Source organism: Ochotona princeps, chromosome 13 (genome assembly GCF_030435755.1).
Source record: "Ochotona princeps isolate mOchPri1 chromosome 13, mOchPri1.hap1, whole genome shotgun sequence".
In the NCBI taxonomy this organism is placed as follows: Eukaryota; Metazoa; Chordata; class Mammalia; order Lagomorpha; family Ochotonidae; genus Ochotona; species Ochotona princeps.
In genome coordinates, this window is record NC_080844.1 from 48,741,592 (window position 1) to 49,028,608 (window position 287,017).

The 287,017-nt window shown below is 43.3% G+C and overlaps 7 protein-coding genes and 1 pseudogene across 13 annotated transcripts in view; 5 read left to right on the top strand and 3 right to left on the bottom strand.

Moving 5' to 3' along the window:
* Nucleotides 1-8,922: 8,922 nt before the first annotated feature.
* SLK (STE20 like kinase) lies at nucleotides 8,923-67,036 on the top strand. Of its 2 annotated transcripts, XM_004579875.4 has the most exons (19): nucleotides 8,923-9,077; nucleotides 27,998-28,162; nucleotides 29,753-29,801; nucleotides 30,118-30,267; nucleotides 35,349-35,421; nucleotides 35,564-35,758; nucleotides 36,959-37,040; nucleotides 38,229-38,357; nucleotides 38,669-40,042; nucleotides 43,296-43,426; nucleotides 43,636-43,759; nucleotides 45,650-45,829; nucleotides 48,469-48,561; nucleotides 55,331-55,460; nucleotides 56,208-56,332; nucleotides 57,839-58,027; nucleotides 59,175-59,300; nucleotides 59,620-59,733; nucleotides 63,553-67,036. In XM_004579875.4, the coding sequence occupies exons 1-19, from the start codon at nucleotides 8,928-8,930 to the stop codon at nucleotides 63,697-63,699; spliced, it is 3,726 nt and encodes a 1,241-aa protein (XP_004579932.2). In that variant the 5' UTR covers nucleotides 8,923-8,927; the 3' UTR covers nucleotides 63,700-67,036. The 2 variants fall into 2 exon arrangements, with proteins under 2 accessions (XP_004579932.2, XP_004579933.2); XM_004579876.4 differs by lacking the exon at nucleotides 48,469-48,561.
* Nucleotides 67,037-69,845: 2,809 nt separating this feature from the next.
* On the bottom strand, nucleotides 69,846-137,381 carry COL17A1 (collagen type XVII alpha 1 chain). The gene is made up of 57 exons (XM_058671155.1): nucleotides 137,203-137,381; nucleotides 136,375-136,446; nucleotides 102,419-102,481; nucleotides 100,998-101,042; nucleotides 99,969-100,073; nucleotides 98,854-98,985; nucleotides 97,159-97,206; nucleotides 96,518-96,553; nucleotides 95,525-95,572; nucleotides 95,013-95,156; nucleotides 94,331-94,489; nucleotides 93,691-93,762; nucleotides 92,463-92,534; nucleotides 91,652-91,720; nucleotides 90,647-90,808; nucleotides 90,223-90,303; nucleotides 89,944-89,988; nucleotides 89,425-89,616; nucleotides 88,773-88,991; nucleotides 88,086-88,115; nucleotides 87,781-87,807; nucleotides 87,119-87,145; nucleotides 86,948-87,010; nucleotides 86,300-86,404; nucleotides 85,535-85,597; nucleotides 84,882-84,917; nucleotides 84,515-84,568; nucleotides 84,294-84,329; nucleotides 83,839-83,874; nucleotides 83,225-83,287; nucleotides 82,600-82,635; nucleotides 82,283-82,354; nucleotides 81,635-81,661; nucleotides 80,892-80,927; nucleotides 79,639-79,674; nucleotides 79,406-79,486; nucleotides 78,577-78,612; nucleotides 78,140-78,214; nucleotides 77,380-77,433; nucleotides 77,223-77,264; nucleotides 77,040-77,093; nucleotides 76,613-76,672; nucleotides 76,284-76,310; nucleotides 75,914-75,988; nucleotides 75,579-75,611; nucleotides 75,075-75,197; nucleotides 74,550-74,687; nucleotides 74,013-74,081; nucleotides 73,591-73,731; nucleotides 72,739-72,828; nucleotides 72,529-72,639; nucleotides 71,931-72,077; nucleotides 71,383-71,739; nucleotides 70,814-70,951; nucleotides 70,531-70,593; nucleotides 70,332-70,412; nucleotides 69,846-69,992 (listed from the first exon to the last, which is right to left on the bottom strand). The coding sequence occupies exons 2-57, from the start codon at nucleotides 136,403-136,405 to the stop codon at nucleotides 69,940-69,942; spliced, it is 4,518 nt and encodes a 1,505-aa protein (XP_058527138.1). The 5' UTR covers nucleotides 136,406-136,446; nucleotides 137,203-137,381; the 3' UTR covers nucleotides 69,846-69,939.
* A 6,437-nt stretch (nucleotides 137,382-143,818) lies between these two features.
* On the top strand, nucleotides 143,819-148,450 carry SFR1 (SWI5 dependent homologous recombination repair protein 1). Of its 4 annotated transcripts, none has more exons than XM_058671154.1 (4): nucleotides 143,819-144,110; nucleotides 145,607-145,728; nucleotides 146,346-146,756; nucleotides 147,994-148,450. In XM_058671154.1, exons 2-4 carry the CDS (start codon nucleotides 145,633-145,635, stop codon nucleotides 148,183-148,185), a joined length of 699 nt encoding a protein of 232 aa, XP_058527137.1. In that variant the 5' UTR covers nucleotides 143,819-144,110; nucleotides 145,607-145,632; the 3' UTR covers nucleotides 148,186-148,450. The 4 variants fall into 4 exon arrangements, with proteins under 4 accessions (XP_058527137.1, XP_058527134.1, XP_004580285.2 ...); XM_058671151.1 differs by lacking the exon at nucleotides 143,819-144,110 and adding an exon at nucleotides 144,637-144,782; XM_004580228.3 differs by lacking the exon at nucleotides 143,819-144,110 and adding an exon at nucleotides 144,945-145,024.
* A 3,696-nt stretch (nucleotides 148,451-152,146) lies between these two features.
* On the bottom strand, nucleotides 152,147-235,373 carry CFAP43 (cilia and flagella associated protein 43). Of its 2 annotated transcripts, XM_058671149.1 has the most exons (38): nucleotides 235,078-235,372; nucleotides 233,816-234,069; nucleotides 230,146-230,242; nucleotides 224,074-224,241; nucleotides 220,822-220,972; nucleotides 212,525-212,681; nucleotides 209,280-209,347; nucleotides 207,398-207,529; nucleotides 204,135-204,251; nucleotides 198,435-198,515; nucleotides 197,341-197,489; nucleotides 195,772-195,875; nucleotides 194,163-194,303; nucleotides 193,272-193,444; nucleotides 191,348-191,497; nucleotides 189,054-189,184; nucleotides 187,117-187,264; nucleotides 185,448-185,549; nucleotides 185,031-185,108; nucleotides 181,587-181,712; nucleotides 178,598-178,702; nucleotides 176,784-176,900; nucleotides 175,529-175,759; nucleotides 174,186-174,392; nucleotides 171,950-172,039; nucleotides 171,636-171,716; nucleotides 170,949-171,074; nucleotides 169,906-170,025; nucleotides 166,971-167,078; nucleotides 163,853-163,939; nucleotides 163,126-163,214; nucleotides 161,486-161,699; nucleotides 160,062-160,174; nucleotides 159,026-159,185; nucleotides 155,929-156,093; nucleotides 153,264-153,344; nucleotides 152,484-152,637; nucleotides 152,147-152,313 (listed from the first exon to the last, which is right to left on the bottom strand). In XM_058671149.1, the coding sequence occupies exons 1-38, from the start codon at nucleotides 235,131-235,133 to the stop codon at nucleotides 152,147-152,149; spliced, it is 4,998 nt and encodes a 1,665-aa protein (XP_058527132.1). In that variant the 5' UTR covers nucleotides 235,134-235,372. The 2 variants fall into 2 exon arrangements, with proteins under 2 accessions (XP_058527132.1, XP_058527133.1); XM_058671150.1 differs by lacking the exons at nucleotides 224,074-224,241; nucleotides 230,146-230,242; nucleotides 233,816-234,069 and having other exon boundaries at nucleotides 235,078-235,373.
* On the bottom strand, nucleotides 221,978-223,713 carry LOC105941529 (elongation factor 1-gamma-like; annotated as a pseudogene).
* A 6,298-nt stretch (nucleotides 235,374-241,671) lies between the features above and the next one.
* On the top strand, nucleotides 241,672-251,799 carry LOC105941552 (glutathione S-transferase omega-1-like). The gene is made up of 6 exons (XM_058671387.1): nucleotides 241,672-241,794; nucleotides 241,930-242,038; nucleotides 243,959-244,181; nucleotides 247,210-247,308; nucleotides 250,812-250,918; nucleotides 251,574-251,799. Exons 1-6 carry the CDS (start codon nucleotides 241,761-241,763, stop codon nucleotides 251,725-251,727), a joined length of 726 nt encoding a protein of 241 aa, XP_058527370.1. The 5' UTR covers nucleotides 241,672-241,760; the 3' UTR covers nucleotides 251,728-251,799.
* Nucleotides 251,800-259,408: 7,609 nt separating this feature from the next.
* On the top strand, nucleotides 259,409-268,536 carry LOC101531952 (glutathione S-transferase omega-1). Its single transcript, XM_004579871.3, has 6 exons — nucleotides 259,409-259,509; nucleotides 259,648-259,756; nucleotides 262,830-263,052; nucleotides 264,601-264,699; nucleotides 267,545-267,651; nucleotides 268,311-268,536. Exons 1-6 carry the CDS (start codon nucleotides 259,476-259,478, stop codon nucleotides 268,462-268,464), a joined length of 726 nt encoding a protein of 241 aa, XP_004579928.2. The 5' UTR covers nucleotides 259,409-259,475; the 3' UTR covers nucleotides 268,465-268,536.
* A 970-nt stretch (nucleotides 268,537-269,506) lies between these two features.
* The window catches only part of LOC101531717 (glutathione S-transferase omega-2), a 21,531-nt gene continuing 4,020 nt past the window's right edge, over nucleotides 269,507-287,017 (top strand). The window contains exons 1-6 of one of the 2 annotated variants that reach the window (XM_058671645.1): nucleotides 269,507-269,821; nucleotides 275,217-275,285; nucleotides 275,895-276,082; nucleotides 276,335-276,443; nucleotides 276,871-277,093; nucleotides 278,357-278,458. In XM_058671645.1, the coding sequence (XP_058527628.1) occupies nucleotides 275,953-276,082; nucleotides 276,335-276,443; nucleotides 276,871-277,093; nucleotides 278,357-278,458 (564 nt within the window). In that variant the 5' untranslated portion in view covers nucleotides 269,507-269,821; nucleotides 275,217-275,285; nucleotides 275,895-275,952. The remainder of the gene's footprint in view (nucleotides 269,822-275,216; nucleotides 275,286-275,894; nucleotides 276,083-276,334; nucleotides 276,444-276,870; nucleotides 277,094-278,356; nucleotides 278,459-287,017) is intronic. The other variant, XM_004580227.3, reaches the window with a different exon arrangement.

The window sequence follows — 287,017 nt, forward strand, 5'->3', positions numbered from 1 at the left end:
AACACCCCCACACGCTGATACGTGTGTGTGTGCACACAATAACAGATACACATGTACATTTACATATAAGCACGTGTACACACACACGCTCACACATACACACTCACACACGTATATGCTTCGACACTAACCAGACAGTGAATAGAGTGCATTTTCTTTTTTTTTTTATTTTATTTATTTATTTATTTTTTTAGAGTGCATTTTCTAATGAAGAAAGGAGAAAGATATGAAAGGTATTCAGAAGTTTGTGGAAAATGCCTAGTATAAGAGACCTAGGCGAGGATTTAAAAAAATCTTTTCATGCCAAAATAAACTTATCTTTTTAAAAAATGATTTATTTTATTTGTATTGAAGAGTCAGATGCACAGAGAGGAGGAGAAACAGAGAGGAAGATCTTCTGTTTGTGGATTCACTCCCCCATTGGCCACAATGGCTAGAGCTATACCAATTCGAAGCCAGGATCCCAAAGCCTCTGCTGGGTCTCCCACGTGGGTGCAGGGTCCCAAAGCTTTGGGCCATCCTCGACTGCTTTCCCAGGCCACAAGCAGGGAGCTAGATGGGAAATGGGACTGCTGGGACAAGAAGCAGCACCCATATGGAATCCTGTTGTGTGCAAGGCTACCGTACTGGGCCTTTTATTATTTTTTTTAAAGATTTATTTATCGTTATTGGAATGTCAGATTTGCAGAGAGGAGAGACAGAGAGAAAGATCCTCCATCCTCTGGTGGTTTACTCCCTAAGTGGCCACCAAGGCTGGAACCGAGCCAATATGAAGCCAGGAGCCAAGAGCTTAATCCGGGTCTCCAAATGAAGAATGGCTCTGGGCTCCTCCATTGCCTTTTTAGGCCACAAGCTGGGATCTGGGTGTGAAGTGAAGCAACCAGCACACGAACCAGTGCCCTAGTTCATGTAAAGTGAGGATTTAGCCATTTGGGTATCCTGCCAGGCCCAAACTTAGCTTTTTGTTGTATTTTTCTGTTTCCATTTTTAAAGTCCTCTTACATAGTACTGACAATAATTCTGTGATACAACTGTTACAAAAACCAGGAGAGGCTAAGGGGGCAGCCTTTGTTAAGTTGTTAAACACTAGGGAGCTAAATTTACCAAGATTTGAGTTCAAGTTCACATCTGCCACTATCACCTATGAGACCCAACCCAAGTTACTTAACTCCCTGCCTCAGTTTCCCTTCCTTTTACATAAGCCTTATCATAAATCATTCCATTAGGCTGGTTTGAGAATTAGCACTGTACTCAATACTTAGCAAGTACTCAATACATGCTACATTTCTAGTTTTTGGTGATATGCTTATCAGTACCAGAGTTATTTACCATGTAATTGAAAAGATAGTACTCTCCTCACCATGCTCGTTAGGGGAGAATGTCTTAAAGTATTTTAAATGTGAACAGAACAATAACAATACCAACAACAAAATCTTGTGTATTAGATGAATACATGGTTGCTAGTTAGACTACTTTCAGTGATTTAAAAATCCAGGGAATCCCACTCTGATTTGGTATAACAAACATCTGTCATAGCCGTTACTGGAAAAAATGTTTTTAGTTAATTACCTAATTTTATCTATTTGGAAGGCAGAGAGGGGGAGGAGCAAAGAGAGAGAATTCGCCATTCGTGATTTACTTCTCAAATGCCCACAACAGTTGGGAATGGCCACAGTGAAGCTGGGAAATACAAAGTCATCTGGAATTCTCACGTGAGCAGCAGGTGTCAGCTGCCTGCTGCCTCTCCAGGGTATGCGTTAACAGGAAGCTGCAGCTGAGAGTGGAGCCAGGATTTGAACCAAAGGATTCTAATATGGGCTGTCGGAGTTCTAACCAGCACCTAAGTTGTTGGGTAAAATCCAACCCTAGGAAAATCAGAGTTTGTTTAAATGACATCTCATGTGCATTAAATAACATCTCATGTCTGTGGCTTATAAACTTTACAGTGAGAATATAGAAGCTGTTATTAACTCCATGATCATTTCAGAGTGTGTTAGATCTGACCATCTCATTAATAGAAAAAACACAAGTGACATCACTTAATCTTCTTTTAAAAACACTTAACCGCTTTTTATTTATTTTTTTGAGAGTTTGGATTTGTAATTTACATTACAGCTGAAGGCTTACCGGCTGCACTAAATAAACAGTTCAATAAATTGTGCCTTTGGTGAACCTCCCTCCATGTGGCTTCATACAATCAGGGCACAACTCTCCCCAGATCTTTCCAGCCCTTCTGCTGAAGAATTTGGCTTTCAAGATAACAGGCTGCTTGGACCCGGCATGATAGCATAGCAGTTAAGTCCTTGCCTTGAATGCGCTGGGATTCTATATGGGCGCTGGTCCTAATCCCAGCGGCTCCACTTCCCATCTAGCTCCCTACTTGTGACCTGGGAAAGCAGTTGAGGATGGCCCAAAGCTTTGGGACCCTGCACCCGTGTGGGAGACCCGGAAGAAATTCCTGGCTTCGGATTGGCTCATTTCCAGCTGTTGAGGCTGCTTGGGGAGTGAACCATCAGATGGAAGATCTTCCTCTCTGTCTCTCCTCCTCTCTGTATATCTGCCTTTCCAATAAAAATAATAATCTAAAAAAAAATAAATAAATAACAGGCTGCTTTAGGAACTTCCCTTTTCTCAGAATTTTGTAGTAGCCCACAGCACCACATTGGGAATGGAAGAGCTGCAGCCATGCTGTGGGCAATGTTTATCTGTGTCTGCTCACTGACCAAGGCCCACCTTGATGTATCAAGGTTGACAGTAACTGGTTCCTCTCTGATTATGGCTCATACCAACTTTTCCAAGGTAATTGGTAGACATTTGATTCTGTGGTGATGCATTCCACCAGCCTTCCCCTGGCCTCCCAATGTCTGGTGCTTGTCCTTAAAGCCATGGCCATGGCTCACATGGCCCCAAAGTTTCAGGTCTTCATCCATCTGAATGGCACACCAGGGCCAAGAGGAAAGATTGATATTCCTTGATCTGCTGAAGTAGTTCATGGAATCAAAATAAAGCTGGGCGATATACATATGAAAAGGTGTTACATCACTAAACACCCAAGAATTCTCAATTAAAATGAGGTTATTTGGGGAATATCCATTTGGTAAAGCTTAAAAAGATGGTTAATACCTTGATGCTACTGAGGGAAGGGTAAAATTAGCATTCATACATTGTTGACAAGAAAATAAATGGGTATCCTTTAAGAGGCCAGTTTTGCATACAGATAAAACTTGCTGATAGTTTGACTAGTCAATCCCACTTCAACAGTTTCTTAGTGAAATATAATCAAATCTATAAAAATGCTTGTATATGGACATTCATTGTGATGTTGTTTATGATGGTATGAAGTTGGAAACCACCATATGCTTACTGATAGAGAAACATAAATTATGATACAACTAGACAATGCAATTCTATGCAGCAATTAAAACAGGTTAGACAGGGCTTTTTTTTTTCCTGACGTGGAAAAATGTCCGTGTCTCATTCTAATCAGTGCCCTTTTTATTGTTTACTTTTTAAATTAAAAAATTTATTCAAAAGAGAAGCAAAAACAGACACAGTGGTTTTCCATCTACTGGTTCACTACCCACATAGTCACAATAGCTGAGGCCTGGCACAGCTGAAGCCATGTGTCTGGAACTCAAGCCACGTCTCCCCTGTGCACACTAGATACCAAGTACTGGAGCCAAGCTCTGCTGCGTCCCAGGGTGTCCGTTAGCAGGAAGCTGCACCATGCAGGACAGCAGCATGAGGGCACAGGAGGTGGACGGCCAAAGCGGTGTTCCAACTACTGTTGTCAGTTCTCATTTTCATTTTGAAAAAATGTGTCTGTGCAGAAAAAGCAAAACTTTAAAAAAGATGTATTGGGGTATAATTTACATACCACAAAAGTCACCCTTTGCAAGTTACAATACAATGACTTTTAGGGAATTCATGTAGTTGTGCAACCATCACCACAATCTAGTTTCAGAATTTTTCATTATTCCTTCCCCAAATTTCCCTCATACTCAGATGGTCAGCTATTTTTGTCTAATTTATTCTTTTATTAAAAGAAGAAGCTTTCATGAGATTTCCTTTCTTTTTTTCTTTAAGATTTTTATTGGAAAGGCAGATTTACAGAGCGAAGGAAAGTTCTTCTATCTGCTGGTTTACTCCCCCAAATGGCCGCAATGGCCAGAGCTGAGCTGATCTGAAGCCAGGAGCCAGGAAGTTCTTCCTTGTCTTCACGCAAGTGCAGGGGCCCAAGGCTTTGAGCAATTCTCCACTGCCTTTCCAGGCCATTAGCAGGGAGCTGGATGGGAACTGTATTAGCCGGGGCAGGAACTGGTGCACACATGCCATTGGTGCTTACAAGGAAGGATTAGCCAATTCAACCACTGTGCCAGGCCCAAGACTCATTTTTTCTTTTTTTGCATAAAATATGACCACAGCTACGATTATTTCTGTTTATTAATAATGTCACCTTTGTCTCTGATTGCCTTAAAAAACACAAGATTTATTATTACTTTATTTGGAAGGCAGTTTCAGAGAGAGAGATCTTCCATTCACTGGTTCAGTTACAATAGCCTCAACAGTTGGGATCAAGCCAGGCCTAAGTTGGAAGCCTGCAGACAGGTATTCCATCCTGGATTTCCAAGTATGTGGCAGGGGCCCAAGTACCTGGGTCATCTGCTGCTGCTTTCCTCTGGGCATATTAGCAGGGAGCCAGATGGGAAGTGGAACAGCTTGGACTCAAACTGGCCTTATATGGGATGCTGACATGTCAGGCAGTAGCTTAATCAGTGCCCCACAATGCTGGTCAGTCCTAGTGACTCTTAAAGACCCCTTTATTTAACCTGTTCATATTTAATACATATAACTTGCTGAGTTTGCAGATAGGATCCCCATTAAACATGCCCGTTGCACAGATTTTATAGTGGTTTGGTTGGGGGTGACTATCAGTGGGGTTGGGACAGAGGAGGAAAATTACAGCTTCTGAGTTAATAATTTCTGTGTTATTTGAATTGCTAACAGCAAAGATACACTGTCTTTTTTTTTTTAGTTTTTTAAAAATTAATTACACTGCATTATGTGACAGTTTTATAGGTACTGGGATTCCCCCCACTCCTCCCCAAACCCTCCCCCCATGGTGGATTCCCCCATCTTGTTGCATAACTACAGTTCAAGTTCAGGTGATATTCTTTCATTGCAAGCATCTACCAAGCATAGAGTCCAGCATCTTATTGTCCAGATAAGTTCAGCGGCTTGCTGAGGAGACCTTCTCTGGTCTGAAGGTAGAGCCAGCAGAGTATCATCCCTATCAATTAAAAGCCCCAACATAACGTCAGGAACAATTTATAACGTTATGGAATTAATTGACATAGTATTGAGTAACCAATATGTTAAAAAAAAATGCAAGTTCTTGACCACATCCTGTGACTCCTTCATTGACATTTCAATTTTAGTTTATATACAACTGGGTTTTATACATATTAAAATGGCTATAGATTACTGTTCAGCTGTCTTGTGTCTATTTTCATTATAATATTTAGCATTTTATGGCGTTGAAGCATAATTTTGCTGAACCTGGCTTTTTTTTCCGGGTAGTCTAGACTGGCTTATAACTCTAACAAGACATGTGTCAACAGTTTAGGTGCAGAACAGTTTTAGAAGGGGTGTGCAGAGAAATCCTCAATACCCTAGTGAGGAGTAGTAACCAATCTTTGGATATACTATCTTTTAACATGAGAACACAGTAAAGGTTTTTCTGTTTGGAAAAGAACAAAAACATGAAACAGATTTATACCCTTTGACCCAAATCTACTTCTGTTGATTAATCTCAAGCAAATAAGAAATATGTAGAAAAAGATTTTGTGTCCCAAGATATTTATTAGTATTTTAAGACATAAAAAATTGTAAATAATCAATATTTCATGATGGAAGAGAGCAATTACTGATTTTACCACAATGTGAAATGTACAGGAGACAAGCCTCTACATGTAGTATAATCTCATTCATGTGAAAAAAAATGCATATCCAACAAAAAACCTGGTTGGATGTTTCATGGATCCTTGCCATTGGTTGCCTCTGGTGGAATTCTACTAGTTTTGTATCTAATTCTTCTTGCATTTCTCTGTTTTCTTCACAAATGGTAATAACTAAAGATTGGTATTGTTTTCAAATGTATACACAAGTGTCAACATAAACGTGCACTTTACAATGCAGACTATCTTAATAAAACTTAAAAAGTAGGAAGATTATGAGAAACCAAATCTTTTTTTAAAAGATTTATTTATTTTTATTACAAAGTCAGATACACAGAGAGGAGGAGAGATAGAGAGAATTATGTTTGGTCTGATGATTCATTCCCCAAGTGACCGCAATGGCCAGTGCTGTGCCGATCCGAAGCTAGGAGCCAGGAACCTCTTCCGGGTCTCCCACACAGGTGCAGGGTCCCAAAGCATTGGGCTGTCCTGGACTGCTTTCCCAGGTCACAAGCAGGGAGCTGGATGGGAAGTGGAGCTGCTGGGATTAGAATCAGCGCCCATATGGGATCCCGGCGTGTTCAAGGCGAGGACTTTAACTGCTATGCTATCATGCTGCCAGGCCTGAGAAATCAAATCTTGTTAAGCTCTTTCTGGAAGTTAGATTTTTTTTAAAGATTTATTTATTTTTACTGTAAAGTCAGATACACAGAGAGGAGGAGAGGCAGAGAGGAAGATCCTCCATCTGACGATTCACTCCCCACGTCACTACAACGGCCAGTGCTGTGCCGATCTGGAGCCAGGAGCCAGGAACTTCCTCCAGGTGTCCTACACGGGTGCAGGGTGCTAAGGCTTTGGGTCATCCTCAATTGCTTTCCCAGTCCACAAGCAGGGAGCTAGATGGGAAGTGGAGCTGCCGGGATTAGAACCGGTGCCCATATGGGATCCTGGCGTTTGCAAGGCGAGGACTTTAGCCATTAGACTACCACGCTGGGCCCTGGAAGGGAGTTTTGTGCAACATTTTGGGGCTGGGTGGTAAACTGGTTGGGGTGGGGTGGTGGGTGGGCATCATATAGATAGCGACAATGCTTTACTCAGGAACCTACTCATTCATGCCAGGTACCTGGATACCAGGCAGAACAAGAGGCCACTGCCCTCAAAGTGCTCCTGGAGGAGAGGTGGAACAGATCGCCTTCTGGTAGATGCCCACCACCTATCGCTGTTTGAGGCTGGACCTGCAGACTGGCAGGAGGAAGCAAGCTTTAGACTGTGGAGGTGTCCCTAAGGTGAGGATCCCCTTGGGGAGCGTCGCGCTCATCACTGGAGGAGTGGGCTTGAACAACAATGATATATGAATGTCTTTCTTACCAGCACACTGCTCACGACTTCTGTCCCACCAAACCCTCGTTACAACCAGGAGGGTCCTAAGGACTTCCATTGTGCTATGAGGAAGCTGAGGCTTGGGGACGTCGCCTACCTGCTCTGGTCCCCATGCTCAATTGCACCACCCTCCGTCTCCTCTCACTGCACTCTGAAACCAACTGAAGAGCAGTAAAGCCCACTTTCTGGGTTCAACTCTGATTTTCCATTCTTTTTTTTTTTTTGACTTTTTTTATTAATTATTATGCATTATGTGACAGTTTCATAGGCTCTGGGAATCCCCCCACCCCTCCCCACGCCCCTCCCCCCTGGTGGATTCCTCCACCTTGGTGCAGTATTACAGTTCAAATTCAATCAAGATTCTTTCCTTGCAAACATATACCAAACATAGAGTCCAGCTACTTATTGTCCAGATGGGTTGAACAGTTTCTTGGGGAGACCATTTCTGGTCCAAAGTTAGAGCTGGTAGAATATCATCCCAGTCAATTAAGAGTCCCAATATAACATTAACAGCAATTTGTAACATTATGGAATTGACATGGTTTTGTGTAACCAGTATGTTAAAAAAAACCAAAAAACAAGTTCTTAACCACAACCTATGATTTGCTCATTGACATTTCAATTTTAGTTTGTATACAGGACCGGCTGCTATATACCTTAAAATGGCTATAAGGTACCTTTTTGCTCCTAACCAGATCCCAGGCAACATCCGCTAGCACAGTCAAAAGCGTCGGAGCCAATCAGTGCAAAGCCAGGGGCTGGCGAAGATTCGGGCGGAGGGGTTGGAGGGTGGGGTTCGCATCGTCAAACCAAGGAGCCCGCGGCCGGGACCACAGAGCCCAGGGCCCGACACCCTAGGCCTCCGAGTCCCTAGACGCCGCCAGCCTGCCCGGCCCAGCGCGCGTGCGCGGGGCGAAAGGGGGCCGCCCCTGCGCGAGCGCGCGGCCCGGAGCGCGCGGGCGCGCAGCGGGGTCGGCGTCGGCGCGCGCTCCAGGCCGCGGCTTGTGTGGGCTGGGGAGGGAGCGAGGCGGCGGCGCCCCAGAGCCGAGGGGACGCGCGGGCCTCGCGCCGCAGGAACGGACGGCTGTGGAGGAGACCCGGCGCTCGCAGCCCGCGGCGGGAGAGCTCTGCCCCTTCCACTGCTCGCTTCGGAAGCTGCCGGCCGCTTCCCTCGCCCCGGAACGGCCGCCGCCCCTGGAGACTCGCCGTGACACGGGCCTAAAAGCCGCCGCGGCTGCGGGCGAGCGTGCAGACCGCCGGGACCCGTCGGGTCGGGCCGGGCCCCGGTGGACCGGCGTCCGGACAGGTGCAGCCCCCCGCGGGCCGCCCGGGGCCGGGCCCCGAGGCTTCCCCCCCTCAGCGCGGCGGGCCGGCCGGGCTCTGCGCCCCCCTCCTCGCCGTGGGCCGGAGCCCCGGTCGCCGCCCCGCCCTCTCCGGGGACAGCCGGGCCGGAGCCGCGCGAGTCGGAGACCCCGAGCCGCCTGCAGCACCGCCCGTCCGCCGGTGGCGCGCCGACAGGGTGCCGAAGAAACTTAGCCTTTTATTGTTTTTAGCCCTTTAAGTGCAAGGAACTCTGTGTGGGGAGGAAAAATGTCCTTCTTCAATTTCCGTAAGATCTTCAAGTTGGGGGGCGAGAAAAAGAAGAAGCAGTACGAGCATGTGAAGAGGGACCTGAACCCCGAGGAGTTTTGGGAAATCATCGGAGAACTGGGCGACGGAGCTTTCGGGAAAGTGTACAAGGTGAGAGGGAGAAAACGGGAAGTGGCACTTGGGAGATAAAACGGCCGCCGGCCGGGAGGGGCCCGAGGACCTCCCGCTGCCCCGTCCCTTTCCTGCTTTTTTTTTTTTTTTTTTTCTTGACTTAGCAGCGCGCGCTGGAACTTTCTTCAGCTTGGCATCCAAGGAGTAGCTGAGACTGGAGGGCTTCACGGTTGAACCCTAAGGGGCTTGGGTGCAGTTTTCTCGTGGGCGGCAGGGTTGCACCTTCCAGTATGTACACTCTAAAGACAGTTGGCTTAATTCCTGGCAGGGGTCTGGCCCTGGCTCCCAACAGCCTTAAAGCAGAATGCTCATTTGTTTGGCCCTTGTTGGAATGCTCTGCTTAGCTTCTGGGGCATGCAGAGGGCTGTTGTCCATAGCTAAAACCTAGCAGGTTCTAGCCATCAGAAACTTGCGGTCCGTCCTTGGGTTGGTTGTTTGACAGCATCATGTAAAATAGAATGGAATTTCATAGAAAATTTCCAGGAGAAAACTTGCATCCGGTGCTAGTTTCTAAATGGCATTGTAGTAAGCTGTGGCTCCTACCAGTGCCTAGGCATGAAAGCGTTACACACACACACACACTTTTTTATTCTATAGGGAGATCTGACATTTTAACCTGAAGGCATTCAGGTTACCTACTTACTTTCTGCTAAGGAGCATTTGAATGATGTCATCGGAATATTTTCATCCTGAAGGGTGAGGTTGTTTTTTTTTTTTTTTTTTTTTTCTTTTTTTTTATGAGACGGCCGTTGAGGGGAAGGACCAACCGGGTTGCCTAGAAGTGAAAAAATAAATAACTGGGGTATTTATAGGAACTTTGCAGTTTTAAGTCCTTTCATGTAATTTGGCCTTCACAAAAATCCTGCAAGGTAGGCAGCTCCATAGTGTGGCCACAGTTCACAGGTGAGGACACTTAAAAAAAATTTTTTTTTAATTGTTTCATGATAAAGTTAAATAGGATCTGGGATTTCCCCTCCACATCCCACGTCCCCTCCACCCCTTACTGATTTCCCCTCTAGTGTGACAGTGGGTGTTCCTTCATGAACAGTCATAAGTCCATCATTCTGCTATTGAAGTGTTTCCTGACATTGTAGGCAAGGACAGTGTTGGAGGGTCCAGCATCCTACTGTCAGGATATTTTCAGCTTTCACTGGGAGTTCATCTTTGGTCTGGATGCAGAGATACACTGCCCCGTCTCCACATCTGGACATGTCAGTCCCTGCTACACTTCTGTTATACATCATCCCCTTACATACAGAGCCAGAAAACACAGTCCACAACAGGGAGAAAAACAGAAAATTTTCATCAACATCAAGTTAAACAACATGCTACAGAATGACCAATGCAAGGACACTGTTGTTAGGAAGGTGTTCATACAAGGCACAGCTCCACCTGAGCTCAGGCCTTCTGACTTCCATGTGTGGCCCCAGCAGCATTTTGCCTACTTTATAAGCAGCATTTGTGTGGGTCTGTTCCCTGCCACAGGTGCAGCTTGTCGAAAATCCTAGTCCTCATTCTGCATGCAGTCTCCTCTGTTTTCAAAAATCATTGTTCATAATTGTCCCATATTACAGTTCATGTGTTTATACCTCATTAATACTGTTCTGGGGCCAACATTATGTTTTACATTTGGGTTTACCCCTTTGCCTTGGCACTTAGCACTTCTGTGGAAGTGAAGGAACGTGCTCACAGAAAGCTTGTTGACACTCTTGTTGCCAGTGAAAACTGGTGAAGTGAGCTTCAGCATTTGGGTGGAGGGTTGGGTAGGTGTGGAAGGAAGGGCGTTAGTGCCCTGGGAAGATCTCTTCTGGGAATGGTGTGTCAGTGTTGGCTTTCACTTCTCTGCCAGTTTATTTCCTTTGCTGTGAAGTTGCAGGTTTTTCTAAATGTTTGGCCCCCTTACCCTGTTAATGTTCTGTGAGTATGTGATCAGCTGAGGAAAGCAGAACCAATCCTCAAGGCACCTGGCGTTTTATGGTGTGATGGTAGTATGGTGCAATTACATTGTTTTATCAAGCACAAACAGCAGTGGCTTTTGAGTCATTGTATCCCAGCACCCTCACTCAGTAGCATTGTGTAACCTTGGTTCCTTCTTTGCTTGTCCTCATAGGTAAGCCCTGGCTTCTCTGAGAATTAAAGGTGGTGGTAACTATAAGACACACAGAGCTCAATAAATGGTGGAAATTACTACTGATATCTAGTGGTATAGGATGGGGGCAGGAAAAGGGACAAAATGGGAAACCGTGGCCTTCGTTCCCGTGACAGAGGTTGGTGGCGCGGACGTAGTGACTGTTTCACACAGTGTAATGGTGCAAATTGAAAATGTCCTCAAAAATTAGCAGAGTTACAAGACTGAATATTGAAATTGTGTTGAGGATAATTTCTGTGGGCTTAAAGACTGTTTTAGGATGATACTTGAAGAACATGAGTTCTTAACATCTTTTTCGTTTTACTGCTCTAGGTTTCTAAGAAAGAGTATGAAGTTTTTTTTTTTTTTTTTAAGAACTTAAAATTTAAACTTATCTGACCTATTTTGGCCAATTTTTCGTAAAAGCTTCTGCTTTTCGAAATTTCCTAGAAATTATAAATTTATAAACTACTTCCTATATACAGAAAAAGCCATTGTACTTTAACATTATATGAAGTAGTATGCAGTTAGAAAACTATTTCAAAACTTTTATCATTTGCTTATGGAAATTAGTAACTGTTATGAAGATTATACTGTAAATAGGTAATCATGTTGTATGTTTATTGGAGTAAGCTTTCAAATGCAGTTGTGTTGCTTCCTTCTAGTTCAACACTAAAATACAAGTAACATAATTACTTCCTTGTCTGAAAACTTCATTATTTTACATTTATTTTTTATTGTACTATGTATTTTAAAACAAATAAGTGAGCTGTGGAATATCCTTCACAATTTTCTATTTTAGGTTTCTTTCTTTCTTTCTTTTTTTTTTTTTTTTAATTGAAAAGGATTTACAGGGAGAAGGAGAGAAAGAAAGATCTCCATCCACTGGTTCATTTTTTTTTTTTTAATTTATTTATTTTATTACAAAGTCAGATATACAGAGAGGAGGAGAGACAGAGAGGAAGACCTTCCGTCCGATGGTTCACTCCCCAAGTGAGCCGCAATGGCCGGTGCGCCGATCCAAGGCCAGGAACCAGGAACCTCCTCCGGGTCTCCCACGCGGGTGCAGGGTCCCAAAGCATTGGGCGGACTGCTTTCCCAGGCCACGTCCTCAACTGCTTTCCCAGGCCACAAGCAGGGAGCTGCCGGGATTAGAACCGGTGCCCGTATGGGATCCCAGGCGGGTTCAAGGCGAGGACTTTAGCTGCTAGGCCACGCCTCCGGGCCCCCACTGGTTCATTCTTAAAATGGCCACAGCAGCTAGAGCCTAGGTGATATGAAGCCAAGAGCTTCTTCCAGGTCTCCCACGTAGGTGCAGGGTCCCAAGGCTTTGGGTCATCCTCTGCTGCTTTCCCAGGCCACAAGCTGGATGGGAAGTGGAGTAGCTGGGACACGAATTTGAGCCCATGTGGGATGCCATTGCTTGCATGTTAAGGATTAGCTAATTGAGCCATAGTGCTGGCCCTGGATATCTGTTTTTAGCAGGAAATAATGGCATATAATTATCCACTGAATTGCATATATTGAAAGGTAGTTTATCAGTTAAATCAGTTGAAGCTGAGCTGGTTGTGCGTTGAATGCAGGTGATTCTGTGACAGTTGATTGTGTGCCTTTTAAGAAATGGCTCAGGGGCTCTTACAGTGACGAACCATGCTGATCCTCTGTGGTACCAGCATCCCACATAGGTGCAGTTTTGTGTCCTGCTGTACTCCCCCCCTTTTTTCTTTTTAAAATTTATTTATTTTTTTTATTGGAGAGTCAGCTATATAGAGAGAATTAGATATAGATAAAGATCTCTGTCCGTTGATTCAGTCCCCAAGTGGCCACAACAGCTGGCGCTGAGCCGATCCAAAGCCAGGAGCCAGGAATCTTTGAAACGGGGGCAGGGTCTCAAGGCTTTCGGCCATCCTCCACTGCTTTCACAGGTCACAAGCAGTGAGCTGGATGGGAAGCGGGCTGTTGGGATTAGAACCGTGGCCAGTATGAGATCCCGGCATGTGCAAGGTGAGAACTTTAGCCACTAGGCTACCGTTTGGACCCTGCTTCAATTCTGATACTTTTTTTTTATATATATTTTTAAAGATTTATTTATTTTTATTACAAAGTCAGATATAGAGAGGAGAGACAGAGAGAAAGATCTTCCGTCCGATGATTCACTCCCCAAGTGTGCGCAGCGGCTGGTGCTGCACCGATCTGAAGCCGGGAACCTGGAACCTCTTCTGAGTCTCCCACACGGGTGCAGGATCCCAGGGCTTTGGGCCGTCCTCAATTGCCCTCCCAGGCCACAAACAGGGAGCTGGATGGGAATTGGAGCTGCTGTGATTAGAACCGGCGCCCATATGGGATCCCGGGGCGTTCAAGGCGAGGACTTTAGCCGCTAGTCAGCGGCGCCGGGCCCCTGATACTTTTTCTTAAATAGACTCCTGTTTCTGGCTTGAGAAAATAGCAGTGGATGTCCCAAGTCTTGAGCCCCTGCACTCACATGGGAGATGTGGAAGAAGTTCCTGGTTCTCAGATTTAGATTGGCTCAGGTCTGGCTGCTGTGGCCATTTGGGGAGTGAACCAGCAGATGAAAGATCTCTCCTTCCTATGTGTCTACTTTCTGTAAAAATCTGCCTTTTCCAATAAAAAGTAAAATAGATCTTTAAAGAATATAAAAAAGGTTGGTCTTAAAAATCTGTTTGCTAAATATACCTGTGTGCTCCTGTATTTTCAGTACAAAGATTATATATGACAGTGTTTCTTTTTCTTTTTAAAGATTTATTTATTTATTTTCATTTGAAAGGTAAATTTTTATAGAGGAGAGGGAGAGATCTTCCATTCTCTGGTTCACTTCCCAATGGCTGCAGCGGCCTGAGCTGAACTGATCTGAAGCCTGTTGCTTCTTTTGGTCTTCCACATGGGTGCTGGGGCCCAAAGATTTGAGCCATACACCTCTGCCTAAGCAGGCCATAAGCAAGGAGTTGGATCAGAAGTGGAGTGAACTTCTGGGTGTTCCAAATGGATGCAGGGGCTCAATGACGTGAGCTGTCTTCTGCTACTTTCCCAGGCCAAACATAAGGAGCTGGATTCTAAGTGGAGCAGCCAGAACCAGAACCAGCGCCCATATGGGATGCTGGAACAAAAGACAAAGGGTTAACATACTGAGGCATTGTGCTGGCCTCAAATAAAGTTTGTGAGCAGTTATCAAGATGGAAAGATTAGACCAGCATCGTAGAAATCTCCTGCCTGCTTTCTGAATCTTTACTCTCTATAAGGAAACCTCTAACCTATCCTTAAACTATTCATTTATACAATTTTCCTATTTAGTTTATTATCTGGAATTTAACGTGAAATACAATAAACTTGTGAGTACTGGAACTTTAAATGAATGAACTGATATAAATGTATTCTTCTGTGTCTTTCCTCTTTCAAAACTAGCATTAATTAATTAATTGAATTTATGAATCACCTTTGCATGAATTTGAAAATCTAAGTTAAAAATTAAATTAGCATGCTGAGAATATTGTCTTGCAATGTTTGTGTATTTTATCTCTAGTTAGCTTTTTTTTTCAGTATTTCAGTAATGGGTTATAATTTTTTTCTCTACATACTTTGATGCACAAACTACATTAAAGGTATCTTAAATGTTTTTTTTTTTTTATTCTGCTGAAATTTCCTTTTTCTTTAACTGTGTGCAACTGTCAGTAGTCTTCTGAGAAAGAACCCATGGAAAGTGCATTTCTTAATGACCTTGCCCATCAGAATTTATCTTTATTATAATGTCATACTTTGTGGAATTTTAGTTCAGAAATAAAATTTTTGTATGGTTTTAAAACGTTCATTTAATGTATTTGAGGACAGAGAGAGAATGAGTGAGGAAGGAAGGAAGGAAGAGAGAAAGACAATGAGAAGATAATTTTCTTCTCCTTACACCTTCCCCAATTAGTGAAAGTGGCCAGGGCTGGGCCAGGCTGAAGTGGACAGCCAGGAACTCCTTCCTGGTCTCCCACAGCAAGCTTGATCCACTGCCATAATACTGGCTCCTTTTATTTTTTAAGACTTAGAATTATTTTAGATTTTAAAAAAAGACTTACTTATTTTTATTGGAAAGGCATATTCACAGAGGAGAATCTTCCGTCTGCTGGTTCATTCACTCCCCAAGTGCCTCAGTGGCTGGAGTGAGCTGATCTGAAGCCTGGAGCCTGGCACCTCCTCTTGGTCTCCCATGCGGGTACAGGGTCCCAAGGCCCTGAGACTGCTTGCCCAGATCACAAGCAGGGAGCTGGAAGGGACGTGGAGCAGCTGGGACACGAAACGGTGCCTGTATGAGGCATCTGGAGCATGGAAGGCGAGGACTTTAGCCACTAGGCTATTGCACCGGGACCTATTTTAGAATTTTGTCCTCATGTGTTGCTGTTGAAGAGATTGATGTCATTTATGTTTTGACACTTTTTCTCTTGATAGGTTTTTTTTTTATCTCCTATCACTGTTATATTTTGGTGTTTATCTTTTGCCCATTCCTCTACCTCTTATTTTATTGGGCTGTAAGTTCTTTCAGTTCAGACTCTTTCAGTTCTGTGGTGTTTTTAAAAAAGATTCATTTATTTTTATTGGGAAGTCATATATATAGAGAGGAAAAGATTTGGAGAGGAAAATCTTCCATCTGCTGATTCACTCCCCAAGTGGCTGCACTGGCTGGACCTGAGCCGATCTGAAGCCAGGAGCCAGGAACTTCTTTCAGGTCTCATGCAGGTGCAGGGGCCTAAGGCTTTGGGCCGTCCTCAACTGCTTTCCCAGGCCACAGTGAACTGGATGGGAAGCAGGGTAGCTGGGATTAGAACCGGTGCATATACGGGATTCTGGTATGTGCAAGGTGAGGAATTTAGCTGCTAGGCTACTGTGCTGGGCCCTGTGACCTTTTCTTATCTACTTAATAGTCTTTGCCACTCTTGCCCCTCCCTGGCAATTAACATTTCTTGACGTGGTATTTAGATACTCAGGGTCACTCAAGTCATTGGACACTTATTTGACCTCTCAGAAGCATTTCATATGTTTGACTATATTTCCTTTTTTTCCCTCTTTCTGCTGGTTCGCTCCCCCTGTAGCTGGGGCAGGTTGAAGCCAGGGGCCAGGGACATGGCTTGGTGCCAGGGACATGGCTTGGTCTTCCATGGTGGCTGGTAGGGACCTCAGTGATTGGACCATCTTGTGCTGACTTCCTGGTCACATTAACGGGGAGTTGGTTTGGAGGTGAAGGAGCTGGGGCTCCAACTGGGATACCAGGCCCCCATTTTTCCTTTGAAAAATGTTTGGGTTTTTGATCACCATAACCAGTTTTTTTTTCTAATTTAATTTGAGAGAAAGTGCATGCTTATGCTCCTATCTGCTAATTGCTCTAATCAGGTCTTCTCATGGTGACAGGACATCAGCCATCTTCAGCCATCACTGCTGCCTGCCAGAGTCCACATTAGACAGAAGTTGGGCGTCAGAATTGCACCTGTCAATTCCAAACCAGGCACTCAGATTTGGAATGCTGCCATCTTTAACTCTGGGCCCAGTGCCTGCCTCTCACCAAGCTCTTCATTTTCTTACTATCTTTATGTGCGCTGCTCGAATTCCTTCAGTTGCTTTTCCTCTTGGGTGTAGAGCCTTTTCCTTCTCTCTTGTGAGATCCCATCTTCCATGACTTTAGTTACCATCTACATGCAGTGTATGTCTCTAACCTAAGTGCCCCGCCTCTGCCTTTTGGTCTGGAGAGCCACCCATCCAGTTGTCTGCTACAAATTTCCACTGGATATCTCACAGATACCTTAAGTCCAAAGCATTTCAACTCCTGGTGTCAGCCTCCAGTTGATTCTATGTTCCCTTTCAGTAATTGCCAGTTGAATGGTCAGGAGCTTTAGGTTATTTTTAGCACTTCATGTGTTCTTATCTAAAAATCCAATTAAACACCAAGGTCTGTTAGATCTGTCTACTAAAACTGGGTTTTTGTCTTTTAGTTTATTTTTTATATATTTAAAAAAAAGATTTATTTTTTATTAAAAAGGCAGGTTTACAGAGAGAAGGAGAGACAAAAATCTTTCATCTGCTGGCTCACTCCCCAAGTGGCCACAACACTAGAGCTAAGCCAATCCGAAGCCAGGAGCCAGGAGCCTCTTTTTGGTCTCCCACACATGTACAGGGTCCCAAGGCTTTGGGCCATCCTTGACTGCTTTCCCAGGCCACAAGCAGGGATCTGGATGGGAAGTGGGGCAGCTGGGATATGAACTGACGTGCATATGGGATCCTGGCACATTCAAGGTGAGGACTTTAGCCACTAGGCTACTGTGCTGGGCCCCAGAAGTAGTTTTTAATGGATGTTTCAGATCAAAGTTATGAGAAGAAAATGTTAAAACCAGAGTAGTTGCTTTATATGCCTGTATTTGTTTTTAAAAAGAGTTATTTAGGGCTCGGCGGCATGGCCTAGTGGCTAAAGTCCTCGCCTTGAACGCCCCGGGATCCCATATGGGCGCCAGTTCTAATCACGGCAGCTCCACTTCCCATCCAGCTCCCTGCTTGTGACCTGGGAAAGCAGTCGAGGACGGCCCAATGCATTGGGACCCTGCACCCACGTGGGAGACCCAGAAGAGGTTCCTGGTTCCCGGCTTCAGATCGGCGCAGCACCGACCGTTGCGGCTCACTTGGGGAGTGAATCATCGATGGAATATCTTCCGCTCTGTCTCTCCTCTCTGTATATCCGGCTTTCCAATAATAATAAAATCTTAAAAAAAAAAAAGAGTTATTTATTTGTTGGAAAGGCAGAGTTACAAAGGGAAGGGGCAAAGATCTTCCGTCTACTGGTTCACTCTCCAAATGACATATGAATAAAATAAATACAAAAATATATTTTGGTCTTTCTGCATATATACTTTCCTAAGTATTTAAAAATTGTTTTGAGGTAGCTTTTTGAAAAGTTTTATTTTTATTTGAAAGGCAGATTTTTACAAAGGTGAGACAGAGGGTGTCCATCTGCTGGTTCACTCCCTAATTGAGCAGAGTTGGGTTGATCTGAAGCTAGGAGTCTTGCTATGGGTGCAAGGACCTTTCCCAGCCTGTTAGTAGGGAGCAGGGAGTTGGACTGGAGATAGAACAGCTGGGTCTTGAACTGTCATCCATTTGGGATGCTGGTGCTGCAGGAGTAGGTTTAAGCCACTTCATCACCATGCTGGCCCCAGACTGCCTCAGTGCGGGGGACAAAAATGGTTCCCGGATGTCATCCCAGGGAGCTCAGTCAGGGAAGAATGTCTTGAGGATGTTTACTTGGGTGGTCTCCACTGCTGTAAGATGTTGTTGATTCATTGTTTCAGTCTTGAGAAATACTTCTAATGCCTGTTGGCTATCGATGTCTATCTTGGTATGTTCTTGGGCTTAGGTACTTAAAAAACCAAAACCCAATACTGAATCCCTATTGAACTGGTCCTTAAATGCATCTCTTCTATATATTGGGCTGACGAATGCAGTGGCCCAGCCCTACCTGGCCCATCTCCCACCTGCCTGTGGGTGCAGCTGCTTGGTTCATCCTGCCCATAGTCTGGTTCTCACAGATATCAGCGTGTGGATCAACCTCCTTAAGGAGACCCCTACCAATCTTGTTCCCAGACTTGGCTGTCGTGCACAGATGGCCATGGTGGCCTGGCTTTCTACCTCCTGGGCTCTCATGTGTATTAGTGTGTGCTGTAGCCTAATCATGGCGATCCCCCAAGAACCCCTACTAGGACCATCCCCAGACCTGGCTCTTGTGTGTGCTGGTGGGTGCTGGGGACTTGTCTAGGAAACCCCTGAAAGCCCGGCCAGGCCTGTGCCCAGCTGTGAATTTTTCTAATTTACCATCTTAACAGGTAATGAGTATTTCTATAAACTAGTGCTAAAGTAGTAATTTGAATGTTTTCTTTATTAAAGCAAAGGTATTTATATCAACCTTCATTTCTTCTCTCCTTTCTTGTTATATTGTAACCTCAAAAGTGTAAGCAAAATTAAGGTTTTGTTTTTTTTTTTTTTTTTTTTTGCTATGTGTCTTTAGCATCTCAGTGTCAAAGAAATACATTGGACAGGTTGAATGTTTAGCTTAGTGATTAAGATGCTAGCACCTCATGTTGCAGTATCTAGGCTCAATTCCCAGTTCTGCCTCTGGTCTCCAGCTTCCTGCCACTGCAGACCCAGAGAGGAGCTGTGCTTGGGAGAGCTGGTCTGGAGCTCCTGGCTTTGACCCCAATCATTGCAGGCATTTGGGTAGTGAAACAATAAAGGGGAACTCTTCCTGCCTGTCAAATAAATAAATAAAATTTAAAAATAAGTAAAAAACAGTGTACTGGAGCTGAATGTCTTATTTTTTACTTACAAAGCATGTATTTATTTCTGATTGGCATAAATGACATTTATACCACTTAAAACTCTACAGCTGTTTTACAGCTTATTAGCATTGGATATCCTGTCACAATTTCATCAAGAATGACAAGCTAACATGCCAAATTTAAGTCATCCTGGTAGAGTCTTAGAATTTGCTGCCTGCTTTTTCCTAGTATGTGCCCCATCTTTCATGATAATTAATGAGACTGAGTTACTTTTCATATGTTTATTGGCTTTTTAGATTTCTTGTTCTCTGAGGTGCTTGTTACTGTTTGGGGGGCTTTTATTCTTATTGATTTGTGGGAACCTCTGTACACTCTGAATGCTGTATACTCTGAATCCTTTGTTGGTTGTGTATGATAACACTTTTTTTTTTTATAATTTTTCACTCTTCCTGGTGTCATTTCTCACAGATATTAAATTTTAATGTCCAATTTGTAAAAATTTTTCTGCATTGCTAGAACTTTTTATTCCTCCCCCCCAAATTATTTGAAAGGCAGATTTACAGAAAAAGAAGGAAAAACACAGAGATCTTGCAATTGCTGGTTCATTCCCCAGCAAATGAACTGAACTGGCATGAGGCCAGAAACCTGGGGCTTTTGCTGGGTCTCTCATATGGGTGCCAGGGCTAAAGCTGTGGGGCTGTCTTTGCTGTTTTCCCCGGTGAATTAGCAGGGAGTTGGATTGGAGGAGGAGCAGTTGAGCCTCAAACCAGTGCCCATATGGGATGTTGGCACCATAGGCAGAGGCTTAATGTACTATGCCACAGCACTGGCCCAGACCAGAAATTTAAAAAAAAAAAAAAAGATTAGTTCATTGTATTTGAAAGAGAATGAATGAACTAGTTCTTTTCCAAACGTCCCACAACAGTCAGATCTGGGCCAGACCAAATCCCGTAACTAAGTGTGGATCTCGCGTGTGAGTGGCAGAGTCCAAGTTCTTGGTTCCCTGAGTGCTTGGTAGCAGGAAGCAGAAGAGCCAGTAGAACCAGACACACTGATATGGGCATCCCAAGCGGTGTCCTGTTTGTTAGGCTAAATGCCTTCCCTAGCTTTGTTTTTCTACACTTGGTCTTAGCCAAAAGGCCGAGAAGCAATCGCTTTGTTTTTTTCTTAAAGATTTATTTATTTTTATTGCAAAGTCAGATACAGAGAGAGACAGAGAGGATCTTCGACTGATGATTCACTCATGACTGATCTTTGGAAAACATTTCATCAATAGAATTTATGTTTTCAAACTAACATTTGAAATTTGTTACTCCATTTATGTTTGTATCTTATTTCATTCTTTAACTTTTAAGAGTTTTAGGGATTTAGTTTTTGCAAGAGTTAGAGAGAGAGGGGGAGAAATGGGGAGAGAGGGAGAGATCTTAATCTGGAATAGCCAGGGCTGGGCCTTGCTGAAGCCAGGAGCCGGATGGGAAGTGAAGCAGGCAAAGATTCCAACTGACGCTTGTGTGGGATGCCAGACCACCACTGGTGGCAGCTTAATGTGCACCATACTGCCAGCACCAGATTAGACTTTTAAACACATTGTGTCCTTGAAATGTGTCTAAGGAATGTTATCACACACTTATCAATGTTTATTTCAGTTATGGTGTTTTAGTCCCCCCCCCCCGCCCCCAAGATTCATTGGTTTGAAAGGTGGGCAGAGACACCAAGAGTCATTCCCCAAATGGCTACATTTGCCAGGCGAAACCAGAAACTTTTCTGGGTCTCCCATATGGGTGTAGGGGCCCAAGCACTTGGGTCATCCTCCTCTCGTTTCCCAGGCCATTAGCAGGGAGCTAGAATGAAAGTAGAGCAGCTGGGGCGCAAACCAGCACCCGTATGAATGCCAGCAAAGTAGACAGCAGCCTAACTTGCCATGCCACTACTCTGGCCCCAAGAGTTCTTTAGAAATAGATTCTGAAGAGTAACTATGTTATTTTGAAGCAACAATTTGAGAAAATTTTAAATTAATTAATTAAAATAATGATTGCATGGTTGATCAGGGTGGGAAGGATTGAGGTTTAGGGAAAATTGGGTTAATTCATTACTTCCAAATTTGCTATTCTTGGTGTTCCTGGTATAAGGGGAGAGACAAAGGGGAAACCACTCAAGACTTTCGACATGTCCCAGTACCCAGGGATGAAGAACCGCCACCTCATATCAACCCAGAGTTGAGACTTATTTTTTAATGTAACACTTATTATATCAAATAATTCTAATACAGGACAATGAAATTATAGGATTTATTATTGTAAGGAAGTTTAGAGTATGCCTAGTATTTTTCTTCCTTCGTGTCATTCTAGTCACAAGTGAGAAGCATCTTTAAAAAATCTTTCAGACCTGTGTAGAAGTGTGTATTTAATCATATAGTTAGCCAGGTAATAGGTATCTGCCATTGCTCTTGCGTAGTGAATTTGTGATCATGTAGTTGTAACCCTTTGATATTTCAATCAATTAGGTTTTTAAGGACCTTTTGAAGAATAGTGTGAGTTCTGATTATTGTCTGAAAGTCTCCTTTTATCATCTGTGAGGAGATCAGGAAAGTATGAGTATTATAATTTGCACAACTGGAGTCAGTGACTTCAAATTCAAATCTTTTAGACAATGGTCAATCACTCCTAAGATACGGCACACTACTAAATTGTTTTCTTTCTTTAAAAAAGGTATTTACTTGTTTGTCTGAAAGGCACAGTAGAGAGAAGGAGAGATGGGGAGAGAACTCCCCAGATAGGAGCTGCAGCCAGCCCTACACCAGGCCAAAGCCAGGAGCCAGGTATTTTATCCCGTTCTCTACTGAGTGAGTGCAGGCGCTCAAACACTTGGGCCCCATTTTGTTGCCTTTTCCGGGACAGTAGCAGAGATCTGAATAGGAAATGGAGCAGTGAGGACATGAACCAATTCTGGTATGGGAGGCTGGCATTGCAGGAAACTTTACCTGTTACACCGCAGTCCCAGGCTCTTATTACAAAAGCTTTTGTTTTGTCTGTTTTCTTTTAAATATTTGTTTTCTTTATTTGAAAGGCAAAGTTATATATAGAGAATAACACACACAGAACTTCCAGCGTGGATTCATTCCCCAAATGGTTCTAACAGATGGAGCTGCGCCAGTTCAAAGCTAGACCTAGAACTTCATCCAGGTCTCCCTTATGGGTCCAGAGGCCCAAGTTCTTTGGCTGCTTTCTCAGACACATCAGCAGGGAGCTGGATTGGAAGTAGAGCAGGTGGGACTTGAACTGGCACCCATCTGAAATTGCAGGAGGTGACTTAACTCATTAATGCCACAATACTGGCCCCAAGCTTTTCAGTATCATAAATGCACTGGCATTTGGGTAACCTTGGGGCAAAATATGATTCAGAAGAGTCATACTTAAATAAATATTCAAGTTTTTTTTAGGTAAGTATGATAATAATGTGTATAATAAGTTTTTGTTTAAATATGTCCAAAAGAACTCCTTCAAAACCTAACAAATTCCAGCTAAGAGTGCTGTGATAATTTAATTAGCAGTTTTTCCTTCCTATTAGGTTATAAAAGGCTATATCTTAAAGACATCCAGATTGGTTTAAAGTATATTAGATTAGACTACTCTTCTAGGGCATTAGGGTTGACCAGTATAAACTCATCTTTTTGGGGCTAACATTGTGATGTGGCTATCCCATATTGGTACTGGTTTGAGTCCTAGCTGTTCACTTCCAATCCAGTTTCCTCTAATGGCTTGGCCTTCTGCCAACCCATGTGGAAGACCAAAATGAAGCTCTGAGCTTCTGTCTTAAGCTTCACCCAGCCTTGGCCCTTGTAGCCATTTCGGGAGTAAACCAATGGATGAAAGATCTCTGTCTCCCCCTCCCTCTGTAACTCTGCTTTTCAGGAAAATCTAAAAAAAAAATTATTCTTTTATATAAGACAAATTATCTGGTATTAGTATTTTCACCTTTTGTTTTTTTCCACAGGAAGTTAAAGTTTGTCAGTATTTAGGAAGATTCCACTACAGAAGCTGATACCTGCCGTTGTTTATTTCTTCATCTTCAAGAAGAGATAATAGATTCCTAAGAGCCTTACGCTTGTTTTTTTTTTTTTTTTTTAGCACTTCTTTGTTTCTTTAAAAATAATGTCTATGTAAAAGATTCAGGATAGTATGAAAAAACAAAAAAAGTAAAAGAGGAAGTAAAAAAAAAGAAAAAAGTTAAAATATGAAGAGCAACGAAAAATAACTAAACTGATGGAAATGTAGAGAGAACAAAAAAAGTTGTAGGGGAAACAAAACTACCCTCTTAAATTACTATTTGGGCCAGAAAATTCAATTGATGTAAGATGAGAAATACATAGTAAATTTTTGTTTATTTTTTGTTTTTACTTTACTTTTGGAAAAACACAGAGAAAACTTGCTCATGCACTCCTTTTTGTGGGTCGACTGCCAGCAGTGGCTGGTGCTGGCCTAGGTCAAAGCTGAGAGCCAGAAATCCAGTCCTTTCTCTCATGTAGATGGCAAGGACCAAACTCTTTTTGAACTATCACCTGCTACTTTTGTGTCTGATTTAGTAAGAAGCTATACCTAGGATCTGGAGTCTGGACTCAAAATCTGGTACCATGTAAGGATACAGGTGTTTTGCTGCGCCAAATGCCTATCCCTAGCGGACGTTTTATGTGGTAATAAAGCAGTCAGAAAGAAATGAATAATGAAAGTAAATGGCAAAACCTTCTTGCTTTTGTGTTAGGTGGGCCAAAGAGGCAGTTGTGAGAAAGTAGCTTTATAATATATAGAGACTAAAGAATTATTTTAGCCTACCTGTCAGGTGGCTGCTGAGGGCGGTCCCGCATCAGGCCTGGCTGAGGACCTCTGTCTGCCCATCAGGTTGCTGCCACAAGCCCTTGGGCCACCTGGCAGCACACTCGGGGGACTTGAAGGTGTGGGCTTTCAGGGGGCCTGGGGTATGGCACAAGTGGAGGGCCCAAGTCCAGGTGAAGAATGACTACTAAGGGACTTCATAGACAAGGCCACTGTACTTTTAGGTAAGCGAGGGGCGGTTTGAAAGGGGGAATGGGAGGACCTTTAAGGGTCAGACATGTGGGAAATGTGAGCTGGGCTAGTTAGCATTGACCAACATTGAACACCACTAGCTGGTGCACACTAATGCTAGGGCTGGGGGCATACCTGGCAGGGATAGATCACAGGACCCACCAGTGAGAGAACAAAGGATGGGTGATGTTAGGCATGTGAGAGAATCAAGTCTGGGGACAGAATCTGGGAGGGTATGTGGTCTCATCCTTGTGGAACTGCAGTCTCTGTTGGCACATGCAAAAGCTGTGGCTGGGAACAGGCCTGGTTGGGGGAATTAAGGGGATGTGGTTTCTGGGTCCGCCTGAGCAGTGGATGCTGGGTTCATGAGCCCCCTGGGGTGGAAGTCCAGTGGGGCCCGGGTCCTTGGACCTGCCTGCTCAGTGGGTGCTGGGTCTGTGAGCCCCCAGGAGTGGTAGGGGGATGGTCTGGTGGTGCCTGGGTCCTTGGGTTTGCCTACATGGTGGGTGCCGAGTTCATGAGCCCCAGGGGCCAGTTGTGGGGTCTGGTTGGGCCCAAGTCCTGAGTTTTTGGTTCTGCCCGTGAGAACAGATCTTTCTTAGTGAAAAATATGGAGCAGTGGACAGTAGGCTCAGATCCACATGGATTGTATGGCAGCCATTGGGACCTGTGGAGGACATCTGGTACCATAGCAGAGAAAGGAGAACAGAACAAATTGGTCAACTACCACACCCAAAGGATGACAACAGATATCTGGGCAAAAGGTCGACTATGTCAGCCAGTGGACATTGAAAGGGTTTCTTCATCCTTGGATTGGCGAGATTGACATTTCGGAACCACCTGGACAGAAAGCTTGGAGTGTGTGCCACATTGGGACCCTGGGTCGATATTGTGTGACATTTCCCTTTCCCTGGGTACTGGAGTGGTTGGGAGGCAGGGTCTGGCTTCTTCTCTTATCTTCCCTCCTCTCAGATACAGGAAGAAGAAATAGAAAATTTGGAAACAATGATGACACCCATTTTTCTTTAACTCTCAATCCTTCCCACCCTGATCAACTATGTAAACATCATCTAAAATAAAAATTACAAATTAAAAAATTACTTGAATAAGTTAGTTTGTACAGAATTTTCTCAGATGTGACTTCCCTCAAAGGATGGTTGTTCCTAGTGTGGAGATGGTGTCTTTTGTGTGGGACTTCCTGTTCTTAGAAGAAAAGGGGAAGATAAAGTGCTCCTCTTATAGCTGCTGTTTTTCAAGCGTCTTTAGCTTGAGGTAATCCTCACGTCAAAGTTGTATCTGCAGGTAATGACCCTGCCTCCTACCTAGCCACACATCCTAGGGAAGCCTTTTTACTTTCCTGAGTTTGTTTATATCTGTCTTTAAAGCAGGGATGTTAATATATCATGGGTTTGATATGAGGATTAAAAAATGGTAATTATTACAGCTAATGTTTCTGAATCCTTGTTGCATATGCCAGAAATGAACATTATTAAATATTTTAATCCATTAGGCATTTATATGTATTTAATACTGAATGTGGTTTTTTCACTTGCAAAATGTTATCTTAATTCTCACAGGTGTGTGGAGGCAGGTTTCATTGATGAGGAAACTAAAATAGGGATTTTTCTGACTTGTCCAGAACAACACAGTAAGTGACAAAGATAGAATTTGAGCACTAGTTTTCTAATCCACTGGAACTTGTGGTTTCAGATACTATCCACTAAGCAAGTAAAGCGTACTTTGTATAGAATGTAGTGTGATTTAGTTATTTGTGTTGAAGCTGTCTTTTAACAGTGGTATGTTGAGAATGAGAAGAGAAACTATAGCCTGGGAGAAAATATTTTGAAAACATGTATTCCATAAAGCAGCCTTATTCAGAATATACAAATAACTCTTAAAACTGAAAAAACAACCCAGTTAAAAACTAGGCAAGAGTTGAACCAATTCCTTACTAAAGTTGTACAGGTGGCAAATACATAAGTGTTTATATGGATGCTTATTCCTTGTCATTAGGGCATTGCAAATTGAAGCAACATAACACTACATGCCTGTGCAGCTGGTGAAAACCTTTACTTGACAATACCACATGTTAGTGAGGACATGAAGCAATCGAAACTTGATTTGTTAGTACTGGGTATGCTGGTTCACTCCTCAAATGACCACAACGACAGGACCTGAGGTGGTCCAAAGCCAGAAGTCAGGAGCTTCTTCCGGGTCTCCCATTTGGGTGCAGAGTCCCAAGGCTTTGGGCCGTCGTTCTCTGCTTTCTCAAGCTACAAGTGGAGAGCTAAATGTGAATGGAGCCGCTGGACGCTTACTGGTGCTCATATGGGATATTGGCACTTACTGGCAGAGGATTAGCCAGCAGAGCCATTGCGCTTGCCCCAACTATCATATTTAGATAATGGGATAATATTCAGTACTCAAAAGAGTTGCAAAACCATGGAAAATACATGGAGGAAACATAATTTCAGTTCAGTAAGTGGAAGAAGTCTGAAAAATCTCTATATTGGGTGATACCAATATTTTGGAAAAAGTGGAACTATGTAGTTTGACAAAGGTCAGTAGTTCCCAGGAGTTAGTAGGGGAGATGGTAGAGATGAACAGGTAAAATACAGGAATTAAGACAGTGAGACTGCTGTGAACTACTACAGTGGCAGCTGTGTGTTATACACATGTTGAAACTCAAAACAGTATACAATACCAAGAGTAGATCCTACTGATAATGTAATATGTGATGATAATGTTGTGTTAATGTAGGTTCCTGAATTAACAGTAAACGTACCCTTCTGATGTTAAATGTTGATAACAGGGGAGGTTTTGCATGTGTGGATGTGTGGGAGTTGGGAGGCTGAGGCCAAAATACTCGGGCCATGTTCCACTGCTTTCTCAGGCACTTAGAACTGATTTGGAAGTTGAGCAGCCAGTGTATCAGCCAGCCACCCATATGAGATGCTGGCACTGGACGCAGCAGCTTAACTGGCAGTGTCGGCCCCAAAATTAAATTAAAACACACACACACAAACACATTTTGGGGCCTGGTGCCGTGGGCTAGTGTCTAAAGTCCTTGCCTTGCACACTCCAGGATCCCACATGGGTGCTGGTTCTAATCCCAGCAGCCCCACTTCCCATCCAGCTCCCTGCCTGTGGCCTGGGAAAGCAGTCGAGGACGGCCCAAAGCCTTGGGATCCTGCACCTGCATGGGAGATCCATAAGAGCTCTTGGCTCTTGGCTTCAGATCGGTGCAGCACCAGCTGCTGAGGTCACTTGGGGAGTAAATCATGAGATGGAAGATCTTCCTCTCTGTTTGTGCTCCTCTCTGTGTAACTGACTTTGCAATAAAAATAAATAAACCTTAAAAAAGTATGTACACACATTTTAAATGTGTTTGATTTTTAGGCCCAGAATAAAGAGACCAATGTTTTAGCTGCAGCAAAGGTGATTGACACCAAATCTGAAGAAGAGCTTGAAGACTATATGGTTGAAATTGATATATTAGCATCTTGTGATCACCCAAATATTGTGAAGCTTCTGGATGCATTCTATTATGAAAACAACCTTTGGGTGAGTATGCTTTGTTGCTCTGTGGGAGTAACCAAAATGCATTGTCTTAAAGAGTTTGTGATTTCTCTTTTATGTTACCTTTTCTATTTAGTTACTTACGTTTCTTAAATAAGAGTTCATTTGCTGATAAGGAAGTTGTTACAATGTAATTTACTTAGGCCTAGCATTGTTTCAGGTTGATGTCTTATATATCATTTTCATCACAGTTGTTCTTGGATCCAAGTGGGAAACTTGGTTAACAATATTAAATTTCTTAAAATATAAAAGTACATGTCCTCATTTCTAATTAAAAATTTAAGTGTTCAAACTGTTTTCCTTGAATTTATAATTTCATTCTAAAGTTTTTACAACTCATGCAATAAAATAAATTACTAGATACATTAAGTGTTGTATATGATCAGGCTGAACTTTAGTGAATAATGATAGGTACAGCGGCTAAAGCTACATGTGAAATTTTGTTTGTATTGCAAAGAGGCACATATATATATAGAAACAAAATATTAGCATAACTAGTTAACCTCCTGTCTCGGTATAGTTCAATCAAGAGGAGTTTTTAAAAAAACAAAATTTAAGATTGTCCAGTTGAAGGAAGAAACAGTGTTAGAGAGAAAGATAAAAAGTAAAGAAATACTTGCCTGAAAGTCAAAAGCACATGTTTTTTATTTATTTATTTATTTATTGTAGCATTATCAGGTAGGAGCTTGGATAAGTTACTTAATCTTTAGGAGTCTGTGTACTTATGTACACAATCCACCTCTTAAACTACATTTCAAATAAAACAGTGATTTCGAAAGTAATTGGTAAAAAAAAAAAAAGTAATTGGTAATTAGCAATCATCTATGAAAAAGAAAATGTACATAGGAATAAATCAGGTAGCTACACATTGTACGGTGTTTGAGAAAATTACGTGATTATTGATAATGTGAAATCTAAAATAGTTAAGAGTTCTAGATTACAATGAAAATGAACTAGACACTTTAATAGAAAAGTTTTTCAGTCAAGACTTACAAAAATGTAGTTGAACTGTAAGGGCTATTTTAGTGGAACATGTTATAGATGTTTTAATCAAATAATCAGAATAAATATACAGTTACACTTATGATAAAGATTGAGGGAAAGCTACATGGTGTTATTTATCTTGCCAGAGGATAAGTAAATGATAATTGAGTTGGGGTCTGAAGCTTTTGTATGTGTGTATGTATTTTGTTGTCAGTTTCTATATATGTGCTTCAGGATTTATTTGTGTTGAAGTTAAAAAAACACATTTAATCACTTAAATCACAATAGTTGCTTTAAAATGAGAGAAATCTTTGATGATAAAATGAGTGTATTATGTTATACTAAGGATAAAATCTACTGTAAGCAGGGTTATTAAAAATGATTAACAAAAATGCAGATACCTCCATAATGTGTTCTCTTTGTGCTCAGATACATGTCATTTAAGAGTTCTCTTTCGACATAGTGTTAATGTTTATGATATTGTCTCCATACTCTGTATTTGATAGCTATTCCTGTATCTTTTTTGCTAATGAAGAAAAACCACTGAAACTCAATGTAGTTTTAGACACATGCTTTTTTATTTGCATGCAGATCCTCATTGAATTTTGTGCAGGTGGAGCAGTAGATGCTGTGATGCTTGGTAAATACCTTTTTGTTCTTTTTGTTTATATCTTATATTTAATAAAACAAAGTAGTTCATATGTTTATATAATTATTGAGTGAAGTTCAACGAAGTGTTCAACTTAATTGTATTTTTATGTTATTGAATAATTGTAATAAAACTCTAAAATGAAAGATTGAATATAGTATGTCATGAAAGTAATCTTTTTAGATACTTAGTTAAAAATAAATTCATTCCGTGTGCACTTTCAGTAACGATATATGCAGAAAGGAATATAGCCAGCTGATAGGCTTTGCTGTTTAAAAATGCACAATTGTTTACTTTGTTCTTATAGAACTCGAGAGACCATTAACAGAGTCCCAAATACAAGTAGTTTGCAAACAGACTTTGGAAGCATTGAACTACTTACATGATAATAAAATCATCCATAGAGATCTCAAAGCTGGCAACATACTTTTTACTTTAGATGGAGATATTAAACTGGGTAAGTTGTTCAAATACTTGAATTTATGCTCTGAGATCTTGTACTTTATTTTAATGTGGTTTAATATTGTTTTACTGTAACTCAAATATGTAGAAACATGGAGTATTTCCACTCAGGTTTTTTCCTTGTTTTAAATGGGCTAGCTTTTCTTCATTAACGTATTTTTTTTGTCATTTCCTGAATCCTTTTGTTCAGCCTTTCTTCAACCTATCTGTTATACATTTTTAAAAGGAATTTATTACTGCATGAGATTCTCAGGGTCATAGCAAATCCATAATCACTATAACCTAGTTCTCATGTTAATACAAAGAGAAGAGATGTACTAATGATACAAATAGAGCAAATTTACTATAGTTCATAGGTAGAATTCTAATAATATACTCATATCTCTCCCTCTCTTTTTTCTTTCTGCCTTAATTTTTACGATAATCTGTTTTAATTTACGTTTTAGTCTAAGGTTTAATGCTTCACTAAATAAAGAGTTTAACAACAACCACCAAAAAACTAGTTCATCAGGAATATAGGTAAAGCGTATAAATAATAGTCAGATGAAAGGTGTCTTTTACTTATATACAGTAGGTTTTAAAATAATCAGATCATCAAAACTATAGAAATATATCATCCTTAACTGTTGACTTGACAAGGATATAAAGCAAAGTGTAACAAAGCTATGTTTATAGGAATACTGTTAAATACTAAGCTTTTTTTTTTTTTTTTTTAAATTTTAGCTTTCGTATATAAGGTAGAACATGTAGTATTTGTCTTTCTGTGTCTGGCTTATTTCACTCAACATGATATTTTCCACTTGCATCCATTTTGATGCAAATGACTGAATTACCATCTTTTTGTATCTGAATAATGTTTTTATATATATCATTTATCCATTCATCTGATAATGGTCACCTTGGTTGAGTCCCTGTTTTGGACTGTTCACAATAGTGCTGCTCTACATAGTGGTTCAGGTATCTCTTTGATGCAGTATGTTTGTGTCTTTTGGGGCTGTACTCAGTAGCGATTTGCTATATCATATGGCGTGTCTATTTTGATTTACTGATTTCCACGGCAGCTATATACTGATGTACATTCCCACTAGCAGAGTTCTCATTTCCCCACGTCCTCGTCCTCGCCTTCATCTGTTACTTTCTGTCTTTTGGATAACAGCCTTCCTGAGAGGGGTGAGCTGATAACTCATTGTGGTTTTGGTTTTGGTTTTGACTTCACTGTCCATCCAAGTTTTTAAAACAGAGCTTGGATAAATAGTCATTAGCTTCCAGACACCTAATTTAAAGAAACTTTAAAAGAAAGGCAGGGAAAGATGAATTTTTATGTTCAAAAGTAGAAAGCTAAATCTTTTAAAATTTATGTATGCAGATTTAATACTTGTGAATATTTTAAATTTATAATATATTATGTAAAAATGTAAACTCAATTTTGTCTTTTGTTTTTATTTCCAAAATTCATGTCTAGTGGTGTTTCCCCTTTCATTTGCAGCTTTTTAAAATTTTTCATTTATTTTATTTTTTTTAAGATTTATTTTTATTGGAAAGGCAGATATACAGAGAGGAGGAGAGACAGAGAAGAAGATCTTCCATCCAATGGTTTACTCCCCAAGCAGCCGCAACGGCTGGAGCTGAGCCAATCCGAAGCCAGGAGCCAGGAGCTTCTTCTGGGTCTCCCACGTGGGTGCAGGGTCCCAAAGCTTTGGGCTGTCCTCGTCTGCTTTCCCAGGTCACAAGCAGGGAGCTGGATAGGAAGTGGAGCTGCTGGGATTAGAATCAGCGCCGATATGGGATCCCGGGCATGCAAGGCGAGGACTTTAACCACTACGCTATTGCACTGGGCCCAAAATTTTTCATTTATTTCAAAATGTTTTTTACATAGGTGAGGGGGTTGCAGACTCATGCAGATCTTTGGGTGGGGTGATATGGGAGGGGACGAGTAAGGGAAAGGTGGGTGAGGAAAAAGGAAAAAAGACCCTGCTTTCCCTCCTGTGATAGGGTGTGGTGGGGGCGGGATGTTGTTTAATTCCTTGCTGCCAGATCACATCAGCGCCAGGGGACAGAGTTGTGCCCTGATTTCATCCTAGGATCCCTGGCCCCCTTCCCCCTCGTGTAGTTTTACATTCTGTTTACTCACACAGTAACTTGGCTAAACTATCAAAGCACCTTCAGTTTGAAAGGAATACCTGGGTTCAGAGTTTAGCTGGGTTGTTCTATACGAGACTGCTTGGGTCTGGTTCCTTTCTGGGTTCTATCTTCCTGCTACTGCATAGCCTAGAGACTGCCATGATAATTCAGGAAAAGGGGTCCCCGCTACCCACAGGGAAGTCTGGATTGAAGTTATGACACTCAGCCTTGGCCTTGGTCTCGGTCTAACCCCAGACACTGCAAGCATTTGGGGAATAAACCAAAGTTGGGAGCTCACCCCTTTTCTGTGTCTGGCTCTTTCTCTCTGCCCTTTAGAAATGAGTTAATTTGATATTTTCATGTGTAAATAAAAGACCCTTTGGGTCCACATGTGGCTTTGTTTTGTTGGGGGAACGTACTTTCTGCTCTCTGCTCTTTGAGGATGTGAGCAGCTATTAAAGCATAACACTTAGAAAACTTGACATTACAAAGTGAATTCTGTCATGGTGTTTAAGTTCATTTTTCTTGTTTTACTAATTTTGATGTAATAATTAGCTGATTATTTGTTATAAAATTAATAATTTTATAGGACAGTTTCCCTTAAATATCGAATTACTTAAAAGTACAGTTTATATAGGTTTGATGCTCTAGCATAGTAGCCTCAGCTTCTGCCTGCAGTGCCAGCACCCCATAGGAGCACTGGTTTAAGTTATAGCTGTTCCACTGATATATATATTCATTTATTGGAAAGTTAGATTTACAGAGAGAAGGAGAGCAGAAAGATCTTCCATCTGCTGATTCACTCCCCAAGTGGCTGCAACAGCCAGGGCTGAGCTGATCCAAAGCCAGGAGCCAGGAGCTTCTTCCAGGCCTCCCAGGTGGGTTCAGGGTCTCAAGGCTTTGGGCCGTCCTCTACTGCTTTCCCTGGCCATAAACAGGGAGCTGGATGGGAAGGGAAGTAGAGCAGCTAGGACACAAACCAGCACCTGTATAGGATCCTGGCATGTGCAAAGTGAGGACTTTAGCCACTACTAGGCTATCGTGCTGGGCCCAGCTGTTCCACTTTCTATTCTGCTCTCTGCTGATGGCCTGGGAAAGCAGAAGAGAATGGCTCAAATTCTTGGGCCCCTGCCCTCACATGGTAGACCCAAAGGAGGCTCCTGGCTCCTAGCTTCAGAATGGTTCAGCTTCTGCCATTGTTGCCCATTTGGAGGGTAAACTAGTGGATTGAAGATCTCTCTTTCTGTCTTTCCTTGGCTCTATAAAAATCTGCCTTTCAAATAAAATCTTTTAAAATGCACCAAAATTTTTAAAGAATTATAGCTTGTATGCAAAAGAAATATTTCTTGAAAATATTTTTAAAATATAACTTTCAAGATAATTGTTTCTTCAATGGATTTCTAAGCTAGAGTTTAGCAAGTGTGTGTGTGTGTGTGTGTGTGTGTGTGTGTGTGTGTGTGTAGAGGGACAATTATTCTGGTGCAACATGATACACTTGTTGGGATATCCATATCCTTATCATACTACTTGGGATCAAGTTCTGCCTCTGCTTCCGATCCAGCTTCCTGCTAGTTCACTTGGGAGGCAGCAGATGATACAAGTTTGGGTCCCTGCCATCCACACGGGGGATCTGGAAGGAGCGTCTGGTCCAGCCCCGGTGGTTGTGAGAATTTGAGAGAGTGAGCCAGCAGATGGATGCTATCTCTCCTTATTTCTTTTCTGTTGGTTGCTTTGTCTTTCAAATAAATAAAAATGAATAGCTTTTTTTTTTTTTTTAAGTTGTAGTTTGGGACACTTGAATTCTATATTAGAGTGTCTGGGTTTGAGCTTGGTTCTGTATATAATTCTAGCTCCTGCTACTGTATATTTTGAGAGGAAGAAGATAATGACTGAAATCTTGGGATCTCTGCCACAGATATGAGAGACCTGGGTTGGGCTTCTGGCTCCTGGTTGCAACTGCCCCTGAATATGGGCATTTGGGGAATGAGCTAGCAGATAGGAGGTCTCTACTTTTCTGTGTCTCCTTCCCTCCTTCCTTGCTACCTTCCTCTTTATGTATTTATTTGAAGGGCAAAATTAGAAAAAGAGAAGGAGACACAGAGAGATAATGGTGCATTCATCCTCTGGTTCACTTTCCAAACTGATGAGATTATTATAATTTTGTTCACATACTTCACTGTACTATCTGTGTATTAGTGACCATTCTTACATTAAATGCAATGGTCACGCTAAAAGCTAGAATCCTGGAATTCCGTTCACTTCTCCCATGTGGCTGGTAGACTCCTAAGTACTTGTGCCATTTTTCTGCTGTTTTCCTGGTATGTTATCAGGGAGTTTTATTGAAAGTCAAACATTTGATACTCCACAACCAGTGCTCAGATGGAATGCTGGCATAGCAGGTAGTGGCTTAACACCTTGTAGCTCTCTGATTACTGCTCCTCTGCTTTTCAAATAAATGAATCAAAATAAGAAGGTTATGTTAATAACAGATAAAACTATGCTGTTATTCTTTAAAATTTAAAGCAGAAAACAAAGTTCTAATCGTTTTCTTTGTAATGGTATTGTGTACAAAATTAGAAAGATCTAAGCCTTATAAAGATTACTCAGACATAATTTCTGTTTTTCACACTGTAGGAAAAATGATAACTTAATTGCAACATATAGTGCTAATTGGCATTTGTTTCAAAGTGGATAGACTTTGGTCTATTTTAAAGTTATTATTTTTTGTTATGAATTCTGAAGAATTTGTCATCTGAGGATTTATAAAGTGGTGATATTTTTTAGCAGTTTTTTGGGGGAAGCTAGTGGAGAGAATGGCTAAGATTAGGCTATTAGAGGAGTCCTTTCTTTTTGTATTGTACTTATTCAAGACTTGAAATGTTTTTCTAACGCCCCCTGTGATATAGTGAACTATGCTTAAAGGCTGTCATTAATTTTTTTATAATTTATTTCAAGCGGATTTTGGAGTATCAGCTAAAAACACAAGGACTATTCAAAGAAGAGATTCTTTTATTGGTACACCATATTGGTATGTATTCAGTTTTATGAATTTAATGAGTAATAACTGATGAGATTACTATAAATTTGTTTACATACTTCATTATACTATCTATGTGTTTTTATAGTAACTGTTCTTACACTAAATAATGTTCAGTTCTTTGGTTTTATAGGATGGCTCCTGAAGTAGTCATGTGTGAGACATCAAAGGACAGACCGTATGACTACAAAGCTGATGTTTGGTCCCTGGGCATCACTTTAATAGAAATGGCTGAGATAGAACCACCTCATCATGAATTAAATCCAATGCGAGTGCTGCTAAAAATTGCAAAATCAGATCCTCCTACGTTGGCACAGCCATCAAGATGGTAGATTATTCTAAACAGAAGTGTTTTTATTGTTGGGGTTTTTTTTGTGGGTTTTTTTTTTTTTTTTTTTTGCATTCATTTATTTGAAAGGCAGAGCTTACACAAGAGGGTAGGAAGAGAAGGTGACCAAGATTTCTTCATCTACTGGTTCACTCTCCAAATGGCTGCAGTTGGGCCAAAACCAGGAATTCCATCTGCATTTCCCAAATCAGTGACGGGTACCCAACCTCTTGGGCAGTCTTCAACTGCCTTCTCAGCACATTAGCAGGGAGCTGGATTGGAAACAGAGCAGTTGGGACTTGAACTGATACTTCAGTAGGGAATGCTGAAGTCTGAAGTGGTGGCAGCCTAACCTGCTGCCATCACATTGTTGGACTCTAAACAGATTTTTTAAGGAACAAAGCTTGGGGAAGCCCCTACATTGATAGTGGTGGCATAGTGGGCTAGGCCGCTCCTTGTAGTGCGGGTATCTTATGGGTGCCAGTTTGTGTCTTGGCTGCTACACTTCTCATCCAGCTCCCTGTCTGTGTCCTGGGGAAGCAGCAGAGGATGGCTCAGGTTCTTGAGCCCCTGCGTCTATGTGGGACACCTGGAAGAAGCTCTTGGCTCTTAGCTCTGGATTGCCCCAGCTCCAGCTGTTGTGGCCATTTAGGGAATGAGCCAGAGGACACAAGGAGTTCTATTTGAAACTGCCTTTCAAATATAAAAATAGTAAGATCTTTAAAAAAAAAAAAAAAGGAAAGTTTTACTCTTCAAGTTTTTCAAAAATATTTAAATTTCAATACATGATGCAAAGACTGTATAAATTAGGAAACTGAAATATGGTGTAGTTTCAAAACCTATGGACCATATAATTATAACTAGCTTTTCCTACATATTTAAAAATGTGAGTAATCTGAGTTCTGTATTTTTATACAGAAAGGTATTTTTTGTACTGTAATTAAGTATATATGTATCTGATACATTTTTGTGAAAGTTTGTGATTTATATACTTGTGATTATGGCTTTATTTCAGTTATTATATCTACTTATGTATGTAGTGTGTGTTTACAAATAAGTACATTTTACAAAATCTTAATATTATTAAGATTTTATGTTAAATTAATACTGTTACATAATAAAATATGACTTACCAGGAAGTTCTGTTCAGTTTTAATGACAAGAAAGAATAGAATGTCATTGTTCAAATTTATTTTGAAGGTCTTCAAATTTTAAGGACTTTCTTAAAAAATGCTTGGAAAAGAATGTGGATGCTAGGTGGAACACATCTCAGCTTCTACAGGTAAGATAACAATAGTATGACAACAAGAAATGGTAGTTATTTTAATATTTTAAAAAGAATGCAATTTGATATTCATTCAGTGGGCTCACTTTCTGTTTTGAGTTACCACTTGAAAGTGAAATACATGCTAGTAGTTAACATCTGGTTTATGAACATGGTGTCGTTACTAGCAAGAATTCAACTTGTGGTTCATTCCACTTGCACTTTTGATTCTGTTTAGTTAATGCTCTTTTTGTTATGTCTGCAGTGACTAGAAAGCAAGCAGCTTGAGAGCACAGCTGTGAAGTAATCATTTTTGTCTTTTATAGTAAATCTTTAGGAAATTTTTGATTTTGAAAAAATGTTACAGTAATTAGATAAATTTAAGTTTGGTTTGTAAAGAGGATTTGTAATATTGATTTTGTAATTTTCTGGAGAGAAAAAAGCAAGAAAGATTGCCTAGTTCTGTGCAGTAGGGCCTTGCCTCTTAACTTAGTTGAATTATTTCAGTACCCCCACCTTTGAAGGCTGTAGTCTGTAAAGACACTAGGTGTTGGGTATATGTAGATGAATTATTGAAATTAATAATTAATAAAACTTGAAACTTCTGATTTTAACACAAACTTTTGATTATAGAATTTTATAGCATACAGAAGATACATGTGCCTATTGGCATATAATGGTATAATGGTATGGTATTATACCATTTTTGGTAAATTTGTTTCGCATTCCTTTAAAAAAAAAAAACATGTATCTATTGCAGGCAGTGCCTGCTTTTGCTGTGACTCCTTTCCTTTACAGATCTGATGTTCTCTGAAGTTACTTATTTGAAAGGCAGAATTAGAACTCAAATCCACTGATTTCATTCTCCAGGTAGCTAGGCCGGGCCAGGTAGAAGCCAAGGTCCAGGAGCTTTTTTGATTCTTGCATGTGAATGACCAGGGCCCAACCAATTGGGCCATCCGTTGCAGCCTTCCCAGGCTGTTAGGAATGAGCTGAATTGAAAATGGAACAGTTAGGACAGGAATCGCAGCTATGAAGTGTGCCAGCATCGCAGGTGGGAGCATCACCTATGCAGTTTTTTATATTATTCCCACCCATGTGTTTATATTTTCACCAGTTAAGAATCTATACTTTACGTGTTTGGAACTTATTTTAGGAGCAGGTGTTTCGGTCGTCACTGAGTGTGTTCTTTTTAATAATAAACAGCATCCCTTTGTTACTGTTGATTCCAACAAACCTATCCGAGAACTGATTGCAGAGGCCAAGGCGGAAGTAACAGAGGAAGTTGAAGATGGCAAAGAGGAAGATGATGATGAGGAAACAGAAAATTCTCTGGTCAGTACTTGGAAAGAACATTTTCACTTAATTATGTTTAGAGTTGGGTTTTGACAGTACGGTTGCACCCATATTCTAGAATTAGCTCCTGGGTGGCAATGTAAAACCTTTACTTTTAGGAGAAAGATGCGAAGTTGTTGCTCCATGATATACATTGTTAAGAAAAGAATGATCAATTCTTTAAATTATTTTTATAACTTAAGCAAATTTTCCTGAATAAGGTTATTAAGTCATCATAAGTACTAGCATTGTTTTGGTTATCATTGCAATGTCATGTTTTAACACTAAGAATGTATAAAATCTTCTTTTAGCCAATACCTACAAGTAAGCGTGCCTCCTCTGACCTTAGTATCGCCAGCTCTGAAGAAGATAAACTTTCACAGAATGCTTGTATTTTGGAATCTGTCTCAGAGAATACAGAACACAAAACTACTGAAGATAAATTCAGCAGCAGAATTCTTAATGAAAAACGTACAACTCCTGAACCTGGAAAGGATATGGAGGGTGTTAATGAACATGATCATAATGTCCATTTAGAAGTGGTCACTGACCTGAATGATAGAACAGCAGTAAGCAAGGAGAATGGGAGAGAGGAGAAGAGACCCAAATTAGGAAATTCTCATGAAGCAGAGGACCAAGAAACTGTGAACATTAATGCAGTGACTGAAGGAAAAGAGAATCATGGAATGATAACTTCAGGAACAAATACTGAACACAGTCCTGAGAAAGAAAGGGATCAGGATAAGCAACAGATATTTGAAAATAAACTTTTAAAATCTGAAGAAATTAAAGATACTGCTGTTCCAACAGTTGAGTTAGTTTCTCAGGAGACTGGAGAAAAAGAGGCAGATGATCATGCAGTTGGTAAGGAAGTTGGGCTTACAAAAGAAGATACACAAGAATACTTGGAAAAAGATGACAGAACTCTGAAAAATGGAGTCAGTGATAAAAGCAACATTATGGGAACACATGAGGCAGTGGATATTGTTCAGAAAGCAGCTGAAAGCGATGCTGAGCCGATTCAGAGAAATGATAGAAAAGAGGTGGTTGAAGTCAGCCAGAAATTAACTAATAAGCCCACAGAGGACTCTGACGCTGGAGGTGCTGAAGAAGTTCCTATTAAAGATATAGTTGAAATTAATGAGCTAGATCAGAGCTCTGAAGAAGGCAAAAGAAAGGAACAGTTATATGAAAGTTCAGAGAGTAAATTGGAGACCAATGAGGAACCAGGAACAAATCGAGAAGAGGAACTTACTGAATCAAGTAGTGCTGAAGAAATAGAGGTTGTAAGTGCTGTGACTAATGCTGGGCAGAAGGCTTCAGGAAGTGAAACTCGGGATGCTCCTGTTGCTGCTGCTCAGGTGGACGCTGAGCAGCAGGGAGCTTCAGGGGAGGTGCCAGTTAAAACAGACCCTCAGGTTACTGTTGCAGCTACACAGCCCAGTGAACCCACATCTGTTCTAATACCCAGTATTAACATCAACTCTGAGGAAGCAGAAAACAGGGGAGCTATAGATGCTCTACCAAAGTCTGAAGATGCGCCACCCCTTGAGTCTGAAAATCAAAAGGAAAATGATACTGATTCGGGCACTGGGTCCACTGCTGATAACAGCAGCATTGACTTGAATTTATCCATCTCTAGCTTCCTAAGTAAAACTAAAGACAGCGGATCAATATCTCTACAAGTAAGTGTCCCCAAGTCCTTGTTTTAGATTTTGTCATTTTGATAAATCACTTGTGTGAATCTGTGGTGTCTTGAAAGTGAAGCAATATATCATCCTTCCTTTTTAAAAAGGATTTACTAATTTATTTGGCAGGGATTCAAACATTTGGACCCGCTTCCTCTGCTTTTCACAAGTCCTAGCCTGAGGTTGGATTGGAGTGGAGCCATCCTGGCCAGGAATTTGTGCCCATTTGGGATACTGGCATTCCAGGTTGTGGCTTTACCTGCTACTCCACAGCTCTGGTCCCAGAGATGGTGCTTTTAGCCTTGTACATTTATTTGGCCTGTAAAGGAAATCAGTTAAAAAGAACCTAGTGTCAAATCCAATTGAGATAGACAATGTGATTGAATTGCTTAGTGCAGTTTATGCTTTTCAGGTTGAACATATCTAGGTGGGATTTTAGCAAGGATTGATAATTACAGAAACTGAAAGGATGATCTCATTTTAAAATGTTTTTGAAATGTTTGTTTTGGGGCTAGTGCTGTGGTGTTTCAGGCTAATCTTCCACCTGTGGTTCCAGCGTCCCGTATGGGTGCTAGTTTGAGTCCCAGCTGCTCTACTTCTGGTCCAGCTCTGCTGATGGCCTGGGAAGAGAGCAGAGAATGGTTCAAAGCCTAGGACCCCTATGGGAGACTCAGGAAAAGCTCCTGGTTCCCAGCTTTGAACCAGCCTAACCGTGGCTATTGTAATCACTTGGGGGGGTAAATCAGTAGATGGAGTCTCTCTGTCCCTCTCTCTATAACTCTTTCAATTAAAATGAATAAGTAAATCTTAAAAAGTTAAAAACTTTATCTTCATCTACTTGAAAGGCGGAGTGACAGAAAGAAGGATGGTGATCTCGCAGTCATTGGTTGATTCTGTAAATGCTTGTGACAGCTAGGGCTGGACCAGAATGGAGCCAGGAGCCTGAAGCTCATTTGGGTCTCCTGCATGTGTGGCAGAGGCCTGACCGCTTGAACTATCATGTGCTAGATTCCTGGATTGCACTAATAGAAAGCCAGGTCAGAAGCAGAGGCTCTTAGACGTGGGATGTGAGGGTCCCAAGCACTGGCCTACCCTGCTGTGTCACAGCACCCACCTGGAGAATCTCTTCTAGAGTCTGTCGGGGCCAGCAGTCCTTGAATTACCACTGGCTTCTGAAAATGACTATTCATACTCACTTAGTCACAGCCTGTGCTGCTGCTATGAGAGTGATTGTAGGGAGAACAAAAACTAAAACCCAGAAGACTTTTAGAGCATCATTCTCAAATCTTAGCGTGGGTAGGAGCTGCCAGAGTTATTCAGAAATCTGGGTGGCTTCCCTTAAGCATGCTTTTATAGTAAAAGATCCCATGGAATCCTGATACAGGTGAGCTTTGGAAATTATTTCCTCAAAACTTTGGGCTGACAAGGAGAGAAAAAGAAAACTGGAAACAAGCTAGGCCAGCTGGCGTTAGGGACCGGAGTAATGGCGTGGCTGACCAGCCTGTCTGCTCCAAATTAGTGTGTGTGTTTTGAGTTTTCTTCTTTTTTCATTTTACTTTTTTGAATATGAAACTCACTCACAGACTTAATAGTCAGCTACGGATACTATGTGAAAACAAGGAGCTATTAATTATGGATGCTTAGGAGGGGCTGAAGAATGGGAAGTTTGGAGGTTAGGGAGAGGTTAATCTGTGTTTTGCAAAGTGCCAAGTTTGGATTGTAGTGGCTGTGTGGGTAGGATACCCTGGAGAAGGAGGAAGCAGTAACCCTGGAGAGTAGACCATTGAGAGGTTGCAGAAAGGTGATTAAAATAGGCCAAAGACAAACTTAAAACTGGTTCATTTTGAGTTTAAAGTTTCGCATTTTACTTTTGTAATCCTTTTATCTGTTTTCAAAAATTTAATTAACCAATTCTTAGTTACTTGAAAGCCAGAGAGATCAAGGGGGCTCTTTTGTCTGCTGGCTCACTCCTCAGATACCTTCAGTAATCAGATATGGGTCAGGCTGAAGTCAGGGCCCACACTCAGTCTGGGTCTCCCATGAGGCTGCCAGGGACTCAGGTATTTGAGCTGTCACCTGCTGCCTCTCAGATGTGCATGAGCAGGAAGGTGGATTGGAAGCAGGTACAGGGAATGAGAGCCTCCTGAGAGGCTACTTGACCTGAGCCAAACACTTGCCCCCTGGGTTTGTATCCTTTTGCCCCATATCCAAATTAGGTGATTACCTGCCTCAACATTTAATCTGTTTACGAAAAAGTATTTGTAGGAGTGCTATGCTTCTGTTTTTATTTGCTTTTAGAAGCTTTTGTTTAGTCCCTGTGCCACAATGCTAGCCCCAGGGAATGGGGTCTTGATAAGAAATTTTAAGCAGTAGTTTGTAGGAAGATCTTATTGTGCTTTGAGGGGTACAATAGAGGTACTGTTTTTCTGTAAGATTGAGGAGGAATGTTGATATTATTATGGATTAAATAGATTCTGATTCCCAGTTTTGGCAGGGTTTCAAAATTACTTAGAAGAATTTTCAAAAATGAGATTCTGAGATAATTCTTAGACCTGTTGGTTTAGATTCTTTAAGGAAAATGCAAAGATATGAGAACCTACAAAGTGAAAAGGTGAGCAACAGTTAACATCTAAAAATTATACTAATTAATTAGTCATTTATGTAAATTATCCACCAGTTGTGCCTAATTATGAAGTGGTGTTATACATGCACATCATTAAAATGTGTAATATCAAAATAATTTGAAAGAGAAAGAAACGAAAAGCCAGACGAGATCTCTCAGCCACTAGCTTGTTCTCCAAATGCCCATGACAGCCTGGATTTGGCCAACCTGAAGCCAAGAGCCAGGAATTCAAGCTGGGTCTCCCATGGTGGTTGGCAGGCACTTAAGTACCTGAGCCGTCAGTGCTGCCTCCCAGGGTGCACATTAGCAGGAAGCTGGAAGGGTAACCAGGACTTGACTTCAGGTACTCCTGAGAGGAGGTGACTGTCTGCCAGTGGCTCTCAGTAGCTGTACTATGTGCCAACCCCAATTTAAAAAGTTTTAATTTTCATGCATAAAGCCAATCAGATTAGGTTCAGGATGATACAGTTGTTCCACAGGTGAATCTACTGTTTTATGTACATATTTGTAATTTATAGTCTTCATAGCATTCATAGCTATTTTTAGTCTTCAGAGATATTCAAGTGTTAAAATGTCTTCTTTGACCATTTCCTGTATGAAGCCTAACTAAAACAAAATCTCACTTAGGAAACAAGAAGACAGAAGAAAACATTGAAGAAAACACGCAAATTTATTGTTGATGGTGTAGAAGTAAGTGTAACAACATCAAAGATAGTTACAGACAGTGATTCCAAAACTGAAGAATTGAGATTTCTTAGGTGAGTAAACAGTGTAATTAAAACTGGTTTTAACAACTTTTTTTTTGTTTTTGCAAAGTCTTCAACAATTGAGAAACAGTAGTAATTTCTTGACCAAAAGACTTACTCTTCTGTACGATAGATTGACAAAAATTATTCTTTTGAGCTTTCCAAAGAAAAAAATGCAACATATGCTCTCGCTCACTGTCATTGCTCTTAAATTTTTACAGACGTCAGGAACTTCGGGAATTAAGGTTTCTTCAGAAAGAAGAGCAAAGAGCTCAACAGCAGCTCAATGGTAAACTGCAGCAACAACGGGAACAGATTTTCCGGCGCTTTGAACAAGAAATGATGGTAAAGTGTTAGATCTTTGCATGATTTTGAAAAATAATTTATTTGGGGACACAGGTGGAAGGAGAGAGAATTTATCATCTGTGAGTTCACTGCCTGAATACCCAGAGCAGCTAAGACTGGGCCCAGCTAAAGTGCAGAGCTTGGATCTCAGTCTTGGTTTCCACATGGGTGGCAGGTATCCAGGTACTTAGACCATTACCCACTGCCTACTATAATAGTGGTTAAACTGAAATTACAACTGGAACCAGGACTCAAACCCACTTATTCTGATAAGGGTTGTAGGTGTCCCAAGTGGCAACTTAGTCTGCTGTGCCAAATGCCTGCCTCATATCCCATCTTGTTAATAGTTACAGTGAGTGCTTTGAGAGAAACAAATGCAGCAGTTGGCTTTAGTATTTGTTATCTTATTACTAGATTTTCCTTATTTGCAGTCTTTCTGGCTTTTATGTGCGGTTGCTGGATGCAGTATTTTTGTTTTTCTAATTCTTTATTCTGGAAAGGATCTTTTATTCTAGTTTTATCACCGACTTAGGGTTTGACAGGTATCTTTATTGTGCTCTGGTTAAAATCTGTCAAACTTGGATGTGTCCATTGTTGGAAAAATTTTTCAGCGTGCTAGTTTGCCCTGTTAATGTAGAATCCAAAATTTTAAGCCAGTTGAACAGTTATTTTCAAATTGGGCTGAGTTTTAGAATTTCTTGATTTTTTTTTTTTTTTGAACTGTTTTTAAAAATTTGCTTCCTTTCTGGCTCCTACAGTTAAGCTTCCATGTCACGATTCACTGCTGTTGGAGAAAACAGTGCTAACTGTTCAGGAATAATGGTCACTGAGTCTGTCCTTAACTCATGTTCAATATCTAGGCTAACATAGATTAGGAAATAGATCATTTGAAATGTTATTAGTTAATGTCATTTGAAATGATCTATTTGAAATAGATCATTTGAAATGCTTCAATACACTCCTCTTGTTGTTTTGTAATTTTAAGTGGTAAAAATTTGCGTAGTGTGACATTAATGACTACATGTGAAATCAAAGTGAAAATTGCTCAGAAAATATGAAATTGGTTCTCAATGAGTAGTTTTATAAATACTCTATTTGGTAGAACCTTAAGAAAAGTGTTCCCCACTATAGTTCAAAATATTTTTTCTTTGGCTTTCTTTAAAATATCCCTTATAAATATTTAACTCCACTTATATACTGAATTGCATTAATACTTTCGAATTATTATTGAGAAGTCTTGTTGGAAGAGTAGATTTGAAATTTCCAAAGAGTTGTCTCAGGGCAGTAGAATGCTTAAGATTCTTAATAAGGAAGAGTAAATCAAGTACTGTTAGTTTATTAAAATCACTTTAAATGAGTACTTTGATATGTTAGAAATGTGATAAATGTTTGCATTTTTGTAACTTTATTATGTACCTTATAGTAACTAGATATACTTCTTAATTGTCTAAGACTTTTGCACATTTTACCACTTGTATAATCTTTCAAGTTGGAAAAAAGGAACTAGCTACTTTTTGAAAAAAAAATTGCATCTTAGTGTATTTGACTTGTTACGCACTCAAAGGTTATATCGCTTATTTTAAAGATTTATTTTTATTTCAAAGGCAGATTTTACAGAAAAAGGAAAGACAGAGTTCTCCCATCACTGGTTCATTCCCCAAATGACTGCATCGAACAGGGCTGAGCCAGTCCAAAGACGGGAGCCAAAAGCTTCTTTGGGGTCTCCCATTTGAGTACAGGGGCCCAAGCACTTGAGCCCTCCTCTGCTGCTTTCCCGGGCCGTAAGCAGGGAGCTGGATCAGAAGTGTAGTTGGGATGTGAACTGACGCTGCAGGCAGGCAAATGGGTGACAGGAAAAATTATATGATCTTAAGACACATTGTTTTACAGAGTAAAAAGCGACAGTATGACCAAGAAATCGAGAATTTAGAAAAGCAGCAGAAACAGACCATTGAACGTCTGGAACAAGAACATACAAATCGATTGCGAGATGAAGCGAAGCGCATTAAAGGAGAACAAGAGAAAGAGCTGTCCAAGTTCCAGAATATGCTGAAGAATCGAAAGAAGGAGGTAAGTGTAACTATGTTTTTTTAATTACTAAAACCTGATTTGTGACCAGAGAATTAGGAATAATGTTTAATCATGAAATAACACTTTTGTTTGAGTCGTTTTCGTAGTAGTCTTGCAGGGTAGTAGTAAGACCAGGTGTCCTCCCCATTTTTCTGTTAAGAAAACTGGAGTGAAAGAGGTTTTAGAAACCTATTCAACCTATTCAAGTTGCAACTTCCTGTCTAGTCACACGTTGAGTAAAGCCTTCAAATTAAGTGTAATCTATATTCTGATATACTGTTCCTAGTCTTAATGGTGCAGTATTTAAGGCTTGCATAGAAATCTGCTTTTCAAGAAAACATTTTGTTTGCCAGCGGCACCAGTGATTGAGTTTACTAGATACTTGTTATCTTTAAATCCTATCTTTAATACATACTTTCCTGACTAGCTTTACTGACATTCTTGGATATTTGCCAGACAAAAAGTGGAAAATCATAAATTTGAAGTATGTGTGAACTCATCAGATTCAGAGATTCTTGGAAAATCAAAAGTGGAAAAATATTTGGAGTTTTTAGTTTTTTCTGCAATGGTTTTTCATAGTTTTTACTTGGCGTTGTATTTGCTATGAAAGTTTGTCATTGATTCGGAAGGAGAATTTACATATTAGTGTGTTTTGTCCCCAAAGTGAAATCAAGCTAACTTTAGGGATCACAATTTTGAGAGGTGATTTTATGATTTATACTGTGTTTTTAGGATAGAAGGAGGATTTGCCTTTTTATGATAATAAAAAACCACAGGGATAATAATTACTGTCAATTCTATTTATATGAATTGGAACGTAAAAATGTCAGGTAATTTAGTAAATGCGTTTTTGCATTTGTTTGTACCCATTGACTTTAACATTTAAATTGTGAACAAATTTGAGCATAATATTGCTGAATCATAAGGTTGCATTTTAAAAAGGTTAGAGTTGAACGTTAATAGATATATTATGTCCTGTATTTTTAGGTAAAGATGAGTGAAATGATTTATATTTTGATTATGACTACCATTTATAAAAAATAATGTTATCACTTACTGTATGCAATTGTTTTAAATACCATGAGTATTACTGGCAATTGTTTTAAATACCATGAGTATTACTTTATTAGGCTTCAACATTCTTACAATGGTGGATTTTTTCAAATTGAGAAGCAGTTCTTTATATCAGATTTATATATTTTAAATAATTATGTATTCTTTTTCTGTTGCTAAACTTCTTGCATTTGGGGAATCTCTTCCTTTTGGTGGTGATTTGGTTTCATGAGGGATTACTGGTGGGAAATTTTAAGTGCACTGTGTTAAATCAGAATCAGTCTCTTTCTTGGACCATCTTGGCATGTGGTGATTTGGAATCTGGTTCTTTTGGTGCTTCTACTTGTAAACACACAATTGTTTTTCATAGTAGATTGTAGATGTATTGTTAGGTTGAATAGCACATCTAGGACTTTGAAAAGATTAAAAGTATCTTGAAAATATATTTACTTTTGTAGGTTGTATGTGTATTGTTAGGTTGAGTAGCACATCTAGGACTCTGAAACTATTAAAGGATCTTGAAAATATTTTTTCTTTCTTTATTTTTTTTTTTAAAGATTTATTCATTTTATTACAAAGTCAGATATACAGAGAGGAGGAGAGGCAGAGAGGAAGATCTTCCATCCGATGATTCACTCCCCAAGTGAGCCGCAACAGACAGTGCGCGCCGATCTGAAGCCGGGAACCAGGAACCTCTTCCGGGTCTCCCACGTGGGTGCAGTGTCCCAATGCATTGGGCCATCCTCGACTGCTTTCCCAGGCCACAAGCAGGGAGCTGGATGGGAAGTGGAGCTGCTGGGATTAGAACCGGTGCCCAAAAGGGATCCCAGGGCATTCAAGGCGAGGACTTTAGCCGCTAGGCCACGCCGCCGGGCCTGAAAATATTTTTTCTTTACTATACTTTTTTTTTGCTTAATAAATCACAGTTTACTAAGCATTTACTAAACATTCCTAAATCTAAAATTGACAGGCTTGGCATTAATTGTCAGCAAAGGAGAATGTTGTTCTACTCCTGCATAAAGTCATTAGAGATGTTCACATTTTATCATATCATACATAAAATAGTATGTTTTATGAAAAGACAGTATATATTTACTTCTCCTTTGTGTATTCTGAGGCCTACTTTTTTTGTGATTTTGTTTGTTTATTTTTGGCTTCAGTAAGTGGATTTTATTTAGAATTATTTCTGGTGTTATCAAGCCGGTTATGAAACTTTGCACTTCTATAAATAACATTATCTTCCTTATATCAGTAGAAATATTAGGATCTTTCAAGAAGGCTTTCAAATTCAGCATCAGAGCTGCATGTAATCCTTCACTATTTCTTTGAATCTTTAAGTGAGAAAGTGATACATAGGAATAGCTAAGCAGCTGATTAACCTCTGCGTGTGTAATGTTCCTTCCTGCACTGAAATTAAGCATGCTCCATCCTTTTATTCCTTTTCACCAAGCTAACACCTTGCTAATGCATGTTGGAAAGAGCCTTTTTTTAACAGCTTTCATATTTGGCTTGTAGCTTGTCTGCTCACCTAAATGCTTGCTGTGGAGAAATTATTTCCCCACCTCCTGCATGCTTATACACTGTAGGTTTTAAATGAAGTGGAGAAAGCACCCAGAGAGCTGAGAAAAGAGCTCCTGAAACGCAAGAGAGAGGAGCTTGCACAAACCCAGCATGCTCAGGTAACAGAAGCAGCTTAATGCTACTAAAAACAGAAAGCAGTGTCTCCTGCCAGTTCAGTAGGCTGTGGTTGGAAGGTGATTTTAACTGTCATGATTATTGATGTTGACTACTTCCCATCCAAAGATTCCCAGGACCATCCTTTTATGTAGTACTAAATCATACTATAGTGACATTTAAGTGACATCAATATGAAATATTGACTGTGGGTGAAGTAAACAAATATATTGATGTATAATTTGTTATTTTGTTTTGATCATAGTAGAAGTCTGCATTTTTAACTAGCAGTGCCTGTGTTGTGTGATTAGATTTTTAGGATGGAAGAATGGTGGTAATAAATGTTGATAATAGGCCTTTATTTTTATGAAGTTCAAATTTAGATGACAAGTGATAATGTTTAATTACAGATCAAACCTTTATTACTTTTAAGCTCTACAACATAAGCAACTTTAAAACCAGATTTTAAATATTAGATATGTTTTTCTTTGTGATTCAGAGTCCAGTTGTTAAACAGATGTGCCATTTTATGTAAGGAACTTGATTCCAGGTTGTGATAAGAAAGCCTTATCAGAAAATGGGTTATTTTTTTGTATATAAAACTAGATTCATGAGTATTTTAGTGGAATTTTATGGAATCATATCAGATAACTTTTATAGAATATTATAATACTTAGAGTCTTTTAATTAAGTTTGCAGTCAGCCTGAGACAAGGAGAAAAATAAGTTTAGTGTTAAATTCCCCATGTCAGTGGAAAGAAGAAGAGGCAGAGATATCTATGCATTAAACCTTTTTAATGAAGTTTTATGTGATTTTAAAAGTGGTTGCCACTCTTGGGTTTGATAGACTCATAGAAGGAAACATAGAAAGAGCAAAAACCACCGAAGACAACATGGGTTTTGCCATTATATATTTTTTTCTTTTCAAAGCAGGAATATTTTAAAATGGCCATATCTTTGTCATCATTTTAGAGGATAGAATATTTTAAACACCATGAAAAAAAAGAGGAATAAAATATTAGAATTAAAAAATTGAATAAAGTTAGTTTTTTCGATTGAGTTTGCATATTTGTTGTTCTGTCCTTGGCATGAGCCAGTAAAGCATTTTATCATCCTGGTGTGGCGCATCTTCCTTTAAAGTGATGAGAGTTGAGACAGTGTTTACAGACTGTTAGGTACTATCCCAGATGGTTTACATGTCTGAACTCATTTCATCTCAGAGCAGTCATCACCGCTGTTCACACATTAGGGACCTAGAATCGTGGAAGTTGGAGGGATTCTCCCAGGGTCGCACCGAGGGTCGATGGCAGAGCCAGGCTTCTCTGTGAGTCAGATTTAGGTCTGGGTTGGATACACGGAACCACCAGCTTACGTTGCTTCTCATATCAAAGACACTTGCTCTTTGTCTCATCAAAAAAACATTTTTTTTTTAAGATTTATTTATTTATTAGGTAGAGTTAGAGAGAAAGAGGCTAAGGGGATGGGAGCAGGGGAAAGATCTTCCCTCTGCTGTTTCCCCATGACTGCAGCAAAGCCAGAAGCCAGAAGCCACACCCGGTCTCCCTCAGGGGTGCAGGGCCTCAGAGGCTTGGACCCTCTTCTGCTACTTTCTCAGGCGTGTTAGGAGAGAGCTGAATCAGAAGTGGAGCAGCCAGGTTTCTAACCAGTGCCCATAAGGGGCCGGCCCCCATCTAGATTCTTACCTGTTTGACCCAGTGTTTTTGGCTGTTCCTTGTCAGCAAGTAAAGGTTTAGAAAGCCATTTCTGGCTGTACGTAAACTTTTGGCTTATTTATAGATTTCAGATCAGTAACAATATGATTTTGCCTTTCAAAGGAATATAGAGTTCTTTTTAAATTCCAGAATATATCAAACTCTAGGTAATTGAGAATTTAATATTTAATGAATTAGGTGACTCTGTTTATTACTAAGACTTAGCTGGTGATTTTTCACATAATTTGCAGATGGGGAAGAGTTTGGCTTTTACTTTTCAACTACAGCCAATTGGCATGGTACATTCTCACTGCAAGTTTAATGAGGAATTTAGTGATCTAAAACATTTCAAAAATGTTTCTCTGTTGCTTTTGATGTTGCTGAAACTTGATATTTTAGCTTTTTCTGAGAATTTATAAATAATAACCACATAGGCAAGGAGTGGGAATATATTTACTCAGCTGCCAGTCCTGTGGTTTCAGAATGTATTCTCAGGAACTCTTGAGTTTCGAAGAAGCATGTTTGGAAATCCTTAAAAAAGGCAAGGACTGTGGGACTGTGGGCCCATCTGTTTCAGCATTGTTTTATGATCTGGTATATAAACTGAGATTATTTTTTAAAGGAGATCTTTCTTGCTTAAAACAACAACGGCACAACAGAGGTGGAAACTGCTGACCTAGTTCAAATCTTTCTACAGATGAAAAAAAGTCCCTCTCTGTTAATTGACTTGTTCCAGGTCTCAGGAAACTCAGCATTTGTGTAATTATCACTCAGATGCATCCTCAGCGAGGAGGTTCACTGTGTTCTAATCCACAGGGTGTGGCTCAGGTCATGATTCAGTCTTTTCAGTTGTCATCTTGTGCAGTCTTCAACGCCCAAATGCAGGATGTAAGTCACATGTGCCCGGAGGAAGATGCCCTCTTCTGTTTTACTGACTTTTCTTTGGCTCACATGTGCCTTTTCAACGTTGACTTCACTTACTAAGATCTGGAAGATCAGTCGATGATAACGTTTGTAATGACAATCACAGTGAAGACCTGACAGCAGCTTCATGTTGTTTCAGGGCGGAGTCTTTATTACCACCACCCTGAGAGAGGGATGGAGGTTATCTCTACACCAGGAGATGGGGGCACAAAACCTTAAATGAGCTGCCTAAAGTGACCTAAGAAACCAGTCCCAAACTCAGAACAAGGACACTTCTAATACAGTGCTCTTTTTCTTTCTCTACCTCACTGCAAATTTTAGTAGAAAATTTTATCTTTTTAAAACGTAAAATGTCTTGCCAGTGATATTTCACAAAACTTTGCACATGTGAGAAATTGAATGCTGTGATTAGATTGTTGTTTTTGTGTGAAGTGACATTTTGATTGCATAAATGTTTGTGTAGTTGTTTTAATTATGGATATGGTCAGAAAAGCTTTGCTAAAAAGTAGTGGCTTTAGTCTCACTTAGTTCCAGTATCCATTTATTCAAAAATGTCAGTGGTGAATAGTAAATTGCTATTCTCCTTTCTGTAATTTAAATTAATTCTGGAATTCCAAGCTGTGTTCTTTTTCAGAGCCTGCATAGGAATATGATCAGCTCATTTAAGACTGATTTCACTGTTTGATATATGTGACAGAAATAGATAGAATACAACTTGATTTTAATGCCTGTCTTCCCTAAATTATTGGCAGATGTTTGGCTCTTTATGTTACCCTAAGAGAATACATGAAACACTGATCTTTTTTAACATGAGGAATTCTGATTATTATCACTTTTCTGATCATTACCATTTTTGAATCAGTCTTTTGAGTTAAAGGTGACCAAATTCTATACAAAAAGTCCACTGTATCCTAATCTTTGCTTTGAGTTTTCTAGAATCCAGGGTTGAATTTCTAATGATTATAGTTATATAATTAATTGATAAAATTTCTTGACATTTTAAAGCTACATTTTAGAAAGGAGCAGCCTTTTCACGGTGTACATGTCCATTTTAAAAAATGACTTGGTTTTTGTGGTTTGGGATCTTGTGCTGTCTTTTGTCACTTTTAATGATTATCTTTTTTATAAGATGAATATAATTTGTGAAGTCTTTTTGGAATAATATTTCTTGTTATTACTTTCTAATTACAAAGTCTGCTCTGAGTTTATAATTTCTAATTGCATATCCTATTGTACTTGGCTTTTGAAGTTAGGAAAGTGAATGATTGCTCCATAATATTAAAATTTCATTTTCTTTCTGGATAGTGAAATATATTAGTTGATATAGAACTTTTTCAGATATGTTTTTTTCCCCATTGTTTTTTATTTTTTTACATAGTGAAGGGATACAGGAAGGTGGGTGAGATCACCATTTCCACATTCTTTATTTTTCCTTCCTGTATCTTGGGGAAGTGAGGGGAGATAAGAAGAGAAGCCACATCCAGCCTCCCAAATACCTCTGTAGCCCGGGATGGAGGACAGCCACTCGACACCACCCCAGGGTCCCCGATGTGGGGCATGCTCTGAGGGTCCTGCTTAAGAGGCTTCGATAATTCAGCAGTTCTGTTGATCTTGTCACTCCAAGCACAATGAACTCTCATCTGAGAGTCTCCATTTGCCCAGATACTCACTGCCAACACTTGGTTGGGGTAGTTGATCGATTCTGTCCTCCGTCTTCTGTTGTGGTACCAGGTTTGATTGTGGATTGCATGTATCATAGCTGGGCCTCCTCAGTGGCTTAGATGGAGCAGTGGACAGCATGTCCAAGTACATATGGAGGACATGGTGTTACATTGGAGTCTGCGGAGAACGCCTAGTACCGCAACAGATACTTTTTAGACTTGATTTTAAAAAGACATGTGTAGTGTCTCGTATGTAGTCATCTACATTCTGTTAATTTATGAGAGTTTGATTATTTGCTATCTCTGATTGTGAAGAAGCATTCCATACATTTATTTATTATTGCCTGTCTTGTTGTTGTTGTTGTTGATGCTTATTTTAACTTTTAACTTTTCAGAGCAGTGGAGTGCTAGTTCTCTCTGTTGCTGTATTAACTGCTAATCCTTCTTAAAATTTTATGTTAGCTGCTTCAACATTTTGTAATTATTTCAGTCATTGTGAGGCCTGACTTCTGGCTCTATATTTCCTAGCCTTGAGTTTTCTGAGATTTGCTTTTGAATTTTTTAAAGTGTGGTGCTAAGAGAAGCAATCTGCAATCTTTAGGGCATGGACATACCAGTAGTGTCTTACTTCGAGAAGGCAGGATTGTCTCTTGTTAATTCTAGTAATCCTGTAACTGGTACATGTCCAGCATCTACCAAGTGCTTAATAAAGGTTTTCTTTGAACTGAATTTTTTTTACCTTGTTTAATCAAGACATTAATGTATTATACTAATATGATTTGAAATTGCATAGGTAAAAAAAATTAAGGTTTTTTTTTAGTGTTACTGGCTTAAGTTTACTTTTTCACATGTTTATTCATCTCATTCTGTGTTTTTGCATTTGTTTCTTTTGAGTTTGAGATTTGTATTTATGCTAGTTAGGTTGGACCTATTGTCTCTTTCCATACAGATATTTTTAAAAAATCCTTTATGAAAATCAGCGATAAAATTGTTGAGTGAAGAAGCTTTTTTATATACCTGAAGGTTATATTAAGTCTGTTAAGCAGGTTTGCATCTAGAAATATTTTGATTGAATTTAGAGAAACAAGGTAATTTTCATTACAGATTGTAGAAAAAAGCAAAGCACAGCCTGAACAACTTTCTTTGTTATAACTGCTCAGAGGGCCTGGAGGTTTTGTGTCTGCTTAAAGAAAGCTCAAAAGTGCTGGTATAGATAGTTGAATTTAAATGTTTATAGATTAAATTTTTGGCTGTGATATGGGTGTCTATAATCAGAATGATAATGTGTTCTATAGTGCTGTTCATTTGTCTTTTCCTTCTGCTGGCTTTGTATTCCTGCTAACATGCAAATTATGATGTAGTTGAGAGAGCAGTGCTTCGTGACTCCAGGTTCCTTTAAGAAGACACATGAACGGTGTTGTCTCAGACCCCACTGTGGGCAGGCAAATACCTGTGCAGATTGCTGGATGCTTGTGCACTAAGTCCTGGGCCGATTGTGATCCAGACCCTGTCAGAATGTCCAGTTCCAAATAGGTTTTGGGATTTGATTTTCTCTGGGATGTGTAAGAATAGGAATTATAGGTGGACTGCTGCTTCAGCGCCACATTTTAAATCTGAATATCCCTTGAGCTACTCACCAAGTGCTGCGAATTACTGAGAGAGAGGGCGATTCAAACAGATTTAATCTGGATGTTACTCATTTCCTTCTGTAAATGCATGATCTTAGCAGGTAAACTTTGTCACTATTTCTTTTTCTTACATAGTAATTGAAGGATTTTTTTTAACACAGAAATTTGCCAAGAACTATGATTAGTAAATATTTGGATGAATTGGTGAATCATAAATGTGTTGGTTGAATTCAGTATTATAGGATTTTATTATATGTTTATAATGTATAACTCATTTTTCTGGTCTTAGTTTGAATTACTCTAGCTTTGTATTGTTTAAGTCCTATTGATTTTTGGTACAGCTTGTAGACACCATCTTTCTCTGTGAATGTAGCTGTGGTGTTTCATTGTAACTCTATCATTTGGCATAATAGAGTTTAAAATTCTGACTTGTTTTAGTTTGTTATTGCATTTCTTTGTTATTTTAATTTTTTTACACCGTTGTGAAATGAATAGTAAGCTTTAGAGCCTATACATGTGTTATGTTCTTAAAGACACCAGAATAATAGGGGATTTTAATTATGAGTGGGATATCAACTTCTTTTGTTTCTGTCATTCTTAAATGGTGATTCAGCATATTATGTTTTGTAATACTTCTGGTATTGAATTTGTAATACTTCTGGGTTGAACTTGGTGGTTAGTACATTTATACTTTATATGTATAGTGCAGTGTTGGTATTTTAAAAAATCTGATTACTTTGTAAACTTGGTTTAGAAATCTTGTTAACCACAAATATAAATATTCATTTAGACAAATGGATGTTTAGTGCAGTGGATACTTTATTAATTGTTGGTTGACTGTGTCTGATAGGAACAAGAATTTGTTCAGAAGCAACAACAAGAATTAGATGGCTCTCTGAAAAAGATTATCCAGCAACAGAAGGCTGAGTTAGCCAATATTGAGAGAGAGTGCCTGAATAACAAACAACAGCTCATGAGAGGTATAGAAATTTTGCAGCATATTGTGTATATAAAGAAACATGCTAAGATGTACTTGGGAAATAATTTGAATTCTTTCCTTTGCTAGGGTGGTAGCAGGAAGAATTAAGTTATGGTAAATAACGTTTTTTTAAAATTAAGTACTACAATATGCACAATTTTTTGACAGTGTGAGCATATACCTTATTCAATTATTTGTCAATAGAATGCTAGAAATGTGAACAATTTGTTTTCATTATGCCTTATAATTATTGATATACCTAATAGCCACATGATAGAATAGAATTTTAAGTACTTACTCCTCTTAACAAATCAACTTACATGTTTTTGCTTTTAAGATAATTATTTAGAATTGTGGTTGTCATGATAGAACATTCTCTATAGGCCATTAGAATAGAATGGAAAGTGCTAGTAGATACTATCTTTACATTGATAAAATATCCTTTATGAGTTAGAATGTCAGTATGTGTATTGTGTATGTTAAATTATTGTTTATGGAATACTTTTATGTAAATACTAAAACGAAAGACCAAACACGGTAGTCAAAAGAACAAGATGACATTTAAATTTTTTAAAAAATTTTTAATTTATAAGTTTATGCTGCAACTTCGTAGAGTCTGGAACTTCCCCCACCCCCCAAATTCACACCCCCAGCTGATTTCCCCCCTATTGTTACAACAGTACAGTCCTTCATAAGGAGTTGTAATTCCATCAGTCTGTTATTTAAGAACGTTGCTTTCTTGTCCTAGCTCGAGAAGCTGCGATTTGGGAGCTTGAAGAACGACATTTGCAAGAAAAACATCAGCTGCTCAAACAGCAACTTAAGGATCAGTATTTTATGCAAAGACATCAGCTACTTAAGCGGCATGAAAAGGTTAATTAAAGGAAAATTTTTTCTTTTTTTTTGTTCATTTTAGTTTACAAAATTAATAGTTTGAAGATTATATTCCTTAGAGAATGATATTTGGATTTTTTCTTTTATCCTTCAATTGTATTTTCATAAGAATTTGTGTTTTCATATTTTATTTGAAAGAGAGACAAAGATCACTCCCTAAATAGCTGTAGCAGCCACGGCCGGGCCGTGTCAGAGCGTCTCCAGGTAACAGCAGCTGATGAGGCTCTAGAGGCGCTGTCTGCTTCCTTCCAGAGTGTACATGAGCTCGGAGTTGGGATTAGAGGCAGAGCTGAGCCTGAAGACCACCCAGTCGGATAGAGTGTGCATGAGCTCGGAGTTGGGATTAGAGGCAGAGCTGAGCCTGAAGACCACCCAGTCGGATAGAGTGTGCATGAGCTCGGAGTTGGGACTAGAGGCAGAGCTGAGCCTGAAGACCACCCAGTCGGATAGAGTGTGCATGAGCTCGGAGTTGGGACTAGAGGCAGAGCTGAGCCTGAAGACCACCCAGTCGGATAGAGTGTGCATGAGCTCGGAGTTGGGACTAGAGGCAGAGCTGAGCCTGAAGACCACCCAGTCGGATAGAGTGTGCATGAGCTCGGAGTTGGGATTAGAGGCAGAGCTGAGCCTGAAGACCACCCAGTCGGATAGAGTGTGCATGAGCTCGGAGTTGGGATTAGAGGCAGAGCTGAGCCTGAAGACCACCCAGTCGGATAGAGTGTGCATGAGCTCGGAGTTGGGATTAGAGGCAGAGCTGAGCCTGAAGACCACCCAGTCAGATAGAGTGTGCATGAGCTCGGAGTTGGGATTAGAGGCAGAGCTGAGCCTGAAGACCACCCAGTCAGATAGGGAGGAGACACAGGTGTGCCAAATGATGGCTTTTTGTTTGTTTTTCAAGTTTTGAAAAAAAAAACTATATGAGAGGCAGAGATAGACTACATCTATGTCCACTGCTCTCCCAGGTGAATTAGTAGGGAACTGAATTAGAAATCTGACATGCTGTGCCACAATGGTTCAAAATACTGTTAGGCTGCTTGTTACTAATAATTTTTTTAAAAGATTCATTTAGTTTTACTTGAAAGGTAGAGTTACAGAGAGATCTCTTATCTGCTAGTTGATTCCTCAAATGGCCACAATGACCAGAGCTGGGCCAGTTTGAAGCTAGGAGCCAGCATCTTCTTCCAGGTCTCCTACATCGGTACAGGAGTCCAAGGCTTTGGGCCATTCTCAGCTGTTTTCCCAGGCCATTAGCAGGGAGCTGCATGGGAAGCAGAGCATCTGGTGCATGAACCAGTGCCTGTACAGGGTGCTAATGCTGCAAGTGGAGGCTTTAGCTACACAAGGCACTGGCCTTAATTTGCCTAACATGTTACTGATCACTGTGCAAGAATGAATATGGAAAACAGCCGCAGAATGATATATTTGAACATGCATGTGGGAACCGAGTGTTAAATATACACCTTTGGGTTCTGTTTAAAACTTTCCTAGGAAACAGAACAAATGCAGCGTTACAATCAAAGACTTATTGAGGAGTTGAAAAACAGACAGACTCAAGAAAGAGCAAGACTGCCCAAGATTCAACGCAGTGAAGCCAAGACTCGAATGGCTATGTTTAAGAAAAGCTTGAGGATCAACTCAACAGCCACACCAGATCAAGACCGTGACAAAATTAAACAGGTAAAAATAATAAAGCTACTCCTTTAAAATAAATGTGTGTTTGAGTGTGTGTTTAAGTTTGTTTTATGTGAAACAGAGATAGTTCTCCCATTTGTTGGTTCGCTCTTCAAATGTTCTCCGTGTCTGGGAGGGGAGAATTCAAGCTGGGTCTTTCACACGAGCAGCAGGAATCCAAGGATTGGAACCATCATCTGTTGCTTCCCACAGTGTGCGTTAGCAGGAAGCTGAATTGGGAGTGGAGTTGGGACTTGAATGCAGGAACTCTAATAAATAAGAAGTCTCACCCAAAGGCCTGGCCTGCTGCCTCACCCCCTCCTCTCTTTCAGGCTGCAGAGGCTCTGAATGACCTTTGTCATATCACGGAATTATTTTGTAAATATTTGGCTTAGGCTTTTTGGTGTGCACTTCAGTCTGTGGGCTGGGACTAGAGGCATGGTATATGCACACCAACACATCTTCCCAGAGTGGTGGCTGCAGAGAGCAAAGGCTTTCCTGCCATGCCCCTCACTAAATCCTGGGCTGAACTGGTTCTAGGGTCAGTCCTTGGGAATGAGGTGACTTGGACAGGTTTTTTCTCTTCAGTTTTTTGAGATTTATCTTATTCATTAATTTGAAAGAGTTGGCAAAAAGGAGAGTGGTAGAGACAGAAAGTTGCCTTCTACTGATTCACTCCCCAAGTGGTTGCAGTAGCTGAGACTTAGGCTAAACTCAGGAGTCAGGAGCTTCATCTGGTTCTCCCATGTGGACCATCTGCTGCTGCTTTCCCAAGGGCATTAGTGGGGATCTAGATAGGAAGTGGAGCCAGCCATATAAAAGACGGCATTGCAGGCAGTTTCTTGCCCCATGACACTACAACACCAGCCCCTTTGACTGCTTTGTAGCCAACATGTATGGCCCCATTGTGGTCTCTATACTGTCACAGGTCTCATAAGGTCAGTAAGCAGATGGCAGGATCAAGGTTTAGTCAGGTGATTCCTGCCAAGTCAGTATGTGAACTCTTAGCTTTGAGTTACAGCGTGTTACTAGTTACATCTTAAGTAATTGTTCTTTTTAACTTGTTAAATCCCTTAACCACACTTTTGGAATTTGTAGAAATTATATTTCTCATTAGCCATAATTTGTGTCTTTTGTTTTTTCTTGCTTATAGTTTGCAGCCCAAGAAGAGAAGAGGCAGAAAAATGAAAGAATGGCTCAGCATCAAAAACATGAAAATCAGATGCGGGATCTTCAGCTGCAGTGTGAAGCTAATGTGCGAGAACTGCATCAGCTCCAGGTGAGATGCAGAGCCAGAGCAAAGCTCCAGGAGCGACACACGAGGGCTGCTTCGGGAAGATCGCGGTTCATCGGATGAAATGGCACATGATACAATTGAAAATGCTGCAATTGAAATCATTGTGTTCTTTAGAGATGCAAAAATTGTTACAGCTCCTGAACATGTGATGATGGTTCTTGTTTTTTAAAGGATAATTTGAAACCTCAGTAGTGGTTGATGTTTGATGAGTAAATTATTATTTTGGAAAACAAGTTGTGTTTGTGAAAAATTTGCTTAGTTCATCTGAAGTGTTTTTTTTTTAATATGACTTTATTTTTAGAATGAAAAATGTCACCTGTTGGTTGAGCATGAGACGCAGAAGTTAAAAGAGCTAGATGAGGAGCACAGCCAAGAATTAAAAGAGTGGAGGGAGAAGTTGAGACCAAGGAAAAAGGTAATTTTTAAACAGTTTAATTAAAATGCTACTTATGCACTCGTCCGTGACCCAGTTGTTGGCTCTTTTCCCTCTGTATCAGTTCATGTGTCAGGGACAGGAGATAAATGGAAAGACAGCAGATTCAGAACTGAATGCCACTTAGTGATCAATTCTGAGGGTCATGGCTGCAGAGGATGTCGGTCCAGGGGACAGGCTAAGGACAGTGAAGGAGAGGAGAGGTTCAGTCAGCCTGGAAGGCAGAGGCGGCCTTGGGGAAGAGGTGCCTTGGGAGCCCAGCAGGGCTTGAAGGTGAATAGGCGCTTGGCAGGACCCCCAACAGAGTGCAGCAGAAACGGGGGTGGGGGGGGGTTGCGGGGGGCGGGGGTGCAATTGAAGTAGAGGATGAGTGAAACTGAAGTTCTGGAATTTAAGTAGTTGCCTGTTACTGGAGCATTTGGGTGGTGTTTGAGCAGGGCTGTGTGTGAACCTGTGTGTAGGCATTCAGGAGCGAGCAGGGACAGTGATGATCGGATGTCTGGAGCAGTTTCTTGGAGCCAAGTTAGGGATCCCTTGGATGTCATGTAAATTAATTAATTAATAATCCTTCCAAATGCAAAGTTAAATCTAGTGTAAGGAGGATGACCTTGCTCCTCTGCTGCTTCCTTTCCCTTTATTTGCACTTGCCTGCCTCCAGGCTGGTCTCCCTCATGAGTCATCTCAGCTCTGTCTGTCTGTGTGATCCCTCGCCTGTGCTAACCCTCAGACTTAAACCTTGCTCTTCTCTGCGTCTTCTGCCAAATGTTTCAGTCATTCCTTTCTTTGATGAGTCCACTCAGTAACTTAAAAAGATAACGTATGCAGGGACTTCAGAAAGTAAACGAAGAAACTTTTTTCAAGTTCATTTTCTGTGAACTCTGAATTATCTTATGGCCCCTTTTATGTGCCAGAAATACACAGATGCGGATTCAAATCTCAGTCGTGACAGTTACTGATGAATTTCATCAGTTAGTATTTCTACACTTAATTTTTCCTGATTTGTAGAAACTGGCGTTGCTACCTCTTAATTGGGTTGTATAAGGATGTTAATAAAGCTACAAGAAATGACAACTGAGTGGTACTGATCCCACTACCTGCGTCACGCTCAGGGTTCAGTGACTGTCTGCTGTTGGTATAATTTGGTATTTTTATCATTAACAGTTTGGCTTTAAACCCCCCACATCCCAATCTTTTTTTCGGTTTTTTAATTTTTATTGGAAAGGCAGATTTACAAAGAGCAGAAGAGACGGAAAGATCTTCCATCTGCTGGTTCACTCCCCAGGTGGCTGCAGTGGCCAGAGCAGAGCCGATCCAAAGCCAGCAGCCAGGAGCTTCTTCTGCGTCTCCCATGCAGGAGCAGGGTCCCAAGGCTTTGGGCCGTCCTCTGCTGCTTTCCCAGGTCACAAGTAGGGACTGGATGGGAAGTGGAGCAGCCAGAACAAGAACTAGTGCTCATATGGGATCCTGGTGCTTTAGGGGAGGATTAGCCAATTGATTGATGTGCTGGTGCCCGCCTCTCCTCCCATATCCCATTTTGAAGTTATGCTTCTATGTCATTCAGGCCCTTGGTCATGTAGTCTCATCAAATGCTTTCTTCCTTTGATCACTGATACAAAATATCATTCATGCCCACCCAGACATTTTTTCTTTCTTTATATCATTCACCTTCAGGTGTTTGTTTATTGTTCTTTTTCCTTGAGAATTTAAGCTATTTGCAAATAGAACATTTCTGACACATTATCAAACGATCAATCAAACCTATCGAGTGTTGACTGAAGAATGTGAATTCAGCAGAGAGCCAACCTATTTAGCGTCTTTTCTTTTGTGTCTGTCTCACCTTGAGCTCTTCCTGCAGTCTCACCTGACGCCAGTTCTTCTGCAGATATTTCTGTCCTCTTAGTTGACATCCAGGCTGGAAACCTGATTGGTTTCTCAGTTATGTCCCATTTCCATTAGATGCCAATTCTTGTTCTCTTCCTAGTATTTGCACTTAATCTTGTTGCTGTCCTTAGCCGACTACTTGCTTAGGTTGTCCAGTAGTGCCCCCCTGGCCCTCTAGTCTGCACCCTGTCCCTGCTTCCTACTTGTCTCACATCCCCAGAATCCTTATTTTGTAAGAACATCTCTGATACTATTGTGGTGATTGTGCTAATCTCAGTGCCTCAGGTTGACGTTGAAGCTTTCCTAGTGCTGCATGACCTTGGCAGCTTTGTCCCACTGCCTGGAGACTCCGGGTCCAGCCTGGGGGAGTCACTGGTCTTTATGTCAGCTCTGTGGGTTCCTGCTGCTGAGCCATTGTTTTGGCCCACTGTGTGTGCCTGCCCCATCCTGTTGATCTCGTCATCTTTCCTTCAGACTCTGCTCATGTCTCACCTCTTCTAAGACAGCTTCCTTTATCCTGTCTTGCCTTGTAATTTATACCTTTACAAAAGCCCTTAGCCTTCAGTCACATCCACGAAGTCATTGCTGCCTGTCTTAAGCTGTTTGGACTGCTGTAGCAGACATGCTACAAATGGGAGGCTGAAAAGGCCAGAGCAGGGTAACAGTGTGGTCAGGCTGTGGTAGGGGTCATCTCCTGGATCATGGTCAGCTGCCTTCTCATTTTGTCCTCACGTGGTGAAGGGGGACAAACTTTCCCTTCAGCTTCTCACAGAAGAGCCAGGCATGAGAATTCCACTTTCATGATGTAATCACCCCAAAGGCCCAGCTTCTGAATACTATCACATTTGGGATTAAATATGAGAATTTTCTAGGAAGGAGGGGGACACAACATTCAGATCACAACTGCATCTCACATATTTATCAAGCACTGGCTGTTTTTTGTTCTGTAATATGGGGAAGTGAAGATGAACTGGTTCTTCTTCTGGGGGGAGGGGGAAATAAGGAAAGAAGCCAGACCCAGCCTCCCAACTTCTCCAGTACCCAGGGAAGGAGAAACGCCACCCAATATCGACCCAGGGTCCCAGTGTAGCACACACTCCAAGGGTTCTGCCCAGGTGGTTTCAGTGGTTCTGAAATGTTGCCCATCTCGCCACTGGCTGACATAGTTGACCTTAGAGTCTCCATTCACCCAGAGTTTTGCTGTCATTGTTTGGCTGGGATAGTTGTCCAATTTGTTCTGATCCCCTCCTGGAGTGGTGCAGATGTCCCCTGCAGGGCTCAGTGGGCTGCCATATTCTCCATGTGGATCTGGGCCGGCTGTCCACTACTCTGTCTTTTCCACTGAGGAGGACCAGTACTCAGAGGTGGGCCAAGGACCCTAGCCAGGAGACCCAGGCCCCTCTGGACCCGCTGCCCTGAGGCTCACGGACTGGCACAGTTTTTATATTCTTAATTGGAGTGTCAGGTTTTTCTGCTGACTTGGCAATAGCCTAAGCTCATGTTCCTGATCCCTTGCTCACTGGCCCAAGTCTGCCAGGAGAGCCTCATGGCCACCGGGAAAGCAGGGTTGCTGATAGAACACACCAGCTCTGGGAGTGCGTGCTTTTAGAGCAACACTGCATCTTCAGCTTGGGCCTTGTGGATCGCCTGGGCAGTGTGATCCCTGGCTGCGCTTTTTAGAACCTTCTCCCTCCTCACACTGGGTGTCGGACCTCAAGGGTCCCTGACAGTATGAAATGACTATGGACTGAAGAGAAGTTAATGGGTCAGGGTGTCTCTGGATGTGACTGAGCTGAGCCTTGAGCCCAGGGATGGTAAAAGCTCAGAAGGTGTTCTGGACATGCAGTTTTATGTCTCTTGTCAGAATAAATTATATGTACCAACACATAAATTTTTTTTTTCTCTCTCTTTTTTTTATAGACACTGGAAGAAGAATTTGCCAGGAAACTCCAGGAGCAGGAAGTGTTCTTTAAAATGACTGGAGAGTCTGAATGCCTTAACCCATCAGCCCAGAGCCGCATTTCGAAATTCTACCCCATTCCCAGCTTGCATTCCACTGGGTCATAAGGATGGGAGGCCTGCTGTGACTGGGTTTGGATTTCTAAGTACATTGTTACATTCTCTTCATCTTCTGCCACAATCTAGCAAATGGCTCATGAAGACAATCACCTGCCTCACTTCGTAGGGTTTTTGTTTTATTTTGTTTTGTGTTATATTTTATTTTAAGCAAAGATGACGGGGAAAGTGAAATAAGACAGATGCTGGGCCATGTTGGCGAAGTTGCATCATGTAATATTTCCCTAAGGTTACTTTGTATATTATTAATCTTAAAATTGTGTGTTCTTTAGACACTATTACCTGCAAAACTGTTAGAGAAATAATGTTTAAATTTATTTTTAAAAACCTGTTACATTGCTAAGTATTGTTAATAAATATCTTTTTACATGACCTAAATTCTGTAGTTGAAACTGTGCTGAATTATTTTCATTTGGTGAATCAGCACTTATAAAAAAGCTATGAACTGCTCAAAATATGCTGTTGGTTCAGTAAATCAATATATTTTAATTTTAAATAAAAAAAGTCATTTTGAAGTAGAAAATTACTTTGGTAATTTGTTGAAAATGATTGCCTGTTTAGGCATGAGTTAATTTCATGACTGAGGGTGCTAGTTTTATTAAGATAGTGCCTAAAGCACTAAATTTTCAACAGGGATAAAACATCTTTGCATTAAGCATTATTCTTAAAATCTGTTCTAGCGTTTGATAGAAATCTTCATCATAAAATACATGTATATAATGTTTGGAAAGTTTAAAAAAAAGATTTTCTAGATTTGCAAATTGGAAATGTAAAATTTGCCAAATTAAAATTAATTTAGCTGTCCCAGTTTATTTCCTAAAATAATACAGGAACTGGTTAGAAAGCTTGTCTCCATCTTAGCACATTCTGTTCGTTTCAAACTATCAGAAGCCTGTAGGCAATGAGTTATATTTATAAATACATTTTATGAAATTAATCTTAAGAGACATTTGTTCACAATACTTTTTCAAACAGGATTTAAATATTAAGACAAATGTTAGAAATGACTGTTATTTTAAAATGAGATTTTATTCTGTTCCATGTTTAAATTATTTGATTTGCGTGGAAAAAGCCTGAAACCTTTATCATGTGACTGCTGATATATATAATTGTTAATTAAATGTTCACTCCTAGTCATTTTTGAGACTTAGAATTTCAACCATGTGTCCGGTCAGACAGTATTAAATCCATACTTGGATGCAGGAGCAAGCACATTTGTAAATGGTGCTTTTTGCCTGCCGTATCTAACCTCCCCTGCCCCCAAAGTGTAAGAGTTTTCCATTTTTATATTATTTTGAGGCTGGTGAAAAATTTTAACGTTATGTTCTGGGAACACTGATTTCATATTAAGAACATGTAAATGTCTGTAGCACTTTTCTTGCAGTTAATTTGGAAACTTTGGATGCTAAACCTTACTTCGGTGGTTTAGAGGACTTAAAAATGCATGTATGATGTTAACTTTATCATTGTTTTGACAAGTATAATTACTTGAACAACTTTGTAGGTAGCCTTAACTTCTGGCCAAGTTGGTTTTTTATATAAATATATATACATATATATTATGTATGGTTGTAAATTCATACACATACACTTCATGAATGTGTTACTATATACAAAACTCTTAATGCTTTATTCTCAACTGCTGGGTTGAAGATTGTTTGGAAAGCCTTTTGAAATATATATATCTTTATAAAGTAATATTCAGGATGATGATGGAAATTGTTTATATTGTTATGATAAAAATGATGGTATTATGTTGCCCAGTGTATTTAATGATTTATTGAAGGGGGATGGGGAAGAAGATTCTCATACTACTTTCTCATTTGAGATTTTTCAGTTTGTTGGGATTTTACAAATGAATACTTCAGGCAGTAGGCATTTTTTTCAAATCTTTTAAATGACGCCATGTGTGCTAAGTAGTTCTGCATTATAGGTTTGGTCTGAACATCTGATTCTTCCTAATCCTTTTGGCTTGACAAGTTTTTGAATCAAGGCAAGGCCCAGAGAGGGACAGTTAAGCACTTGGGGTAAGTTGCCGGGCACCCCTTGTGCCCTACCTAATTAAATCTGCCCTTTCCTTTCAGTATTTGCTTGACTTCTCTCTCAACTATGACCACGTGGGTGCAGGACATGCAGAGATGAAGCAGTCATTCAGCACGTACAATTACATATTTTCAAAAAGTGTTCTGTTAATAGAATATGCTATTTGTATACCCACCTGCCCCTCTTTATAGGGTCCTGTATTCCACTAGGTAGTAATGGTCTCTCTTGTATGGAGTTAAAGATGAGGAAATTGGGGAGGGCAGATTTCTTTGAAATGTAAGCATAGCCAAATGCTTTCCTGCTTTGCTTGGTTGTTGCTGCCACAGAATGTGCCGTGATGTGCATGTGTACCCGAGTGTAACTGCCCTTGTTCCTGAGGGCTGTGGACACACAAGGCCTCCGCTCTCCCGCAGGTCCCGCTGCTAGAGCCTGGAGCACCAGGCTGCCTTTCCTAGTCCTGTCAACCCACAGGGTATGAGTTGCTAAATTAGCTGCTGTTCTGTGTGAGTTAGATGAAGCTCTTTCTGATGCTTTCCTATGAGAAAGCTGTAGTGTGGAAAAGGAGAAAATTCAGAGTATTTTCACCTTGTTCAAGCTATTAGAACCTTCCTGTGACAGGACCCAACAAATCAATGAAATATAAACCAGAACCAGAGCTACCTCTAAGTAGTGTTTCCTCAAGCACAAAGCTCTCAGGCATATGAGACCTTTGTCTCTGATTTCTTGAGCATCAGCAAGTTCCAGAAGTGACTGCTTTTTGTACTCTTCCAGTTCCCTTGTAAGCACACTTTCCCCAGCCCACACTATACTGAAGTCACAAGGACTCTTCAAGAAGCCAAATTCTGTCCAAGTGTTAGCTAGAGATGCTGTTCATCAAAAGAAAACCTGGAACCGAAGCAGAAGAAGAAAATTCCAGTGTGAATCGTCTCCTGATTCAATAAATCAGTTATTTTCTGGGAAATGGGATGGTATTTTTAAATGCTTTTCTCAAGTTGAAGGCACAACAGTTAATGCCTCCATTGTTGCTGTTCTGTGGCTGTTCTTTTTTCGAAAAAGCTTTAACATTTCTGCTTCTAATCTGGGAATAGAGTGTTTCACCAACTTTTAAGTGTTGGCTGACTGCAGCTTTTTTGTGATCATTCTCTGATTTGCGGTGTTGTTAAGTTCACAAACTAAATTTTCAGAAACAATTTTGTTTCAGGTTATGCCTCTTGTCTACTTGGGATCAGTCTGTCTTTTTAATCATGATATTGGAAAATGAAAAATAAAGTTATTTCTTACTATATTTTGGGAAGCAGTTTTTTTGTTGAGAAACTTTGGGACTAGATTGTCCTGCGTAAGAACACTGTGCTTTTGGAGTCCAGGTTGTATCTTCAAACTCACCATCATCTGGGTCTCCCATCCCTTTACTAACGTTCCTCGCTATCCGCAGTTAGAAACCACAGGGTATAGTTCTCATTGGTGATTTGCTGTGGGGCAGGGGAGTGGTTGGAAGGTTACATCACTGAATATGTATGTACACGTTCTTCCACTTTACCCCTTTGGGATGGATAGTCCTTCTTGCCAAGTTTTATATCATATGATATCACTTCTCCTACAATAACATCTTTTCATCATTGAGATACAAGATTCAGTAAGGCAGTAGACAGCATCATTTGGCAAGTGTTCTGCGTGGCTGGAGGGAGGCAGAGCATGTCGTTTTCTAATCTAGCAGTGTTGTGCACCACTGAGCTCATTCTTGACCTTCTTTTTTAAAAGATGAAACAAGAGACTCCGATCCAGTGCTGTCCAGCTGAGGTCACACCTCCTAACCGCCCATCCTCGCTCGGGCTTTTGTTCAGAGGAGACTGCGGATTTGGACTTCCATCCCATTTCACTTGGGCAAAGAACTCTGAAGACTTGGGTATCTTCGTAAGGTGTCAATCTAGTAAGAAGGGGAAAACTCCTAATCTGATTAAGGTAAGAATCATTCTTAGAAGGGACGATGAGGTGGACCCACGCTGGGGTCCTGGCTTGCTTTCCCAGTTCTGGCTGTGGATCCCAGCTTCTTACTAAGACAGTCCTGGGGGCAGCAGGTGCTGGCTCAGTTGTTCAGTCTCAGCCTCCTACATGAGAAACCTGGATTGAGCGCCTGGTCTCTAGCTTTTGTGGCTATCTGGGGAGTGAGCAAGCAGTTTAGAGATCTGTGTGCCTTTCAAATAAACACAAACCACTTTAAGGAAAGAATTTCAGTACTTGAGCCTTTGACGCTACCTTTTAGAAAAAAAAGTTTAATTTTATTTGAAGGGCAGAGAGAAATCTTCTTGACTAAATGCCCACAGCAGCCAAGGTCAGGGCAGAGCTGGAGCCTGGAGCTGTCTGCTTCCTGTGTGGTGGTGGAATCAGTGTTGGAGCCAGCACTTGCTGCCTCCCAGGGTACACTTCTGCAAGCTGCCTTAGAGGCAGAGGAGCCAGCGCTCAAGCCAGACCCTCGCTGGAGGACACGGGCATGGAAGGTCCCAAAAATCCAGCCCCTGAGCTACTTGTAAGAAAAGTAAAGGGAAATTCAGTTTTGGCGCAAAAGTAGTGGATTCTTTTGAAAGTTTATTTAAAGGTACATTTTTGCATTCATTTGTTTAAGTTTTCATCAGATGATGAGAAGTGGGTTAAAATTCTGAAGATCATGTGAACTATTTGGTTAAATCTCATTGTCTGTGGCCATGATGATGTGGTATGGGAGGCAGAAGACCAGTGTAGAGTGTTTGTTGGGTGCTGGTGCCGGGGGATGCTTGATAGCATGAAAGGAAATATGTGTCCTCTCTAGGATAAGAGATCATAGAGAACACAGAGGTCAGTCTTTGAGGAGAGTAGAGGTGGAGAAGTAGATTTCATTTAACCCTGTTTTCAGTTGTCTAGTAAGAAACTGACAAGTTGATCAAGTATGTTGTCATCTGCATTTAATGGTTTTACTGTGCATCTCTTTGGGGTACCTGATACCCACACATTTTTCCTCAGCAGGAATGTTCATATTTCATGTTACTTGCCCTAGTAGTATTCCTTTGGCCCAGGATAAATCACTGCAGCAATCGCAAATGTTGTTACTTCTTTGTTGCATGTGCTTATTTCAAGTAATCTAGGCTTAGTGGAAGCCTTCAGATGCTTTGTCCCAGATACTTACCAGTGGCCTGTGAAAGGTCTCAGTGATGACATCAAATGCCACAAGTGTGGCCTAAAATACAGCTGTTTTTTCCCTTGCATTTTATGTAAATAATGTTAGGCCAAATTAACGCAGAACATTCTCTTTTTCTTTCCTTTCTAACTTCTCTAGTCAGATAGTTCACATTAAACATGATTTTAGAAAAAAAATCTTTAATTGGAAATTTTACAACTGAAATGACTTTTCATTTCTTAGACCACATACAAACGTTTTCAGACATTGAAAAGTGCTTAAAAACCCACTGCACCCAGCCCCGCCGCTGTGTCCTCAGCACAGGACAGGAGGGGGCGTCCCAGGTAGGAGCCATCTCTCTCAGTGTCAGGGATTCGCTTCCCCTCCTCTTCCTTTAGTCCTTGCCACTACCCTGCCTATTTGCTACAATCTAGTTCAGTGTAACATCTCTATAATCCACCACAGGGTGGACCTATGGCTACAGATCATAGCGGCAGCCAGACTTGCTAAGGAGACTATGCACAGTGAGACTATGATATGCACATATAATATAACCATGAGAGACCCTGTCATCGCCTTTAGGGGAAATGGATTTCTGAATTTTGTCAGTTGCAAGCATCACTTCTTAGCCAGCTCTTCTGTGACTTAAGAATGCAGAGGAACAGTGGAGGAAGGAGCTGCGAGTACAGCCATGCAGCAGTAACCAGGACACACCCGCCCCGTGTCACCTTGAGGAAGGCACCCCATCCCATTTCTGTCTTCTGGACTCAATTGTAGACAAAGCTCCAAGAGTCCCGAACTGACCTTGTATGAACTGGCTTTCCTAGGTCGGGGCTTGAACTAAGTATTAAAGAAGCCAGAGCTCAGATCTAGATAGCAGAGAAGTCAGTCTAAACATTGCACCTGCTCTGTAAGTCCATCTCATGAGGCTGTCAGACTGTCTTGTTCAGACTACAGCTGTTGCTGGTGGTTCTTGGCCAGGGTAGACATCAGCTTTGTGCTTGAGAGAATGCGATGGAGCCTCCTCTGCCAAGGCTAGCTCACGGCCTGGGGGCGATGCTTCTCCTCCTCCGCCCAGCATAGACTTGGTCACCTGAAAGGTAGAAAACAGGTAGGAAGTTAAAAAATATGCTAAAAAAATGCCTTGTGGCCTGTGGGGAACTTCAGTTTGGGCCATTAGGGCAGTTATAGTTAGTTGCAAAGAAAGCTTCAAAGATGACATCCGTAAGACTGAACTTATGCAAACCTCCTCCTTGCCTGCACGCATGTGAATGCCTCTCCCCTCTCCCCAGCTCTCAGGGTGACTGCTGTCAGGTGACATTCTCAACAGTGTTTTCCTTCATTGATGCCTTCCCCTGTCCCTAGAGCACGAGAGGCCTGCCTGTGGAGCCTGGCATCCTGGCACTCCCCAGCCCGTGGCTGTGGCACTTACCTTTGTCTCCTTTTTCTCCCTTGTGCCCTCGAGGGCCAGGTGGCCCAGAGGGACCTCTTGGTCCTGCAGCACCTCTGTCGCCTGGAGGGACGGTCAAGGACATGAGTTAGTACCAGGTGAGTGTGGGGACTGGAGAGGCTGAGGCACCACCATGTGGTTGTGATGCCAGGTACGGGACTGCTTCTCTGTTACCGCTTACCTTTGGGTCCTGGGATGCCCACCTCTCCTTTCTGCCCAGGGGGTCCTGGAATGGTCCCATAAGCTACAAGGAGGTAAAAAAGGGGGCTTAACTAGAGCCTCCTCAAGGCCCAGTTTACTGTTCAAAGCCTCACGGACAGCCCGAGGAAGCACAGTTCAGAGCTGATTGGGGCACGAACCTCTCCAGTGTGAAGAGGGTTTTCATGAGCTCTGTGTCTGCAGCGCAGACCCCTGGCAGGCCACGCAGCAAGACAGGTGCTGGGAAAGCAAGGGGAGGTCCTTACTGCGGAAGAAGTCCATGAGGTCTTCAGTCACGTTGCTATAGGCAGAGAAGACCTTGCTGATGCCAGGGGGCCCTTGGGGCCCAGGCCGACCTGGTGGGCCCTGGACAGTGTAGGCCATCCCTTGCAGCAGGCCTTGACCTGGAAAACACCAGAGCGTGGCTGCAGGGAGCAGGGCCCTGGGGAGCAGCGCCGCTGCTGGGCGTGCCTAACTGTGCAGACAAGCCACAGGGAAGAAGGGCCTGAGCCCTTTGGACACAGCAGAAAACTGTCACGGTCCCCAGGACACTTGGGAGACCAGAACAGGTAAGCTGTGGGAAAGCGAAGCATGAAGACCTCTGCTTAGGCTGCTTGGGATTCTCCCCGGCACTGAGGTCCAGACCCGGGACCCTTGGGCTGAGCTGGCTGATAACTAAGACAGCGCCTCTGGTCTTTAGTCCCTGCCCAACAGATTCCAGAAGTGCTGTCCAAAAATGGGAGGGCTAATGTCTGAAACCCGGATGCCAAGGGACTCTCACAGGCTCTTAAGCCCCTGCTCCCCCCAGCACTAAGGCCTACGTGTTCCTACTTACGCTGCAGGCTCTCGGACACACGGACAGCCAGTTCGTTGTAATCCAGGTCTCCAGCAAACCCAGCCCGTAAGGATCCACCGTACATGCCGCCCTCTGCTGCTGCCTCAAAGCCTCCGTCTGTGTCGAAGTCGGTGCCATAGGGGCCCCCGTCGCCTGCACTGAAGGCTCCCCCTTCACCCAGGGAACCCCCCATCGAAGAGCTGTAGGAGGAGCCCCGCCGGGCAGCTGAGCTGTGTGAGGAGGAGCTGCTTCTCCGGCTGTAGGCGTCATCCAGCGACAGCAGGCGGCTGTCCCCAGGCGGTCCCTGCGGCCCTGGAGGGCCTGGGGGGCCCACGATGAAGCTGCGAACATCAGGACCTGCAGACGGGAGCCCAGGTTGAGGTGGAGAGACTCGGGAACCTGGGTGCCTCTCCCAGGCCTCAAGGTCCCTACACGTGAGCAGGGGTGTGCTGGTGAGGAGGGACCCTCATGCACTTGGTCTCCATGCAACATCAGGCACCTGATGTGCCACTTATAGGGCCGAGGTGAGGGCATGGGAGGGCACCTACTTGTGAGGTAGCTAATCAGCTCACTCCGGAAGCTGTCGCTGTTCTCGGCTGCATAGGTGGCCAGAGCTGCGGAGACCCCTGGGGGCCCTCGAGGCCCTGGAGGCCCAGGAGGACCGGGAGGGCCTGGGATGGAGGAGAAGCCGGCAGCTGGGTTGTGGGGAGACAGGAAGGTCAGGGGGCATGCTGCAAGGACAGCATCCCCTGGTGGGAAGGAGTGGCTGAGGTTGAAGCAGCTGGCAGCACAGTGCCTGCCCTCCTGCCTGTATCCTCTGGGAAGGGCTGCCCTGGATCTGCCTTCTCACTGTAAGTCTCCTTCCTGTCCAGGTCCCAGCCCTTCCACCATGAAGCCTAGGAGCCCCTGGTCTGACCCTAAGCCACACTAGCCTCTCAGTTCTCTGGGACCACATTGGGGAGTGCAGCCTCCCTCCCTGTGAAGGCCAAGGACACCCCATCAATGGGTCCCTCTCTAGGACATGCTGGTCATGCTTGGTGGCCTACATATTGGCTTAGCTCTTCATGGCTGCCCTTGCCAAAATCTATAGGCACCTCAAACCTAGGCCATGTCCCCTGCTCTTGTGCCCACTCCCCAGAGCCTCACTGTGCAAGTAAGAGGAGAGGTCCTCCACACTGATGCTGGACCATGCATTGCCTGGGATCCCTGGGGGTCCTGGAGGGCCTGGGGGGCCGACGATGCCTCTGAATTCAGACCCTGAGAGACCAAGGAAGGGCAAGAAGTCAGTCACAGCCCAGCCCGAGGCCGCTGCTTCCACCCTGTGCCATGTGGACAGGCTTCTGTGCACAACCTCACCTCGGAGCAGGGAGAGGAGCTCCTCATAGGATGTTCCTGGCAGGCCTGGGGGTCCGGGGGGCCCAGGAAGGCCAATGCTGATCCCAGAGCCTGGGGGACAAATCCCAAGTTGTGATGGGTTCAGATGCAGCAGGGAAAGGCAGGTAAAGTGACCTGGGCACCAGTGGGGCCAGGACAAGGGAAGAAGGCTGGGAGGAGGAGGGGGCTGCAGGAGGGATGCCATTTGCTGTCCTGGGCTGTACTGCCACTGAGGCAAGGGCCCTTGGGATCCGGGAGGAGCACAAGTCTAGGGCAGCACAGACACCACCTGTCGGGGTGTGTGTGTGTGTCAAGGGGGGGAAGAAGGGAGCCAGGTCCATGCACAACGTGCCCAGCCTCTGGGGCCGGTTTCCCTTTACCTGCTCTGGGGTCACTGGCTGGAGTGACTCTGAAGGCAGTGGGGGCCTCCTGGCAGGAGGGCGCCCTTCCCACCCACTGTGCCCACTGAGGGCAGACACTCACTGGATGGGCACCAGTGGGGCCAGGACAAGGGAAGAAGGCTGGGAGGAGGAGGGGGCTGCAGGAGGGATGCCATTTGCTGTCCTGGGCTGTACTGCCACTGAGGCAAGGGCCCTTGGGATCCGGGAGGAGCACAAGTCTAGGGCAGCACAGACACCACCTGTCGGGGTGTGTGTGTGTGTCAAGGGGGGGAAGAAGGGAGCCAGGTCCATGCACAACGTGCCCAGCCTCTGGGGCCGGTTTCCCTTTACCTGCTCTGGGGTCACTGGCTGGAGTGACTCTGAAGGCAGTGGGGGCCTCCTGGCAGGAGGGCGCCCTTCCCACCCACTGTGCCCACTGAGGGCAGACACTCACTGGACAGGTAGCTGAGAATGCGGTTGCTCAGCTCTGCGTAGTCCAATGACTGCAGGGACCCATCACCACTGGCTCCTGGAGGCCCCGGGGGACCCCGAGGGCCCGTCAGGAACTGGCGCAGGTACTGACGCACATCGTCCCCTGGAAAGGAGAGCATACCAACATGGGCCCACTCTGGCCACAGGCAGGTGCCCCTGCCCATCTGGTCAGGGGGAGGGCAGCAAGGTCCCAGGCCTGTAAGGGTGCCCGTCTGCTTCCTGGCATCGGAGGGAGGGACTCACCATCCCACTGTATCCCTCAAGACTCAGCAATGAGAGAGTGATTCCTTGCCTACCAGGTTCAGATGGACAAGGCATGCCTGACCAGCAAGGTCAGAATCCCATCCCCTTCACCCACTGCCCAGTCCACTGCAAGTGACTCACGCTGCAGTGCCACCAGGATGTCCTCAGAAGAGATGGCGCCCGAGGATGAGCTGAGGCTGTACCCAGAAGCTGTGGGCAGGAAGGCCCTAGGTTAGCTGCCTGTCCAGTCCCTGGGCCATACCCTCGCCAGGCCTGGATCTGAAAGACCTGGTGTGCATATGGCTTCTCTTTGTGGGGAAATGGAGGAACCGGGCATGGTGAGGTTATTCTGAAGGCATGGAAAGGTTAAAAGTGTCTGATGTTTTGGTGAGCAGTGCAGGCTGTTTTCCAGAACATGCCTCAGCCGACTCCTCCCAGACCCCGCCAGCCTGCAGCACCCTGTCCTGAGCAGGTTGGAAGCCTGTGGCTCAGATTTTGCCAGTCCCAGGCAGGGAGGCTCCCGAGGCCTGGCTCACCATGTGGTCCTACAGAGGTGGGCCTCCAAGGCCCAACTCTAAAGGCATACCCAGGAGAAGGGCAAGTACCACTGCAGTAAGAGAAACAGCGGACACACAGGAGAAGGGTGTCCGAACACAGGGCCTGCACACGGGCTCTTACTCTTCAGGTAGCTCACGACGAGGCTCGCCAGTGCCGAGTAGTCGAAGGTCTCACCCGTGATGGTGGTGATAGGCCCTGGGGGGCCAGGCGGGCCAGGGGGACCCTGGACTCCAGAAAGGTAAGTCCTAATGCTGTCACCTGTCAACACGGTATGGAGCCAAGTCAGGGTGGCCCTGAGAGGGCCAGTCATCCCCATGGAGTGCCCGGACAGCTTGATGAGATGTCTGCCCCATCCCTCACACAGGCAGCCTACATGTCCTGTTACAGGTGGAGAAACTGAGGCAGCAGCCTGTGTCAGATCAGGTGGGGCGGGAAGGCTGTGAACCAGTGGGACTCCAGCCAGCTACTTGCTTGACCAGCAAGGGGTGTGTGTGTGTGTGTGTGTGTGTGTCTGTCCGTTGGGGGTTGGTGTGAGAAGGTGGGGTCAGGGAGGTCTGGCTCCAGGTGAGGAATGCACACTCAGGCACACAGAGGTGTGCACTCACTCTCTCCTGCTGCCCTGAGGTGTGGGCCACAAGCACTCACTCTGCAGGTACTCGGACAGGAACTGCTGAATCTCACGGCCGGAGTTGCTGAGGGAGCCGGGAGGCCCGGGGGGCCCAGGTGGGCCAGGTGGGCCCTGCATGTACATGGTGCTCGATGATCCCCCTATGGCGAGAGGAGGTCCCTGGTGGCTTTCCCCCATTGTGGCTATACTGAAGAGGGACCCAGGTCCGCTGCTGCCCACAGGGGGAGGGACCTTTCGAGTGAAGGGCGGGATGGCAGCCAAGAAGGTCCCCAAGAAGAGATATGGCAGTGGCTGCAGCAGTGCTGGCCAAAAGGGGCGGTAACGGGGCCCGCCTGGCTTCAAAGAGCCACTGCCCTGCCCTGCCTGCCTGCCAGGCCTGGTCCTGCCCCCACCCCCGCTAGGAGTCCCAGCGCGTGGGGAAGGCACCTGAGCAGATGAGGACTGAGCACATGACATCCTCATGGGAGTGCTCCCCCTTGCTTGAGGAGGGGAGAGGAACTGGGATCACCTTTGGCTCTTACCTCGCGAGGGAACACCAGGAACACCAGGATCACCTGGAATCCAAGGCAGGAAGACCTGTTTGCATCACCTCCTCCAGGGTAAGAATTCCCTGGGTGAGCCCAACCACACTCCTGACTGTGACTCAATCACTGTTTCTGGTCTCATTTCCGCATGCCACTAGCGCCCATAGCTCACACACCACGGTGCTGCGTCCTCATCCCCGGCCTCCCACTTGCCTTTTCCTTCTTCAGCCTTGTCTTTCTCCCTGGACTTTCACAAGTTCTCACTGCTTGTTCTTGGTGTTGAGCTCTGGTGCCTGGCTATGCCTACTGTCCCCATCTTCCTGGATGCTCACCTTTGTCACCTTTGGGTCCCTGTGGGCCTGGTGGGCCTGGCCGTCCCTGCAGATCGACTCCAAGAGAACTAGACGCTGGAAGCCAAGCATACAGTCGGTACAATCAGCGGGATGGGAGCCCTGGCTGGTGCAGCAATGGGGCGGGGGCTCAGTGCCTCTCTGAAGCTGCAAGCAAGGCTCACTCTCCCACTCTGCCCTCCGGATAGTACCCAGAGCTGCCACCCACACCCGTTCACTGAGGTGTGTCCTGATCTGCTCCTGCATGTTAGGACTTCCCATAACTCCCAGACCCTGTAAGGTCAGCTCTTTCCACCATTCCACCACTACCACCGAGCCCACCCAGGCTCGTCTGGTGCCAGCTCTGCCTTACCTGGATGTCCTCTGGGGCCAGGAGGACCTAGGGAAGGAGACAGAGAGCTGTAAGGGGCATCCTGACATGGGGGTTATGTGGCTTCCAGGGGTCCCTGGAAGGAGGGGACTGTGGCTCTGGCACTGGACAGACAGAACATGGGGCTCCCTGGGCCTCTCCTCCTGGCTGGCCAATGGGGGGCAGGGGTCTTCCAAGTTTCTGCTCATCCTCCCGACTTCCACCCTGAGCTGCTGCTGCTATGGGATCCTGCTCATTCAGTACTGTTGTGGCACCCAGGCAGGCGAGCACGAGTCTCCGTGAGAGGCTTTTCCCTGAGACACTGTCCTCACCTTGGTCTCCCTTGGGCCCTGGAGGGCCAGGTGGGCCAGGAGGGCCAGAGTAGAAGGTTTCTGCAGAGGAGAGAAGGCATTTGCAGGTGGATACATTGATGTGCTCCCAGCACCTGCATCACCCAGCATGGTACCTGGCACAGTGGACACAAGACTGTTCGTAGGGTTAGACATGAACATGGATGGAGGAGGATGAGTTGGAAGGTGGAGGCCTGCACACAGGGGCTCTCCACTAGGAACATGCCAGGCCTACTTCCACAGTCAGGCCCTTCAAGGGCAGGAACCAAGTCTGCCAACATCAGGCCAGAGGCTGTACATGGGACCAGGCTGGCAGGGTACCAGGGTGGTGGGGCGTGGTGAGGAGGGCAGGAGGAGCACTGGCCAGGGCCAGGTGGAACACATTGTGACTCAACTCCCATGACATTACCTGAGTCGGCCAGCAAAGATCCTGGGGGGCCTGGGGGGCCTGGCATGCCTTCCCCTAGGAGAGATGCCCAAGCTGAATTAGTGCTCAGAGGTGGGCTGGGAACCATTCCTGGGGCCTGGGCTCCAGGGCCCTCATCAGCCACAGATCCGTCCTCCCCCTCCCGGCATGGAGGTGGGCTCTCACCTGGTGGGCCTCGGGGTCCTGGGGGGCCTGGGATGGAAGGTCCTGCAGAAGGAGAAGGGAAGCAGGATGCTCAGGAGCTGTCACCACTACCGACGCCCCAGCAGCAGCTAGCTCCCTCCCTTAAGGCCCCTGACCCTAGGATGCCTGAGAGGCTCACCTGGCGGCCCACGTGGTCCAGGCGGGCCTGGGGGCCCTCGTAAATCCAGGCCTTCTGTAGAGAGAAGGTGGCAGAGATGAGCACAGCTATTGTGAGGCTGTTCCCCGCCGAGCCAGACTCCCTGCCCACATTCATTACCCCAGGACAAGGCCCTAGTCAGGGCTCAGGACTTGCCCAGAGCCCACCTGCTCACAGGCAGGACAGGCAAAGACCAATTCCCTGACCACTGATGCAGGTGTGCACAGTGAGGGGTGAGAACAGACAGGCAGCCCACGTTCAAATCCTGAGGGCCGTGTCTGGTTGGTAACCTTGGGCATGGCCTCTACTCTCGTGGCCTCAGTTCTGCACACTGGGGCCAAGGAGACCCAAGTCAGAGCAGGGTCGTGATGATGCCACAAGAGGCCACAGAGCACTGGGCCCCTAACAGGTCCATGGCTAGGTTGGGCTGTTGTCTTGAAGGCTAGTTCCAGGGGTGCAGGCTGGAGGCTGGCCTCAGCTACCCCCAGCCTGGGCCTATGGCCGAGAACCCAGGGTCCTGGCCACAGTTCTGTATGGGGAGGTGCAGCTGCTGCCGGTGACACGCTGTGCCATGGCCTGGTCTCACCAGAGCCTACAGCACAGCTGTCCTCAGTGTTCAGTGTGTTCCCCCGGGGCCTGGTGGCCTGCCACGCAGCTGTCCCTGGTTTCCTCCCCAGCCCCCCCCCCCCCCGCCCGCCTCCAGCCGTCCCCTGGGGTTCCCTCCAGGAGGGGTGGCACTCACGCGTGGAGAGGAATTCGGAGATGGAGCTGCTGCTCGTGAAGGACTCCCCGGCCAGGCCGGGCTCCCCTCGCGGGCCTGGGGGGGGCACAGTGTCAGGAGAGGCACCGCCTGCCCCCACCCTCTCCCACCAGCTAGCCCAGGACCAGCTACGGGTTAGACAAGGACACGGACAGGACTGGGTTGTAGACAGCTGGCAAGTCAGCCACCTGCACCCTGGAGGACTGGGCCACCTTGGCCAATGCAGAGCTGTCTCTCAGTATTTGGGCAAACTGCAGCACAATGGCTTGACTGCAAGGGCCCTACAGAGGCCAGAGGCCTTTGGCCTGTGACATCATTCCAGCTCTATCTGGGCTGGATAGGTGAGGGTGGGCTCCCCAGGGGACCCCCTAAGGGGGAACCCTCCCTCCAACCCTTTGTTCTCCGAGGGTGAGGCATACCTTGCTGTCCAGGGATGCCAGCAGGACCAGTAGGGCCTGGAATCGGGGGGTTGGGGGGGGGAAGGAGGCTGTTATACCTCACAGCAAGAGGTGGAGAGAGGGCGGTGCCCAGAGCACACAGAATTCCTCATAAGGGAGGCACAGTGGCCCCATGGGCCAGCCTGCCACATGGAGAGTGAACCAGCAGGGCTTCCCTAAGTGCTGCTGCCTCCAGGACTTGGGGGTTACCTCTCTGCCCCCCACATCACCAGGGCTTGTCTGTGCTGGCCAAGTTGTGCTCCTCATTTTTATACAGACATTTTAAATAAACTTTAAAAGAGGCATTTTGGCAAAACAGAAAATGCTCACTCCTAATTCTTGACCTTGTAAAAATTTCATTTCCTCCCAGCCACCTGGGTTTTATGGAAATGGAAATGCAACCACAGACAACACTGAGCAGCTTGTCCTGCTGCTTGTTCCTGATCCTCTCAGCTATCAACTTTCTCCAGAAGTGCTCCTGTCTCCCACCCATCCCAGGCAGGACCCTCCTAGATGGTTCCTGGCACTTCTGCTAACTTGAGGACTTCCTCAGATCGCCACTTGTGGGACTAAGCTGGCTGCTCATAGGCCCAGGAGGGCACAATTGGTCCAGTACCTGCCCAGCTGCTTACTGCCCCTGGCACATGCCAAGAACTGCCCTGCTCTTGTGTGCTGCGAGGGAGGGCAACCCTCCAGCCTCACAGCCTGACACCAGAGCCAGCTCTACCAGGCTCTCCTTAGGGTCTTCCCTGGGCTCCAGGGTTTGGATGCACCAAGCTGGATTCAAGGTCTGCAAGACTGCTGGTCTGACCTGGAGAACCTGGAGGTCCTGGGGGTCCCATGGCACCAGGAGGTCCTGGGGGGCCTGGGACAGTGATGGTCGATGACCCCTCTGAAACGAGACACAGGGAGCACTCAGGCCACGCAGGCCTTGCCCCTCCTTCACTGCTTGTGGGGCAACCCACCACCTCCCCCACAGCTCCCTGGTGCCTCTGGAAGGACATGAGGCAGAGCCCAGGCAGGTGCTGCATGCTAGCTGCCTACCTGAAGTCACGATCCTGCCTGGAGCACCAGGTTCACCTGGGGAGGACAAGGAGGCATGTGGTTGAGATCCTAGGGTCAGTGAGGGACTCAGCCCTGCTGGACCTCCTGACCTGGCTCTCTGAACTGCAGAGACGGATGTCACAGTGGGACGTGGCAAAGTCTGTCCAGGAGGCCTGGAGGAGGCTTCCTCGCTCATGGTTCACACACCCATGTCCCAGCCTAATTTCTGAAAAGTGTCTGATGGCGGGGCAGGGGGTTGGGGGAACAATCACTCCAAGGTCCAAGGCCAGAGCTCCAGCTGCCAGTCCAGTGGGAGAGGGACTGGGCAGAGGGAAAGGGCTCTGCTGGCAGCCGGTCCGGGATGTGCCGAGCTGCATGAACGGCAGCAGCTCTTGGCTCAAAATCTCAAGAGTGGGGAGCACGCAGGTCTGTCTGGGATGGGGGGTGTTGACACCTTCCAAAACGCAGCACCCTCCAGAAACGCACCTGACAGGATGGACAGGCCACAGCCACAGCAGGCAAAGCCCCCAGATAGAGGCCTCTTCCAGGGCCCTGAACTCACCGGCATCAGAACGGGGTGATCTTGTCCCTCTTAACAAACCCGGTTGGGGTCAGGGCTGAGCCAGGAGACGGCCCATATGTGTGCTTTTGGAACACAATCCAAGCAAGGTAAAATGTCCCCTTCGAGGTCCCCTTGTCCAGGGAGGGGCTCAGCCCTCTGGGACAGTGAGAGTAAGTTTCTGGCTCCCTGGGCAGCCCTGAATGTGCACAGCCCTTATGCAAGACCCTGTCCCTAGGATGGGCTCTGCAGAGGTACCCACTTCCCAGGCCCCAACACCTCCCCTACCCTTCCATCACTGGAGATCATCTCTGGAGAGCACTATTGCTAGGGGGTTTCCACAGAGGAGCGACCACTTAGGACAGAGCACTGAGGAGGAAGACCTCTGTGAGCACGTGGACCCCTGGACTTGCTTGGAGTTGGGTTCTGCAGGGTGGAACTGGACCGGGAGTCTCCGTGTGCCTGGCTATTACCCACTGTCCCAGTGAAACCCCCATGTGACAGTGAGGTGCAAGGGCTGCTGGGACTGGGCCGGTCCACAGGGGTGTTTGGGCTCCCACCTTCAAGTAATCCACTAGGCCGCTAGATGCCACTGTTGATCCAGGCTCTGGCCTTCCCCCTGCCAATCCCTCCCTCCCATAATAGCTCCTGTAAACCTGTGAAGTGAGAGTATCTCCATTGGATAATCACATACCTTTAGTGCCTGGCCGGCCGGGTGTCCCTGGGAGCCCTGATGTGGTTAGAAACAAACTGTCAGGACAGTGCAAGCCCAGTGATGGCAGCCACTCTCTGAGCAGCCAGCGCCCTGCCACTCCGCACAAGCCATACTTGCTCACTGACACCCTTACAGTCTGGAATTTGGCCCCTGAAGCCTGGGGGTGTGGCGCTTGCCCAGGTCCTGTCCCTCTCTGGCAGATCGGGGCTGGAGGCAGGCAGAGACCCACAAACACAGCCCCAGGGGTTAGGAGCCTCCTGTAGCCAGCAGAGCAGCTGTTCACCCCAGCTGGGCTCCCTGCCCAGCCAGGGTTGCATCTCCTTCTTGCCTTGAGTTCCACACCTCCTGACCTGGAAACACCTGGAAGAGCCAACCTATGTTCACCTGCTGGGGAGGGTCTGCTGTTTGGTTTGAGTCTCTGTCCAATTTCCTTTAGGGAATGAAAGGCCAGGTATGGTGGCAACTGTACACCCTGGGCCAATTCCAGGATGGGCAGCTCCTTGCCCACAGTGGAGAGTATGTTCCCCATTTCTACCAGAGCATTCTAGACTGTTCTGTACTTTTTTTCTTTCTTCCTCAGATGCTTGTCAAAACTCCCAGTGGAAGAAGCTGCACCCATGCTTGCAGGGGGAGCGGGAAAAGGGGAGGAAAGGCAGTGGTCAAAATGGCTGTGGCATAGGGAGGTAGGAGACTGGGCAGCTGGGAATGACATGATAACTCACCCTGAGGGCCCTGGGGTCCTGTCACACCTGAAAAAAGAAAACACAAGAGGGGCGAGTTGTAGAGTTAAGAGTGTCCCTGAGCAGCCACGCCCTCAGCTGCAGGAGCACAGGATGTGGCAGGAGGGGCTAATGGGTCAGGAGGACAGGCCCCAAGCCAAGGCAGCTGTGCTTCAGGGTCCTCCCACTCTTGGCTTTGCAAGGAAGCAACCTGGCACTCCAGCGGGCAGTGGGTTTGAGCCTCTTTGGGCTCCCACATTCTTTTCTGCTCTCCTTTGGCCCAAGTGGAGACTCCTGCCAGGACTAACTCCTGGGACCAGGGCAGAGGAGAGTCTGTTGAGGAGACTTCAGGTGCAACCCCAGGAGATTAGGACAGGAGGGAAAGAGATCAGAGGAACAGAGTCCCTTCCCCTTTCTAGAACTCCTTGTCTTCAGCTAGGAATCCTGAACAACAGCCGAGTGAGCCAGAGAGGCCGCCAGTGTGCACACAGTGTAACGTGAGCTGGGGCTGCCCCGTGCTGAGCACTGTAGGAAGACAAGTATGGCACATGCAGGTGTACACAGCCCCACATGCACATACATGCACATGAACAGGTGCACAGGAACACACACACCCCACCAGCAGGGCCTGGGTCCCTCTTAGTTCAGTACCTGGCTTTCCTGGGTCTCCAGAAGGTCCTGGTGGGCCACGGGATCCTGGCATCCCCATCAGGCCTTGTTCACCTAGGGAAAGCATGACCAGTGTGCATAGGCCTTTGTGCCAGGACAGCTAATCTGCTGACACTGTCTGGGGTTTCCAGCCTGGCTTGTTGGCAGGTAGGGAAGGGGTTGGAACAGTAGCTGGGCTGTGCACATTTCTATGCACCTGATGCTGCTTCAGGTATCACAAGGGTCGGGGACAGGAGTGGGACAGGGATGGGAAGGCAAAGGCAGGTGGTAAACCTGAAGAAGGAGGATTAAGTACCAACCTCGTGGGCCTTGGTTTCCATCAGGACCAGCGGGGCCTGGTGAGGGAGAAGACATGTTACCATCCATCCTGGGCTGGGCCTGTGGCTCTGTCCTTCTCCCACTCAAGGCCTGTGGACTGCTGGGTGGGATCCCTGCAGCCCTTTCTGTACCCCTCAAGCTCTGGGAGAAGCTTGCTTTGTCCCATCAGCACACCCTGCTCTTCACGTCTGACTGTTGGTTCCCAACTAGGACACATGGCTATAGCCCAGAAGCTCAGTTCATCCACTTGAGGGCCTGAGGGACCAGGACCTCCAAGTGCTTGTGCCCTGTGCTCCCGGCAGGATCCTAACCCGATGCCTGGTGGGGGCCTCATGGGACTGTGCCTTGTTCTTTCCCATTCTATCCTCCCTCACTCGTGGTGAAGTCTCCGCACGGATGGAGTTTTCTGAAGTCCCTAACAGCTTAGATCATCTGAAGTGTCACCTTCTCTTTCCTGGTTGGAACATGCCCTCCCTCCACGGTGCCCTTAGATACTCGACCTCTCCCCATGCCTCATGCTGGCTGCACCTGCCCTCGAAGTGGGTACGGAGTCCTATTCACCCACCATGGGCCAGGCCCATACGTCTGCTCCCTGGGGGCACTTACCCATGGCTCCTTTGGCCCCGGGCTCACCCACGGCACCAGGCAGACCTCTCATGCCAGGCTCGCCTACAGGGAAGTCAGAGGACCAGCAGGTCAGGAGCTTGTTGACAGCACGCGCCCACCTCCCCCAGTCCTTCCCAGTCTTCCCCTCCCCAGCCAGAGGAGGCCAGGGAGACGAAGTCTGCCAGGGTTCCAGGTTAGAGCTATGTGGCAGCCATTTGAAGGGCCAAGAACATGTGTCTGGTTTCCTTGGAAACTGAAAGCCACCTCTGTCATCCCAGAACCAACTAGAACCAATATCCTTTGGAATCATGCCATAACCGACAGCTTATAAGTGGAGTCAACTTCCTGTGGCTTTGGGGAAAGTTTCATTTCCCAACTGGACTCACACAAAGAACCAGGACCCTAAACTCCCCTTTGAGTCCCCCAGTTATATCCACTGTTTGGACTCAGGATGCTTGCTTTCCACCCCATCCCCCAGGGCTGTATTTGATCTTGTAGCCTGTTTCCTCTGCATCACAGGTGCGTCTGTAGGCAGAGACCCCGGTCCCCACTTCAGCATTTTCTCTACCTCCCGTGACCAGATGGACTGAGGTAGATTCCAACATGAGACTGACCTGTGAGGCCTCGTGATCCCTTCTCACCCTGGTCACCTGCAACCGACAGGACACTGGGCATCAGCTGGGGGCTGGCCATCAGCTGAGGCGGGGTGTCAGCTGGGGGCTGGCCTTCAGCTGGGGTGGGGTGTCAGGTGGAGGCAGGGCAGTAGTATCCCAGCACTGGAGGTCCGGGCCGCAGGCTAGTTCTCAGCCCATGCCTGAGCTCAGATCCCAACACATGCTGAGCCCTCTTTGCCCAAGGACCACCCCAATCTGACCATGTGACCCTTGTGCCTCAGTTCCCCCTTCTGAGAGGCTGGGCTGCAGAGGACTCTGGGCTGTGTCTCAGCACCAGGGCCCAGCAGCATAGCGAGGGCCACGTGCGTTCTCAGACTCCAGAGCAGGGGCCACATCTGGGTGCCCAGGCATTAGCAGAGCCCCAAGACGATGGAGCAGCAGTGGCAGCCACGTACCTTTGGGTCCAGGTGGTCCCACAGAACCTCTGTCACCTGGAACAGAAATGGACATCTGGTGTCAAGAACCCCGTGGAGGACGAGGCTGTGCTTTTCAGCCACCTGACCCCCTTCCTCCTGCTGGTTAGCAGCACAGCCTTGGGGGCACGTCCAGCCGACCCTCTGCCACCCCCTTTCCTGAGGATGACAGCCCCTCCTTCCAGCTCCTTCTCCCAGCTCACCTTTGACACCAGGAAGTCCCACTTCACCTCGGAGCCCCTGGATGCCGATGGCACCTGCTCAGTAGAAAAGCCACACAGGTGAGTGCCTCAGCTTTGGAAAGGACAGTCATGCATGCATGGGCACCACAGGTACCACCAGGCATATACATGGGCACTACACCTGTACACATATACACACTCACCAGGCACCACCAGGCATGTACAGGGGTAGCATACCTGTATACATACACACATGCACATTCACCAGACACCACCAGGTGTATACATGGGCACCACAGGTACCACACACATACATGGGCACCACACCTGTATACACACCCTCACCAGGCACTATACTTGCATACACACACATATCTGCCCCACTGACCTGGGGGCCCCTGAGGCCCAGGAGAGCCGCTGGAACCTGAGGAGGAGGAGGAGGAGACCATACTGAGCTGAGGGCCAGGTGCAGGCCAGGGACCCCAGAGTGTTGGGGGTGGGCAGGGAGGGCAGCTCATCTCTTGGTGGGGGTGCCCAGGGTCGGCCCTGCCATATCAGGGGATCCAAGGAGTGACCTTGCCATCATAGCCTTCTTAGGGAGGAGGCTACAACAGGGTGGGGTCAGATAAAATCACTGGGCCAGGCCTGAGGAGGATGGGTGGCCATGGGCACCATATGGCAAGAAGGGCCCACTCTCTGTGTCATCCAGCCATGTGGCTTTCCACACATGCACCCCTGGGCCCTGTGGAGTAAACTCTGCAGCCCCTAGTTCACACATAATCCATCCACCAGGGGAGGCTATGGCCCAGGGCTGTTGAAGAGAGAAGAAAGGCTACTCCAGTCCTGCTCTGGAATCTGGACTGCAATCCCAGTCTGGGCCTGGGGCAGGAGGAGCTCCTTGGTGGGGCTCTGGACCCTCTACCCAGCCTGGGCCCAGAGCAGAGGGCTGCAGCTCTTAGGGACCTGAGGCCTGCTCTTCTGTGCTGGTTTTGGACCTGCCCCTCCACGTAAGTGGGGCTCCTGTTTGGGGTACCTGCTTACCTTTTGGACCCACAGAACCTGGGACTCCTGGGGGGCCATGAGGACCTGGTTCACCAGCAGCCCCTGGGAGGAGAAACAGAGAAGTGGGCATGTGGAGGCTGCACAGCTTGGCTGCCCCTTGGCCAGGGTGCAATTTGGAGGAGACACGTCCCCTTGCTGGTGGTCTGGGTCCACTGTCCTGCACAGTAGGGTTTCTAATCCTCCCACACCCACCCCATCCTTCACAAACTCCATGGAGTCTGCCCTCGTGGGCACTCACCAGAACTGGTTCCCTAGGGGAGCACAGGGGAAAACCAGCATGAGGCTTCCAGCTGGCAGTAAAGGCCAGGAGACCTCTGGAGGCTGTCTGGAGTGCCCTTAGTCCCTGATGAAGCAGCCCACGGCTACAGATCCAATTCTAAAGCATCTTTGCCTCGAGGGCTGCCTGGGTCTCACTCCCTGCTCCCTTCCAGCCCTGAGGGGCTCCAAGGCCTGCACCCCATGGCTGCCTCCCACCAAGCCCAGCCCTACCTCTGCTTGCCCCCTGCCTGGTGCCCCCTCCCCTCCTGCTGTGGGCAGGCCCTGGCTCCCAGGACTACACAGCTCTGAGCACTGGAGAGGGGTCCTTGGGCCCAGGCCTATGCTCCAAGGCCGGGCCTCTGTCTTGTTAGAGTCTACCACAGACCCTGGCTCAGTGACCATTGCTGATGGCAGGGCAGAAGTTGGAGTGGGGCAGAATGGGGAGAATGATGTTGTCCCTACTGGTGGGGGAGGACTGCCTCTTACCTCTCTCTCCTTTCTCTCCAAACCCAGGAAGTCCTGGTTCCCCACGTGGCCCCATGGGGCCCTCTCGCCCTCTCTGGCCCATGGGGCCTTCCATGCCGGGTTCTCCTGCAGAAGGGGATGGTCCACCCTGCAGTCAGGGCCCTGAGCTGCTCCTCCTTGGCTCCATCCAGGAGCTAGAGGGGCTGCTGGTAACAAGGAAACTGGATCCCGCCTGCCCTGACCCCGCACCTGTCCCTCCGGTGTCTGCCCATGGCTGCCCTTGCCCGCCTGGGCTGTCACTTCAGCTTCACCAGTCTCCAGCCTGCTCCCCGTGCTGCTCCTTGAGCCTGTGCTCAACCTTGGCCTTAGCCGCTCCCTTGGAGACATTCCTCTCAGGGCCCTGCTTCCTTCATTACGACGGTGGCTTCTCAGGGAGGCCTCCCCAGACCCTCTATAAGGTCACCCTTGAGGTCCCTCCAGGTTCTGCTGTGTTATCCTGCGCCCACCCCCTGACTACAGCATCATTCTTGTGCACTTACTATCCCCATGCCACTCTCACGTCAGCATGCATGCTGTCTTCTAACCCAGGGCCCAGCATGGAGCCAGCACCTCGCAGAGGCTTGTTAATGAGCAGATAGGGGAGGAATGCATGGAAAAATCAGTTCTTACCCACGCTGCCTTTTTGCCCCTTTGGTCCTTCTGGGCCACGGAGACCCAAGGGCCCAGGGGTGCCTGTGGAGACATGAGAGACATCAGCCCAAGCCCCTTGTACACCCTCCTCCAGGAACAGCAGTGGGGCTCTGTGATCCCCATGGGCACAGGGTCATCAGCCTTACTGACCTGGAGCCCCAGGAAGCCCGCGGTCTCCTGCAGGAACAAAGGTGAATGTGAAATGTCAGCTGAGGGCTTGGCGAATTCCCAGTGCAGTCACAGGTGGGATTCGGGAAGAGTGGCCACATGTAGCAGCCAGAGCCACAGCCATTCAGGTCCATGGGATTCAGAAAGGCCAAGTTCAGGGGCAGGACAGCATCCCAGGGGAAGCCAAGGGCTGGATCCTAATCTGACAACCTCAAGTTCAAGGACTACCAAGGTAGCAGGACCAAGGGGCTGTGTGTGTATCGCTGCGGTGGGGGTGGGGGTCTGAAGGGATGAGGAGCAGAGGGTCCCACAGGGAAGGGTCCCAGTTCCTGCTGTGGTCTCTTGGGAAGGGAGGGCCGCTATCATCTCCCATGGCTGCCGAATGTCTGGCTGCAGAACCTCCTGGGGAGATGAAGATGAATGGGTCTTGGCCCACCCTCAACCTGCTGAAGCAGGGGCTCTGGTGATCCCTGGAACTTGCCAGCTCTGCTCAGCAGGGCAAAGGGAGCTTGCCTCCTCCCTGTGTTCCTGTCCCAGTGATGGTCAGGCGAGTGCTGGCCTCCCCGACACTGCTGACCTCTTTGCCCGCCTGCCGTCCCTCACCAATCTCCCTGGGGACAGTGGCTGTGGCCCATTACACTTACCTTTAGGGCCTTGACTTCCCATGTCACCTAGAACCAGAACAACACGAGGGCTGTGTGAGAGGGGGTCGGGAGCCCAGGGCCACCCTCTCCTGGGTGCTATGAAGCCACACGTGGTATGGGCCCCTCCCAGTCCCCATCCGCATCCCCTGGGCACATGGCTGGGCCTCTCCTACCTGCCCCTTAGCTCCCTTCCCAAGCCAGTTCTGAGCCTGACTCCCAGACAGCACCAGAGCCTTCCTCGTCCCTCCCTTTGGAAAATGCCACCTACCAGGAGAGGGCCCCAGAGGGCTGAACTCCTGCAATACCTTTAGGGCCAGGGTTTCCCCGGAGGTTTCCTGCAAGAGAAAGTAAATCCCAAGTTAGCACCACACCCTCATCTCTCTCTCTCTCTCTCTCTCTCTCTCTCACTCACACACACACATACACACACGGAGATCGTGGGATGGCGAGGATCAACAGGGTCTAAAACTAAAACATTCTAAACTGGGCTTGTGCAGGGATCTTGGGCAAATGGTGCCAGGACTCAGTTTCCCAAACAGTAAAATGTGACCCCAGGGGCAGATGTCAGACACAGTGGTAGAGACACCAACTCCGGGCACCCACTCCAGAAACCCCTGTTTCTGGCTTCCCAATTCCAGCTTGCTGCTCACGCATACCCCGGGAGGCAGCAGTGATAGCTCAAGTCACTAAACCACCCCGGGGAGAGGCCAGGAATGAATTTCCCACTTCTGGCTACAGCTTGGCCTAGCCCCAGCTTTTTCTGGGCATTTGGGAATGGAACTAGCAGACGGAGCAAGGTGTATGTCTCTATTTTTCTCTACCTCTCAAACAAAAAAATTTTTAAATTGGGATTCTAGCTCTGGTCCTGCTCCTTGGGCTTTGGTGGGTGCAGGCAGTGGGGCCAAGGGCAGAAGGTGTCCTGGCACAGGCGTACCCATCGTCACCCCATGCATAGTGGCCACACACCACGCGGGCAGCCCCATAGATCTCACCGTTCTCCTGCTCCAGCAACAGCTTGTTCCGCACAAACAGCCAGAGTGCCTCCTGGCTGGAGCTGTCCAGTCCCGTCTTGCCCATGCCTGTGCCCATGCCTGGTGCTGCCAGCAGGCGATCCTTGCTGCTCTTCTCCAGGGTCTCCCCGTGCAATATCATGCTGCCCCGCATCCTCTCCAGCTCATCCACGCGGGCCCGCAGCTTTCTCACCTCCTCACCTGGAATGCCAGGGCAAGGTTGGCCTCAGCAATGATGGCCCTGGTGGGAGACCTGGTGCAGCTTCCTCTTGGCGCTGGGGACACCTGATGTGCCTGCCCAGTGGGATTAGCTCCTCTGCACCCTCCTGAGTCTTACAGAAATGGGTGTCATCCCCTGCCTCCCTCTGGCTCCATGGTGGTATGAGAACTCGGTAAGAAACAAAAGGAGAATGAGAGGGCATCACTTCCACAAGGGCAGTTTCAAACCTCCTGCAGGGAACTTGGAGCTGCCACAGCCCTAGCTCTGCCACCTGGCTGTCAGCCAAACACCTGACCTTCGCTTGGTGTCTCCGGGGGCCTCGTTTCTGTGTCCACAATAATGGGGGTGTCTGCATGGATGATCCGCTGTCTGAGCACTCAGGCCTATGGGCCTCCTGCAACTCCCACCACATACCCAGAGCGATGAGGCCAAAGAGCAGCCCCAGGAGCAGCAGCCAGGTGAGCAGCAGGCCCAGCAGCCATTTCCACCAGCTGCAACTGGTGCCACACGGGCACCAGGCTGGCGCCGCACCCCACTGTCCCCCGCTGCTGCTGCCGCCGCCTCCGCCACCACCTCGGCCACCGCCATGGTCATAACCGTGGATTTCTGTGGGAGAGACAGTGACTTACAGAAACAGCTTTGCAGTTCCAAGAAATGAGAGAGAAGACCTGTACCTGCTGCTGCACAAGGCAAAAAGCAAGGGGAACATGCAGGGTAGAAGGGCAGGAGGCGAGCAGGGCTCAGTGTTCCTGGGAGGTTCTGTTCTGTTATGTTGCTCCTGTCGAGTTGGGAGACTGGCGCTTCTGGCTGAGCTCCTTCTGAGGCCACCCCTTCCATGTCCACCCCTCCTCCCTGCTGGGTCTGTGTACTCTGGTGCCAGCCGAGGCCACACCCTGTCCCTCTGCCTCCCACCATGGGGACCGGGGTTCTCACTTGCGAAGTCGTCCTTGCCCTTTGTGGACACCGTCTTCAAGTCTCCTGGAGGGACACACACAGAGCACATTGGTCTGGAGGTGCTCTTTGAAACTGCAGGAGCCCCACAACTGCCCCTGGTGTCAGGTGCAGGACGGGGGCTTAGGTAGAGGTGTCCCCAGGATCCTTGCAGGTCTGCTAAGCCTTGTTTCACACTTCGCCCGTGAGGGCTCAGAAGACAAAGCAACGGATCGCAGTGGGGCAGGAGCGGAGGGGGACAGTGGTCAGGTGCAACCTTACCGTTAGCTTCAGCCTTCAGGCAGGCGTCGGCAGCATAGGCAGCCTGCTTTTCTTTCTTCAGAGTGTCTTCTGAAAAGGAAGCTGTGCCCAGAACCCATGAAAACCTGGAACACACTCTTCCCACCTGCTGCATACACCCCTCTGGCTCGGGGAGAATAGGATGCCTTGATAAGACAAGAGCCCAGCTTCCCTGGGCTTAGTCTCCCACATTTGTGCCAGTGGTTGGACTCACTGCTGCCCTAAGAACCCTCTGGGAGTTCCTGGCTGAATCCTGTCAGCCCATCTGCATTCATGACATGCTCTGTTTTCTGTTAAAATGAGATGGCTTTTTTTTTTAATTTCAATGTCTTAAACCACCTTGCTAGGACATATTTGGTGTCCTGTGTTTTTTGCCTCATCCCCCAGGACCCGGGCTCTGACTTACTGGCTGTGACGCCGGTGGGCGTGGCAGGGAAGACCTTGCCGCTGTCCTTGGACATGACCAGCAGCTCTACATCCTTCTTGGTGGGCACGTTGTCCTTCTCCATGAGCAGGAACTTGCAGTCTCTGTGTAGCTGCTCCTCACTCTGGACCCTCGTGGTGCATGCTGGAGGGGAAAAGAAGGGAAGAGACAGGGAAAGGTGTCAGGAGAAGGGAAGGGAGGAAATGAGAGAAGGAGGGAGGAGGAAGCAGAGGAAGAAGAGGTTGGAGGGCGTCGAGGGTCTCCTGTTCAGGTTGGCAGTGGTTGCCAGGGATTGTCTTGTGGATCACCTCGGCAGCTCTGGGGCTGCCTTGCATCGGAGCAGGGTCTTTACTGAGCAGGTGGAAGTCCCCCTGGCCAGGTAAGTCTGTCTTTAACTGATCTGGTGGTTTCTGTGTATACTTACGTCTCAAACACTACCTTCTAGTGAGGCAAGCTCAGTACCCATACTCCTGCTTCTACCACATCACTAATTTGCTTTGCCTAAACTCTGTGTCATTTGCTGAAACTTTCTTGCATACGTTGTCTGTGTTTGCCATCTGCCTCAGGGTGGCGAGGGCAGGAATCCATCATCTTGTTCACTGCTGTGCTCCAGCACTTAGGACATTGTCCGTCCAAAACACAGGACAGTCTCATTAAGGAATTGTTAAATGAGTGAATTCTTGAGTGAAAGGAAACATAACAAGATCAGAACAGTGGGAGAAACGGCTCAAGGGTTGAAGGTTTTGTGGGAACCAGGGAGGCCAGTAAGGATGGGTCAGACCCTGGACAGCAAGGCCAAGGTGAGTTCAAATGCATGGGAATTTCTGTTTACTCTGGGAAATATCCAAGGGGCCAAGGGGGTGAACTGTGGCTGTGAACCCCATGCCACTGAAGGTTCTAGCCTCTCCTCCCATACACTGTGGATCACAGGAGAGCAAGTCACCCCAGGGGCTAGCCTCACTCCTGGCAGCAGGGAGCAGCACTCACCTGCAGAGGTGGACACAGCAGTGCTCGCCACAGCAGAGCTCTGGGGCATATTTTTTTTCATGCCATATGCTGCAACGGAGGAGACTTGGAGTGAGCTGGGTCAGCATATCAGGGTGGCCCCATGTGGATAGCCAGGAGCAGCCCGGCCATCCTGGAGACAGGCAGCTCTCCCCAACCACAGGGACAGCAACTGGGGCTTTTTAGACAGTTCTGGTCTTTAATTCTGCTAGAGCTATTCCTCAGGCTACTTCCTCCAGGAAGTCCTCCCAGACCCTTACATATCCCTTCACCTCTGAATTCTGGCGGTGCACAACGTATTGCTCACTGTCTTGTAGGACCCGCCCACTGGTTTGTGTACATTTGACTTTCCACTTCAGCTAATGGGTAGAGGCTGAGGCTCACCTCTCTTCTGACTTCCCCAGGCAGTGACCTGGAGTATACACCAAAAGCTCAACCAGATGATCCACTTTGATTGACTGAAGGCTGTCAAGAACTGCAGCAAGCAGACAAGGCCACCAACCTGATGATTTTGGTCATGAGACATAGTGGGGTGCACAGGGGACACCCCATAGGGAGTGGCTGCTGCTGTCAGGATAGCCTCGCTGCATGGTTACTCGTGGCTGAACCAGCAAAAGGCCAAGGTTGGTATCTCTAGGTTGCAGACGGAGCTGCTCTGAGGGTGGGAGAGTTCCATTGCTTTTTGGGATTTTCCTGACCTTTTACTGCGGTTACTGAGAAGGTAACAGATCTGTAGTTGCTACCAAGAGCTGTTACTTCCCCAACCCCTGAGCTCCGAATGCAGGCTACTCACTTGTGGAGGTGGTGGCTGTGCCATGGGGCAGAGTGGAAGAGCTGGGGGCCAGGTTGTTCTGCACGCCAAACACTGTGAGAGGGATTGGGAGCAGATGAGCACGGGTGCACAGAGGCTGGGTCTTACGTGGGGCAGCCTCCTACAGTCTGCCAGTCTGCTCACCGCTTCCATGAGAAATGATTATGCAGAGGGCCCAGACTTTATTGCTTCTCACACTTGGTGACACAATCATTCTCTTATTTTTTTAATGATCCCACCTCCCTACACCAGGCAAAATTTACTGACGGTTCCTGACTTATATCAAGGAATCCTCTGTGTTTAGTGGAACCTTAGGCCAATCTAAAAGCTAAACGCTTGCAGGTAGGTATACTTGTGAAACAAATTAAAAGTTCCACATTAGTCAACACTGTGGTATTGCAAGTAAAGTTGCCACCTGTGACTCCAGCACATCCTATGGGCTACACTTGTGATCCAGCTTCCTGCTACAGGCTTAGGAAAAGCAGAAGATGACCCCAAGCATTTGGGACCCTGCCACTCATGAGAGAACGATGAAGCTTCTGGCTCCTGAATTCAGCCTGTCACAGTTCCAGCAGCTGTGGCCACTTGGAAAGTGAAACAGAAGATACATAATCTCTCTCTATATATATAACTATGCCTTTCAAAGCAATAAAAACACATCTTTAGAAGAAGAGATCCATATCATTGTATTTATGAGTCTCAGTGTCATAGCAGTAAGGCCACTTTCTTTAAAAAAATGTGGCTGATAAGTTATTTGCATATGCACAATTATGATATTATCAGGAGTAGCAAATCAACACTTCTGTGATGCGCTTGCGTTGGGGGATAAGCAGGAATATTGTTATCCTAATGTAGTTACTCCAATGAACCACTATGTTGAGTAAAAAATCTAAAATAAGATTCTTTTAAGTTAACTTTCATCCTGACAATATCCTAAGCCAAAGACCCACTGAGTCCCTTTACATCATTTCCCCAACTCTCACAGATAATCAAGGGCCTGTCAGAGAGTAAGCCATTGGCATCCTGGGAGCAGGTGCTGTGTTGCTACTTAATTTCAGCCTCCATGGGACAGAGGGCTCAGAGGTAAGTCTTTCCTTCCCAGGAGCAGGCCAAAAGTTGCCTTCCCTGGAAGTCAGGCCAGTTCCCCAGCAGGAGAGCACATGTTTAAGCCAGCAGCCTAGCTAAGGTGACTCGAGACAGCGACACTGACCTGAGGAGCAGCTGCTGAGTCCAGCGTGCAGGGTGGGAGAGCAGGACGCCATGTTATTTGGAACTCCAAAGACTGTAGAGGAGGAAAGAGGAAGGCTTGTAGGAGGGATGTCAGGCCCCATATAGGGACAGCTACTTGGAATCTGTGGAAGCATTGGCCAGAATGCCAGGACTGGCATTTTCTATTTGGTTCATTCTTGTTTTTAGAAGAAAACTGTAATGGTCAGCCCTCTTGCCCTACAGCAGAGAGCTGCTCATTACTATGTGGCATCCCAGGGCTTTGGCCACAGGAGATGCTGGGTCCATCAGACCTGGAGCAGACAGCTGGTCCAGCCAACTCTCTGGTTAGTGACCTTATTTTACAGAGATGGTCCCAGAGCGGACAGAAGGGAAGTGACTCGCCCCAGGCACCTCCATTGGCTCACCCACAACAGAGCTAGTTCTGCTGCCTGCATTTGTCTATTCTGATCCCCTGGAATAAATGCCCTTTCTGCTGAGCTGGACAGAAGCCCCAGGGTCAACTCCTGGGATTCCTGTGTACCCGGAGACCCCTCAGGAAGCCCGGGAAATAGTAACTGTCCCAGGGATGCCTCAGCTCCCCAGGAAAGGTGGGATGAGGTGGATGTGTGGGTGCCACGTACCTGAGCCTGCTGAGTAGGCATTGGTGTTGAGGAGGGAGGAGCTCTGGGTGGTGATGTTGTTGTGGTAGGTCCCGAGGGAGGAGCCCGCAGGCAGCGTGGAGGACCACATGTGCGAGGGAAGGTTGGCGTCCAGGATGGTCGTGTCATAGGTGCCCGACACTGGGGACAGACACAGACACACACATGGCCCTGTGAGCAGCTATGTCTTACATCCCCAGAAGACCACTGGGTCTGCTGGGATTTCCCTGGCTCTAGCACTGAAGGCTGCACACATCCCAGCAACTGTTCCCTTTCCTCCCCACCGCTTGCCCATGAAGGACAAGCAGGAGCAGCTGGCAGCTCTGCTTCCGTCTCAACTCCTGAAGCTAGTGAGGAGCTGGCCTCTCAGATGAGAAGTCCTTGCTGGTTCTTGGTGAAATTCCAGTGTGACTGGAACCCCTGCTACACTGCATTTTCTCCTGCTAAGCCCTTCTCCCTGCCTCCTGGCTGCAGGGTACGTGTGGCTAACTCAAGGCAGGCACAGTCCACATTTCATGCTGCCCCAGAGTGGGAGCTCTGTGCTTGGGCAGTGGTCAGCGAAGTCTGGGAAGCCTGCCAGGGCATGAGTTCCCAGGCTGGAGAGAATCTACTCCCTTTTTCCCATTTGCCCCTTTCCTCATGCCAGAAGGGATTGTGGGCTCACCCGATTGGGAGCTTGCCGTCACCGTCTTGGTCTCCACAGTGCCCTTCTTGGGGATGGGAAGTGTGTTGGAAGAATTCCGGGTGGGACTGGCACTCGCAGACCGGCTGCCCTTGAGCAAACGCTTCACGTCGTCCAGTTCTGTCCCTGTGGAAAGTTCCCCAGGATTCCTTCCTTGACCCCCTAACCCAGAAAGGCCTCGGGGAGGGGGGAATGCCAGCCTCCCACGAGACTGTGAACTACACAGTAGGAACCATGACTTGTTCAGGACCTACCTAGTCCCTGGCCCTGGGTTCCAACTTAAGAGAAGGTCTCACAGATGTCTAGTAACTAACTGCTGGTGTTGAGGAGGGAGGAACTCTGGGTGGTGACGTTGTTGTGGTAGGTCCTGGGAGAGGAACCCGCAGGTGCGCGCGCTTGCACATGCACACACACACACACGCACACACACACACACACACACAGCTGGCCTTAATTCCTGGTCCTTCAATTTCAGTAAAACAGTAACGACTTACACCTGGTGGATGGAGATGCACTCTGTAGTCGAACTCGGATTTCGCTCTCTGTGTAAGAGAAAAGACGGGTGGTTGTAAATGAAGGTTTAGGGATCACCATCCCTGACACAAAGCTCACAGCAGCTGGCTGGTGAGTCCTTGGACTGTTTTGAGATTTCTGGGACTGGGACAACAGGGAGCAAGGTATGCCCAAGGAAAGTACTGCTTAAAAAGGGATGGACCCTTTCCGCACCCTACCTGCCATCCACACACTCTGGGCTCCCAGAGACATCTTAACAAAATCCCAGGCAGTACAAGGGCCACTGACCAGCACTCTCCCCAGCCCAGCTCCTCACGACCAGAGGCATGCTTTTCTGCTGGCCTCTCAGGCATGGGAAATAGAATTCTGAGATCTACAGGTATCACCTCTGCAGAAATAGGAAGGGCAGGAGAAGACGCACCTCTTGACCATTAGCCTAAAGCACAGATGGCAGGTATGTGCCCAGGCTACCACCTTCTGATGACCAACCAGGTGGTCCATAGCAAGTCCAGGCCAGGGTGGAGAACTCACCAAGCTGAGAGGGGGTGTGCTTGCCCCACCCCTGCCCTGTGGACTCTCCCACCCAACCAGAATGCTCTATGGCAGCTTTCCCCAAGCCCGGCTTGTGCAGAGGAGATTACAGGCCACCAGGGAGCCCTTTGACTCCTGGATTCACTTAAAATCCATGGGCTTTTGCATATTAGGTGAAGAAAGCCAATTAAAGTACATCTTGTTAAGTCAACTGGGCAGGAGAGGGAAAGTGCTACCATGCATTTTCACTCCTGCTGCTTTCATGCGGAGGAGACTGCGGTCGAAAGCCGCTCTTCCCATCCTGATAGGACCAGCAAGACACTCAGGATATTCTAAGTTCCCAAAGGGCAGGCTCCATCCGTATTTACTCTGTCCCCTACAAACACATCAGCTGCTCCAAGAACATTTGCTAAAGCTGAACTGAGTCCAGTGTGAATGCTCACCTCGTGTTTGGCTCCGTCCTCTGGTGGCAGAAGAGGCTAAGAAGGAAAGAAAGGTAACTGTAGGCATGCATTCGAGGCTGTCTTCACAGACACAGATGTATGGGCAGGAGGTTACTGTCAGCATATGGATGGGGTTTTTCTGCATAGCAGGTACTTAACAGGTGGTGGCAGAGAATGCTTAGTGCTGCTCCACACACTGAGGCGGTTAGCTTAGCTAAAGTGCTCACTCGCCTCCGCGGGGCCATTCGGCTTGGCTGGCTACAATGATCACATGGATCAGAAGATCAGCAGTGTCACCCTGTGATTGTTGAGATTCTAACTGCTGCCCTGCTTGGCTACAAGGACTCTGATGGAAACTGGGATCCCTTAATTACAGCTTTGTCTTGGAGGCTTCTCTCTCTAAGCAAATAACTTGCCCATTCAGTAGTCTGAAGCAAATGCCTCTGATGGCAACTTGGCATGACTGATGGTCCTTTCAGATGTGTCAGGGTAAAGAGTGAGCTAGGAAGAGAGTCAGTGGAGGTTCAGCTCCTTTGGGAACCTCATTTCAACTCATGAGTTCCCCTTCCCTCCCACCTGCCACCTGAGCACCCTCCTGGTGCCTCAGGGCCTGTCTGTGCAAAAACCAGGTGAGGACGTACCAAATTCCTTCCGCGGGTACTCGGGAGAGGAGTTGCCGCTGGAGCTGCCTGCAGAGGGAGGGAGACACTGAGCCACGGTGCCTGGGGTGCCCGTAATTTTTGACCTTCTTGCAGCACCAGGGTTCCAGAGGGAATGATCTGTGTGCTTCAGAAGACCTTCCTGACGCTCTGCATGCTTTGGGGGCACAGGACACAGCCTGGGCTGCAGTGCCTAGCTGTGGTCCTGCCTCACCTCAGGGGACCCACTAAGGAAGCCAGGGTTGCTTGCCTGCCTCCCTGAGCAGCTCTATCTCAGAACAAAGCAACTGACCTTGGTTTAAGTAGGAGTCCTCCAGCTGGGGTCCCAGCATCAGCTGTCGACACCACCAGCAGGAGCCCCACCTGGCAGGAACTGCTAACTCAGCTTTCTCCTGTTAGCCGCCTGCCAATTCCAACTTCACACCATCTATCTTTCCCCATTGTTACCAACCCAGTCCTGGCCAATATGCTCTCCCCCAGCCTCCCGGCATATTTCTTCCCAGCTTCTTAGTTTATTTCTGTGTGGAGTTACTGCTTCTTCTTGCATGTGTGTCCCAGAGTTTTTACCTTGACTTCAAAAATCCTGGACTAATTTGCTAATTAAAGAACCTCATGTCCTCCGCTTTGTCTGGAATAAAGTCTGAATTCTCATTCTAACATTGGATCTCACTTCCTCCAATCTCTCTTCACATGAGTACCGTGCGACTCCCTGTGGCAGCCCTGGGCTCTCTTGCCTGTCCCTGTGTGTTGCTGCTCTCCCATCCGGGCTGGTCCAGCTCTCTAGTCCTGAACATCACTTCCTAGGCACTGTGAAGGCCAGTCTAGTAATTACCCCCTCCATAGAGTCTTCCTTTATTTCTTCAGCTGGAAACAATAAACAACTTTGCAGTAGAGTTGTTATTTTTTTTTTTTAATCTGCCATCTTCACTTACTGTCAGACTACAGGCTCCTTGGAGACCAGATCTGTGTCAAAATAACTTAAGGCATTTGATACAGTGTTAAATGTGTGCCAGGCATCTGATAAAGTACTACTTGGGAAAGTGGTGAAAGGATGACTGGATGAATGAAGTGGTAGATGAATAAATAACATCATCAAGTAACATGCATCCAAAACAGCCACGAAGGAGGGGTGGAGCGAAGTTGAGAGGGCAAACACAAGAGATGCCAGATGTGTCCCCATTCAAAGTAAAACGGTACAACTAGGGAGCTAATTAGTCAGGAGTTTATATAACCCTGCCATGTCACCCTATCTCTTTAACTGGGACTTGCTATACTCACCTTCTCAGGATGCACCTGTCTCGCCCGGGACCAAGGCACATGGTAAGATGCCATCTACACCTGATTCAGGCACTAACCCCACCTCAGTAGAAGAGGCTGACAATGGAGGAGGGGGATTGCCATGGACCAGGTTTGAAGGTACTGCTTTTGCTCTTTCATTGGCAACTGTCTGGTGAAATACTCTGGATGAATATCTGCGTGCGGCAGCTCAGGCTCTCCGGTGAACACAGTCTGTCCTTTCACTATTGGATAAATCCTGTTCCTATTTGAGAGTTACTGGTCTCCTAAGTGGAGACCAGTAAGAGCCTGAAGCAGACACAAACATTTCCCACCCACATCTGAAGGCCACATGAGAAGATGCAGAGAGCACAGGTCTCCTGCAGCATGGAGGTCAGGTACCTTCATAGGTCCCATGGCGGGTCATGTGCGCTTTCCTCTCAAAGGTGGAGCCTGGGGAGTCGGGCCGAGTGGAGGCGGATGAATGGGCCCTCCTGTAGCTGGAAGTGGAGGTGCTGCCGCGGAGGCTTCCACCTGCAAGTGGGGGAGAAGCCTCAGAGCTCATCGAACTCGGGCAGAGCTGGGCTGGGCCAGATGCATCCTGGAGCCTGGGTATCTTACCCACGGACACTTAGTCTGCCCCTAACTGTTAGGGGGGAACCCTACTGGAAAGTTCTGCCTAGGCTGCTAGGAAATGGAAGGGTAGGGTTACTGTTCCCACTTTTCCTGTGTAGACCCCAGAAAGGCAAGGATATCCTTCGGAGCTACAGTGGTGTGACTGTAGTGGTGTGAATGTGGTGGTGGGACAGTAAGGATTCGGCTTAAGACCCTGATGTTTAACCATAAACCTAAGCATGGATGGGCTGGAGGGTGATCCGACTGGGCAACATTTCTTAATGACTAAGTGTCCGTGGGTAAGATACCGTGCGTCCATCAGCTAGCCTGGCCCTGCTGATGTGCTGGGACTTTTCAGTTTCCTTTCAGTTTTCTAAAGGCCTTCGGGGTGTGTTCCTGGGGTTTGGTTTTGCTTTGCCTTACTCTGTGCAGTGGTGGTGTGGTTCACCAGGGTATTTCCTAGAAACACTGGAACTCTGGTTGGATGCCTGCCCAGAGGGAATTGCGTGAGGTTGAACCTCACAGGTTGGGTTTCTTTCATTGTTGTTAATTCAAACCATAAACCCTCAAGCATGCACAACTCTCTCTAAAAGAGCGGCCTCAGAGACAGTCAGTAAACAGAGAGTAAACAGTCACCCACCCAGAAAGTTTTCTTAATTAATGAGAGGTATTTAAACTGGGGACTTGATGAAAATCAATCCTGTTCTAAGAAAACTTCAAATGCTGGTAATTTACAAGTTGCGTCTTCCCTGTACTGTGTGTCACTGAGATAACTCTGGGCATATGGCACAGGTGACAAGCAGTTGAAACTATCCCCTGCATGTGCTGACCCGGGATGCTATCATTCTGGAGCTTCCCTGTTCACCTGCTCTTCTGGAGCCCTTGCACCAGGAACCACTTACTTGAGTTGATGTAGCTGCTGCTGCCGTGAATCAGGCTTTGCTTCTCCTGTCGGCTCCCTCCGCCAAGCGAGCCCGTCTTAGTGTAGCCATTGCTGGTCCCCCCTTCTGCCAGAAGCAACAAGCATAATCAGGCCAGAAGGTCCCCCTGCTCTGTGGAAGCCTTTCTCTGTTTCTCACCAGGGCCCACATGGCTACGAGGTGTCTATGCCACACCAGCTTTCTGCTCTATTCTGTTTGTGATGTGAATATCTAACCTAAATATTATGTTGCATTTAGGAGCACAGCAAGATGTCCACTGGAAAATGTACAGGGTAGAAAGGACAACAGAGTGAGGCAAAGCTGCTTGCATCCAGGCCCTGGGTTGGGTTGGCTTTTCCCAAATGGCTGTTAGTGCCCTGACTTTGCCACATCAAGCAAGTCAGAAGGACCAGGAACAGCTCTGGGCTGCTGGCATCTCATTTGCAGCCCTTTGCGGTGCTAACCTTGCCTATTAATAAGCAGGCTCTGTGCATTCCTGGCCAACTAGGCTTCCTGGGAAGTGCAAGGGTAGCTTTGGGGTTCAAATGTCAATTGTAGAGCCTAATACCCCTCAGGAGTGCCTGGGAAAAAGCAGATGTAAACAGAGGCTTGCCTGGGGTCATGGTAGGGCTCTCCCACTACCCCATCTCTCAGGTTGACTAAGATTTCTGAAATTTTGTAATCTAGCTTAGGCACATCTATAGCCATAGAGAGCAGATCTGTAGTTTCCAGAAGCTGGAAAGCAGACAGACAGAATGGAGTGTGACTGCTAAGGCTGTGAGGTTTCTTCCTGGAGAGTAATGAACTGTTCTCAAATGTTAGCAACAGCCCTGGGAACACACTAACATTGCTACACTAAGCACACACCTTTGAGGTACACACTTCAACTTAGTGGATCCTGGGATACACAGATTGACATCTGTAACAGATATTTTGGGTTTGTTCAATGGGAGTGTGAGGTCCTTCATATGAGCTCCTTCTGAGAAGACAGCCGTGGAGGGAGCTACTTACTTGGTGGTAAGGATGTCAGTCTTGCAGTTACTGTTTCAGTGATAACTGGAAAGAGATAAAGGAAAGATGAGATGGAGTGGAATGTGCTGACGTCTCTGTATTTTGGAAGGTCCAACATCTGTTAGAGGCTGAGCCTGTTGCATTGAGGGTCAACCCAGATTTTCACAGATTTGTACTGTGAGTTATGACGTCTGCCTTACAGGTTATGGAAATAGTCATAATATTAAGGCTAAATGCACCCTGGTAAATACGTTTGTATCTCTTTGGCACCAAAAGAAATTACCCAGTGATTTGCAAAGTAAGCTGTTTTGGGGCCAATATTATTCCTTTGGCAATCAGATGCAGTGCAGGCCCTGAGCTTGACCTTGAAGGAGGTCTGGGAAGACAGGAAGAGACCCCAGAATTCCGCCCCTTTTCATCGGCTTATGGGTTGTAGTGACTGATCTTTAAAACAGACTTCCCCTGTGTGTTTGTGTGTGTTCATGTGCATGTGGGCGGGGGAGATAAGATGCGAGCAGAGTAGAAGGAATCAGGGCAGGCTTATTCTGTGCCACTTGGAGCTGTTCTGTAGACACCCCTCACATCCCTTCCCCCGACACAAGTTATGTCATTTCCTGTCCTTCTCTACACTGTGTTTTCCTAATTAGTTTGGCTGTCTGAGCAGGAACTTGGGGGTCATGAACATAGTAGAGACAGTATTCAATACATGCAGAGAAATGGCTTTTCTGAGTAAAGTGGCAGCTTGATTTGAATAACAGTCCTTGAGCCTTCGCTAAACCTCTCAGTGTACAGACCTTTGGGATTCTCAGACACATAAAAGTAAATTATTTTCTAACCTAAAGTTCCAAGTCGGTGAAGCCAGAATATTTTATTGAAGATATATGAAAGTCACAGAAAAAGTGAAAAGTTTCCTAATTTAGAGTTCTAAGGGGATAGTTTAAATGTCTCTGAATTTATCATTTGGGCAGTTTCACAAAATAAATGTGTCTTTTAAATTTTTAGTGTAGATTTCTACTCTGACACTACTGTTATTTCATCTTTGGCCCTGCAGTCATCAGGATCTAACACTTGTAGTTTTTGCTTCTTCTTACCGCTTACATAGGAGGATGGTTAAACAAACTGTAACGAATGCATTCAAAAGGATATTCTGCAGTCATTTAAAAATGTTGGTTATGAAAACCACATAGAAATGGCAGCTTTCACTAATGAGGAGAAAGTAGGACCCATTCTAACAGCAAGTATGATAAACTACTCGGCAATAAGGGTCATCTACCCTCTAGGAAGGGTTAAAGCCCATTGGAACGTGTTTGTAAATGATTCATGGCTGTGATGGATCATGAAAGGATGAGTTACTCTGTTCCTGAAATTTTCACTACTTTTGTAATGAAATAATTATAAATAAAAACACTGGATACACTTACGTCTTTCAGTGACCTCGCTCCCTTCTCGCTTGTTTTTCTTGTTCGCATCCATCCCATAGCCACCTGTGGGAAAAGTCAAAAACCCATGAATGGTCATGTTTCTTACTATTGCTTTTATTTATATATTTTAAATAATTGTATTTATTTGAAAGGCAGAGAGTGAGAAAGTGTGCACATGTGTGCGAGAGAAAAAGCGTGAGAAAGAGAGGCAGAAGAGAGATCTTTCATCTCCTGGTTCACTCTCTAAGTATATCAGTGGGGCTGAACCACACTGAAGTCAGTAGCCTAGAGCTCAATATGCATCTTTATTATTTTAATTTTTATATTTATTATTTTTTAAGATTTATTTTTATTGGAAAGTCAGATATACGAGAAGAGGAGAGACAGAGAGAAAAATCTTCCATCTGTTGAATCACTCCCCAAGCAGCTGCACTGGCCAGTGCTGAGCCAATCCGAAGCCAGGAACCCGGAGCATATTCCGGGTCTCCCCGGCAGGTGTAGGGTCCCAAGGCTTTGGACCGTCCTTGACTGCTTTCCCATGCCACAAGCAGGGAACTGGATGGGAAGCAGGTCTGCCAGGGTTAGAACCAGCACCCATATGGGATCCCAGTGTATGCAAGGTGAGGACTTCAGCTGCTAGGCTACTGCACTGGGCTCTATTTTTATTATTTCAGCATCTCCCAGGATACACACTAGCAGGATGCTACACTGGGAGGAGAGTTGGGATTAGACATTGGACATGGACAACCAGAGAGACATCTTAACCATTGTGCCAAATGCCCACCTCTTACCATTGCTTTTGATAAGTATAGGTCTCTACTGTGAATCAAAAACTTGATTCCTAGAGTTCAAAGAGTAAGTATTTTATCTGCATATTTCTTTACAGGAATTCTTCCCTTTTCATGCCAGAAGTTATAATCCAGAGTCATTTCATGGTTCCACTTTGGATTCTATTCCTTTGTCCTGGGATCTTAGCTTCCAAAAGCTAACTGACCAGGTGATGTGCACCCCGGTGAGCATCAAGGGCTCACAGAACAGAACTGCCTGTAATCCCTTCATCTATCAGGGTAGCAAAGAGCTGCAGGATGCCTGTCAAGGTCCTCGGTGCCATTCACAAAGTCGTTCTGATGTGTCCCTTTTTGTTCACTGCTCCATGTGAAACTCCAGGGACATAACAGCACCATGCTTCCTTATTTTGTTTGGATGTGAGAATAGTGCTTGGAGGATTTAAATTAAAATAAAATCCACTATGATGGCCAAACATGTATGGAATGTGATACCTTTCAAAGGGTAGAACTTCATAAACAATTGGCTCTCAGATGCCTGTAGGCAGACATAAGTTAGAAAAAAACTGAAGAAAGTAAGTGTAAAATCTAGATGCATAGACACACATACGCATCATTTAGTGATGTGTTCTTCCTTCTCTCTGATACTAAGAAGGAGAGTCAGTTGAGATTTCTCTCTGTTCCTACATGTGGATGATAGGAGGTGGGACTGACCTCAAGAGGTGCCAGTAATGGTAGGGATGGGGCTCAAGGCCTAATCTCACAAAATGCATGGCAGGCAGGAATCTCCAACCCTTCTGGGTTCCATGTTGTAGCAGTTGATCCCGTCTTCAAGAATGACTGGAAATCTGGCTTTTTCCATGACTTTCTCCCCTCTGCTCACCTTCTTTTTCTCTTCATTTATCTGGGGTTGCAGTTAAAACCCAATTTTACAATCCTGACACAATCTACTTGTGTCCAAGAGTCCCTTGCTGGAAGATCTCTTCAGCCTGGCACCTTGGGAGTCAACTTATAACAGATGCAGTGCCTGGGCCCATTCTACTTTTTTGGTTCTATAGAAGTGTTTTAATTTCTTTTAACATCAGAAAGAATAATGAACATAACCTAACATGGATTCTATTCTTCATTATGAAGATGTGAGAGACAACTAAAAGTTTTCATTGTCCAAATCCCCTCCCTCTCTTTCTCTCTCTCAATGGAACAAAAGGCCCACAAAAGACAACAGTGTCATATTTTGGCTCTGGGTGACTTTTCTGCTTGAAAACCAAGACCACATAAAAATGGCTGGGAATTCACCAAGATGGGCACAATCAGCTCCAGGGCCTGCTTGAATGTGCCAACCTCTTGCACATCAAGTATTTCTTAAATGCCAACTTCAGGCATGGAATGAGATATCATGGAAAAATTTCTGGTTGGATCTGAGAAGCCACAGAATGACTTTACAGGTATGTTGCCTGCAGCCAGGAAGAGAGACTCCATAAACAGTTTAATAATAGGGGAGTCCAGCCTCATTAGAAGGCCAAGGCTGACTGTGACTGTGTCTGCATACCAGCCACGACCTGTACCACTTGTGTCATGCACCCTTCCAGGTGTTGGACACTTTCTTTGAAAGCCTTTGTTTAAGGGTGAATTGCGTTGCGTGCCCCCATAGCTCCTGGCTGTCTTTTGTTTTCCCCAGTTGGTTTTTGGCTGTAGGCCAAGAGGCATCTGGGGAGATTAAATAAACCTGGGTGCTCAGGAAAGGTGACCTGCTCTCCAGGATTGCACCTGAATTGATGCAAGATACCATCCTGAAGGGAACTGTTCCTAACAATCCATGGAAACTTATTTCCCACAAGTTATGGCTTGTTCTGATTCTTCAGTGAAAACTTGGCCTAGAAACTATAAATCTGGACCTGGCTGGGTTGATTCCACTTGTTGCCATTAAGACACATGGATGATAGCCCTGTTTGCTAACAGTTCAGTCTCCAGGTTGAAACCTGGCATGTTTTGCTGTTCTTTCTACATTCAAACAACAGTCAGTTCTCTCCTCTGTCTTTTCCCCAAATCCCAATACTAAAAGCACCATCTGCAATGAACCATCCAAGCAAGGCTCCTCCACTTTCAGGGGGCGCCAGGAGGTGACTGTTAAGAATTCAAATGCTGGGCTGGCATGATGGCTCAGTGGCTAAAACCTTGCCTTGCATGTACCAGGATCCCATATGGGTACTGGTTTGTTTCAACTGCCCCACTTCCAATCCATCTCCCTGCTTGTGGCCTGGAAAAGCAGTAGAGGATGGCCCAAAGCCTTGGGACCCTGCACCTACGTGAGAGACTCTGAAGAAACTCCTGGCTCCTAATCGGCTCTGCTCTGGCTATTGTGGTCATTTGGGCAGTGAACCAGCGAAGATCTTTCTCTCCTCTGTCTCTCCTCTCTCTAAATCTTTCAATAAATATAAATTAATCTTTAGAAAAAAAGAATTCAGATGCCCCTCCTGCAGGTCCTGGGAGCTCCACAAAGGAACCTGAGGACTTTCCAGGCCTGCTGGGCTTGGGGAAATGCCTTTTTCTTAGCCTGAAGCCCCTCAGTGGCTGGGCGCCCATGCCCGAGCCACCCCAGCCTCCTGAAATGCCAAAGGGATGGGGATGTGCTGGAAGGCAGACTGCTTTAAATGGAAGGTAACAGCAAGTTTTCTCTGAGTTAGGAAATGGACAAGGATGGGCTGAGGCACACACCTTAACTAGTGCCATCCCATGGGGCCTATGCTATCTTTATGGTTCTTTTCCTTTAAACATCCTAGGAGCCAACAGGTTTTAAAACAGTAACATTAAGGAAAGGAAAGTTTGCTGCCCAGCTACATGTCTGAACCTGTTTCTGTTGGCTCTGCTCACTTGGGCTGTCATCTTCCCAAAGCGCTACTTAACAAGGGCTTGTAAAATATTGGCATTTAAACTGGTGGCACATTTGGGCTACTTTATCAGGACTAAAGATGAGTAGAGTATTCAAGTTCTCAATTCCATACTGATTTTCCTCCATAGTTCTTTTTTATTGTTGTTAAGATTTACTTATTTTTTTTTTTTTATTGCAAAGTCAGATACATAGAGAGAGCAGGAGAGACAGAGAGGAAGGTCTTCCGTCTGATGATTCACTCCCCAAGTGAGCGCAATAGCTGGTGCTGGAGCCGACCTGAAGCCAGGAGCCAGGAGTTCTTCCAGGTCTCCAATGCAGGTGCAGGGTCCCAAGGTTTTGGGCCACCCTCTGCTGCTTTCCCAGGCCACAAGCAGAAAGCTGGATGGGAAGCAGTGCCACCGGGATTAGAGCTGGTGCCCGTATGGGATCCTGGCGTGTTCAAGGCGAGGGCTTTAGCTGCTAGGCCACCTTGCCAGGCCCATCCTCCATAGTTCTTAAAAAAATGTCATTGGGGCTGGTTCAAGTCCTGGCTGCTTCTTTTTGATCCAATTCCCTTCTTATGGCCTGGGAAAACAGCAGGGGATGGCATAAAGCGTCGGGACTCTGCACCCATGTGGGAGATCTAGAATAAACTTCTTGCTTTGGATTTGGTAGGGCGCAGCTGCAGCCATGGAGGAGTGAACCAGCAGATGGAATCTCTCTCCTGTTCTCTCTGTAACTCTGACTTTCAAGTGCAACAAATGAGTCTTTAATCAGTCGTTAATTCATATGTAGCCATTATGTGTGCTCCCAAGCTCAGTGCGGTAATTCAACACAGGTCTATAAAAAGGGCTGATATATCAGGGCAACCAGTATTTCTATCTTTCTGGACACTCATTATTTCTTGGGTTTTAGAACCTATCAACTGTCTCTGAGTTCTTTAGAAAATACTTAATAGGGAAGGGCATGGGCAGCCCCAGAACCTGTGGAACTATATCATAAAACAAAATAAAATATTTTAAAATGTAAAATAAAAAAAGAAAATATAGAATAGAAGGTTAAGAGCAGGGTCACCCCACTGTGCTATGGAACTCTGGGACTGACACACTCTATCTTGTCTCCCTCCATCTGTCCTTTCCTTTCCCTTCCTGGCCTTTATAAAGTGGCTACTATTCCACTCTCCTCTGTGGTATCAGCTTTTCTTAGCCCATCTGCAGTTCCCAGAGCTGCTCTGTGGCACTTTTACAGCAACTGCTGTTTTTGATGGGAAAGCAATGTCAGAAGACACATTTGAAATCAGCTTTCTACTGTTAAAAGGTTTTCTTTCTTTTTTACTTTAACGTGTCATATTCACTGAATGCTATTCCAGTGACGATGTGGTGAGATACACACATGAGGACCAACTTCTGTTAGAGATAGCAGACCATCAACAGACCTCTCTGATGCCACACAAGATGACTTGTTCCCAACACAAAGATGGGAAGCTGTCTCTTACTCCCTTTTTAATTTTAGTAAGACATGTTCCTGTAGTCTGTTGCAAAACCACACATATTCTTACAACCTCTACGATTTCATTTTACATTTAGAAGCAAGAATGAGACCATCGAAGCCTGAGAATTCCTCCCCAACTAGGCTCCAGATCACAGAAAGTCCGAGCTGTCTGGCAGTCAGGAAATCCGGGCCTGGGGCTGACCATCTGCAAGGATTTGTCTCTGTGTTTGCCCCTGGAGACGTTTGGTGTTCCTGACTGGGGAGAGCAGGATGGGCACCAATGTTGCGACTGGGCCAGCTTTGCCCTGGTTGTGTCCTTCATCATGGCAAATGAACCCAGCAAGGACAGTACAGGCCTCTTCTGAAAAGTAAACTTTTTCTTCTATGAGTGTGGTTAATTCTCAGGTCTGAGCAGGTTCACCCGTCTCAGAGGTTCCTGTGCAAGCTCACTGCAGGACTGCTATGTTTAACTGTCCACACATAACCGCTCATCAGATTCTTGGGGGATTGCAGGCTCAGGCATAGAAAGCAGGCCCCTTGGATTCTCAGAGGAACTTCGCCCACCAGGGGCTGGACCTCTGTTTCAGGCTGGCTCTGCCTCAGCTCCAAGAGAGGACACACAGATGGGAGAAGGAGTGATTCTACTTTTCAAGTGAACACCTTTTTAAAAATCCCTGATGAGTAACAGATGTAGTAAGCTGATCTATTGCTTCTCCAAAGAGATGTGCAAGAGGCTTTGCCTCTGCTTTGGAAGAAGCAACTTTCAGAAGTTAGCAGTTAATGTGGTCTAGCTAAACACAGACCAGGTATTCTCACCCCACAGTGGTTTGGAGGGGGAGAGAGTTGGTCAGCAGGAGTCCCCACCCAGAGAAAATGTTCTTTCTTATCTTGCCATCTTTCAAAAGCTCGACTTTGGAAAGTCCTGAGTTTAATTAGATTGTTTCAAAGACTTCCCTCTAGCCTGGATTTAGGGCAGCAGTGATTTTATCGCACAATAAACAGCAAAGTTTGCCCAGTTCAATCCGCACCTGCCGACACAGAGGCCCGGATGGCACGGGGGGTTGCTGCGGAAGAGGTCCCCACTTTCCTGCACTTGAATTTCAGCTCTGAACTGTCCTCTACTGTCATGCGAGACAGAGGGAGAGGGACTGCCAGACAGTAAGAGAGAGACTGAGATCGAGAGAAAAATCAGTTATAAGCCCGCATCACACTCTACACAGCTCAACGTAACACAAGCCATTTTATAACACTGAAAATAGTGGGAAACAAAAATCTTGCCACTCAAGCCCCAGTCCCATGAGCCTTACCTGTCCTTCTACCTCTCTTCCCCCTCGTGAACTTTTCTTGTTCCTTTAAGAAACATTAGGCCCCAGCAGAACATGCACACCCAAATCACCACAGCCAACCAACTGCATCAAGCAGAAACCGAGGAACTTCACCTTGTTTTCTCCTATAAACATTTAATTTCTAAACGGTAAACTTTCAATCAAAGTCAAAGGAAAAGGGAGAAAGGTCAGTGTTCCTCTTACTCACCTGACTGGAGATTTGGAAGGAATGGCAGACAACTCTGAGCAAATCCCCCCCTCTCTTCCCCTGACGTTTTCTTCTAGCAATTTGCAGGGCCCACCTTTTTTATTCAGATCCAACCAAGGTGTGTTAAAGCTGAGTGATCTTTCAAAAATGTTCGCTTCTTCTCTTCCCCTTGTTTCTTTCAGCTCTGTGCTTCCAAACAAGTCCTGACAAAGGTGTGTCGTGGTTTACAGCGTTACTCCACCCTTCCAATTATCTGACACTTGTTGGATTAAAAAAAAAAAATCTGCCTCCAGGAATCAAACTTCTCCTGCTAGCCTGGGCAGATTAACCATTTATAGACCCATCAGGAAAAGAGAATAAAGGTCCAGTCTAGAGGGAATTTCCTTCTTTTGCTTTCCCTTACCTGCTTTGGCCAGAGAACTGCCAACATGGGTTAGTCCTCTTCTTCTATGCCATAGGATCCCTGAGTCTCAAGCTGTGTGATCCAGGGTATTTGGGCACAGTGGGGGGCCTACAGCCAAAATGCCAGAGCAAAGTAGAACTACGAAGCTGGCAGGCCTTTTTCTATGCAAGATGAGTTTTCCCCGGCATACAATATTTGTTGGTTGTGGAAGAGGCAAACAAAAAGTAAATTTATTTTGAAGTCTGTGCATTGTTTTTCCATCATATGTATTTTCCATTAAATTTATGAAGACCCTTCATGTACCTTCGACCTCTTGACCTGTCCTAACCCCAGCCAGGTCAATCCCATCTGCAGAAAACAGTACCTAAAACTAGGCAATGCTTGGTGGGGTATGGGTTCATTTAAAAAGAGATAGCCAGGAGGGTTTGGGGAGGGGTGGGAGAACCCAAGTATCTATGTAACTGTGTCACATAATACAATGTAATTAATGAAGTTAAATAATAAATAATTAAAAAAAATAATACTGAATATGTTCAATATAATTACCAGAGGGAAAAAAAAAAAGAGATAGCCAGATGCAATGATGCTGATCCCAAAGAGTGATGTGTTGCTGAGGGAACTGTAGGCTTTGAGCTGCCCGGCAGTGAGGAGATGCTGTTGGGAAGGGAAAGGACCTTCCTGGCCTTCAGATCAGGTGACCACACAACCTTCCCCACACCCAGGCACATGCGTGGACTTTCAAGTGCATCCCACAGGCCATTAAGAGTTCCTGAAGGGTCAATCTATACCAATATAATTTTCATGAAAGCTTGAATGACATCTGATTTTCCAGCACACCCATAGTAGTTTCAGGCTCTTGGTGCTACTGATGGGGGAAACCTAGACAGGAACTCACTCAGGCAGTCCTTTCAGGCCATGGCACATAAGCAGGACTCACAATCGGGCTTAGCTGCCCCGTTCCAATGCATCATTCTGAGATTCTGTTGGCTGCCAGGGAATCTTGCTCATGCCATACTGAGAACCATCCATGGGGCACTTGCCTCTAAGCTGCCCACAACCTGCATGGGAGCTACACATTTCAGGAACCATTCAATGATCTAGAACTTAGTACTTGCTCTCTGGGTTTTCTCAGAATTAATACTTACACAACAAGTCTATTGTCAATCTGAGAAAACAGCACCAAAGAACCCAGAAGACTGAGAGCTTCTGGCCAAAAAAAAAAAAAATTGATGTATCCTGTATCATTCATAGAATTTAAAAATATATATACTTATAAGATGTTGTTTTCAGCCAGTGGTCTGAGCTATGTGCTGAGAGTTCAGTGGTAAAATACCTGCTCATCCCCGTCTTTACAGAGGTCACAGGGTGGTGGAGAGCTCTGGGCCTTAAATTCGGATTGGTTTACACAACAGGCTGTTGTAACACATTACTATGGCCGGGATGGCTGAAACAACTTAGATCTGTTTTCTCAGGGACTTGAGGATAGAAGGCCCGGATCAAGGTGCCAACAGGATGGATTATCCCAAGAACTCTCTCCTTGGCTCACAGATGGGCATCTTCCTGCAGGGTCCTCATGTGGCCTCTCTCCCCTGGGTATCTGTTTCTGTGGGTCCTCATCTCCTTTTCATATTAGAGTGCAGTTTGGGGTAGGGCTCCCCCCGACGTCTACATTTTCCTTGCATCACCTCACCCCAGGCTCAGTCTCCCAGTGCAGTCACATTCTGAGGTCCTGGGGGTTAGAGTTTCACATACGAATTCTTTGGAGCCACAACTGAGCCTATAACACTCATATACAAATACACAATTAAGACTGAAATAGCTTCTATACACAAAGAAGACTGGATAGTAAGAGAGAGTGTAAGAGAAGGCATCGCCTTGGAGAGGGGTGGTGGGGAAAATCCTGCCTCATAAATGACTTGCAGGCAGCTAGTTGAAGGCTGACTAGAGATTACACAGGAGGAAGGGATGAGAATGTTCTAGAAGGTAGACAGGGGAGAGAAGATTGAGAGTGTTCTGAGGTGGAAGGAGTTTGGGGGAAGAGGAAAGAGGGCAGTAGGTTTAAGGCATCAAGGTGAAGGAGAGTGGCAGCAGAAGCAGGTTCAGAACACACAGGGGTCTCAGAGATCATGTGTGGGGAAGAAGGGAAGGGCTATTGGATACTGGACAAGTGTTCTTACATTTACATTAGGAAGAACCTCCTCATAGGCACTATGAAGGAGTTCAGATTGTTAATCCCGTGGAAGGAGAGACTATGGCTCTGTGAAATAGCAAATACTTTGCATGCATTATCTCACATGACCCTAGAGCACTCTAAGAGGTGAGTACTATCACTACCTTCATTTTACAGCTGAGAAAATGATGTTCAAAGAATCCAAGTAACCAGGTTGAAGGTTCTTCAACTCCAGTGACACAGGCTATATTCCACTTGACTTTTGATCCCTCATTTTCTCTGCCTCAAGTATTACTAAAACTTCAGTATGCCAATAGCTTTGAAGCAGGAGAAAATAGGAAACATCAAAACAAATCAGGCTAAGGGCAAATGACTGCTTAAAAGAGGTAGAAACATCTAAACAGTGTGGATGTTCTCAGGCAACTGCCCAGAGGTTTGGGTATAACTCATTGATAATAACAAATTAGATAAAAATTTGTTTGCTAGAACTTGGTAACCATAGACTGATCAGTGATTCAGCCATGACTAACTACCGTAAACCCAACATGCTAGGCAACCACTGGAATGTGCAGGGATGGCATTGTTTTTCCCCTGGGGTTCCTATAAAAACACTGGCATTCTCTGGGTACGGCAGAAAAGTTCGACTCATAACAGGTAAGTCCTGGAGTTACTTAACAGAGGATCCCCTAAGCAATTCAGCAGCCTGTGCGTGTGTGTGTGAGTGTGTGTACATGCCGCTACACAGTCACACATGCAGGTGTGTGTATTCTTCACCTAGTTCAACGCTAGGCACTTTGGGGAAAAACACTGTAAGAATCCAATTATTTACACTCAAGGTTACTCAAGGTTCAGTTTATGGTACTAGGGAAAACTATGAGCAGGCATAGATGGCACATGTGATGAGAGAACTTTATGCTGCTTCAACACTCATGGAAGTCCCTACCCTATGCCTGGTACTAAGGATACTGTCTTTTAAACATCTTGAACGAATCAGATAACAGCAGAGTTCTGTTAAAATGAAGAAGCAACAGAGTCAATGTCAGGAAACGGAAGTGACTAAGACACTGGAAAGGTGTTTTTTGTTTCTGACCACATCAGCGCTGTTAATGAATCATGTTAATAATTTTTGATTGACTGGAAAGAAAAGATTCTTAAAAGGCATTTGGAAAGATATTCATGATTCCAGAATTATCTTACTCTTAAAAAGTCTGGGGGAGCCTGTGCGAGGATGTGGCAGGCTAAGTCACTGCCTACAGCGCTGGCATCCCACATGGGAAGCAGTTTGAGTCTCCATGTGAGATCCCAATGAAGCTCCTGACCTGGCCCAGCACTGGCTGTTGTGGCCATCGGGAAAGTGAGCAAGCAGGTCTGTCTCTCCCTGTGTCTGCCTTGCTACTTTTCAAATAAATAAATAAATCTTTAAAATAAATAAATAAATGAGTGACTAAGTAGAAAGCTGGAGAGAAAGAATGTGGCTCAGATTGGTACTAAGTGCCCAGACCCTTATCACCTGCTAAGCCACATGAGTGCACATGGGCTCATCTGGCTGCTTAGTAAGGAACTCTGGAAAAGCCACAGTAAACCCGGTTCTTGGTGACCTGGGTGACTTCCTACTCCTCATTAATCATTGTAAGAGCAAATTTTTCTTTATTTGTGTGGTTTAAAGAGGTGTACTCCATGGATAAATTTCTACCTATTTTGTGGCCTTTTCCCATGAAATAGCATTCCGTGCTAGTGATAAGATTACCTATGAAGTTTCATCTGGTGTCTTAAAGCTCTGGGACATAGCTGCCCTACATTTCTGTGTGAAGTGAAGTGATGCTCACTGAGTAGGAGGTGAGAGAAAACAATTTTATAATTGGTGAGAGATAATTCTACTACCTCCGATTGTCAATTCAAGTCTTGCTGGTTGATAACTCAACTTATTAAAAGAAAACTCTAATTCATACATGTTAGAATAGAAACAATTAAATAACTATTATTGCTGCATGGACCTACAACTGGAAGACCACATTTCTGCTGCTACCTTTGGCTAGCAGGTGCTCCTGGATTCTAAGCTTGTCCTCTAAACAACGGCACATTTTGCAGCTGATGGAGCTAAGTGGCCTCAGGCAAGACATAACTGAGATGTAGTACCTCTCCCTCACAGGTAGGTTTCAGTCTCCAGCTGCTTGTTCTGACCATCCTGCTTCTCAAATTGTCCCCAGCTGTGTTTGCTACTGCCTTTCCTACAATAAAGAATTCTGATTTCCTATCACTCCCAACCTCAGATCAATTAAGCAATTCAAAACTCATCTGTATTTGCTGAATGAGTAAACCACTACCTACTGAGTTATTTGCCATGAGCAAAGTACAGAGTGTATAGATACAACTGAGACTGAGATGTAAAACCTGCCTTCAAGGAATTTATGAACAAAGCTATATGATTACTTTCCCCTCACATACAAATAAGTGGGATGTTGGAAAGAAAATAAATCAAACAGAGCTGGGAACTATGGAAATCCACTTGTGCCTGTGGACATAAGCCACAGACCGGTGAAAGTACTGTCATTTGGGCAGTGCCTTGTAGGACTGGTAGGAAGGCAAAATTCAAGCTCACATCCTCTGTGAGTGACACAGATGAGGGGCTTGTGTGTCATGTAGAGGAACAGAGTGGGAGCAAGGGGAGCACACAGAGAGATTCAGGAAGGGAGCTGGTCCAGTGGGACCCGGGAAATCTGGAAAGCCAGCCTGAGGCATGCTTACCACTCCAAAGCCAAGGGGAGTGTCAGGGGCTGAATCAAGAAAGGCCGACAGCTGAGCTGATGATTCAGAGAGCAGAGCAGAACAGAGACAAGATGGCAAGACTGAAGAGGAGACCAGGGCCACAGTTCAGCAAGGTGAAGACAGAAAAGAAAAAGAAGAGAACAGGGCCATCTCTGTGACACTGGGCAGATGGTGATGGGTACTGACTGCCATTAGGTCTGGAGATGGCAGGGTTTGGGATGAAGCCAAGGTCTTTTCATGGCAGCCTCCCAGAAGCCAGCGTGTGTGAAGTCACATTCCAGCAGAAGGTTTGGAAGCAACAGCACAAGAAAAGCTGGTTCCCTCTGGTTTCAATGCTTCCCACTCCCGTTTTATCCTGCATTTATTTCCTACAACATAGAGAATAATTTGCTTCATTAAAAAAATAAGATTTTTTTCCTGTCTGGAAGAATTCAGGAATGACAACACTATGACATCACCTAGGGAAGGTGCATTACATCACCCAAAATGACTGTTAATTTTTCTAACACATAGTCTTGTAACTTGTTCTTAATAAGCTTTATAAGTCAACTTGATCAAAAGACGATGAGCTAAAGGAAACCTGGGAAGTCTTAGCCTCCACAGTCATACCTCTTCTCGAGGTCAACATTTTCCTCAAGCTCCTGGGTAGCCAGTTCATTTCTAAAGCAACAGAGATGCGAGGTGGAACTCAAATGGGAAATAAATACATTAATTTCCAATCCAGGTTTTTGCATCTTATAGAGATGGAAATACTAGGCCAAGACTAGTATTCTGGGCAAGTAGGAAAGGAATTTCTTAAATTTTGCTTTTTAAAGAGTGATTGTTTTGAAAGGCAGAGCTAGAGTTCTTCTACCCACTGGGTCACTCCTCAATTGGCTGCAGCTGCCAGGGCTAACCAGGAGCCCTATCAGATCTCCCACATGGGTGCCCTGGATGATAGGCACCCAAGGCACCAGACACCAGTAAGAAGCTGGGATAGAAAGTGAAGCATCCTGTGCCAGGCTGATCTAGACTCCAGCACCTCCTGGTGCCTGTGAGAGCCAAAGTGGGTGTAGAATGGGTTGAGCTGGGTCTCTGTACCTGTTGAACCATGCGAAAGCTGGGTCTGGGGGTGGACCAAGAAGGGCTGGGCTAAGCACCCAACAATAAGAGCCAGAATGGGTGTGGGCTGCTCAGGCAAGGCCACTGTTCATGCCAGGATAGAAGGTGGTTCAAGCTAGGCTGGGTCAATCACCAACCAGTGTGCATGAGATCTGCCACTGGGAGGTGATCTAATAGAGGAGCTCGGGGAACTCCTCTGTCAGGATGCAGTCCCTGCAGATGAACACTAGAACCAAGGTAGGGAGAAAGAACCAAGGTAGGGAGCAGCCTAGATTATGCCAGTTTATAGTCCTGGCCAGCATATGTGTGGGTCAGGTCTGGGGATGAACCAGGCTAGACCAGTTTATAAGTACCCACTGGCAGAGCTGAAAACAAGGACTGGGGCAGGCCAGGCCAGGTTGGGCTGCAACACCAGCCAGTTCAAATTAGCAGCAGGACTGGGGACTGGCTGGGCTGTACCAGGCTTAAGTACCCACCAACATGAGCTGGAAGTAGGGGCATGCCAGACTGGGCCAGGCTGGGCAAGGCTCCAGCACCCACTGGCAAATGTTGAGGTGAGGTAAGTCATGCCAGACTGGATTGTAGCATGCACCAGCACAGGTGAGACCTGGGGGCAGGTGGAAGCCAGGTAGAGTGGCTGCGGGGACTCACCCGCTGGGCCATCTATCCTGCTAAGTCTGAAAACTGATACTGGGGGACAGACCTAGGCAGGTTTACAACATTCATTGGCCTACATGTAAGCAAGCTCAGGGGGAGAGCCAGGTTGGGTTAAGTGACTGTATCCACTGGCGCATGCATGCGTCAGAGTTAGTGCAGGCTGGTTGGGCTTTGCCACAGGATCAGCTGTCAAGGGCTGGGAATGGGGCAAGTTCTGTGAAGCTAGACTGCAGAACCACCTGGACAGTGCAAAATCTGGGACTGGGAGTGGGCCAAGTCAGGAAACTTTGGGCATCTCTCTGATGGGCTGCAGCTCCCATTTGTGAGCATGAGAACTAGGGCTAGGGGTGGACCTGGCTAGACAGACAGTAGCACACACTAGCTATGCTGTACCACCCATTGGTGTGTACAAAAGTTGAATGAAACACAAGCAGACTGGACTAGTATGCTGTACATATCTGCATGTACAGGAAAGAGGGCTGGGGTAGGTCTGGCAGGGGTTTTTGGGGGTCACTCCGACTGGACTGCAGTTCCCACCGCTGTGAGTCTCGAGTGTGTGGTGGGCATCCATTGGTTTGTGTAAGAAATGGGGCTGGAGACAGAACTGACTCAGCAACTGCAACCACAAGTGTGTGTGTAGTCTGATGTGGGTGATGGACTGAGCTGGACCCTGACCAGCTAACACACTGAAATCAGGTCTGGGGTGACCTCAGGTGAAGTTTCTTTGGGGAGCCCTCCAACTGAACCACTGGACTCAGACGTCCAAACATAGGGAGAATCACAGGATCTGTAGTCTGACAGTGGAGTACATGTGTCAGAACTGGGCCTCTTCAGTAGCTAAGACACTGCAATGGATGACATGCCTAGTTGCACACAGGAAATTTGGCAGTCCATTGTGGTCTGCAGAGGACGTTTGGTAGCATAGGAGAAGATGGAGGGCAGAACAAATTGGACCACTCTCCTAATTGTTGACAGCAAGTATCTGGATGAATGGAGACTCTGAGATGGACTGTGTCAACCAATGCACCTTGGATTCCTTCATTCTTGGAGCAATGAAATCAACATCATTTCAGAACTATCAACATCACCTAAGCAGAACCCTTGAAGCATGCTTCATGTTGGGGACTTTGGGATGACATTAGGTGACTGTTCCCCATCCTTGGGTATTGAGGTAGTTAGAATGGAGGGTTCAGCTTCTCCCCTTCTCTGCTCCCTTCAAGATACAGGAAGAAGAAAAAGAAAATTGGAAACAAGGGTCTCATTTACTCTCCCTTCACCAAAATCAGTGATCCCTGTGGGCATATATCCTTCTCAACTATGTAAACATCATAAAAATAAATCTTTAATAAAAAATAATGAAACCTATATAAGGGAGTGAAAAAAAAAAACACAGAAAGAAAGTGAAGTAGCCAGGACTCAAATGGATGTCATCATCACAGATGATGGCTTAACTTGGTGTGTCACAACTCTGGCCCAGAAAATGTGCTTAAATTCACTCATGTGTTTGGATCACCCCACATAGAAAAATACCTGACATGAGTGGGACAGACAGCTGCTCATAAACATGAGAGGAAAAACCTGAAAATAAAGCAGTACCTTCCATTTGGGAAGAGTCCTTGGCGACCTGTCTGCAGCAGAAAGCAAGCTCTTACCTGACCACTACCATTTATTTTTACAAGGAAAGGGGGTGGGGTCTGAGCTTGCACCCTGATACCTGATGCCACAGGTACATTCTGGGAAGGTGGGAGTATCAAACCAACAGTTAAAGAGCTAAGGTGACATTGCAGGAATACTAGCAGTCGTTTTTCTCCTAGCTCCAGCACATCAGAACCTTTGAGAGAGGATTAGGGAATGATGGCTCTGTCCCCACGCGTGGCTTAATGCTAGTACTGTAAGAGTGGGTTTGAGGGCTCGGCAGCGTGGCCTAGTGGCTAAGGTCCTCGCCTTGATCCCATATGGCCGCTGGTTCTGATCCCGCAGCTCCACTTCCTCTCTATCTCTCCTCCTCTCAGTATATCTGACTTTGTAATAAAAATAAAATAAATCTTAAAAAAAAAAAAAGAATGGGTTTGAGTGTTACAAGCTGAGTTCCTAGCAGAAGGATCAGCTCAGCTGGTATCTTTCCCCCAGGCCACATATCCTGCTATGCTCTAACATATTGCTACGATGCATCATGAGGCCCTCACTAGAGGCCAACTCCTCCACTGGGGGCCTCCCAGCCTGTGAACCTATGAGACACATTGCTTTTTCTTATGTATTACCCAGTGTCTGGTCATGGCAACACCAAATGGACTAAGATAGCTTTCTTAAACACAGGGAAGAACCATTTCTTACTTGACCAAAGATTCCCCCTGAATGGAGGAAATGGGGTGGGGAGCAGAGGGTGGGCTTAGGTCTGTTCATGGAACAGGAAAGCTGGGAGTGGGCACTCATTGGATGGGAACAGCTCCGTGGTGTGGGTTTTGTGTTAGGCTTGCTTCCTGTAGGGGAGCATGCAAAACAACTCCACAGAACAGCAGGAAGCCCTTGATAGCTGGATTAATGATTGAATTTCAGTGGCTTTTAGGCCAAAAGAGCTGCCACGTCTGTGCCAGGGGGTGAGCATTCTCCTGGGCTGGAGGCCATGATTCCAGAGTCGGGCTGGGTTTTCTCCATAGCATGTCTGCACAGGACCATCCTCATTACCAGGAAAACGCACCCTGTTCTCTGGTGTGCGGTTGCTCTTGTTTTTCCTGCAGGTCTATCTCAAGCACACAGACTCATGCCAAGAACCAGGCTTCTTACCTGACACTCTCTTCAGCACATCGTTCCACTGACTATAACACTCTGAAAGTTTCCAAACTATGGTAGTGTCCATAGCTCCCGCCCTATGTATTGAGGACTCTGGTATTTCAGTCATGTGTCAGAAAGAAGGAAAAATCAAATTATTTACATTCACATCATATCGCCTTTTTAGTGTTCTAGGAGTTTGACAGACATGGAGTTATATAACAACACTGTATTTAAGATCTGGAAGCTTCTTACACTCCAAAACTCCCTGGTACTTTGGTAGAGTCAAACCCTTGGCAAGCACTGATATGTGTCCTTAACTTCGTGATGAACTTTACCTGGAATCACAGAGTGGGAAGCCTCAAGTCTGAACAAGGGCAATAGGAAGAACTGCAGGATCAGTGGACTAACCGTAGAGTGCATGTGCCAGAACTGGGCCTCCTCAGCTGAGACCCTGCAGTGGACAGCACGCTCAGATGAACATGGGGGATATGGCAGTCTGTTGTGGCCTGCAGAGGACATCTGGTACCATAGCAGAGGAAGGAGAATAGAACAAATTGGACAACTCTTCCAGCCAAGCCTTGATAGCAAATATCTGGGCGAATGGAGACTCTAAGGTGGACTATGTTAACGAATGGACCTTGGAAGGATTTCCTCATCCTTGGAGCAATGAGATCAATAGCATTTCAGAATTATTGAAACCACTTGAAAAGAACCCTTGGAGCATCCTCCATATTGGGGGTCCTGGGATGACACTGGGTGGCCATTCCCTATCCCCAGTGATTGGGAGACTGGGTAGGGGCTTTTCCCCTTATCTCTTTTCTTCCCCTAGATACAGGTTCTAATCCTGGTGGCTCTACTTCCCATCCAGTTCCCTGTTTGTGGCCTAGGAAGGCAGTTGAGGACGGCCCAAAGCTTTGGGACCTTGCACCCGTGTGGGAGACCCAGAAGAGGCTCTAAGCTCCTGGCTTCGGATTGGCTCAGCTCCAGCTGTTGCAGCTGCTTGGGGAGTGACTCAGTGGATGGAAGATCTTCCTTTCTGTCTTCCTCCTCTCTGTGTATCTGACTGTTCAATATAAACAAATCTAAAAAAAAAAAAAGAAAAGAAAAAAGATGTAGCAAGCCTTGCTCTTTGGGCTTCTGGTTTTGGGTTCCCTGGCTGAAGTTCGGCATGTGAGAAAACAGCCAGAGAATTATGGTGTTTCTATAAGCCACATGCGCTTAGTCAGCTTATGAGGGGGTTAGGGCTGGGAGCCAGACACAATTGGGTGGCTTGTGAGACACTGGAGGTCCTTCTGATGCACAAACATGTGGCACTGGGGAGGGAGTTTCCATCAGCTGCAAGATCACCTCATTTAATGGTAAAAGAGGGATTGCACCACAGGAACCAGCTAGCATTTCTGAAACAGGAAGTGAATCTGACCAAATTTCATGAGAAGCAAAGCCTCCAGAGTGATGATCTATTTGTACTCCCAGGAGCTTTTTGTTGCTCACAAGATTGCTAACTTTATGCACTCCTCCCAACACACCTGGGGCTAGTTTGGAGCCCACATGCATGGGCAGACATGTATGAGATTGCTGACTCTTACGCAAAACCGGCATAGGTTTAAGTCCCATGGGAATGAGGCCAGAAAGGCAGCCATGGTCACAAGAAGAAAGGGGGAAAACAGGAAAAAGAGAGCGAGGTGGCCAAGAGGATATTTGAGGTTAGTTTTCCAAATCTGAAGGGGGAGGGGGAGGCAAGGCCCCTCCAAAGAAGAGCTAAAAGGGTTTCTACCTCATTGCACTTTCCTTCCAGTGTTGTCTTAATTACATCTGATGCAGGTTAGGCCTGGTATTTTGTGGATGCGATGAGAGGAAGGACTTATGGGCATGTTTCCATCTGTTCAGCCATTCCTGCAGATCCTATCAGCAGCTGGGCTATTTTCCACTCTAGAGGACTCCAGCTCTCTATAAGGGTTGGCAAAATTAAAAAAGTGAGGTCAGACTTCTCACCCATAACCTCATCTCACTTGAGCTGAGGCACTGACATGTGGATGTGGGGTTGTGGTTCCTTTGTTTTTCCATGGGAATGGTTTCCTCTTCAGCCCCAGATGGGTGATGGGATGTGCTCTGGCTTGCTCTTCTGGACCTGGGGCTTATGCAGTCATGTGGCTTATTATAAATTTTCCTTCTGGGATTTCTGTTGCTGGCTTGTTTTAAGTTTGAGACTCTAATCTCTTTGATAGCCTGGCATAGTTGCAAACCCCAACTCATTTACAGTTCGAGGAGACAGGCAGACACTTCGTGGTTTGGTTTGTGGGAGGTTTAGTTGAGCACACAGGGAAGGCAGTGAGAAAGCTTTCACTGTTGTGAGGATTTGGTGAAGCAATGGTGACTGACATTTAGTTGTTTTGAAGTGTGCTTAGATCCAGTGAAAAGAGCACCTTCCTGAGAGGTTACTTATTTCCACGCTCATTCCAACAACAGGCTTAGAGGGTTCTTGTGATTTTTCTTTTACTTTCTTTCTTTCTTTCTTTTTGTGGCCAATGAAAACACCTGTTCTACCTAAAATAACTGTCTTCACAGGCTGCCTATCAATCTATACCCCAGCAAACTGACACCTCTGGGAGAGGTTCTGCTGTTGGAATGCAGAGTTTTGTTGAAATTAAATAGGCAGGGGATGACAATCAACACAGGTGGTCCTGTCTTGCTGAAACCCACAGCCCCAAGGCCTGAGGTCTACACACACACACACACACACACACAGTCCTTTAAACAACAGTACAAATACTCAAGAGAAACAAAAGACAATAAAAGCCGAGAAACTGACTATGAATCTTCTGTGGGCTTCTAACTAGGACATGAGAAGCAAAAGCACGGCAGTGTCTTGCATTCAGGCATGGTGCTCACAGCAGCTTAGACCAAGGCTCAGACAACATTATACAGCTCAAAGAACTCAAAATATGACATTCAACAGCAAGCATCACTTTCTCATAAGAATAATAGCACACTCATTCTTTAAAAAAAAATTGAGAGATTGAGAAAGAGAGAGAGAAGAGAGATCCCCTCTGATGGTTCACTTGTCAAGTGCCTGGGATCAGGAACTAAAGGCAGGCCCATGAGTATCAACGGTCCAATCCCTTGAAGCATCTCCTGATGCTTTCCAGGGTGCACATTAGCAGGAAACAGAAATCAAGACTGGATCTAGGAGTTGAACTCTGATGTGGAAAGTGGTGTCTTAGCTGTTAGGTCAAATACCTGTCCCAACACATTCATTCTTTTAAAAAATATATATATTTATTTGAAGGCAGAGTTACAGAGAGAATCAAGGAGAGAGAAATTTTCTATCCACTGGTTCACTCCCAATACCAGGACTGGGGCAGGCCAAAGCTAGGAGCAGCATTCAGGTCTCTCACATGGATGTATGGACCCAATTAGCAGGGAGCTAGCTGGGATGTAGAGCAACTGGGGCTTGAAATGGTACCCATATGAAATGCTGGCATTGCAGCTGCAGCCCACCCTGTGCCATCAAGTCAGTCCCATATCCATTCTTTAAAAAGCAAGTGATGCCCACCACACAACAAATGGAATGAGCACATGATTTGTTTCAAGATTGGTCTTGATATTTAAATAGGGACACAGTTCATTTCAAAATGGGTCTACAAATCACACTAACTCCATGGACGAACCCCGTTTCCATTAACAGGACTTTTTCCTTGTGAAGCTCTATTTAGCTAACCAAGTCTGAGAACTCTGACTTTTACAAGGCAGATAATGACATTCATCACAGAATAGATTCAACGTAGTTTTAAGGCATAGAAGGCTGTTGGTATCCATGGTTCTTTTCAGCTATACTGCATCCATACGCTACAATGTGTCTTCAGGTAAGAATGTTTTCAAAACAGAAGGGTAATTCTATATTTTACTTGAATATCCCTTGTCCAAAATGCTTGACACCAGAGGTATTTTGGAATTTGAATATTTTCAATTTTGGAATACTGCATATAGATGACATCTTGGAACTATGGCTCAAAATCTCAACACAAAATTCCCTTATGTCCATGTACACCTTATATAAATGGGCTGACGGTAATTTTATGCAATGTTTTTAATAATTTTGTGCAGGAACTAAACTTCCGCAGTACTACTTTATGATAATACTCAAAAAATTTCAGATATTGAAATATTATGGATCTTGAGTTTTCCAATTAGGGATGTTCAATCTGTAATTGTTCTTTTTAAGCAAGACCTGACATCTGTTGCATGGAAAACTCTAACCAATGACAAAAACCATGACACCGGAAGAAAACATAAGTCAAGTTGCTTTGAGAACTCTTTCGGACCTCATGCAGAGGAGGGTGACATAGAAGGAAACCTGAATCATTTTGTGCTCTGTAGCAACTCAAACTCAGTTCATGCTCACTGCTCGGTTATGGCTTTTTTTAAAGATTTATTTATTTTTATTGGAAAGGTGAATATACAGAGAGGAGGAGAGACAGAGAGGAAGATCTTCCATCTGATGAGTCACTCCCCAAGTGAGCACAATGGCTGGAGCTTAGCCAATCTGAAGCCAGGATCCAGGAGCTCTTCCAGGCCTCCCACACGGGTGCAGGGTCCCAAAGCTTTGGGCCATTCTCAACTGTTTTCCCAGGCCACAAGCAGGGAGCTGGATGGGAAGCAGGGCCGCTGGGATTAGAACTTGCAACCATATGGGATCCCGCGCATGCAAGGCGAGGACTTTAACCACTACGCTAACATGCCAGGTCTCTCGGTCATAGTTCTTATTGAGTAGATAATTACCATGACTATAAAAGACATAGAGAACAACGAAAACATCTATCATGAGTTCTGATTCTAACTAATTCTCTGTAATCTCGCTGCTTCCCATATCCACCAGGAAAAAGCTCTGAAGCCTAGGGTAAACAGCAGCCTACTCCTTCCCAATGCTTTGCTTTAGGAAAAGTGTGTGTGATAATAAGATTATTAGTAATCATTTGATGTTACCTGGATTTAAATGCTTACAAAACCACTTTGAGCTGACTTGATTTTTTTTTTTTTAATTATTTGTAAGGCAGAGTGAAAGAGGAAGAGGGATAGGGAGAGAGAGAGAGGGAGAGAGCAAGAGCACACCCATCGGCTGGTTCAGTCCCCAGATGCCTACAATTGCTGCAGGCCATTTCAGATTCTAAAGCAGGGAATAAGGGTAGCTCAACTCAGGTTTCCCAGACAGGTGGCAGAATCCAATGATTTGATCCATCACTGCTGCCTCCTATGGCTACTTTAGCAGGAAGTTTGTGTCAGGAATCAACAGCCAGGGATATCAGACACTCTGATGTGGGGTGCAGACATCTTAATCACTAGACTAGATGCCCGTGCCTTTAATATTATTCTTGATTTCATCAGTTCTACATATATGTGATATGTCCATTGTTTTTTCAATAGATTTGAGTGCCTCTGCATTCTCGTCTCTATCATGAGACTAATACACATTAATAAGCAGCCTTCTCTCCTCCTTATGCTCATGGCTACATGTCCAGCAAAGTTCACTCTAAGACCAAAGCACAGTCACTGGACGTTTCCCTAGTACAAGGAAGCCACTGATCCTGCCTCTTCTTTGGGAATTCAGGCAGGTGAGAATAGTTGTCTTTGTTCCTGTCACAGTGTTAGTCATTCCTAAGACCCTGCCAGGAGGAATGAGGCAGTGACAAGGGCAGGAGCAGGAATTTGCTGCCCAGACTCTCTCCAGGTGTTAGGTTGGACTAAGCCTTACCAGGTGACTGTGCCGGCAGGAACTTGCTCATCCTACATTGAATCTTGTGCTGACTCATAGCCTAACTCAGTCATCCCCAGCAGGGGCTCAGTGGCCCATGGCTGAGCCTCCCTGAATCACTGCAGTAGAATCTTTCCCTGGAATGTTGATGAATCTTCCAATAGGTGAAAGGTAAGCTCTCCCTGACATTTTGAGCTTGGGAAGCATGATTATTTGCCCAAATACTCAGCCTTACGTCTTTCAATCCGTGTTGTTTAATCCATGCTATTGGTTAACGACATAAAAAGAAGTCGGCATCATTTCTAGGAAGTATCTACTTACAAAGAAGACAAAGATCAATTAGCATTGTGGGCACTGTAGGAAGCTGAGGAAAAAAACACCAATTTAAATTAAAAAGTTGATAACTGGACTGGTGCATACACATGGTAGAAATTGAACATACAAATGAAAACATACTTGTATGGGGCTAAAGTTATAGTGTATCCCATATCAAAGCATTGGTTTGTGCCCCTGCTGTTCCACTTCCTATGTAGGGCTTTATTCTGGGAAAGCAGCAGCAGATGGCCCAACTATGTGGGTTCCCAGCAACCCATAATACAGAGTTGGATGGAGTTTAGGGTGCTTGGTTTCAGGTACATCTTTCTCTCTTTGTTTCTCCCTTTCTTCCTTTCAGATAAATAACATGGCATAAAACATAAAATATGTATATTATATGTATATATTATATGTATATAAAGAGAAAGGGGGAGAGAACAAGCGCTGAGAAGCTATTGAGAGAAAATACTCAGTTCACAAATGGTTATTCTGGAAACCGTCCTGCTAGGCCAGCCCAGTGAAAACACCTGTCTTATCTTTAAGGCTATATTTTTCTTCTTGGTAACCACCCATGGAACTGCCAACGATGGCTGTGAGACTGGCTTTGCATGATAAGTGGCTGCCTGTTGACACCCAGGCTTGCCAACTCCTTCAAGCACCAAAGTGCCAATGAACCTTCTTTGTAGTAATTTGCACAGGTTTCCACGGTGCTCATAAAACTCCCAGGCTTCTGTTTATTCTCTGGAAATGCCGGGGTTCACCCAGCTTGTGCCTGTGTGTTCCACATTGCAACCCTATTCTTTATTCCCCAATGAAAGTTCCTTTACTGGAGATTCTTGTCTATATTTTCGCTTGATTTTGACAATATCATTATACATTTGTCAAAAATCTATAGACTGTGTGACATAGAGAATGGACCTGGTATAAACTGCGGACTTCAGTAAGCAATAGTGTGCCAAGTCTAGCTCACTAATTGTAACAAGAGTATAGTTCACTAATGAAGGAAGATGCTAACAGCAGGGGAAACTGAACGTGTTTGGTGAAGGCAGAACTCTTTGTACTTTCTGCTTCATTTTTTTTCCTGTATACTCAATAGTTTCTAAAAAATGAAGTCTGTTAATCTCATAAAAAGAAAAATACAACAAATATGTATATATTAAAAGATGTATTTACTCAGAAGGCAGAGTGACCGAGAGATCATCCATCTGTTGGTTCACTCCCCCCAAATGACAGCAACAGCCAGGGGTGGGCCAGGTCAAAGCCAAGAGTCAGTTTATTCACTGAGGTAACATAAGCTGAAGAACTTGGTCCATCATCCTCTTCCTTCCCAGATGCATTAGTAGGAAGTTGGATTGGAAGCAAAGCATCTGGGACCTGAACAGGCCTCTGACACGGGATGCTGCCATTGTAAGCAATGGCTTAACCTATGGTGCTACAACACCGGTCCCATCAACAAATATATCTAATATACTTAACATACGATATATAAACAAGTACTTGGCTGCCTAAACATGCATGAACTCTGAAAAGGAGTACATTTGGGGCCCAGTGTGATGGTTCTGTGGCTAAGTCCTTGCCTTTACAAGAGCCGGGATCCCATATCCCATATGTATGCCAATTCATGTCCTGGCTGCTCCACTTTCCATCCAGCTCCTTGCTTGTGGCTGGCAAAGCAGTAGAGGATGGCCCAAAGCCTTGGTACCCTGAAAACATGTGGGAAACCTAGAAGAAACTCTTGGCTCCTGGCTCCAGATTGGCTCAGCTCTGGTCTTTGCAGCCACTTAGGGAGTGAACCAGCAGAAGAAAGATATTTCCATCTCTTCTCTCTATAAATCCAATCAGCCTTTCCAATAAAAATAGGAGTACATTTGGAATATTTTCCATTCATGGTTTTAAGAGTGATGCCTTGGGGCCCGGCGCCGTGGCCTAGCGGCTAAAGTCCTCGCCTTGAATGTCCCGGGATCCCATATGGGCGCCGGTTCTAATCCCGGCAGCTCCACTTTCCATCTAGCTCCCTGCTTGTGGCCTGGGGAAGCAGTCGAGGACGGCCCAAGGCATTGGGACCCTGCACCCGTGTGGGAGGCCTGGAAGAGGTTCCTGGTCCCAGCATTGGATCGGCGCACACTGGCCCGTTGCGGCTCACTTGGGGAGTGAAACATCGGATGGAAGATCTTCCTCTCTGTCTCTCCTCCTCTCTGTATATCCGGCTTTCCAATAACAATAAAAATCTTTAAAAAAAAAAAAAAGAGTGATGCCTTACTGAAAGGTGTATGTTTTACATATATGTGTATAGATCAATGAATAATCAAAGTAGACACACCCTCCTATACCACACTCCAGAAGAAAGTAAGCATTGCCCACACTTCAGCTACCTTACTTTCCGGAACTTTTAACATGATTAACTCATTTTTAAACTAATTAATGAAACAATCTCATAGTGTGTAATCTTCTGTACCTAACTATTTTGCTCCACATCATGGATTGTGATGCTATTCATCCATGGTGCTGTGGGTAGTTTTTTTGAGTACTATACAATTTTCTGGTGTAGGATTATATTAGTTTATTTTTCCACTCTATGTTGAAGCATCTACATTGCTTCAGACTCGACTATTATGTAAAAAGGGGCTACAGATATTATTGGACATGACTTTTGCTAAACATGTGTACAAAACTGCTGGATGTATGCTTAGAAAAGATGATAATGGAACCTTTCATTTCCGTAAATAATAATGCCATATTTCTCATTGTGGTTGCATACTTATTTAACTCCACACTGGTATGAACATATTTTCTCACAAATCTCCTAAATTGTCATTTTTAATATGTTCCTCTTGGAACTGGTTATGGTGTATAGTGTGATGTATGGGTCAAAAATTTTTTTTCTAACTATATGGTTGATCTGGCACCAGTGTTAAAAAGATGGTTCTTGGGGCCAGCATTGTGGCACAGCAAGTTAAGCCTCCACCTGAAGTACTGGTATCCCATACGGATACTAGTTCAAGTCCTGGCTGTCCCACTTCTGATTTAGCTCCCTGATAATGACCTGAGAAAAGCAGCAGAAGATGGGTTTTGTGCTCCTACCACCCACATGGGAGACACAGGAGCTGCTCTTGGCTCCTGGCTTTGGTCTGGCCCAGCTCTGGCTATTTCAGCCATTGAGCGAATGAACCAGCAGACAGAAGATCTCTCGCTCGCTCTGCCTTTCAAGCAATACAAATCTTTTAAAAAAAGAAAGTTTTGTTTTACCCATTTCTCTACAGATCCACTATTATCATAACTAATAGATCTGTGCATGCATAGCTATGCTTCTGGACTATATTTAGTTCACTGCTTCATATATCCAACTCTACCCTGCCTAAATACCAAAATAGTTAGCAAATTATTCCTCCTTGCTTTTCTACAAAGATGACTTGGCTGTTACTGGGCCTTTGCATTTCCAGCTAAACTTTACAGTCAGCTTAAATTACACACACACACAGACACACACACACGTAGCTGCCAAGAATTTTTTTTATACGCTGAAATTGCACAAAATTCATATGTCAAATTTAGGGAATCGAGGTCTTCAAAATAGTCTTCTAGGCCTAGCACGAAGGCTCAGTGGCTAAATCCTCACCTTGCAACCACCAGGAACCCATATGGGAGCCAGTTCCTGTCCCACCTGCTCCACTTCTGATCCAGCTCTCTTCTGTGGCCTAGGAAAGCGGTAGATGACCCAATGCCTTGGGACCCTGCACCCTCGTAGGAGACCCAGAAGAAGCTCCTGGCTGTGGATCAGCTCAACTGTGGCCATTGTAGCCATCTGGAGAGTGAACCAATTCATACATCCTATTTCTTCATTTATTTAGGCCTATGATTTCTTGAAACAATATTTCATAGTTTTACAGTTCATCTGCTTTATAAAATAGTTTATATGTTTCGTTGTTTTTATAGTTTTTATATGGTTATATATTTTGCCAATACATGGTTTATAACTTTCATAATTTTCTGTATAGATGTTTTATATCTTTCCTTGTATATGATGCTTTTATGCTATTGGAATATCACATGAAATTCCATTTTTATTAAAAGTTCAATAGTTTTTTTTACTATACAAATTTTGTATGTAATAAAGTTAGTATACTTAATAATTTGAATACTTTATAGATATTCTAGATCTTTATTACTCAATTTTAAAAAAAGATTTATTTATTTTTATTTCTAAGGCAGATTTACAGAGAGAAGGAGATGCAGAGAGAAGGAGCTTTCATTCATTGGTTCATTCACCAAGTGGCCACAATGGCCAGAGCTGAGCTGATCTGAAGTCACGAGCCAGGAGCCTCTTCCAGGACTGCCATGTGGGTGTAGGGTCCCAAAGCTTTGGGCCATCTTCCACTGCTTTCCCAAACCACAAATAGGGAGCTGAATGTGAAGTGGAGCAGCTGGAACACAAGCCAGCATCCAAATGCGATCCTGGCACTTGAGAAGGTGGAGGATTAGTGTGGTGAGTCATAGCAAGGGCTGCTTTCTTTCCAATTCTAATATATTTTATTTAATTCTCTCGATTGGCTTACTATATTTTGTGAGACCCTTTAGATAATGACTAAGAAAAATGATAATAGCAAGTGTCCTTATTATTCTCAGTTTTAAATGGCAAGTTTTCAACATTTTAAAACTTGTATCATTTATTAGATGAAAAATCTCCTGTGAATTGCTAATCTAATATTTAAAAAACATGAATGAAGGCCCAGCATAATGGTTCAGTGGCCAAATCCTTGCCTTGCATGCTCTTGTATGCCATATGGTTGCTGGTTCATGTTCCAGCCGCTCCATTCCCATCCCGCACATGTATGGCCAGTGCGGCCACTTGGGAAGTGAACTAGTGGATGCGAGATCTTTCTATCTCCTTCGCTCTGTATGCCTGCCTTTCCAATAAAAAAAAAAATTAAATAAATCTTTAAAAAATCCAAATGAAATTTATGATAGATCCTGGGGCAGTGAAGTTACTTGCAAACAGCAAACATGACTCAGACTGAAGTTTCCTGAAGGTCTTCAACAGGGTGAGATCACCGGGAAAAGCTACACTTACATTCCCAAATCCACACCTTGTTCATTGAGCCTTTCTGTTGGTGCCTGCATATTTCCAAATCCCCAGGGGAGCCAGAGGGGAACAAGCCAACATGGACTCACACAGAGACCCCACAGCAGGCGAGCAACCTGGGGCCGGCTTCCTCGTGCTGCTCAGGAATCAGCCTGTCTCCATACTGGAGAATGTTCTGTCTGCCCTTAACTGCTTATCAAAAGTAAACAATAGACAGGTTACACTGAACTAGAAGCAATCACAGCAGTGTGAAAAGTGACCAAGTACATGTATACATGCCTTTATATGAAAACAAAAACTTTCATAGCAGCTCTGTCTGGCACTGCCCTTCCCTTGCCACTTGCCTCCATCGCGGCTTTAAGGTAACCACCACCACTAGTGCTACTACCATGACCTTCAGGATCGTTTCATATCAATCACTTTATCATCAGTACTGCACTTTGTAGATTAGATATTATTACTCCTTTTCATACACAAGAAAAAAATTCTGAGCAAAAGTTAGAGTTTATTTTTCATATGCCATAAAAGCTCCCTACATGTCGGGTAGGAATCCCAGAGGTGTGAGTCCATCACTCCAGCAGGACTGGTCTTTTTATGCTATTTCCTTCTCCCTTTTGGCTGAATCTCCCCTTGATCCACTTTGACCTGGCAACTCCTGGCTGCTCAATGTTAGCTTGACTAAGCCTGTCAGTCCCCTTGTAAAGATAAGGAATGCAATCAGCAAGTCTGCTGGCAATGGTGAAACAAGTCCCCTTTCATTATTTTTTATTTCAGTCAGCTGTGGCCCTATGATCAGAATGACACATGCTCATGCACCTGATGTATGCACCTGATAGGCAACTTCCTATCTGAAATGTGGCTGTCCTGTTCCTGGGCATAGAGCCTCAATGGGTGCATCACACCAGCCCTGGATGTGGGGTTTCAACCCTTAGAGCCAGGACACCAAGGTGCCTAGGATGGATGAAGAGGACTTGAAGCAAGGATGGGGTACAATGGGAGAGAACAATGTGTTCCCTGTCTCAGCACCAAGCAGGCCCTGGGCAGACTCTGGGAATGAGGGAGACAGCATACATTCCCTCCTCACCAACACATGACCAACACGAGACATGGGATCAACTATGTCTGGTTAAAGAAAGAAATAAATAAAAGTTGAGGGCATGGAATCAACTCTGAGACCATGTCCTTTTAATAGTGACCCCATTGCATAAAACATTGAGCTTTTATATAAGCACAGTGTCTTTTTAAAAAAAAAATAACTTCTTCCAGAGTGCAGGGATCTGACAGGAAGCCCCAAAGTCAAAAGACTCAGTTCATAATTCTAAATCTAAAGTACTGACAGAAGTTCAAAACATTTGTCAAAATAAAAATAGGTTGATTATGTATATTTAACCTGAGCATGTTAACCAAAGGTGTGGGCCAGATTTAATCAGAATTAATCACCCAAAAATATACAATGTTAACTTCTTTAAGATTCAATTTTCCCAAATAATCAAATCCAATAATAGCAACAGAAAAACGGTTTTACTAAACCTTCCCTGGGATACATAAAATTCTCATTACTTAGGTCAATTACAACAAGACAGAAAAACCTTAATTAAAAGGATTAAAGCAGAATATCAGCATTTTTAAGCCTAATGACAAAACATTTAGGTATAGAATGACCACGTTTGGTTAACAAGACATATGTCCAAAAATATAATCACAAATATTTTCTGAGAGTTACAACTGGATGACCAAAATACTTCAGATAAATGTTCACAATAACTCAGTACTTGAGAACATTTTAGAAAGTACACCAGAGTTCCAGGCTTTCATCCTTTCACGCCTTAGGACTTATGATGGAGGGACACCGTGTTTGGAGAGTTCTGGGCAGAGAAATTTCAAATAAGTGGGCAGAGAAACTTCTAAATTTGAATAAGCAAGAAAATGGGACCCTTTTGGGTGAGAAGGTCCAGAAGGTCTGCTGTTGCTAGCCTAGAAAATCTTAGCAGGGAATTGAAACCCATGGCCTTACAGGCGTCTGGTGATGGTTAAACAGCTGTTTCAAATAAGCTTGTCAAAATGGCAGGCAGGGAGGTAGGGGAAATGAAGCAAGGGGCACCCTTTAGCAGGGAAGGCTGACAGAGACCAGGCGTTGGGTCTTGGCTACCAAACAGACTCAACGTTTTCCCCACCTCTCGACATCTGAGACAAAGCAGAGGGACAGCAACCAGTTCCTGGCCAGATCAGGCAGGCTGGGATGGGCCCAGAGGACTAGGCTGAGAATTTCAGAGATAGTTAAGACACTCTTCCTGCTTGCGTGTGGCAGAGATTTTGGCTAGAAGAGACAGAGCAAGGTAGGGCCATAGTGGCTAGGCTGAGACTGGGCAAGCTTCTGACTCCATGAAATATTGGCAGAGATGTTGGTTGTCACTAGGCAAGCCAGGAAAAAGGCTGGTAGAAACAAGCCTCAGAACAAGGCTAACCAGAACTCCCCACTGGCCTCTTTCAGTGCCCCACACTGCGTTGACATGTATTACCGGGGACTGACTTGAGACGAAGAGTAGTGGTGAGCATGCTAGCAGAGAATGAAGAAAGTAAAGAGGGTACACCTGACAGATCAAGCAAGCATCTCAGTAAATGACTGAAAGCCACTAGGAAACATTTAATGAGATTATCATGGAAAGAAATGAGAGTCAAACCCAAGTTACAGCTGGCTTTAATGTTCTTCTCTTATCGCTACTCCATATTTCCTTATTTGCAACCCAATAAGCTGGCACATATCACCCAGCCCTTAGGCAGGTGTTTAAAAAATGTCTCAATTATAAATCTGTTACAATATTACTAACAGAGGAGCTGTGTCCCATAACCAGGTTTATATACTTGTACAATACATTTTGCAGAGTTAGTTCTATGAATTGTAATATATATATAAATGATATATACATATATATGGGCTACACATATAGGATTCTGATGGAAAATAAGCTTTTATCAGTAATTCTGTGAAGACATTAGATACAGGTAAAATAGTTACAATTTAATCTTTTGAACTCCCTAGCTCTTTCCCCCTACCCTTATCACGCTTATCACTTTATCTCCCAATGGAACCCCCAAATCTGCTATGTCTCTTACCAGAGTGGTAGGACACAGATCAGACACAGAAGTCTTGTTTTCAAATAGCTCTTGCTGAAACATGTGTTATGAAAGCTACAGGGTGCTATGGGCTAGGAAAGGCATCCAATGCTAGCTAGAAAGGCTGGAGAAGCAAAGAATAAGAGGAGAACGTGAACCGCTGGGAAGTAAGTGGTAAGTGAGAGCAAATGAGAATTTTGACCCTTGATCATAGCTGTAAGGTGCAATGAATCACATGGAAAAGGTATGTGTGAAAGAGACAGAGTGAGAGACAGCAAGAGTGTGTGTATTTATGTGTGTATGATCTCCTAGGCAGAAGAACTAGCAAGATGATATGATAAGGAGAGCGACTTGTCTGTTCTGGAAATTGCAAGCACAGGATTTGGTAAACCAGATGTAGAGCTGAATGCTGGGGATGGCAGCAGAGGAAGCTGGAAAGCTTAGTGAGAGCAATTTGGTGAGAAGTTTGGATTTTTGCTGAAGAGGACATGAGTCATTGGAAGACTTTAATGTTTATAAATAATGTTTATAAAAGATCATCTGGGAAGTCACACAGAGAACAGATGGACATGGGACATGGGGTGGTACAGGGAATGTGGTGTCCAAGTCAGACAACAGGAGGCCACTGGGGGTCCACAAGCCCCATCTGAGCCCCATCTGAGCTGGGCAGTGGCAGGGACATTGGAGCCAGGGAGGAACAGACCTGCTTCATTCAGTCAATCAGAATGCATAAAAGGGAAAATAAGACAGTTTTACAGAGAAATAAATGATTACCCTCTTCTGAAAAGTCTTATTTCTTAGCCTTTTTTTTTCCAGAATTGTATTACTGGTATGCTTAGCAGAATTCCTCTAATCAACATTCTTCCTCTATAAGTTTTATTTGATTTTTAACTGAAAAACAGTCATTGCATGTATTTATGAAGTACCCCATGATGTTGTTATCCAACTACACACCGTGGGATGAAAATCAGCATCTTTGTATACTGCACATTGTGTTTTTACTTCAGCTGTGCTAGCTGCCTTGTTTCCCTGAAGCTGAAGGAACAGATTGATTGCCACAAACTTGACTTCCCTATTACGTTATTCTTGGCTAAGTACACACCCAATGATGCCATCTCTCACAAGATGATTGATAAGGGGGTATAAAAGGCAAAGCTACTAAAACCCATCTCACTGAACACAAAGGCTCCCCCAGAAAGGAAGCAAACAATTACTGTGTTTCTGCCATGGTGCAATGTCTTGCTTGGTTTCACGACACACTGATAGGAAGCCATTGTAACACATACCAAGAGGACACGCAACTGAAAGATCTAGATTCTATTTGAGGAACAGTTTTTCCTTTGAAGAAGCCACTCAATGTCAGTGTTAGCTATGTCAAAAACATTTCCCTGGAGACTTCAAAAAATCATAATAATCTACATAAAATAAAAATCCACCATTTTTCAGTGTAAATAATTTCTGAGGTAGTGAGTCCATTCACATAGCTAAGCAACAATTGCCACCAGTCAGCTCCAGATTTACTTTTGGCATACCAACCTCAAGCTCTGACCTCTGAACAGCAACTCTGTTTCCTTTGTCCTGCAGGCACCCAGGCACACCAGACCTCTATGCATTGATTACTCTACATACTGCATGGAAAGGAAATCATACAGAATTTTGTGTGTCTGATGTATTTCACTTAGTGTGATGTTTCTAAGGTTCATTCATGCTGAGACATGTCTCAGACCTTTATCCCTTTTATAGTAGAATAATACAGCATGACTTGTATATATCACATTTTGTCTGTCCATTTGTTTGCTGATAGACATTTAGGCTGTTTCTGTCTCTTGATTACTGTGAACAATGGTGCTATGAACAGGGATGTACAATTATTTGTTTGAATTCTTGCTTTAATTCTTTCAGAAATGGAGTTACTGGGTCATAGACTAAAAAATCCAGACCTAACTTTCTAAGGAAACATCAAGCTGTTTTCTCCTGTAGCTGTATCACTTTACATCAGTAATACCAGAGTTTTAAACCTAGCATTTTTGCCTCAGACTGGCAGTTGAGGAAGAGCTTTATAACTGCCTCTTCTCAAACTCACTCTTTGTGCACCCTGACAGTCAATTAATTAGCCTTTTTGCTTATACTGATTATATTTAGTTTATCCTTTGTCAGCTGTTTTTGTTTAAAGAAGGGTATACAGTATACAGGTTCTATGAGTAGTCTGAAGGATATGATGAAAATTCTGTTACAATAATTTGTTTCCTTCCTTCCTTTACTAGAATCTTACACTGTTCCTTTATCTTCTTACTTTGGGATTCCCGAAATTTGAATTATTGATTAAATAATTTATTCATTCTGAAATTAATCCATTGAAATGTCTGAGGTACACCTACTGTCTGCATCAAATGCCAGTAAAGACAAGTGTGTTCCAGAAGATGCTAGTAAAAGGAAGCAGAGCAATTGGGATGATGCCCTGACGGGAATCAGCCCTAGGCTGGGCCTAGGGGGCTGGGCAAGGGAGACTGGGCCTGAGATGGTGTGAAAGGATTGCCCAGAGCAGAGAGAGCTCTTTACACTCAAGGTCTGCTCTGGGTTCAAGTTTTGCTAGGGTTGGTTCCTGATGGAATCTATGTAATAAATACTGGCATCGATTTGTAAAACCCTAAAGATAGAAACTGAGTTTTCCATCAGCAGCATGGAGCACAACTTCCATAGTACTATCATAATGGTTATTTCTCTGGAGAATACCTTCATTTAACTTGTCAGTGGGAATTGGTAATTGCAGGTATACCAAAGTATACCTATACTGAAATTATACAAATTTAGAGTTGGGAAAAGACCATCTTTCTCCCTACAATTCTCAGATGAGGAAACTGAGATCACAGAATGGCACTGAACTGGGAAAACTACACAGCTATGTTTGTGCTGGGTAGAAGCGTCCCCGGGAAATCTCATATTCTCTAAATGACCCCTAATCCCCTGCAACCAACCCTATTTCTATCAATACAAACAAACAAGAGAAAAAGTTATACATGTCCACGAGTGTTATTTGTATTCCCTCAAACACATTTTCAAACAAAAATCTTCAGAGACCTCCATGTTTTCCTCAACTTAAACTGACAACCTGTGTTTATCTCACATTTGGTACAGATTTCAGCAACCTCACCTTCCCAGTGTGTGACCACAGCCTGTTTCATCCCCAATCCATGGCATATACAAAAGTCCACAAAGACATGGTCTGGAAGGCAAAAGAAACTCAAATAAGTAAGGTCTGTGGCTTCCTAGCCTTACCCATTCAAAATTTCACCTACTGTAAAACACGGCTTATCAAATGGACAAGGTATAATTAGGCTTAGCCAGATGATTATGATAACTCTACCAGTCCTGAGACAGTGTTTATATGTCTGAAATACATACAGGCTCAAATCTTTATTAAAAAAATCTTGACCTTCCAGAATCTCCTTTTATTTTGTAGTGAAAAGCCTTAAAAGCATGATGTGGGCATTTCTTACTATGGAGGGAGTCAGCTTTGCCCCTAATTTGGCCCCCAGCTTTGATGTGCTGGATTCATGATTATCAACCTGCTGCTTAGACCTCCAACAAGGGGAAGTGTGCACAATAATTTGTAGTAAGCATCAACATGCCTAGTGATCAGTAATCTGTCAGGAAGAACAGGACATTGGTACATGCATTTTTGTTGTGCTTAAGGCAAGATACATTTGTAAAGACAGTTCCCTTGCTCCCTGCTTCTGCCCTTCCCTCCCAGATTCTTTTCTCCTTTCCTGAGTAGTTCTCTACAGAACACAATGGCACACTCAGGAGCACCACCCTGGTTACGAAGGCAGAGGTCTAAAAGGGCTTCCTGTAGGCTCAGTGTGAGCTGTTCTTGTGTGCAAGTCTTGGGTTTGTAAGACTTGCCTAGGGAGCTGCTAATTAGCATGCAAATGTTTAGTTTTAGCCTCCTACATACTCTCATGGTCCACATAATTCTTACCTGGGGCTCTTCAAACCTGTGAAAACATGCCATTTTTTGCTCATCAAGATCAAGTCACTTCAGGTACAGACTCAACTGCAATCCACTGTTTGATATCTCTGAAAATTTCTTTTCAAAGTGAATTTTCTTTCTTCAGTTCATCTGGAGGCTTAACGGCATTTTGAGAGGCAGCAGTAGAATGTAAAACTGTAAAGCAATCAAAGTACATAGATAGTATTGGTCAGCGAAAAAGATTCATTCTGAAAGCTAATGTATGAAAATAAGTCGCTATCCTTGGAGATAGTTACTAGAAGGAAACAAAGTCAGATTTGTGATTTAGCAAACTATAAGGAAAACAACTTTAAGTGAAAATAATATATGCTAATGAAACAAATCTTAAAAAATGGAAAAATATCTTGTTGAAAATTCAAACTCATTCCTTTTGGGGCAATTGCATAAGCTTTATGTTAACTGTTGTTGCATTACAGATTTGGCAGCTTTACAAATATCGAAAACTTGTACATGCAGATTTGAAGACCTCTATTTCAGAGGCTGGTTCACCATCCCACTGGGAAAACCAGGCCTGAGGCCCCACACTGCCCAGGGAAGTGGGTATGGGGATGTATGAAAGGAGGGACCTCTGAGGGAGTACTTCACAGATGAGGAATGACTTTTGTGGGTCTTCCATGGACTGGGCCACTACACTCACAGGTAAACAAGGGAGCTGAGACCCCAGTAGATTGGAGGGGGGGAATCAGAGGACATGCCTGGGTCAGACCAAGGCACCCATCTAAGTCAGAGACTTGGGCCGGGATAGTTGGCAACCACTGCTCACTAATGCACACAAAAGCTAAGGCTGGGGGAGCTTTCCTAGCAGGGCTAGGCCAGAGTACCTGCCAGTGAGTGTTGGGGACTAGGGATGGGCCACATTAGGTTGGACCATTACACCAATCAGCATGCAAGAGAACCGGGTCTGGCATGCAGACTCTGTAGGAGATTTATGGACTCACCCCTGTGGGCTGCAATAGCTGCTGGCTTGCTGAAGACCTGGGCTAAGCTAGGCATGAACACAGCACAAATCAACACTCATGAAAATTGGAATTGGAAGCAGGCCAGGCTGGTCTAGGCTGCAGCATCTCTAAGTGCACACAAGCATTGGATGTGGGGTGGACAGGGCTGCAGTGTCTACCACCTCCTGCTGGTGAGCTAGAGTCAGGGCTGGGTGTGGGCCAGGCTGGACAATGCTGCTCCATTGCTGGCAGGTTTGTGAGCTGGCTCAGGGGGTGGACCGGACAGGGCCAGGCCAAGCCCTGTAGCATACACTGGCATGGGCGGTAGCCAGGACGAGGTGTAAGCCGTGCCAGGTGAGGCTACCACACCTGCTGGTTTACATGAGAGTCAGGGATTGCGAGCAGAATGGGGGAGGCTGGCTGCAACATCCAATGGCAAGGGCCAAGACAGTGGATGGGCCATGCTAGGCTGGGTTGAAGCAACCACCAGATTGTGTAACATTTGTGGCTGGGAGTGGACTGGGCTGTATTCTCCACTAGTGAGCGTGAAAGCCAGGACAAGGGGGTCCCTTAGCATAGATGTAGGCTGGGTCCGGGGGTGTATCAGATCAGGCTAGGTTCTAGCACTGTCTGGTGCTCCCAAGAGCCAGGGTGTAGGGCAGGTTGGATTAGGTCATGGCATCTGCTGATCCACATGGCGAGCTGGGTCTGGGACTGATCCAGGTGGGGCTGGGCTGTAGCACCCACTCACTGGTGAGAGCTAAAATGGGTGCACGCAAATTGGGCAAGGCAGTACCTGCCAGTGAATGCCAGGACTGGAGGTGGGACAAGTCAGGCTGTGCCAAGCACCCACCAGTGTGCATGAGATCCACGACTGGGAGCTGATATGGTAGGGAAGCTTGGGGACCTCTCCTGTTAGAAGACAGCCCTTACTAATTAGCATGAGAGCCAAGGCTTGTTGGGGGATACTGGAAGTTGACCCAACTAGGCTGAAGTTCCCATCGGTGTGCATAAGGGCCAAGTTTGTGGCAGGCTGCATTGGGCTAGGCCGCAGCACCTGCCACTTATTGTAGGACATGGGTCTGGGGACAGATCTGAGGAGGCAACTGCAATCACCTCACACGTGTGTTCCTAGGCTAATGCAGGTGATGGATTGAACCAACTAGCTAGTGCACACAAATATCAGGTTTAGGATTATCCCAGGTGAGGTTTCTTGGGGGACCCCATCCAAACTGCACCTCTGGATTAAAAACTCTGTCTATAGGGAAATTCATAGGATTTGTGATCTGACCTTGAAATGAATGTATCAGGACTGGGCCTCCTCAATTGCTGATGCCTGTGCAGTGGACAGCATGCCCAGATGCACATGGGGACATTAGAGTCAGTTTATTCATGCCTGTGGAGGACGTTGAGTGCCATGTCAGAGGATAGAAAGCAGAACAGGTTGGCCAACTCTCCTGGCCAAGCTTTGGCAGCAAGCATCTGAGCAACTGCATGCACTAAGGTGGACTTTGTCCCCCAGTAGACCTCGGAAAGATTGTCTCAGCCTTGGAGCAACAAAACCAACAGTGTCTCAGAACTATTACAACCACTCAAGCAATACCCTCAGATTATTCTTCTCTATATCAGGGTTTCTAAGATGACATCAAGTGGCCATTCCTCATTCCTGGTGCTGATGTAGTCTGGCACCTAAGAATGGCCTCTTCTGCTTCCCCCACCTGCTCTCAGGCACAGGAGAAAAAAAAAAAAAGAAAAAGAAACTGGAAGCATTTGTCCCTCCTATCTTCCCCCATGCCCTAACACTCTCCACCTTAATCAGTGGTCCTCATGGGCATACATCCTTATCAATTATGTAAACAAAATTAAAAATTAAATATAAAAAAACAATTTTAAAAATCTCTATTTCAATGGCTCAGAGTTAGGCTAGGGAACCATTTCAGACAATGCCAATCTACAACTAATACTGGCTTTAAAAACTTTCTAATGGGATGATTATGATTCATTATTTCATAGGAATTTGCTTAACAAATGTGGACATTTACCCTCCAAACCCAAACATATATTCTTTCATAGCATGGGATGCTGTCTGCCAAATGACAAGCTTTCAGAAGTCTGAGAAGTGTGAGTTCCATTGAAAGCAGACCTTCAGTTTGGCACTCACAAGAGGGCACAGATTCACATATCCTAACAGAGCCAAAGGTAGAGTGAATAGCACAATGGAAGCTGGCCAAGTCACCATTGCTATGTATATGAATACACATAATCAAAGTTGGGGGCAAAATTCTAATACATTTTATGTTGCCTCAGCATTGGGGACCTAGGGTTTTCTTCTCTTTGGTGGGCTGACGGTCAAGGAATCAAGTTGTAATCTAGTTCTGAGATCCTGAACTGGACTCCAAGTTTTCACCACTATACTTACCAACAGTGTGCCAACATGGAAGACAAGAAGCGAAAAAGCTCAGTGGTATCACAGAACATCCTTGTCTGGGCACCATCGAACATTCTTGCTCCCTCATCTGAAAAACATCACCAAGAAGTGAGACTTTTACACCTTCGGGACTGAAATAGTAATGAGAGGCAAGGGTAGAAAACGGAGTTGTATTGCTGGCACTTCAAACAGATTTCAATACTGTGAAATTATCTTGGGGATTGTTATCTCCCAAGCTTCGAGGTGATTCAAAGATGATTATAAGACATGTTCTGTTGCTTAAGGATTTGTTGACATATAATGCATTTTCTTCTCCAAATGAATGCAGCAGTGACATTTCAGAGTTAATAATGCACTTGAGAAGGATGTGGCCCTGAGCAGTACTTTTATTTCCATTACCATTCACAGTCTAACTCCTAGGCTACCATCCACCCCCACACACCCTCCCTCCTCTCACCATTATTAATCTGACCTGAATCAGTCTATTCTTCTCCAAAGGGACACACCCAGTCTTAGTAGTGAATCATAGACATTCTTGCTTTTCTAGTCTTTGACTAGAAAAATTGCAGATCTGGTAGACTAAAAGGACAGGAACTCCAGGTGAAGGGAGATATTTAGGTTCCTGTCCAAGGAGTATTAGTTATTTTATAAAATTTCAATTTCTGGGGGATGGAAAGGTTTTATCACACCAATAATATTGCCATTCCCTGTATCTGCATGGCCTAAGTAACCATCCTGTTTAGTAAGACAGCCTCTCAGGAATGTGAAATGGCTAAGTTAAGGGCTCTTTCATCTTGGGATTCAAAATTAAATCCCCTCTTTCTTAACTTTGCTAAAGATAATTAATCAAGTAACCCACAAAGGTCACCTTTTGGTAACAAAGTATTCTCCAGTCTCTACAAGTGAAGCAATTACATATTTTGGAGTTCTGCACAAGGGTTTTAGGTAATAGAAAAACAAACAGAAATAATGCCAGCTGTTTTTAAAGGAAAATTTATGAAATGACAAAAACACTGAACACCTCTTTATAATAAATATTTAAGTCTTTAAGATGTGACTTGAGTTCACGGCAGCAGAGTCTTTGAAAGCTTTTGTCTCATATACAAATGTCACAGAAATATTGAAAGCTTTAAAAATTTAGATTTTCTGTATCAAAAATTTGCATTAAAATCAGTGTGTTTTAGTGAAAATTACAAATCAACTTAATCATGGGGATTCACACAATTCCTAACCTAGGTGAAATTTTTTTTTTTACCTAGGTGAATTTTAATCCTAGTTTTTTTTTTTTTAAAGATTTATTTTTATTACAAAGTCAGATATACAGAGAGGAGGCGAGACAGAGAGGAAGATCTTCCATCCGATGAGTCACTCCCCAAGTGAGCCGTAATGGCTGATGAGCGCTGATCCGAAGCCGGGAACCAGGAACCTCTTCCAGGTCTCCCACGTGGGTGCAGGGTCCCAATGCATTGAGCCGTCCTTGACTGCCTTCCCAGGCCACAAACAGGGAGCTGGATGGGAAGTGGAGCTGCCGGGATTAGAACCGGCGCCCATATGGGATCCCGGGGCGTTCAAGGCAAGGACTTTAGCTGCTAGGCCACGGTGCCGGGCCCCAATCCTAGTTTCTTGAGTTTATATTTATTTTAAAAAAATACCTGCAGATTTGTCTGAAGAAAAATGAGCCAAAATTTGTCATTACATAAAAACTTATGCAATGCAATTAAGATCATCTTGATATAGTACTGTTAAGATTCAAAAAATAATCCTAAAGTAAGCTTTAAATAAACAAACAAATTTACTTCAACAATAATTTTATCTGTAGCTTAAAAGCAACTCTGTGTGATCCGTGTGATGAAAAACAGGAGTGGCAGAGACTATTCAGTAATCTTTTCTTGCTATTTTCTTGCCATAAAAAAAGAATAAAAACTAAAAAACACCATAGAGAATTTTAGGTCTACGTCTTCAACCCAACATAATCACCATGGGCAAGAAGGGAAGCAGTGTTTTGCCACTCCCTGATGAGTAACAAGTGGCCAACAATATAGCCAAAGGTATTAAAGAAATTTAAAAGCATACACTTAGGGCCTCACTGAGGGTTGGTATTAACTACTATCATCATTGAATTCCATTGCTCAGATTGTTTTCTGGCTGGGTGAGGCATCTGTGCTGTCTGGCTCATTGGGGTAGTACTGAAAACTGTGAGGTGAGACATAGTGACTGGTGTCACAAACACCAAACTCCTCCAAGGTTAATAGATGTCAGGTCAGTGGTTGGTAGGCTTTCTCTAAAGGTACAATGAGAAGTGTAGGAACCCTATTTCACATCTCTTACACTAAACTGAGAGCAGAAGACAGGTGTCCAATTTGGTATGCGATCAGAGTAAGGAAATTACAAACTTGTACTTATGAAGATATAATTGAAGCCCGACAACTCGTGGAATTCAGAGATGTAGGTCAGCGGAGGCACACTTCTGAAATGCAGCTTCTTCTGAGTACCTGTTGTGAAAGTCTTCTCAAATTTGGCCGGTTCTCACAAAGCAAGTCAGAACATTTGCGAAGCGTGATGTTGTTTTTCTTCATGCAGCCAGCAAAAATACAGCCCTAGGTTAGGCTGTGATTATAAAAGCAGCTGCTTTTAGGGACTCATAAAAACAATCCACCCTTATGCCTGGAGGAATAAAGAACATGCCCTGTTTGTATTGTGCTGCTAGTGTCAGGACAAATCTTTTTTTTTTTTTTTCAATTGAGATTAATTGCTGTCAGTGGAGGGAGAAATAATTGCAGACTTAAGGACTACTGTGTGGGGGTGGGTAAATAAATTCGCATCATAAAAGCCTGAGTTCTCGCTTGTGTTTTGTACATTTACATAATTGTGAAGGAATCAGAAGGGGAATATGTATTACAAATTGTATGTGCAGTGGTTTTTTAAATTTTTTTGGCTATTAATGCTTTAAATCGTGTGGGATCTTACAGATCATAGCTTCTTTGTTTTTTAAATCTGCTTTCTGGGGGGAAATGAAAGTTTGCATGATACATACCTTTAAATCAGTTTGGGGTGGTTATTACACTTGGTGAGTGCTTCTTAGTTACCTAGTGCTGCTGTAGCTGCCTCGAAAGAGCTCCCATTTAATCCCTCACTCTAAAGGAGACGGAATTTCCCCATTTTCAGATTTGGAACCCAGGGCACTTCCGTAGGAAGCACACCGAATACAGTGCCAGGATGGGGGCTTGACGTCGTGACTCCCACATTTATGTCCCAAATCTCTGCATGACATTATCTTCGAGTTCTGTATTTATGCTGGACTGCTTAGGACTCAACCGTTGACTTCCTTCCGGCTGCTTCTGAGCCAGCCAAACGTCAGTGGAGAAAAGGTGTCACCATTTACAACGGCCCTTCGGGAAGAGGACCGAGAACAAGGACCCCGAAAATTTCCGACCTGACGTGAGTCACGAGTTACTCAGCCGCCTTTCCCGAGCCGGGCTGCCGCGCCCCGGGTGGCGAGCCCCGCCGTCGCTTAGCGACAGCCGCGCCACACCCCAGTCCAGGCGGGGGCTGCACCCCCAGAGGCGGCGGCGCCCGGGCTCCGCGTCTGTCCTGGGCGCACGAACGCTGGACAGGCATTTTGCTTCCGGTGCACTGCCCCAAGACCTGTCGCCGGTCTTCATTTCCTGCCAGACTTGAGTTAAAAATAGGGAACGAGCATTTGGAGGTAGACAGAGTAGAAAACCGGTGGCGGGCCCTCCGAGTTGGTGGCAGCGCAGGGACAGGGACTGCCGGGACCCCTGGGGAGATTCCTAAGAATCACGGCTGGTCCTCAGGAGCGGGGTCCCACGCTGCCCTGCTTTGGTCTTTGGGGTCTGAGGGCTGTAAACTGTTTTCAGCTGGCGTGCGCCTTTCGGCTCCCGCCACATCTGAGGAGAGCTTTGGCTGAGGTGCGCGCGGAGCGGACGCAGCAGAGCCTGGAGAAGGGGAGCAGGGGCGGAACGGCCGTACCTCACAGACTCACGAAAACACAGCAGCAGTAAGGCAGCCGCGGCAGGAAGCGCGCTCCCCTCAGGACGCACCAGCTACTGCTGGGCCTGACTCAAGCCAGGGCGAAGCTGGCTGCGCGCGCAGCTCCGCCACGCCCGGGCGCTGGGCGGGACGGGGCGGTGCCGCGCGTTCCTGTAAACTTACCAATCACGAGTCTCGGCCCCTCCCTCCCCATGACGTCAGCCATCCCTTGGCGGACACGGATTCGCGCGCGTCTGTCAAGCTGACCAATCCTGTGCCTTTCCCCGCCCCCGGGTTGTGGACCGCTGCTGCGCGCGGCTTTTGTGGGGACTGGGGATGGCGTAGGGTGTTGCTGTGTTTTGGTCAAGCTTGTGTGTGGGATTTTGACTTCGAGGGTCTGAAGAGCCGAGAAGAGGTGTCTGACTGGGATCGGGAGGAGCCTGGGGTGTCTGGAGGGCGGGGACGGGGTGCGGAAGGGGAGAGGACGTGTGGCTGTAGTTCTACCCCTCCGACCTGATGCCCACGTCTGCGGGAACAGCTGAAGTCGGCTTTGCCTTTTCAATGTCTGTTCGCCTTGTAAACGCTGCAGACAGGAGGACATTTGTATTTCTGCTCATTTTAATTACTAGCTCCAGTCACGCGGCTTTTGGTGCTCGTGGTAGTTCACAGGATGTATTATTGCTCCCAGTCAAGATTTAGGTTCACCTTTTAATTATGACTCTGTTGCAGCAGATTTAAAGAAGTACTGTAAAAGTTGTTATTCTTTTCTGCCCCTGTAATGCAGGTTTTGAAGCTGCTTTAAAAGATAAAAATATCATGTTGCTATGAGATAGTTAATTTGTCTTGAAAAAACTGTGTGGTTAAAAACCCTGCAAAAATATCAACAATTAACTACAACTAAGTAATTAGTAGAAATTGCTGGCTGACTTGAGGATGTTTGATACACCAATAAAAAAATACTTTGCTATCCCACTTTATAACTACCTTTCATTTTTAGAGATTAACCAAGATTTCACTTTCAAGATGGAAAGCCCATCGGTTTCAGCTGTGACATCACCAAGCACTCCACAGACCCCTGTGCATCCACCCTGTTCCCGTAGGAGCAGCTCAGGAAAACAAGTACGGAGACCTTAGTTCTTCCAGCCCATCCATTCTAAGTGTTGGGATGGTTTTAAATCTGAAGAGTATTCATTTGCACTTGGATATTTTTCTGAGCTTGCCATTTGAGTTCGTTCTAAGATGCACTGCTTGACGATTCTTCTCTGCTCCTGCCAGGTTTTGTTTTGTATTTATTTTAATAGGTTTTTTTGTTTGTTTGTTTTGTTTTTGTTTTTATCCTGCCAGGTTTTTAAGTGAAACCAGTTCGTTTCACTTACTTTCAGATTCAATGATTACAACACTTAAAAGTGAGAAAGTCTGAATCTACAGTCTTGCCACAATGAAGGTCTCGGTGGCAATGGGCCTTTTCCTCAGTCTGTAACACGAAAGCACCTGGGATAGTCTGAGGTGTTGGTGTGAGCGCTGTTTTAGAAGGGTGTTGACCTTGCTGAGGTAGAGAAGAAAGTTAGTGGCACTTCTGGGCATTAAAGACATTTTGTGATAATTACTTTAGATATGTGGAGACCAAAAGCCATCTAGTGGTGTCTACTGTCAAACTTAAGGCTTTTATTTCTAGTGTGTTTCTTCACATTTAGATTTTTCTTGGTTAACATTTGTAATATGTGTTTCCCTTTCAGCCTATGAGTGCAACCCTTAGAGAAAGATTGAGGAAAACGAGATTTTCATTTAATTCCAGTTACAGTGTGGTAAAACGTCTTAAAGTAGATGATGAAGAAAACGATCAGCACCTTTCAGAGAAGCCACCCTCCTCCATGGAAGAAAACTGTTTGGAATCTCAAGAAAGATTTAAACACAAAGACAGGGAAGCTAAAGAAAGTACAGATTTGGAAAACACTTTCAGGAGCATCAACGCTTGTGACTCGGCCTCACTTGTCATGAGGTCAGACAGCGCTCTTGAGAATGAGTTAGTGAAGGAGAATCTTCCTAAAGAAACATTAAAGGAGGAAAGAACAAAGCTGGTGAAGCAGATTCAGGAAAAAGAAGATCTTCTTCGGAGGCTAAAACTAGTCAAAATGTATAGATCAAAGGTAAGAATTTCATAACAGTTTTTTTTTTTTTGGTTTTACATAAATTTCAGGAAGCTACTTTGAAAAGTAGTATCCTCTGTTAGCATACTGGTTGGAGTTCTGGCTGCTCAGTTTCTGATCTAGCTCCCTGCTAACATTCCAGGCAAAGAAGTGGGAGATGGCCAGCTTTTGGGAGAGCCAGATGGAATTCTGGGCTCCTGGTTTCAAATTGGACCAGCTATGGCCATTGCAACCATTTGGGGAGTGAACCAGTGAGTCAGAGATCTCTCTCTGTCTCTCCCTCCATTTTCAAAATAAATAATCTTAAAAAGGAAAAAGAAACCAAATTTTATGTATAATAGCATAACAAGTCACATATCTAGAAACCTGATTTCCAGTAACTTTAAGTCAAATGTAAAGCAGAGCAGAAGTCCCTCTAAACATTAGACTCGTTAAAAGTCCCAGCTCATCAGATGTGAAGTTTTTCTTTCCACTTTGTAGCCCATCCCAATATTAGAAGTATCAAATCGTAGATGCAAGTATTATGGGAACAGGATGACAGTTTACAATGAATTAGGGAAGCTAAAAATGGAACAGGCGATGTGGCTCAGCAGTTAAACCATTGCTTTCAATAGCACGTCTCATATTTTTTTTTTTTAAAGATTTTATTATTGTTATTGGAAAGCCGGATATACAGAGAAGAGGAGAGACAGAGAGGAAGATTTTCCATGCGATGATTCACTCCCCAAGTGAACCACAACGGGCCGGTACGCGCCGATCTGATGCCGGGAACCAGGAACCTCTTCCGGGTCTCCCACGCAGGTACAGAGTCCCAAAGCTTTGGGCCGTCCTTGACTGCTTTCCCAGGCCACAAGCAGGGAGCTGGATGGGAAGTGGAGCTGCCGGGATTAGAACCGGCGCCCATATGGGATCCTGGGGCGTTCAAGGCGAGGACTTTAGCCGCTAGGCTACGCCACCGGGCCCAAGCATAATATATTTTTAAATGGCAGTTATAATGGAAAAAATGGATTTTTTCACCTCCTTTGTTGCATCTTTACATTATTTTATCCTGTTAAATGATTTGATTACTCTCTAAGGGTTAAGTTGGATCAGAGCTTAGACTAAGCACAACAGCCACAAAGCTCAAGTACATCCCCAAGTACAGTAGCCTTTAAGCTTGTACATTAACTAATGTAAAAACTTTATTAAGTTAAAATAGCACAAATTATCTAGCCTTCATATTTTTTTTCTGTTTCAGAATGACCTGTCTCAATTACAGTCATTAATAAAGAAATGGCGAAGCTGTAGCCAGCTGTTGCTTTATGAACTGCAGTTGGCTCTGTCTGAAGAGAACAAGAAGTTAAGCATTACTCAACTGATAGACCACTACGGGTTAGATGACAAGTTGATACACTATAATAGAAGTGAAGAAGAATTCATAGATGCTTAGTATATACTTTCTTCCCAGAATGTCTTTGAGGATGGCAACTTAATGAAATATTTGCACATTTCAGGGCTTAAAAGAAAAGTTTCTGATAAACATCAGCATAGGGCCCTCTATTGTATAAATACAGACTAAATTCTAAAGTGAGAAGTAAGTATTTTGGGTATCTTGGCCAAAGGAAACTTGACAATTAGGGAAATGTGCAAAAAGTTTAGATCATGTTAAAGAAGTAATTTGGATAATTCTGGGAACCAGTTTGTATATATTTTTTGTTTTTGTTTGGGGGGGAGGTTTGGTGGCACAAAGCTGTATTTAAGATGTTAAAAAAAATAGTCTGGCCTAGTGAATCTAAATCTAAAGTGGTCTAAGAAGTCCTGCCCTTCCTGAATGAACCTGTTTCTACCCATTTACTATCTACCTATATCTGGTGTTCCAGCAGCTAATTAAATTCCTATGTCCAAAGTCCTATCGCTGCCTGTCTCTCCTCTGAGGAGCTGCTATTCTAGTGCTTACCAGTCAGTCCCCTGCATTGCTTGTTGCCCAGTCAAGGAGGCCTACATCTTGCGAGGGAAGTGATGCCCCTGGTGCTGGTGCTGGCATTCTGGCAGGTAAACGTGTGGAACTATCTAGATCTTAGAGGCTGCACTGCTCACTGCTGACAGGCACATCCCCTGGAGTCACCCTTGCGTGTCCATCTGTGGAGACCACACCAGTAGGGAATCTGGCTCTGGGATTGCTCGGGGCATGACAGTGGAAGTTTGCAGATTCTTCCTGGTTGAGGGTTCCAGTGTTACAGTAGGTACTAAGGAGACCGGAGGTGGGATGGATGGGGCCTATGGGACAGTTTGGGGTCTGAGGATGTCTCTGGGCTATTCCTGCATTTATTGTGATGTATCTGTTAAAAACCAGTGAGAATCTTACAGTGATGAATGCTAATAGCCACTGTGTTTGCTTTGCCGCCCGTTATAAAGTTATTTGAGTATACAGTTATCAAAACCCTGTTTTTAAAGATGAGGAAATTTGAGTAGTTTAAAAGCTAGGTGATTATTTAAAATTTACGTGGCAGAGCCAGGTTTGGAACCCAGGCAGCAGAGACCACATTCTTCGTTTCTGTGATACTTTAGACTTAACATCACTAGCTGATAATACAGGTACTATTTTAAAGGATTAAAACAAATAACATTATTACCCCAAAGAAGCTGGAGGGAGTCTCTACAATGAACAATATCAACAGAGGAACATGGGTGCATGATTCAAGTGCCCTTCCCCAAACACCTGCCAATTCCCCAAGCCAGAAGTTTCCCGTTTAAAAGGGAAACAAGCTTCAGGACAGGAAGGTTCTGAAAACACCAATCTCCATCACACTTCAAACATGAAGCAGTCATGCCAGGAACGTTGCCAAAAATCACTGAAGATTGATGAATAGAAATGACACAAGTTTCTTGGTTTGTTAGACCTGGGAGGTCACAAAGCATAATCCATGGCATTGGCTATTAGCAGTGGAGTACCCAGGCAACTTAGGTGACATGGAATTTGTATCAACAGAGAAAATAAAATTCATGTGTGGTACACTTAATGGTTGGCTCAAAGCAATAACACAGAGAACAGACAGTCTGTTGTAAAGGATTTGTCCTCATAGACACCTTAGGTCTATTGCCTTGCTCCCCTTTCTCAGGGATAATAATAATAATAATAAAAACCTTAAAAAGTATCTATAAAAATTTTCATTTTATTTGAAAGAGAAAGACCTTTTGTCTGCTGGTCCACTCCTTCCATGTGTACCCAGTCTTGCTAGGTCAGACTGAAGACTGGTACTCTGAACTCAATCCAGGTCTCCCACATGGGTAGCAGGAGCCTAAATACTTGAGCCATTATCTGCTGCCTCCTAGGATATGCATGGGTAGGAAGCTGGAACTGTAGCATGATATGGCATGCAGGCACACCAAGCAGTATCCAAACCATGTTTGGTTTTTTTATGCTTTGTTTTTATCTGAAAGGTTTTTATAGAGGAAGAAAGGAGAGACAGAGAGGTCTACCATCCACTGACTCACTCCCCAAATGGCTGCAACAGCCTGAGCTGAGTCAATTTAAAACCAGCAGCCACGAGTTACCTCCTGGTCTCCCACGTGGGTGTAGGGTCCCAAGGACTTATGCCATCCTCTACTTCCCAGGCCATAAGCAAGGAGCTGGATCAGCAGTGGAGCAACTGGGGCATGAATTAGCCCCCAATATGCCACCACACTGGCCCTATTTGAACCTATCTTAACCACCATTCCAAACACCTTTTCAATTAGAGAATTTAAAAGGACCTTGAATGTAGGAAATGGTACCAAGGGATGTTTGCTGAATCACATAAATTGACTATAGGAGTTAGTCAGCACTAAGGAAGAAATCCTCAAAGTGATGGCCTGTGGTGTAGCAGGGAGGACACTGGTTGGGAAGTCCATGTCCCTGGTCAAGAGTACCTGGTTTTGCATTCTGATTACTCCTGATGTCAGCTGCCCTGACACGTACCCTGAGAGGCAGAATAGTTGAAAGCTTAAATTGTTCAGCTTCTGTCACTCTTGTGGAAGACCTGCATTGAGTTCCGAGACTTTCTGGTTATTTTGCGCATTTCAGGAGTGAACGAGTGGTTGGGCGTGAGCTTGCTCCTCTAGCTCTCTTCCTTTCAAATGATTAAACAAAAAAGTTGGTCCTATCATTTCCCTTACCATCTCCATGGGGCACTGATTCTATGTAGTGATCAATTAAGTCTTATAAAGATTTTTTCTCCCTAGGACTGGGCATGTGATGCTGTGGGTTAACCTGCCACTTGAAATGTCCACATACCATGTCGGAAGGTTGGTTTGCACCTCTGCTTGCAATCCAGCTTCCTGATGATGCATCCTGGGAGATAGCAAATGATGGCTCAGGTACTGGGCACCAGCCACTCACGTAAGAGACTAGATGGAATTCTGGGCTCCTGGCTTTGTCCTATCTGAGCCCCAGCTTTGTGGACATTTGGGAAATGAGCCAGTGAGTGGAAGATCATCTTCCTGTGTCTTTCAAGTAAATAAATGTTGAAAAGATTTTTTTTCTTAATGGAATATTTTATAATAGCTGTCTTGCATTATCTATAGCAGAGGATACTGGGTATAGTATTGTAAGTTAGCATTGAGTTCATAGATGACAGAATTTGAAGTACTGACAGAGGTGGAGATTGTGATTGTGAGAGCACCTTGGAGTGCTGCAGGCTGCAGGTTATGGAAGAGCCAAGAAGTCTTCTGGCCAGTTAATCTCATTATATAGGCATCAACATCTGTATGCGTAAAGTGATAAACTACCTCATGGAAATGAGAAAGCTCTTTTTCTGTTTGCTGAACACTCTTGGGGATAGCACAAAACTGAGAATAAATAAGAAATATAAGAGATTATATTTTCAAAAAACATGTTGAAATTTACAGATGACTTAAGTCCTACATAAAGTAAATAATTTATCTGTTCTCAGTGAAACAGTCTGGTTAGTTTTTTTTTCTTGATTATAAAAGAAAAATATTTATTGAAGAAAACTTGGGAAAATAGAAAAGCATAAAGAGAAATATCACTCATAAGCTTAGAACTTTTCTAGAATTTTACAAAAGTATAAATGCTAACAATGGCTAAGTATTTCTTTTGATTTTAAGACTTTATATGATTGTGTATTTGGTCCAGTTAAGATTAAGTGAATAAAATAAATCTTGAATACTTTCTGATTTAAAATCTTACTCATTTCTGAGTAAAAACATTCATAGTAATTTATACATTTATTCACTTAGGAAAGAAATTTGTATGTGGACTAAGCCTAAGTTAAACAACTGCTATTAAAAACATGCAAGCCAAGATGTGTCTTTACTTAAATTTCCCCATACGAAAGAAAGAGCAGTAAGTTTACCCGAATAAACTGATTTTTTAGATGATTAATTTGGCTTTGTGTTTCCTGCCAGTGATTTCACATTGGAACAAGAGCAGGGAATGTTTTCATCCTTAATCTTTCAACTTCAGCCTGTAGTATGGAAATCTGTGCAGCCTGTTGTTTTGAAATACTTGTCAACTTCTGTTGTTGAATCATGTTGTCATATCGTTCTTTGGCAATCTTTTCACAAGTCAGTTTAGAGCCTATCGCAGGAATGGAGAAAAAAAATGAATGAACTGGATTGCTAAATAATACTTTTAAATAAAAAAGCATTACTCAGAATCAATTAAATGTGAGGAAGGCCTAGTGATGACTTGATAACTTATACAGATCCCAGGAATACTTATGACTTTAAAGAAAAATGCAAGTTTACCTATTGAGTTGCAGATGCCTTGCCTCTCTGAGACAGCTACCAGCTCTTCTCGTAGATTGCAGCTTAGTGTGAAATTTGCTATATCTTTTTGATTGCTGAATTTTAACAATTTCTTCAGTAACCTTTTGCAATTTTCCACATTCTTCTTGTGGGTCTGAATTTTTTGTTCCCATGACATCCCAGAAAAAGAATTTTCAAAAAAATACACTTTAATTTAAAAGATTATTCTTATATTTAAAATCTACTATCATCATCACTAAGATAACATTTTAGCACCATCTCTCTAGTGGCTGGCATACTGCTTTCATGTAGAGGGCACTCAAATGATTTGTTGAAAGAATGGCATGTTAATACCGCATTAGACAATTTATATAATTGTAAAAATGAAAATATTTTAAAAGACATGAGGTAACTATTTCCATCTTACATATGCTATACAATAAAAATTGGGGACTTTTTATTCAGTTATGATAAAATAAAAACTACAGTGCCAAGAAAAACTATCAACATTTCTAATTCATAAGCTATAATATAAAGTAAAATAGGAAACCCACTTAGACTCAGATATGTCCCCAGGGTTTTATTTTAATATAAGAAGGCATTCTCCAGTCTATCCAGCTGGTTATGGTGGCCAGGATACTATTCAGGAACCTCTAATTACCTCACAAATACCAATAAGTGACGGAGACTTTATAAGGGTCTGTTTGAAGTCATGATTTGATATACTATTAATGAGTTGCAACTGTGGTAATTATAATGATAAGTATATTTGAGACTCACCTTATCTAAAACATCAATGGTTTGCTCCATTATTCCAATTTGAATAGCAATCAGAGTCTCATACTGCGGTTCGTTTAGGTACTTAAGAGAGAATAATGATATATAAAAATCATAAAATTATGTGTGATATTTTTATTTCTTTTAATAGATAACTCTAGAAAGTTTTTTTTTAATACATGCATTATTGGTATCCCATTTGGTACTGGTTTGAGTACTAAACTACTACTACATTTTCAATTCAACTCCCTAGTAATGGCCTGGGAAAAGCAGTGGAAGATGGCCCAAGTGTCTGGGCTCCTGACATCCACTTAGCAGACTTGGATGAAGCTCCTGGCTCCTGGTTTTATCCTGGCTTAGCTCTGGCCATGGCCATTTGAGTAGTAAACCATCAGATGGAAGATCTCTGTGTCACTCCCTTTTCTATGACTCTTTCAAGTAAACACATTTATCTCTTTAAAAAGAGAAAGGTCTGCTTTTCAGAACAAGCAAATATGTAAATTAAGACTGATTTGATATTCATGCCATAAGTTTTACCTGTATTTAGCTATCAATACACCTATCTGTATACTAATTATTATGAACACCTACAATCTATTTTCTTATTCATTTTCTCATTTTTGTTACTATTTCTTGTCTTTCTGAAGTCCCACATTAACAGTGTCCCAGGAAAAGACACTAAGGGAAGATACAAAATAATATGACCTACCTTCAAGAAAAAGGAGACATTTTATACATGATCAATGCCACTGCAAATTTAGAGGTGATTTCTGGTGAAATAGAATTTCTCCAGGCTTAGTAAAGCAGAAAAGGTTTTATAGAGGAGATGATGTTTAAACCAACCTTTGGAAAGCAGATTGGTGTATTAAAAAAAAAGAAGAAGAAAATATTTTAGGTAGAACCACTAACCAGTTAGAGAATGCTGAAGAATAGGAGAAACAGTGGGAAATGTGCCTAAAGAGATGGAGGACACTGCCTTGCAAGAATTTCATAGTTCATCTGCCAGTTAAGAAGTTAAGCCTCAAATGTTTCAGCAGGGTACTAATATTTTTTTAAATGGAAGAGAAGTACTAATGTTACATCACTGTCTTGTATAGACTAGGTAAGAGGAAGTCCCAATGTGAGGAGAACAGTTAAAGATTAATTATTGGGTCCGTTAAGCCATTGAAAATGGAGGAACAACTGGGACAAAGAATGGAGCTGGAGAATGAGGGAATAAATAAACTGGGAAAAACTTGAAAAGCATGGCTAAAGTGGCCAAAACTAAGCCTGAGTGAGTGGCTGAAAAGAATGGAAATAAATAAGAGAAGTGGCCTAGTGGTTAAAATCAGTGCCTGCGATGTTGGCATCTTTATGGGCATTCGCTTGTGACCCAGCAGCTCCATTTCTAATCCAGCTCAAAACTAATGAAATAGGAAAAGCAGCAGAAGATGGTTTAGGTATTTGGGCCCCTGCAATGATGTGTGAAACCCTGATGGAGTTTCTGGGTTTGGCTTGGTTCAGCAATGGTCATTGTGGCCAGCTGGGGAGTCAACCAGTGGATGAAAGATGTCTCTGTCTCTGTCTCTCTCTGTGTAACTCTGACCTTAAAAAATACTGTTTTTAAAATAGAGGAATGGTATGGAAGTGGGAAATAGGAAGTGGAGCTAGAGACCAGAGATCCTAAATTGGAATAGAATTGATTAGAATCCAGAGGGCTTGGATTAGTCTTAAAGAGTGAGCACTGAAGTTGCAAAACCAGAAAAAATCATCAAGGTAGAGGACACCAAGAGAAGTACACAGAATTAGGCCAGAATCTGAAAGGATAGCTTTATTTAAGACCAAGAAGCAAAAGAGATGTTCGAAATAGGAAGAGTGGAATGATAATAAAGGAAAGTAGGGGTAAAAAAGATAAAGGAAGGGGAAATTAAGATGCTCATATGGTACAAAGTGATGAAGGATGGTGATGACTGAGGAAAGGACAATGGATTAACAATTAGGAAGTCTTAATGACAGTTAAGATAGATCTATGTTCTTAAGAGGTACATAAAGAAGTAGATAGCAAATGGGAACCACTGGGAGAAAAAGAATTCGCAGACACATTAGAAATGCTTCTATTACGGGTCCGGTGGCATGGCCTAGCAGTTAGGGTCCTCGCCCTGAATGTGCTGGGATCCCATATGGGCCACTGGTTCTAGTCCCGGCAGTTCCACTTCCCATCCAGCTCCCCTCTTGTGGCCTGGGAAAGTGCTCAAAGACGGCCCAGGACCTTGGGACCCTGCACCCACATGGGAGACCTGGAGGAGGTTCCTGGCTCCTGGCTTCAGATTGGCGCAGCACCGGCCGTTGCGGCTCACTTGGGGAGTGAATCATTGGACAGAGGACCTTCCTCTCTGTCTCTCCTCCTCTCTGTATATCTGACTTTCCAATAAAAATAAATAAATCTTTTAAAAAAAGAAAAGGCTTATATTTGACTTTACTATTTAATATTCATGTTAATAGATTACATTTGTAAATATATAACATATATTTAGATATAAAATATATTGGATGTGTTATACATACTATATATTTTTATAAGATGAAATAGATTTTATATTTAATAAGAGGCTTCTTATTAAATACTAGTTGAATGAACACATTAATTAATGAATTTAAGATTATATAGGGAAGGGTGGGGAGAACTTGCCTTTTGACGATCTCTTGAAAAAAACAGCATCTGAATATCCCAAGCCTTCTGGTTTAAATCTTCCATTTCCATCTCCATTTTTTTGTGCTCCCATTCAATCTGAAATATCCCCTTATGTACTTCTTTACTTTCCATCATGCTGGCAATTTTCTTTTGTCCCTGAGTCTTAAAAAAGTACATTTGATATTTACATGTTGTTATTCTACATACAGACTATTTGAAGCTGGATGCTATTCTTAAGAAAAATACATGGAGCACAGAGGAATTTCTGCTTTATTTTTTAACAAAGCAATGTGGGAGACTTGGGTGGAGTTTCTGACTTCTGGCTTTGGCCAGGCCCAGATCTGGCTATTGTGACCATCTGGAGAGTCAACCAGCAAATGGAGTATCTCATTGTCTGTGTGTGTGTCTTTCCCTCTCTCTTGCTTTGCCTTTCAAATAAATAAATAGTACACATACATAAATACACACAAACACACACTAAAGTTGAGTGTGAGTAGGCAGGAGATCCAGAGTTCAAAAACAAAAGGAGCCAGAAACAAGAGTGTTGTAGGCGTTTCCTACCAACCTTTACAGCTGTTTACCAAATGATATGAAGCAGGACAAGAAACCAGAGAAAATTTCCTTCGTCCTGGAGGACAATGACGACCACTGTAGGAAGGACACAAAGCTCTGTTTGGATCTTTTCTCTTTGAGAACAAAATCTTTCAGCACTAAGAGGAGGGCATCAAGCCCTTCACTTCTAGGGTCAGAACAGGAACAACTTTGTCTAATGAAAGGGTAAGGGGAGGCAAAAAAACTACTCCCAAGGAAGAGGCAAAGAATAATATTACTGTTAGCCTAAAGATCCATGTTTAGAAGAATCATATTTCAAAAATGAAGGACCAACTAAGACACTCTGAGATCAATAAAAGCTCTGAGAGTCTGTTGCTAATAGACCTGTCCTGCAAGAAATGCTTTGGGAAGTTCTGAAAACTGGAAAGATAAGACACTAGGCAATAATACAAATCCAAAAGAAGAAATGAAAAGGCCTATACAACCAAGGCATCTACATAATATAAAAGCTTTATTGTATTCTGACGTGCAACTTCTCTTTTACCTATATGATTTAAAATACAAATGCCTAAAATAATAATTATGCATCTATGCTAATGAGGATATAAGGCAAAAAGATATAATTAGTGACAATAACAGCATAAAAGGGGTCAGGAACAGAGCTTTATAGAAGCAAAATTTTGCATATGATTGAAGCTAAACTGGTATTAATTCAAACTTGCTTGTTGTAGAATTCATTTGTAATCCTCTGAATAAGTCCTAAAAAAACTCACTGAAAAGTATACAGAAAAGGAGATGAGAAGGAGATCAAAATGGTGCAATGTAAAAAAAAAAAAATCAAATACAAAATGCTGCAGTGGAAGGATGGAGGAATAAAAAAAATATGATGTGCAGAGAAAAATACCAAACGCAAGATTAAGCATTTTATCAGCAATTTCTCACAGGATAAACACTCCAATCAAAAGGTATAAATTGGCAGAATGGATTAGCAATGATCCAATGATATTTTTATCTAGAATAGACTCAGACATAGATTAAAACTAAAGGATGAAATATGTATTTCATGGAAACTGTAGGCAAAAGAGAGCTAGGTAGGTGTGACATTCAAATGTCAGACACAATAAGCTTTGAAAAAAAAGTGGTCACAAGAAATAAAGGACACTATATACTGATAAAAGGGTCACTTCATCAAGAAGAAAAAGTAATTACAAGCATAAATAGACTTGATCCAAGCTGTGAAATACAAGAAGTAAAAATTAACAGAATTGAAGAGAAAAGAGACAGTTATATAATCATAGCTGGAGCCTTCAATGCCTCACAGTAATGGCTAGAAGTATACAGAAATCAATAAGGATTAGATATTATGAGCCACACTATAAATCAGACTTAATAGGCAACATGGACTATCCCATTTAACAGCAGAATACACAGAAAATGGAGCACTATCCTGAAGACATCATGTATTAGTCTATAAGACAAGTTTCAATAAATTTAAAAATATTAGAATCATATGCATCTGTTCTGACAATAGAATGAAATTAGAAGTTATTAACAAAGGAAAACTAGAAAATCCCTAGTTTGTGGAAGTTACACAACACATTATTAAATAACCAAAAAGTCAAACAAAACATCATGAAGGATATTAGAAAATACTTTGAAATGAACTAAATGGAGACATCAGAACTGTCATGGACCAGAAGCAGTGCTCAGAGGGAAATTTGTGATTAAACATTGACATCGAAAGAAAGATCTCACATCAGTAAAATGCTTTAACATCATATGTAATTTGGAAACGAATAAAGTCAAAAGCCAGCGGAAGGAGAGAACTATTATAACAGAGATAAGTGAAACAGAAAACAGGAAAACACTAGAAAGAATCAATGATTCCAAAAGTTGATGCTTTGAAAGAGTTAAAATTGCAAAATTTTCAGGTAGGCTAAGAAAAAAAAGGAAAAGATTCAAATGTCTAAAGAAATTAATGAGGGTTATCACTAACAAAGTTACACAAATAGAAATCATCCTATAATGAAAAATGATATAAATTAAATCTAAAAGCATTCTAGTATGAACATTTTAACTTCTGGGCCTTGGATTTCCTGTACCTTAGAATACCTGGGCAGCTCTTAGAAAACACTTATACCTGGCAGGTAGCTTTCATGTGCAGCTCCAGGAACAATTAATTTATGAAAATAGAAGAATAATATATTTGATAAAGCAGGCAACAGAGCATTCCTTTCTCTTTTTTTAAAAACATATGATTGGGGCTGGTGTTAAGCGAAGTGAGTTGGGTTGCAGCCAGTATCCCATGTGGACACTGATTCAGTCGTGGGTACTGTACTTTTAGTGCTTGGGCCTCTATGCCCACATGGGAGACCCTGAGGCAAATTCTGGCTTCTGGTTTTGATCTGGCCTAGTCCAGCCCTGGTTTTGGGTGTGTGTGGGGGGCATTTGGGGAGCAAACCAGAAGATGGAAGACCTCTCTCTCTCTCCCTCCCTGAAACTCTTTTAAATAAATTATTCTTAAAAACCCATATAGAATTACCCGAATCACAGAATTCAAGTCTTCAATTATATTCTTATTGATGAGAATTGCATCCGAATATTCTAGCATTAGCTGGAAATTCTCCAGTTCCACTTGTCCTTGTTTGAGTAGAATTTGGATCATCAGATCCAAGTGGAATTTTACTTTCTCCTCCTGCAATCTAAATTGAAAAAGACTTCAAAGCAAGTGGTTGTAATACATTTCTATTTCAGATTTCACTTACTGCCTGGGAACATGAATCTCCACCGGGCTTAAACATGCTAGAGATGACCATGCATCTTTGACTTTCCCTTTGATGTGCTTTCTGGGAGGTCTCTGATTTCACTGACACAGAGTCACACTTGGGTGGCTCAAGAATTTAAGTCAGTCATGAAATTTTATTTTATGATTAAGACCTTAATTTTTATTCAAATAAGCATAAATAAAGTTGCTGCCAACTGACAAATCTCACGGTTCTCACCTTACTGATTTCTGAAAATGCAGCATCACTATTTAATCTGATGCTACTTATCAAATCTATTTCTGGGTAATTGATCCTGAATTTGGAAACATCAGGAGGTAATTACCCAGGTGACTATCCCTGTGGCCAAAAAGGGAAGCAAGATTTCAAAAGGCCATGTCAATCAGTCCTGAGGAACAACAAATACCCCTGGAGGAAAACAGATTAGCTGGTGGGAGTCCGGGTCAGGGCATCTCATTAATTTCCCACACAGCGTCTGTGACTTAAGAGTACTTTTGGGCGGAAACAGGTTCTTTATTTTTAAAGATGGAAAGGGTAGATTAAAAAAAAAAGGTTGTTTTTTTTTTTCCTAAAACTTGCTCATTTGTATTATGAGAAATGGAACATGTGAGAAATTGCACTGTGAACCAGGTTCTTCCATAACTGACTGCGCTATCTGAAGCCAAAACTAAAGCGCAGTGCTGGCATTGCTCTGCCTGTGTTAGCTGCCAGCCTGTCAGTAGCCACCCTTCCCCTCCCACAGTAACACAACCTAACTTAGCCAGTCAATGAGCATGAATGAAAGGTCCGTATTACAGAATGAGTTCTTGGAAGACCCTGTCAATGTCCTGTTGCACTTTCTCATCATCCTCTACTCTTTTCCGGAGGAAAGCCGCCATTTCGACCAGGCCAGCTGCTTTCTGTTTCACCTAAACAAAGTGAACCACAGGCAGCTCAGAACCCAGAGAGCTTCAAGTTTAGAAAACATGAATCTTTCAACTTTTCTGTTACAAAATCTTTAACAGGTGCATCTTTCTAAGAGATTACTACTACTTCAAGTCCCTGCTCTTATGTAAGACACCTAAATTTTACATGTTATATTCTGCAAATAATTTGAAGAATATCAAGTTAGCTTCTTAATGAAAATCAAGTATGCACACTACTAAAACTTTTTTTTGGTATCTCATTTTTAAATTAGATTTTAACACTTCTGATGAATTTAGGAAGATTAGAGATAGTTTAACAAAATCAGGCCAGAGCCTAATCCATGCAGTACTGAATTTAGAGTACTTGCGGGAAGTCAGACACAAGAGTTTCTTGGGTAAGCAACAAAAACAAGTGCTTTTCCAGATGCACTCTCCAATTTTTACTTTTTGCTGCATTTTGTTAATTCTAGGAAAATCAGAATAGTTCTTCTGAGCTAAAGATCATTCTAATCAAGGGGCTGGCACCATGACACACAGGCTAATCCTCCGCCTTCAAGCACCAGCATCCCATATGGACGGTGGTTTGTGTCCTGGCTGCTCCACTTCTTATCGAGGTCCCTGCTTAAGGCCTGGGAAAGCAGCAAAGTCCTTGGCTCCTGCATTCACATGGGAGACCTGGAGAAGGCGCCTGGCTTCAGATCAGCTTAGCTCCAGCTTTTGCTTGCATTTGGGGAGTAAACCAGTGGGTGCAAGATCTTTTTCTTTGTGTTTCTACTTCTCTCTGTAAATCTGCCTTTCAAAAAAAGAGATAATCCTAATCTGTGCAAATGAGATCATCTGTTGAAGTGCTGCCAAGAGAAATATGTGAAATATGTATGCCATTTTAAGTTTTGTAGTAACTATGTTATTAGAAATTGATAAACTCAATTTTACTAAAGATCTAAAATCTTATTTCAATTTATAATTTATATCGCTGCTACTGGGATAGTAATATTAAATAGACACATATCAACTCTAATTCTTTTGTGTATTTTCCAGTGATACCACATCTCAATTAGCGCTGCTACAGTTATTTCAAGTATAAAATAAGCACCATGAGCTAGAAGCCATATTTTGACCACATGGGTCTACGCAAACATGCTTATATTTAGTTCTCAGTAGCACCAAAGTCAATATTTTACTTCATTATTTTATTATCAATTACTGTCTTACAACGGAAACCTAAATAAGGAGCTTCTCAAGATGTATTGACTAATGTATTCAACAATAATACACTAAAAATGAATTAAATTTAATTCAAATTTCATTATATACCTTCTGTTCGTTTTCTACTTTTGCTCGTCTTGTTACACAGAAGTGATCCCAGACCAGAGGGTCCAAGCCTTCTGGCATGTTACTGATATTGTCCAGCTCATCCATGGCTTTCATTAGCTGGGCATGATGTTCCATGTTCGATTTGGCAGATCCTGGTCGTTCTCCAAAAGAGACAATACTGGTTGTATCCGAATGTGGTTTCTGTTTGTGAATCCTGGTATTACCAAGAATAGCCCATCAACACTTCCCATTCACACACACGCGTGCACACACACACACACACAAATCCCTGTTAGATAACAAGAATGTTAGCATGGGCATGACACATTGTAGGTACTTCTCCTTTGGCCCTTGAGGGTTGGTGAATGGATTCTCCCCCAGAGAAAGGCTCATGCTTTGCACTTTTTCTAGGTTCCTCAAACATGATCTTGGCCGGGACTACAGACATTCCTGTTGTCAGCACTGGCAACTTTACTTGCATTAGAGAATATCTTCCTTTTGTGAAACAAATGCCAGGGAGAAGGGAGTTTCCCACGGTCTGTCTCACACCTCCTCTGCTTTGTATCCTATTGGCACGTGGGCAGCACTAACATGTTGAAGATGCATATGAAGCTGGGGCATTGCCTTTTTTCATGCATTAATAGATTAGTTTTGTTTCCCTGGGTGATGGCTGGCTAGGGACGAACGGTGCAAAGATCCTGGGCTGGCACTAATTACCAAGATGCTTCACATACATTGCAAGGTTGATACAGTTAGTCCCATTCTCCAGAGGAACAGAACAGAGTCTCGGACAAGATACAGTACCAGTCTATGAGTCAATAGATGGTGTAGTGAAGATTTATGGCAAATTCTATTGGACAATAAAGCTGCCTTGTTTCCTCAATTTCTCTCAATATTTAGGAGCTCACTTCCTTTCTTCGTAGGCAAAGATATGTGCTTGGGTATATTATAACTCACTCCTCTTCAAACAGGGAAGTCCAAGATAAGGCATGCTTTGGATTAAATTCCCAAAGTTGCAGGTAACTTTTACTGGTGAGTGAAAGAGTTTGTATCTCAGATACAAATCAACCTATATCTGTGTGATACATGTTGTGATTTCTAACTTACATGGACTCAAAAATTATGAAAATATGAATTTGTTGTTTGAAACCAGCAAAAATGTAATTTTTATGACACTAAGAAGAATATACTTTAGAATTATTTCAAGTAGTGGTTATTTTCAGCCATTTAAGCCAGAATTTTTCAAACTTTGTCTTGAGCACAATTGCATGAGACACTTGAGGAAATGGAGCCACCACCTGCTGCCCCTCCAGGTACATGTCAGAAGGAAGCTGGAATTGGGAGGGAAATACTGGAAGTCTCTTGTACAGGATGCAGTTATGCACTCCATGCAGTATCTTAACTGCTATGCAAAACTCTAGACCCCTTAAATAGTGAAGTTAGAGCATTATACTTAATTTCCTACCTCAAGATACAAGCATAATCTCAAAAAATACTGAATTACGACCAAGATAAATATCTTCACCTAAAATATGAACATTATACTATTTTCATCTAATTGATGGGGAAAAAGTTGAAATCAAATAACCTTCTTCCTCATTCATTCCTCACACAGACATAAAATCAAAGGAAAAACAAACCTTGGACGGCGTTTAAAAAGCTTGTAGAGTATGTCCACTTGATGACTGGGAATTTCAGAAAACTCCTTTTTAAAGCTGCGATCCAGAACCTAAAGACAAACATGTCACTGCTGGGATTGCCACTTGGTTCAGAGGTCTCTTACACAAAACACTGACTGTAACCTTTGAAAACTCAAGGAAAATTCACTTCACCTATTCTACAGAAGAGTTGTAAGGGACCTCTCTCTGTATGAAGCTTTCTCAAAGATTCGTTTTGAATAGAAAGCACCTCACTGTATTAATGTTATTTCACATGAGGGAATCTTAAGAATCAGCCAGAAGTTTTCCAAAACATTGAGGGTATTCTAATGGGTACTTTTCCATTCCCTTTAATGGCAATCAATTCCATCCCTTCTTTTCTATACTATTATCTCCTTTTAGAAAATTGCTGGTGATAGTTTACTAAGTGGATTTTATGACTAAAAATGGGGTCTACAAGCTGAAGTTTCAAAGGCCTCAAATGCTAGATGATCTAACTTTTGTGTAAGAAAAAGCTTCGAACAAAAATTTATAAAAGTTCATTTTATCTCTGGATTTTCAGTATTAGATTGGGACACAGAATGAGGTTTACTCAAGAACTAAGAATTACAGGGAAAAAAAATCTGTGAGGAAATTAAAACTTATATCCTCTTGAATCTTCCCTAACCATTCTACTGAATGGTTGAGTGTGTGAGATAGCGACTCTTACTTTGTCTTCCGCCAGTAAGTTGTCATAGTGCTCCTTGCACATTTCGAGTCCCTCTCGAGATTTCTGAATGGCTTCTGTGGTCTGGATCTGTAACAACAGGGATAGTTGACTCGAATTTGAAACATTTCACAATAAACCAAAGCAATGAGAATACTAAAAAGAACAAGGACTGTACTAATAGGTGATAAATATTTTAGTAAAATATTCATTACAGAAAACATTACAGAACAAAGTGAAACAATTAACTTGGAAAGAACAAACAGCCAACCAGCTGTCTCCAAGCCCAGCTTGTTTTGTGTATATGAATGTGTGTGTATGGAGCACATCATGCCTTGGTAGGGCAGCATGGATAAGGAAAATGAACAGGCTGTGGAGTCACGTGGACCAGTGTTCTGAAAGCCTGAACCTGCAGACAGCAAATGGACTACATGTCATCTTCCTTGGCATCAATCAGCAGGAAGCTGAACCATACCTTATAGCAAGCAGTCACAAACAGGACTTGTTCATTACCTGCCAGCTTCTGAAATTCTTGGCCCCTATTCCCAATTTAGGACTGAACAGAATATAGGTCATGCTGCTTCTAACTGATTTGCCTTCAACTTCCCCAAACTACATCCAACCAGGGAATGCCTGAATGTTCCCTCTCCGTCCCCTTCTTTGTTTCTAGAAAAATCTTCCCTCCCTCCACCGCCCCCACCCCCCAGCTTTCTTTCTTTTTTTTTTCCTTTGAGTCTCTAACAAACGTAAGTTATGGTGGCTGGTTCCTTGCTATACGAAGCAAGCTTTGGATGGTCGCTGTCTATTCTCCTTTGGGTGGTGCTATGGTTTGAATGTGTTTTCACACCTAAGGGCCCTGTGCTAGAAATGTGGTCTTCATTGTGCAGGTGTTGGAAGGTGGAACCTTTAAGAGCTGGACCTGAGTCCGGTGTGGTAGCCTAGCAGCTAAACTCCTTGCCTTGCAAGTACTAGAATCCCATATGGTGCCAGTTCTAATCCCAGCAGTCCTGCTTCCCATCCAGCTCCCTGCTTGTGACCTGGAAAGGCAGTTAAGGACGGCCCAAAGCTTTGGGACCCTGCACCTGCATGGAGTCCTAGAAGAGGCTCCTGGCTCCTGATTTCAGATTAGCTCAGCTTTGGCCGTTGCGGCTACTTGAGGAGTGAATCAGTGGACAGAAGATCTTCCTGTCTGTCTCTTCTCCTCTCTGTATATCTGACTTTCCAATAAAAACAATATAGATCTTTAAAAAGAGAGAGCTGGGACTGGGTGGGAGGTGCTTTGACCAGTTGGGGATAACACTATAGAGGGATTAAAGTATTTGTTTTAGCACTCTTGCTTCCTGACAGATGTGGTGCCTTGCTCCCACCAAGGCCATTGTCAGGAGGTAGTGGACCCAAAGAGGCACCCTTGCAAGAACCCGTACCATGCCATTTGGAATTTTAGCATCCAAAACATGAGTTGATAAGCCTCTTCTTCATTTTTTGTTTGCCATAAGTAGTTTGTTATAGCAATACAAAGCTGACTTCTACAGCTGGTTTTCATTTATTTCCACAGTTCCAGATCCTGCCCTGTTATGTACTAGTGGGTGACTTACACATATTCCCCAGCCTCTGTGAGATGGCCTCCTCACCTGTGAAAGAACTAGAGCATGTGGCAGTGCTGCTATGATAAGGACTGTACTTACACTGTGCTTTGCATACATTGTAATAGGTTCTTAGAAAAAAGTAAGTTTAAATGTGAGAATACTATAAAAAGTTCATGGAAGGCGGAAATTGAAGAAGTTTATTTTCATGCAAAACATTTTGAAATCCATGCAAACCCATGTCATTTACAAAACAGTAAGCCATATACTCATAAATGTCCTCTAATAATACTGATAAAAGCTGAATGTTTTGAAACTTATTATGTGATGAAAATCTTGCATTCACCTGTCTTTAATGAATTATATATTCATGCATGTATTTAGATAGTTTTTCAGAATATATAACTTTTCATTTTATGAGCTGATTCATTGCTTCCACATTTAGTAACACTTAGGGTGCAGTGCCAATATGTGCAGGAGAATCAGTCCCTAAAGAACAGCCTACAGCAGCTTAAGACATGGTATCCCTTGTCTGACGTCCCACAACTGACAGAAGTTAAAAGCTGGTACATTCAATGGTTATACTCTATGACCTCATTTTACAAACTACACATGTATGAGAGTGACATGGCCATTTTGACTCAATGATTGCAGATGAAGAATCATACAACTTTACTAAGATATGATAGTGAATTTTTTCACCTGGCTCTAAAGCAAAGCCCCAGACAGGGGCTAAGCACACTGGAAGGAAGAGCTCCTGTTTAACAAGGAGTTTGTTGGCACTTATGCTCAGGTAGGGGACACTAGACGTGTAACAGCAAACTACAGTAATGCCATCTTGTGTCTCCACTTCTTCATTTCCCTTTCTCACTCAAAAGGATGCTGGCTACCTGTCCACCTAAGTGCTCTCCAGCCACAAAATTATCATAAGCCTTGATGGTAGACAAAAACCTCGGCAAGCTGAGAATTAACTCTTAAAGCACAGTGACCCTGCCCCAGATATAAAAGCATGCCTCTCTTGCTGCCATAGCTATTCCTGGACCATCTGCTGCTCCCATATGGATCCTGTATGAAGGCTGTCCTGGGTCCAGTGCTATGGTGCTGGGGGTAAAATCACTTCCTGTGGCACTGGTATTCCATTGCTGCTCCCAGCTGCTCCACTTCTGATCCAGCTCCCTGCTAATGTGCCTGGGAAAGTAGCAGACCAAGTACCTAGGCCCCTGCTGCTCATGTGGGAGACCTGGACAAAACTCCTGGCTTCTGGTTTCACACTGGCCTACTCTGGTCTTTGCATCCACATGGAGAGTGAACCAGCAAATCAAAGATCTCACTTTCCCTCCCTCTTTCTGTCTCTCTGTAGCTCTGCCTTCTCAGTGAATGGATAAATAAATCTTTAAGTTTTTAAAAAGAAAGTTGTCTTATTTTAGTCAACTCCTTCTTTCTTATTTGGAGCCCCCTCCTCCCTTTTTAGTCTCAGGATGCCGGCCAGTTCTGAGGACAACAGAACTGTTCTGTCCATGCTCAGATTCTCCACTTACTTTCTCTTCCTGTTTCCTTGTGAGATAGTTGTTCAGAAATAGCTCTCTGTAGTTTAATTCTTCATCCAACAGTAGAGAAAAAACAAGATTATTTATTTTCAATTCTTCCTGGGAGATATTTTAAAAAGATACAAAGGTGGTATGAGAAGGATATTTGGTTAGCAGTCACAGATGCAGCATTTATTAAACAAGTTTGTGGCACACAAGCAGAAAAATTAAAAAGAAACAAAGGTGATTGTGGGCAGATTCTTACAGTAACTGTTCAGCTATTTTATCTGTTTCATTGTTTCACTTAAGGGTTAAATACATAAAGATATGTAACATGAATACATAGTTTAATGAATCATTACAATGGCAAACTTTCTTATTATCACCATGCAATTCAAGCAGTTTGCTATCACAGAAATTTCATCTAGGCATCTCCATCAAAATCTCAACCCTAATATTAACCATTATCCTGACTTTTATAGTAATCATGTCCTTGTGTTTCTTCGTAGATTTGTTACCAACGTGTGTATAACTAGGTACCGCCATGTGACTAATTTATTAAGAAAATGCTGTCACGCCTCCTCTATCTCTTTCATTTTCATGTTCCCTCTCATTCCTTGCTTACCCCCATCATTTATTTGAGGTTATCAGCCGTCTCTGTGGTTCTGCCTAGTCTGAGCTTCAGTAACTGCACATGCATGGTGGAGCTGATGGGTTCCTTCAGCCTTTAGGTTCCCTGAAAACTAGCAGCCAGGTCCCAGATGATACTGTGTTCTTGGAGCAGGAGGTCCCTGCTTGTCTGGCTGTCTTTTATTCTGTGATATTAACAGCTGAATATGCACAATAGCCAGGCCCATTATTCCACTGAGAACTGCAAAATAGTGATAAATATGTTTCTATTTTCCCTCTCCACCCATTAAGTGAAATACTTTCATAAAAAGAGGGTTTTTAAAATATACTCTTGGTTACCAAGTGGCTCAGTTTATATAGGAAAGAAAGTATGAATACTTAATGCTTTCCCTTTATTAGTTTTTAAATGATGAATTAGTTGACATCCTCTGAAGGTGATCGGTTAAAATTTTCTTTTCAAAATATCACATATTAATTAATTTAAACAAATTTGATGGGTTTTAATTAATTACAATGATTAAAATCTTTGAATATTAAATTATCTCATTTAGGGGAGATATTGGAGGCTAGCTCTTGAGTCCTTGTGATCTAGTAGTCTGATAGTTTCCTCATTATCCTGTGTGACAGATATTCTAAGCTTATATTAAACAGTTTGGGGGATATAAAATTCACTTGCCATACAATTTGTGATTTAAAGAATTTATAGTATGTATTTCAATATTTTTCATATAGTCGCAGGACTGCATAACCGTCACCTCAGCTCTGGAATGTTTCATCACTCTGGACAGTGCAGCCATTTCCTGCTTCCCTTCGCAGGTCCCAGAGGCCTTCTCCCTTTCCTCGAACACTCACCTACTTTCTGTTTCTCTTGGTGTGCCCATTCTAGACATCTCATAGGATATGTGGCTTCAAGTATCCAGCTTATTTAACTGAGTCTATTTTCAAGGTCCACCATGAGTTAGCATGAGTCAGTCCTTCATTTTTCTTAATGCTGAGTAGCACTGTTTCATGGCTAAAATGTATTTTGTTCACCTGTGCAAACCTGCTGCATCCCTGGATTGTTTCTACTTTTGGGCTAATAACTAATTCTGGATTACCCAGTGCCCAGCTTCTCTCTCACTTTCACTATATCCAGGCATCACACTCTCTGCCTGACTATAATTAGATTTTGTCAGTTGCTACAACTCCAAGAAGCAACCCTTTGCCGTAGCTATATGCTGCAATGGATTCTGTACCAATGGCCTCTTCCCTGGTCTCACTGGCTGTAGAAATTGCTATTATTATTGACTTCTCATTGTTTTATCATTCTTTGGAGTTTTTCCATGACCCTGCTCATACTCCTCAGAAAGTCCTTCATTAATCTCCATTAAACGTCACCCTTTAAGTTTAGTGTTCCTGAGGATATAACTTTTGTTCTAGAGAGTTCTTTCCTATGTATCCATCATTCTGTCACTTTTTTGCTTGGCCCTCTACTTTGGTGCGTCACTGTGAGAATGAGTGCATGCAAAACTTGAAGACCTTATATTTTCCAAAACACCATTATTTTCCTCTTAAACTCAATTAATTTGGTGTGTAGAATTCAATGTTAGAATTTAGATTCAATTTTATTTACCTCACATTTCATTTAATTTACTACTGATGAATAAAATTAAGTCAGACTTTTCATTTGATCTTTTAGGCATAGGGTTTATTAATCATTAAACATATATGATGTGGTCTTAAAAAATGTCATGGAAAATGTGTATTATGAACAAATATATGTGAATTTTAAAGTGTTTTTGCACCAAAATAAACTTATCTTTTAATTCCACTTTCCCACAAACTTTTTGAAGTATCTTTATACCATGAATAAAGCCCTTAAGACAAACTTGGTCCCTTCACTTACAAAGTTTTTAATCTTGGAAACACTAAAAAGTAATTCCACATACATTAAAACATTAAAATTCATTAAGTTCATTAAAACATTTAAAAATTAAAACATTAAAATTCAGCTGCCACACTTGGTAGAGAGGAAAATAGTAGCATGTAATAGGAAGACATGAGTTCTGCTGAGGAACTGACTTAAGCTGGGATTTGAAGAGGAGGCAAAAAAGTTGGTAGAGGGTATTGCTGGCAGAGTCATGATGAAATAAGGTAGTGGGTACTGGTTAGTAGTTGAGACCTGTTTTCAAGGCAGCAGAAGAGGAAGTATGGAAAGAGGAGAGGTAAGAGGCATGAGATGAGGCTGGAGAGGCAAAAAGAGCTCAGGCCATACAAGGCCTTGATATCTGGTACAAGCATGGGTCTTTAACAGTCACATGCATCTGGCTTTATTTACCTGATTGACGACCATCTCTGCTTTGACTCTTCTTTCAAACAGTTTTTTCAAATGATCATCAAAGCTCTGTGTGCTTTCTTGAATAGAGTTTTGAAGTTTCTTCAATTCTGCTTCTAATGACTGCAAGGAAGGCAGTAGTAAGGTCAGCTGAAGGACTGTGACCTGCTCCTAGGCAAAGTAGGGCAGACAGAGGGCAGACCTGTGCCCATCTTTGACCAGGCATACTCAACTTGGATCTGTTTAATATAGTGTGTGTCTGAGACTGTTGCTTTAAAAAAACAATATTTTGGAAAAAGTCTAAAAATCACTAATCATGGCTATGATGCAGGCAAAAGTATGCCGAGTGTGTCAATCTTTCTAGCAAATTCTGGCTATTTAGCACAGCAATTTCCAGGTACACAACTTGGCCCTAAAAATCTTGCTTTTCTTTTCTAGCTCTGAATACATTTTTACAGATTTTTTAAGGAAAAAAGTGAACCTCTTTGAATATACATTTTTCCTCTTGCTGCCTATATATTTTGTTTCGCCAAAAACCTTCCCCTTAGAGATCTTCCTGTATGACTTTATTTTTAATTCCATCATGCCAGAGAGCTAGGGAGGAGTTTTTCTTTGTAACGGAAGGAGAAAAACACAGAACTGCTAAGAATGTGCTGCATTGCTAGTGTCGTTCTTTTCACAAACTCTTTCACTGACACTGAGATCAAGTAAGAGTATTTAGATACACATAATATAAAGCCACACTCAAATGCATTATAACAGGTGTTCATTAAATATACGAAGTACAAATGAAGACCCAGATGAACTGTAACAATGTGGGAGATGTTGAAACCAATTAGACCTTTTAAAATACCATTGTGATTAATCCTTTTTGTTTTATATTGTTTTCTATAGGTGAATTTCCACCAACTTCTCAAAATTTTCTTGAGAGCTTAAGTAGAAGCTCTGTTCTTAAGCTATTAAAAGTATTGAGAAAATAAAGCACTTTAAAAAGAATAATAAAACAAAATCCTAGCCAGGATATATTAATGGCTTAATTTTCTGACCTTTCTGTACTTATCTCTTTCTTCATTTAACTCTCTGACTTTTTTCTCATAGTCTTTGAATTGTTTCCTTTCCTCTTCAGTCCACACAGCATCAGGCTTTGCCATGAAAGCAGGCTGAGGGATTGCCTGCAGACACAAAGGAAAGCACATACTCCAGTTCCAGTGTAGCTGTACAGTAACACCTTGTTTACTGTTGGTTTAAACAAACAAACAAACAAACAAACCCTTACCCTCCACACTGCAAGGGCAATGACCTGATACTTTAACCAACACTATTGTAACTATTTTCCTGTGACGTAGGTGAGGGTGGAATCCTGGGATACACTCAGACTCAGTGACAGTGGTGGGATCCAAGCTGGAACTGCACCTGAGCTCCAGGATCATCTGTGCTAGGTGTCAAAGACCATATCCCCTAGAGCACCTGGAGAACTATAGATAAAGCGGGCTTACAGCCTTCTGTTGGCACCAAGGCCACTCTGGCTGTTTGCATTTTTGTTCATTTGTTGGCTTCTTGTTAGAATGATATGCAGGCCTGTGGTCTCAAATTTTTACCCATTTGCCTAATGTGTTTGTGAAGCACAAAGAAGTACTTCCTAAAGCTCAGATTCAGACAGGACAAAAATGGGAACAATTAGGTAGTTCTTTCAACCCCTTTCTGCTTCCCACAATGATGGTCAGAAACCTCACCATTTTCAAAATATCTTCCTTCTTGACTTCCAGAACACCTCCCATCATGTCCATCAGGGCTCGGTGTCTTATGTCTGCACTCTACGAAAGAGTTAAAGAGCAAGGATCAGAGCAGACAGTTGAGACAGCCCTGATAGCAGGGCCCCGAGGCCTCCCACCCAGTGTCAGGAGGACCAGGACTAGGTCGGGGGAAGGGCAAACTGAGATGAGAGGGACCTCTGACCGGGCCAGATGCCTTGATGTGTCCTGGAGTGGAACATAAGTATCCCTGAAGGAAAGGGGATGCTACACAGTGTTTGAGCAAAACTACATACCCGTATCTGAAACCGTCGTTCCATTTCTTGGGTCGCAGTGACTTCTGCTTTGGCTTTTTGCCATGGTTTAACATGTCTGTGAGCTTTAATCTGAAACAGAAGATGTCATGTCCTGTAGACATTCTCCTAAAATTCAAACCAAACCTTTCTTCCACACACTGGAGGAATTAGGGGGAAGTTCCTATTTTGGAATGATGATGAGGTCTAAACTGAGAGGAATGGAAAAACAGAGCTTTACTTCTCTATCAGCTCTCAAAGCTTGTGTGTCACCAAAGAGATTAGAACAGGGATCTGATTGAGACTGGCCAGGACAGCAGGGTTCAGAGAAGTGTCACCTACATCAAATCAGGAATGGGGGTTCTAAAAGGAAAAGAATGTGGGGTGTTTGAGAAACTGTGAGGAGGAAAGTGGCCAGAAGAAACAGCAGGGAGCAAAGTTAGAAAATGAGGAGTTGGCAAGCAGGAGAGGCTTGTGGGATTTTTAAAATTCAATTTTATTTACTTGGGAGGGAGAGAGAGAGAAATATACAGTGATCTCTCATCCTCTGGCTCACAGCATTTGGGGCAAAAGACAACAGTGATAGATTTAGAACTAGTAGCACATATTTTTACAGTCCTTGTTAGATGCCAAGCATCCTTCTTCTAAAGCATCCTAGATAAAGTAGAATACATTTATCAAAACAAGACATACAATGTAGGTGCTAATATTACCTATACTTCTCCAATGAGGAGAGTGAGGCACAGAGAAGTTAACTAGGTTAATTGTAATTGCAAACTAATAAGTAATAGAATTGAGGGGTTGGCACCTTGGTTCAGCACGTTAATCCTTTACCTTCAAGTGCCGGTATGGCATATGGCTGCCAGTTTGTGTTTTGGCTGCTCCACTTAAGATCCAGCTCCCTGATTATGGTCTGAAAAGTCTTTGGCACCCTGCACCCATGAGGGATACCTGGAGCAATCTCCTGGCTTCAAAATGCCTCAGCTCTGGCCATTGTGGCCATTTGGGAATTGAACCAGTGATAAAAAACCTCTATCTCTCCTTCTCTATAAATCTGCCTTTCCAATAAAAATAATTCAATCTTAAAAAAAAAAGAAATGTCACTTGTTATGCTTGCATCCCAAACTGGAGTGGCTGGGTTTGAATCTCAGCTCCACTCCTGAGTCCAGTTTGTTGCTCATGCACACCCTGGCAGGTGGCAGGTGATGACTAAAGAACTTGGGTAACTGCCATGCAATGTAGGAGACCTGGATTGAGTTCCAGGATCCTGGCTTCAGTCTGGCTCAGGTCTGCCTATTGGAGGCACATGAAGAGTAAACCAGCAAATGGAAAATCTCATTGTCTCTGCTTTTCAAACAAATGTTTTTTAAAATTAAAAATTAAATGAAGTATTCATATTTATTGGCATTCTTAAACATTTATTTGCAACTGCCTATATGCTGATGGCTTTGAAGAACTGCCTGAATGTCCTACTCAGTTACTGGAACTCCATTTCCACAGTGTGAGCCCAAGACCCCAGTTGAGCCCAGAAACCCCTCCCTAGGCAAGCTTAGAACTGGGGTTAAGCTGTTCTCTTGAGTGGAGTAGAAACCAAACAAATTGCTGGAGGAGGGCCAGCATTGAAGAATGGGGGTAAAAGCCGCTGCCTACAATGCCAGCAACCTTCATGGGCATTGTATTGTGTCCCACCTGCTCCACCTCTCCAGCTCCATGATAATGGCCTTGGAAAAGTAACAGAGGACGGCTCAAGTGCTTGAGTCCCTGTCACTTATGTGGGAGACCTGGAAGAAGCCCCTGGCTTTAGCCTGGCTTAGCCCTGGTGGTTGCAGCTTTCTGGGCAGGAAGTACAGTATGGAAAAACTCTCTTTCTGTCTCTTCCTCTCCCTTTCTGTAACTCTAACTTTAAAATAAATAAGTAATTACTTAAAAAAAAAAAAGCAGAAATTTCCAGAAAAAGCTAAGACAAAGGAAGGTGAGCTAAGATGCTTAAAAAGAGGCATTCCTGACTTCCTTTGAGGCTCCAATTTTTGGCCTTCCTAGGTGTGGTACCCCAAATCTCCCTGGATTTCATGGGGTTAATAAAAGAAATGCCCATTAATGCTATGTTGTCTGCTTTCATTCCCTGTAACTGACATTGTTATCTAATACAGTTGCTTTCAGGAATGCAAATAAGAAGATGAATAAGCAGGAAGTGGGGGAAGTCTGAGGCAGGAGGGAGAAGAGGACGTAATTAGCATACCTCATCAACCGACACCACCAGAGTTCTTTCTGGCTTCTCACAGTCGTCAAATTCTGGTTGCCAGACTGTTTCATCCAAGTCCAGATCTCTAATAATTTCTTTAATTCTAATATTTCTTTCTGTCACACGAGCGATTTCAAATTCTTTTTGTTTATATGCAGCATCGAACTCATGATTGAAAACAGTTTTTACCTTGTAGATGATATCCTGAAACATCAATATGTTACTGAAAACATATCATACAGCTTTACAGGCAATGATTCCAGAGTTGTACTTTCTCTTCAAGATCACTTCAAAAATGATCTCTTAAGAATATAAAACTAATCGTTTTGGTATTGTGTTTCTATGAATCATTTCTTGGTTCAATAAAGCGATATCCAACACTAGGCAGGATTAAGCAAAGGTGTAGCTACTATAGCTACTATATTATAACCTGCTTCCTGAAATGTAAATTGCAATTCAGTGGTGATGGGTACTTGCAGGCTCACTAGGTCGTTCTCTCTACTTTCATGCATATTCTTTTTCTTTTTAAAGATGCATTTATTTTTATTGGAAAGGCAGATCAGATTTACAAAGAAACACAGAGAAAAGATGCTCCATCCACTGGTTTACCGCCCCCCAAATGGCTGCAACAGCCAGAGCTGAGCCAATCCAAAGCCAGGAGCCAAGAGCTTCCTCCAGGTCTCCCATGAGGGTACAGGATCCCAGCGCTTTGAATCATCCTCCACTGCTTTTCCAGGACACAAGTAGGGAGCTGGATAAGAAGTGGAGCAGATGGGACACAAACTGCTGCCCATATGGTATCCTGGTGCATGCATGGGGAGGATTTAGCCACTAAGTCAATGTGCCAGGCCCTTTCATGCATATTTTCTAAAAAATAAGATATTTAGAAAGAAAAGCACAGGATTCAAGGTGGAAAATATCTTGTCTGGAAGTCTGGGAGAGATGTGGAACAGATGATCTACAGAATATATATGGAAGACTTTCCTCCTGAACTACCACATTATAGTGTTATTCCTCCATATATATTGTCGGGTAGGAAGGGAACCTAAGTTAGCCAGCTGGATTAGCTTACTAGAGATACAAGTTGAAAATGGTTTGTGGTGTTAGCCAATGTACATTTTTTTTTTTTGAGGACCTGGTATAGAACCCAATCTAAGTAGATGAAAGCAACTGTTGTATGCAAATCCTGTTTTATGGCGGTAAAGCTAGCTTCAGTATGTTTCTCTGTGTATTTTAAAGACATTTATTGATTGGTATTAGGTTTCGGTGTATGAGCATTTGAAAGATCCCTGATGAGGAACTGTAGAGAACCTCAGGGGAATAAAAAAAGTTTCACTTACTTTCAGTAATACAATTTGGTTGACTTTCTCTTCTCTGGAATGAAGTTCCAATTGGCTCGATAACATAGAAATATCTACCCCAAAATCAGTACTTAAACTTCCGAGCAGATAATTGGGCAAGTTGGTATCTTTTACTGGCTTATTTTCGTCTTCCTCTTCTTCATCATCTTCTTCATGATGCTTTTTAACCAATGCAGCTGCAGACTGGACCTCTACAATTTCCTTCTGTAACTACATACAGAAAAAGATGACATAAGTAAGAATTCTCTAAAGTGGCATTTTGTGGCAATTGTTTTGATAATAAACATTCCAAAAAATTAAATTGTCTTGCCAACAGATAAAAGTGATGGCTAGATCTCAAAACTGCTGAAGGAGTCAAAACATTGGAAACTGATAAACTGTAGGTAAATCAAAATAATAAAAATTATCCTATCTGATAAGGTATAATATGAGGATTTATATTTTTGTGTCAGGATGACATCATTTTAAAAATATTTTGAGTCTTTTTGGAACTTAACCATTTAATATTTTATCTTATCATATTTCACAAAAGAACTTGTAGACAGGGCTTAATAAGATCAAGAATTGTCTTCCTTTTGTTCGAGAAATAGTGTGTACAAAGTTCTGGTCAAAGCAAAACCATGTTAAAGGAGAGGGTTTTCTTTGTGTTTTGTTTGTTTGTTTTTTAAGTAAATTGGTAGGATTTGTTGGCCAAAAAAGCAGAGATCGATTTAGGAAAACAAAACTCAAGCAAGTGGATTCTGCTTTATCTGTGGTCAATTATCTTTCTTTAAAGGATTTACTAATTTTTTTGGAAGGTAGAGCAACAGAGGTGAGGAGGAGAGAGAAGTAAAGAGAAAAAACACAGAGGTATCTGAACCCATTGTGCCACAATGCGGGCCCACTTAATTGTTGTGTAAATCATAATCCCTAGTGAGAAAGCATGAAGATATTGTGTATGGATAAAGAGAATCTCTCAACAGGTCAAGAACAAAACTTCAATCTGATTTTAAAAAAGTATATCCTCATGTTTGAGGACTACTGTAGTGTAAGAGGTGACTCCCTGATTTATGTTATGGATCTAGGCTCCCCTACTCATTCTACATCTATTTTACAGATTAATAAAAAATAAAAATGTAAATACATACAATACGTAAACTTATCTTAAATTGTATCTCTACTCAGCTTTGTATGAAAAAGACCCTCACAGTAAAGCACATCACTTATATAAACACACACATATTTAAAATTATACTTTAAGACACTCTGCTTCAGTCTTCTTTTGCTGCAAAACTCGCTTCAATTCTTCCATTTCTTCAGGTGAACGTTCCTTCATTGGGAAGTTCTCAACTACACAAGGGATGTGGAAGCACTTGGGAAAGCAAAGCAAAATGAAATAAATCCATTTTAGTACAATGTGGCTATCTAGGGAGTATCCAAGGGGTGTTTTCTGTAAAATTAATTGATAGGTCATTATGTATAAGTAAGATAGATGATAGAAACTTTCCTTAACATACAGCCATACAAGGGCTGGCACTGTGGTATAGTAGGCTAAGTTTCTACCTCTACCACCAGCATCCCAAATGGGCACTGGCTCGAGTCCCAGATGCTCCTCTTCTGATCCAGCTCCTCTGCTCGTGGCCTGGGAAAGCAGTGGAGGATAGTCCTGGAAGAGGCTCAGCTCTGGCTGTTACAACCATTTGGGGAGTGAGAGACAGCAGGCAGAAGATCTCTGTATCACTCCTACTCTCTGTAACTCCACCTTTCAAATGAAATTTTAAAAACTTAGAAAAAAAAGATACAGCCATGTATGCCATTAATAGTGTTAAGTTTCCATAAAACACTGTGCTTTTGTGAAAGGTTTATTGCTAGAGCAGTGGTTCTCAGCTAGGAGCAATTTTTTAATTTAGAGATTTATATATTTTACTTGAAAGTCAGAATGAGAGAGAGAATGAGAGAGAAATCTTCTACCCACTGGTTCACTCCCCAAGTGCCTGCAATGGTTAACGCTGGGGGTTCAAAGTTGGGAGTCAGGTGGGTACAGGGGCCCAATCTTATAGGTCTCTCATGTGGGTGCAGGGACCCAATCCTCCACTGTTTCCCCAGGCAATTAACAGGGATCTGGATAGGAAGTGGAGCAGCCAGGACTCATACAGGTGCCCATATGGGATGCTGGTGCTGCAAATGAGGATTCGCTATTCACTGTGCCGGCCCCTAGGTCCACTTCCCTTGCCATCATCCCACTCCCTGAATCATTTGGCAATGTCTGGAGACACTTTTTGTTGTCACTATTAGGGATGCAACATAGTACTGTCTCAAGCAGAGACTCAGATGCTGCTAAATATCCCAGTACAAGGACAGTTGCACAACAAGGAATCATCCACCCCAACGGGTCACTCCAGAAACTCTGCTCCACAGTAATACACAATCAGACAACTGTGGAGTGACTATATGAGGAACTTCAAAAACTTCATGGAAAATGGGGATTCTAGAAAAGCTACGCTTGAGCCTCAATTCTTTGAGTAAAAATGCACTTATCTTTTATTTCCATCTTTCCATGAAATGCCCCATGCAGTGCCCCATTTTTCCATTACTTCACTAGCCAAACGGGAAGCTGTTAATAGTTATTATAGGCATCAAGCAAGATTTTTGGTTATCCTACACAAATAGGGAAGTTGTGTTGGGAGGAATCTCAGTGAAAAAAACAGCTCTATGGAAGATACGATGGTAGGTGGAGACACACATGTTAACAATTTTATTCCCACCTTCCAGTTCATGTGGAATGTGAGGGGGCCTTCTGGAGTAGACAGGAAGACGTGGACAGAGTGTGTGGCATGGAACAGGGAATAGGTGCTAAGAAAACACCTTGCCAGAGGTTGATTTGAAAGCAGGTGGGGAGTGGGAAGAATGAGCCAAGACAAAGTGACACACTGAGGTAGGATTCAGCAAGAGGAGGGCATGGCCTGCTTGCAATGCTTTGCTATACATTTTTTTAAATAAAAAAACATATCACAAGCTTTCCAATGGAAATTCCTTCCATGCAAGGAGTTGTACCTGGGGTTCTGTTACCTTAAGAGATCGACCTTTCACAACCATAGAATTCCAGCATTCTTCCTTGATAATTTCAGCCAGATAGCTCTTGGCCAGGTTATGCATCTCTACATCCTTTTTCATCTGGAGAGACACAGGTGAAGGGGACAGAGAAACAGAAACAAGAAGATATCACCTCTTAGAAAAAATATCATCTCCACCAAAAGTTCATGAACCTGTCACATTGAGTGGGAGTGTTTTCTGACTTTTCTCCAACATGAGATACAGTCCTGCTTTTGGGAATGCCCCCTGAAGTTTATGCCTTCCTTGAGGACTGGGGTGTTGATATCAGCTTTGGAAGGCAGCCAGTCATGAACAAGGTGGACTATGAAGGAAGTGGCACGGCTGCTGGGAGCCGGAAGCCGATTCGCACAGCTTCAGCGGACTGCAACAGCAGGAAAGCACAACCAAATGTCCAGTTGTATTAGAGAAGTTTAGAGTGTGTATTTCTATGTGAGACTGCCAGATATCTGAATGTCAGCTAAATCTTTTCAACACACACCTGAACTGCCAGTGTGTGATCTCTGTTTGGGGATCTTTCCTGCGCTTAATTCTTCTGTTGATTGTTTCTACAATAAAAAAGAATGCTCTGCTGCCCTCAGGGATCAGATCAATTCTGTTTCTCCACTCAAAAGCATATGAATTACTTCAATTGGTTCTATTTGCTTAAGGAAACCCATGACTTAATATTAAACGAATCCATCCTGTTTTCATAGGTGTTACCAAAAGAACTGCCAGGAACGTGAGCCCTGACAAGCCCTAGGCTTTAGGGCCCTCTTCAGGATTGTCCTTCCATTTCGCTTGGTTGGCAGAATGATTAGCAAACTAGTTAACACTTGTTTATTTTACAGTATTAAAATTACTTAATCTAATTATTTAATTTCTTATTAATTTAAATTTGTCTATTATTTCCATTAAATTTTATATTCATTTTATTCATTATCTGATCAAATGACTCAACTTACATTTTGTTTCTTTCTGATTGTGAACTGGAAGTTACTGCAGCTATTTTGGCACACCAGTTGTCAGCAGCTGCCTGATTCCTACCCACTTGGTCCTTCTCTCCGTACTGCTAAAGTCATTTGATCAGCCCTTCCCCACCTGACACCGTGTCCAGGTCGTCCTTTCTGGGCTCTGGGCCTTTTCCTGTTGGTGAGATCTGGGGCTTACTAGTATCCTGCTCTCCTTAAGAGTATGATCCCTGATTAGCAGATGCCAAAATCTACCCAGGGACTGATCTGCTGAAAGGCAATTGGGCTCACAGAGCCATCTGTTAATACTGTTCTGTGCCACTGACATGCTCAATACAGAGCTGACATCTCTTCCATGGCAGCAATATGAGGGAAAAAATGTGCAAAGAGCCTGCCTCTGTACCAGAGCCTGCCTCGGAATCATGGAATTCTTGAGGATGTGCAGAAAGTTGCCTGTGTGACAAAAGGTGAAAGTATTTAGGGAGAGAGGTACAGGCTGGAGACTGGGTGAGCAGGGTGCCAGCTACAGGCCGATACAGCAGGTTCGTGGTGGTCAGGTGGACCTTGGAGAGAAAAGCAGCCACAGGTGAACAGGGAGGCAGAGCCTAACCCCAAGTCATTGTTGAGTGGCTAGGAAGAGTGAGCTGGGAAAACCTTGGGCAGAAGAGAAGGGAGCAGTTCAAGCCCAAGCCAAACCAGGGTCGAGGAGAAAGCTACAGCCTAGGATAGGCAAACAGGAAGATCTTCCTGGCTTCGATCTTAGCCAGACGATTCTAGCGCTTTATGCTTAAGTTTCCTCAACTGGGGAAAAATAATACTTTGCTTTTCTGGATTGTTGTGATGAACAGAACAAACACCGTTCAAACAGCCCCTACACATCACGTGTATGTGAGAACAAGAAATTAGGATCATTTCCTGGAGCTTCCTGTTAACAAATTTTATAATAAAAGACCATTTTTTTTTTTTACCATGTTTGACAAGTTCTTCAGGAGTTGTCTTGCTCTGCACCTGCCTTCCTGCTGAGACTCGGCTCTCCACTGTCCAACCTTTTCCTGCCTCTGTCCCTGGAAGACTCGGAGTGTCTCTACTGTGAATCCTTTGCTTTGACTGCTCCCTCTGCCTCTCTTCCCCTGGATCTTTACATAGTCAGTGCCTTCACTTTTAGTCCCAGCTGAAATGCTGCACCTCTAAAGTGGCCTTTGACACCACAGAAATGCATCTCCCTCATCTCCCAATGGGCCTCCCTGTACACAGGTGCCACATACATGGGTTCAAACAAATAAGAGTTTAAAGCTAACTGAACAATATTGTGTCTATACTGAATATGTACAGGCTTCTTCTTCTTGTCATTCCTTTCTTCTTATTCTTTTAAAAAAGATGTGTTTGTTTACTATTGGAAAGTCAGATTTACAGAGAGAAGGAGAGACTGAGAGAAGGATCTTCCATCAGCTTGTTCACTCCCCAAGCGGCTGCAACGACTGGATCTGAGCCAATCTGAAGCCAGGAGCCAGGAACTTCCTCTAGGTCTCCCACACGGGTGCAGGGTCCCAATGCATTGGGCCATCCTCTACTGCTTTCTCAGGCCACAAGCAGGGAACTGGATGGAAAGTGGATGAGCCAGGACATGAACCGGAGCTGATATGGGATCCTGGTGTATGCAAAGTGAAGTTTTAGCCACTAGGCTACTGCGCCAGGCTCTCTTGCCATTATTTTCGAATCCATAAATTCTGGCATTTACATTATAATAGAGATTATAGGTAATTTAAAAGATGATTTAAAGCATTTAGGGACATGGCTTGCCTAGATGCTCTTCTGCCATCTTAATCCAAATTCAAGGATAGCCTGACTCATTACATTCACATGCACCTAAGTTTGCTCTACTCACTTTATTCTGGAAGTTTTTGTTATATTCACATTGTTTGAGAAAAACTGCTGTCCTATTTTTTTTCTTTACTTCTTTCACAGTAATTTTATGGTTGAATTGGATTTCTCTGTACCTTTGCCACTTCTTCCTCATTTTCATCATGAAGCCTTTCCAATTCCTCAAGATCCAGGCCAAATTCATATTGGTCTAATTTTGCAATATCATCTACTTGTTCATTTTCTTCCATCATATCTTGAATCTGAATCAACACAGAAAAGGATGGGGAAGTATTAAATTTTAAAAAGGAGGTTTCCTTAGTCTCTTCAGAGGAAAATCAATGAAAACAGACATTTTGTTTACCTAAATGTACTACTGTGCAAAGAAATTAGGTTATGGGCTTATTGTAACTATTGAAACTTTAAAGGTTTAACCATGAAAAACTCATTTGTAATAGAAATAATAAAAATATATAAGTTCAGCCCTTCATTAAATAATGTTTAAAAATTGTTACTTTAGATTACTAATGCTATCATAGTTAAAAAGTTTAAAATTCTTTATAATTTACACAATTCCAGACCTCAAGACATACTACAGAGCAGTGGTTATCAAAACAGTCTGGTACTGGTACAGAAACAGAGAAGAAGATCAGTAGAACAGAATAGAAACACCAGAAGGGAATCCACACATGTATAGTCAACTAATCTTTGACAAGAAAACTGAAAACAATCCAGGTAAAAAACCTGGTCTATTCAACAAATGCTGTTGGGACAACTGGATAGCAGCTTGCAGAATAAAGAAGCAAGACCCGCACCTGTCGCATTATACAAAAATCAGCTCTAACTGGCTCAAGGACCTAAATCTACACCCAGAAACCACCAAACTATTAAAGGAAAACATAGGAAACACACTCCAAGATATAGGAACAGGGAAAGACTTCTTAGAAAAGACGTCTAAAGCAAAGGCAATCAAATCTGAAATGAACAAATGGGGACTACATCAAACTAAAAAGCTTCTGTACAGCAAAGGAAACAATTAACAAAGTGAAGAAGAAACCAACAGAATGGGAGAAAATTTTTGCATACTACACAAGTGATAGGGGACTAATATCCAGGATCTACAAAGAACTTCAGAAACCCAGGGACAGTAAAAAAACCAACCCTGTAGCAAAGTGGGCAAAAGAAATGAACAGACATTTCTCAAAAGAACAGGTTTAAATGGCTAACAGACATATGAAAAGATGCTCAGGCTCCCTAGCCATCAGAGAGATACAAATGAAAACCACCTTGAGGTACCACCTAACTCCAGTGAGACGGCCTACATTCAGAACTCGAAAAACAACACCTGCTGGCGTAGATGTGGGGAGAAAGGCACCCTCCTTCACTGCTGGTGGGAGTGTAGGCTAGTACAACCACTGTGGAAATCAGTATGGAGAGTGCTTGGAGAATTGTAAATAAACCTGTCATATGAGCCAGCTTTCCCACTCCCAGGAATATACCCAAAAGGAGTGAAATCTGCATGTGAGAATATACTCAAAAGGAGTGAAATCCGCATGTAAAATCTGCATTTACAGCAGCACAATCTACAATAGCAAAGACATGGAAACAAACCAGATATGCATCCAAGGAAGAGTGGTTAAAGAAACTGTGGTACATCTACTCCATGGAATATTATTCAGCTATTAAGAAGAATGAAATTATTCTATTTACAACCAGGTGGTCTCAGTGAAATGAGTCAATCACAAAAGAACAAATACCATATGTTCTCTCTCATATAAGGAAGCCAACATGGAAAGTGTAACTCCAACAGTCCAGTCTATACTGTTTTTTTGATTGTCTGTTTGCTTTTTTGGCTGTATCCCATGTGTTTTGATGTTTTTATTTCAGTTTGGTTGCTTTCAAATAATCTCTTTTCTCTAGCACAATTCATCACGTGCTCATGAAGTATATGATGGCATCATTTTTCCCAAGAGACTTCTGTGTTTCCTTTTTGTCATGCATGTGTTGGTTACTCAGTGGTGTGTTATTATTTCAGGGTGATATAATTTGTTGTTGATGGTGTTGTTGATGTGGCTGTTATGAAATGATGTCAATCCGAAAAACAGTAATATTATTGCAACCCCAAACTGCCTGTATCTCGTGCAATAAGATATTGTGAAGTAACCAATGAACCAACAATCGATATGAGTCAGATTGCTTATGATCTACATCAAAGAATTGTAAAACCTAATATACTTGTAAGGCCCTATGCTACTCAGAAATGGGGAATGAGAGCAGAGAAATCTTACATCACCCTAGAAGGTGTGAGGAAGACGGGAAGTATAACCTATCAGGATCATAACTGGTAACTCATAGACAACAGACTCGAATCAGCATCAGACAATAGCAAAACCACAAAGGCATATGGGGGGAATCAGGAGCAATCCTAACAACCTCTTAACAGGAGGTCATATGCACAGAGCAGGGGGGGAACCCCAGAGTGGAGCAGGTGGACAGGAGGAGGCTTGTATCCCAACCCTGAAGACACCCAGATCCTCACCAAGGACTATCAGTGCGAGCACCGAGGACTACATCACAACTGCCAAGGAGACCACAGGGAATTGGAGTGCCTTCGGAGGCCGAGAACTCTGAGGTCACCCACCCCCATTTGGATCTACCACATGGGATGGAAGAAGTCCAAATCCTGCCTTGCAGGATCCAAGGTCATTGGAATGACAACCAGGAGCACTGAGCGGTCCTCAGAAACAGAAGAACAATAAATTTCCTTGGGGACTAGGGAGAGGAGCTTTCTCTGGTCCTTGCCTGGTTCCAACTTTGGGTCCCCACCCTCTCTCGTAATGACCATCAGGATCGCTCCAGAAACCCCTCGAAACAAATAAACAAATAAACAAACAAATAAACAAAAAACCCTAGAATAGATAGACAGAGAACAGCAAGGAAAGCTTAGAAACAGACAGGAAACGGTCAGTGGGGATGCACTTATAACTCACTGGGTGGGACATAAAGATTAGTTACTCCTCACTGGGGTACTGAAGATTTCTCTGTACACCCATCCTAAAACTGTTCACCTAAACTGTTGACATATGTCTTGTTAGAGTTAATAGAGTTAGACTACCCGAAAAACAGCCAGGTTCAGCAAGTACTACCCGCCTGAGAGGCCCAGAAGAAGCTCCTGGCTCTTGGGTCCAGACTTACCCAGCTCTGTAAAAGTCATCTGGGAAGTGAGCCAACAAATGAAAGATTTCTCTCTCTCTCACTCATTCTGTCTTCCAAATAAATAAGTTTTAAAAAAAGAAAATCCAAAATAAAATGACAGCCTACGTAGATAAATAATCAAAACAAATGTGTCTAAACTCACTTATTAAAATATCTTAGGATTTATAAAAACCAATCCAAATGTATATTCTTTCTAGGACAGAAGAAAGTTGAAAATAATGGGATAAAAGTTGTATAGGCATGTGTTAATAAAAAGAAATACAGCAAAAATTAACGTTGCCTTAAGAACAAAGTACTGGGTTAAGGACATTTTGTGTAGAAGAAAATGAAGTTCAAAAAGCTTATGTTAGCATCACAACACTTACAGTCTTAGCAAGTGCTCTGATTCTTGTTTTTATCTCTTTTCTTTTCTGGGAAAACAACTTAACCTCTTTTTTGATGGCCTGAAATAGAAAAAAGTATATTATTTAGAAGAAATGATAGAGAGATGGATGATTAATACACAAATGAACACATATACACCATTTCTCTAGAAAAGAATAATATAAAAGTTTTACATAAAGCACTACTACTGCTTTTACACTTCACTTAAACCTTACTGTTACTATGGAAATGACCACTGAGGCAACTTGAAACTGTTGCCATTTATAAAGCCAAGGCTTTATAAATGCATATAAAAGTAATGCTGCTTTTTTCATTTTAACTTTCCAATAGCCTTCCATAAAAAATGAGTCTACCTGTTACAGCTACAAAACATTGTCCACCCCATGTCTTAAAGCTACCTCTTGTGTTTTTTGTTGTATCCAGGGAATTTTCTTCACATCATTTGGTATGTCTAATTCCTCTTGTGACAACGTGTCGGTGCTTGACTTACTCTGAGATACCTTAGAAGAAGACATTTCTTAAATTTAAAAATCATCCAGAACTTTTCTTCCCACCCTACATTTACCTGCTTGCAATCCTTTTGGATTTGTTATATTTTAAAAATAATATCGAACATTGACTTCCATAAAACAATGCTTTGTTACTACCAGTCTGTCTTTATAATAGAAATAAAAATATCTCCAAAGACAAATAATATAAAGTATACATGAAATAACACGACTGAAATACTTTGTGCACATCTAACTGCTACTATGTAGTTGTCTGAAAAGTCGCAGAGAGAGCAGAAATGATTAGATAGGTCATATCACACAAAGCACTCTTGCCTAGGGACTCAGTGCTCCTGCCTACCATGGTATGCCCCATATCTGTGCTTAGAGGATTCTAATCCTCTCAATACTTTCCTCCCTCCCTTCCTCCTTTCCTTTCTTCCTTCCCTCCCTTAATGATCTGAGAGAGAGAGATCTTTCATTCACTGGTCTCCAACATGTGTTTTAGGGTCCCAAATACTGGGTTCTCATCTGCTTTCCTAGTGTAGTAGCAGAGAGCTGGATCAGAAGCAGAGCATCTGGGACTCCAACTGGCGCTCTGAGACAGGACATCAGCATCGCAAGAGGTGACCCTCCGCCTCCTTCTTGAGATCTTTATTCTTTCCAATCCCATCTGCCTCTATATCATTCACATTTCCCTTCTACTGAATCTTTGTTTCCCAACAGTAACTAAACATGCTTAGTATCTAGCATCAGTCATTTTACACTCTAGACTCACCACCACATTACCCTTTAATGACCACCCTAACTCTATTCTTCTCTTTACATCAAAATGTTTGGGAAGAGCTCAAGCTCTCACACTCTCCTACTTCTTCTGTAACCTCATTGGCTGCCCACTTTCAGGCCCCTCTGCTGCCTTGAATTGTTCCTCTAGCTCCTTATTTTATTTCATTTTATTTTTGGAAAGACATGTACAGAGAGACAGAGACAGAGAGAAAGATCTGTTCGCTGGTTCACTCCCCAAGTACCTGCAACAGCAGAGCTGAGCCAATCCAAAGCCAGGAACCAGATCTCCTGTGAGGGTATAGGGTCCCAAAGCTTTGGGCCATCCTATACTGCTTTCTTAGGCCACAGGCAGGGAGCTGCATGGGAAGTGAAGCAGCAGGATACAAACCAGCACCCATACGGGATCCTGGTGCATGCAAGGCAAAGATTTAGTCATTAGGCTGTGGCACTGTGCCCTCCCCTGGCACTTTGCAAGTTTGTCTATCCAGACACCTCCTAAATAATGTAAGAGACAGGAAGGTACAGCAGACCTGTCTGACTAACTACCCATGTTGGTAGAAGATACTTTCTTTTGTTCAGTCAAGCCTGGATCTTGTACTATGATTTAAATGAAATTTGAATTGCAATATTTGTGATGCATTTGAGAAAGAGTAAATATTTTCTTTCAAATATAACATACACTCCTTTTGAAAATTGTAAGATACATGGATAAAGAGAAATATTATTAAATATCTTTAAACTTGATTAATGGAGAAAGGAAAACAAAGCAAATATGGCTATGTTGAAACTCAACTGTGTGTTCAGATTCGTGTTCCATGTCTATAGAAACTCTTTGTTGATTTAATAAATAATCATTCTCCTCTTCCATGGTGCTACTCAGAGAACTGAATAATTGCTGGAAATACTCAGCAGTGTCAGTGGCTAAGCTTCCTCCAAATCGCCTGTATTAATAAAAAGGAAAATACATAGGCTAAAAAAATCACATTTAGCATGAACATTTCCGGTTATCTAATCATCTCTATATAAAGGCACATGTAGACAATTCTCCATGGTGTCTTGTCATTATTAGGACTCCACTTAGAGAACCTATTCACAGTCCCTGGGACACAAGGCTCCTAAGTGTCCCAGGGTGACCTTCTCACGCTGTCTCCACTCCCTTTCCTGATGCGTCCCAGGTTTCCGCCTAGTAAGTGAATATATGAGTCACTGTAGTGGCCTGAGACCAGAGCCTGGAACTGGCACTGTTCTGCTTCATATACATGATCACATGATCAACTTTGCCCTCATGGCCCAGCCCTGATAGGGAGGGGCAGCATTCCTTCCAACACATAAGGGCACTTCAAACTTTAGGCACCTCAGTCTCACCAGGAGAGCTTGCCAAAACAGATGCCTGGGTCCTACCCACAGATATGCTGATTCACAAAGTCTGGGGTGCAGTGCAGCAAACCCCACCCTGAGTAATACTGCTATGGATGACAGCAGGGTTATCACATGCTTACAAGCCCATGACCAAGGCTTCACACCAGTTTTGTTCTGACTCAGTTCAGGTAATTACTGATGTAATGCACTTGGTTTGTAAGCATGGCTTCAGCACTTGTTTGCTTCTGCATGAGATGCTACCTGTTGACGGACTGTAAAACAACACATTAGCACTTCCAGTGCTAATATTTTACTCAGAGTTCTAAGTATGATGATGAAGTCTTCAAATGAGTCTTTTGAAGAAGGGGCTATTAAAATTGCCATCATACAAAATCTATAATACTTCATTTTTCCCCATTGTTGCCAAAAAAGACCAGGTTTTTACTGGTGCTTTCATCACAGGAGGCACCAGGAAATACAATTTTTGCCAAAATGAATTGCATATTGAAGACTGATGTCTTTTGGCAGATCAGATGAGACAAGACTTAAAGTTCAGTCTACCTTTTCTGTGTTACCTTCTTGCTTTGGACCCCCTTGGTCATCATCTACACATGTGGAACATAATCTGTTTACTTAGAATTTTAACTTTAATCTAAGTCTAAATAATTTAGCACCATCTAAACAAAATCTAATTACAGAAGTAAAGGTGTGTGTGTATGTGTGGTTTCTTAAGGATACGTAGGAGCTTGGGTAATTATTTCATGCTTAGATGTGCCTTCATTCCTTAAGGTGCTTCAACGGATGTTGGGTAAGGTAGAAATGACCACCCCCATATTAACTCTACTTCTGTACATTGTGTATTTTGCTGCTTTGATATCTGGGGTCAGTGGTCCTAAGGGGTGGCACTCCTTCAGGACTGACAATTCCTAGACAGGACAAATAACTCTCCCAAGAGTACATCTTTCAAACACAAATCAACTAACCCAGAGGCCACACCTCAGTCACCTTTACTGGTGGGGTTCACAGGCAGGGCCAGCCTTTCCTTGTCCTAGCAACTCCAGGGCCTAGTACCAGACAATAAGGAGCAGTCCCTGTGCACCAGAACCCAGTGAAGCCATTCAAACTGCCAGTCCTTCTTATAAACACCATAAAGGCTCTCCTACATTTCCCTCATCCTCCAGCCTTAGGAATGTTTCTGTGTGGCTTTCACAGCGTGGTGTATCCTTTATCTCTGGGATCTGAGAGTATAATCAACCCTCTTGTCAAAGGCCGTCTTTGTTGGTACACCCATCTTACTGTATTTAAATCAGTGCAAAACTGATTGTATTTTTAGACATTGTGCCTCATGGGGTTACTATGTGCTATACCTACTTCCATTTGAGGAAGACAAGTGTGCCATCATCTTGCCCATTCACCAGGATGCTTTGTCCATCTATTGAAATCCTCATTGATTGAATCCCATGACCTTGGTGAGAATGACTCCGACATCGAGCAAATGTTTCCTGAATGGTTTTAGGGAAGAAATGGAGAAATTATAAATGCTGGGAACCAGATGTGGAGAAGTGAATGGGCTTGCTGAAGGCTACAGAATAGAGTGGCCCTGAGCAAGCAGAGATGGTAAACCTGGGTGCCTTTAAGTATTCTGGGCCAAAAATTAGAATGTCTGTGTCATACTGGTTCTCAAGAATAATGCCTTTTAAAAACCTTTTAGGGTCCAGTGTGGTGGCCTAACAGCTGAAGTCCTTGCCTTGCACGCGCCGAGATATCATATGGCGCTGGTTCTAATCCTGGCAGCTCCACTTCCCATCCAGCTCCCTGCTTGTGGCCTGGGAAAGCAGTCGAGGACGGCCCAAAGCCTTGGGGCCTGCACCCATGTGGGAGACCCGGAAGAGGCTCCTGGCTTCAGATTGGCTCAGCTCTGAACACTGTGGCTGCTTGGGGAGTGAATAAAAGAATTTACTCTCTCTTTGTCTCTCCTCCTCTGTATATCTGACTTTCCAATAAAAATGAAATAAATCTTTAAAAACAATTAAAAACCTTTTGAGTAGGCACTATATGCAAATTCTTTGAAACTAAAAAACCAGAAATGAGGAAACTAAAGGCAATCAATGTCATTAGCATTTTTAACATCCTTTCAGTTTGTATATATATGTAAATGAATTTTATATCAATATAAGTTGTATTACACAAATGTTAGCATAATACATATATTATGCACATTTCTTTTTGCTTAACAATAAATATATCTTGAGGTTCTTATCACATGTTACACAAAGATTTCCTCATTCTGTATTTCAGCTACATAACATTTTATATGTAATTTATGTACTGGTTATGTACCATAATACATCTACTTACTCAGTCCTCTTTTGCTTTTATGAAGACTCTTATATATGAGGCATTTTGCATATAAGCACAGACAAGAGAATCACCCAGAATAAGTCTGACATCGTGTCATCTTATGGCTACTCTCAGCTGTACTGCACACTACCGCTCATTTGAATAACAGTGAGACTAAGTTTGCAAAATTATTAATGTAAGAGTTATTGCTAAGGAATTCCAGATATTTCTCATATTTCTCATATTGGAATATTGCTTTTCTTTTCCTTTTTTTTAAAGATTTATTTATTTCTATTGTGAAGTCAGATATACAGAGAGGAGGAGAGACAGAGAGGAAGATCTTCCATCTGATGATTCATTCCCCAAGTGACCACAACAGCTGGAGCTTAGCCGATCCGAAGCCAGGAGCCAGGAGCTCTTCTGGGTCTCCCACCTGGGTGCAGGGTCCAAAGGCTTTGAGCCGTCCTCCATTGCTTTCTCAGGCTGCAAGCAGGGAGTTGGATGGGAAGCAGGGCTGTCAGGATAAGAACCAGTGCCCATATGGGGATCCCAGAGCATTCAAGGTGAGGACTTCAGCCACTAGGCCACCTCGCTGGGCCCGGAATACTGCTCTTCTCAAAATACATTCCAATATTTTCTCCTAGAAGTCAGCAAAAGGTGCTAGGATATGCCCAACTAGGGGCCCAAGGGGAAAGTGGCATGTGGGGGACTGCAATGCTTCAGGCATATGGGGTAAAAGCTTCCAGATGACAAGTACAAGTCTGGAAAGGGATTGCTACCTTTTGGGTGAGGAGTTAGGATTTTACTTTCTTAGAGGTCTCTGGACAAGAGAAAAACAGTAGTGGTGGTGGTACATTGTGGTGAGGGGCGGTAGCCAGAAATTCAGCAATGGCAGGCTTGCACAGTGAGTCGCCGTTTTCAAAGCTGTGTCCCATTCATCCTCTGGCTCGCATCAGAATCCCACAGCAGAGAGGGCACAATGTTCCTCCCCAGCCTCACAGAAGCGCACCTGAAGCTAAGTAAATCCCACTGAATTTTCAAGAGACACTAATTGAGGACGGGGCTGAGCTGGAGCTCCTTCAAGAGATCCTGCCCAGGGCTCTTTTATTTTCAGATTTTATCCCACTGCTTGCAGCTTCTTTCCTTAGAGATTATAACCTTGGCACATAACAACACCAGAAAACTGTTAAAGTCATTATAATCATCAGTGGTTAAAAAAAAAAAAGCTAATTCACTTAAAACGTGTTTCAATACTTTCTCTAAAGCTTTTGTTCTTTACGTGAGATCAAGGTACACATGATATAATTAAAAAATAAAGAATTTACCAAAGTATAAACATCTCGGATGCACAGAATGCCACATTTAGCTATTGTTATGACCCATAGTCCATGTGAAGACAGAAAAAGCATTCCGGGGCCATAATGCTTGCTTTGTACTTTTTGGAATGGTTTAAGAACATGAACATCATTATGGTCCTGTCAATCAAAGAAAATGAACACATTCTAGAAAAAATCTGGTAAGTAGTGCCTTTGGGATTACAGACATACGTATACAAGTATGGACGATCACAGTCACACACACCATCAGAAATAAACTGATGCAGAATGAAGTGAGCGCATGTGTACACACGGTGTCCCACCTCTTTGTAACTGAGAGGTTGTTTCTCTCTGCTAAAGAAAGTTTTCTTTTTATGTCAGTCATTAAGGATCCCAGTCCATGCTGACGATCTTTCTCCCTATTAATCACTTTCTTATATGTTCACTTTTAAGCCAAAGTAAAACAGCCAATACTTCCTCTATGTGTCTCCTGCATTCGTGCCTCCTAGTCTCTACATGTTCTTCCCGTAGTCTGCATTGCCCCTCTACCAGTCATACCTTCCCCCCATACCAGTGTTGCTTCCCATGATTGCACACAAGGTTTCTCCAGGTCAAAATCTGACTTCTTCAAAGACCAGCTGAAATGTTGCTGCCTCCATAAAACTTTTCTTGAATCCCCTCTGTCATGTGGCATGTCTTCTTTACCTGAATTTCTATGTCTCCTGGCTACTCTGGTTGAAAAGGGTCTTGATCAAAAAATTCAGTGAGAGAGAGGCGGGGATAGAGAGAGAGGGAGAGAGAGAGACTGACTCTTAGTGCTAGAACACAGGCAGCATACTTAATGGCCAGAGGGTGGCAGGCAGGAGGGCAGCAGGCCAGTGTATGCAATAAGAATTGACAAAACTGGGGGCCAGAATGTAGCACAGTGGGTTAGCTGCTGCCTGCTGCTGGCATCCCTTGATCCCCGGCTGATCCCCTTCTGATCAATTTCTCTGCTAATGTGCCTGGAAAAGCAGTGGAAGATAGCATTTGTGTGGGCCTCTGCCACTCGTGCGCAAGACTGTGATGGAGTTCTGGCTCCTGGCTTGGGTCTCAGACTGTTGCAGCCATTTGGGGGCGTGAACCAGTGGGTGGATGACTGATCTCTCTCTTATTTTTTCTATCTAGGCCTTTCAAATAAATGAATCAATCTTTTTGAAAAATGGACTAAGAATTGTGAAATAGCATGGAAGAAGTTTGAAGAGAGATGATAAAAGGATGCAAGAAATGCAGTTTATTTTATGCAATTTTGCTTAGATCTCAGATGCAAAGTTACATTGGAAATCATAAGCCCTATAGTCTTTGACACCTATGGAATAGATTTTCTTTTCTTTTTTCTTAAGATTTATTTATTTTTGTTTGGATTGAAAAATTATTTATTTTAATTGGAAAGGCAAATTTATAGAGAGGAGAGACAGAAAGGCTTTCTATCCACTGTGTCAGTCTCCAAATGGCTGTATTGGCCAAAGCTGAATCTATTCCAGGAGCCTCTTCTGGGTTTCCCATGTGTGTAGGGTCCTGTAGCTGTGGACTATCTTCTACTGCTTTCCCAGGCCAAAAGCAGTGAATGGGATTGGACGTGGAGCAGCTGGGACATGAACTGACACCCCTGAATTGATCTTCTAATGCTAAGTTTTTTGTTTTGTTGAAGACACAAGACTAATGTCATGTTGCTTATTTTGTTATCTGACAAGTACAATGTGTCTCATATGAGGGTAAAGCTATTCAAATGCAATTTCAAGTAATACTATTATAGAGCAAATTCAAGGGAAGTATGCTAACCAAATGAAGTCATATGTTAACTTATCGGTTAGTCAAGAAGATCTCATCTAACTAAAGCCACGTGTCGATGCAATTGCCAGATAAATGATAGTGTGATCAAGTTTTAGCATACTTTCTTAGGAAGAAGATAGCTACAGATGTATGGCACTTGGTCACAGAAGCCATATATTCGGTTACTTTGAAATTCCAAGACTGCAGAGGACAGAGAGTGCTCCAACTCATACAGGTTCTTGCAGATGAACTCATCTCTCAGCCTCCCTCTTTCATCAGCACAGCTTGCAAGCACTAGGAGATTTGGGGAAGAACAGAGATCACTTATATTACATGTTGATTTTGCTTTGTAAAAATAATTCTGAACAATTATGAAAAGGAAAAATAAGAATCTTTAATGCTCAATTAATATTGCAGAGGCTGTTAGGTAATAAAAATAATCGAATACAACTTGTACTAGAAATACTTAAGGATTAAATGACTGATAATAAAATGTCTTTTTTCAATTAATTTAGAGGCAATCTCTAATGTTATTATGGTACAGAGATTCTTAATTAAAACATAAAAGTGTTTTGAGGTTTTTGGCTCTCTTATATTCCCTATGTTCATAAAAACACCATTCAGAAATATCTTTGTCTAAAACAAAGAAAGAAAATCTTTTTCTTCATATCTTTATATCCAGAAAAAATTTTTTCTTAATAATTTCATCAGTGAAGCTAACTACGCTGTCATCTATCTGAATTTACATATTTTAAGTTTATAAAACAAGAAACATCACAGAATGACAATTTGAAGTAAACTGATCTTGATTTTCTTTTCTGATAATGAAGCAGATTTATGTGAGTTACAAGACATTGAAGAAAGTCCATATTTCAAGTTACTCAATAGACACCTATGTTTTACTGAACAAAGATATACAAAAAGTGACCATTTTCCCTCTTCACATACTATCGCCAGATGGAAAACAGAACAAGAAAAAGCAAGGATTTCTCTGGACCAGGGAAGAACTTACCTTCTGGTAGTGGTCTAGGCAACGTGAATATTTCCAACCTGCTTCTTCCCGTTTCCGGATGTGGGTAAAGCACCAGCACTTTCACTCTCTCTGTTTCCAAGAGAGACACTGTGGAGATCTGTAAAATGTCTTTGCCCACCTCTGAAAACAAACACCCAGTGGTTATGGCTAAGTTTAAACAGTCTCTGACTTCTCAACTAAGACATCACTCAATCTTCTGATCCGAATTTATTTATTGGACATTTAAAGTGAGCTGAAACCAAGTGACAGACAAGATTGGTTCCAGAAAAGGCTATTAGCACTTGAGCTGAAAAGAAAAGTCAGAGCAGAGGCACTCGGAGTGGTCAAAAGTCAGGTGGCACAAAGCAGATAGAAACATGTGTCAGAAGATGACTACTCAGTAAAGTCTGGAGAATAATGAAGGGCCTTGAATATCATTCTGGAAGTCTGGAATTAGCTCTGTGGAAAAGACATTGTGAGAGGTTTTGAGATGGAACTGACATGATTTGATTTAGCTTTTACAGGACTAGTCTAGTACCACTGTAGCTGTTGCAGACATTTGAGGAGTGAATCAGTGAATAGGAGATCGCTCACCCTCTCTCCTTCTGCTTTTCTCCGTTCTTCCCCCATCACTCTATCTTTCCAAATAAATTACAAATTAATAATAACAATAACAGACAATAAAAACAAGCCTAAATGCTTGATGGGACCAAATGGGTAAACTAAACACGTAAATTAGATGGCACATGGTATGGCCTGTTGCTGACCTCACAGTGGATGCAGCCTCTACCTAATGTTCCATATTGAAATAGATTTGATTGGCCGGAAGGTAAGAGGGGAGAAGTTGCGACTAGAACAGAGATCCAAATCTTACACTGAAGTTATGAACAAAGATGAGGTAGTGAAGAAAAGTGAGGATGGGCCAGCGTAAGGAGGGGACTGAAGAGTCACCCCTCCAGAAAGAGCTTGAGCAAGGCAGGCTAATGCTGAGATGAGGCCCTCGTGTATTTCCCAGTTAGCAAGATGATCCCCAAGACAGTTGCTTTCCCACACCTGTGAGTCCCTCTGACCCCTGTCACACTTCCCTCCACTTTTCTTCGCTCCTCACATCTGGCAGAATTATTTGCTTCTTTCTCTGAGCCCACATAGTACCCTACTTGTTCTTCATCTACTGAAGTGTCACCTGGATCTTTTTATCCCCCAGAAAACCTGGGTTCAACATTTTATATGTAGAAAACACTCAACAGTTTTTAAATCCAGAGGAAAAAAATGATTATTTATTAGAGATACTGTTTAAGGATTTCTCCTCAATTTTATTTTAATAACATTAGGACTATTCAGCCATTCAATAACTAAGAAAATTTATTTAAGAAAATTTATTTAAGAAAATTTATTTAGCATCAACTACATGCCAAGCAGATGACAATCATGCTCCAAATATCTCTAAACATGATGTGAAAATTCTTCTCAATAACCTCTAACATTTATTTAAATGTTTGCTTTTTTATATGCTACAAATAGTTATTTAATTACAGCTCCATTTTGATAGCCTTGAACTCTTAGAATAAACTGGTCAGGGTTTAAAATTAATAAAAATCCTTTGTCATACCTGTAAAACCAAGGATTTGAAATGAGCTTGAGGGGCTGGCATTCATAACAAAGATGTTTCCTTCAGATGTTCCAACCAACAGATACAATCCCCGCTGGTCATAGCTAGAAAAGAGGAACTCCGATGAAAAGCTCCTATTTGTTGCACCCATTAGATGGGAAACAAGTTTCCTGGATGAACATGGAGATATGCCCCAACCCAATCATTCTTACAGCTTGATTTTTAATGCTCTCTGGCCTGGTACAAGAAATGTGAGCTCACACAGGTAATGATGTATGGTAATGATCACTTGCAGGTGTAATCACTCCACTTAGACCTGGGTCATTTCTAATTTGCAACCTTTTAGTACACAGTCAAGGAGATTCAGAAAAGATAGACAAGATGGGAAACACTTTCACCATAAGTGGGAGGAATTGTCAACAGAGCCTTCTTGCTGTTGCAAGTGAAAATCAATAGGCAGTTTTCCAATTAATGATGAGAGTGACACTTTAGTACTATAAGCCTGGTACCTGGCAGGAGGGAGAATAACACAGTGAAATGGTTCTACAACCTCATCAAATTAGAAAAAAGTGAGGGAAGCAAATTACAATAATCTGGGAAGGATAATTACTAATAACAGCATGACATGAAGAGCAAGGAGTGGATCAAGGGAGGCCCGCACTCCCCTCCTCTTAGCTGGAGGAAAGAGAACTAAACAACAAAATGTGGGAGAGCGGAAGCTCAGCCCCAGTGATGCCCACGATGCGCATCTCAGGCAAAGCAGCCTCTGCCCTTGCGAACCAGACCCCTAATCTAACAGGGAAATACACAATACCTGACCGAGTGGTGTTTCAAGGATCACTGTTGGGGAGCTACAGTGTACCTCACGCTGCAAAGCAGGGCACAAATGCCAGCTCTTACCAAATTGAAAACAAAACAAAACCAAAAATCCACATCCAGTGCCTTCATACTGTCTTCTTCAGAGGGCTGCTTCAAAAGATTTGAACCAATCTCAATGTCTGTTGATAAACTTTTTAAAAAGATGATGGCCTACTTATATAGCAGAATGCTATGCAGCTACAAAGAATGATAGCAAATGTTCTGTGAAATACACCATTCAGTGAAAAAGAGAAATGGGAAGCAGTTTGGGAATCGTCTCTAGGTTGCTCCTTGCAATAGCAAGGACAGTGTGTCTGGAGCCCGGCTGCCTGGGCTCACCTGGCAAGTGCCACTCCATGTGTGTGTGGTGTTGAGAAGCCAACATTGGGGAGTGAGGGGGAGGTGACAGGAGCACCTTCTGAGGGTCAAACAATAGCAGCAGCGCCTGGCAGACTCTGGCGTTCTTGGTGGTTATTTGTGTAAACAAAAGGAAGTCCTTATTTTTTGCTTATTTGTGGATTAAATGTCTTTGGGAAGAGAATCAAGAAATTGCCTTCAGAGACACAGAGAGCCGAGTTTAGCAGACTTGCCACTTTTTTTGTACTTTCTGAGTTGAACTGAGTGATTACATTAGAATCGCAAACAAACAGAAACAGGCACAACTTCACAGAAATGATGGCATCCCTGGAGCCCCTGACAGCAGGTACTTACGTGACGTGCTCTACAGAAGACTCGGACAGGAAGGCGTTGTGAATCTCCTTAGGGGATTCTATGTCAAGGACGCTTAGGAAGTGGACGCAGCCATCCACAGTCCCCACAGCAGCAGAGAAGGAGGAGGGAGAGCAGGCCAGAGATGTTGCCTGTTTAAAATTACCCCCTGAGAATTAAGCCTGGTCTCCTGCACGTAAGAATTCTACAATTTACTTGGAAAGTCTACAGGATGGGCAGAGGCACAATAGTGTGTGATGCTCAAATTATAAACCCAACACTGTGAGCAAATCAATTGCATAGGCAGTCATGGGAATTTTACACCCTAACATTGGAATAATGGAAAACCAAAGACTTTTTGAACTTTACCCTAAGATTAATTTCTTCCACTTTTAAACCATGAATTCATTTTTGACTCCTAAATGATGAAACAATCATTATGTCAATAATATAAGTGATTAAAGAATTATTAGACCAAAATTAATGAAAAATAAAATAAGCAGCTTAAAATACATTCCTAGCATTTTTGGACATTTTTTATAGAATGTTAATGATATTTTAAATTAGCATTTATCTACTGAAAAATGTTGGATACTGGGATGCTGGTATGACTAAAGGTGATTGAGGAAAACAGCTCTATCATCGGGCACTTAATTACTTGTTCAACTGCCTTGCAACAACAACACTGAAGATGATGCTAACAACCTGAAGGCCCTGGGGCATGGCCCCCTGTCCCCACCTCATCAAGGCAAGGAGGAACTATAGCCCAGCAGTCCTACTATCAGAGACATCTCCCCGCCACCCCAGCAACCCATGATGAACTTGCAGCACCAGTGACATAAAACTCACTAGGATTTTGGAAATGACTGCCAAAGCAGGAAAACTTATCCTTTCTGCTACACTCATCTAGCACATTATCCACTCTCTGGGCTGTGCCCTGTGCTTCACACACAGACTGTCACAAAATCCACAGGGCAGAAATGTAATAGGGCTCACAAAGCATGTCTCCATGCGTGACTGATGTAAACAGGAAAAGGTACAATGGATTAAAATGCTACATCTTAAATAAGAAAACTCCCTTTGTCAGGTACACTTACTGGGGTATTCAGATAAATCTTGCTTGCACAGACACACTCCTCCATCCACCAAACACAGACTTCCCCAGAAGGTGTGAGTGTCTGTAAAACAGAAAAACGAGGCTCTGTGTGGGAAATGAGACTCCTCTGTAGAAGCATGTTTTATATCCGTGGCTAGTACGTCAAGCTCATCAGCTGGAACAGAATTTCATTTTACTTATGTGGATTACAAGTAGTTCATAATTTCAGAATCAATACTTCTTTTCTGAACAAGCAACGATTATATCTTAATGCAACCCAAGTAATACATAATAATAAGGATTAGAAAGAATAATTTTTTCTATCTAACATATTTAAAAGTTACTTGAAGTTCTGTTGGATTATTTTCTAGTGAGTAAGTCCAGAAATTGGAATATATATATACTATTCTTTTTTTAATGTATAGATTTTCAGAGCACTTTGAGAATTATAAAAAATTTCAGTGTGTCCACACAATTCCCCCACTGTTAGCATCTTGAGTTAGTGTGATGCGTTCGCTTCAATTGAGACCAATATTGACATTTTGCTCTTTGTACTGTTCTTTCTGTAATATTGGCAAATGTATAAGGACCTATGTCTACTATTTCAGCATCACATGGAATAGATCTACTGCTCTAAAAATCTCCTTTGCTCCAACTATTCATCCCCCTCCCTTCTCACAACACCCCTAGCAGCCACTGATATTTTTGTTGTCCTAAGTTTTGCCTTTTTCAGAATGTCACGTAGCTGGAATCATACAGTATGTGGCCTTGTCAGATGGGCTTCTTTCCCTTAGCAATGCATATTCAAGTTTCTCCATGACATTGGGTGGCTTGTTTATCACTGAATAATATTCAGATATATGTTCTACAGTTTTTTTCTGAATTTACTGATATGATGCTATAATATTTCTTCTTTAGTCTATTAATGTGATAGGCAACTTTAAACTGATTTTCAATTTGTGCAGTCAGCCATGCAAACCTGGAATAAGTTATACTTCATTGTAATGAATAACACTTTTGCTCAGTTTGGTTTAACTTGCTAATATTTTCTTGAAGATATTGATCTGTAGTTTCCTTTTTTTGTACTATTTGTTCTCATGTTGATTAGGGTAATGCTGGACTCAAAGAACAAGTTAGAAAGTACTTCACCCATTTTAATTTTCTGGAAGAGATTGTAAAGAAGCATTATTTCTTCTGAAAATGTCTAGTAGACTTAACTAGTGAACTAATCTGAGACTGGGTTTGTTTTGATAGGTTCTTAACTATGGATTAAATTTCTTTGATACAGATCTAATCAGGTGATCCAATTCTTTTCATCTGAGTTTTGGTAGATGTCTTTCAAGGTATCATTTCATCTAGGCTATCAGATGTGTTGTCCCAAAATTGTTCATAATATTTTTTTTATTGTCCTAACATCCACGGGGTAAAAATGAACCCTCTTTCACTTCTGATAATGGAAATTTACCATCTTTTCTTTTGCCTTAATCAGTCTGACTAGAGATTTATTTTTTAGAAAGAAACAGCTTTTGGTTTCATTTTTCTGTATTGATTTCCTATCTGCAGTTTTATTAATGTCTGCTGTAATTTACATCATTTCTTTTCTTTTGAATCCTTTGTATTTAAGCTGATCTTCTTTTTCTGTTTTCTTCAGGTAAGAACTTCCTTCTGTTTTAATAAACAATTCCACAAATTTCTCTCCATTTGCTACTTTTACTACATCTTGATAATTTAGTAAGTTGTATTTCATTTTCATTTTGGTGAAAAAAAATTTAATATCTCTTCAGACTTCTCTGACACATGTGTTGTTTAGATGTGTGATATTTAACCTCTGAGTATTCTGAGTTTCCTGCAACTTTTCTAGTATAACGAAGTTAATTCCATTGTGTTCTGAAAGCATGATGGCATGATTTCCGTTCTTTCAAATTTTAAGTGTTTTGTGGTCCAGAATATGATCTGACTTTGGGAATATGAGCTTGATAAGAATATGGGTGAAATAACATAAAGACGCAAGTTTGATCTAGTTGATTGGTGTTGAGGTTCAATTCAACTGTGTTCTTATTGACTTTGATCTTCTGCCTGACTTCACCATTCTTGCAAGGAGGTCTACTGACAATACATTTCTTCTAGTTTTGTTATTCTGAGAATGTATTTCTCCTTTACATTTTACTTTTATTTTTAAATTTTATTTCTAATATTGCTTACATAGCTGTGAAGGATGCACATCCATGGGGCCTCTGATCAGGGTGGGGAGGATCAGGCATGGAGGAAGGCCGGTGAGACACATGTTTCAGGTTTTTTTTCCTCTTGTGACCACATGGGAGTGGGTGGGTGGGGCACTTCATGCTGTCAAACTACATCAGCACCCAGGGACGGCGGGGAAGGGACTGATGGTCATTTGATGATGCCTTAGAGACTCCAACATGGAGAAGAATATTCTGAGGGTATAACTTGAATGGTTTTGGTAGTTCTGAGAATTTGCTGGCTTTGTTGCTCCAGGGTGGAGACAATCTTTCCAAGCTCGACAAAGTTCGTCCTCATGCATCCACAGGGCCAAAAACATGCTGCAAAGCTTGGCCAGGAGAGTGGTCCAACCTGTTCTGCTTTCCACACTCTGAAGAGGTAACTGATGCACCCTACTGGCCTAAATAAGAGGGCTGTCCTGTTCCCCAGGGTGCATCTGGGCATGCTGTCCACTGCACAGGCATCAACAATTGAGCAGGCCCAGTCCCGATACCTGCACTCTAAGGCTGGACCACATCCTGTGATTTTCCCAGTGACCATGATCTGAGTCTAGCCAAACAGTCCACCAAGGGTGAACCTCACACGGGGTGACGTCAGGCTTGGTTTTGTGTGTGCTAGCCAGTGCAGGGTCAGGTTTGGTCTGTCACCTGTACTGACAACATTCACACTGGTGGATACAGCTGCCTGGTAAGTTCCACCCCAGCCCTATATCTCATGGGAACTGACAGGTATTATGACCCAGCCCAGCCAGCCTGCCACAGACCCAGTCCTCATGTTAGTGGGTGCTGCAACCTAGTTGGGGTGACCCTCAATAATGCCCAGCAGACCCCAGCCCCAGTCTAGGTTTTTGCACATGCCAGCCTCTGCTACAGCCTAGCCCAGCCCTCATCCTATTTGGTTCTCATGCACACACATGGGTGCTGCGGCTTAGCTTAGCCGACCCATCCTCAGACCTGGTCATCATGTATGCTGACAGGTGCCACTGCCTTATCTAGTCTGGCCTGCCCCCCAGCCCTCGTTCTTGTGCTCATCAGAGGTAGGTACAACCTAGCACAGGAGTGTCCTATGTTCCCCTGTCAGGTATGTTCCAGTCCCAGTTCTTGTACCTGCCAGGGGGAGCAGCAGTCCAACCTGACATGACTTGTATCAAGACCTAGCACTTGCCAGTTGGTGCTGTGGTCTAGCATAGCTGGCCTGCACCCATTCTGGTTATTTCTCATGCCAGTAGGTGCAGCTGACCTGCCATCAGCCCCAGCTCTCATGTTCACCAACAGAAGCACAGCCCAGCAGGGGTCATGGATGTTCCCTTACAAGACCTGCTCCCAGTTCTGGGTGTTACACGTGCCAGTAGGTGCTGTGGTACGATCTGAGATGGCCTGCCCCTAGTCTTGACATTCAACAGCAGGTGCTGCAGACTAGCTCACCCCAGCCTGCCTACAGTCCAGTTCTCCCCAGTGGGTACAGCAGCCTAGGCCAGCCTGGCCCACTGTGAGCACCAGCCCTCATGTGAACTGACAGGTGTTGTAGTCCAACATGGCCTGGTCTGCACCCTGTCCTGACTTTTGCTCATGGCAGTGTGTGCTGGGGACTGGTCCAGCCTGGTCTGCTACCAGACTTGGCTCACACGTATGCCAACAGGTGCTGCAGCCCAGCCTGGTCTGGCTTGTCCCCACCCCTAGCTCTTGTACTCACTATTGGGGACTTCAGTTTAATAGGGGACTTTTCCAAGTTTCTGTCAGGCTCACTCCCTGCTGCTGCTGCCCAGACTGATATAGTTGGTTTCCTGTGCTGGCACTCACTGGCAGGTACTTCAGCCTAGATTGACTGGTCAACATCCATTCCAGCTCTCACCAATGGATGCTACAGCTGCATACGTATCCCCCTGCTGAGAGTCAGGCATGATGCAATAAGTAACGGAGGTAAACAGGATTTGGCATGATGTTGCATGCTTCTCTGGTAGGAGTTAAGTTGTGTTTACTGTATGCAGTAACTAAAAGTATCAGAGGTTAAAATTTCATCTGGTATTTGTTTTGCCTCCTGTTGTCTTTGGGTTTCTCTAAATACTTCTTAAATCAGGTCTGAGATGTACAACCCCTTGTGTTGTAAAACCCCTGACGCTGGCTCTAGTGGGAGTTTCATCTCTGGGCTTCCCTCTGGGTAATTGTGACCTATGTTTGCCTGTCTGTCTCTCTATTTAGAGGAAACAGTTTTGGAGGTAGTGGTTTGCCCTGTGACTCAATCCTCCGAGAAATCTAAGATTCACGATTTTCAAGCTTTTTTTCAAGATTGTCTAGCTTTTTCCTTACGAGGATTTGGGAGTGACGACTTTCAAGCACCTTACAAAAGGTACTGGAAACCAAAAGTACAATATTGTTGGATTTAAGTTGTTTCTTAAGTGCTAAAGTATAGACAAAATGGAAAAAATAAGTCCAATTTCCAATTGTTAAACATGAAACTTTAGTATAGAGTTTCTAGTTGAAACAACTCTGAGAACATCTGGAAGAAAAATCATACAATCAGAACTTCAAGAATGGAACTAACCTTAAAAGTCACCTATTCCTTGGCCTGTGCATACTATTATTTGCTAGTGCTTCCAAAACCTTAATGGAAGTTTTGATACTGTATAAAAATGGAAAATATGTTTACTGGGATCAATAAAAGGCAAAATGTGAGATACCAAAAAAGAAAGATACATTTCTAAATGTAGAGGGAATTGCATATTGAGTGATTTGTATGTGGCAAGTGATCACATTTTTATCCTTAGGAGGCGCTGCTGTACCACTGAAAGGAGGTAAGCACTATTAGTTTACCGAGTGTTGATAGGCTTGAAGGACTGGCTTGCAAAGCTTGGGTGACAAATGCAAAAGGGATGGCTCCTAAGATCTCCCTAACTTTGGCCATTTCCAAGGACAATACTATGAAGTCACAACATGATGATGTCACTCTAACTGGGGAGTAGATACGAGGATGGGAATTGTTGGCATACTCTCTGCCTCTTATTTTGTATATGTTACCAGATTATATCTGGGTAAGGAATAAAATGTTTACTTCCTTCTACTTGAAAGAGAGAAAACACACACAGAATACACATACACAGATAGAGATAGAGAGAGAGATAAAGGGAAAGAGAGATATAAAGGTTCCATCCCTGACTCACTTCCAAAATGCCTGCAATAGTCAGGGCTGGGCTAGGCTAAAGGAACCAGAAATTCCATATAGGCCTTACAAAGGGTGATGGGAGGTCCAAGTACTTAAGCCATCATTCATTATCTCTCGGGACGCATTTATAGGAAACTGGATTAGAAATGGTGCATCTGGGACTTGAATTAGCACTCAATATGGGATGAGAATGTTCCAAGCATGAGCTTAACCCACTATACCAGCTGATCCTGAGGATTTAAATCCTGAAACATCACATTTTTAAATCCTATTGTATCACACAGAAAAAAATATTCCTTACCATGAAGTGCTTGTTTCCAGGTGTAATGAAGTCAACTGCCTGAAAATTCCCATCACAAGCATCTAGTATCTTATCCAGGTTTGCCTCTTTTCCAAAAGTGTAGATATAAACAGATCCCTGATAAATACATTTTTAAAAGGGAAAAGAAAAGAAACACATTATAGCTGTTGCATTGTGCTGTTCAATAAACATTAAACATTTGTTAAATGTCCACTGTGAGCAATGCAATGTTTGAAGACAGGTGATAGCAAATATCTATGATTTTCTAACTTAGAAATACTTAAATCTGGATGCTCAACATGTTCATCAGTTGATCAATTAATTCATTTATCATTTAAAACAGTCAATAATGACAGCTTTCTCCTTTGATTTCAGGCATTAATTTTTAAAACTATAAACAAAACAAAACATGCTTTCTTTATTTCAAAAATAAATATATATTTATGTAGAAAATTTAGAAATTTTGAAAAAGGAAAGTTATTAAGATGGACTAAATTTTACCACATGCTGCAAGGTAATGGAAGACGCTAATTAAAAGCATAAACCTCTGTAAAAAATTGTGGTGTGACTGAAACTATCATTTTTGAACTTATCATTCTTAACACCCAAATTCACCTCTCAACAAAATCCTGTAATTTATGTCTCTGCTAAGTAACTATAATATTGTTATTTAACCAGCAATAGAGTCTGCTTTCAACTGAACACAAGTTCTTCAAGTACACTTGAGTTGCATCCCAACACTTTGTTCTAGAGTTTAAAATTTGACATATGTTCACTAATTTTATATTCTGTTTATCTCTTCAAGAAATACTGAGTAGATTCACTGTGCCAGTTACTGCCCCCCTCCCCAAGGCTGGAGCTACATCATAGGACAAAACAGACAAAAATCCCCCATCCTCCTGGCATTTACATTCCTTTGGAGGATTCAGAAGATAAATAATACACCCCAAAAGCCTAACAAGTAAGGCAGGGAAGGAATAAATCATGTGTCAGAATGAAAAGGTAAAAGTTTAAATCAAGTATCCAAGGACTTGAGTGAGAAGGTAATTTGAGAGAGAAGACTTGAAGGAAATGAGGAAAAGACCCATGTGTATTCTTTAACATTCCAGATGGAAAGTCAGAGTACAGACTCTGAGACAGAAAACAGCAGGGGGTGGGGCAGTGGGGCTGAAGTAGGGCAAAAAGGTGACAAGGATAGTGAGAAATATGGCCAAGGTGGGGAGTGGAGCTCACATCAGGAAAGGCCTTTTAGAGCACAGTCAGGATTTGAGCTTTTCCTTAAAAGACACGGGAAGTTACTACAGGGCTCCAAGTAATCGTGAGAAATGCTTTGCTCACTTTGGTTAGTATGTGGCTAATAGATCACAAACAAGAGAACTATATTAAAATATCCCATAATGTCATGTTTCTCCTTACCATTCTTTCATGTTTTGTTTTTTTATATTTGTGGTGATGTTATTAGGTACATAAATATTTTAAATGTTATATAGTTGTGGTGATTTTAGTCTTTCGTTATTCTGAAATAAGTTCACCTATCTTCAATAAAGAGTTTTACCTTAAAATCTGTTTTGTCTAAAATCATTGTATCTTCACTGGTTTTCTTTTGGTTTATGTTTTTACATCTTTTTTTCCTCTTTTTACTTTCAGCCTTGTTACAACATTACATTTTATTTTACTTCATTTTTTTTAACTTTACATTTTAGATGTGTCCCTTGTAACACACAAATTTTTTAAAAATATAGTATGGCAACATTTGCCAATTAACTAGATAATTTATTTGATTTTATTTCAGTACAAAAAATAATGTAGTTAAAACATACAATTTTAACTTAGATTTTTTACTATCTCATTTTCTTTCTTTCCTTACTTTGTCTTGAATTGATTTCTTTAACATTTAACTTTCCCTTCTATAGTTCTCCTGTTTTCATTCTTTTAGTGGCTACCTTAAAATTTGCTACATACATATTAGTTTCTCAACGTAAAGTTACTTAGAATTTTACTCTAATTTTGGATAACTTGAGAACCTTGGAACATTTCCCATTTATACTTTCTTCCCTCCAATGCACATTGCTGTTGTCTTGGAATTTTAATTCAGTATTTTAAAAACCCAACTTTACATTGTTTTTGCTGTTTTACACAGTCAGAACATCATTAAACTTTGTAATATGACTGAAATGGTTGCCTAACAATACAAACAACTAATAATCCTGATCTTTGAGGATTAGTCTCCTAATAAGGAGCCTTCCTAACAGTATCATTGAGGTAGGTGTTTGCTTTCATTCTATACTGATTCCCCTCCCTTCCTCTCTTACAGAATCTGTGTTTTCCTTACAGAACCACCCATGTCCCATCTCAGTTCCATTTTGGCGGGCTGATCACACTCAAGGTCCAAGGGTAGGGATATGAGATAGGCCTGGCCAATCAGAGCTTTGAATTTCCCTGGCCACACCACCTGATCTTGAAGTATACAGGTGACCCAACTTTATCCAATAAATCTAGATTCTGAGACTTTTTTTTTCTAGGTGATGGTTTTCTTTCTTTTTTTTTTTTTAAAGATTTATTCAGTTTATTACAAAGTCAGATATACAGAGCGGAGGAGAGACAGAGAGGAAGATCTTCCCTCTGATGATTCACTCCCCAAGTGAGCTGCAACGGCCGGTGCGCGCCGATCTGAAGCTGGGAACAAGGAACCTCTTCCGGGTCTCCCACGCGGGTGCAGGGTCCCAAAGCCTTGGGCCGTCCTCGACTGCTTTCCCAGGCCACAAGCAGGGAGCTGGATGGGAAGTGGAGCTGCCAGATTAGAACCGGCGCCCATATGGGATCCCGGGGCGTTCAAGGCGAGGACTTTAGCTTTTAGGCCACGCCACCAGGCCCTAGGTGATGGTTTTCTAGAAGGACCATCAAGAGGATAAAAACACAATATGAAACTACAAGAGGTTTGCTTTATACTACAAGGTGAGAGTGTGTATGGAAATGGAGGGAACAGAGGAGAAAGAGCTGCGAGAAAACAAATCCTAGTAGCATCATTCGCACTTAGATTCGGGTTCTCTCCTTGTTCCTCAGTTATAGGCACAAAAATCAACATCAATTTCTGCCTTATTTAGGTCTTTCAAATGATTTTTTTTTGTTGTTTTTTACATTTACAAGGGTTCTGACTAGCAGGTAATCATAATGCAGGATATTTGGTCCTTCATTCCTCACAAGTATTGAAGATATTAATATTATGTGAAAATTGCATATTAAGAAACTATCATCTAGCATACCTTGTCTGTTTGAATCAGCAACATTTTGTAACTAGGAGAAAACATCAAATGGCCCACAGGCTCCTCAATCTCAAGAAAATTCTCAATTCTGTAATTTGAATCTTTAATAATAAGCGAATACACAAAGCCATCCTAGAGAGCAAGAACAATGGGATACCGCCAGATCATCAGACTCGGTCAATGAACAGTGTGCTTTTCTCATCAGACGAGCTAAGGCGTACGGACTGTCATCTGACATCTTCTACGCTTTTGTAGTGTATAATACAATCTAGGCTTTATTTGGGCAATTTTTAACCAAACTGGTATTTTTTAGCTTCTCTAGTACATATTTTTCACCAAATTCTTCACAGAAAGTACAGCAAATAAGGAAGTTTTTGTGATTTGTGTCTGCTTACTTCAAAGGACACTGGCCCTAGTGTAAGTTCTTTAGCCATCATTATGTGCATTTCTTATCTGCCCAAATTATCCATGGGTAGGTAGGAGTGTCTTTTATTTCCTACGTATCCTCACACAGTACTAGAATAAGGCAGGTGTCAATTAAGAATGAGGTGGTTGACTGGTAGTGCACAGGTTTTGGCTAATTTAAATATTTTCAAGAGCAACTGAGTTATTTTTACAATAGTAAGGGGGTTCTGGGAAATGTATTCATCATTTTCTAGATTAGACCCCATTAAACTAAAAGCCAGCATTTGTGAGATGGCCTGATTCAAATGCATGGGAACTGGTGGTGGTGAGCTATACAAGGTGCTTTCTCAAGCTCATCATCATTTTCCAACCCTCAACAGGGAAATGCTACCATTCCTCCAATGTTAACATAAACGTGAGGGTGGCCTCAAAGAGAACAAGAATCATTAAAGGCCACAAAGGCATTAAACGTAGGTGGCAGATGAGGATATTTCACTGCAAAGTTGCAGGAAGGGGTCTGGAACTGATGTAGGTCCCTAACGTCCAAATGGATTCTCCATGGTGGAACCCTACCTCTCACCCTGATAACATTGTTTAGCCACCCTCCAGGTCCTGGAGATATGATCTGTAACAATGGAACAGACAAAGCCAACAGTGGACCCAGGGCAGCTATGACTAGACCTGAGGTTTTAGTAGATCAATTTTAAACTTTAACACTGATTACACTGATAACAACAGCCTGGAAAAGCAAACACGTGATGTGATACGTTTTCATGTTTCATGAGGTTGCATGTTCTAATAAAGGAGAACAAAGTCTTTGGAATTTGGAGCCTCTGGGTGCAAATCTAGTTCCTCCACTTACTCACTGGTGAAGTCTTGTAAGACTAGGTTCCTTCATCTACACAAGAAGGTATCAACAGTTTCTGCTTGGTAAAGTTGAGTTGAGGAATAGTAAGAAAATAACACAAGTTCAACATTTAGCCTGGTGCATGGCACAAAATAAGCACCAAGGAAACGAAAGCTATGAGTACTAATTTCAATGTAAGTATCGGCAATGTTAATGTGAGACATGTGAGCTAATTGGATACAAACCAGAGTCTATACTGAAGCTTACGCAAAAGGTTCCAGACAACCTAATATATTCACTGCAAAAATGAGTATAGAATTGAATTACAGATATTATGTGTGTGCTTTTTGAATTGGGAGAGGGCAATAGACTTGTAAATTTCATTTTTGCTTATTTGCAATAAGACAGGCACACAGCAGTTCATTGTACAGTTCCCTCTGCTTTTGCATTCATTTTGAATTCTTCATAATAAAAAACTATAATAGCATCCAAACAAAAAGTCATTCAAAATTATAATATGACAGAAACTGACATCCCAAAATACAGCTCATAATATTAAATGACAGCAAATGGAAATCGTGTTTTTTTTTCTTTGAAAGCAATTAATTTTGAAGAAAAAAAATACATTACAATTCCAGAAGCAAACACGCCCTCCTTCTGATATACCATGGTGACTGGACTGATAAGATTTCTTCCATCTTTTGGGAAAGAAAAACAAAAGCCAGTGACACATAATTAAAAGTGCAATGTAACTATGACTAGTAAAAGCTGCTTAGTCATGCTTACTAGTGGAAATCATGCAAGCTGCTTTTAAGTTCTGTGTCATCATATTTATGTAACTAACATTACAGAAGCATATAATATATAATAAGTATACTTTGCATTTTAGTGAAGCATTGTCATAGATTTCCAGAGGCTGGGAAACAACTCGAAAAGCAATACTATTATAATAATCGAGTTGTATACTTAAGGTCTGTCCATTTGATATATTTAAATTGGTAACACTATATGAAGTACATCTAAACAATAAATACTCTTACAGAACACTTGTTATTTAAAAAATATTGCCTGGGGGGCATGAAATATCAAAAGTCTACTTCCTGTTTATATGAACAAACTACAAAGCCGACAAGGCAAAAAGGCTCCAGCCGACTGTCTGCTGCACATCCTGTGCCTGACATTTTCTCAGATGCCAAATCACATACTGTCCTTTCCTCGGAGATCTTCATCCTCCAGCCCTCTTCTCTTGTCCAAATGCTGAGAGCACTTCTGTCTAGAAGTTTACTGTTTACAGCCACCCACTTCTAGAATCTTCACTTCCTGAACATAGCTACATTAGCTCACTACAGGGAAATTTCCATCGGAGTGCACTCTCACTCTGAAGTTTTGATGTCTGCTCACTTTCAGCTGAGGGAAGTAAGAATGCCTTTAGTCGGAGATAAAAGGTCAGACACTGATTTCCCTTCATTTTCCAGCACTCTTTGGGGACAATTAATGATCCAAACTGGACGGCTACTTGCTTCTCCACCTTCTTCATGTACTCTTACCTGTGCTGATACCATTGCCAAAATTTCTACCCATCCATGTTTTTGCCTGTGAGCATGTCCTTCCAGGGCCAATTCCAATGCAACCTTCAAAATGACTTAACCTGGACGGCTTTCTTCATCTGAATCCCCAAAGTACCTCTTGAAGCAGAGTCCCTCTAATGAAATCATCTTAATCTCGCTAGATACAATAATTTGTCTCCTATCTTCCTTAGTAAAATCAAAGTTCCCTGAGGATAGAAATTATAAGATGACATATTTAAATCTTTGCAATTTCAAAGCCATCTTGCTTCATCTTCCACATTATAGAAGGCTAAAGTGCACACTGAAAGCATCTACAGTATGCCATGAAAATCTGCAGAATCAGCATGTAGAAATAAAGCAGTGAACAATGTAAGACTATATCTGGTTTAAGTTTTAAAAGACATACAAGTTTGAATGTGAAAAATACTGCTTTGTAGCTCATTCTGCAAACTCATACAGGTGCCAGTTTATTCTAGAGGATTACCTGGGATCAGACCACACAACCAAAGAATGAGTCAGATACAATTCCTGAGTACAAAGAGCCGATGATTAGTGGGAAAGACCCACACATTGTAGGCCATCCTAACAGCACAGACTAAGACTCTGATAAAGGGGACCCTGGGTTTTGCCTGAAATTTGGAAACTTGGATGAGTCCACAAAGGAGGATAATTGCACCAAGAAGATAAGGGCATTCCAGGCAACTGTAACTGAAGTTCAAGCTGACAGAATTTTTTTTTAATTTTATTTTTTAACAATGATTGCATGGTTGATCAGGATAGGAAGAATCAATGTTTAGAGGAAATTGGGTGAACTTACTGCTTCCAAATTTGCTATTTCTTCTTGTTGTTCCTGGGGGAAGGAGAGAGACAAAGGGGGAAACCTCTCATGACTTTTCACACGTTCCAGTACCTAGGGATGAGGAACTGTCACCTCATAGCAACCCAGTCTCAATGTATACATGTTCCAAGGGTTCAAGCTGACAGAATTTGTAGAGAGCATGGGAATATAAAAAAAAATTTTTTTTGAAAGATTCAAGTGGGACAAGGAGAAATTGGCAAGATAGGCCAGAAAAAGTATGTTCTTTGGAGTTAGTCAAAAACATCTTGATACTGGACCAGAAGGTGGAGTACACTAGGAAGGTTGTTTAAGGTAAAGGTGGGGTTGGGTAGTAAAGGTCAACCGATAACCTCGGATTTATTAGTGAACTGTGAATCAACAAAGAGGAGAAGGAACAGAAATCGGGCATTTTAGTTGAGGGAAAGTTGGTAGAGGGGATGAATCTGAACTAGGCATTTCAAGATTCAGAGTGGAACAGTGTCAGCGAATGAGGTAGAACGTAAGCCTGTGAAATGATGCAAGGAAAGGCCTGCTCAGATCAGAAACTGATTCTGGGGAGCAGAGGGAGATGTTAATGGAGCAGGTAGGACTAGATTACAGAGCTGTGGAAAAAAAGGCAGCACAGTCCTTCAATCACATGTTGAGCAGAGACTTCAGAAAAAAATGTTGGGCAGGGAAACACTGCCTGGTTTGGGTCAGATGTAGATTATGGCCAGGGAAATCAGCCCAAAGGTTGTTACCTAAATCAAAGGGGAACAAAAGCAGTTGAAATGAAAAGGTTTGGGGAGCTTTCTGTGGTGAGGTTCCCTCCTCAGATGATCTACACCCAGCCCTCAGTAGATGAACATCGCCTCCTGGGACCCAGGTCAAACCCTGTCTATAGGTGATGAGATCAAGAAGAAACACACTACATTCAAGGAAGAACAGGCTCTCTTAAAAATTCTAACAAAGCACACAAAGGTAATTTTTAAGACAACAGTTGACTTTAAAAGAGATGGTCCTCATAGCATACAGGGTTAACAAGAGTGGAGTACAGGAAAGACATGATTGGCTAAATGTGTTTCTACAGGATGGGAAACATCTAGGAAATGATATGCAGGATTGTAGCTAAGAACTTGGACTCTCAGTTCTTATTCCTTGGGTTCAGGTGTCATTTGCACAGTTTCTTAGGATTTTGGGCATGTTCTTAGGATCATCTGTATGATGGATATAACAATGTGGTGCCTTAGAATGCTGTATTGTGAACTATATATAACATGTAAATTATATAAAATGTACATACAAAATTCAATTAACAGTAGTTGTAAGAGGTATCCATAGGACTTAATAACTAACTAGAGCATAAGAGAGAAGGAATTGGGGGTATTTCTGAGAAAGAGAAAAACAGTGTAAAACATCCCTTTCAAGTGTCTGTAAAACCTACGCCCATTTCTATACTTCCGGGAATATGAAGAGGAGCAGTTACTCACCCAATGGCTCTTCTTCCATCTTATTAAGCACAGTCACCTTCAGGGTATCTCCGTTAACCATCAAAAGATGGCCCTCTTCACAGCCAACATACAGATCACTTGTTGGAGTCCAGCAATGAACAGTTGGGTGAAGCAAAGGATACAGATCATCTTTTGGCTGCAGATAAAGAATAAAAATTTTGTGTTAAGGAAATTTGTATGGGGCCAGCACTGTGACATAGCAGATAAAAGCCAGCAGGTGCCATCCCATCTAAAGGCCACTTTGAATCCCTGATATACTTCTCAATTCAGCTCTCTGCTGATGTGCCTAGGAAAGCAGCAGAGGATGGCCCAAGTACCTGAATTCCTGCATCCAGTGGCAGACCTGGAAGAAGCTCCTGGCTCCTGGATTCAACCTGGCCACATTCTGACCATTGAGGCCATTTAGGGAGTGAAACGGCAGATGGGAGATACCTCATTGTCTGGCTCTCTCTCTCTGTAAATCTGCCTTTCAAATAAACAAATAAGTTCTTAAAAAAAAAAAACTTGCATGTCTTAGAGATAGAAACTGGTCTTGCCATTGACCGAGAGTTAAGTGATGTTTCACCCTTTCTTTCTCTCTCTACATTTTAATTTATTGAGAAAACATAAAATTTTCTTGCCAATACCTTCAAAATTATATAATCAGAGTTTCTCATGGAAGTTTTGAATAATAACTTCTAAACTGTTTCTTAGTGGACTTTCTTGTGTTTTGACTTTAAGAAAGTTGTTTTTTAGTTAGAGAGACACTAACATCAGCAGATCTCTTCCCTGGCTTTGCTTGGCAGTGCAGAGGTTGTCCTGCACCTCTGCTTCATTGATGATCAAGGAGTGTGATAAGTGGACCTTGTGCTTGATGCTTGTGACCACTTCAATGTGGTTCACAAGACATCCTGTGTGGCTCTGACCGCATGGGAGGAAAAATGCACAAAATCTGTGAGGGGGACCTACCTAGAAGAAATGTTTGATTTTGGGGACTAAAACCAATTTGGAACAATGGTCTAAATAAAATTTCTTTCCTATAAAGGATAAGATAGTGAATAATTCAGATTTTGTGGACCGCTTAGCTCTGTGTCATCCTTTTTTAAAAAAATCTAGAAATGGGGGCTGGTGCTGTGACACACAGGTTAATCATCTAACTGTGGTGCCAGTATCCCATATGGGTCTGATTCTAGTCCCGGCTGCTCCACTTCCCATCCAGCTCCCTGCTTGTGCAGTGGGAAAGCAGAAGAGAATGTTCCATGGCCTTGAGGCCCTGAACTCACATGGGAGACCTGGAAGAACCACCTAGCTACCAGCTTCAAACTGGCTCAGCCATTTGTGAAAGTGAATCAGCTGATGGAAGATCTCTTTCTCCTTCTGTCCTCCTCTCTCTGTTTACCCTTCCAAGTAAAATAAACCTTTCTTTTTTTAAAAAAACCAAGAAACAATTCTCTTTTTCTTAAGATTTGTTTTATTTATTTGAAAGAGAGAGAACGTGATATAGAGATTCTCCATTGGCTGGTTCACTCCCCAAATGGCCACAATGGCCAAGGGCTGGGCCAACCAAAGCCAGGAGCTGGGAGTTGGGATGCACATCCAGGTCTCTGATGTGGGTGCTGAGGCACAAGGACTTGGGTCACCCTTTACTGCTTTCCCTGGTGCATTAGCAGGGGCATGGATCAGAGGTGGAGCAGCCAGAACTTGAACCAATTTCCTTATAGGGTGTCAGGATTGCAATGCCACAATGCTGGCCCCCAGACACCATTTTTAAGCATGAATCATAAAAGGCAGGCCACAGTTTGTTGATTTCTGCCCTAGACATTAATACATCAGCATTGTCCAACAGGCAGGAGTTGTTCCCTTTAGTCAGTACAGACCAGGTCTCCTTGTCAGCTTCAGCTACTTGTCTGTCCTTCCTAGAGGTGAAGCTGTGATAGCCACTGGAGCTTGAAGATCCTGAGGCCAGGAAATCATAATATAAGATTCTGTCCCTTTCTATATGAACTAGCCACACAGATTCCTTTACTTTTACATATACTTTCCTTTTAGCCTGCATCTCTATGGGTTCTGCTCCCATGAATTTAAGTGTAGCTTGGAAAAAATATCTATTTTAAATTCTATCCATATTGTACCTTGCAGGTTTTCTCATCATTGTTTCCTAAACAATACAGTTAAGTATTTTAGGTATTCTAGAGATGATCGGATGTATCTGGCAGATGTGCACAGGTTATATGCAAATAAGGGACTTGAGTTTCTAAAGATTTAGGTTTCTGAAGGAGGTCTTGGGACCTTCCCCCCCTCCAAAATGTTGATGGATAACCATATCTCTTTTTTGAGAATATAATGTTTAGTACCATTCAAATTTTTTGTTATGTTATGTGATTTAGGACTTCACTTGCTCCAACATAACATCCTTATTTTCTTAGGTATTCTTATACCCAGAGACAGAAGACACTTTTAATAAACAACTGGCAAAATCAACAGCAATATTAATTAAGGAATTAATATCTCTTAAGAGCTCCATGTTTATTTCATTCTTCTTCTACTCTGGCATTTATTCATCTTACAGTTATGGGACACTCACTACATTCCAGGCATTGTTCTAGGCCTAAGGAGGTATCAGTGAACAAAACAGACCATAACATGCCTGTGCTCACAGAACCTATATTATGTTAAGGGGAAACTGATGGTACACATAGGGTAAGTTCAATACACATGATATTATATGTTGAAAAGTACTGTAAAAAATAGGTGTCTTGTTTAGGGAACATCATGAACTTGCATAGCTACTTTTCCTATTCAAAACTCTTAATGCATACTCCTCAACTTTCTGTTAAAAACTCATTTCCCCTTTTAACTTTTGAAATGCTTGTGGGTTCAAGGATTTAGCAGTGCAAAGGCGGCACTGCTGAAGTATTTTAATTCTACTAGATTCTCAACTGCTACATTTTTTGCATGATTACTATTTCAACAAATTTATTGGGTGAGGATTTATAAACAAGGCATTGTGGCAAGTCTTAAGGGATTCCTCTTTTCAATAGGTTAATCACCTATTGAGGGAAGCAGCAGTATCAACAGATATTAGAATCAGAAAGCATGGTATGTTGCCGTACAGGGGTGTTTCAACAATTTACGAGTTTCAAGGAAAAAAGGATGTGTTCTTGATGGAGAGAAGGAGGTGGACAGAGAGAAATCAGAGAAATTACCATTTGGACAGACAGAAAATGGCTAAGGTGGAAATCGGGTATACGAACATTCATCATGATATTTTTTTAAGGCCAAATGGACTTTAGTTGTATGGTTGATCTTGACATGCCCTAATGATCTTGGATAACTTGAAAATAAATATTTGAAAAACTATCCAGTCACTCAGTAATCTTTGAAAAAAAGGAAAACCACACAAGAGGATTGAACTGCTGCCAATGAATATTTTTTCAGTGCTGTCTGACCAAGACCTGAGTCACTGGGGTAAGAGTTATTTGCTGAATCACCATTACTTGACATTTCTTGAGTTGTTCTGATATTGCCTAATCTTATACTTTACACCACAAAAAGACAGACTCTGATCTGATACGGTGACAGGCTCAAAACAAAACCATCTGAATCCTACGGTAATAATCTGTGTGTTTGAAACAGAATGTGAGGGATAAAATTTGGAATTTTCTGAAGTTGGAATGTTAAATTAGTATTTTTGCGACTTTTACTCCTTTACCATAGGCCTTGACTTGTCATTCTATTAATTCCTTTAATTGCTAACTATGCTTAGGACTATTTAAAAATGAATGTGACACTACATGGATTGTATGAGCAGAAAGAAAAAAATTAATTCTGACAACCCTAAGTTTTAAAAGACACCAAAATTAAAGCATTTGTTAATAATAAACATTAAAATACGTATTTGTCAAAATATCACGTCCTTTTTCAATCTCTAGAATGAGAGAAATCATTTTGATTACCTGAAGACTAAGCATGAAGAACCAGAACCTATTTTTTTTTAAAGATTTATTTATTTATTTTTATTGGAAAGTCAGATATACAGAGAGGAGGAGAGACAGAGAGGAAGATCCTCCGTCCAATGATTCACTCCCTAAGCGGCCACAATGGCTGGAGCTAAGCCAATCTGAAGCCAGGAGCCAGGAGCTTCTTCCGGGTTTCCCATGCAGGTAAAGGGTCCCATGGCTTTGGAATGTCATCAACTACTTTCCCAGGCCACAAGCAGGAAGCTGGATGGGAAGTGGGGCTGCCGGGATTAGAACCGGTGCCCATATGGGATCCCAGGAGTGCAAGGCAAAGACTTTAACCACTACACTATCGTGCCAGGTCCTAGAACCTATTTTTTTTTAAAGATTTATTTATTTTTCTTGGAAATATTTATAGAGAGAAAGATCTTCTATCTACTGGTTCACTACCCAAGTGGCTGCAACAGCCAGAGTTCAGCCAATCTGAGCGAAGCCAGGAGCCAGGAGTTTCCTCAGGGTCTCCCATGCAGGAGCAGGGTCACAAGGCCTTGGGCCATCCTCTACTGTTTTTCCAGGCCACAAGCAGAGAGCTGGATGGAAAATGGAGCAGCCAGGATTAGAACTGACACCCATATGGGATCCTGACACTTGAAAGGTGAAGGCTTAGACGCTAGGCTACTGCACCGGGCCCCAAAATCTAATTTAATGCAGCCAGTGCTGAAGCATAGCTGGTTGAATCACTACCTACCTGCTAATGTTGGTTCATGTCCCAGGAACAGGTTCAAGTCTCAGCTGTTCCAGTTTCCTGCTAATGCACTTGGAAAACATCAGATGACCTGAGTGTTTGGGTCCCACCACCCATGTGGGAGACCCAGATGAATCTCCTGGTTCCTGGCTTCAGCCTGGAACGACCCTGGCTGTTGCAGCCATTTGGGAAGTGAACCAGCAAATGGAAGCACTCATGTTCTCTATCTCTCTGTAACTCTGCCTTTCAAGTAAAATAAATAAATTTTGGAAGAACAGAAAAATAGAAATATTTAAATGTCTTGGAATACTAGAATTTATTAAATAAATTTCTATTTGGCAACTTTTGTTTAAAAGGGAAAAATGGATAGAAAAAGGAAATGGGACTTTAGAGTTCAAATTCATTATCTTGAATTCAGTTTCTGCTCAGATAATATCTGCCGTTGATTTTTCCATTGATCTAACCATTTACATTTTCAGTGCCCTAAGTGAGCTGTACAATGTGACTGAGGCCTATGAGAAGGCCATTAATTTGCCTTTCAGCATTAGCTACAAGAAGGATTATGAGACTGTCACATGTTTATAATTTTGTTAAAGGCCATAGTTGTAAAATTTTAGGACTTTTACATACACTGGGTGATTATTGATTTGCAATTGGTACCCAAGTCATGAGAAATGGTATTTGGTGACCAGCATTGTGGCAAACCAAGTAAAACCACCACCTCTAATGTCTGCATCCCACATACATGCCGATTTAAGTCCAACTGGCCCATTCTAAGCTGGTTCTTTGCTAAGGTGTCTGGAAAGCAGCAGAAGATGGCCCAGTGCTTGGGCTCCTGCAGCTCTATGGGAGACCCAGCTGAAGTTCCAGGTTCCTGACTTTGGTTTGGCCCAGCCCCGAATGTTGTGGTCATCTTGGGGAAAGAACCAGAAGATAGAAGACCTCTCTCTTTCTCTGTGTCTCTTTTGTGCTCTATGAACTCTGCTTTTCAAATAAGTCTTTCTTTTTTAAGTTATTTATTATTTATTTGAAAGGAAGAGTTAGGAGGAGACATACACGGGGGGAGGGAGGGAAGGAGGAAGAAAGAAAGAGAGAGAGAGAGAGAGAGAGAGAGAGAGAGAGAGAGAGAGAGAGAGAGAGAGATTGATTGATTCTAGTATCTGCTGGGTCACTACCCAATGGCCCAAATGGCCAGGGCTAGGCCAGGCATAGACAGAAGCCAGTAGCCTCATCTGGGTCTCCCATGTGGATACATGGACCCTGGCACTTAGGCCATCTTCAGCTGCTTTCTTAGGGGCATTAGCAGGGAGCTGGATTGGAAGTGTAGCACTCAGAACTCACTTAAATCAGCACCTATATGAGATGCTGGCATGGCAGACAGAGGTTTAGTGTACTATGTCACAACATAGGCATGATACATAAGTCTTTTAAAAAGATGATATTTAAAGGAAGCAATGGAATCAAGAAATTCGAGATCTATTTTTGGTTGCACTTTGACTTGTTATGCATACATTAACTAATATCCAATTTTCCTCACTTTATTTTGCTATAACATGAAATGTGAACTACTGGGAAAATTAATTTTTAACTTAAGTGCAAAAGACTACGAATGTGTTAATGTTCCCTATCTGATTTAGAAATGTCTAACTATAAAATATTTCTATTTTCAGATAAAGGTTAGAGCACAGACAACAAAAGTTCTAGGACACAAACATATTTTTAAATTTTGAGCATTTTCTAAATTGTAGCTTCACATATAAGTCTTTACAGGAGGCATATCAGTGCATTTTTCCAAATGACAGAGATGACAGCTGAATTTTTGTTTTATGTCAGGTTTCATTATGTAGGTTTAACATGTGGAAGATGGGAACTCGTAAAGAAATTCAATACAAGACTTTTTAAAAAGAGTTGAGATAGTAGCAGTTTAGGGGTTCTAGGCATCAAATATTGAAGACAGAAAGTCTTTCAAGTTGTAAATCGTGATGACTGACCTATTTGTTCTTGTTACCCCACCTTGGCTGTGTGTGTCTATATTTCCAAAACTGAGGCTCTATGTCATAAAAAAAAAAAAAATCAGTCCTTTTTTCATAACTTAAAAGGACAACACTGCCATTCATTACAAGAAACACTAAGGGTATGCCACCCCTTTTTCTTACTTGCCACAGATAAGCTTCTCACAAAGTTATTGATTTGAAAGGCACAAAGGGAAAAACAGAGAGCTCCCAATCATTTGTACACTCTCCAAATGTGCATAATAGCTAAGGCTTCCCCAGGCTATAGCCAGGTGCTGGGAACATGAGCCAGAACTTCCACGTGGCTGACACTCCAGCCGCCAGAACTTCCACGTGGCTGACACTCTAGCCACCTAGGGTCTGCATCAGCAGGAAAGCAGAACCAGACAGAGCTGGGTCTCAAATCCAGGCACCTCATTTGGGATATAGGCATCCCTGGTAGTGTCCGGAGCACCTCCATTGAGATTTCTTGTAACAAAGAAAAGAATCCTCATACTGAATTATTTTGAATGTTTATGACTTAATTCTTTGCAATGGTCAAAACCTTTTTGGGGACCTCTGCCTCCTTTATTCTCTGCTTAGAGTTCAACATGAGAGTCAGCATAACCCAGGCCCTGGAGGCTCAGAAGACAGAAGCTCCAGCAGCCTTGTGTGTGCTCCTCTCAGTTCCCTATCTCTCTGCTGAACATCCCCTTGCACCTCGTGCCCCCTCATTTATCATGGTTCAGCTCTGAGGGTCCTTTCCCAGTTCCTAAAACATTTAAGTTTTCTCTTCCCCCAAGGGTCTGGTCTTGGCACATACGATTTTCTCCACCCAAAATGCTCTTTCTGCTTGTGACAATACCACCATTCCTCAACTCTCAACCTCAGGTGTCTTCCTTGAACAGCAAGTCATACAAATGTGAATGCTCTCCCTGGCCCCCATTTGTTCTAGGAAAATAATCTCTCCCTAACAAGAACATGAACTCTAACGGGATTGTGCTTGACTTGCCATCATCTGATTCCCCACGGCCTAAAATGGAGCCTCTATGTTGAAGGACCTTGACCAAGGTCGAGTGGATGAATGACAAACTCCTTCTTGAAACTTCCGGCTACTGTTTACTCTGGCTTTGTTCCTCTCTCTTGGGCTTTCTCCCACTCTCAAGGTTTTGTCTTCTCTGACTCTGTTCTCCTCTTGCCTTTTGGCTCTCAGCCTTTTCCCTGGCTCTCTCCTCTCCCTTCACACCCCTTCTTTCCTAGTTCCTCATACACCCTCCTGCTGCTCCCTCTGTGCTGTGTAAATGCTGTCAACACCCATGCCATAAGCCCTCCCCTCCCTTTACTCGTGTCAGCTCCACCCAGCATCTTGCCAGGATGTCTTCCCTGTCCCTCACTTTCAGTGGTGAGGTGCCATCTTTCCTTTCCCCTGTCACCTAGATTCAAAATGCCATAGCTTCTGGTCTTTGCTGTTCCCAAGACTGATCTATAATAAAATCCAAGATGACAGCCTCTCTCCTTCATGGCTCAGGGGACAGCCATCACAATCAAATGAGAACGCACACGCTAGACCTCAACCATTAGGCCAATGGCGAGAGTAATTACCCTGAATGTTTGTGCTTCTTCATCGACCAGTCCGGCAATGGCTGACAGTGGCAGCACTGGCCCATAGATGGGATCCTTGGGCACAGTTGAGGGGAAAACCACATCTGTTTCATCGAAAAATGAACCATCTTCTAGAGGTAGCTTTACCGATCTGTGGAGGATAAAAAAGGGACACTGGAAAAATCAGATCAACAGAAACTAATTACTGATACAACCACTCCATGTTGGTGGCAAGTGAAGTGGGGAAAACACAGAACTTCTAAAAGCAAATCTGAGGATAAATTTAAAAATGCGTACTCTGCCTTAAGAGGGCAAATTATTCACATTTGTAAATTGGTAACAGAGATAATAATTTTTCAAAGTTATTATCTGAAGCAAAAAGTATACATTTGAATGTTAATGGGTCCAGGCATATTGTTGGGGATTCTGGCAAACGAAAAAGTGGCAGGCGCCACCCAGTTCCAGCCCAAAGGGTTGTTGACTTAAAACTTTTGTCTTCAAAACACTGTTGTCTAAATATATGGGAGAAGTTTCTCAGATTTTAAAAGTTGGCAACCACTTCAAATAAAACATGCTGTGGGCCATTTTAAAATTTTCCACATATAATCATAATCTAGATACAAATATAAATCTGGAAAATTTGTGGCCCTTTGTATTAAATCCCACATTACTTGGTTATGCCTAATGAATGATAAATATAAGACAAATGACTGAAAAACAAACAAGAAAGCCGCACGAAGACAGCTCCCACTCCTCAGTGTAAGGCTTAGGTGTTTTTTAATCCTGTCTGCCTTATGGACAAAATCAAATAATTTTTTTCCTCCTACTTATTTTGCATATTGAAAAATTATAACTCAACTCTTAGAACTCAAGTATAGTAGTCAAAGGAAGAGAAAAAGCAGTATGATATATGGCCACTTGATCTGACAAGAATCTGATAAAGACATCATCCCCTTGATTTAAAGAGAGAATACTGTCATGTCAGACTAGAGAATGTGTTTGGTATTTGCTGGGTTCTTCTGAAAGCAAAATTGAGACATCAAGAGTACTGGGTGGAAAGAAATGCCAATTTCAGGGTTCTCTATTTTGAAATCTTCATTTACCAACTTTTCATTTCTGCTTTTTTTCCGTGTTTAGTTTCCTTTAATGACCCTCATCACCCTGAAGGGCAGGTGCAGGCAGCTTGGTGACAGCAAAGGGTATTCACTTCGCTCTGATTGAAGGTTTTGCCTACCTGCTGGAAGGCCTTCCATCCCAGGCAAAATACTCTTGAACCAGTGTCTGGGTTTCCTCACTGCTCAGATCTAATTTCCTCCACATATACCCCTCGTAGTCCACCTGCCAATCGACTCAGCAGAAAGACAAGCTCTCAGCCTTGGAAGACCCAGACTCCAGAAACGGGGCTGCTGTTGTTGGCTCCAAAGAGGTTGACACTGGCAAAGGCATTCTTCCTCAGCTTATCCAACTACTGGAACATTCCAGTTGATGAGGTTGCAACTCATGAAGCTCTGCATGAACTCTTTAGGGAAACGGAACTCAGCATAACACAGGAACCAGCTGCCCTTGTTAATTAAAGTGCTCCCAAAAATACAACAGTGCCACAGACAAGTGCTCCAGTGTCCTCACTGAAGTATTTGGGCTTAAATTCATCCAACAAAAAGGTACTCTTGGGCAGGTGAGCAAAGGGGTCCTTGGCCTGGGGCTCAGTAGCCAATGCCTGCTCACATTTGTCTATCTCTTCATCAGGAGCTGGGGCAGCTGCCTTTTCTCTTTCTACTCAACCTGGGGCTTCTGGTTCTCTTCCCATGAGCCCTTTACTTTCCATAGGTTATTCTTTTTCAGCTGGCTCTCTGCAAATGTTCTGGTATCAGACTGGGCCATCTTCTCATGCAGCTTTATCTTCCCTAAAAAAAGATAGCCCCAAATGGGCTGGATAATGCAGGTGAGGAACCAGTGGTTTGTGGAAAGATGGCTCTAAAACCTGTTTATGGAGCCACAAGAAGGTGCAGACAACTGTGATGTCAGCCAAGGTCACTCACGCCCATGAGAGAAGTCTTTGTCTTCAAGGAATCATCCAGCAGCACCAGAGGGCACCTTACCACCTCCATTGCATTCTCAGTGACCTGTTTGTTGTGATGCATAATGCCCAAGGTGGGGAAAATCCAAGTACTAGCTGGGGCACTACGGTGCTACCAGCAAAGTTCTCCTGCACCACATGGGTTGCTGAGTCTGGACTACTTCCCTGAAGCGCCTCATTGCTCACAATGTAGGTGACGGTGTTGCTCTCAGACACACAGAAGCCATCGTCACCTTTAAATTCTGGAACCTTGCAGGCAGGGAATTTGCAGAGAAATTCAGGAGGCTGGTTGCCCTGGCCAAAGTGGAAGTGGGGTAGGGTGGAGACCATGTGGCCCTGAGCCCTGCTGGACTGAGTAGGGTCCTGAAGGCCCTCCATTTTCAGGTCCCAGCTGCCATAGTGGGATTCCTCAGAGAAAGGGAGCAACCTTACATTTATTTTAAGGTAATTTTTCAAAAACTGCAGTTTCAAAAGTATGCATGTGCAATGTCTCTTGGTCTTTGCCTTCATAGAATATACTGCAAATAGCGAATTCAGTGGCTCTTGAGCCTGTGAACTCTCTCAATACACACAGCCATTATCATCAAGTAATACCAGGGCATCTGTCATAGAATTTCTCTTTGACCCAGTACTGTTTAAACAAGCAACTCCCAGGACTCCATTCCATACACCTACTCTTTTGTGTGAAAAATGTGCTGAATTTGCACTGTAATTTACCTTTTGTATTTCACAATCTTATATTGTTGCAATTCCAGTAGGGCATCAAAGTTATAAAAGCTAAAAGTCCTAATTGTCTTTTTTATACAATTAGGCATATTTGGAAATAGTTAAGAATAAATCAAAATCTGAAAAGGTAAACTATATTAGAAAAAGTTCTCAAAGGACATGACACATTAACAACAATAAGAACTCACTGGGAAATCCACTCATACGGAATCCACTTGAAATCTAAGAAAATTATATATATATATATATATATATATATATATATATATATATATATATACACATATATGAATTACAATAAGTTATATGTGCAAACATGCATATGTATGTGCCTTTTAAATAAATAAATTCAGTTTTAAATGGTCTAATGGTCTTTGAATTGACTCATTCACATTACATGAATGCAAAGACAGACCAGCACTTTTTTATTCAGTAACAAAATGTCCTACTTTTCTTTGAAATAATGTTCCTGATTACTTCTTTCAATGGTCCACACAGTCACTGTACTTGGACTTGACAGGCAAAGCTGATGCCAGTTCATGGGATTGAAAGACATCTGGCTCACATCCACTCCAGGTTGTGATCTTTTGCACAAGATGACATTCGATTCCCAGTTCCTTAGGGGAGAACAGCACTGTGTGAAAATTAATTATAATATAACTTACACCATCTGACATTGAAGTCCAAGTTATAAATACTTACTCTTCTCGTTGTACCATTCCCTGCTAAGAAATGAAACAACTATATCCTTTTAAAATATTATTTTCTTATGCGTTATGCCAAGACTATTTTAACAGTTTACAATTTGCATTTAACTCAGCAAACCCAGAATGAAAGATAAATAATCACATTTGCTTAAAAAAACCAATCAAACAAACAAAAACAAGTGTAGTGTCTAAATCCTGAAATACTACAAAGGAATAGTGCACATTGAGCTGGGTATGACAGACCCAGAGATGCTGACTGATAATTCACTGTGTTTTAAAATTTAAAAAAGGTTGTATTTTAAAGGATTGTGTTATTTACCCATTTAAGAGAATATCCTGGACCCAAACCATGAGTAAAATTCTTTGTTAGCTGAAAGGAAAGGATGGGGGTGGAAATAAATATGAGCTACGCCCTCAGACAAGGAGCTAGCACTTTCTTCAGGATTGTAATCAGGAAAACAGAACTAATATGTACCAAGCTCACGCTCTCTTTTGGCTTTCTCCTGCTCTCATCCTCCCACCCCCACAAGTGACCTGGCCCTCACAAAAGTTATTCTCTTGCTGATATCTGGTTCTCTCGGTCCATTGACTTTCTGCCTCCATGTCTAACAAGAACCTCCAGCCCTGCCTGGACACACTGAAAGGCTGGGCGACTGAAAACAATGGAACAGACATCACAGAACTGTGCCCATCATGACACCAAAAACCTGCTTCCACTATTCCCTCAATTCAGTCTCTAATCCTCACAAGTTCCTCTGGTTGTTTTTCTCTAAAGCATCCAGTTTTTAATATTTTCCACTCTCTGGAAGCTTTTATCCCTCCCATATCCTTTTCAAGTAAGTGGTCCTGATTGCAATGGAGTAAACAGACGCTATCAGCTGAGAATCCCTTCAATTTCTTACATCATATACATTTGTTAGGACTTGCAAGATTAACATTCTTTTTTTAAGATTTTTATTTATTTTCATTGGAAAGTTAGATATACAGAGAGGAGGAGAGACAGAGAGGAATATCTTCTGTGCAATGATTCACTCCCCAAGTGACTGCAACGGCCGGTGCTGAGCCAATCTGAAGTCAGGAGCCAGGAATTTCCTCCAGGTTCCCATGTGGGTGCAGGGTCCCAAGGCTTTGGGCTGTCCTCGACTGCTTTCCCAGGCCACAGGCAGGGAGCTGGAAGGGAAGTAGAGCTGCCAGGATAAGAACTGGTGCCCATATGGGATCCCGGTGCGTTCAAGGTGAGGACTTTAGCCGCTAGGCCATGGTGCCGGGCTCAAGGATTAACATTCTTAAACTCCCTCTACCTAAGGCCAATCTTCCAATGTGCGACCTGGATTCCATGGGCCCTGTGTTCCATAAGGCTGATTCTTACTCATCCTTTAGATAATGATATGAGTCTCCAGCACCATGAGACAGTCACTTTCTGCTGTGTAAGACACCAGATTGAAGAACATTGTTGTGGCAGGCCTTGCATGACTTCCCCTCCTCAGGAAGCTTTGCCACTCCACCCTCGACTAGAGTAGGCATGCCTCCAGCTGTTCCTACGCTGACCTGGCTCGGAGAGGACTACACAATTGCCCAATTCCTTCAGATATAAATCCTACCAGATCTAAATCCCACCCACAATTCACCAACCATACAAGTTTAAGCAAGCAGCTTACATGAAGAAAAATACTCAAACTTGAAAGAAAGCTTGTGTTAGCCTGATTACTGACATCCCTGGAAAGAACTTTGCAGCAAGCTTCCTGGAACAACAGATGGACTTTGTATATCGCTGTAAACCTTACACTCTTGAGGAATATAACTTTGTGATTGCAGTGTATTTATCAACAGCACTAAAATAAGGGCAGGCTTAGTTTTATTAGTTATGATTTAACTGTACAACAGATAAGACGCCAAGTGTACTGCTAGTAGAATAGTGAAGTTTTAAGCTGTTGTGGTTTTAAAAGATTTCTAGAAAACTAACCCATCTTACACCACATCTAAATTTTTATTTAGCTATTTCTTTTTTTAATTCTTGTGTATGTGTGTGTTTAATTTATTTGAAACACAGAGTGATACAAAGGGGGAGAGAGGGAGAGAGAGAAAGGAGGGAGGGAGGAAGGGAGGCAACGAGAAAAGGGAGAAAGAGTGAGAGCAAGAGAGAGAAACACACACACACACACACACACACTGAGAGAGAGGGGGGAGGGGGCTCACTTCTTAAATGACCATAAGGGTTGGGAGCCAAGAGTGCATCATGGTCTCCCACACAAGTAGCAGGTACCCAAATACCTGGGCCATTTCTGCTGCTTTTAGGCACATCAGCTGGAAGAAGCAGCTAGGATTTGAACCAGTGCTCTAATATAAGATAATGGTACCATAAGCAGCAGTTTAATTTGTTACATCACAATATCTCCCCCGACTGTGCTGGTATTTCTTTTTTATTATTAATATAAACAGAACAGATTTTATATATTATATAGGTATGGCTTTAAGAAGATAACCACACTTCTCTCTCCACTTTCAAACCGGTTTCTTCCTTCCCTTTTTCTTTAATACTTGCAAAGACATAATTTCAAGCTACTTTATAGTCAGAGGCTTAATTTCCTACTAACCACAATATTCAATAAGTAAAAGGTAGGAAGATCATAGTTCTACAAGAGCTAAAAACAATAATCTGTAAGGCCCCTAAAAGTGCTATGGTCTAAATGTGCCCCTTCCCCCAAGATGATGGTATTACGAAGTGGGGCCCTTTGGTAGTGAGGTCATGAAGGCATAAATAGGATTAGTGCCCCAATAAGAGACCTCTAAGAACTAACTCATGCCTTCCAACACATGGAGGCACCAGACGTCAAAGCTGTCCGTTTCTCCATCTTGGACCTTCCACTGCCCAAAACTGTGAGTAACAAAGTTCTGCTGCTTATGAGTTCTCCTGTCTGTGGCGCTTGCTCCAGCGGCCCCAATGTACTTTGCTTTGTCTTTCCCGGTCCCATTGCGAGACAGTCATGTGAAAGTTCCCTTTGTGCTCATCTATCTTACTTTGACACCAAACCTCCCTAAGTTTGTTTCCTTCTCAAAAATGAGGATCACTGTGCATGTCTCATGAGTTTTTTGAGGGGATTAAATGGATTTATCCATTGAAAATCACAGTAAATGCACCTAACAAAACTAGAGGGTAAGATATAACAGCGCAATTAGTTTATTTTATTCTCTTTTTATGGGCTTCCGATGGTCCAGAGCCTGCCAGTCTGGAACAACAGAAGACACAATCTCCTTGGACAAATTCCCTTGTAGGAGTCAAACCAAGGTATCTGAAAGTTTGCTTCTTTTGAACTTTCCTTGAATTTTATTTCTGGGAGTCCTGAGGGTTTGCGTCCCTGAGGCTTGCAGGCAAACTGCTGTCACTCAGCTATATCCTCTTTCCTGTTTAGCTCACAGCTCTCCCTCGTCCAGGCCCACTGCTAGCAAAGCCACTTGGATGAGCCTGAGGCTGGTGATCTCCATTCCAGGACTAACTTCCAAGTACATTTTTACAGGATGCTGAAGAGCTGCTCCAGGAGTTCCAAACCTTGAGGTGCTGGGGCAGAGTCCAGGAGGGGAGTCTCTGTAGCAGCTCGGTTCCCACTCACTCAGGGGCCCTGGGGCTGCTCTGCAGATACAGAGCCTCAAGGAGAATCTCCTCTCCACAGAGTGCCTGTCTTTTCCTGCTCCCCATCTCTGCCTTCCAACTTAACATTTCTACATAGAAGTACCCATGGATATGAAGACAGTCTGTCTTAGTCTCATCTCAGCCAACCAAAACACCCCATTTCAGAAGCCTCAGCCTTCCTCATGAGGCTGTACAATGCCGAAGAACCTTTTATACTTGGCAGTAAGCAGGAGACAAAATTCACTGAATGGATTAACCCAATGAGCAACTCTGATGCCTTAGGGGTTAGGATGTTCACGTAAATGGATAAAATGTCCCAAATGTCATATTCCTAGGTCAGGGTTGGTAAATTTCTATGAAAGAGCTAGTTGTATTGCAGACTTTATGTGATATCTATCAGAATCAAACCCTGCAGTTACACAGGGAAAGCAGCCATAGACAGTAAGTAAATAAGCATGACTATGTTATAATAATTGATTTGCAAAAACAAGCAGTGGGTCAGATTTGGCCTTTGGACTCTAGTTTACTCCTGTCTGGAGTGGAAGCATCACTGTGGCATGTGGGTGAGCAGCAGCCACTCGATGACCAGGTCAGGGCACTGCCATGTGGGGAATGTGTCCAGGTTTGCCTGTGCTCAAGAAAGGTCTGATGGATTTTTTTCTCTAAATTTAAAAAATATTTTAAGTCCCAAATAAAATACATTCTGTGTACTGAAATTAGCATACAAAGCATAATTTTGGAACCTCTAACTCATGTAAATAAATACCATGTAATACACAATGTTAGGCATTGTGTACTCAATGAATTCCTATAAAACTTTTTTTCTTGTAATTCAAGTATTAGTGTTTTAAGTAACTTGTAGTGTGATCTTCATGCTAAGAAACTTAGTATTCACAGGTTGCACTCAGATAAGTGGAGTCTTCTGCTTTTATCACATCAGGACTTAAGCACCTGTCTCCTCTTCCCACACGCTGCACGTTTCAGACTATAAGATAATAACTTCTGTTGCTTCACCCACTGTTTTTGTAGTGCTCAAGCCATAGCATCACTAGCTAGCAAACCCTTCCACCAACAGGTGGGCAGATAATCAAGTGATATATTTACGCTATGAAGTAGAAATGAATAATCATTGGTGTACACAGCAGCATAAGGGAATTTCAAAAATAATTATGCTTCATAAAAGAAACCAGGGCAAAACACATGCATTATATGATTACCTGTGCATAGAATTCTAGCTAATGGAAACTGATCTAGAGGGACAGAAGCCATATCAGTAGCTTTCTGGGAGGGGAGGAGGGTTTATGGGACAAGGGCCAGCAAGGAGGTTGTGCAGGGGCGCAAAGAACTTTTCACGGCAATGATTTTTGCTTATTTATGTATGGTTTTGATTATGGTGATGGTGTCACTGAGTGCATACATAGGTCAATATTTATCAAATCCAATACTTTATATATCAGCATTTTATGTTAATTATAGCTCAATAAAAATTTTTAAAATTTACATAAACTAAAAGCAAGGCTCTGAACCTAGACGTTTACACTTAATAGGAAGTGGTAAATATAAGGAATGTCTTCAAGAATTTCTGAAATGTTCATGAGATTTCTTAAGTAGGCAAGTTTCTTCCAAGGTGGTTTATAGCATGTGTGGATGGAAAGCTGATATAGTCTTGAGGTTGGCCAGAGGAAATGACCTGACAGACACCTGCCAAATTTCTTACCTGCTGCTAGTTCATGCACAACCCTCGAATACAGTATACTGTTCCACTCTCTGAACATAAAACTTATTTGCTATCTTTTTAAAAACTACCTCAAATTCAGCTCTAATTAGTGACTATCATAATTTTAAGATGAGAAAATCTTCAAACTCAAGGGAATCATTTTTTTTAAAGAAAATCTGAAACTGTAAGTACTTACAAGTGTATTCTTTGCCTAGAAATGCCATAGCTGTTAATAAATAAAGGGAATACTTAATTTCACTTTCATAGTTTCCTTTCTGATTGACAAATTTCATGCCCAAACATAGTAATTATATTAAGCCTTCTGAGCAGGGATTTTATGCCTTCCTATTTTTTTTTTTTTTGTTTCAAGCAATTTTTTTTTTCATGTACAGCGCCTATGATAAAATCCAGAAGGCTAAGATTAAAATGTAACCCAGCAAAAGGTTTTGTGCAAGATGATGACACTTACCAGAGAGCCAGTTCAAATTCTGGGAGTGAGGAATAAGTGGCCAGGTAGGTGCCACAGTAACTGAACGACAGCAACGTGTAGTCCAGGAGAACATTGCCTAAAATACACAACACGTTACAAGGACCTGATTATTCAGTTCAGGTTAACTTGCTCTTATGGTTTATTTACCCTTTCTAGTGATTCTTACTTAATTTAAAATCATTTAGTTATTAGAATAAAAGATAGAATGGCTGATTTTGAACTCTATAAGCAGAAAGCTAGCTAAAAGTAAAGTGAAGAATTCATTTTTCATAGACACTAGAGTAAATCAAGAGCCAAAATCTGGCAAAATTCTTTCTGGTATTTTTTTTTCTGTGTGCTTACTTGCAAAAATACATACAAGTGAATTTTCTTTAACTAGAACTTAATATTCTATGTTGCCCATCTTTTAAAAAGGAATTCAGATAGTGTTTACAGACTACTTTTTCTCCCATTATTTTGAGCATCTTATTCTTTAATTTCTCCAAACATGATATTTAATGTTGGCATCAATACCCTCCTTGATAGCATGCTTTCAACTTATTTAGCTACATTTATATTGTTGGGGCTTAAGTTGTTGCCCCTCTTTTGCTAGTTTGAGTCTGTGATATAATTTCTTTGCACAGAAATCTTAAGCAATATTTCTGATTGCTCAATTTCCTTAGCACTGACTTCTACATCTTGAAACATGTTTACTGGGTCAAATAGGGTAAATACTTATTTCCTGAAATGGCTTTATCAATTTATACTCCCACCTTCAGCAAACAAGGGTGCTACCAATTTGACTATTCAATTCAGCAATTGTGATTTTTAAAAAGTGTAACCTTGATTTAAAAAAGTAGATCTTGGCTTGACAACACTTTTCAAAATGAACAATAAGATGAATCTGTGTTTGATCATTTGAGATTTTGTCTTTTGTCTGAGCGTGCTCCTTTCTTTTAAATTTTTTATTTTATTTTTATTGCAAAGTCAGATATACAGAGAGGAGGACAGAGAGAAAGATCTTCCATCCAATGATTCACTCCCCAAGTGACTGCAGTGGCCAGAGCTGAGCCGATCTGAAGCCAGGAGCCAGGAGCCTCATCCAGGTCTCCCACATGGGTATAGGGTCCCAAAGCTTTGGGCCGTCCTCAACTGCTTTCCTAGGCCACAAGCGGGGAGCTGGATGGAAAGTGGGGCTGCTGGGATTAGAACTAGCACCCATATGGGATCCCGATGCATGTAAGGAGAGGACTTCAGCCACTAAGCATTTTTGATGTTCCTACGTTTTGAATGGTATGTAATCAAATTTGCCAATCTTTTAAATTTTTTCCATTATGTGAGAAGTCCTTCCCCATCCTGAAATCATTTCCATGTTCTGTCAAATTTCAAATTTTCTTTTATTTTTAAATGGGTTTGTTCACTGAATGCTTATTTTCAATTGACATGTTTTGATATATAAAATACGAATACCTAATGTGCTATCTTTGTTCAAATACTGAGTTTCTTCATACCATTGGACAATAATCACATGCAGGTGAGAGTTTTCACCTTAATTTAGCTGTCCCATACTCTACATTCTGTTCCCAGATTCTTTCAACACTCACTAACCTGGAGCTCCCTGTACCAGAACTACTCCTAGTTACTATAGCAGCATAATTTTCAAAGACTTGTTGTTCTTTCAAATTATTTTCATTTTTCTCCAGATGAACTTTGACATTAAGTACTCCATGAGCTTTAAAATATTTGATGAATGTATCAATTACTTCTTGTGGCAAATGCCAGAAATACATTCATCTATAATAACCAGGTTTTCCATGGCCAGCACTGCAATGCAGTGGATTAAGCTGCTGCCTTCTGTGCCAGCATCCCATATGGGTGCAGGTTTGCATCCTGGCTGTCCCACTTCTGATGCAGCTCCCTGCTGTTGTGCCTGAGAAAGCAGCAGAGGACAGCCCAAGTGCTTGGACCCTGCATCCACGTGGGAGATCTGAAAGAAGCTCCTTGTTCCTGACTGTAGCTTAGTCCAGTCCTGGTGGTTGTGGCCGTTTGGGGAGTGAGCCAGTGGATGGAAGACCTTCCTCTCTCTTCCTCTCTTTGTAATTCTGCCTTTCGAATAAACAGGTGAGTTTTAAAAATCAGGCTTTCCATTCAGTACTATATTTTACCAATTAAAACATATTTAAGACAGTGACCTTGTAGTTTTCACCATCAAGTCACTCAACACGTCTTCTGATTATTTCTAATTATTTAGCATTTCTAACTGCATGGGTATTCAATTTTAAACTAGTTCTAGTAAACTGTTGCATTATCTATCAAACTCTCCTTTTTCCATAGTTTTAATCTAATCCAATTTTTATGTTATTGCATTGTTTCGAGCTTCCAGGTTGATGTTGAATAATAAAGGTAATAACAATTATCCTAGGTGGCTTCTTTCTGATTTTATTGTAAATTCCTTTAGGGTTTCATTGTTCAACATGGACACTGGCTATTGGCTTGGACTAAATTTCTACTGCTTGGAAGGGACTACAGCCAAATAACCAAGCTGGGGAAAATTTTAAAGATGAAGGGTCATGAATGTGAATGAGTTATGCTTTAAAGTTTCTTAGTGTGTTGACAATGGTGGGAAAGTTTCCCACAAACACAATATTATAAATCACAATGGGGTTCTCTGGTTCCTGTGGTCCAGAACACTAGAACACTGTGACCAGCTCCCAGCATGCTTTCTGTCCAGGTGTGTTAAGAACTCCCCACCCTCTGTGTGCTACAAGGAGGCCCTAGTCGATGCGCAGCAGTCCTGTCACTATCAGACAGTGAGCAGACAGTGATCTAAGGGCCAGGTACTACTGATGGAGCACTTAGCCTACACACTTTCTCGAACATCACTAGAACCTTAAAGCTGGATACTATCTTTGTCTCCATTTCACGGGTAAGAAAATTGAGAATCAGAGAACTTGTGCCAACATCAATTTACCAGAATTTTCAACAAATCATTAGGAAAGAAAATAGAGCTCTTTGCTCTGATTACGGTGATACAAGCTCCTAGCCCAGGGCTTCTCAGAATTTGATCTGCAAGTCAATCACCTGGGGAATCTAGCTAAAATGCAGATTTTGATTCAGTGAATCTGGGGTAGAAGTCAGTTCCTGCTTTTATTTTTTGTCAAGATTTATTTTTTTATTTGAAACATAGATTTACAAAGATAAGGAGAGGAAATGAGAGAGACAGAGATCTTCAACCTGCTGGTTTACTCCTCAAATGGCTGCAATGGCTGGAGCTGAGGTGATCCAAAGCCAGGAGCCTGGAGCTTCTTCTAGGTCTACCATATGGGTTCAGGGACCCACAAACTTGAGCCATCTTCCACTACTATCCCAGGTCACCAGCTAGTAGGTGGGTAGGAAGTGGAACAGCCGGTACTTGAAGTGGTACCTATATGGCATGCCAGAACCGCAGATGGAAGCTCAACTCGCTATGCCACCACAACAACCTCAGAGCCTTTTTCATATCCAGCTTCCCAGGCAGCACCAGTACTGCTGGCAAAGAGACCACACACTGAATACTCGATGCTATTTAATGAGATCATTGGTAATTGGCACAAGTCATTCCTTCTATTAAAAAAATAAAAACGCCCAAACTGCCTTCATTTATAAGAACTAATAACATTCCCCAAGATACCTTTTAATTTGGTCCTTCTGGTCAATCCAGGAAAGTTGTATATGTAGATGAGGGGTTTTAGCTTCCGGTCAGAAAAAGCCACAACTTCATAAGGAACATTAGTTGCTATGACGCCCACAATTCCATTCATACACTGGAGCACAGTCTTTTTCTTGGTTTCAATATTAATGAATATTACATAATTCCCACTGGAGTAGCAAATGGTCTTGTCGTTGACAAAATGAACATTCTGCTTGGGAAATCCTTGCACCCATCTTTCAGGAAAGATATGTCACCATCAATATAATACACTTGCATTTTTTTCCTAACAAAAGGTCATCAAAATATTTTAAATGTATCTATTTTTTACTCCCCTCTCTGCTCCCAAACAGAAGGTAAAACATTGACCAGTTTGATCAATGAGCCACAGAAACTGAAGTCACAGAAACAGAATCAAAGTTCAAGTCCCAAGAGAACTTTTTCACTTCAGAAAGCTCTTTCATCCAGCCTAAGAGCCTTTGGAAAAGTGACAACAACACACAAGGGGGGGGGAGGGACGGAGGACAGCTTGCTGCTATTAGAAAACGGGTTCATCATAATAAATAATAATAAACGGGGCCATTCTGTAATAATAAGTTTTGATTTTTTAAAAAGGAACTTTGAAGTAAGGGATATGTGGTAGGCATATGCCAAGAGGTGGAAGAGTCTGAGCCCAACGGGGCTCCGTTTTGATTTCTTTATTAAAGACACACTGCAGGGTGAAGGAGAAGGCCAAAGAGGGGCACCGCACCGGCCGGGCGAGCAGCCCCGGGGGACCAGAAGGTCCAGCAAGACCAGAAGAGAAGACTGAATGCAACCCACCTGGGGCAACACTTCAGAACACGTGAGGAAAGAGACACCCATCAGCACTCGAAACTTTCCAAAGGCCGCTATGTGTGCCAATAAACCCAGAGTGAGGGGGTGGGAGTCAGAAGGAAGGAACTGAGTAGCCTCACTTTCGGAGAAGCCACCAGAGAGCACAGATTGGAAAGGGTGGGGAGCCAGGAGTAGAGGGCTGGAAAGAGCGGTGGGGGCATGGGGTGAGTGAGGATTATGGACGCGGCGAAACGAAACGGGGGTTGACGACCGAGGGCAGTCCTGCAATAAGGGGATGAGGGAGCCTGAGGAGAGGCGTGGGTGGCAGAGGAGAGGTCCAAGTCCCGGGCAGAGGAATGGAGGGTGGGAATCACAGGGCAGGAGTTTCCTCAAGACTGAGGGCGAACGCGAAGCAGAAGACGCCGCACCTCACGGACAGACTTGCGCCTGAGGAACCCTCTTCTCGCTCTCGGCCTTGCGCCATGGCTTGTCTTTCTCTCAGCCGGGAGGCAGGAGGCACCCGCCGGACTCCAGGATGGCTCCGAGACCGTTACTCCGCCGCTGACCGCCTGGCCCGCTGTTTACACCCGTATCCGGGAGACCGTAACCCTTGAGCCCATTGGCTGTGTCCTTCGGCCCTGCGCTCCTTAGAGCTGAGCGGATTGGTGACTACGCTGCTGAGTCTCGGCCAAGGGGCGAGCGGGAAGGGGCGGGTCTTATGGCGCTGCCATGGTGACCCAGGCGGTGACCCAGGCCTAGGCAAATCATATTTACACTGTCGGTGGCAGCGGGTAATTTGGGGTTTTGACAGTGCCAAACGCTATCTCAAGCGGCTTGTGAGCATTATTTTGTTAACTCTTTCAGATTTCCCCTCAGCTCCCTTTTACCAATAAAGTGGAGGCCCAGGCCAAAAAACTCAGTGGTGCTTAAATCTGGAATCCCAGACCACTTCAGGGAATCCCTGAGCTTCTTATTCTCTAACAGACATCCCAACTGGCTGCACATCAAATGTTGCCAAAGACATGGTTGTTTGAAAACATCTGGGACCTGGTACAATGGCACAATTGGCTAAATTCTTCCCTTGCAAGTGTGGGGATCCCAAATAGCCTAGTGGCTGAAGTTCTCACCTTGCATGTGCTGGCATCCCACATGGGCACTGGTTTCTGTCAAGCTGCTCCACTTGTCATCTAGCTCCTGGATGAAGCCTGGGAAAGCAGTAGAGGATGGCCCAAATCCTTGACGGTGTACTCACATGGGAGACTCAGAGGAAGCACCTGGGTTTGAACCGGCTCGGCTCCAACTATTGCGGCCACTTGGGGAGTGAGTGAGTGCATGGCAGATCTTTCTGTAGCATCTCCTCTCTGTACATCTCCCTTTTAAATAAAAATAAATAAATCTTTTTAAAAATCTAGTACAATCATCTGCTTTTTTTCTCGTATCACAGCTCTCATGGTTTTATTTAAACAGAAAAGTCAGGAAAATCCTGTTTGAAAGATGTGTGCACTTTAGAAACAAAATCAAAGACCACACGCTCTTCCTCTAATCAGCAACATGAGAAGCAGTCTTGGGGGGATCCCTGAGCCCACGATCTCTGCTGACCATGATAGGAAGTGCTTCCCTAAACTGGCCATCCCTTAGGCCTGATCTGGTTTTTTTTAAGATTTTTTTTTTTTTACTGAAAGATTTACAGAGGGAATAAAAGGCAAAAAGAGAGATCTTCCATCCACTGGTCCACTCCCCAAATGTCAGCAATGGCCACAACTGAGCTGATCTGAAGCCAGGAGCCCTAGCTCCCTCCTGTCTCCCATTCGGGTGCAGGGTCCCAGGCTTTGAGCCTTCCTCCACTGCCCTCCCAGGTCACAAGCAGGAAGCCGGAAGGTAAGTGGAGCATCTGAGACATGACAAGCGCCCATATGAAATCCCAGCAAACACAAGGCGAGGACCTCAGCTACTAGGCTATCACACTGGACCCTCAGCCTGAGGTTTTGTACCATTGTTGGAGAACCCACCTGTCTGACCAGACAAAAAGGCAGGAGCAAGTTCATGGAGTGCTAAACTATGCAACAAGTTTCCACAAAATCAAATAACCAACAGAAAATCTCACTACTTCGCATTAAGAGATCATTGTTGTCCTGGTTTTGGTCAGATTACAGCCAAGTGCTCTGAAAGGTGAATGAATGTTCAGTAAATTTTGCATCACTATGTTTTCTAAGGTCCTTTAAATGAGTAAAAGGAACATCCTACAGATCTTCAAAGTTTCATTACAGAAGCAGAGACACAGGGAGAAAGAGACACATGAATGAGATCCCGCACCTGCTGGCCTGCTGCCCATATGCCCACAACAAAGCTCCTTGAAAGCAATATAGACTCCGACCTGGCGGAGGGCGGGGGGAGGCAAGGTGGGGTGGGGACCTGATACTTGAGCCATCACTGCTGCCTCCCAGACTTCACATTAATAGCAAGCTGGAGTCAGGAGCCAGAGGCAGATATCAAAGGTAGGTACTCCATTCAGGATACAGGTGATCGAACCACTGGGATAAATGCCTGCCCTGCCTCTCCTTTAATTTCCCTGACCTTTAGAGTATTACCTATCGCTTTGCTTCACTAAACTAGAGACAAACTGCTGTCCAAACAGCTTTATATATTGAGACCATAAAACTGTGAAGAGGTCGAGATCTGGACCGGTATATTTTTAATTGGATATTTTGTTGTGTTCTATAACAGATCAACCCTTGAATCACAGAAAAGGAAATGAGAAATGAGTGGTGAAAACATTTGAGTTTTTCGTTATGTTCTCTGAGCCACTGGTTTCCACAAAGAGCCTCAATAATAAAGTCCATGGCTGCTAGACTCTGTGCTTTGCTAGGTTATGGGAATTCTGGTAAAGCCTCCTAAGCCTCTGACAGCCTTCACGTTTGTGTGGTGAGTCTGGTAGCATTTCCCCGCTTGCTTTCAGAAGATTCTTGGGCCATTTAAATGAGAGATCACATGTAAAATAAATTGTGTATAAAAGGTATAATTCAGATACAGAGACCAGTCACTGTCCTCTGCTGTTGAGCCTGGGGAGAAAGGTGACACACACTGAAACCATACACCCTGGGCAGGCTGGACACATGGTAACAAGGCTCTAGTCAGCTTTAGGCTGAGTCCATTGCAAAGGATTGTGTGCTAATCCTGACAAGGAAGAGGATTGAAATGAATAGTTAGCACTGGCAACTCATGTTTATGCTCTACATTGATTCCAGATTGGAATAAATGATTTTTAAAAGTTTATGAAAATTAGTATTATGAAAAAACCTATGTATGAATTTCCAAATGTTACTGCACGAGAAGAAAAGCCTTTTATTTCTAGTTTCCTTCAAGCTTTTTTTAAAAAAAGATTTATTTATTTTTATTGGAAAGCCAGATATAAAGAGAGGAAGAGAGACAGAGAGGAAAATCCGCCGTCCAATGATTCATTCCCAACTGACCACAACAGCTGGTGCTGATCCGATCCAAAGCCAGGATCCAGGAACTTCTTCCAGCTCTCCCTCATGGGTGCAGGGTCCCAAGGCTTTGGGCAGTCTTCAACTGCTTTCCCAGGCCACAAGCAGTGAGTTGGATGGGAAGCAGGGCTGCCAGGATTAGAACCAGTGCCATCTGGGATCCCGGTGCATGCAAGGCAAGGACTTTAGCCACTAGGCCACCATGCCAGGCCCATCCTTCAAGCTTTTAAATTGCTCTTTTGTTAGTAGTTGCTAAGATCTGTTTACTAAGGTGCAGCCAATATTTCTTTTCTTTTTTAATAAGGGAACACAGAATATTTCACAGGCATCCACAGGTTAAGGTAAAACATGCTTGTATTTTATTCATTCTATTCTCATCGCACATTAAATATTCCTTATGATAGCCTAGCAGCTGAAGTCCTTGCCTTGCATATGCTGGATCCCATGTGAATGCCAATTCTAATTCTGGTGTTTCCACTTCCCATCCAGCTCCCTGCTTGTGGCCTGGGAAAGCAGTCGAGGACGGCCCAAAGCTTAGGGACCCTGCACCCATGTGGGAGACCCAGAGGAGGTTCCTGGCTCCTAGGTTCAGATCAGCTCAGCTGTGACAGTTGCAGCCTCCTGGGGAGTAAATCATTGGATAGAAGATCTTCTCTGTCTCTTCTGCTCTCTGTACATCTGACTTTCCAAAAGTAAATAAATAAATCAACCTTTAAAAAATGAGTAATGTGGAGAAACTATGTGTGGATTTTCAAACATTTCTGCACCCAAAGATAACTTATTTTTTAATTTTAGTTTCCTACAAGCTTAAAAGTGTCCTCCTTCTGTTGTTGGTTGTTAAGATCTGTGTACTAAGGTATGGCCTTAATTTTTTTAAATAAGGGAAAACAGAAAATTTCACAAGTATCCACAGGGTAAGGAAAAATATGCTTTAGGGGTATGTGTGTGTGTGTGTGAGAGAGAGAGAGAGAGAGAGAGAGAGAGAAACAGAGAGAGAGAGAGTACACGTGTATGCATGTGAATTGGAATTTTGATAGTTGCCTATTTTTAAAAAAAGAAATGTTTTCCTAAGGAACATAAACAAGCAGTAAGGAGTTTTGGACTATAAGACTGTTCAAGAGAGAACTTATTTTTCACCAAACTGAAGAGGAACCCATGAACAGTAAGTAATCTACAAAAACTGAAGAGGAACTCATGAACGGTAAGTAACCTACAAAACAGAATTCAAGAAGCTTTATCTTATGATGTTTAAAAGAAGTTTTTTAAACTCAGATTTATTATCCTAAGAGCACTCTTAGCCTTATTTATCAACATATTTTTATCGTATTGTACTCTTGTGCAAGTATAAAAAGGAAAATGTAACTTGTATAAATTAGAATATTCCTTCCACATTCTCACTTTTAGAATTCATCAGAGTTTCTAATCAGAGTGCTATGTGTTCATTTTTCCCACTTGCCCACCCACAACACCATCCTCTATGCCAACAAAAGCATTTAATAAAGCATCAATGATTCAAAAATTGACTACATACAATAACAGCATACTTTATGTTATCTTTCGGACTTTCTCCCAAACCATTCACACTGACTTTGCAAGTTCTAGCACAAAAGGTAACATCTATCTCAAGAATGCTGCCCTGCAGAAGGTAATGTTAAGATACACCCAATGTCCACAAGTGTGAAGACATGAAGAAATATGTCTCATAGAAATGATTGAGACCTGGTAGCAGAAAAGAGATTAAAACGCTGATGTCAGACAGTCAGACCAGGGTTGCAGAACCAGCTCCACCATTCAAAAGGCTGTTGCTTTTGAGAAAATCACTAAATCTCCAACCTGTAGTTTCCTCATTCTGGAGATGGCAGCATTGACTATGTTTAAGTCATCCAGTAGTTGTGATGTTAAGATGTAATCAACACCCATTTTTAGTAGAAATGTGGTCAAGTTTTTCGTTTAATATATCTTGTTTTAATTATAAAGTGGAATATAAATATGTATTAATTTTAAAAGAACTTAGTTTTAACGCATACTCTGACAAGCACTGTTCCAGGGGTTTCCTATCTATTAACTAATTTAACCTTCCTCACACTCTTTAAAGGATACTTTCCCAGAGCAATCTACCAATGTTCCCATGGCTACAAAGGGGTTGTCGTTGTTTGAACATGTTCTCTCCAAATCCACACATTGATGTCCCAAGCCCCAGCACGTCAGAGTAGGACTCGGTTTGCAAATAGAGTTTCTGCAAATGTAAGGAGCACAGTGGTGCATGATCCTTATTTGTTCTGACTGATTCCCAAGCGTGCACGCACGTACACACACACACACACACACACACTGATTCACACAAAGAGGGGAAGAGAGAACTGTGTAGAGGTAGGAGCACTGAGCCCACCATTCCATAAGGAAGGCAAGAGCACATGGATGCTTCCAGATTCAAGGATATCAGACTGACTCAAACAGCTGACTCGTGGAATAGACTGCCACTCCTACGCTTAAAAGGAAGTGGCCCTTCTGACATCTGCATGTTGAACTTGAAGATTCTAGAACCATGAGACAGCAGAATTCTGTTACAGCAATTTTAGCTAACCTAATTCCAGAAGTGAATACAGACGTGTAGCCAGCATCAGAATGGCCACAAGGCTCCAAACCTCCAGCTCTGGTCCTTTCCTGATAGAGCAAATCAAAACACAGTCTTATCTCACTGCTCAACACACAGGTACACAGCTGCACAAAGAGATGCAGACTTTGAAATCCAGGCAAGAATCACTAAGTAACTGAGCTTTTCTCCTTCTTTGGATCAGGGTGTCCTAGAACCCCGTTTCTCCTGATCTCAATTTCCAGGGGTCTGTACAAGTGCACCCACTGGCCAGACCCTTTCCCATCCCTACCCAGCCTACCTGTCTGAGTGCCCTCCAAGGCCAAAGCCTAGTAAGTAGGAGATGGTTGAGAGGAGGTCAGTCAGCCTGGGTTGATGCCACAAGTGTGTAGGTTCCTTTGGTTTAAAATGAAAGCGATGCATCTTTGGGGTGGCAGTGGGGAGTGTGGCTCTCCCAGGAGTCACATGGAGCTAGCATTGACAGGAAAAGGAAAAAATTGCACAGGCAGCAGCGACCTGGAGGACCCCAGCTCTTGCAGAGCAAGTCCTGTGGCCTAGGGCGAACAAGGGGAGAGGCCTGGGGATTTAACTGGGCAAGATTTGCAGCTTGGGAGGCGCAGTTTGGGTGAGGCCTCCTAAAACGCAGAAAGCAGACATGAGCGCAAGGGATCCTTGTTGGTCTCTGAGTCAGGTATGTCCATCTGGGCTTCTTCCTGCAAAAGCTACGAAGAGGAGGCAGCACAGCGTTGCCTTCACTCCCTGGGCAGTCTGAGTCCATTTTAGCGCGCCCTGTGCCCCCATCTTCAGAACTCAGTCGGGCGAAGCTGTTGGCAGCTGGCCACAGGGACTTTAGAACCAGGAAGATAAAGGGAGCAAGGGGGACTGAAAGGAGGAGGTTGGGAGAGCGCGCGCGCGAGAGAGGGCGGGGTAAGGGTGGGAGGAGCAAAGAGGGAGGGGTCTACTGCTTATTAACTTCAGTGCCTGAGAAGTCCAGAGCCAGCTGCTCTGCAAACTCGGATTGCACTTCGCCACCATGTCTGGAGATTCCACCAAGAGCCTTGGCAAGGGTGAGTAAGGCGCGCCCGCCGCCAGAAGCAGAGCGATCTGGGCGAGCCCCTTCCCGGAGCCCAGCGAGGCTGCTCCAGGCGCCAGGTTGCTCTGTGTTCTGCCAGTGCTAACAGCCTCTGTTTCTGCCCCTACAGGAAGTTCGCCCCCAGGGCCTGTCCCGGAGGGCGTGATCCGCCTGTACAGCATGAGGTTCTGCCCGTTTGCTGAGAGGACTCGGCTGGTCCTGAAGGCCAAGGGAATCCGGTGAGAGTCGCTGGGTGGCCTTTGCTGCCAATTAAAGGGTCCCCAGGTCCTTGTGGGGACCTAGCAAGTTACAGACTCACTATCCTGGTCTGTGGCAAGAGTGGTTGCACTGATCTGGGTCCACTTGTGTAAAATAAATAAGCATGTTTGCATTAGGAAAGCGGGGACCAGCATCTGGCCAGGCTCATTCATGTGAGACAGGGTCACTGGGAGCTCTTGCAGCCTCTGGGCACTGTTGGTATCTGCTCTCCAGGGTCCTTCACCTGCCCCAGGGTTGGCTTCTTCATTCTTGCCCAGCTCCTTCTCTGTCATTCTTAATATGACGGTACTCCCAAAGTTTCCTGAAAGTGGAATTAACAGTAAGTTTATTCTGGTTTAAAAAAAAAGAGAGAGAGATGGCAAGATTGAGTTTGAAGTCCGTACATGTGTGTGATCTTCAGTATGTTTATGGAAATCGCATTTCCGGAGGGAAAAAAAAACTTCTGCACCGACATAAATATCTTGAATTTTATTTCTCATCACCATTTTGACAAACTCTCTTCACCACGGTCTTTTCATAGTGTGTTTGATGAAGGACATCCACCACAATCAGGGATCTGTTTGATGTTAGAACTTCAGGAGACTTTTACTGGGGAATGCTAGATTTTCACCAAGTGAGGAACTCAATAGAGAATGACTTCCTCTCTTCAGTGTTCATCTTCCAACTTATTAAGTCAGGTGTGCTGACCATTGTCCCAATGCCAGCTACCAAGTGCATGTGTTAGGGCACTTCTTTTTCACAAAAACCCAAGATCTTTTTGTTTTGCTTTGTTTTTCATAGTATGCATCTTCAGAAACTTGGGTAATGATCTGGCAGGGAGGCTGGCTTTTCTTATAATTGCTGGTATTGAAATGTCCAGTATTCTACTAGCACACCTACCTTCCCTCTTATAGTTTCTTAAACAACCCCACTCCCAGACGCACATCCATAGCTACACACAATTTTTGAATTGGCTATTCCTTTGTTTCCATGGGGGTGTATGTGTGACTTTTAAATCCTCACCTAAATGCTGTTCTAGATATTTCTGTGGCCAGAGAAATAGGGGACAAGAGTGGTTGGTGTTGATTATTATTGAGTAGTTTGTTCTATTGAACAATTATCTAGCTTTGACAATTACATGAAACTAGCTTTCACAATTGTATGGCACTTTGTTTTCTCTTCTTTGCTTTATAATCATTTAGGCAAGATATAAGATCTAAGTGTAATTTGGATGATGTAGTTTGCACTTGATTGGGTTTCTTTCATTTTGCTTTATTTTGTGATTTGCCAATACAACATTTTGAAAAACTAATCGACATATGAAGATTTACTCTGAAAATTTGTCTAATAAACAAGTGTACTTTTGAGATTTCTGAATGTTCTTGTAAACACCATTTGGGCGTTGTTCAAATGAACAAAACGAATTCAATTTTCTCCTTTTTATTTGTCAAACACTGAGTTGTGAACATTATTCTGTTGCTTCATAACAGGATCTCAAAGGCATTAGTAACACTTCCATGTTCACTGTAGTATTATCACAGTAGTAAAATGCCAGTGTTCATCAGCAGATGAATGGACAAAGAAAATACGGTACTGACATGTGATAGAATACTAATGCATTTTTTAAAAGAAGGGCATTCAGCAATATGTGACAACAGAGATTGATCTTGAGCAATCTACATGTCAGACATGGATAAGACATACAATGGATATTTCCACTTGCAGGAGGTATCTAAAATAATGATATTCACAAAGCAAAACTAGAAGTGGAAGGCATTAAGGCAGAATCAACTCCTAAAGCAGCAGTCTAATCAACCCAGTGAGCAACAGGACCTGTGGGAAGTCATCCAAAAGTACAAAGTATGTTTCATTTTGTTCATAGAACTGTATGTGTCTTTCAGTCATGAAATCATCAATATCAACCTCAAGAACAAGCCTGACTGGTTCTTTAAGAAGAATCCCCTTGGTCTGGTTCCAGTTCTGGAAGATAGTAAGGGGAAAGTGGTGTATGAATCTGTCATCACGTGTGAGTACCTGGACGAAGCCTACCCAGGGAAGAAGCTGTGGCCAGAGGACCCCTATGAGAAAGCTCGCCAGAAGATGATCTTTGAAGCCTTCACCACGGTGTGTGCATAAGACATTTCAGTTACTAGAAAAACCCCTGTGTTTTTGAGCTGAGTCATTTTTGGCATTTGTGGTTCAGTGACATGGGAGGGTAAAGAAAAACAGGATTTTATGCTATTGCAAGCTATTGAAAGTCTTATTTTTTCCATTGGCTTGGTTGAGAATTTTTATTCCTGCCACATTGGACTCTTCCCAAACGTGGCAACTTCTCTCTCATGTCTTGCAGGAATTGTTGGCTCCCTACTTTTCCTGGTTGCTTCCAGTCATCTTTTGTGACTCTGCTCAGATACTGATGCCTGTTTGGGCTGGTTAGCCCTCTGGATCTGTATCCCTACATGTGCTCACTCTTTCCAGCCAGGCAGGAGGCACACTTAATTTCTTGCCTTCTTGCCTGTGCACTGCCTTGAGAATGTGAGCTCCTTGAGGGTGGGGCTGTGTTACTGTCACTGTTAGTTCACTGTTCGGGTTTGTGACCGTCTAGTTGAGTGACTCTGAGCAGGTTGTTATTTTACTCCTCTATGATTCAGTTCATCCTTTAAAAGTGGCTAAAATTATTGCTTCCCTCCCCCATAGGGTAAAACCAGTTAGCATGAGATGTGCAGAGGGGCAGATGTTAGCCTAACTGTTAAAATTCCAGTTAAGACACCTGTGTTCCATATCTGAGTGCTTGGGTTTGATACTCAGCTCTGCCTCCCGATTCTAGCTTCTTCCTGACACATCACTGGAAGGCCACAGTGACAGCTCAAGTGATTGACCCACGTGGGAGACCTGAATTCATTTGCTTTTTCCGACATTGTCTTAGCCAGCTCATCCCCTGCCATTGCAGCATTTGGGAAGTGGGTCAGTGAATGAGAGCACGTCTATCTGTCCCTCCATCTCTGCCTCTAAGGTTAAGAAAATATGTGTACTGCCCAAAGTCCCAGAGCAAAATCTGATACACAGTTACTACTGGGTCTCTGCTATTATTCTTAAAAAAGAAAGAAAGAAAGAAAAAGATTTATTTATTTATTTATTTACTGGAAAGGCAGATTTTACACAGAGAAGGAAACACACAAAGATCTTCCATCCCCTGGTTCACTCCTAAAGTGGTCGCAATGGCCGGAGCTGAGTGGATCCAAAGCCAGGAGCATCTTCCAGGTCTCCCATGTGGGTGTAGAGGTTCCTCCACTGCTATTCCAGGCCATAAGCAGGGAACTCCATGGGAAGTGGAGTAGTCAGGACACAGACCGGCACCCATATGGGATACTGGCTCTTGCAGGCAGAGGATTAGCTAATACATACATTACGCTGACCCATCTGTCATTATTATTATACTGCAGAATCCAGCGAACATCCACTGTGTTGGCAAAAGCTCTCAACTGACTGAATGGCAATTTTGTAGAACTATTTATATCTTAATCAGCATCTGTTTGGATTAGCTAAAATAATTAGTAACACAGAAATGAGTAACTGATGTATATTAAAACGCCAGTGGTAGCAAATTCTTTTGACTTGGGTCGTCAGCATATAAACAAATATGTTATATCTATAGAAATGATTTAAAAATACAAGAGGATGAGATACTCTTTTATGAGACACTGGAAAGACATGGATATGAGGAGGGACATCTCTGGCTTAGTGGGATTAAGGTGAAAGAATAGTGGAAGTGGCTGATCAGAGTGGATGGCTTTGCAAATGCTGGAGAGCTTAAAATGGTCAACAAGTGATTCATTATATTGTCCAGAAAAGAAAATGGGCATGAAAATTAAGAGATACTCACTACTTCTCTGCTTGCTTTCAGAGAAAAGGTGATTTTATGAAATACTATTGCCCTCAGGCCTGGGGTAGCTAGCTAGACCACAGATGTGCCTGACTTCCTGCCCTGCCACACATGACCAAAACTCTTCTCCTTGGAACTGGGAACTGAGATGCAGGGATTAAGACAGCAAAGATGTTAAACTTTGCAGCAGTGCTATTGGAGAATGGAGACTTCAGAGCCACAAAAAGAATGTGACTTTTAGGGAAGCAGAAATTCAGAGCATTGGAAAGAGACTGATGCAAGGAAAATAACATGGAGCAGATATGTAACTTCAAGCAGAGCAAGGTAGGCAGGCCTAGCCCAGATGGAAATGTGCACAAAACGGATGCCTGCCCTTCCTGCTTCCCATGAGGACAAGTTGTCCTGACCTTGACGGGTGTTCAAGCAATGCTTCTCAGTTTTTGTAAGCACCTATTTCCTTAGAATGGACCTGACTCTTGAAGTGAGAGGAGATTCAAGACCAGAGTATTGGAAGCAGAAACATCACTATCACATCCATTAGAGCAGCTGCTGCCACTGTGCCTGCCAACTCTTGTGGTGATGAGAACCTTTTGAATAGTCTTCCTGTGTGCTCTCCATGGCAGAACTGAGCAGAATTCTCTCCCCTAGCTTCCTTTGGGGCTGGGGCCAAGGCTGGGACCTTGGCTCTTCCTGTCAGATCCATGCCTGGTGAAGTTCAAGTCAGGGAGAGGCAGTGTGAGGAAAGGGGCTTGATGTGGGTCCTTGGCTCTGCTGAGAGTGGCAGCAGAGCTTCGACCAGCTGCAAGGAGCAGCTGTGGCTGCAAGAATTTCCAGAGTCAAAATGGCACTGCCTGTAGCAATGCAAACTGGGGCATTAATATTCAAAGGCACAGCAGCACTGACACTGTCCAGCAGGCCGGTTCTCAGCATGATTTTGGGATAGTCTATCCTAGTTCCAAGCCAATTTTGTTCAGCCTCCCAACAAATTTATAAGTTCTTCAGGTTCCTAATAAGTTAATCTTGTCTGAAAAATGCCAATGTGGAAGCTACTATTTGCAACTTAAAAAATTCCAATGACAGCAGGATCTTAACCCACAAAATTGTGTCTGAACTCTGCCTAGGGCCTTCGTGAACACAGGGATTTGGGGCGTCTGGATGTTTCTATACACCTTGAAGACTGTAATAATCCTGTTATGCTTGTATGTGGAGTGTATGATATAGATTTACCCTGTGATTTGTAGAAAAACTATGGAATTATTTTCTCTCTAGATACCTCCTTTGTCATCAAGCTACAGCAGGAAGCGAAAAACTGAAGACTGCTCTGCCATAAAAGAAAACTTGCGCAAAGAATTCAGCAAACTAGAGGAGGTAATCATTTCTTCTGGCTCTTATCAGCATAAATGATGCTCTGTATCTACTCTACTTTGGACACTTCTCTTCATACTCACATTTTTAAACTTATTTTATGACAAACACACAATGGTTAAGACACTGTTGGGAGGCCAGCATCCTGTGTCAGAGTGCCTGACTTGAGTTCCAGCTCCACTCCTGCTTTCCACTTTCTTTGCTGAATAAGCCAGCCGATGGCAGATGTCTCAGTTTCTTGCTTTCATCATGAAATAATATAAACGAGGGTCCGGAGCGATGGCGTAGTGGTTAAAGTCCTCACCTTGAATGCGCCAGGATCCCATATGGGAGCTGGTTCTAATCCCAGCAGCCCCTGCTTCCCATCCAGCTCCCTGCTTATAACCTGGGAAAGCAGTTGAGGATGGCCCAGCCCTTGGGACCCTGCACCCACATGGGAGACCTGGAGGAGGTTCCTGGCTCCTGGCTTCTGATTGGTACAGCACTGGCCGTTGTGCTCACTTGGGGCATGAATCAGCGAATAGAAGATATTTCTCTCTGTCTCTCCTCCTCTCTGTATATCTGACTTTCCAATGAAGATAAATAAATCTTAAAAAAAGAAATAATATGAATGAATTAATTCATTAATATCTAAGAAAAACTTGAGTTAATAAACTCAATGCATGACTATAAGCCTTTCTACTTAAGAAATAAACTAGAAAAAATAGCCTTTCTAAAAATTTGTTTTTGTATTTCTATATTTATTTGGTAGAAAGAGGAAAAAGAGACCAAAAAAAAAAAAAAAAAAAGAGAGATTCAGGTAGACAGATCAACCACATGCTGGTTTGTTCCTCAAAACTCCACAGCTGAGGCTGAGGCAGCCAAAGCCACCAGCCAGGGACTCAACAACTGCACCCATAATTGTCTTTTCCAGGGCATACTTTTTCAGGAAGCTTCAATGCAGTGGAGGGAGGATTTGAACACTGGATCCTGATAGGTTGGGGGCATCCCAAGCTCTGTCTTAATTGCAACACCAAATGCTTGCCTATCATGTCATCCAAAAGTATTTATGTTGCGAAGTGATTATTGAAATATTCTGTTGCCTTGTCATGAAAAAAAAAAAGGGAAAAGGGAAATCTTTCAGGTTTCCAGAACGTGCTGTTTGTTTCTGCCATCTCATACTTATTTTTTTGTCTTTGTACAGACATTTACAAATACGATGATTTAACCTAACTGTAATCAGTGCATAACTGTAGTTCTCTTATTCTTCCACTTATTATATAACAAGAACAAAATGCAAAAAAATAAAGCAATGCTGTAACTCATATAGACTCTTGGGAAAACCCAGATGTGTTTATCTCCTTTGGGGAGAGCTGTTCATTTGGGTCCTTACAAAGCTTTATTCTGAGCCATGGGACATTCCACACTCACTCAGACTGAGTGTTTGGCTGAGGAAAGAGTAGCTCCTTATAGGAATGTAGGCTCACATTTATCCAGTGAATAGAAGTTTGCTCAAGGTTTTCATGAAATCCTTATTTTTTTCAAATTACTACTTTTTCTGTTTCTAAGAAAGCTCTGAAATGTTGTAGTTAGTTCAATGATGTTTCTTTTCTGAATCTTATAGTTACCTTGAAAAGTTCACAGAAGTTTTCCCTTTATTCTGGCGAGCAGAGTGACATAAATTTGGTGTTGAAGTTCTGTGGCATTTTTGGGATAAACCCTACTTGTTCTCAATGGATTTTTAATACATTGTGTAGAATTAACTTGTTAAAAAGTTTTGTTTGTCTTTAGAAGTGAGACTGGCCCATATTTTTCTAGGTTCTTAGGGTATTTTTATTTGTATTTGGCACCAAGGGTACTCTAAGCTCTTGAGGCGACTGAGTTACTTAGTAACTGAAAACACTGAATAGGGTCTGTTTCTGTGGAGCATTCGCATGTGTTGTCTTTCTTCATTATCAGTTCAATATTTTTGGTAGAAATTGAATTGAACCATTTTGATCATTTTATATTTTCCACAGGTCATATTCTTCAGATGATTACAGGTTAGCAGTAGAACAAGATAGAAGAGTAGATAAAAATAGATAAATCCACAGACCAGAAAGTTTCATGAGCCCTGAGAAAAACTATGAAAGTTGTTGATAGAGGGTAAACTGGGTTTAATTCATTATATAATATTGTCAGATTCCCACTTTAATAAAAGTATAATACCAATTTACCCCACATTTGGAAGCGCAGCAATGAAATTAGCAACAGGAAGAAAGAGAAGGAGAGAGAGAGAGAGAAGTGATATGAATATCTTCATTCTAGTGGTTGACTCCCCAAAGGGCTATAACACCCAGGAGTTTTCCAGGCTAAAACCAGGAGCCTGGAGCAACCCAGGTCTCCCTACCAGCTGCAGGGCCAGCACTTGTGCCTTGTTCTGCTGCTTTCCCAGGCACATTGACAGGCATCTGGATAAGGCCTGGAACACCTGGTTGGAATCAGTGCTGAAGTAGAGGTTTAAGCCACTGTGACATGGTGCCAGCATTTGTGTGCGGTTTTCAAAAGTTGTTACCTGCATAATAATTATGTATTACTATTAGATCTTAAGTACATTTTAAATGAAAAACTGCCTACAGATAATTACCTAAGTCATTTGAATAGAGTTTTATGGATTCTACCTGTGCAATCATAGCCATGGAACCAACAACCCTTTCAAGAAAAGGTTACTTGATATTGTTCTGTTTGTATAAATGGAATAATATAGTAAGTACTTTTGCATCTGACTCTTTGGTTCAGTGTTAGGCTTATGAAGTTCCTCTGTGTTGTATGTAGTAATTCCTAACCTTGAGAGTGTTCCAGAGAATAACTGTCAAAATCTGTCCATTTTACCCGTAACAAACAGCAAACATTTCCACATGTGTATATTACAAACAACTCTAGAGTGAGCAGCTCACATTTCCACATGGAATTGCTGGGGTATAGAGTGTGCACAGGATCAGCCTTTGCGTTCTGTGGAGACATGGTTGTACCTATTCACACTCCGACCAGCAGGGGCTCCACAGCTCGCTAATTTCACCTGTTCGGTTAGTCATTCTGATGGATATACAGTGACACTGCACTTTAGTTTTGGTTTTGCATTTCCGTCATGATTAATGGAGTTTAGCATCTTTTCACTTGATGACTGGCCAATTAGATGTGTTTTTCGATGAATTTCAAATTGTATTCACTTCCCTCACAGGTTGTTATGTTCTTACCGATTTGCAGGAGTTATTTCTATATTTGGAACAGGAATCCATTGTATCAGAAGACCTTATACTTTCATGGCTTGTTGAATTCACTGTCTAGCTGTTCTGTTTTGCTGATCGTTTTGTGTCATGCCAAGCCAAAGATTGTAATGCTATTCAAGCGATTTGATCAGACTAAATCCAAACTGGCTGTGTCAGGGTAGAAGCTGCTGCTCTCACCTGCTCCATTTGTCTTCATCACTCTGATCATGAGTTTCACTAGATGCATCAGTGAGTGCCTTTGCTCTGTCTATTGTTCAGATTCTGGCTAACAAGAAGACAACCTTCTTTGGTGGCAATTCTGTCTCCATGACTGATTACCTCATCTGGCCCTGGTTTGAACGGCTGGAAGGACTCGAGATAACTGAGTAAGCTCATTTAATATTTTGATGATATTTAAGGTAAAAGTGGAATTGTATACACGAGTTCACATATTTAATACAGCCGGTGTGAGTGAGAACAAGCAGACAGGAGAGTCTTAAGCTAACTCAGAGCATGTCAAGCCCTTACACTCACTCACTCCTTCCCATCCACACTGGGGCGCAGGGGGTTCCTGAGACCTGCTCTAACTTTACACTCCTGGCCCAAATCCCCTGGTTTGTGTGAGCAATGTTACCCAGCTAGCAGTAACATTTGACATTACTTTGCACTTTCATCGAATGTATCAGCTTACCTTGGCTTACTACCACTTCTTAGAGCTTGGAGCTACTCAGGGTTACTTTTGATTACAAGGTGGCAAAGAACAATTCTTGCTAAATTCTCTTTTAAAAAAGGAAAGATCATTCTCTTAGGTTGTCCTCATGCTAGTTGAGCAAGTCACTTCAATTTACTCTCAGCTACCTCCTCTGTAAAACAAACCCTTTACAATATTTTCAGATATGATGTGATATGATAAATGTATTTTCAAGAAATACTGCTAGTCACATTCTTGGAAAGGTTTAGAGAACATAGTCAAAACACTTTGATATTTTGGTATTCATACTTAACCTGGATTAAATTGTTGATTCTTCCCTCCTTCGGCAGCTGTGTGGACCACACTCCTAAACTCAAGCTCTGGATAGCAGCCATGAAGAAAGATCCTGTGGCAGGACCACTTTTTCTTAACCCGAATGACCATCAACATTTCATGGAGCTGTATTTAAAGAACAGCCATGAGGCCTGCGATTATGGGCTTTGAGGGAGGCAGGAGGCTGCAGAGGAGCTGTGTATGCTACTTCCTTCCACTAATAAAAGCAGTACCATGCCTTTATTTCACTGAGTGTTCTCATGGTTCATTGGTTCATTTTCTGACTGATCTGACATCATGACCTAACTGGGCTCTCCTCCAATCCTCCTACAGAAACACAACTCTTACCTTGCACACAGGTGCTGCAGCGACCCTGAAGGATTCATCACAGTCTGTGCTGAAACTCCCCAAATCATAGTCTCTTGGAGATCTGAAATTCAGTGTAGATTTCTAAGTGCACACACAACATTTCGCATGGACAAAATGTTGTCATTTCAAGAGATTTGTCTGTGTTGCTGTCTTATGATTTCTGAATTGAAAAACTTTCATTGGCACAGTGCTTCCTCATCAATTTAATTTCACTGTCTTACTCGGGTTGTTACATCAAAGCCCAGACCATGTCACCTCAAAGCTCTGTCTGTGTGGCCTTCTATGAGTGCAAAGTGCTGGTTAATTATGTAGGAGGAGACATAGATGCCTCATGGGAGAGTGGATACTGAACTGACATTCAAAGAAATATAGGTAGGGTGCAATGCCAGAGACATTCCTAGAGAAAATCATAGAAATCCATCAAAATTTTTTAAAAAGAATTACCTATTTTTATTGCAAAGTCAGATATACAGAGAGGAGTAGAACAGAGAGGAAGATCTTCCATCTGATTAGTCACTCCCCAAGTGACCTCAACAGCTGGTGCTGCGCCGATCTGAAGCCAGGAGCCAGGATCCTCTTCAGGGTCTCTGATGCAGGTTCAGGGTCCAAGATTTTGGGCTGTCCTCGACTGCTTTCCCAGTCCACAGGCAGGGATCTGGATGGGAAGCAAGGCTGCCAGGATTGGAAACGGAGTCCATCAGGGATGCTGGTGCTTTCAAGGCAAGGACTTTGGCCGCTAGGCCACCGTGCAGGGCCCAGAAATCCATCAACATTTTTATTCCCTACCAGACTGCCTGCCTGGTGCCATATCAGTTTTGGCCTGTGTTGTTTCAAGAAAGCTGATGCAATCATTTTTTTTAAAGATTTATTTATTTTATTACAAAGTCAGATATACAGAGAGGAGAGGCAGAGAGGAAGATATTCCATCCGATGATTCACTCCCCAAGTGAGCTGCAACGGTCGGTGCTGCGCCGATCCGAAGCCGGGAACCTGGAACCTCTTCCGGGTCTCCCACGTGGGTGCAGTGTCCCAATGCATTGGGCCATCCTCCACTGTTTTCCCAGGTCACAAGCAGGGAGCTGGATGGGAAGTGGAGCTGCTGTGATTAGAACCGGCACCCATATGGGATCCCGGGGCGTTCAAGGTGAGGACTTTAGCCGCTAGGCCATGATTCCGGGCCCTGATGCAATCATTTTTAAATTTCTGTTTTCAGGCTTTTATCTCAACATAAATGAAATATACATATGAACTGTCTGCTTCTTTTCTTCACTGTCATTCTGATTGGTGAATTCTATCACCTGGCTGGGATGTCACCCTGTCCTGTGGTTCTTAGAGGAAACATTGTGAGCAAGCTCAGCACAGTAAGGTTTGCTGCACTTCAGAAAGATCTCAGCTCCTGGACTGTAGATTGGGAGTTTCTCAAAGCCACTGAGCAGCATATGCTCAGTTTGCTTTTGGTTTCTAATCAATGTTGGACATCAAGGTCTGTCCCTTGACTCTTCACCTTGTTAACACCTCTGAGCTTCTACCACTTATGCTTAATGTTATGTCTGTCTCATTCCTAACATTTTCAATTGCATGTCACCCCCTTTCTAACCCAGTGCATGATGTGCTGGTCCCAGTAGCTTGGAGATGACTGTCTCCCTGAACAGCTGAGGTGCTGAGGCATGTATTCTGGCACAGTGGGTTCAGCTCAGCGGGGGATGCCACATTCCATGTCAGAAAGCCTGTGATAGAGTGCCACCCGGGCTCTGCATCCTTCCTGCTTGTGCTGTGGAGTTGGGGGTATAAGGCTGGGTGGCAGGGATTTACTGTTAACAACAGTAGTGCTGAAAGGTTATTAGGGATAAATAGTAAATTAGTGTCTAGAGGTGAGACTAGCTAAACATATAGTAGTAGTAGGAATACAAGAGTGTTGAATAGTGATAAGGGAGTCTGTTAACTGTTAGCATAACTGCTATATTTGGCTTCTGTAATTGTTGCTTGGCTTTGCTGCATAAAGAACAGGACAGACACCATGATAGGCCTAAGGTCGGGGAGTAGGCCTTAGTTTCACTTCACTTCAAAGTTTCATTTTCCTCAGAGTAATAGAGTGATGGAGTGGGCAGGGGGGGACTACCTTGGAGATGGGCCATCGGGGCATCCGCACATCCGCAGGTGGAATGTGCTCTGTACTGGTATGGGTTGCACGGGAATGTGGCCTACACAGTATGAGTTATATGTGGCCAAGATAAAGACTGCTTGCTGAAGATGTGCTGTACATGACCAGGAGGGAATAAAAAGAGTCTGCAAGAGACAAGTGGGGTCCTTGCCAAGACTCTACTGTGATGGATGAGACATGGACCCTAGCTCGAGCTAGCAATAAAGTTTCTTTGCTTTTGCATTGTTGCATGTGGAACCTGTTTGTCCTTGGTTCCGGGATCTTTTGGACCTACCACTCTTCTCAAATGTAAATATCACAAATAAAGACCTAAAAACACCAAAATGGTCAATATACTTCTGTTTCACATGTATTCAACTGATCTACCTCCATGGTTTTATTGCAGAGACAGATATACAGATAGAAACACATGAATGAGATCCTGCACCTGCTGGCCTGCTGCCCATATGCCCACAACAAAGCTCCTTGAAAGCAAGGTAGTCTCCTACCTGGGGGTGTGGGGGCGATGTGGGGACCTGATACTTGAGCCATCACTGCTGCCTCCTAGACTTCACATTAACAGCAAGCTGGAGTCAGGAGCCAGAGGCAGGTATCAAAGGTAGGTACTCCATGCAGGATACAGGTGATCGAACCACCGGGATAAATGTCTGCTCTGCCTCTCTTTTAATTTCCCTGACCTTTGGAGTATTACCTATTGCTTCACCCTATAGATTAGAGACAAAGAAACTGCTTTCCAATAACGCCATAGTCTGAGTCCATAAAAATTTCATAGTTTGAGACCTGGACCAGTATGTTTTTATCAAGATAATTTTATTCTGGTCCACGTCCAACCAACCCTTAAATCACAGTAAGAGAGTGAGGATGGAGTGGTGGGAATATTTGAGTTCACATTATGATCTCTGAGACACCGGTTTTCATAGAGTCACAATAATAAAGTCAATGACTTCCAAGTGCTCTTGCCTTACTCACCTGAACTTCTGACAACCTTCTTGTTTGTGTGGTGAGTCTGGTAGCATTTCCCTGCTTGCTCTCAGGGGATTCTTGAGCCATTTAATGAAAGAACACATATAAAATGACTTGTATAGGAAATGTACAATTCAGACACAGGGTCCTGTTGGGCAGTGGCTAGCCATGTCCTCTGCTGTTGAGTATGGGTGGGAAGGTGACACACTGAAACCATAGATCCTGGGCAGGCTGGACACATGGTAACAAGGCTCTAGTCAGCTTTAGGCTGAGTCCATTGCAAATATTGTGTGCTAATCCTGACAAGGAAGAGGATTGAAATGAATGGTTAGCACTGTCAACTCATGCTTCTGCTCTACACTGATTCCAGATTGGAATGAATGATTTAAAAAGCTTCAGAAAAAGTGTATTATTAAGAATTTATATATGAGCCCCGGCGCGATAGCGTAGTGTTTAAAGTCTTCGCCTTGCACAAACCGAGATCCCATATGGGTGCCAGTTCTAATCCCAGCAGCTCCATTTCCCATCCAGCTCCCTGCTTGTGGCCTGGGAAAGCAGTCGAGGACAGTCCAAAGCCTTGGGACCCTGCAACCATATGGGAGACCCGGAAGAGCTCCTGGCTACTGGCTTCTGATTGGCACAGCACCGGCCGTTGCGGCCACTTGGGGAGTGAATCATCAGATGGCAGATCTTCCTCTCTGTCTCTCCTCCTCTCTGTATATCTGACTTTCCAATAACAATAAATAAATCCTAAAAAAAAAGAACTTATATTGATTTTCAAAGATTTCTGCACCAGAAGGAAAACTTACCTTTTATTTCTAGTTTCCTTCAAGCTATTAAACTGTCCTTTTTAAGGGGTTTTTAAGATCTGTTTACTAAGGTGTGATCAACATATATATTTCTTTTTAAATAAAGGAGCACAGAATATTTCACAAGTATCTCCAGGATAATGTAAAACATGCATATATTTATTCATTTTATTCTCAATGCACTTTAAATATTCCCTCCGTATGTTTCTGTACAACATACTCTCTTTATGGGCCATTTATTCTGGATTGCCCTTTATTGTGATTACTATAAAATAATTTTTTACCTGTCTTCTCTAATATTTTTACCTATTACTCTGTGTCTTCATGTTAAAAAGGAGAAGATCTATTTATTTGAAAGGCAGAGTTACATACAGACAGAGGAGAGAGAGAAAGAGAGAGAGGTATCCTCCATCTGCTGATTTACTCCCTAAATGCCCCAACATCCAAAGTTGATTCTGGTCAAAGTCAGGAAGCAGAGGTCCCTTCTGCATGGCAGGAGAATAAGGACTTGTGCCATCCTCTACTGCTTTCTCAGGCTCATTGGCAGGGAGCTGGACATCAGGGACTCAATCAGTGCCTATACAGGATGCTAACCCTGCAAGCGGAGGCTTAACCTACAGGCACAGCCCTGCTCCCTATCCAGACACTTTACACAGTATCAGTATCTCTTGATGAAGGGTATTTCTCCCTGCTATAGATTGCCATGGATTGTTAATTTTTAAGTTCACTTGCAGGATAAAGTTCCTTGACTTTTAAATCTATACTAAATATTATTTGTTATTTATTAAGTTAGGCAATAAAATACTGATTTGAACATCATTGCCAGGTTTAACATCATTTTACATTTAAAAAGATCCTTTAAATAGCATGCTACTTATTAAATACTTATCAAAACAACAATGGAAAATTAATGTTACCTTTAAGATTCCCAAGTTACTCCATAGCAATGCTTTGTCAGCAGGTGCACAGGTGGTACTGTGGTTAATCTGCCATTTGAATACCTGTGTGCAAGTCTTGGCTCTGCTTCTGATTCTAGCTTCCTAACAGTGTGACCTTGGGAACTGGGTGGCAGGCAGTAGCTCCAAGTACCTGGGTCCCTGTGACTCACGTGGGAGACCTATCAGGCATTCTGGGCTCCTGGATTCAGTGCGGCCCTCCCTGGCTTTCCAGGCCCTTGGAGGGTGAATCACTATGCAATCTCTCTCTCTCTCTCTCCTTCTATCCTTATCTCTCTCCCTCCCTAACTCTGTCTGCCTCTGAAATAAGTGAAAATAAATTGTCAGTTTGTTTCAATTTTCTTTTTTCTGGAAGGAGTAAGATTGGTGGCTACATTCATGCAAGCTGCAAAGTCACTGAAGAATGTCATATCATGTGGCTGGTGTGAAGACAGACTGTAGCAGAAGGCAGAAAGCGCTTTCTTATTACCAGACCGTCAAGGTCCTCATCTGCAGTCAGAGAAATAGTTCAGATTTGTTCCACAGATTAGTGATGGTCAATATGGCTGCAAAGTGCATGGGTGTGGGTGTGGCTATCGGGAGCATGTTTGCTTCTGGTCACCTGATTGAATGCAAAGCACAAGGTCTTGGAGCCGATCTATCATGATGCCTGGCTACACTACAAGACAGTAGCTTACCGGGACAGTGACTTGAGGCATTAACTTTTTATTTTATTGATAAATTAAATCTTTCAAATCACAACAAAACATTACATGTCTCATACAAACTAGGGAATAAGATATTCAAAGTAGAAGCCCGAAAGTTATAACTTGTGAAATGTTCGTTTGGCTAATCAGATGTTTTACTTGGACAAGTTTAAGTTTATGAGGTTATCTGCCTGAAGTCAACAGCATGTTATAAGTATTATATTTAACATTTAACCAACAGGGTCTGCTGCAGTAACCTAGTGGCTAAAGTCCTTGCCTTGCGTGCACCAGGATCCCATATGAGTGCTGCTTCATGTCCAGGCAGCTCCACTTCCCATCCAGCTCTCTGTCTGTGGCCTGGGAAAGCAGTTGAGGACAGTCCAAGGGCTTGGAATGCTACATCCACCTGGGAGACCCAGAAGAAGCTTCTGGCTCCTGGCTTTGGATAGGTTCAGCTTCAGCCTTGCAGTCATGTAGGGAGTCAATCAGTGGAAGAAAGATCATTCTTTCTGTCTCTCTCCTACTCTCTGTGTTTCTGACTTGCCAATAAAAACACATAAATCATAAAAAAGATTTAATCAACACTGATATTTAGTAAAAATGTGGTTAATTTTTTTTCTCTTTTTCATGTTGCAAATTCTAGAACCATGAGACAGCACAATTTTGTTGCAGCAATTTTAGCTAACTCACTTCCAGAAGTGAATACGGACTTGCAGCTTGCATCAGAATGGTCACAAGGCTAATCTGTGTTAATCACTTCAAACCTTGGCCCTTTCCTGTCAAAGCAAAACAAAATGCAGTGTTAATCATTCCACACACAGGTACACAGCTGCACAGAAGGGACAGACTTTGAAATCCAGGCAAGAATCACTAAGTTACTGAGCTTTTCTCCTTCTTTGGATCAGGGTGTCCTAGAACCCCGTTTCTCTTGATCTCAATTTCCAGGGGTCTGTACAAGCACACCCACTGGCCAGACCCTTTCCCATCCCTACCCATCCCACCTGAGTGCCCTCCAAGGCCAAAGCCTAGTAAGTAGGAGATGGTTGAGAGGAGGTCAGTCAGCCTGAGTTGATGGGTTGTGTGGGTTCCTTTGGTTTAAAATAAAAGGGATGCATCTTTGGGGAATGTGGCTCTCCCAGGAGTCACGTGTAGCTAGCACTGACAGTAAAGGAATAAGCTGCACAGGCAGCAGCGACCTGGAGGACCCCAGCTCTTGCAGAGCAAGTCCTGTGGGCTAGGACTGGATTGGCAGTATTTGCAGGCAAAGGCTATTGCCCTGGAAGCAAGGTCCCTTGCTTTCTCTGCCTTTGGGGAGCATGGGAGAGGCAGAGGTGAGGGGCAGATGCCCCTCACAGAGGGAAGACTGAAACTAACAGCATGAATAAGCTGGATGGAAGTTTCTGACTTCTGAACATTTGTAATCTCCTGGGTGTGCCTCCCAAGTCACCATCTGTTCACTGGCTAGCTGTGGCCCAACTTCCACCTGCAGTATTTTAAGTGTGGTCGGGTAAAAGGCAGAAGACAAGTCTGAGGCATTGCATTCAGGTTGGTGTCTGGGTCAGGCATGTACCCTCTAGTAGCTCTGAAGAGGAGGCAGCACAGCGTTGCCTTCACTCCCCGGGCAGTCTGAGTCCATTTTAGCGCGTCCTGTGCCCCCCATCTTCAGAACTCAGTCGGGCGAAGCTGTTGGCAGCTGGCCACAGGGACTTTAGAACCAGGAAGATAAAGGGAGCAGGGGGGACTGAAAGGAGGAGGTTGAGAGAGCACGCGCGCGAGAGAGCAAGAGAGCGAGAGAGCGAGAGAGCGAGAGAGCGAGAGAGAGAGAGAGAGAGAGAGAGAGAGAGAGCGCGAGAGAGAGAGGGGGGGGCGGGGTAAGGGTGGGAGGAGCAAAGAGGGAGGGGTCTACTGTATTAACCTCAGTGCCTGAGAAGTCCAGAGCCAGCTGCTCTGCAAACTCAGATTGCACTTCGCCACCATGTCTGGAGATTCCACCAAGAGCCTTGGCAAGGGTGAGTAAGGCGCGCCCGCCGCCGCCAGAAGCAGAGCGATCTGGGCGAGCCCCTTCCCGGAGCCCAGCGAGGCTGCTCCAGGCGCCAGGTTGCTCTGTGTTCTGCCAGTGCTAACAGCCTCTGTTTCTGCCCCCACAGGAAGTTCGCCCCCAGGGCCTGTCCCGGAGGGCGTGATCCGCCTGTACAGCATGAGGTTCTGCCCGTTTGCTGAGAGGACTCGGCTGGTCCTGAAGGCCAAGGGAATCCGGTGAGAGTCGCTGGGTGGCCTTTGCTGCCAATTAAAGGGTCCCCAGGTCCTTGTGGGGACCTAGCAAGTTACAGACTCACTTCCCACTCCCCCGCGAGGTGGCACTGCAGGCAGTGGCTGCACCAGTTGGTATCCTGTTATGTAAGAGAACCAGATATGAATATCTTAGGCCGGCTGGAGCGCCTGCACAGTCAAGATCACCTACTGTTAGGCAGGATCACTGTGAATGTTTCCAACAGCTGATTGTACAGCAGGTGTGGACACCAGACTCCTGTCCAGGGTCCTTTCTCCTCTGCTGGGCCAGGTTTCTCCATTCTTGCCCAGCTCACTCTCTTCTGTCATTCTGTTATGACAGTACTCCCAAAGTAACTGCAAATTGGAATTAACAGGTATTGGTGCCAGTCTTCTTCTGTCATCTTCCTCTAGGGGGTCTTTCACCTATGTCCTTAGTGTTTCTAAACTAATCTTACTCTCTTGGAGCTATACAGTTAGTTAGGCAATTATTTTCCCTTCGAAATGCAGGACACTTTCTAAGGAGAAGACAAGTTACTTGTGGCGTAGGCATTGCTTCACTAAGGTTTGCATATCATTTTTTTAATTTGCAATATTTTTTAATCTTTTTTTTAAAAATAATCTTACTTAGTTGATTAGGGTACAAATGGTCAAGGGCCACAGGAAAATGGGTAATACCATTGTTTCCACACTAATATCATCATTTTTTTTCCCCTGTATCTGGGGTCAAGGGAGAAACAAACGGAAAAGCTCCTCCCAGCCTCCCACCCATCCCAGGTCCCTGATGTGAGGCACGCTCCGTGGGTCCTGCTCAAGCAGTTTTGATTTTGCATATCATTTGATTGAAGTCATGATCTGAATACACAGCCAAACATCCACTATTTCCTAATGTTTACACAAAAGTGGAATGTTTGCTTTACTAGCCAAACCTTTGCTTGCAGAGAAATCTAATTGAAACTGGGCTAAATAACACATTTCTATACCCTTATTGCATTGAAATGTCCAGGGGCAGCAACAGCACAATTCAGGGGCCAAAGTGTGCATCCCTCTGGCACTTTAGCATGAAAACAACCTTACTAAATGGAATGATTTCCCAAAGAAAATCAAAACTCTTTTACCAAAATGGTGTATCCGAACAACACCACTCCATTCAGGGCTCAATTTGAAGTCAGAACTTCATGATACTTTTGCTGGACAGTACTTGGGGTTTACTGCACAACAGAGAACAACAGTGTCATTTTCTCTTCAATCCTAACCTTCCAACTCACATAGGCAGGTGTGTGCTGTTAGCCCACAGTGCCTGTTTGCCAGAAATGTATATGTTGGAAGACTTCTTTATTACAAAAGCACAGGATCTAATGTTTTAAAAACATTTATTTATTTTATTGGAAAGGCAGATGTACAGAGAGGAGAGACAGAGAGGAAGATCTTCCATCTGATGATTCACTCCCCTAGTGGCTGCAACAGCTGGTGCTGTGCTGATCCAAAAACAGGAGCCAGTTCTTCCAGGTCTCCCACGTGGGTGTAGGGTCCCAAGGCTTTGGGCTGTCCTCGACTGCTTTTCCAGGCCACAAGCAGCGAACTGGATGGGAAGTGGAGCTGCCGGGATTAGAACTGGCGCCTATATGGGATCCCGGCGCATTCAAGGTGAGGACCTTAACCATTACGCCATCGCACCAGGCCACAGGATCTATTGTTAATAGATCAGTAGTATTCATCTTCAGAAACATTGATAGTTATTTGGCAGGGAGCCTTTTTTCCCCTTGTCTTTGCTGGTATTGGAATGTACAATGTTCTGCCAGCACAGGAACTTTCCTGCACTTTTTGTCTCCCCATCTCTGAAGCCCAACCTAAACCCTCCCACACACACCCATAATGTTTAGAGTGGTTATTCATTTATTTTCTTGGGGATGTGTGTTACATGTAAATCCTCAACTAAATGCAGTTCTAGATGTTTCTGTGCCTACAGAAATTGCAAACCAGTGTGTTGGTGTCATTTAGTATTGAGTGTTTGAATGGAAACTTACCTAACTTCAACAATTAAAGAAACCAGCTTGCATGTTGTTAGACACTTGATTTTGTCTTCTTTCCTTTATGATCTTTTAGGGAAGATGTCAATTCTAATATTTTGTTAATGATGTAATGATCTACCCTTTTGTTTATTTTGATGTAGTCATGAAACATTTTGAAAGACAAATCAAGCCCGGTGTGATTGCCTAGTAGCTGGATTTCTGTGTTGTATATGCCAGGATCACATATGGGCAAAGGTTCCTATTCTGCCTCCTTCATTTCCTTTTCAGTTCACTGATGTGCCTATGAAAGCTACAGAGGAAGGTTCAAAGCTTTGGGATCCTGTGCCCATGTGGGAGACCCAAAGGAGGCTCCTGGCTCCTGGCTTTTGTTTGGCTCAGTTCCAGTTGTTACAGTCAGCTGGGGAGTGAACCAGCAGATGCAAGAGCTTTCTCTCTGTCTTCTTTCTGTAAATCAGACTTTCCAATAAATATAAATAAATCTTATAAAAAGAAAAAGAACCAACACAAGATGATTTACACTGAACTTTTATTATTGTAGCATATGGTTTTCCTGAATATCCTTTAAGCCATGATGGATGCTATTTAAATGTACAAAATGAACTCAATTTTCAATGAGTAGTGGACTTATTCAGTTGCGTCATATCGGGAGATCAAAGAGAACAGTAATACTTCCATGTTCATTGTAGTATTATCACAGTAGTAAAACGACAACAATTCTCATCAGAAATGGACAAAGAAAATATGGCACTGACATAGAATACTAATCAATTTTGCTTTTAGAGAAGGGCATTCAGCAATATGTGACAACAGAGATTGATCTTGAGCAATTTACATGTCAGACATGGATAAGACATACAATGGATATTTTCACTTGCAGAAGGTATCTAAAATGATGATATTCAGAGAGCAAAACTGAAAGTGGAAGGCATTAAGGCAGAATCAACTATTAACGCAGCAGTCTGGTCAACCCAGTGAGCAAATGAAACAGTTTGTTTCATTTTGTCCATAGAACTGTATGTGTCTTTCAGTCATGAAATCATCAATATCAACCTCAAGAACAAGCCTGACTGGTTCTTTAAGAAGAATCCCCTTGGTCTGGTGCCAGTTCTGGAAGACAGTAAGGGGAAAGTGGTGTATGAATCTGTCATCACATGTGAGTACCTGGACGAAGCCTACCCAGGGAAGAAGCTGTGGCCAGAGGACCCCTATGAGAAAGCTCGCCAGAAGATGATCTTTGAAGCCTTCACCACGGTGTGTGCATAAGACATTTCATAGTTTTCCTTTGTGGTTCAGTGACATGAGAGGGTGAAGCCAATAGGATTTTATGCTGTTGCAGGCTTGAGGTTTTGTGAAAGTCTTGTTTATCCCATTGGGTTTTTATTGAGAATTTTTACTCCTGCCAGATGGAACACCATTCCCAAGCTTAGCAACTTCTCTCTCCATCCTAGCAGAGATTCTTACTTCTCACTCTGAGCATGAATCTCAGAGAGACCCACCACTACTTCCCTACACTTTGAGGAAAAGAGTGGTCTTATGATGCAATCCTCAGGCCTGGGGTAGCTAGCTAGACCACAGATGTGCCTGACTTCCTGCCCTGCCACACATGACCAAAACTCTTCTCCTTGGAACTGGGAAATGAGATGCAGGGATTAAGACAGCAAAGATGTTAAACTTTGCAGCAGTGCTATTAGAGAATGGAGACTTCAGAGCCACAAAAATGTGACTTTTAGGGAGGCAGAAATTCAGAGCATCGGAAAGAGACTGATGCAAGGAAAATAACATGGAGCAGATATGTAACATCAAGCAGAGGAAGGTAGGCAGGCCTAGCCCAGATGGAAATGTGCACAAAACAGATGCCTGCCCTTCCTGCTTCCCATGAGGACAAGTTGTCCTGACCTTGACGGGTGTTCAAGCAATGGTTCTCAGTTTTTGTAAGCACCTATTTCCTTAGAATGGACCTGACTCTTGAAGTAAGAGGAGATTCAAGACCAGAGTATTGGAAGCAGAAACATCACTATCACATCCATTAGAGCAGCTGCTGCCACTGTGCCTGCCAACTCTTGTGGTGATGAGAACCTTTTGAATAGTCTTCCTGTGTGCTCTCCATGGCAGAACTGAGCAGAATTCTCTCCCCTAGCTTCCTTTGGGGCTGGGGCCAAGGCTGGGACCTTGGCTGTTCCTGTCAGATCCATGCCTGGTGAAGTTCAAGTCAGGGAGAGGCAGTGTGAGGAAAGGGGCTTGATGTGGGTCCTTGGCTCTGCTGAGAGTGGCAGCAGAGCTTCGACCAGCTGCAAGAAGCAGTTATGGCTGCAGGATGAAATTCCACAGTCAAAATGGCATTGGGGTCAGTGGACTAATGCCCATTTCCTATAGCAAAACACACTGGGGTATTAGTATTCAGAGGGCGCTGGCAGCACTAACACTGTCCAGCAGGCCGGTTCTCAGCATGATTTTGCAATAATCTGCCCTAGTTCCAAGTTAACATTGTTCAGTTTCCTAACAATTCTATGAGGCTTTCAAGTTCCTAATATTTAAATTTTGTATAAAAATTGCAAGTGTGGAAGCTATTATTTGCAACTTACAAATTACCAATCACTGCAGAATTTAAGCTTTCAAAACCATGTCTGAACTCAGTCCAGCAATTCCATGTACACAGAGACTTGGGGCTCCTGGATGTTTCTACTCTCTTTGAAGACTGTGATAATCTTATTACGTTTTTATGTGAAGTGCACGATACAGTGAAATGTATAGATTTACAATGTAATTTGCAGATAAACTATGCAAATACTTTCTCTCTAGATCCCTCCTTTGGAAACAAGTTTTATTAGAAAGCGAAACACTGAAGACTGCTCTGACCTAAAAGAAAACTTGTGTAAAGAATTCAGCAAACTAGAGGAGGTAATCAGTTCTGGCTATTATCAGCATAAATCATGTTCTGTATCTGCTCTTCTATGGACTCTTTTCTTCATACTCACATTTCCCAAGACACTTCATGGAAATTAGAAGTAATGCCAAACACACAATGGCCTCCTCTTGGGAGGCCAGCATCCTGTATCAGAGTGCCTTGGGTTGGAGTCCCAGCTCTATTTTGCTTCCAGCTTCCTTTTGAAGCAGCAGGCGGTGGATCCATTCCTTGCTTCCACTTTGGGAGACCTGATTGAGTTCTTTTTACTGTGAGGCTTGGCAGTGCCCAATAACAGCTGTAGGAAATATTTTTAGAATGAACCAGCTGATAGAAAAGCTTTGTTTTATGTTTCATTTTCTAAAAACAATCAATCAAACAAACAAAATTTTAGGTTCTAACAGACTATTATAAGGCATTCTTCCACAAAACCAAGTGGAAGTAAAATACATTAAAATGCAACTAGTTATTTATATATTTAATGAAGGACAGAAAGAGGAAGAGCAAAGACAGATACAGACAAGACAGATGTCACGTACCCTGGTTCATTCCTTAAAGGCCCATACCTGAAGCTAGGCATTCCAAGGTGGAAACAAGGAACTCAGTCGAAGTCCATCCTGTGGCTGGCGGGAGCCTACAACTGGAGCGATTACTAGTGTCTCCCAGTGAGCACATTTCCATTTTAGCTGGAATTTCCTTTTTAAAAATATTTTGTAGCACTGGCATTAAAATCACAAGGAAAAGTTGAAATCATCCAGGCTTCCACAACTTGCTGATTGTTTCTGGCTTTTTTTTTTTCATTCTTGTCTTTGAACACATGTATTATGAAAATAATAATTTAACCTGTCTATAATCTAGACATACCTATCGTTGTTCGCCCCTCCCCCCGATTATTATAAAATAAAAATTCCCCACCAGCAGAAATAAAATACAAGGCAAAACAAATAACTAACACTATGAACCATACAGACTCTTGGGAAAGCCCAGATGTGTTTATCTCCTTTGGGGACAGCTGTTCATTTGGACCCTTACAAAGCTTTTTTCTGGGCCATGGGACATTCCGCACTCACTCACACTGAGTGTTTGGCTGAGGGAAGACAGAGTAGCTCCTTAATAGGAATTCAGGTTCACATTTTATCTGTGAGTGTGAAGTTTGTTCAAGGTTTGCATGAAATCTTTCTAAATTGTTATTTTTTCTGTTTCTAAAAAAGCTTTCAATGGATACTGAAGTTGGTTCAGTGATGGTTCTTTCTTCTGCATCTTTTACTTGCCTTGAAACGTGACATAATTTTGGTGTTGAAGTTCTGGGGCATTTTTTGGATAAACCCTACTTGTTCTCAATCAATGTTCATACATAGTAGAGAACTGTTAAAAAGTCTTGCTTGTGTTCATAAGTGAGACTGGTCCATACTAGGTTCTTAGGGTATTTTTATTTGTATTTAGCACCAAGGATACTCTAAGCTCTTAAGTGGACTGGGTAATTCTCCCTAAGTACCTAGTAACTAAACACTGAATAGGGATGGCCTATTTCTGTAGAGCATTCAGGTGTGATGTCTACCAGAGAGGGAAATTGAACCATTTTGATCATTTATATTTTCCACAGGTCATATTCTTCAGATGATTACAGGTTAGCACAACAAAACAGAAGAATAGATACAAACAGCCAATCCACAGACCAGAATGTTTTATGAGCCCTGAAAAAACTATAAATGTTTCTTAACCAATCATGTAATATTGTCATATTCCCCCTTTAGCAAAGCTGTAATACCAATTTATTTCAAACTTGATGAAACAAACATCTTGTATGTAGGATTTGCTATTTTTTTTAAAGATTTTTTGCATTTGAAAGGCAGTTATAAACTGAGAAGTATAAATGGAGAGAGGCAGAGAGAAACATCAGAGACAGGAGGAGGACGAGAAAGAGAGATGGAGAGAGAGAGAATATGAATATCTTCCATCATCCAGGCTTCTGCTGGTTCACTTCCCAAATGGCCAGAACACCTAAAGCTGTTCCAGACTGAAGCCAGGAACTGGGGACTTCCTCCAGGTCTCTCACATGGGTGCAGGGGCCAGCATTTGGGCCATTTTCTGCAGCTTTCTCAGGCACATTAGCAAGGAGCTGGTTTGGGAGTGGAACACCTGGGGGTTTGAACAGGCAGCCATATTGTATGCCAGTGTTGTAAGCTTTGGCTTAAGACACTATGCCAGCCCCATGTGTGTGGCTTTCAAATAGCTATTACCTGCATAATAATTGTCTATTACTAGTATATCTTGAATACATTTTTAAATGAAAAACTGCATGGACAGAATTACACAAAGAATAAGAGTACAGCTTTAAGATTTCTGTCAAGGATCTGGTTTGATGGTTCAGTTGGCTAAATTCTTACCTTGCAAGCACCAGCATCTCATATGGGCACCAGTTCATGTTCCAGCTGCTCCACTTCCCATCCAGCTCCCTGTATATAATCTGTGACAGCAGTACAGGATAGCCCAAAGCCTTAGAATTCTGCATCCACCTGGGAAAACTGGAAGACACTCCTGGCTCCTGGATTTGATTGGCTCAGCTCTGGCCGTTGCAGCCATTTGGGCAGTGAACCAGCGGATGGAAGATGTTTCTCTCTGTATCTCCTTCTCTCTGCATATTTGATTTTCCAATAAAAATAAAATAAATGTTAAAATAATTATGTAGTAGTATCCTATTCTTGATAGTGTTGTTAGTTCCAATGGCTACTGTGTTTGTACTGGGAGAGTTTTTTTTTTTCCTTGCTCTAAAGACTTGTTTTTATGGGAAAATAAGTCTTTAGAACATCAGTAAGTGCCTTTGCTCTGTTTACTGTTCAGATTCTGGCTAATAAGAAGACAACCTTCTTTGGTGGCAATTCTGTCTCCATGACTGATTATCTCATCTGGCCCTGGTTTGGACTACTGGAAGGACTCGAGTTAACTGAGTAAGCTCATTTAATATTTTGATGATATTTAAGGTAAAATTGGAATTGTATACACTGACTCTTTTTCTGACACAGGTTCACATATTTAATACAGCGGGTGTGAGTGAGAACAAGCAGACAGGAGAGTCTTAAGCTAACTCAGAGCATGTCAAGCCCTTACACTCACTCACTCCTTCCCATCCACACTGGGGCGCAGGGGGTTCTTGAGACCTGCTCTAACTTTACACTCCTGGCCCAAATCCCCTGGTTTGTGTGAGCAATGCCACTCCCAGCTAGCAGTAACATTTGACATTACTTTGCACTTTCCTTACCTTGGCTTACTACCACTTCTTAGAGCTTGGAGCTACTCAGGGTTACTTTTGATTACAAGGTGGCAGAGAGAAATTTATGTAATGTTATTGCTACATTCCCTTTAAAAAAAAAATCATTCTCTTAGGTTGTCCTCATGCTAGTTGAGCAAGTCACTTCAATTTACTCTCAGCTACCTCCTCTGTACAAAAAGCCTTTTAAGATATTTTCAAATCTAACACTAGTATGGTAACATGCACTTTTAGTTAATATTAGTCACTCCCTTTGAAAGGTTGGGGGAATATAACACAAGTTTATAGCATTTATAGTTAACCTGGAATTAAATTGTTAATTTTCCCCTTTTTCGGCAGCTGTGTGGACCACACTCCTAAACTCAAGCTCTGGATAGCAGCCATGAAGAAAGATCCTGTGGCAGGACCACTTTTAATTAAACCAAAGGACCGTCAAAATTTCTTTGAGTTGTACTTCAAGAACAGCCATGAGGCCTGCGATTATGGGCTTTGAGGGAGGCAGGAGGCTGCAGAGGAGCTGTGTATGCTACTTCCTTTCACTAATAAAAGCAGTACCAGGCCTTTATTTCACTGAGTGTTCTCATGGTTCATTGGTTCATCTTTTCTGACTGATCTGACATCATGACCTAACTGGGCTCTCCTCCAATCCTCCTAGAGAAATTCAACTCTTACCTTGCACTCAGGTGCTACAGCGTCCCTGAAGGATTCATCACAGTCTGTGCTGAAACTCCCCAAATCATAGTCTCTTGGAGATCTGAAATTCAGTGTAGATTTCTAAGTGCACACACAACATTTCGCATGGACAAAATGTCATTTCAAGAGATTTGTCTGGTGTTGCTTGTCCTATGGTTTCTGAGTTTAAAACTTTCATTGGCACAGTGTTTCCTCATCAACTTAATGTCACTGCCTCATGCAGTTATTACCACAGAAGCCCAGACTATGTCACCTAAAGGATCCATGTCTGTGGACCTTTGGATTACCCGGATCTCATCTCTAACCACTCCAGAGCCTTGCTTCCAAACCCCATGCTGGCCACATAGGAGTTGCCCCATGTATTTAATTACTGTCAAGGCTCCATCAATCAAGTCGGCATATAGGCTGGATGAGCAGGAGTTTATGTCCCCCTGAGACATTATAATGCCGTGTTCCTCAGACCATTAGGTCTACTCAATATTTCATCACATCCATGAAAGATGGTCTGCCGCCTTCACTTTGTCTCACAGATTATGCCTCCAACCTCCAGCAGCAGAGGCCATAAGATGCCCAGAAATTTCCAGGGAAGTCTCGCAGGACAAGGTTGTTCACCTCAGAAATAGGGCTGCCGGGCCCCGCCCTCAAAATCTCATTTTTCTGTACTCAAGTGTCAACCTTGCCTGTCAGGAAAATTTTCGTCCTTTTCTTAAAACTTGCAGGCGCACAACCACAACCTCCGTCTCACTGCGGCTCTCCAAAGCCAGGGAGGTTTGTCTGAAGTGAGCTTCCCTCAGGAGGCCACATCCCGACAGGCAGCTGGTTGACCTCACAAACGGCCTCCTGCCGAGCCCACCCACCGTAGACCATCACCAACGCCCTGGCCGGCTGGCGGGCCCTCCTCTGCCGCCGTCCGCCTTCCCGGACGGTGGCTCCCGGTGGATCTCCACAGTCGGAAGCGAGCCCGGGAGCCAACATCACTAAAGCCAACAACCATCCGCTTCCGCCTTTGCCAGTCACATATCTTGGCGGCAACTCTCGACTCGGGTATCCAAGGAACTCGTAAAGAGGCTGCCCATTGGCTCTGCTCGGGCGCGGCTTGTCAGACACATTCAAAAGCTTTGAGGATTGGCTGTAACGGGAGCCGCGGGAGTTCGCGGGTAGGGATCGCGGGAGAAGCGGTGTGCCGCACCGGCCCCGCCTCCCCAAGCTGCCGCCACCGCTCTCCATCCGGTTAGGTCGGTCGGTCGGGCGCCGGAAGGTCCCTGGGGGAATTTCTGCCTTCTCTTCCTCCGGGTGGGTCTGTCCGGCCTTCGTTGTATTTGCAGGAAAGAGGGGTTTGAGGTCATTGCCGGTTTGGGGGCTCTGCACAAATTTCGGGGCCCGGAATGGGATTGCCATTTTTTACTGTTGTCTAGCAATTTCCAAGGGAAGCCCAGATACTTAAACTTCGCCACTGTTTATTGAAGAATTTGACATTAAAAAAAAATACAAGGGCAGTGATTTAGGGAAAAAGAAAAGGCTTTTATGCAGGATATCTTTGACTGGAATTGTTCTTACTTTTGTGATTTGGCTGGAGATAGGTGAATGCCACCTCAACCACCAGTTCTTGGCATTCATTACAAGGGCTGCCAGTAGTTGAGTTCCACCACACCTTCAGGCCACTCGACACACGCGTGGAAAGTTTGATAGTTGGAATGTAGTGCTTGGAAGTGAAGGCTGTGCAAATCGGAATTATGTTTAAATGATAAAAACTAGTAATAGCTAATATCGAATGCATACTGGGTAACAGACCCACGCTCAGTATTAAATACAATGCACCCAGTGTCTCCATTAAACCTCCAGACCTACATAATGTACCAATGCAGTGAACCCTGGAATACAGATAAGAACAGGACATAGAAAGTTGTGATTTACCTGGGTCATGCAGTATGATTAATGCCAAACAGGAGCCTCTAGTCTAGCCTAAACTCATTCAGTCAGGCTTTGCATGAGAGAAGAGTTTCAACAAATTTCTGACTTCTTCCCTAACCCAGCAGTTAGTTGGTGAGCCAGGAGAGGAGGTAGTCAATGCTTTGTCTAGGCAGGTCCTATGATTCAACCAACCTGGGGTCGACCATATCTGAAGAAAAGAATTGTACCTGTATTAAACCTGCAGATTTAAATCTGCATTTGCATGCTAGGAGATATTATAGAAGCGATCTAGAGATGATTGAAAGTATATATGAGGATAAGTGTAGGTCATCTGCAAATATTACGCTGTTTTGTGTACAAGTTTGAGCATCTGCAGATATTGGTATTCTCGGGAGCACTAGAATCAATTCCCCTCCATGGATATCAAGACGGCTGTGTGTACCATCTGGATCACACTCCTGTATGGACTTTTAAAAAGTCTTATTATTGTTGAAAGGCTGAGTTACAGAGAGAAGGGGATAGTGAGAAAAAGAATATATGAGAATCTTTCATCCTTGCTGGTTACTTTCTGGGGCTGGGCCAGATGGAAACCAGGAGCCTGGAACTTCACACGAGCGGCAGGGGGTTAAGGAGTGGGTCATCCTCTGTGGCTCTGCCAGGTACTTTGGTAGGGTGCAGCCTTGGAAGTGGTGCTGCTGGGACTGTAACTGGTGGCTTAATGGGCTGCAGCACATCTCTGGAGCAACTCTGATGGCTGAGATTTAACAGCAGGCGTTGATGTTCCTTTTCTAAACTCACTGTGTTCTCTTTGATTTTACAGATACTTGGCTTTGCAGATTTCAGTGTCTCAGGGACTTGCCTTTGTTTATTCAAATGTCTCAAACCTTTTTTCTTTGATTCTTCATGTTGTAGAGGGAAATAGGGACAGGAATGCAAAAGCACCTACTTAAAAAGAAAATCTCCTTTGATTCTGCTTTCCCTCCTGGGAAGATGAAATTCCTCTTCCAACAGCTTTAGTGATCTTAGCTGCTATGTTCAAAAGGTATCCTCATTAAAACACAGCACTCCCTATGTGCCTAGCCTCCTAGACAACAGTCCTGAATGCTGTTAAGTTTGCACGTGGAACTTTTTCCTTCTCTTGTCTCACTCTTTGAATTCCTTGAACAAAAATAGAATACTCAGTAATCTAATCTTCCATCTGGATTGGGCTTTGAGACTCCCAAGTGGGGGCTGACAATTGGCTTGGCCACTGGGATGCCCGTTTTCCTGATGGAGTGCCCAGGCGCAATATCCAAATCTAGCTTCTAACTCCAGCTTTCTGCTAATGCAAACCCTGGGAGACAGCAGTGCTGACTCACGCAGTTGGATCCTTGCCACCCATGCTAAGGACCTGGATTGATTCCCCCTGCTCCTGACTCTAGCTTTGGCCTGGCACAGGCTCAGTGCAGTTGGAATGTGGTGCTGGGGAGTTAACCAGCAGGTAGAAGGCTTGCTCTCTCTTCCTATCACATAAAATAAAGTAAAATAAAATATTATAAGTAAAAAAAATCAGGAGTAATACCCTCTAGTTTCTGCCCCTAGTATGCATGAAAAAATGTTTAGAAAAATTCAAAATGTTAATCCCTTTTCCTCTTTTTAAAACAGCCTCATGTCAATAGAGTGGAAAAAATGTTTCTACAGGTGGCATTATTTTCCTAGAAGGCTTAAGTTGTTAATTATCCCTGACTGAAGTTCCCCATGTTTTCCAAACATCTGATTATATTTCAGGTGGTTGGAAATCAATCCAGAATGGGTTTAATATGGCCTTATTACATTTCATTTCACACTAGAGTAAGTTAGTATAATAGAGGAATAAGCATGAAAAAATAGCACGGAGAGAAAGTTCAAAAACAGGATTTCAAAGAGGTACCTCTTGGGTTTCGAAAAGGAAATGGGAATAAGAAAGGTTATAATTAAAATCTTTCTAGTAAAACCGTAGTGTTGTGGTAAGATTAGAAGCTACACTACTGAAATGTAGTCTGCAGCAGCCAACCATTGAATGAGCATTGAACTAGTAACTGGCCAAATAAGTATTGTGGATTAAATTTTAGTTCTAATATACCTGACAGTGCTGAATTATAATGTATGTTCTCTTTATGGATTCAAAATGAATGCACTGAGCTATTAAGAATGTGTTCTTATTTGCTCATGTTTGACATTAGTTCTGAAGTACACTGAGCTCTGACACAGATGACACCGTGTCATTCAGTACTCAGTGTAGTGTTAATGTCATTGTATGGTGAGCAAGGTGAAAAAGAGGTCACCTTGCTTGTTTCAGTGCCAAAGCCAAGTCTGGCTCCCAAGTCAGGTTGCAGCTTAACCGTCTGTTGCTTTCCAAAAAAAAAAAAAAAATTGCCATCCGCCTGCTTTTTTCTCCCCTGAGAAAAATCATGTCGACTTGCATTTAAGAACTTGACTCCCCACATATGTGGAGGATGGAATTTAAAATTTGCTTGGTGCAATAATTTTTGCCAACATTTTAAATAATAGGCATTTTCCAAAAGCATTTTGAAGAACCTCCAGTAAATATTTTCCAACTCTACAGTTGATTTCCTGTAAAAGTAAGGGAAAGAAAAAACCTTAGAAATATTGCCTGTTCTATCATAATAAGATGTTGAAATTTGTAAGTGGAATTGCACTTTTGGCTTCTGTAAATGAATTGTAATAGCACAGATGCCAATGGGCTAATCAAGCTAACTACTGATTTGTCTATAGTCCAAAACTAAGAATAGTTTTTGCATTTTTTAATGGTTGGAAAGAATAGAGGTTATAATTTATGATGTAAAAATCATGTGAAATTCATCAAGACTGAGGCTTAATGGAAACAGTGGACATTGGGTGATAATGTGTAAGTGCAGGTTCATCCATTGTGACAAGTGTTAACGCTCTGGTTTGGATGCTGATGGCCGGGAGGCTGTGCACTGGGGAAGGGGTGGGAGGATGGGCAGAGGCTGTATGGACAATTTCTGTATCTGCTTAATTTTGATGTGAACCTAAAAGTATTCTAGAAATAAAGGCAATTAAAATATAAATAAAATTAAAATTCAGTATCCATAGATGAAGTTATACTAGAACACAGCCACATCTGTTTGTTTATGTATTGTCTGTGGCTGTTTTTACCCCATAAGAGTAGAATTGAGTATTTACTATCTAGAAATACTATTGCTCACTGATGAGTTCACTGTGTCTGGAATAGACTAAGGTGCTGGTTGAGAGTTTTGCCCTGGAGGCTACCTTCAAGACTCCTAATCCTTCCCTTTACTAGTGTTTAGGTTTTTAACAAGTACTTAGCCTTGTTTAGTCATCCTTTAAAATGAGTAATAATTTTATGGAATATTTTTAGGACTGTTTTAAGGATGACATGGACCAATACATATAGCATACAGAATGTTAGCAATAATTTGCTTTAATTTGCAGATCTTTGCATTTCTTTCATGACGTTGCGTTTTAGAATCTGAATATTTCTCTGAAGTAGCTGAATTCAGTCTTCTTTATGAGAGAACATATCTGTCTTCCTGGGAATCAACTCCTACCCACCACGACCTCTAACCTGACATGCTTCTGTCTCTTGCTTCTGTTCTACCACCCATTTTATTTAAAGATTTATCTTATTTTTATTACAAAGTCAGATATACAGAGAGGAGGAGAGACAGAGAGGAAGATCTTCTGTTCGCTGATTCACTCCCCAAATGACCGCAATGGCTGGAGCTGAGCTGATCTGAAGCCAGGAGCCTCTTCTGGGTCTCTTCTGCCGGTACAGGGTCCCAAGGCTTTGGGCCATCCTCTACTGCTTTTCCAGACCACAAGCAGGGAGCTGGATGGGAAGTGGGACTGCTGGGATTAGAACCGGCACCATTATGGGATTCTGGTGCATGCAAGGCGAGGACTTTAGTCCCTAGGCTACCATGCCAGGCTCTCAGAGAACATTTATTCAGACATTTCTGGCATTTCTTAATTCTTAGAGTTCAACAACACATGCTGTATTATTATTTAAACTTACCCTTTATGAAATCACTGAATGGCTTAGAAAAAAATGTAGTTGAGCTTCTTTCATAAAGGTTTCAAAGATTCTATTTAGTAGGAGGTGGGGGGAAACGTTCATCCTATGAACCAAGCCTTCAGGGTAGATTTAATTCCAAAGGCCGAAAGCTGCCCATGTATAAAGCACATGGTTATGCCCTATCATTTTAATAAATGACTTAGATCAGCTAACATTTGGGGGGCACCATTACATGCTCTCCTTTTTTCAACCTAGCATCATTTCCCCTCTACACTTCTACACCAGCTTTGGAGGCCAAGACCATGAGCCAGTCTACAGACTTTTAAAATTCTTCAATCCAACAAGCTATAATATCTTGGGCAAATAATTTCATTTTTCTGAAGCTGTTTTCTTTGTTGTAAAGTAGGAATAATACTAGCTTTCCAACTGAGCAGTTGTGGGGATCAGATGAAGGAGCCCATAGAGCTACTATGAGCTGGGTGCATAACACAATTCTTTCCTTCATTGCCTGTCAACGTCATAAACTGCATGCATGAGTAACCCCTGTATCAGCTCAGTCATGGAAATGTGCAGAAATTATTTTTCCTCCTGCTGACATTCAGGATCTCAGTTCATCAGTATTAAGGCCAAAGCCAGCTGTCTCCCTGACTTCAAGCAAACAAAGAGGCTGTGTAAAGTGGCTCTGTATTGTTGGGATAGTGGTCCTATGTCCTTTCCAACCAGAAAGAGTCATCTCAGAAATTTAGACTGGGAGCCATTTAGACCACATCTCACACATTGGTCTTAGCCCTCAAGTCCCTTGTTCTTAGTCATAATCCGATTTCAGAACTTGTATAAAATCTCTTAAGGTGAGCCAGGGCTAAGGTGAAGCAAGTGAGGTGCATAGGGCAGATGCTCACTTCTTAAATCAGACATCAAGTTCTCAGCACCAGTAACGTTTCCCTCCCTATCTGCTATATCATGAAAAGGACTGATTTTCTTTAAAAAAAACAAAACAAAACAAACAAAAGCAAAAATCTGTGTTTGTCATACACAATGTGGTCGACTATCTGAGTGATATGAAGGAGAGCTTGGAAGGGAAGAAGATGGCATTACCTCTTGCATCTTCATTGTGCTTCCCTAAATGCATGCTGGGATTTAAATACACATTCCGCATGGATTCTTGGTGCTCATATGTCCAAAGCAAGAGATTTTTTTTAGTGGGGGGTGCGGAATTTGGGGGCATTTTTGTATCTATTCCTCTTCTTGGGCATTGGAACCTGGGACTATGTTTTCCCCAGGCTAAGGTCCCCCAGCTCCTGCCCCAGATCCCATGCCTCCTGACAACGTGTTCACAAAATGAGTTTGGGGCAGAAGGGGCGCCAGTGCGCAGCCGCTCCCGGAGTCTGCTGCAGCAACAGCGAGCGCAGGATGCAGTGCAGATACCTGGATGTCATGTCTAGAGATGGAACCAGGACACTGTGTAAAGGTAAATCCTCTCCACCCAACTCTGGGGCTTGGGGTTGGGGCTGCTGCCCTTGACCTGCAAGTCAGGTGGGTGCGGAGGAGTTTACAGGGGTTCTCTTGCAAGAAAGCTTGATGCAAGTGTCCTCTCTGGGACTTGGGAGACAGCACCCACATAGCCCCCACCAGCTCCACCTCCCCAGGGCTCCTGGGCAATGAGGGACCCCTTCTTCCGACCACAGAGCTAACCAGCCTCTGCATTCACCCTGCCCTATAGGAAGTTGTCCCCCAGGGCCCGTCCCGGAGGGTGTGATCCGCCTGTACAGCATGAGGTTCTGCCCCTACTCGCACAGGACACGCCTTGTCCTCAGGGCCAAAGGCATCAGGTGAGAGAAGCCGAGGCATTCCTCCTGAAGGGTCAGCGCAGGATAATGGTTTGGGAGGATGGAATTGAGCCCCGACAGGTAGAGCTTTCTCTGGGGCTGTGTCCCTGCAGGAAACAATTTCAGTCAAGGCAAAAGAGCTTATGACCTCACTCCCTTTCATGGTTAGGAGATACATAGTCAAGGCTACTGAGACCTCTCCTCACTGTTCCCTGGAAGGTAGCCAGACCTAGGACCTCAGGTCAACTCTTCTGTCATGAACAGAACACAGTGCATAGCCCACCCTTTACCCTCTCAGTACCCATCATGTGAGGACAAGGAAGCTCCATGATTTTGAAACTTAAAAAATAATTTTATAAATTGGTTGCTTTTGTATCTGCCCAAGCACACACCTCATCTTTGTTGTTTTGTTTTCCCTTTACTTTTTAAGACACGAAATTATCAATATTAACCTGAAAAACAAGCCCGACTGGTATTACACAAAGCATCCCTATGGTCAAATTCCTGTCTTGGAGAACAGCCAATGTCAACTGATCTATGAGTCTGTCATCGCCTGTGAGTATCTGGATGATGTTTACCCGGGAAGGAAGCTGTTTCCCTATGATCCCTATGAGCGAGCTCGACAGAAGATGTTACTGGAGCTGTTCTGTAAGGTAGAGTCCATGGCGAGAGGCCACTCTGTTTTGCATTGTACGTGTGTCCCAAACTTCAACCCATTGTAAAGCCCAATCACTTGTGTCATTGTTTCACATGAGTCTCCAGAGAATGACTTCATGGAATTATATTATGCCCTCTGATATTAAACTTTCCAGATTTCATTAACTTCTAGGTTCGATTTCAACTAGTGTGCTGGAAAGGCCTAGCTATGACAAGATGCTGACTATGTGACTTGCAGGGCAGTATTGAAAAAGTATAGACTGTGCTCCTTAAGAAGGAAGATTCTGAGCCCAGCGCAACAGCCTAGTGGCTGAGTCCTCACCTTGCACCCTCTCGGATCCTATATGGGCTTTGGTTCATGTTCCAGCTGCTCCACTTCCCATCCAGCTCCCTGCTTGTGGCTTGGGAAAGCAGCGGAGGATGGCCCAAAACCTTGGGATCCTGTATCTGCATGGGGAACCTGGAAGAGGCTTTTGGCTTCGGATTGACTCAGCTCTGGTCATTGCTGCTGCTTGGGGAATGAACCAGCAGATGGAGGATCTTTCTTTGTATCTCCTTTTCTCTGCATATCTGCCTTTCCAATAAATAAAATTAATAAAATAAAGGAGGATTTCCTGAGCTTCAGGTAAAATATGTTGATGTGAGAAGACTATTCCAAAAAGGGGAGTACAGGGACTATCTTTTGTGCGTAGCCAGAGTTCCAGCTGTATGGGAAATGTGAGGGACAGAGAAAAGGAGGTAGCTTTTTAATAATTGGGGAAAAGAGCTGTATAAAGGTTAAAATAGTTCCCATTGAAAAGAAATAACTCAGTGATATTAATGGGTGACACCTACTAAGCAACTAATGAGTTGCCAGATCCTGTCCTAATTGGTTTACCAGTTCAATCCAACATCTTCCCTGTCAGCCAGGCACAATTATTGTGTCCATTTTTCAGATGAGAACACTAAGGCTTAGCTTAAGCAGCCCCTTTAAGAACGCACAACAGCTGATGGAGTAAGGAGCACAGGCCAAGCCCTGTTGAAGCCCCATGTTCTCTAGGATGCTGTGCCAAGTGGATTCCTAGAGCCACGGAGAAGCTGGGTGTCACTGGCAGGGAAGCTGGGAACTCTGTGGCTGAAGGCCTGTGATGTTAGCACTGCAGAGCGGTGCTGCATCTTTAGGCATAGCAGGAACAATGCCTTCTCCACTAAGGTCCTACACTTGATCTCAGCCAAAAGACTGACAAGTGATCCACTAACATCCTATATCCTCTGATTAGGTCCCACACCTAACCAAGGAGTGTCTGGTGGCGCTGAGATGTGGGAGGGATTGCAACGATCTGAAGACAGCCCTGCGTCAGGAATTCTGCAACTTGGAAGAGGTACATAAAGGGGCTCCTGGTCTGCTGGTCTGAGGATACTGTGAAGAAAGCCACGCAGGGTGACCTAATCTGGTCCCTCTGATACCTTCTGCTCTCATGAGCTTATTCTTCCTACCAGACTTCAAGAAGTGCAGCATCTGGCCATCAGAGTTGAGTTTGTTGATGCTCTGCAGTCCCTCAAAAACTATCAGGGAGTCAGAAAGCATGTGCCTTGAATGGCTGCTCTCCCAAGTCACTCCGTTCCGTGAATGTTTTTTACATGGATTCTGTAGCTTCCAGCCACAAAGCACAATCTGCATTGGTTGGGACTGTGTTTGGCTGAGGGTGAAAAAGAGCCTAACTGCCATAAATGTATCTGATTAAGGGCTTAAGGTCTTATGTTAAAATGCTGGAGTTGTACAGTTCAGGGCTGAGTTGATGGCTTCTGTGTAAAGTTAACAGCAGCTGAGGCTCATTCTCTTTCTGGGTTCGGTCATCATTCATGTAATGCTTCCTTCCTCACAATGACAACTTAGCTGCTGCACCTGCAGCCATCACCTCCAGACTGCAGGCAGGAGAAGGACAAGGAAGCAGATGGCAGATGGCAGATGGCAAGCTTCTGTAAAGGGCTTTTCCGAAACTCTGCTGTGTGACTATTGGTGTCTCACTGGCCAGAACATAATGTGTAGAGAAGCTAGGAAACTCAGTTTTAGGTGAGACATGCAAATAAACTCAGGGTCCTGTAACTAAGAAGAAAGGGTTGTGGATGAGGAACAGAATCTGCCAGTGAAGGCCCCATGTTCATCTACCAGTACTGAGGTACTTGTCTGCCTTACTTCTAGAATAATCTGGAAGATAGTTCTTGGACTTCCTTTATCTTTGTCTCAGAAGCTGATTAATTCCCTTACTAGGTGGATTGTTCTCGTGGCAGCCAGATAATGCTATTTTTCAGCTTCCATTTTGACCTTTATCAAGTGGAAGCAGATTGGACTTATTTACACTTTGGTTGTTCTCTTAGGCTTGTGCACTCGCAGTATTTACAGATGATGGATTGTCAAGTGTAGGATGTGTTAACTCTTTGTCCTGAGACTATTGACTGTGGTCTTGATCGTGAGAAGGCAGTGTGATGTGATGGAAAGAGTTTTGCACTTTAGACTTGGCTTCTCTGAATTCTAGAACCTTGGTGAGGCATGGCCTGGTAGTTGGTGACAGATCTACTTCACACAGGCCAGCACTGCCTTTAATCACCACAGTCAAGGACACAACTAATATAATAAAATGGGCTTTGGGGAACAGAGGAAAGTGCTGCCACCAGTGTAGGAGACCGGCATTGAGCTTCCAGCTCCTGGTTTTATCTTAGCCCAGTTCTGGCTGTGGCAGATATTTGGGAATAAGCCAGTGGATGGAAAAGCTTTGTCTCTCTCTTTCTGATGTATGTATAGGTCTAAACCTGTGTTGAGTGCTAGCCTGAAGACATGCAAAACAGAGGGTTTTTGGAGGCGGGAGATAGACAATATCTGTTCTAACCCGTCAAGGATGAATTTGAGGTGCAGGGTAACCCAGAATTGTACACTCAGAGCTTTGTCCAGTGTGCCAAGGAGTTTGCGTTATCTGCCAAAGTGGAGGGGGCATGTTGGAAGGTTAGCAAGTAGGAGGGCAGTGTGTGCCATGCCTCCTCACATGTTCAACCCAGCAACAGTGTGGGGCATGCAGAGGCCAACAGCAAGGACAGGGAAGGGACAGAGAGCGTCATCCTAAGGAGGGCAGGAGACAGGCATGTGGGGAGATTTTAAGGGACTGTGATAAGTTGGGGTCTGGTGAAGAAGCAGGAGCACTGGAAAGTGGTTTCCAGGTCCATGACCCATACCTGTGACACTCTGCACTGAGCCAGAGTCCGAGGGTGGATACCTTATGCTCAGTTTGAGCTGATGGGTCAACAGGTAGGGACAGAGCCTAGGAAAGTAACATGGGTTCCATTAGACCTCTTCAGTGCCTTCCTTTAAAATGTATTCTTTTTTTTTTTTTTTTAAAGATTTATTCATTTTATTACAGCCAGATATATACAGAGGAGAGACAGAGAGGAAGATCTTCCGTCCGATGATTCACTCCCCAAGTGAGCCACAACGGGCCGATGCGCATCGATCCGATGCCGGGAACCTGGAACCTCTTCCGGGTCTCCCACGCGGGTGCAGTGTCCCAATGCATTGGGCTGTCCTCAACTGCCTTCCCAGGCCACAAGCAGGGAGCTGGATGGGAAGTGGAGCTGCCGGGATTAGAACCGGCGCCCATATGGGATCCCGGGGCTTTCAAGGCGAGGACTTTAGCCGCTAGGCCACGCCGCCGGGCCCTAAAATGTATTCTTGGTGGAAATGGTCAGATGAAGAAGGCTCCGAGCTCTGAAGATTGGTTTAATTGTGGGGGGAATGCTTTGGGATTTTTGTTCTGATTCTGTGTTGCTGTGCTTGTAAATTGGTTCTAAGTCCTGGCTTGCTGGTCCTATCAGAATCTCATATAGCAGAGTGTCAGGAGACAGGGGGATGACAGAATCCTGAGTTAGACCCAGAGATGAGAACTTGCCAAGATGGAAACCTTCATCCTCTGGGCCACAGGCTGCCTGTGCTTCTGCTTCTTGCATCCCTCCACCTGTTTGGTGGTGCTTTATTTGGCGTTTCTATGCATAGCATCCCACATTGTCAGATTTGATTGCCTGCCGTCTGTGTAGCAGTTGGCATGAAGCTGACTTTGCATAACTGTAGCTAAAATGCATCTTTGATTCTCAAGTTTACTTCTAGTCAGTTTTTTTTCAGTTTATTTATATACTTGAAAAGGAGGGAGAGAGAAAGAGACTGAGAGAGTGTCCCTCTCCTGGTTCACTTTCCAAATGCCCACAAGGATCAGGAGCCAGGAACTCAATCCCACTTGGAGGCAGGCACTCAACCACTTGAGCCATCCCCACTGCCTCCCAGTGTGCTCCTTAGCAGGAGGCTCCTTAGCAGGAGGCTGGATCTGGGAAGTGGAGCCATGACTGGAACCCCGACACTGATATGGAATACAGGCACCTTTAACCCAGCATTTTTTCCAACAGGCCAAATGCCATCCTTGTCATCTGAATTTTTAATTTGTTCATTCTTCTCTGCCTAAAGGACACATTAGCCCAATTAACTTACGTGGTAGTAGTTAGGTTTGCATGTTGTTCTTCCCTAATTTTTAATTTTAGTGATAGAATTACTTACAGTGTTTGTTTCTCTTACAATGTCACCAGGATAAAAAGGAAAGAAAATTTGTGCCTGAATAATCCTTCACTGAAACTAATTTGTGTGGCCTTTTAAATAAAGCAAGATACAAGCCAAATTTATTTTCTTTCCTTTGTATTAATATGTCAACAAATGAAACTCATTGCTACTACCTTTTTGTCAGCAACAGCTTTTTTTGTTCAAGATTTATTTTATTTTTATTGGAAAGGTAGATATACAGAGAGGAGGAGAGACAGAGAGGAAGAGCTTCTGTGCAATGATTCACTCCCTAGGCTACTGCAATGGCCAGAGCTGAGCCAATCCAAAGCCAGAAGCCCAGAGCCTCTTCTGGGTCTCCCAAATGGGTACAGGGCCCCAAGACTTTGAGCTATGCTCAGCTGTTTTCCCAGGTCACAAGCAAGGAACTGGATGGGAAGTGGGGCTGTTGGAATTAAAACTGGTGCCCATATGGGATCCTGGCGCATGCATGGCGAGGATTTTAGCTGCTAGGCTACCATGCTGGGCCCAGTAACAGCTTTTTAAAGATACATCCTATCTAACTATAAAATCTACCTGTTTTTTCAGTACAGAGAAAGTTGTGTGACTGTCACTAGGTTGAATTTCAGAACATTCATTCCCTCCCCAAAGAAATCCCTTGCTCATTAGCGGTCACTTCCTGTTTCTTCGGAACCCTCTGCTTTTTGCCTTGTGGATTTGCTGGCTCTGGACATTTTACATGAGCGATCTTCCATGAATTCTTTCATAGAATATTCTCAAGATCCACCTTTTTTTTCCCATTGAAGGGCTGCACAGCATTTTGTTTATTTCCATCCATGCATGAGAGGACATTCCTGGCGGTTATGACTAATGTGGCTGGAGACATGTGTGCAAGTTCTGGGCTGGACATACGTGGTTTTGTGGGCCATGCTGGCTAAGTAGTGTGTTTATTAATGTGCCACTAGGGTGTGATCACCCACCTTTCCCATTAGGGAGCTGAGTGTCCTGATTCGGGAGGGCTGGCTGGGATTTTTAGTGTTCTTATTCTCGGGTCACGTCACTCATTGTCCGAGTCTAATGGCTGCTTTCTGGATAAACTAATCTGTGTTGTACTGATTTCAGTCACCTACTATACTCATTCCCACCCCGTTAAAAAAAAAAAAAGCAAAGTAATTATTCTTATTATTAATACTATTGTAATGCCTGTTCATTAGAATTTGGAATCTACAGAAAAATATAGAAAAATTTTAAAATGTTATTATTCCACTTTCCAGAAACAATCACTAGTGTTATGTGGGGAGTTGTTTTCTATCCTTTTCTTCCATATTTATTTTTATATTTTGATGTAGATAAAAAGGTGCTGTTTGTAGAAACAGGTTACAGATGATATAAGGATTTTCCTCATGTCTTTGATGTTTATTAGAGCAGCATTTTTGTTGATGAGAAATTAGAAACCTAAAAAAATCTATCAAGTGGGGAATGGTTAATAATTATGTTCATCCTGGGAAATTCTGTGGCACAGTTAAAAATGCATATGGCAGATGGCTGGGTACTGCCCTGAAAAGATCACCCAGAAATGTTTAGATGAAATATACCAGGAATACAGATAGTGTGATCTCATTTCAGAAGAAGAAAAGAGAACTGTGCATGCGAACACGTACGTGTAAATGAACACCTAGAAAAATGTGTGCTACATGTGAGGCTCTTCATCGCGGCTGCTTCAGGGGAGTGAGGGAAGGGTCTTTGTGTTTTACTCTGTTTTCTGTATTTGCACATTTAATGAGAATGCATTTGCCTGTTACATGCATAATATTTTAAAATAGATAATCCCTTTTAATGCAGAAAGCGATGTGTGCAGCCCACTCAGCAGGGGTGTGACAGGGGGACTGGCTGGGACGAGTGGTGCTGCAGAGGACTTGGCATTCCCTGCGTCGTCTTTAATCTTGAGCTCTCCCTGTTTGTGGTTGGACTCTTGGCAGTGGAATGACTGCACTGAGGCAGGCAGGCCAGGGGTTGTGCTGTAAGGGACTAACTTCCTGTCCGTTACCACCACCTGTAGCAGGTGAAGATGCCTTCTGCTGTACCTCCTTTTGAGGTTGCATGCACAATGACACTTGCTTGTTTAGGAGAGACAAACAGTCCTTCCGGGTGTTGCTTTCATGTCTCTGTCCTCCCTTTGTGTTTGGACCTGCTCAAGGACATTGCTCAAGGACCTTTGCCCAATAGCTATGAAAGTCTTGTTGATGTTCTTTATCAGTTTGTTAAAGTTCTCTTTAAAGAGTTCTTCTTATACATAGGCTCTTTAGAAAGTTCATGAAAATGTGTATAATGGAAGAATAATGCATGGACTTCAACTTGTTTCTACCAAAATAAATCTAGCTTTTAGTTCTACCTTTCTGTGGATTTTTTCTTTTTTTGGTATATCCGTGTGTAAAAGACATGATGTTTCTCCTTCTTTCCTTTTTCTTTCTTTCTTTTTCTTTTTTTTTTTTTTTACCTTTTAAAAGACTTATTTATTTATTTGAAGGGCAGAGTTAGAGAGAGAGAGAGAATCTTCCATCTTCTGGCTCACTCTCCAAATGGCCACAATGGCTTGGAGCTGGGACATTCCAAAGATAGGAGATAGGAGCTTTTTCTGGGTCTTCCGCAAAGATGCAGCAACTCAAGCAGGGAGCTGGGTATAAAGTGGAGCGTCTGGGACTTGAATCCATGTGCATATGGGATCCCAGTGCCCCAGGCAGAGGCCTTATCTACTGTACCACAGCACTGACTCCACCTTTTAATTTTCAAATTTGTATTATTTATGTATTTATATTTTACATATTTTAATTTTATTATCATTATTTTTTGCTTTAATTGAAAGGGGGAAAGGCACTCCCTCCCCCGGTCTTTTCCCTAAATGCCACCAATAGTCAGGGCTAGGCCAGGCTGAAACTAGGAGGCCAAACCTCCACGTGGGTTGGCCATGTGGATGACAGGGTCTCCTGGTACTTGAGCCCTCACTTGCTGCCTCCTAGGGTGGCCTGAGCAGGAAGCTGGGTCTGGAAGATTGGAGCCAGGACTCCAACCAGGCACTTCAGTATGGGATGACCACCATGGCAGATGCCCACCACGGATACTGGACTTAAAAACATAATCTTGTGGGGCCCGGAGGCGTGGCCTAGCGGCTAAAGTCCTCGCCTTGAAAGCCCCGGGATCCCATATGGGCGCCGGTTCTAATCCCGGCAGCTCCACTTCCCATCCAGCTCCCTGCTTGTGGCCTGGCAAAAGCAGTTGAGGACGGCCCAATGCATTGGGACACTGCACCCGCGTGGGAGACCCGGAAGAGGTTCCTGGTTCCCGGCTTTGGATTGGCGCGCACCGGCCGTTGCGGCTCACTTGGGGAGTGAATCATCGGACGGATCTTCCTCTCTGTCTCTCCTCCTCTGTGTATATCTGGCTGTAATAAAATGAATAAATCTTTAAAAAAAAAAACACATAATCTTGTTTCCTTTGGTCTTCGGTTTGAATGTAGCCGATCTTTTTGGAACACATAGAAGTAGACATTTTTCTAGACGTTCATTTACGTGTACAGGTTTGCATGCACAGTTTTCTTCTCCTAAAATGGAATCACACCATTTTAACATCCTGTTCCGTGAGCCTTCTCTATTGTGATTTCTTCCCCTCCCTGGATCCTTACAAAGTCCTCTTTCCTTCACAGATTTGCTGAATGCTCGCTGATAAGCCCACCCACCCACTCGCCATCATTTTACAAATGTTTGGCCAAGCAATACCCTGTTAACAGCTTACAAATGCATTTTGAGTGGAGGAAAGCCCCTTGGGAGGATTCCAGTTTAGAATTTCCAATGTGGGCCTTCATCCTCCAATACTGCCAAGCTGTGCTCCAAATCTGCCCGGGGGGAAGCTGGCTCACGACTCACAGGCAGCAAGGAGGCATCTTGGGTCACAGACTCTTACTTCCACCCATCCTGCTAGAGCGGAGACTGATCTGGAACATACCCTGAGTTTGTTGGGTTTTTGACGGTAGCTGGGCCCCACCTGGATAAGCCCAGCAGGGACCTGAAGTTAAACCTTGGGAACCTCCACTCATCTTTCATGAGCTCCAAGGATTCCTTGGCTCTGGGTAAGGACTACTAACGTGCTGCTGCTGCTGCTGTGTCCTCCCCTGCCCCCCAGTGGCTTCCCGTGTGGTTTGGGGGGACAGAGTTGGGAGAGGCACCTGCTTGGTATGAATATTTTTATCCAGAAGAAAGTGTTTCTGTAGCCCCCTCTGGGGGCTGCCACACTTACTCTGGGGTTCCCGGCAAGGTGTAACTGGGGGTGGTGAAATCAGGTGCCTGTCTCATAGTCTGAAGCTGAGTTATGGCGCTCTAGACTGGAGTTTTGTAGATTGCCCAGTATGAAGGAGTCTGGGATCTGCTTCTTCTCTTCTTGATCTCACTTCTTTCACAAAGACTTAACGCCTTTTTCATCTTGTCCTGACTTCAGGAGTGGGCCACTGCCCCTACGCCTCGCCACTGTCGGCCACCAGGGGGTGCCCTGCGCGCTTCTTCTTTCCCCTGGAGCTGTAGGACCGAGGTCCCAAGGATGTCTTTGTCGGTTCCTCATTTAAGGGAGCCTAGGGTGGGGGTCTTAGAGCAAGATGTGGGGTGACTCAGTGGGCTTGCCCTCTTCTTCTGTGTTTTTCATGCCTCAACTCTCACCGACTCCGTCCATGGTCTTGTCCAGTGAACTGGGGGAAAGAAAGTTCTGAAATATATATTTGTGATATGTCAGAGCATCAAACACCATTTTACAGAATAACGCAGGTGAAATATCCAGGATTTTGAAGGAAGGGTCATCTTATGCATCTGCAAGCTGCCGTGTTTGCTGCCACTTGCTGTTGAGGACCCTGAAGAGAATTCTGACCCTGGCCAGCAATTGCAAAACTGTCCATGCCCCACCCCAAGATCTGAGCTTTCCATGGGTTAGGGTGTGGCTGGGGTGGCCCACTTCCACTCTCAGAGTACCTGGGGTCAAGGCCTGGCTCTGCTTCCAGGTGAGCCACAGTGTGGGAGGCAGCAGGCGATGGCCCCAGTACTCCTTCACTCATGTGGGACACCTGGATAAAGTTCCCTACTCATGGCTTCCTTGGGGGAACTGTGGGAGTGTCAAGTAAAAAAATAAAATAAAAAGAAGTGAAATGACAGGGGTTGTGACCATTGCTGAGTGAATTAAGATCAGTCATCAGCTTGTCATTCCATTTAGCTGTTAAGATGCATAGAGAAGATAAGACTATCAGTGTGTTTTACTCCTGGTTCCACCCCATCATTTATTTCCAAGGAAAGTTGGCTGCTCAAGCATGGGTCTC

Coding starts and splice junctions, on each gene's coding strand:
- SLK (XM_004579875.4), top strand. CDS start 8,928: ATGTCCTTCTTCAATTTCCGTAAGATCTTCAAGTTGGGGGGCGAGAAA. Junction 35,759..36,958: donor TTGGCACAGCCATCAAGATG/GTAGATTATTCT, acceptor TTTATTTTGAAG/GTCTTCAAATTTTAAGGACT. Junction 48,562..55,330: donor CACAAACCCAGCATGCTCAG/GTAACAGAAGCA, acceptor TGTGTCTGATAG/GAACAAGAATTTGTTCAGAA.
- COL17A1 (XM_058671155.1), bottom strand. CDS start 136,405: ATGAAACAGGCTGTGGTCACACACTGGGAAG. Junction 87,146..87,780: donor GGGAAGTCAAGGCCCTAAAG/GTAAGTGTAATG, acceptor TTGTTCCTGCAG/GAGACCGCGGGCTTCCTGGG. Junction 76,673..77,039: donor ATCTTTGCTGGCCGACTCAG/GTAATGTCATGG, acceptor TCTCCTCTGCAG/AAACCTTCTACTCTGGCCCT.
- SFR1 (XM_058671154.1), top strand. CDS start 145,633: ATGGAAAGCCCATCGGTTTCAGCTGTGACATCACCAAGCACTCCACAG. Junction 145,729..146,345: donor GGAGCAGCTCAGGAAAACAA/GTACGGAGACCT, acceptor TTTCCCTTTCAG/CCTATGAGTGCAACCCTTAG. Junction 146,757..147,993: donor TCAAAATGTATAGATCAAAG/GTAAGAATTTCA, acceptor TTTCTGTTTCAG/AATGACCTGTCTCAATTACA.
- CFAP43 (XM_058671149.1), bottom strand. CDS start 235,133: ATGGCGCAAGGCCGAGAGCGAGAAGAGGGTTCCTCAGGCGCAAGTCTG. Junction 204,252..207,397: donor TGCTGATTCAAACAGACAAG/GTATGCTAGATG, acceptor TGTATTTATCAG/GGATCTGTTTATATCTACAC. Junction 152,638..153,263: donor CCATTGATGTTTTAGATAAG/GTGAGTCTCAAA, acceptor CAAAAAATTCAG/ACCCACAAGAAGAATGTGGA.
- LOC105941552 (XM_058671387.1), top strand. CDS start 241,761: ATGTCTGGAGATTCCACCAAGAGCCTTGGCAAGG. Junction 242,039..243,958: donor CTGAAGGCCAAGGGAATCCG/GTGAGAGTCGCT, acceptor TGTGTCTTTCAG/TCATGAAATCATCAATATCA. Junction 250,919..251,573: donor GAAGGACTCGAGATAACTGA/GTAAGCTCATTT, acceptor CTCCTTCGGCAG/CTGTGTGGACCACACTCCTA.
- LOC101531952 (XM_004579871.3), top strand. CDS start 259,476: ATGTCTGGAGATTCCACCAAGAGCCTTGGCAAGG. Junction 259,510..259,647: donor CACCAAGAGCCTTGGCAAGG/GTGAGTAAGGCG, acceptor CTGCCCCCACAG/GAAGTTCGCCCCCAGGGCCT. Junction 263,053..264,600: donor TCTTTGAAGCCTTCACCACG/GTGTGTGCATAA, acceptor CTTTCTCTCTAG/ATCCCTCCTTTGGAAACAAG.